At 37.5% G+C, this 288358-nt stretch overlaps 2 protein-coding genes and 3 pseudogenes across 16 annotated transcripts; 2 read left to right on the forward strand and 3 right to left on the reverse strand.

The window, feature by feature from the left end:
* Positions 1-47477: 47477 nt before the first annotated feature.
* Positions 47478-88413, forward strand: XIAP (X-linked inhibitor of apoptosis). 8 transcript variants are annotated; one of them, XM_070501728.1, is made up of 9 exons: positions 47618-47637; positions 47881-48007; positions 59628-59770; positions 67248-68156; positions 69228-69327; positions 70351-70429; positions 70967-71000; positions 75400-75600; positions 84028-88413. In XM_070501728.1, the coding sequence occupies exons 4-9, from the start codon at positions 67280-67282 to the stop codon at positions 84219-84221; spliced, it is 1485 nt and encodes a 494-aa protein (XP_070357829.1). In that variant the 5' UTR covers positions 47618-47637; positions 47881-48007; positions 59628-59770; positions 67248-67279; the 3' UTR covers positions 84222-88413. The 8 variants fall into 8 exon arrangements, with proteins under 8 accessions (XP_014694701.1, XP_070357831.1, XP_014694706.1 ...); XM_014839215.3 differs by lacking the exon at positions 59628-59770 and having other exon boundaries at positions 47478-47637; positions 47881-48011; XM_070501730.1 differs by lacking the exon at positions 59628-59770 and having other exon boundaries at positions 47478-47637; positions 67253-68156.
* On the reverse strand, positions 62182-64027 carry LOC106829904 (partitioning defective 6 homolog beta pseudogene; annotated as a pseudogene).
* LOC139042595 (small EDRK-rich factor 2-like) lies at positions 81417-81923 on the reverse strand (annotated as a pseudogene).
* Positions 88414-113112: 24699 nt separating the features above from the next.
* Positions 113113-113194, reverse strand: LOC123282787 (U2 spliceosomal RNA; annotated as a pseudogene).
* Positions 113195-118621: 5427 nt separating this feature from the next.
* STAG2 (STAG2 cohesin complex component) lies at positions 118622-236655 on the forward strand. Of its 8 annotated transcripts, XM_044763266.2 has the most exons (35): positions 119355-119478; positions 119773-119937; positions 163734-163877; positions 167076-167154; positions 170593-170757; positions 178731-178827; positions 183166-183242; positions 185083-185287; positions 187273-187424; positions 189590-189663; positions 190761-190884; positions 191696-191794; positions 191891-191970; positions 195379-195486; positions 196653-196764; positions 198450-198567; positions 198991-199094; positions 200131-200223; positions 200351-200440; positions 201035-201238; positions 202763-202833; positions 203141-203228; positions 203322-203402; positions 205503-205595; positions 208756-208930; positions 213098-213237; positions 214726-214827; positions 216891-217039; positions 218537-218665; positions 221945-222168; positions 225020-225209; positions 225300-225410; positions 228413-228539; positions 229521-229598; positions 234726-236655. In XM_044763266.2, the coding sequence occupies exons 3-35, from the start codon at positions 163834-163836 to the stop codon at positions 234747-234749; spliced, it is 3807 nt and encodes a 1268-aa protein (XP_044619201.1). In that variant the 5' UTR covers positions 119355-119478; positions 119773-119937; positions 163734-163833; the 3' UTR covers positions 234750-236655. The 8 variants fall into 8 exon arrangements, with proteins under 8 accessions (XP_044619200.1, XP_044619203.1, XP_070358947.1 ...); XM_044763265.2 differs by lacking the exons at positions 119355-119478; positions 119773-119937 and adding an exon at positions 118622-118922; XM_070502846.1 differs by lacking the exons at positions 119355-119478; positions 119773-119937 and adding an exon at positions 118915-118998.
* Positions 236656-288358: the final 51703 nt, after the last annotated feature.

A 288358-nucleotide genomic window follows, 5' to 3' on the forward strand; every position in this document is an offset into this window, starting at 1 on the left:
CTTGATCTGAGAGAGAAAGTGCATCCTGCCATGGTTCTTACAGAGGACAATGAGAGCTTGCATCTGGCCTCTCCAGACTCCTTTCCATGAGACAGCCCTTGCCTACGACGCAAATCCTTACTTTCTTGTTATTATCCTTCTCCTGTAATAAACTGTATATTTGTAAGCATTGTCACAATGTGTCCTTCAGCAATCCAACTCTGTCTAACCACTGGGACCTTAAAGTAGGGGAATTATACCCGCTTATTGTCTGGAGAGTTTTGGAAGCAGGAGGACTGTAGAACTAAACCACATCAGTGTGGTATGAAAGAACTGTAATGTGCCATCTAGACATGAGGCATCCAGACATTGAGACCTGCAAGAGAGTCCCAGTGTCTGTTAGATTCCAAAGCCCATGCTTTTGATCACTTCTCTGTACTGCCTTTCTATCTCTCCACTAGGGATTCCTGTCACAAAGGAAGTCCTCCCATTTTGTAGTACTGTCTCTCTTCTCGGAACTGATGCTTGGCATGTTTTTCCCTTATTTCCTCTCTTCTTGCCTTCCTCTCCTGCTTCCCTCTCTACCCTTAGTCCCTTCCCCTTCCTTCCTCCCTCCTTCCCTCTTTCCTTCCCTTTTCTTTCTTTCCTTACTTGTTTCTTTCTCTCTTTTATTCTTTCCCTTCCTTCCTTTCTCTCTTCTCATCTACCCCTTTCCCCTTTCTTTCATCTTTCCTCTTCCTCCCTCCCTCCATCCCTTCTTTCTCTCTCTCTTCAACCCCTCCCCACCCTCTGTCCTTCCCACCCGTCCTTCCTTTCCTCCTCATCTGCCATTGTGTTTCTCCCATTGTCTATGCTGTCATCTTCCAGCCCTGCATAAATACCTCACTCAACACACTACTTCACAATATCATGAAAAAACTGGACCATAAGATTCATCTTAGCTTCCTGCCAGCAATGTTGCTGGAAGGGCATGGAAGACACTCCCTAGCATACCTCACAAGTATGTGACAGACAGGGTGAGATAGCAAACCAAAAGCTCTGTCCCTGAGAGGAAAGTGCTGGATATTTTCCATGGATATTCTTACCCCCCAAATCCATTCTCCATCTTTTTCTGTCTTGCCCTGTGTCCCAGGTGGCTAACTCTTCCATGATCTGTATCACATGGGCTCCGTTGCCCTCTGGCTTCTGGTTGGGTTTGGCCAGTGGCAGGCACTGACATAAGATTGGAGTGTGGGAAGAGAGAGAAGTCAAGGTATTTATTCTCTCTGTTGCCTTCCTGCTCAGCCACGGTTCTGGAGAGGGCGGCATTCCTCAATGGCCACAACTGTTATTAGGCAATCCTGTTCCACAGCTCCATCTCTCACCAGGCTCTAGCATTACTTCCCTCTCCTTGCCTCTTCTGAGTGGTAATGACTTCTGAGGGGTTGTAATGACTTCCCTCTGTTGCTAGTCCCTGAAGACTTTACCATCCCTTATTGCTTCCCTTATTCCTGCCCACATCTTCATTCACCTCATCTCAGATATATCCTTTGAGTGCACCATCTGTTTCCTGCCAGGTCCCTGCCTGACACAAGCAGGGCAAGGAGCTGCCCTAGAATTGGGGCCTGGACAGTGCCATTTCCATTGATCTTGGGGCTCTCCTCCCTGTCATATGAGAGTACTTGTTGTCAGAGCCATGGGCTTGGGTCCTAGAAAAATAGGCAAATACAAATCTGAAGTAGGGGTGCAAAAGACATTTATTCTTTCTTACAAGGTTCTTGGGCTTTGTGTGAAAAAGCGAGGTAAGAAGACCAGGCTTTTCCAGGACTACCAGATCCTAAACAAAGAGGATGGTACAGAATCACTATCTACTTCTGCTTGTCCCTGACTCACGGGTTTATCTCAGGGGGTTCTCAGGTGCTCTCAAATATAGGCTTCACAAGAATGAACAATTTTATCTGAACCAGAGAGAGTGATAATTCAAGATGTCATTTTAATCCTTAGTAGGGTAGTGTGAGTACTAGATATTTCCTTGGCCTGCATTGTTCACAAGCCAGTTATATGGCATCTTCCATGACCTCCTGGAATGACAGTAATCAGCTAAGAAGATGACTATTGCGGGTCTCTTGGTTTGTGTTAATTGTTCCCGTGGTTGATGTTCAACCATGTCTGGGCATGTCTCATAACCGGAGGAGTAGGCAACACAAAGATATTTATTTGCATCAGTATCAAATTGCACAGGGCACCTGTGTAAAGGAGGTTTCCATGGGCACCTGGGGAGACGAGAAAATAAAGAAGATGGTACCTTATTTTTCTTGGATGTTGATTTCCCTGCCCAGCCTCAGAGACACATATTTGAACCCTAGAGAGAGAGAGGCTAGTGGCACGAGCTGACAGATGTGGTTCCTGGCTGATGCGTGATAGTGTGGGAGGGAGCACTCCTCTGATGCCTCAATAATTTGCAATTTCAGGAATATAGGAAGGCTACATTCTTGACACAGATGTTCTCACATGGTGGTAAGAAAAATTATGCAAAACTTGGAAATAAGGCAAAATGATGTCCTTTCTATGTCATATTGGAGCATTGTCTAACAGGCTTACCCAAATATTATTTAGTTCTCTAGAGAAATGGAGTTTGTTTGACTTACTATTTACTATTGATTAAGGCCAAGTCTCTGTGAATTTGCAGACTTGTTTGTAGAGTTGCAAATGATTCTGTCCAGTAGAAAGGATGGCCCCAAAGGTAACAGTTGTATTTTCCTACAGGACATTAACAGGTATTGTATCTAACTTAGTAATCTTATTCTAAAATTCTTTCTTTCAGTTTCTGTATGCACTTCCTTTCAAATTCTCCTTTGAACAAATTTACCATATTGCTATTTCGTCATGAATAAATTAAATAAAATTTTTATGGGTGCTAACATTATATTTTGTACAAGTCATATTTTTAACTTTCTAAGGATTGTACTTTGACAATGGACACTGGTAGCTGTGGCAAGGCTGAGGCACCCACGGTGTTTTATTGAGCAATGGATATCAAGGAGAGGGCTGTAGCAAGTGAGAAGGAAAATGATGGGTGGCTATATGTTAACCAGAGCTGATAGACATGTTCGTGAGAACATTCGAAACACCTCCTGAGGACTCTCAAACGTAACTTGGTGAAACAGATATTTTAGCCAGTTCCTGGTTTCATCTTGATTGTGAAGGCAAAGGACATCAGAAGAGGGAGGCTGCCCAAGTTTCATTGAGACACTATTTCAAAACTTTTGCCTGAAAACTTCTAGTTGGATATCTTTTTGCACACTCTAACTCACATGTCCAAAACTGAGCTTATCCTTCCCCTCAAACTTACTCCTACCATTTCTCTACTTTATTGAGTGGCACCTCTGCTCATCCAGTCCTTCAAGCCAGAAACTGGAAAGTCATCCTGGGCATCTTTTGCTTCTCCATCCTCTACGTATAATCAGTACTGTCAACCTAAATAAAGAGGTGAACTGAGGCAAACTCAAATTACCAGAAATTGAGTTTATTTGGGAATAGCAGAGAAATTGCAATTCAGGAAATGCAAACTGTAGCAAGCTACAGGTGAGTCCCTTGAGGGTTTGGGGAGGGCTGTATTTATGGGCAAGGAGAGCAAAGTGGAGAAAGTCCAGCCAGAGTCCAAGCAGTAAGTTCATTGTCTTGAGGATGGGGAGGGATTCTTGGCGAATGTTCATTGGTCAGGAGATAAGTCTTGGTCTTCCGTAAATCAGACATTTATGGGAAATCGGTTTCTCAGTTCTTTTCTTAGTGTGTGTGTGTGTGTGTGTGTGTGTGAGGATTATTGGCCCTGAGCTAACATCTGTGCCAATCTTCCCTTTTTGTACATGGGACACCGCCACAGCATGGCTTGATGAGTGGTGTATAAGTCCTCGCCCGGGATCCGAACCTACGAACTCCAGGTCGCCCAAACAGAATGCGTAAACTTAATCACTATGCCACCAGGCCTGCCCTCTCATTTCTTAAGTTCCATTCTTCTGAGTGTGCTTGCATGAGATTTTCCATTTTGTATCCTCCAGTTCCATTTTAGATTGAAATCCTTTCTCAGTATCCAACTCTTCCTAACTCTATCTATCTCAAAAAATGCTTATCCCTTCCTGTTCAATCTTCCTGCTGCTGCTTTCTCAATGCAGTTCTTTATTACCTCTCACTTGCTGAGCCTCCTCATCTGCCTCAGGTTCCACCTTTCTTATCATTCATCCTGCCAGTCTAGTTTATACAGTGTTGCCAGTTTCATCTCATTAAAAGAAAATTGCAATCATGTTACTTCTCTGATTAAAACCCTTCAAGGGAAGCCAGTGTGGAAGTGGAGTTGATGAAACTTGATGACTGAGCAAATAAAGCAATCTAAGGTGTGAAAAAAATCTTCAAGGGTTTCTTACTGCCTATAAAGCCCAGGCCCTAGCACTGAGGCAATTTATAACCTGGTCTCAACCTATTTTATTAGCCTCACCTCCAGGCCCTACCTAACAAATATCCTATACTTCAGTTACATTGCACTTCCCATCAAGCACTTTCATGCTTCCTTGCCTTTGTGCTTGCTGTTCCCTTGGTTCCAAATGACATCATCTCTCTTCTCTGCTAGGTATATTTCTATTTACCTGTCAAACTTCTTCAGCAGAGCTCACTGGTGTCTCCTTGAATTTTACACCTTGGATGCCTTACTCACCTCACCCTAGTCCTGACACCGGCAGCCCTTGAAAATGCCCCTATTAGATGGTAAGTGAAAGAAAGCAAGTGAAAAAGAGTGTATATGTAGCAGTCTCCCATTTGCTCAAGAAGAAAGGAAAAATAAGAAGACATTCATATATCTGCTTATCTTTAAAAAAGAAAACACAAAACAAACCAGAAAACAATAAAGTTGGTTACCTACAACAGGTTGGGTCAGAGAGGAGAGATGGTACAGAAAAGATGTGGGAAACAGCGACTCTCCTGAGTATGCATTATTGCATAGTTTTGACTTCTATAAGCATACTAATATTCCATGTATTCGAAAAAATAAAATTAAATCATAAGGATAGGGCCGGCCCCGTGGCTGAGTGGTTAAGTTTGCATGCTTCACTTTGGCAGTCTAGGGTTTAGCTGCTTCGGATCCTAGGCGTGGACATGGCACTGTTCATCAAGCCATGCTGAGGCGGCGTCCCACATGGCACAGATAGAAGGACCCACAACTAAAAATACACAATTATGTACTGGGGGGATTTGGGGAGAAAAAGGAAAAATAAAATCTTTAAATCAAGGATGGGAAGGGGAAAAGCTCAATTGAAAGCAAATGGGAACAAGTGAACCACATTGTATATCAAACAACCACACTTAAAGTGGAGATGGGGCGGAGAAAGGACTAATGCAAGTAATTTATGAATTCCCCGTCTTAGGTGAGCTGGGGTTGTGAGGCAACCAGAACTGCAAACAAATCCCGAACTTTCTTTAGTAGGTTTGTTTTTGGTAGTGATATGGGCAAAACAATTCTGATCTGACTCAAGATATAGGATTGGGCAAATGAGCAAATGTGTTGATGTAGTCAGGAGTCAGAGTTCTCACTGTGAAATGAGGGGCATACAAATATGACATGGGGGAAGGCAAGAAAGATCCCTGTGAGGATGAGTTAGAATCGAAAGTATTGGTGTAAACTCATTATTTCTGAAACATGTGCATATACATGCATGCTTATGTGCTCATTTACATATATGTACATGTATGTATATGTATATGTGTGCACATATTTCCTAGTTCTGTCTACTGAATGGTCCAAGAGGCCAAGACACCTCACTAGCAATGGGCACACCTAATGCCCAGGTCTCGATCTCTGATACTGTTTCTCCACTAAAAGGAAACAGGCTCCTCAGAATAATGGCTGATTTCAGGGCTGGGACAGGGCAGGGACAAGATAAACCTGGAACATCTTTTATGCCATAAAGTAAGGAAGTGCCTTAAAAACAATGAGGGCGGGGGCCGGCTCCGTGGCCGAGTGGTTAAGTTCGCACTCTCCGCTGCGGCGGCCCAGGGTTCGGATCCTGGGCGCGGACATGGCACCGCTCATCAGGCCACGTTGAGACTGCGTCCCACATTCCACAACTAGAAGGAAATGTAACTAAGATATACAACTGTGTATAGGGGGGTTTTGAGGAGATGAAGCAGAAAAAAGAAAAAAAGATTGGCAACAGTTGTTAGCCCAGGTGCCAATCCTTAAAAAAAAAAAAAAACAATGAAGGCATGTCATAAGGAGACAGGAGCCAGTTTGAAGGAGCTCCCATTGGCCAAGACTGGGACTATTTGAGCACCAAAATAATTAAGTACAGTGATGAATTATAAATCACCGGAAAAAATCAAAATCTATGAGTCCATACTGACAATCCATCAATCAATTAATCAATTAATCAATAAGGGAGGAGAGTGGGCTCTTGTTTAAAGCACAATGTCAAGCTCCCACTGATTAATGTAGAAAGAATTTTGGAGTAGGAAAATCAGTATTTTGTAACTATCTTAATAAAGATTGGATAAGGCAAGAATCATCAAAGGACACTAAATCCAGGGGGAAGTTTTTATGAGGAGCAGGATATTTGCATTGTTTTAAGATATCTTTCTTACAGAATTGCTTATCAGTTTCAAGGGAGGGAAAAATAGTAATTATACAGCAGAGAAATCTGACAATCTCTTAACTGAGTGATTAAAATTACCATCACCAGTGAAGAACAGATGGACATCATGTGCCTCCAGTTGTGAAACCCTGAGAAGGACACAACATTGCCTGTGGAAGATTCCAGCAAAGAATACATACAATACAATATCTTTCAGCCATAGAATTGAATGAAATTCTGACACATGCTACAATATGGATGCACCTTGAAGACATTACATTAAGTGAAATAAACCAGACACAAAAGGACAAATATTGTATGATTCTACTTATATGAGGTACCTAGGGTAGTGAAATTCATAGAGAAAGAAAGTAGAATGGTGCTTATCGGGGACTAGGGAGAGGGGAGAATGGGGAGTTAGTGCTTAACGCGGACAGAGTTTCAGTTTTAGAAGATGAAAAATTCTGGAGATGGATGGTGGTGATGGTTGCACAACATTGTGAATGTACTTAGTGCCACTGAACTGTACACTTAAAAATACTTAAAATGGTAAATTTTATGTTATGTATATTTTACCACAATAAATTTTTTAATTAAAAAAAGAATGCATAACATCAACCTAATCATGAGGAAATATTAGAAAAACACAAAATGAAAAATGTTTTATTTTAGTTTTTCAAAGGAGCAAATGTATTCTTCAAAAATGTCATGTTATAAAAGACAAAGAAAGCCTATGGAAATGTTCCAGATTAAAGGAAGCTAAAGAGACGTGATGTTGGTTCGCAAACTGGCCCCCATACACGGAGGGCAGGGAGAGACTCAAGAAAGAGGCAGACCACCCCAAATTGATAGGTGGCAGTTTTAATAAGCAAGAGAATTTACATGCAAGGCTTATCCTGGGTGGCCACAAGACAAGGAGATCTCCGCACTTGCCTTCCAGGATCTTTAAAGTTTGTATAGAGGCCTTAACTGAGTTCAGTCACATGTTCAGTCCAGATGGTCTCAACAACACTTTGTTCTCTCAAGGCTATGGCCTTGGAACAGCTCCCACTCTGGGAACAGTGGGCAGAACGTACATTCCAAGGACAACGGAGTGGGTGGAGCCTCTGGGGGCCAGGGTCCAGTGGTCACGTCCTCTCGATAACCTCCTCCAACACATGGCAACCAAAGGCAATATCTGACGCTAGAATGGATCCTGTATTGGTAGGGGGAAAATGCTCTACAGGACATTATTAAATCAACTGCTAAAATTGGAATATGGAATGATAAAGTATTGTATTAATGTAAATTTCTGAAGCTGATAACTGGACTGTGGTTAAAGTAGGAGAACCTCACCATATTCTTCAGAAATATGCACTGAAGTATTTATGGGTGAAAGGCAATGGTATATAATACTCTCAAATAGTTCAGGGGAAAAGGATAGATAGACATGGACCCCGGCAATTAGAGGCTCCTCACGCCCTCCCCTGTCCTTGGAAGGCACGCTCTGCTCACGGTTGCCATAGCCAGAGCTGTTCCAAGGATGTAGCCTTGAGAGAATGAGGTGTTGTTGAACCCACCTGGACTGAATAGGTGCCTGATTCCAGTTAAGACCCCTGTATAAACTCTTCAAATTCTGCTGGGCAGTGCGGAGATCTACTCGTCTTGGGGCCGCTCGAGACAAGCCTCATATGTAAATTCCCTTGCTTATTAAACCCTCCACCTGCCAATCTGGGGTGGCCTGCCTCTTTCTTCGGGCACTCCTTGTCCTCTACGTATGGGGGCCAGTTTCAGATTTCACCCGGGAAGCTCCTGAGGTTTCAAACCAACAAAAGTGTATACAGATGTCCTTCATACTATTCTTATTTTAACATTCTTGCCGGAAGTTTCAAATTATCTCCAATTAAAAATTTAGGAAACGAGGGCCGGCCCCATGGCCAAGTGGTTAAGTTTCCGCACTCCGCGTGGGCAGCCTGGGGTTTCGCTAGTTCAGATCCTGGGCCTGGACATGGCACTGCTCATCAGATCATGCTCAGACGGCATCCCACATACCACAACCAGAGACACTCACAACTAGAATATGCAACTATGTACTGGGGGGCTTTGGGGAGAAGGAAAAAAAAATAAGATTGGCAACAGATGTTAGCTCAGGTGCCAATTTTTAGAAAAAAAAGTTTAGAAAGCAAAACAATAATACCTTTATTAGAGTACTTATCACATTATATTGTGATTGTAGCTCCAATAGCCTGTGAACAATCACAGACACGGAGTATGTCTTATTCATCACTGCCAGGGCCTGCAGGTGGGAGAGTGCCTTCACAGGACAGGACAGATAGTAGGGATGCTGTGCATGCTTGTTGATCAACCATAAGCATTTGCAACTGAATAGCTGCAAAGGATGATGGGTTATTCCCCAGGTGTTAAACAGGGGTTCAGGAAAGTCAAGACATCTCTGCTGGTGCTCCTGTCAAAACCATTTCTAGGTTTCCTGATGTTATTGCCTCTTCCCTTCAGGGATTCCTTTGATATTACAGGCATACCTCTGCAAAGCAGGTGTTATATGGCTTCCTTATTTCTGAACATGTTAAGGCTTTCCTGGAGTAAAGAGCAAACAGTTTTGTGCAGGCTGTGTTGAAATTTACCATTTCCTATTATCTCTGTAATTGAGCAGACACCCTGAAAAATTTGTGAACACTCCCACACCACGTTCGCAAAAAGATATGATTGTAAGTCACAAAGAGGTCACATGATTCACTGAGGAAACTATCCAAACCAGCGCCTGCCTCATTATATCTGCCTCTCATTAAGAGAATGACTCATCAGGATTTCAGGATGGTTAGTTCTTTTTATTACTGCTTTTGACTATTTTCAAGGAACCACAATTCACTCGTTCATTAAATCAAAAAAATATTTGTTGAGTATCTACTGTTTGAGGGGTGCTGTCCTGGTCACCGAGGATACAGTACTGAACAAAATAAATATGCCCTTGGTGTCATGTAGGTCACAGTCTACTAGGGGACACCGACATTGGACAAGTAAGTGCATCAGAGATTGCCTTTGTAAAACTCAACATTTCAAAAAAGGTATAACAGATTCCTGGGCTTAAGACACAAGGTTCCTGGAAATGATTTCTTTAAGAAGTTTGGGCGTATACATTTTACGGTTTCACAAAATTATCAGAGACTCTATATATCTCCTCCTTAAATTGAGAGTTAATGTTGTTGACTTATCGTTAATAGAAGTAATAGAATTAACTTGTCAGCAATTTTCTCAGTAATATAGGAATGAGTCCAGTATCAGTTAACATCCAGTGGAAACAGAGGGCACACTCAAATTTTTTGAAAGAAGCATTTAATAAAGCAACTACTTATGAACTTTAAGTAGTGTGTAAAGAATCCACAAGTGATATTCCAGAACCCAGGGCCAGTAAGGCTGTTAACGTCCTTATACCTAAAGCAGCAAAGGGAGGGAGTGGGTTCTTGAACCTGGGTTGGGGGAGAGCAAGTGCCATGTGGCAGGGGCTGCCTGACAGGAGGAGATGCGACCTTCAGGTGAGGGAAACAACCAGCCAGCCTACAGAAACCTCTGGCAGGGAAAAAGTCATAGAAATAAGTATCTTAACTTCGTTCTCCATCCCTGCAATTTCTTGCCTGTTCTCCCCATTGGCCAAACCCAAGTGGAAGCCAGAGGCAATGGAGCGCACTGATGTATGTATACGGGTCGGTACAGAGCAGAGTGGAAAGTGGATCTAAAGGAGCAAATCAATGAAGGACAATGCAGCACAGATCCCTATTACTCTTTCCTCATCGCAGCCTAGGTCTTCAACTGTTTGCCTCAACCTATCTTACATTTTATTTTCTGACAAGCTTCTGACCTTACCATCTCATAACCCCCTTCTCTTATATAAAACTGAAGATCATCTTTGGAACCTAATGCTAGTCGCTGTTTTTACTTGTGACTTCTGGCTTCCTTCCTTCCTCATCCCTTTGACCAAGACGTTTTCATCTGCTCTGGGTAATCCTGCCCAGTTCAGCACGCACTCTGGAACACTATTTGAGCAAAGGCCCTCATAGCAAGTGCCCCTTCTATATTTGCTTCATCCTTGTGAGTGGCAACTGGATGTGACAGAATGAGATGGGAAGCACTTATCTGTGTCAGACTAATAACTCAGTCATCACTCCAGTTCTGTTTACCTCCACCCCCCTCTCTTGCCTGACAACCACACCCAAAAATAGATTAGGATCACTGAGAACAAAGACGATGGACTGCAAACAACCAGGTTCAAAGGATACTCATCAGAGGAGGGATGAAACTCATCGGGGAGACTTTATGAACCTGAAGAACTAGTAATTCTTGCCCACGCTGGATGATTAAATTTTTAAAAAGGCAGGCTAGTAAAGAGTTCTGGCATGCATGGGAAAAATAAACTCCAATTTCAGTATAGTGGCTACCTCTGGAGTGGGAAGAAAAAGAGATCCAGGAGAGGTAAAGAAGGAGCTCCAAACTGGGGCTATACTTTATTTCTTACTAACTGAAATTCTGAAGCATATATAAGAAAATTCTAGAATTTAATAGTGAATGATGGGGTGTTGCTCATGAAAGCATGTGTATTTCTCTCTGTGTGGAGAGTACAGTTGAAGAGAGGAGAAAGGGGGGCCTACACCACAGACGAGACCAAGGAAAACAGACAGGATGTAAAGAATAGTGCAATTATCTGTCTGCTAGGGTCCCAGTGCTGTTCTGGGAGCTTGTTGCTTCACTCCAGCCACAGGTTGGGGCTTCCTGTGGCTCTGGAACCGTGATGACACTAGCAGTTTGGAGACCCAGTAAAGTCTGCATTCCTACCTCTGCTCTACAAAGAGGTAGTTCGCTGCAGCAGTTAAAAGCCAGTCTGTAAAGCCAGCCTGCCTGGGGTCAGATCTTGGTTTGGGCACCTACTGGCTGTGGCGCTCCATCTCTCTTATCTCAGTTTCCTCATCTGTAAAATGTGATGAGAATGTCAACCTACGTCAAAGAGTTGTTGAGAGGATTATGGCCCCAGACTAAATTTTATGCTGTTTTTATGCTATTATTCTCCCAGACAAGCTAAACTAATGAGAACAGTCCTCTAGCACAGGAATTGGCAAAAGTTTTCTGTAAAGGGCCAGAGAGTAAACACTTGACGCTTTGCAGGCCATATGGTCACTGCCCCAACTCCACTCTGGTATTGTAGTGAGAAAGCAGCCATGGACAATACATAAACGAATGGGTGTAGCTGTATTCCAATAAAACTTTATTTACAAAAACAGGCAGTGGGCTCACAGGCTGTAGCGTGCCAACTCTTTCTCTAGCATTTTAGATACTTGGGCGCTCCACTTATCTTTCAGAATGCTGGATGGCCTAGGCTATTTGGAATGAGTGACACACATTGCTAGGCCCTGGTTGGATGCTTATAAAAACTATATTGGGCCTCCCATCAAAAAAGGAGAAATTGGGCCAGCCTGGTGGCACAGTGATTAAGTGCGCTCGTTCCACTTCAGCGCCGGTTCGGATCCCGGTGCGGACATGGCACCACTTGGCAAGCCATGCTGTGGCAGGCATCCCATATATAAAGTAGAGGAAGATGGGCACGGATGTTAGCTCAGGGCCAGTCTTCCTCAGCAAAAAGAGGAGGATTGGCAGTAGATGTTAGGTCAGGGCTAATCTTCCTCAAAAAAAAAAAAAAAGAGAGAGATAGAAATTGTTTCCTTGACACAAGCTAGGACCACATCTACACCTTCCTAAGTAGATTCTGCTTTTGATCTCCAGTTGAACTACCCCAAAACTCAGGACTTGTTCACTACTGACAGGCTCAAAACAGTCTCTCTTGAGTCACACCATTGCTACTTGAGAAAATTCTCCATCCTTGCCGAGGAAATATGGGAAGCCTCTAACTGAGGCACTCAAAACCTGCCCAGAACTCAGGGTGCACGGTCCACGCAAATTCTATCATAGACAGTAGACTGTCCGCCATTAGTTACACAGGGGCCAGACACACACTGAGAAGGCCACCATGAAAAAAAGGGCCAGTTTGAAAACTACCACTTCCCAGTGTGCCAAGGAACAACCATAGTCCATACCATTATTTCCAGCATATACCTCAGGAGACATCACCAGCCAGGATGACATTATGGCACAACATCACTGCCAAGGACAGGACCTGTGTAGATACCCACAGGTAGCACTTCCCAAACTAGTTTGTGCCCAGCCCAGGGTTTATGGCGAATGCTCAGCTAGACACACTGTGAGACAGCTGCCCCTCAAATACCTGCTCATGCTTCCACTGAGGGTGCAGGCCTTGCTGAGACCAGGTTGTGGACACTTCCCTGCTCAGTGCATCATGACACTGGCTCAACACAGGCCTGAGCACATACCTATGCCTAAGCCAGTCCATAGAACAAGATTAGGGATTAGCCAAGACAGACTCAGGCAATACCCAGATACACAGACCCCAGCTCAAGGCCATGCAGAATGGTCCCAGTTTACCCCTAGGTCTTTATGTGTGCACATGTCAAGCATAGGGTCCTCAAACCAGAGCTCAGACCCAGCTTAGTCCCAGGCCCTTAGGAATACATGTGCAAAGCACAGTGACCCCAAACCAGAGCAGAGACCCAACTCCTTCAGGGTAAGCCTTCCAGAAACAGGCCCAACACATGCCACCTCCAGCAGCCCTCTCCCCCAGACTGAATGCAGGCCCATAGACCCACAGGGAACATCCCGACGGGGCTGCAACTCAGGCCAAGGCCCCCTTAATTCCCTCTGCTCCAAACAACAGAAGGGAAGGGAGCCCTGCTTGGGACTGACACTCCATCAATGCCACCGATGGTGACCAGCTGTCCTGGTTTGCCCGAGGCTCTGTGTGATTTGGAAACTGAAAGGCTCACTTCTCAGGAAATCCCCCAGTTGGGACAGTTGGTCACCCCAAAGCCACCCCTCACCCCTGTGAGGGAATGTGTATCACCCACTATTGTGGCGAGCGTTCTGGCTCTGCATGCAGGGAGGGGCCTGACTCTCCTCTGGGCCCAGAAGCCGTGGGAGCTCTGCACTTGACCTGTAGAAGCTGTAGGGCCACTACTGCTTGTTCTGCTGCAGCTGGGCACTTCTCCCTACAAGCTGCTGATGCAGCCTCGCTCTCCTCTGCCTGCCCAATTATCTTTACTCACAGTGGGGATTCAAGGGCCCTTCATGCCTCTCGTGATGGCTAAGTCCGCACCGACGCCTCTCAGCTGATTCCATACACATTGACTGAGCCCTTGTGGGGGTTATTAGAGGTGGCCCTTGCTGCCACTTGCTCAGAGTAGACCAGATTCGACAGCCCCTCCCACCTTCCGCAACAGCTTGTCCCAAAGCAACACGCAGGCCAGAGTCTCCTCTCCTGCCTGTTCCTGGGAGCTCAGGCATCCCACGCACAGGTCCCAGTGCTCCCCTGCTTGCGCACACACACCCTTCCAGCGTGATAGGTGCCCCGTTTTATCGAGGCCTGGCTCAGCTCCAGGCTCTGTGCCCTGTCCTGGGGACCCAGAGGTGAGTGACAGGGGGTTCCTGCCTGCCCAGAGGACCTAAAATGTAGAAGGGCAGAGATGGGCACCCGGGAATACATGGTCACACTGTGCTAGAGAAGCAAGTCCAGGTACCGTGGGCGGGATCAGCCAGGGCTTCTTGGGGAGGTGACACCTGAGAGGAGACTCACAGGTCACCTGGGAGTTGTCGGAAAAAGGGAGCGTTGGGTCACCTGGGAGCTCTTCAGGGGCCCAGAGAACAGCATCCATGGTGGCACGAACATGAGGGGTGTGTGGAGAAGTAGGGAGAGGCAGGAGCAGAATCCATGGGCCCGAGGGAGGAGAGAGTTTCACGGTAGAAGTTGGGACCCAGTGTCCAATCCCCCAACCAGGTCCGTTAGGTGAGGGCTGAAAAAAGCAACCTTTGGATGTGGCAAGTGGGAATCTCAGGAGAGGGTTGCACAGCTAAGGCATGATGGCAGAAGCCAGCTTACAGAGGTAGAGGGGTGAATGGGAAGTGAGGTGGAGAAGAGCTAAAGACTGCTCTTCTAAGAACTTGGCTCTGACATGAATAGAAATCAAAGTGCAAAGGGCTGGCTTTGGTGTTTAGGATGGAGGAGATACAGCAGATTATAAGGGGGACGTTGGAGAAAGACCCAGTAGAAAAGGAGTGAATGAAGAATGAAGAGATAGAAGAGAGTGTTCTGGTTGGGAGCTGGGTCCAGGCATGGTGCAAGGTGGTAAGAGTGAAGTCACAGGTTGAACCAAGCCTCTCATTTGTTATCCTGAGCAGCTGAGAACCCTGGGCCCCTGTTTTAAGGAGTCGCATGTGTACAGACCCTGGTCTAAGCAAGGATTGTCCCATGCCTTGTTGGATCGGGATACAGAAAGAGTACTGTTCTGCCAGCAGTTGTTTCAGCTGGTGCTGGAACCAGCATCATGGTTTGTTTTTGAGCAAGTGGTGTCATGGGGTATGGCTTGCAGCTGTCTCATGGTTTGCTGAGCTCTGGGCAGGGACCTGTGTCCAGGTGTGAGTGGGGAAGCCCTTCTTGTAGTATCCTGAGCAATGGCTCAGGTATGATTCATGTTCTGATGCTTCCTGGTCTCCCAAATCGGGGTGTGTGGACTTCGCCCTATATCCTCTCAGGTTGCATTGTCTGTACCAAGCGGTTGCCTGTCCAGGTCCTGTCCTAGGAGGAGACTGTGCTCAGTGTGCAGATCAGTGGTCAGATCATCCCAACTCTCCAGTGACTTGCTGAACAGAGATGTGTTCATGGGCTCTGTTTTTGGCTGGAGCTGTCTATTGGTTCATCAAATGGTGGTGTAGGCCCCAGTTTGGTCTCGGCTATCTCCTCATGTGTGAAGCACCGACATGGGAAGGAAGAAATGGCCTTTCCCTGGGAAGATGCTGCCTCTTAGGGTACAAGGTGGTTGAGTGGATGTTGACCTTTGTCTGGGAAGGATCAGGCACCAATGGTGCTGAGAGGGAATGAGGGTATGTGTCCCAGACTCTGTGGTAGCTGAGGAGTGGGTTTTTCCATATGGGCTGAGACATAGTACAGATTTAACTGTTTATCTCTGGGGGGCTTTGTCCTGGTGTGCCCAGTCCTGGTGTAACCACAAAGTGTGATCTGGGAAGGGACTGTCTTCTGGTGTATGGATGAGTAGTGTGGGTGAAGGCTCTGTTCCGGGTTGGTACTGTCTGATAGCAGGCCGTGTGGTTTGGTATTACTGTATGTACCCATCTGAGATGGGCTCTCTGGTGGTATGATGGGGGTACAGCTATGTGCAAGGGCTCATTTCTTCACAGGGGCCCATTTCTTCTTTGGTGAACAGACATATAGGCCCCATTTGGGGCCAAGAATCCTCCTACTATGCCAAGCAGTGGTATGGGGAGTTTCATGGTCTAGTTCAGATTTCAGTTTTGATATTTATAATGGTATAGGTGTAGGACCTTATCCGAGTACGGGCTGTTTCCTGATGGGCTAAGTGTGAGTATAGTTATCAGTCTTGGTCAACAAGGACTTTCTGGTGTGGTGTCAATGGTGGTATATATTATCCCTTTTCTGTACAAGGCTTTTTCTCTTGGTTGCTAAGAAGTGATCTGTAATATAGACCCTAGTCTCAGGGAAGGTGTCCTAGTAAGATGAGTGTTGGAATGTTCTGGATTATTGTTCTGGGTGTGGAGCTCCTGATGATTTACTGAATGATGGGACAAGTGTGTTCCCTGGTCTCTGCTTTGTATATTCTGCAGAATGCTAAGATCCGGGGGAAGTTCAGATAGGTCTTCGTCTTTGCGCTAACCTTCCCGTGACATGCTTAAGCAAGTATATGTATGGACTTGCTAAGGAACAGAATGACACTCATCCTTGTGTGGGTTTGACTCTGTCCACTTGTGTGCTACCCACTGGTATGGGTATAGGTTCTGGCCTGGTAGAGGGCTATTTCATGGAGAACTTTGAAGATACGTGGGTGGAGGCGCAGTTCTCAGGTAAGAGCTGTCTCCTGATTTGCTGAGGAATGTGTGTGTATGAGCAGTGAGCAGTGATCTGAGCAGGACTCTGTCAAGGTTGAAGGCTGGAATGCGTTTAGGCTCTCACGAGGCATGGCTGTCCCCATATGTGTTGAGAGGTGAGATATGTGTGTGCTGTGGCCAGTGCGTGAGCTCTCACTTAGGCTTGCTGAGTAGCGATAGAGATACCACGTGAGCTGCCGGGCAATGTATTGACTAGCAGTGAGCTATAAGGCAAGGTTGGTTCTAAGAGCTAAGCGGTGCTATGTGTGTCAGCCTTGGTCTGAGTTTGGGTCTCTTTGCCTTTCCTCTAGCTTCTCTAACATCACTGCTTTGCCATCCCCAGTGGTAGTTTCAGAAACCCAGAGTACACTTACTGTCCTGGTCATACCAGCTCTCAAGAGAGTAGATTTCCTCTGTATACTGGGTTGAATAGTGTCTCACCAAATTTGTTCCATCTGAACCCTGTGAATGTGACCTTACTGGGAAATGAGGTCTTTGCAGGTGTAATCAAGTTTGGATAATGTCATACTGGATTGGGATAGGCACTAAATCCAATATGACTGGTGTCTTTATAAGAGGAAATTTTGGACACAGACACGCAGAGAGAAAAATGCCATGTGAAGTTAGAGACTGGAATGATGTGTCTACAAGCCAAGGAAGGCCAAGAGTTGTTGGCAACCAGCAGAAGTTAAGGAGAGGCGAGGAAGGATTCTTCCCCAGAGCCTTCGAAGGGAGCATGGTCCTGCTGACTCCTTGATTTCAGACTTCCAGGCTCCAGAACTGTGAGAGAATAAACGTCTGTTGATTTAAGCCACCCAGTTTGGGGTAATTTGTTCTGGCAGCCACAGGGAACTAACACACCTTGTTTCTGTTTCCTTTCTTTTTGGTTAGGCCCTGCCTAAATGCCGAGGGTTTCTTTTCATTTCTCTAGTATATTCCTCTCTGGACAAGTGAGTATAATTTAGCCAAAAAGATTTCATCAAACGTTCACATCTGTCAAGCAACTATGACTAATAAAATACCACCAGAGCACGTTGACCAAGTGGCACTTACTTAAAACAAGAGGAAGATTTTTTTATAGCATGATAAGTGAATTTTAAAATTTCCCACTGATTTAAAGCACAGAAACATCTTTTATTTTGAGAGAGAAAGAACTTTTAAAATTCCAGGGGAAACGTCTTGCATGAATCCTGCTCGCTCTGTTTTTTCATCTTATTAATTTTGATAGTATAGGTTTAATCCATTTTTATAAATAAATTCACTTCATATTTTAGAGATTTATTGTGTTCTTATTTAGATTTTAATTTCTAGCAATTACAAATTTGGGTTCTACATACCACATTTGACGGAGAGAAACCAGATATATAGCATTTTATTCCATCTCCTTCCCTTTTTTTAATAGTTATCTGCTATCCTACAAAATGCTCTCCCTCTTTTTCCTTCATCCCATTACCAAACAGTCCAACAATATGCCTTCTTCTATCCTAAATTCCCACATTCACTTCTCCTTTTGCCAGGCCCCTGCCCTGTCCCAATTTCTCTACTCCCTCTTCTTACCTTCTAAGTGTTATTAAAGAAACTCTCTAAATCATATTGCCTGGATTCAGTACAAAGTCAGGCTCTTAAGCCTCCATAATGGGTCATAATGGATGAACCTTAAAGTCCAGCTCAGGAAAGGCATAACCTTTGGGTTTAAGGCAGCCCCCTGCCTAGCCTTACTTAAAACCTACTGCTTAAAGTTATACAATATGATGGAACCTAAATTTCTTTCTTTTCTTTTTGGTGAGGAAGATTGGCCCTGAGCTAACATCTGTACCAATATTCCTCTTTTCGCTTGAGAAAGATTGTCATTGAGGTAACATCTGTGCCAATCTTCCTCTGTTTTGTAAGTGGGATGCCACCACAGCATGGTTTGATGAGCGGTGCATAGGTCCATGCCTGGGATCTGGAACCGCAAACCTGGGCTGCCGAAGTGGAGTGTGCAAACTCAACAACTATGCCAGCAGGCCAGCCCCCTAAATTTATTTCTTGAGCTTAAGTAGCTTATGGGTCTCTCCTTGCTCAGATCCCAGCTCCTCTCTGTTCACTCACCCATGGCTGAGTGTGGCCCAGCTCCACACCACCCCCCACCCCACACCCCACACCATTTCCCCAGTTATTGAACCTTGCCCATCCCTTGTCAGTTGCCTTGACTACTGCCTTGCCCAGCTAGGACTTTGACTTCTCCATAGAGAGCTTTTTAAAACTCCCATTTATTGAGGCCCACACTGTGCTAAATGCTTCATATCCACTATCTCGTTTAATGCTCACAACAATTCTATTATCCCCCTCGCCTTCAGCCAATGACCATGCCTTCCATTGTGTAGGGAATAATGAGGACATCAACATAAGCTTCCCCAGTTTCCCTCGTCTCCACCTCAAAATCTTTCTGGATCTTCAGCTGCTTCATTTCTTTACTCCCAATATGAATACATGTCAAATGGGCAGACACAGAAATAGAGGGGCATCTGAGAGATAGACATGGTCAATCCATGGTCTCAAGGAGCACAGACCTTAATGGAGTCCATAAGGATCCACAAGAGATGTCTAAAAGGAAGCACCAAGAACTTGCCAAGAAAGTTCGGAAAGCTGTCATCCAGGGAAGTGCTGAAATCAGAAGACATGAGCCCAATAAGGCTTAGGGGTTAAGAGCATAGTGTTGCTTGTGGGGGCAGCTTACTGATTTCTGAAAACACTCTTCTTTTTTGCATGAGGTCAGCCAACATCTAGAGGCTCTCACTCTTCAGCCTTTTAAAGGCACTAACTCACATTCTGATCTGCCTTTTCTATCTGGCAAGGCTAATCACTCAGGTGGCTTTGATTTTATCTCTGCAACCATCACTTCCACCCTGATAGCTCCAGACCCCTCCCTGATAAGTTTCAAAATAATGACTCCAAATGCTCCAGTCCCCCACTTGGGACTAAGGGCCTCAGCCTGCCTTCATTTTGAGGAAAGCTGACACCACCCTTCATTACGTCCTATCATATTTGGCCACCATCCAAGATGAAACCCCTCTGATCATCTATCTTCTATCTTCTTTCATCTCCATACTGCTCTGTGCTTCCTCACCTACCCAAATTCCCACTGCACCTTTCCCTCCCAGACCTTTCCACTTGGCCCTAGAGAGTTCTCGTTCAAAGATAGACAAACTCTCTTCCATGGAAACTCTCCTACTTTCTGGCCTTAAATGAAACATGGTTCCCCCCTAAGGTTACCACTTCGCCTGCATTTCCCTCCACTAAAGGCTGCTTATTCATTCATTCTCCACATTTCACAGGACCCAGAGGCAGGGTTGGCATTGTCTTACTACCTCATCTCCACTTCCAAGCCATAACTCTTTCAATATTGCTTCCTGAGGTTCATTCATACCATCCATCTTCTCTTCTTCACTGTGGTTGTCTAACAACCTACTAGCCTGCTTCTCTATGTCTCTCTCTCTGTCTCTCTCTCTCTTATTTGCTGAATATGTTGCCACTTGACTTGCACAGTCTTCCTCTCTAACAAATTCGCCATCATCCCGGGCAACTTTAGTGTTCCTATCAACAAGCAGCCATCTTGTGCACCTAATGTCCACGTGGGAGTCTAAGAAGGCGGTATTTGAACAGCCTCAGCTGACTCAGTCTGTCGGTTTCCTGGAAGTTCCTCAACATGAAATGGCTGCATTTGGACAGAGCCTCAGCCTTATAGTGTCCAGGTTACAGAGTCTAGGATGATTGTAGCTGAGTAGAGTTTTAACAGATTTGAATTGTTCTCAGCAGCAGATTTGGTCTCCAAGTATCTGAGAGGGGGAGATTTCTGGGAAGGCATGTTTAAGCAAGAGTTGGAGGACACTGAGTCTAGGCTTATCTGGCTGGTGGCAGTGTATTCACATCAACTCAATTACAAAGAGACTGCTCTTTGAATTAAAGTTTCATGAAGTTTATAAATAAAAAATATTATTTCCACAAATATTTCCCAAGAACCTACTATGGGCCAGGTACTGTCCCAGGAGCTGAGAAAGAAAAAACAAAAAAAAATCCCTTACCCTGTTGCTTAAATCAGTTCATAACTGTTTAACATAAATTGTCCATAGGTCAAGTTGAAATAATGATACTCACTTCACAGAGCTGTTCTGGGTTTTCAATGAGATAATTCCTATAAAGCATAGTAGCTCAATAAACGGTAAGTAAATGGTAAAGGCGTGGGGCTGGTGTGAACGCTTCTGCACCTCCCAAGTGTGACCACCAGGTGTCAGCCTCCCCCAGCTAAACCCTACTAGGCCCAGGGTGACGTGGTTGTTCATCCTCTCCAACACCAGAAGAAGCAGCAAAGGAACTTCGTGTGACTATTTGCCCCTCACCTACTCCTGATCAGAGCTGCTTATGAGCAGAAATTTCTTAGTACCGATTTCAGGTGAGAACTTGCGTGCCCACAGAGCAAGCACAGTTTAAGCGTTCTGTAGTCTCCCTAGGCACCGCAATTTGGAAATGACCAAGATCGGGTCAAGGAAAAGTAGGAAAAGGACACTCAAGGCAAACAGGAGAAAGGCAAGCTGATTCAGGAAAAGGCCAGGGAAAGAATGAAATGGGAGGAGGAAAGGAGAGACTGAGGGAGAGGGAAAGATAAAACTTCCGTACCCAGTCACCTCTCCAGAGCCTCACCCAAAGCTTTGCCAAAGCCCTCTCATTTAAGCCGCTAGCAACCTGAAACCCCCACCTCCCAGGCTCCTGCCACACGTCAAATCCCTTTTTAATCCTTGTAATCCCACTGATTCTCTAGCTGGCTTTCTCCTGGATATATTTCAGAGAGGAGCTTTAGAGTCCCTGGCAAAGAACCCATCATTCTTTTTTAGCCCATGTAATTTCTACTTTGTATCTGAGCAGCCATATTTTCCAGACTTCCCTGTTCTCCTCATTACAAACTATATTTCCATTTTTTCAAAGACGCCTTTTTCCCCCTCTCAATAGCCTCTTTGACTTTGCCAGTTAACCAAGCTGCATATTTTATTTCCCAAGTGCCTAGTATTTTTGATCGTTGGCATACATTTTCTCCGGCTTCCAATACAGTATTTTTCAAATAGTCCACAGGCTTCCTGCGGGTTATTGACTTTTTGAATGTTAGTCTTAATTTCTCCTCATGTCTTATAACATGCGGCATACCCAAACAGGAATAGGCCTTGTTCTGACACCATCCTGAAGTCGAACTGTTGACTTACTCTGCTCTCTCCGGACAGAAACCTGGCTGCAACTGTGATTTAGGCCCAGCCACCAGTTAAGAGCTCTTTCCTTAACACAAAAAGAGATCTTTCCTCAGGAATTTCTAAAGAAAGCCCAAAGAATTAATTGAGAAAATGGAAACTGCGCTCTAGAAAGAAGAATACAATAAAAAGTAAAAAGCATATTGCAATTAATATAAAGACGAAACGTGTGAGCTATCTTCTAATTCCTTCTTTCTCTTAGCAAGGTGTGGCAAAGGGAAGTGGATCTATTTCTAGGACAACAGAAGGATTCTAGGAACTAACATATCCAGTTGCCTGAAAAATCTGAACTTGGATTTCCTCCAAATCATGATCAATCCAGGTCATTGTCAGATCACTCGAGAGAGGCCTCAGTCCTTCCGCTCACCCAAAGCTGCTGCCACTATTGTTTCCATCCATTGTCAGTAGAGAAATAGTCTTATTAGGAAATTGGCTCTTCCATAGCAACGCTGCACACATCCACATAGGCAAAGGCGTGAAGTATCTGAGTTTTGGGGGAATGCCTTGTGATCCTCCCGGAATACAAGGGGACAGGAGGTCTGGAAGGAGCTCCTATGAGGCCATCTTCGACTCGCCTCCCTGTCTCTTCTGGGAGGCTGTCATGAGATAGTTTCTCATTGCCTCCCTGGTTCCAATGATGTATGGAACTGTCTGTTTTACTCCTTCAGAATAAAGCTGCAGAACATAAAACCCCTCAGTGGCAGCCTAGAATGGGTTCCTCAGCAACGTTGAAACACTGTTATTTTGGCGTTGTCCTTTTTAGTGTGTGGGACAAGGATCACAAGGAGCTGGCACCTAAGGCTTATTCTTCTTTTTGCTGTCTACTTAAGTAATAAAACATCTAAATCTAGAAGCAACTCACTATATCTTTACTGGCCAAATCAGTCAGGCCTTGGCCTTGCCTTGTTTCATGTACAAGCTTGACAAGCCTTGAACCATTCCACACAACTGAGCTGTGATTGCATCCAAAGGCCACAGTAGATTCCATTGACAACGTCTGAGGCCTCCTACCCGCTGGAGGCTGTTGCTGTTTCTGACACTACGTGAGGAGCCTAGAAACTATTTTGTTCCCCTTCACCTCAGCTAAGATTGCCTCTGAGACACAGTAACATCACTAGCATTTTTTCCTGTGTTTTTAAATTGAGATATAATTTACATGAAATTAAACGTAGATTTCAAGTGTACTGCCTGATGAGTTTTTGACAAACATATATACCCACATAAGCACCACCCCTAACAAGATATAGAACATTTTCATCACCTCACAAAGTTTCCACTTAAACTGTAGATAACTAAGTCCTGGAGATCTAATGCACAATATAGTGGTTATGGACAACAATACTGCATTAGAAACTTCGAAGTTCCTAAGAGACTAGGTCTTCATTGTTCTCACCACAACAAAGAAATAATAATTATGTGACATGAGTGTTAGTTAACACTACAGTGGTAATCCTACTGCACTATATAAATGTATCAAATCAACATGTTGTACACTTTAAACTTACACAATGTTATATGACAATTATATCACAATTTTTTTTAGAAAGTTCCCACTTGCCCCCTTTCCAGTCAATCACCACCACTCTCCCCAGGGCAACCACTGTTGTGATTTCCATTTATAAGTACTTCATAAAAATGGAATCATAATGTATGAACTCTTGTGTATGACTTCTTTTGCTCAAGTTTATGTTTCTGAGATTCTTGCAGGTTGTTGCATGTTTATTCTTTTGGTTGCTGAGTAGTATTCCATTGGATGAAGGTACCACAGTTTGTTTATCTATTCACCTGATTATGGATAGTGGTTTCCAGTTTTGTACTACTGTTAATAACGCTGCTATGAACATTTACATACAATTCAACATTGTTTTGAATCCTGAAGAAATGCCTATTTGCAAGTATCTGTTTTTCCTTTTATTACTGAATATTTCAAACATACAAACAAGTATAGAGAATAATAAGAGAAATACCTTTGTAACCCTCCATTCACGTTTTTTTCCTTTTAGATAGACTTTATCTTTTAAAGCAGTTGTAGGTTCACAGCAAAACTGAGCAGAAACTACAGAGTTCCCAAATACTCCTTGCCCCATGGATGCACAGCCTCCCCTACTATCAACATCCCCCACCAGAGTGGTGCATTTGTTACTTACATTGACGAATTGATGAACTTACATTGACACATTATTATCACCCAAAGTCCATAGTTTACATTAGCATTCACTCTTGGTGTTATACATTCTATAGGTTTGGACAAATGTATAATGACATGTATCCACCATTATAGTATACAAAGGAGTTTTGCTATCCTAAAAATCCTTTATTCTCTCCTGTTGGAGGAGGAACGTGACTGCTGGTTGACCTGTGAGCTGGAACCAGGCAATTGGAGGCTCCTCAACCTCTCCCCATCCTTGGAATATATGTTTTGCCCACCATTCCCACAGTGGGAGCCTTTTTTGAGGACACAGCCTTGAGAGAGCAATGTGTTGTTAAGCCTGTCTGGATGGTACACATGACTGAATCCAGTTAAGGCCTCTATATAAACTTTTAAGATTCTAGAGGGCGAGCATGGAGATCTACTCGTCTTGCAGCCGCCCAAGACAAGCCTCATATGTAATAAGCGTTCCCTTGCTTATCAAAACTGCCACCTACCAATCGAAGTGGTCTGCCTCTTTCTTCTGACTTTCCTTGCCCTCCATATATGGGGGCCAGTTTGCAAACCAGTGTCTGCCTATCCATCGCTTCCTTCCCCCTAACTCCTGGCAACCACTGACCTTTTTATTATTCCATAGTTTTGCCTTTTCCAGAATGTCATATAGCTGGAATCATACAGTATGTAGCCCTTTAAGATTGGCTTCTTTTGCTTAACTATATGCATTTAAGATTCATCCATATTGTCATGTGTAATGATAGTATATTCCCTTTTATCGCAAAATAATATTCCCTTGTAAGGATGTACCACAATTTGTTTAGCCATTCATATATTGAAGGATATTTTTGCTGCTTCCAGTTTTTGGCTATTGTTTGTCAAAATCCATTGAATCTTACAGCACAAAGAATGAACCTTTATGTATGCAAATTAAGGAAAACATCATTTAGGAGATCAGAGAAATCCCAGGATAGAATGCAGACTGTGACAAAAGAATCTAATGTATGACACAACCTCACTGAAGAGTTTGGGGGAAAAGGTGCTAACCTAAGAACCTTTGGGAATGAGTGAAGTCTGTAAGATTAAAGGCAAAATAAACTGTACATAAGCACCGAACTCTGGGTGGCAAAGTTGTTTCTCATGGGGCTAAGGGTTAACAATTCTGAAACTTCTGTACATTTACACTGAAACTGAACAATAAGTAAATGGATAGAGGATAGTAGGAGATTTATTTTTTGCTGTTTAAGTGAGAGGTTACAGATAAGCAAGAGGAAGAGGCTAGAATGCTCAATGGGATGATTGATTAGAGTTGAAGACGTCAGTATGAACTCATCTTTAACTTAATATAGATGCTGAAGGTTACATATAGAAATATTTATGAATATGTGTATATACATGGGTTAGTATACATACATATACCTCCTTGAGAGAGCCTAGAAGCAATGACACTCCAGTAGCAATGAACACACCTAGCATCCAGATCTTGGTTTCTAATACCATTCTCCAATAAAAGGAACTAGGAGTCCTTGGAGAAATGGCTAATTCTAGGAATGGGCTAAAAAATTTACAAGAGGAACCTGGACCATCTTGTATTGCCAGGAAGTGCTAATAAAAACAATCATTACAGTGATGATAGAGGTATGTCAAAAGGACACAGGAGTCAGCTGAAAGAACTCCCTTTGGCCAAAGCTGGAACAATTTGAGCCACAAAATAAAGTAGTATTTCAGGGCCGGTCCCATGGCCGAGTGGTTAAGTTCGTGTGCTCTGCTTCTGCAGCCCAGAGTTTTGCAGGTTCAGATCCTGGGCGCAGACATGGCACTGCTCATCAAGCCATGCTGAGGGGGCATCCCACACAGCACAACCAGAAGGACCTACAACTAGGATATACCACTGTGTACTGGGGGGCTTTGGGGAGAAGAAGAAGAAGCAGGAAAAAAAGAAGATTGGCAACAGAAGTTAGCTCAGGTGCCAATCTTCAAAAAAAAAGTAGTATTTACCCATGAGTCTTTACTTACTGCTATAAAAAAATGATTGAATAAATAAACAAATGGAGGAGAAGGAATAAATATCCCATGCAGAAGAATTCCAAATAATTTATGTGGATATTCCACCCTCATGGAGGAAGAGGGTGACTACCCATTCCTTAGTGTGGGCTGAGCATAGTGGAAGCCTTCCAAAGAGAACAGTATGGAAAGGGTCATAAAATAGTAACTTTACAGTGTAGAAATCTGAAAAATACTACCCCAACCAGATGATCAATGTTAACATCAACAGTGGTAAGTCATGTTGATAGCATGTACCTTTGATATGATGAGATGAAAATGGGACATTACCTCTGTGTTCCTCCTCCCCAAAATACATAACCCCAGTTTAATCATGAGGAAAATATCAGACAAATCCCACCTGAGGAACATTCTACAAAATACCTGAGCAATACTCCTGAAAACAGTACAGTACCAGTATTCCTCAAAAGCAAGGAAAGTCCAGGAAAATGTCACAGACAAGAAGAGTATAAGGAGACATGACAACTGTAATTGTAATGTGGAACAGTATGTAATGTAATGCTGGAACAATAAAAGGACATTAGGTAAAAACTAAGGAAATCTGAATGAGATATGTACTTTTAATAATAATGTATCAGTATTGATTCATTAATTGTGAGAAATGTACCATAATACTTAGCAAGATTTAATAATAGGAGACACTGAGTGTGTACTATATGTTACCTCTCTGTACTATGTTTGCAATTTTTCTTTAAATCTAAAACTATTCTAAAATAAATTGTTTACTTTTTAAAAGTGTTGTGGCTCTCTATTTTGCTGTGACCTGTGCCAAATTGTAGGAAGGACACCAGAGGACCCGGGAAACTTAGAAGTGATACAATAAAAAGAAAGAAAGAAGAGGGAGACAGTGTCAAGATCACAGCATAGGAAGACTCTGAATTCACCTCCTCCCATGGAAACAACAAATTTACAACTACTCTTGGATCAATTACCCCTGAGACAGTACTGAAAACTGGACTAAAAGAATCCCTACAAGGGACAGTGCTGACTGAGGTGGAAGAGGTAGAAATTCCATTCTGGAGAGACGAAAGCCAACTTCAAGCCATAGTACTTCACGGCTGGCTAGGAGCAATCCTAAGGTACAAGGCCTTCCCTAGAGGAGTGAGGGATCTAAGCAGGGGAGCATTAGCACAATAAGCAACTTTTGGACTCAGCACACGCGAGACAAGGGTCATAATATCTGGCTTTGCTAGCTATTAACTACAACAGAGAATAAACCCAGAAAAGTTTTTAGACATAAGGGGAAAAAAGCCTGCTCTTAAAGGACCCATGCACAAATTCACCTATTTTAGAAAGCAAACTAAAATCACCAGAAAGAAAGGTGCACAGTCCTTTGGTGAAAAGAGAATCGCTTGATAGGCTCTGCATGCATCTCAATGAGAGGTGAGACCTCCCCAAGGACTGAGACATTGGCAGCAGCCATTACTGTGACTGAGTACAGGCATGCTGACACAGACATCATTGGAGTTCTTCCCTTGGCCTGTTAGTGCAGGTGTCTGCATCACCTACTAGAGCATCAATTTAATCCAGCTCAGCCAGGGCAGGCAGGCCGCCCTAGGGACTGACCCCACCCAACAGCAAACCTTCAGGCAACTTGTGTGCCTGATAAGCAGGGGGTGTGAGAGCTCTGCAGTGGGGTGAGTGGATCCGCCTCTGCAGGGCAGGGCATGCATAAGGGGTGGGCCTGCATTGGTGGAGTGAGTGAGGCCTCTGCAATGGGGTGACTGGATCCACTTCAGTGGGTTGGGGTGCTTGTGGGGCAGGACTATGTTGATGGGGTGTGTGGCCCTGCAGGAGGTGGGTTTTGTCAGCTGCCACAGACTTGTGCTTCTCAAACAGCCACATAGGGGATCAGCCCCACCTTCCAAAGCCAGAAATAACTGGATGCTCCTGTGCCTAGGGCCAGCCCAACATAACTGGAATCCTCAGAGAGCTGACAACATCTTTGCAGGCTGGAGGCCTGGAGCAGTTGTAAGCCCTTGAGCCTAGCAACCAGCCATGCTGGGGGCCTACTCACTTAACAGAAAAACTTCAACAGGAACATGCTATTAGACCTTGCAGCCAACGGTGCTGGGACTCCTCATGCCCAATGAAGTGACTGAAGGGTCCATAGTAGCCAAATGCAGCTGAGCATTATAACCAGCAAGCCAGGGGGACAGCCTAGCCTCCCCAGGCACCTGCAGTAAGAGCAACCCTGCCACAACAGAAGGGCACAGGTAGCCCACACAGAGAACACTCCTGGAATATTTGGAACTGGTGATGAGTGGGAAGCACACTACTAGGCTTCATAAGGCATCTGCTACACAAGGCCACCTCTCCAAGATTGGGAGATGTAGCTGACCTACCTAACACATAGATATAAGCACAGAGAAAGAGGCAAAATGAGAAGACAAAGGAATATATTCCAAGTAAGGTAACAGGACAAAACCCCAGAAAAGGAACTAAATGGAAACAGAGATAAACAATCTACCCGAAAAAGAGTACAAACTAATAGTCATAAGGATGCTTACTGATCTTTGGAGAAGAATGGATGAACTCAGTGAGAACTTCAACAAAGAATTGGAAAATATAAAGAACCAATCAGAAATGAAGAATACAAAAATGGAAATGAAAAAATCACTTGAGGGAATCAATAGCAGAGTACATGATATAGAAGAACAGATCAGCGAGCTGGATGAAAAACTAAAGGAAATCATCCAAGCTGAATAGAAAAAAGAATTAAAAAGAATGAGGACAGTCTAAGGGACCTCTGGGATGACATCAACTGAACTAACATCTGTATTATAGGTGTCCCAGAGGGAGAAGAGACAAAGGGCAGAGAATATGTTCAAAAACATAATAGCTTAAAAGTTTCCTAACCTAAGGTAAAAAACAGACGTCTAGGTACAGTAAGCACAGAGAGCACCAACCAAGATAAACCCGAAGAGGACCACAGCAAGACATGTAATCATTAAAATTTCAAGAATTAAAGATAAAGAGAGAATCTTAAAAGCCGCAAAAGAAAGGAAAAAAGCAACATACAAAGGAAACTCTGTACAGCTATGAGCGGACTTCTCAGCAGAAACCTTACAGGCTAGAAGGAAGTGGTATGATACATTTAAAGTGCTGAAAGGAAAAAATCTACAGCCAAGAATACTCTACCCAGCAAATTATCATTCAGAATGGAAGGAGAGATAAAGAGTTTCCCAGATAGGCAAAAACTAAAACTACAAGTTTATCACCAAGAAACCAGCCTTACAAGAAATGCTAAAGGGTTTTATTTAAGTGGAAAAGAGAAGACCATAAATAGGAATAAGAAAAGCATCAAAAAATGCAACAAAATCACTGGTAAAGACAAATATACAGTAAAGGTAGCAGATCAACCACCTATGAAGCTAATATGAAGGCAAAAGAGAAAAGTTCTAAGAGGTTAAATATGATATCACAAATGTAAAATGTGAGAGGAGGAGAGTGAAAGAGTAGAGCTTTTAGCAAGAGGTCAAACTAAAGAGACCATCAACTTAATATAGATTCCTATGTACATAGGCTAGTATATATGAACCTCATGATAATCACAAACTGGAAACCTATAATAAATACACAAAAAATTAAGACAAAGGAACATAATTCTAAAGAAAGACATCAAAATACAAGGGAAGAGAACAAGAGAAGAAGAAAGGAACAGAGCAAAACTAGTATAACACCTAGAAAAAAAGTCACAAAATGGCAATAAATACATATTTAACAATAGCTACTATAAATGTCAATGGACTAAATGCTCCAATCAAAAGGCATAGGGTGGTTGATGGGATTTAAAAAAAAAGATCCATGTATATGCTGCATACAAGAGACACACTTCAGACCTAAAGACACTCACAAACTGAAAGTGAAGGGATGGAAAAAGATACTTCACACAAATAGCAAAGAAAAGAAAGCTGGAGTAGCAATACTTATATAAGACAAAATAGACTTCAAAACAGAAACTAACAAGAGACAAAGAAGGGCACTACATAAGGATAAAGGTAACAATTCAACAAGAGACTATAACACTTGTAAATATGTATGCACCCAATATAGGAGCATCTAAATATACACAGCAATTATTAACAGACATAAAAGGAGATATAGACAGCAACACAATAATAATAGGGACTTTAACACTCCACTTACACCAGTGGATAGATCATGCAAACAAAAGATCAATAAGGAAACATTGGCCTTAAATGACACTTTAGACCAGATAGTCTTAGTAGATACATACAGAACATTCCATCCAAAAACCACAGAAGACACATTCTTTTCAAATGTACATAGAACATTCTTCAGGATAGGTCACATATTCGGCCACAAAACAAGTCTCAATAAATTTAAGAAGATTGAAATTATACCAAGCATCTTTTTTGACCACAATGATACAAGACTAGAAATCAAGTACAGGAAGAAAATCAGAAGAGCCACAAATATTTGTAGATTACAAAAAATGCTACAGAACAAAGATTGGACCAAAGAAGAAATTAAAGAATAAATAAAAAAATACCTGGAGACAAATGAAAATGAAAATACAACATGCCAAAATTTATGGGATACAGCAAAAGCGGTTCTAAGAGGGATGTTTATAGCAATATAGGCCTATCTCAACAAAGAAGAAAAATATCAAATAAACAATCTAACAGTGCACCTAAAGGAACTGGAAAAAGAAGAACAAACAATGCCCAAAATCAGTAGAAGGAAGGAAATAAAAATCAGAGCAGAAATAAATGAAATAGAGACTAAAAGAACAATGGAAAAAAATCAATGAAACTAAGAGATGGTTCTTTGAAAAGATAAATAAAGTTGACAAACCTTTAGCTAGACTCACCACGAAAAAGAGACAAGTCTCAAATAAATAAAATCAGAAATGAAAGAGGAGAAATTACAACTGACACCTCAGAAATACAAAAGATTATAAGAGAATACTACAGAAAGCTACATGCCAACAAATTGGATAATCTAGAAGAAATGGATAAATTCTTAGATTCATACAACCTTCCAAAACTGAATCAAGAAGAAATAGAGAATTTGAATAGACCAATCACCAGTAAGGAGATCAAAACAGTAATCAAAAACCTACCCAAAAATAAGAGTCCAGGACCAGATGGCTTCTCTGGAGAATTCTACCAAACATTCAAAGAAGATTTAATACCTATCCTTCTCAAACTATTCCAGAAAACAGAGGAAGAGGGAGCACTCCCTAATACATCCTATGAAGCCAACATTTCCCTGATCCCCAAAACTGACAAGGACAACACAAAGAAGGAAAACTACAGGCCAATATCACTGATGAACATAGATGCAAAAATCCTCAACAAAATTTTGGCAAACCGAATACAGCAATACATCAAAAAGATTATACACCATGATCAAGTGGGATTTATACCAGGGACACAGGGATGGTTTAACATCCGCAAATCAATCAACGTGATACACTACATTAACAAAATGAGAAACAAAAACCACATGATCATCTCAATAGATGCAGAGAAAGCATTTGACAAGATCCAACATCCATTTATGATAAAAACGCTCAATAAAATGGGTATAGAAGGAAAGTACCTCAACATAATAAAGGCCATATATGACAAAGCCACAGCCAACATCATACTCAACAGACAAAAACTGAAAGCCATCCCTCTGAGCACAGGAACAAGACAAGGATGCCCACTTTCACCACTCCTATTCAACATAGTACTGGAGGTGTTGGCCAGAGCAATTCGGCAGGAAAAAGAAATAAAAGGAATCCAAATAGGCAATGAAGAAGTAAAACTCTTGCTGTTTGCAGACGACATGATCTTATATATAGAAAACCCCAAAGAATCCATAGGAAAACTATTAGAAACAATCAACAGGTACAGCAAAGTTGCAGGATATAAAATCAACACACATAAATCAGTAGCATTTCTATATGCTAACAATAAACTAACAGAAAAAGAACTCAAAAACTCAATCCCATTCACAATCACAATGAAAAGAATAAAATACCTTGGGATAAATTTAACCAAGGAAGTGAAAGATCTATACAAGGAAAACTACAAGACTTTCTTGAAAGAAATCAACGACGACATAAAGAGATGGAAAGACATTCCATGCACATGGATTGGAAGAATAAACATAGTTAAAATGTCCATACTACCTAAAGCAATCTATAGATTCAACACTATCCCAATCAGAATCCCAATGACATTCTTTACAGAAATTGAACAAAGAATCCTAAAATTCATATGGGGCAACAAAAGACCCCGAATTGCTAAAGCAATCCTGAGAAAGAAGAACAAAGCTGAAGGCATCACAATCCCTGACTTCAAAACATACTACAAAGCTACAGTAATCAAAACAGCATGGTACTGGTACAAAAACAGATGCACAGATCAATGGATCATAATTGAAAGCCCAGAAATAAAACCACACATCTATGGACAGCTAATCTTCAACAAAGGAGCTGAGGGCCTACAATGGAGGAAAGAAAGTCTCTTCAACAAACGGTGCTGGGAAAACTGGACAGCCACATGTAAAAGAATGAAAATCAACCATTCTTTTTCACCATTCACTAAAATAAACTCAAAATGGATCAAAGACCTAAAGATTAGGCCTGAAACAATAAGTCTTCTAGAAGAGAATATCGGCAGTACAGTCTTTAACATCAGCTTCAAAAGAATCTTTTCGGACACCATAATCCCTCAGATGAGGGAAACAATAGAAAGAATAAACAAATGGGACTTCATCAGACTAAAGAGCTTCTTCAAGGCAAGGGAAAACAGGATTGAAACAAAAAAACAGCCCACTAATTGGGAAAAAATATTTACAAGTTATTTATCCAACAAAGGGTTAATCTCCATAATATATAAAGTACTCACACAACTCAACAATAAAGAATCAAACAACCCAATCACAAAATGGGCAGGGGACATGAACAGACATTTCTCCAAAGAAGATATATGGATGGCCAATAGATACATGAAAAGATACTTATCATCACCAATCATCAGGGAAATGCAAATCAAAACTACACTAAGATATCACCTTACACCTGTTAGAATGGCAAAAATTTCCAAAACCAAGAGTGACAAATGTTGGAGAGGCTGTGGAGAAAAAGTAACCCTCATATACTGTTGTTGGGAATGCAAACTGGTGCAGCCACTATGAAAAACACTATGGAGATTCCTCAAAAAGTTAAAAATAGAAATACCTTACGACCCAGCCATCCCACTACTGGGTATCTATCTTAAGAATCTGAAATCAGCAATTCCAAAAGACCCATGCACCCCTATGTTCATTGCAGCATTGTTCACAATAGCCAAGTCATGGAACCAAACTAAGTGCCCAGCAACTGATGATTGGATAAAGAAGATATGGTATATACATATACAATGGAATACTACTCAGCCATAAAAAAGGACAAAGTCGTCCCATTCACAACAACATGGATAGACCTTGAGGGTATTATGTCGAGTGAAATAAGCCAGACAGAGAAAGGCGAACTCTCTATGACTCCACTCATAGGTGGTAGTTAACATATGGACAAAGAGAACTGATCGGTGGTTACCAGGGGGAAAGGAGGGGTGGGGGAGGGCACTACGGGTGAAGTGGTGTACCTACAACATGACTAATAATGATGTACAACTGTAATTTCACAAGGTTGTTAACTATCATAATCTTAATAAAAAAAAAAACCTACCCAAAAATAAAAGTCCTGTACCAGATGGCTTCCCTGATGAATTCTACCAAACATTCAAAGACTTAATACCTATCCTCAAACTCTTACAAAAAAGTGAAGAGGAGGGGAAGCTTCCTAACTCATTCTATGAAGGCAACATTACCCTGATACCAAAACCAGACAAGGAAAACACAAAAAAAGAAAATTACAGGCCAATATCACTGATGAACATCGATGCAAAAATCCTCAACAAAATACTAACAAATCAAATACAACAATACATTAAAAAGATCATACACCACCATCTAGTGGGATTTATTCCAGGGATGCAGGGATGGTTCAACATCCACCAATCAATCAACATGATACACCATATTAACAAAATGAAGAATAAAATTCACATGATCATTTCAATAGATGCAGAGAAAGCATTTGACAATATACAGCATCCATTTACTATAAAAACTTTGAATAAAACAGGTATAGAAAGAACGTACCTCAATATAATAAAGGCCATATATGACAAACCCAAAGCTAAGATTATTCTCAATGAAGGAAAACTTAAAGCTATTCCTATTTTAAGAACAGGATCCAGACAAAGATGCCCACTTTCACCATTCTTATTTAACATAGTTTGCAAGTCCTAGCCAGAGCAATCAGGCAAGAAAAAGAAATAAAAGGCAGCCAAATTGGAAAGGAAGACATGAAACTGTCACTATTTGCAGATGACATTTGCAATAATAAATGAATACGGCAAAGTTGGATACAAAATCAACAGACAAAAATCAGTTGTTTTTCTATGCACTAACAATGAAGTAGCAGAAAGAAAAATTATGAATACCATCCCATTTACAATTGCAACAAAAAGAATAAAATGTCTAGGAATAAACTTAAAGAAGTGAAAGATCTGTACGCTGAAAACTATAAAACATTGTTGAAAGAAATAAAAGAAGATACAAAGAAATTGAAAGATATTCCATGCTCTTGGATTGGAAGAATTAACTTGGTTAAAATGTCCATACTTCCGGGGCTGGCCCCGTTGCGGAGTGGTTAAGTTAACGCGCGCCGCTGCAGGTGGCCCAGTGTTTTGTTGGTTCAAATCCTGGGCGTGGACATGGCACTGCTCATCAAACCACGCTGAGGCAGCGTCCCACATGCCACAACTAGAAGGACCCACAACGAAAATATACAACTATGTACTAGGGGGCTTTGGGGAGAAAAAGGAAAAAAATAAAATCTTAAAATGTCCATACTTCCTAAAGCAATCTACAGATTCAATACAATCCCTATTAAAGTTCCCACAACATTTTCTACAGAAACAGAACAAAGAATCCTAAAATTTATATGGAACAACTAAAGAACCCGAATAGCCAAAGAAATCCTGAGAAAAAAGAACAAAGCTGGAGGTATCACACTCCCCGATTTCAAAATATATTACAAAGCTATAGTAACCAAAACAGCATCATACTGGCACAAACATGCAGATGAATGGAACAGAATCGAGAGCCCAGAAATAAACCCACACATCTGTGGACAGCTAATTTTTGACAAGGGAGCCAGGAACATACAACGGAGAAAGGAAAGTCTTCAATAAATGGTGTTGGGAAAACTGGACAGCCACATGCAAAAGAATGAAAGTAGAACATTATCTTACACCATACAGAAAAATTAACTCAAAATGGATTAAAGACTTGAATGTAAGGCCTGAAACCACGAAACATCTGGAAGAAGACATAGGCAGCACGGTCTTCAACATCAGTCTTAGCAGCATATTTTCAAGTACCATGTCTACACAGAAATCGAAATACGATGTACACCTGAAATTTATATGTTATAGACCAATGTTACCTCAATAAAATAAAGAGTAATAAAATAAAAGTGTTGCAAATCCAAATATAGGGACATTCTGCAAAACAATTTGCCTAGACTCTTCAAAATAGTTGATGTTAGAAAAGGCACAAAAAAAGGCTGTGGAACTTTACTAGATTAGAGACTAAGTGAAATGACAACTAAATGCAATTTGTGACATTTGAGTAGATTTTAGATAGAGTTTAAAACACCTCTAAAGGACATTATTACAATAATGGGGGAAATTTGAATATGGATTATAAAGTAGATAATAGCATTATAACAAACAGTGTTAAAATGTCTTTAGTGTGATCGTTGTACTGTGGTTATGTAGAAGAATGCCTTTGCCCTAGGAAATACACTCTTAAGTATTCAGGGATTAAGTGCAATTTACTCTCAAATGATTCAGAAAAAAATAATGTATATTTACACATAGAGAGATAAGGCAAATGTGGCAACATGCTAATAATTAATAAAGGGTGTATAAGTATTTAATGTACTATTCATGCTACTTAATATTTCAAATGTTTTGAAATAAAAAATTAGGGGGGAAAACCATGTTGCAAAGAACATTCTTGCACATATCTTCTTGGACAAATGAAACGCTGGGTTATATACTTAGAAGTAGAATTTCTGAGTCATAAAACAGGAGCATCTTTAGCTTTACTAGATATTGCTAAATTACTCTCCAAAGTGGTTGGACCAGTTTATACTTCCACTACATTTCACCACATCTTGACATAACACTGTTGATTCTTGTTTCTGTCAACCTGATGGGTGTAAGATAGTATCTCATTTTTGCTTTTTCCCCAATATTTTATTATGAAAAAAATTTAAACATATAGTAAAGTTTAAAAGACTATGCTATAAATTCAGGTGATGGCTACATGAGCATTTTGTCTGATTTGCTTTGTCATATATCTATCCATTCTTCCACCCGTAATTCCATTCATCATATTTTGCTATGTATTTCAAAGTAAGTTGAAAAGATCTTTATATTTCACCCTCAAACGCATCAGCATGAGTATCATTAACTAGAGTTTGACATTTGCTTACAGAATTTTAAGGTAAAATTTACACAGAGTGGAATGCCGAAACCATAAGTATATATGCACTGAGTTCTAACAAATGCATACACACCTGTGTAACCCAAACCTCCATCAAAATATAGAACAATACCATCATCACCACCAGAAAGTTCCCTAATTCTGCTCCAAGTCAATCCCTGGTCCCACAAGCTAACCACTCTTCTGGGGTTTTTGTCCATGATAGATTAGTTTTGTGGAAAATTCCTTTCACTCAGCATAATGTTTTTGAGACTCACTCGGGTGATTGCCTTTATCACTGATTTGCTCCTTTTTATTGCTTAGTAGAATTCTATTATATGACTATGGCATAGTTGGTTTATCCATTTTTCTGGCAATGGACACTTGGTCTCATTTCAGTTTGGGGCTATTATGACCAAAGCTGCTACGAACATTCTTGTCAAGTCTTTTTGTGGACATATGTTTTCATCTCTCTTGGGTTCTTATTATTTTAATCTGCATGTCTCTGATTACTAGTCAAATTGAACACATTTTCATATTAACCATATTTCATTTTATATATTATCCACTTGTATCTTTTGTTCATTTTCCTGTTGAACTGTTTGTCTTTAATCCTTTTTTAAGTAAGAAGAAGAAACTCTTTATTTGGACGCTAATCATGTATCTCTTACACATTGCAAATATCTTCTCTTTACATTTTGTATATGGTATCTATTCTTATGCAGAAGTTTTAAATCTTAATATAGTCAAATTTACTAATTTTTTCCTTTACAATTTGTACTTTATGCATCTTGTCTAGGACAGTGATCTTTGGTCTAGGGTACACATTCCCTAGGGGTATGTGAAGACTTTCTAACATGTTTAAGAGTACAGATGGTTTTGAAGGAGTTGATTTCCAGATCCTCAACTTCCATATATATTCTTTCCTAAAACTGAAATATTTCAGAATGCCTGTGTGGTGGCCTCATTCTGGGACTCCCTTTCAACATTTCCTTTCACAAATGTCTGTATCCCTTTTCCCCAACCTTCACCCTAGTATCGTTCATTGCCCCAAGTATAAAACCTCTGTTGAGCCAAAAGGGGAAAATCAAAATATTGGTGTTAAAAGTGTACATACTGTGTTTATATGAAATTATAGGACAGGGAAAATGAACGCACAGTGAAAACAATCAGAACAATCGTTGCTTCTAGTGGGAATGAAGACTGACTACCTCAAAGAAAAAACACAAGAGCAGATAATATGCATGTTGCAGTATGAAGGAGTGAAGTGTACTAATTCTGAAACTTACTTTGAAATGCATATAAACATAACATGATGGATAGAGGGATGAGTAGATGGAAAGATGGGTAATAAAGTAAATATAGCAAAATGATAATTGTAGGATGTAGGTGCTGAGGATATGGACATTTGTGTACAATTCTATCAACTTCTCTATTTGTTTTTAATTTTCCATAATAACATGTTAGGGCAGAAAGGACAAAAACTACTGATGCTGAGGAAGCCTCCTATACTCAAACTCTTACATCTTTCTCTGCTCCTGAGAGACAGCTCCATGAGAAGAAAGCAATGAGAGCTTTGGTAAGAAATATTGAAGATGGCAGTGCCTTATTTCATCCAGGCAACAAACTCATGGCAAGACTCTCTGCCTCAGCTATCTTAGAATTAGAATTCAGAGATGAGATAGTTGTTACATGAAATGCATTAACATGTTTTTGTTTGAATTGAAAAACAAAGTCAGACTTTTTAAAACAAAAGTCTCATTTGTCTTTTGTTTGTGTGTGTGTGAGGAAGATTGGCCCTGAACTAACATCTGTTGGCAATCTTCCTATTTTTGCTTGAGGACGATTGTTGCTGAGGTAACATCTGTGCCAGTCTTCCTCTATTTTGTATGTGGGATGCTGCCACAGCATGGCTTGATGAGCAGTGTGTAGGTCCATGCCGGGGATCTGAACCAGTGAACCCTGTGCTGCCCAAGTGGAGCGTGTGAACTTAACCACTACACCACTGGGCTGGCCCCTGACCTTATTTTGTTTTGTTTTTGTTTTTTGGTGAATAGGACTGACTCTGCCAATTAGATTATATGGTGGGTATTTTCCATAAACTGAATAAACTTAAATCAGCAGCTTCAAAAAGTTTTGATGAAAGTATAGTTAAAGCACAAGATAAACAGAAGCATTTTATCTTAAAATAGTATATTGGTGAACATTCATTCAAATTAACAATATTTTGTTATTTTTCCAACCCTTTCTGAGTATATCAGGTTAAATAAGTTACCTCTAAGTGAAAAAGTAAACAGGCATAGTTACTAGTCATCTAAAAAGTCTTTTTGGTATAGTTCCTAGAAACTGAGAAAGTGAATGACTCTACGGATGAGTAACAAATCCTTTTGCAAGTCAGATGGTTTCCAATCCTTTGCTTTCGACAAATTTGAAGGAAAATCTAATTAGGTAGTCAGACAGTAGATCATAAAAAGACATTTCTGATAGGTCACTATGTAGTTTTTGGCAAACAACTCAGAAAGAGTTCAAATAATTAAATTACATTGCTATTGCAATACTATTTATATTCCCATATTCTTATAATGTTTGAACAAGTTTCTCGGTATGTATATCTATAAAAATAAAAACAAATAAAATTAATACTGAACTCTCATTCTACCAATAAGTAGCATTCGTCTATTCATACATGGGAGGGGAAAAAATCCAACTCATTCAAGCGTGCATTTCCAATAAAATTGGACTTTTTATGTTTTGCATTCATTTATCAAAATGTACAAAATATTTATGTTTTGAGCAATTTTATACCAATAATAATGGTTACAATAATTCACTCCAGAGAAATGTTTAATAGCAAAAAACTTACATTTACGAGACATTAGTTAAAAATTTATTGTATATTCACAATTTTGCTGCAAATAAATATGATAGGGTGATCAATAAAAGACTTTTAAGCATAAAAATATGTCACATTAAGATAAAATTCTGGGGCCAGCCCGGTGGTGTAGTCATTAAGTTTGCACGCTCCATTTTGGCAGTCTGGGGTTTGAGGATTTGGATCCTGGGCGCAGACCTAGCACTGCTCATCAAGCCACACTGTGGCGACAACCCACATAAAATAGAGGAAGACTGGCACAGATATTAGCTCAGTGACACTCTTCCTCAAACAAAAAAAAGAAAGGAAGATTGGCAACAGAAGTCAGCTCAGGGCCAATCTTCCTCACCAAAAAAACAGATACATTTATATGGAGGAAGTGGAATGGAAAAATGAGTTAAAGACAAAAATATATATAAATTTTCTGGCTGTTAAAAAAGAGCTTATTCGTTTAATTTTCAAATGGATGGCAGTGGGTATCAAAATCACTATGTTTTTAGATTTCACTTAAAATAATGATGAGAAACACTGTCGATGCAAATAATCCATAACCAATCTAGAAATGAAAATTTGGGTGAGTTTATTCTGAGCCAAAATGTGAGGACCATAGCCCGGGGTCCAAGGACGGAAGGGCACCAAAGAAGTGGGGTGTACACCCTCAAACAGCATGTTTCACATAGGATTGAAATGTCCCATTTACAATAGTCACGAGACTGCTCTGTTGGCACAGTGATTGATGGACACAGCAGTAGTAGGTTTGCTGTCTCAGTGGACATAGCAGGGTGACAGGTCTGCTGTCTCGAGCTGGGTGGTCACAGGTGAGAGCTGGGTGGTCACAGGTGAGTGCAACAATCAGTTCCTAGCCTAGGGAAAGATGTTTATCCTTAAGGAAATGCCAATGTGGGGGAAGTTGCACCTTTATCTTAAGGCCCTTTGTTCTTGTCTCTGGGACAGAGCAAATGCTTAAAGCAGATCTACAATGCATGCTCAACAGCCAGTCAGGCCCTTATGGAAAAACAAAGTCAGGCCGAATTAGGTTTCTACCAAATGGCTTCCTCGTATACTCCAATATATCCTATTTCTTGCCATTTATTTGTTAACACTAACAATAAAAAAAAGATGGATTCGAGTTTTATACCAACATTTACAATAGATCGGAAATTACATTTTTTGTAATCATTTTAACTTATAATGAAAACATTATTATGTCATATTAAACATGTGAAAGAGGATCCATAATTTTTCAAAATTCTTTTAGGGATATGAGAGCAAAAAACATGAAAGCCACTAGTGTAAGAAATCTTTTTCTACTCTATGATGAAATTATATTCTCTTATATTTTCTTTAAAAATTTACAAGTTTTGCCTTTTACATTTATATCTCTAATCAACCTGGAATTAATTTTTATAGAGTGTCAAGTAGAGAAATATATTTTTCCCCAAAACATGGCCCAGATAGACACAGCACCGTTTCTCAACCAGCCCATCCATTCTTTCCTCAATAACTTGTAATGCCATCCTGGTCATACATCAAGTTTCCATATGGAAACCTGTGGGTCTATTTCGGGCATTACTTTCTGTTTCATTGGCCTCTGCTTATGTGTGGCCCACATCACATTGTCTAAATCACTCTGGCCTTTACATTTTCCCAAAACATAGCCCAGATTTACTGACTCTGAATCATGCAAAGGGGAGTGTTCAGGAATTAGTAGTTTCTAAAAGCTCTTCAGGTGATTTCGACTCACCGGTGACCAGATTCGGGAACCACTGACTTATGTGATGGAGGCCAAATTATTTAATGTGCTGTGCAAGGTGTTATGGACTGAACTGTGTTCCCCCAAAGTTCATATGTTGAAGTTCTAATGCCTGGTATCTCAGAACGTGAGTGTATTTGGAGATGGGGCCTTTGAAGAGCTAATTAAGTTAAAATGAGACTGCTGGGGTGTGCCGTAATCTAATGTGACTGATGTCTTCATAAAACGAAGACATTAGGATACAGGCACACTAAGAGGGACAAACACGTGAAGACATAGGAAGAAGACAGTCATCCACAAACCAAGAGGAGATACCTCAGAAGAAACTGAACCTGCCAACATCTTGATCTCAGACTTCTAGCCTCTAAAACTGTGAGAAATAATTTTCTGTTGTGTAAGCCACCCAGTCCATGGTATTTTGTTATGACAGTCCGAGCGGACTAATATATGAGGATTTTATCTGGGTCGTGACTACCTCTCTAGAACCTCAGCTCTCTCTCAGGCTCCATGCATCCCCCATCAGCGGCCACTCACACCTCCACCACTTACTAGCTTTGAGACCTTGGGCATCCTAACCTCTGTCTCCAGTTTTCTTATCTGTAAAACAGGGATAATAATATTACCTCCCTAGGGTCATGTCATGATTAAATGTGATCACCTATGTAATGCATTTAACACAGTGTGAACATAAAAAACATTCAATAAATGTTAGCAGCTACACTCCAGCCATAAGGCATTAACTGCTATCCCCCAAATGCATGCTGTTTTGTTCCACTTCCACGAGTTAGCAGACGCTAACATGGCTGCTTAGCACGCCTTTCTCCCACTGCTTCACCTAGCTAGCTCTTGGTTGTCCTTCAAGACTGAAGTCCTCGTGGAACAAGCTCTGATCCACCCTTCTCCCAGTCTGGAGCCCTCCTCTGGCTCCCCCACCACCCTGTGCTCGCCTGAACAAAGTCAGAAGTCATTGCAGGGTTTTAGGTGGAGGAGTGACCTGATCTGGCTACTATATGACAGGTGCCATTCTAGGTTATGAGTCAAGACAAGAATAAAAAGAACACTTAGCTCATAGGTTACTGAGAGGATTACGAGAGATAAAGTGTGTCAAGCACTTAAGATAGTGCCCGGCATATGGTAAACACTCAGTAAATGCTAACTATTATTATCTATCTATATTCAGGACACTCCCTCACATCCATTGACGTCCGTGGCCTTTGGTTTATAGTCTTCCTCTCTAAACACAAATCTCACTACCATCCTGGGTGATGACCCTTCCAACATGCTAGCCTCTCTCCTGGACTTTGACTCCAGTAGCTTTCACCTCCACCCTACTCCAGACACACCATGACAACACCCTGACCTTGACATTGTTGTTGGATTATTGCATTTTTGCAGACTGAATAGGTTGTGTATAACCATAGGAAGAGATTAGTAGACAGAAAGTCCAGATGGGATTTTCCATTAGCTTGAGAGGAGAGTGTGCTCTTCTGTCCCTACTCTAAACAAGAACAACTCTCTTCTGTATGATTGGGTCCCTGGAAGATAAAGGCAGAGAAGGGAAGAGGGAGGGCTGGCCGAGCCCCTTGTGTTTTGTGGGCACAAGATAAGGGCAGGCATCTCATGACCGCTCAAAGAGGGGAAATTACAGTTGCAGTCTTTCTGGCCGCAAGGAGGGAGTGGGCGTTAGCGATCAAGACATCCGAGCAGAAGTCCAGAGACTGAGGGGCAGGCGCAGCCGATAGACTCTGTTCAATATGAGTGATCTTCACAAAGGCTATTCTCTGACAACGAATTAAGAGTAATCCTGTGCAGATGTGCACCCCTTCCTGCCAGAAGAAGGTACATAAAACTGAATGCTCGAAGGGCAAGGCCTGGAAGTCAGAGCTCACCCCACCTTCCTTCACTCAAAACAACTCTGCTCTTTTTTTTTTATTTGGTGGCAATAACATTGACTACTATTTATTGAGCAGTTATAAAGTATCAAGACTCTTTTAAGTACTTTACATGGTCCATTTAACTGAATCATCATAACCACATGAGTGTGGTGCCATCAGGATCCCCACTGTCCAGATGAAGATGCTGAGGTTCAGGGAGGCGATGAGATTCACGCAGCCTGGATTTTCACCTCTGACTCTAGAGTCCCAGCTCTTTTAGTTACAACAACTCCTTCAAAAAATTCTCAACCCTTTCCCTTTCCCAACTTCCCTCCTTCTCATCCAAAAGGGGGAGAGGCTAGGTCCCTAGTCCTAACCCACTCATTCCTGGGAGCCCAAGGGTTGTTGGGGGGAGCTTCGCTCCTCACCTCAGATACCCTCTCCAGCAACCACGGCCCTCTCAGAAGCCTCTGCCTCTTTTTAAGTTTTATTGAGAGGTATAATTGGCATACAATAAGCTGCACATATTTAAAGTGCACACTTTGATATAAAACAACTCTGCTCTGTATCTATTTTATTTATTTGGGCTTTCACTTTTAACTACTTTTGCAAAAAGTGTTCTAGTGCTAAACCTTTGCTGTTTCCCTCTGCAGATAACTACACATTTTACTTTTCATACAATCCAGCTGCCATTGAGGTGTGGTGACCACCCTCAAAATTCTTATTTATCTACATCTCATGCCCTGTAGCCTCTAAGGATGTGTCCTTTTTCCTGTTCTAGGCTAATGCCACTACTCGTGCTTGATCCCATCTCTTTCTCATTTACTCCGAGTCTTTGTGCCATCAAGTTTCCTTCCTTCTATTAGGGTGAACCATATCAAATTGCTGTTTGGGATATTTGGCAATAGCGGAACACTGGCAATTTCACATGGTTCAAGCTAATATATCTTTGTTCTTTTTCTCTCTAAATGTTCCTTCTCCTCAATCAAAAACAATTACAATAAAATATCATTGTACAGGTAAGAGTAACCTCTCCATAGATTGTGATTTTCTAACTTCACATCTCTATGTGCCCCTGCATATAAAACCTAGACATCATACCCTAGATATATCTGCCTTTGCTATTCACATCTCCAACTTACAGTCCATCCAACAAGTATTTACCAAGGGTCTGACATGTTCATGAAATTTTTATTCACTCATTCAACAAATATCTTCTGAGTACCTACACTCTGCCCGACACTGTTCTATGCATTTGGAATAGATCAATGAACAAAACAAAGATTCCTGTCCTCTTGGAGCTTATATTCTAGCAGGGGTGGGAGGGAGGAGATAAAGAATAAGTAAACAAAATAAATAAGAGAACCATATAGTATGTTAGGAAGTAATAGAGACCATGCAAAAAGGAAAAAGGAGAGCAGGGAAGGAAGATTGGGAGTACTAGGAGGAAAAGTTGTAATTTTAAATGTGGTGGTCATAGTAGGCTTTATTAAGAAGGTGAAAATTAAGCAGACTTTGAAGGAGGTGAAGGCCAAGCTATGGAGATATCTGGGGGAAGTGTGCCAGGGAGAGTGAACAGCAAGTGCAAAGGCCCTGAGGCAGCAAAGCTAAAGGAACAAGGCAAAAGGCTAGTAGGAGATGAGGACATAAAGATAAGAAGGATCCTTGGGCCAGCCCCATGGCAGAGTGGTTAAGTACATGTGCTCCTCTGCAGCAGCCCAAGGTTTTGCCAGTTTGGATCCCGGGCACGGACATGGCACCACTCATCAAGCCATGCTGAGGCGGCATCCCACATGCCACAACTAGAAGGACCCACAACTAAAAATATACAACTATGTACCAGGGGGCTTCAGGGAGAAAAAGGAAAAATAAAATCTTTAAAAATAAAAAAATATAAAAAAATAAGAAGGACCCTGATCATGTAGGACTTTTGTCTTAGTTATCTATTGCTGGGTAACAAATTGCCCTAGAATTTAGTTGTTCAAAACGACAATATACAGGAATTCCAGAGTGGCTTGGCTGGGTAGTTCTGGCTCTGGACCTTAAGAGGTTACAGTTATCTGAAATCTGGGCCTCAAGAGTCCTCTTTCAAGGAGGCTCACTCACATGGTTGACAAGTTGGTGTTGGTAGTGGGCGACGAAGGAGGAGATGTGGAGAAGGGGAGGACTCAGTTTTTCCCCGTGTGGGCCTCTCTACACGCTGTCTGAGTACCCTCATGACATGACAGCTGGCTTCCCCCAGAGCAACCAATCCAAGAGACAGCAAGGCTCACAATGCCTTTTATGACCTAGCCTTTTAAGTCACATGCCATAGCTTCCTCCATATTCTATTGGTTACACAGGTCAGCCCTGGCTCATTGTGGAGGAGAGCTACCCAAGGACATGAAGAGCAAGAAGTAAAGATCATTGGAGATCATCTTGCTGGCTACAACAGCTTTTGTAGGCCCTTATAAATCTGTTGCTTTTACTTTGAGTGAAATGGGGAGCCACTGAAGGGCTTTGAGCAGATAAATGACAATGATCTGACTTATTAGGATAACTCTGGCTGCTGTGTGAAGAGACTGGAGAGGGGCAAGGATGTAAGCTGTGAGACCAGTGAAAAAACTTTTATGTCCAAGAGAGAGATGGACCAGGGTCATAGCAGTGTTGATGAGAATTGGTGATATTCTGCATGTATTCTGAAAATTGAGATGACAGGATTTGCTGATGGATTGGATGTGGGAAAGGAGAGAGGGGAATTAAGGGTGACTCCAAGCGTTTTGGGGGAATTACAAAGATAAGTTAGACATAAGTCTTGCTATAAATGGACTTACAACATAGACAAGATAGGGCACGTACACAAGTAACTATAGTACATGGCAGAAAGCACTGTGCTCCATAACATAAGCACAGATTTAAGTGCCAAATAAGATGGCAAAGTTCTGGAGACGGATGGTGAATGTACATAATGCCACTGAACTGTACACTTAAAAATGGCTATAATACCAGATTTTATGTTATATACATTTAACCACAATTTTTAAAAGATGCTAACAAAACCAAAAACAAAAATTCAAGTGCCAAGAGAGTTCAGAGGAGGAAGAGATGACCTTTGGCTAAGGGAATCAGTGAAGGCTTTCAGTAGGGGCAGTCTCCTCACCTCACAGAGGGAGCAGATTGAGCAAATTAATGGAAGGCAGGAAAGCTGGGGATGGGGACGGGCAAGGGCACAGTGAGTAGTTCCATTTTGTTAGAAGATAGGTGAGTGAACATGAAGCCAAGCAGTGTGAATATTATTCTGGAGGCAGTACTGAAGGGTTAGCTCAGATGGACTGGTCAAGGTTGGATTGCAGGGATAGAGAGGCGTTAGGAGACTGGGTGATGGTCAGATCCACCTGTAACCAGACAGATCTAGGTTTGAATCAGTGTTCCAGCTACCACACATACAAGGACTGTGACTTTGGGCAAGCCACCTAAACTCTCTAAACCTCCATGTCTTTCTCTGTAACATGGGGTAATGATAGTTACATATTTTACGATTGCTGTGAGAATTAAAGGAGATAAATATTTGCTTGCAGTTATTATTATTGCAATGTCAGATGTGAGATTCTCAGAGCTGTAACAGTTGGAGAGGATCAAAGGGGAAAATATCTTAGCAAACGCCTAAGAACCAAAAAGAAGACTTTCCTCTCCTCCCTCCAAGTTCCCTTTTCATGAAGGACAGCATCATTTGAGGATGCAGGTGATACTTACGATCCTCCCCTTGAAATGAAACATTCTTGTTCAGAAACTCTCATCTCACACTAGCCTGTAAGGGAGCCCAAGCTTCTGAAACAAAATTCATCTGTCTGTCCGACAATCGTACAGCATATTTGAAATAAATCCAGGATATGATCAGCATTTTATGTACATGGATTTCCTTTCTTTCCTTTCCTTCTGCTTTCTTTCTTCCTTATTCATTTTCCCTTCATCTCCCAAAAGCCTTTGCCCCCACTGAGCGTCCTCGTTTCATCCTTCCCTCCTTGGACATGGATCATACTGTAGTCTCAGTTCCCTCGTTTATCAGCTGGGAGTTACTGGGGCTTCAGTTTCCAACGTAAAATGGGTTTAATAAGAGAGAGCCTACCTTATAGGGCTGTCAAGATTACAACAAAGAACACGTTATATGCCTACCACAGTGCCTGGTCTATAGGAAGAATTCAATACTTTCGCCCTCTTTATCTTTTCATCCTTTTACCTCTAGTATTCCCCTATTCCTCAACGCTAGAGCCCAGCAGCTAAAAACCGTGGGAACGAAACACCTCGAGGCTGAAGGAGGAAACGCAGGAGCTGGAGGCGGAGACTCCCAAGCGCCCGCTGCGCATGCGCGTCCGCGCCAGCAGGTTCTGGTTTCCAGCGCGGGGAGGGGGCGGGGGAAGAAGAGGCGCCCGTCCGGCCCGCTGCCCCCTTCCGGCCCGGGAAGCGGCCGGACCTTGGCGGCGCCCGGGGCGGCCTGAGCACTAATCGAGGGACGTCCGGGCCCGGAGGGTAAGTTGGAAAATGGCGGAGGAGGAAGGAGGGGCTTTGCGGGGCGGGAGGCTGGCCTCCTGGCGGGGACACTGGGAATGAAACCGCGGGGGCCCAGTGGCGCGGCCGGGGCCGGACTGCGCCCAGTGTCGCTTCGAGGCCCTGCGTGAACGCACTTTGGGCCCCGAGCTGGGGCTCCTCCGGGGAATGGGCGGGCTGTTGGGTGCGAGTGAGGGGGACGAAGCGACTTCCGTTTCCTTTTAGGCGGGGGCCCGGCCGCCGAGCGGAGGTGGCATTTCCAGATTGGGGCTCGGGCCGCCCCTCCTCCAGGACCCTCCCCTCGGGACAGCGAAGGGCGCCGCGAGCGATCGGGACCGGCTCTCCTGGCGCAGTGGGTACGGCCCGGATGGGCTTCCTCCTGCCCTCCCCTTCCCTCCTCATTTCCCCCCGGTCCCCGCGTGGCGGGGGAGGGCGAGAAGGCCGCCCCTGCCCGGCGGGGGGTGGCCCGAGCGGGGCACCTTGCCCAGGTTCCCCAGACTGCTGAAGGAAGGCGTGGGTGGGTGGCATCAGGCCGGCCGGGTTCCCCCCTAAACGCCGTGGCCCCTAAGATAAATCGAGTCAAAGAACTTTTTTTTTTAATGATCAAAGAGACCGCCCCCCACCCCCACCCCTATCTGATGCCTGTGGCACACACGGAGCTGGGTGGAGTGTGTCTGGCGAGGGCGTGTGAAGCAGAAAGAATAAGAGCCAAAGAGCTTCCGGAAGAGGAAATTAGCTAGTACATAATTCTTTCCAACCTTTGCTGCCCTAGTCACCTCCCCAGCATATTCTGTGAGTAAAACAAAATTCAATCTAACTTTCAGTTTCGTTATTTTAACTCTTTAATACACTTAATTGTTTTCTTCTCTGAGGAGGGGAAGTGGTTATTCCTGAAACTAAGCAACAGTCCTCTCCCCCTCCAAAGAAAGAAATACATCAATCAAAGCTTTGTAAAAACCTATCAGATTTTAATAATCTACTACTTTGCTTTCAAATATAATTGTGTCACTAGTTCTGTCACAACTATGCCTTAATAGTTAATGACGCATAGAAATTTACTTTTATAAGACGGGGGGTTGCTATAGTCTGTTCCTTCTATTTTTTTTTTTGCTTAACATTTGTTACAGCCAGTTCAAGAGAGAACTATTACAGACGGCCATCTTAGAATTACACATTTTAGAGTTGGAAGGGATTTTAGTCCAACCCTGTTACTTTACAAAAGCAGAAACTAAGGCACAGGAAGATTCATGGCTTGCCCAAGGCTACTGACTATTTAGATTAGAACCCAGTTTGCCTGGCTCCTTGCTCACTACTCTTTCTGCGAAACTGCTCTACATAGCCTCCAAGCAAGAAAATTAAATGTATTCAATTTAGCGCACATTTCTGAAGCATGTACCGCTTTTTGCCATACAACTGCGCTACTTACTTTCAGTGTATTTAACATGCTTATGAAGCCAGTGCCTGAGAGATTTTTCCCCATCATTCAAGAAGTGGCAGCAGGTCACGGTAAAAAGATTTATCCGCAGGCACACATGTATACAGTCCTTGTATCTGCGCAGATAATTTGAAGGATACACAAGACACTTGTTAACAGTGGTTGCTTGTAGGGGCTGGAGAGATCCAGGAGGCTTTTGACTTTGCCCTTCACATGTGGCCTGATGTACTGTTTGAATTTCTTACCGTAAACGAGTATTGGTTTTATAAGTAAAAATAAGTTTTAAAGTTTACACACATGTATGTATATCAGTATAAATAAGGATATATCAATGGTATGTATATATTTTTTATGTATGTATATATGTATTTATGTCCTAGTGGTTTGTTTTGTGAAATTTAGTGTGGTTCATGTCAGCCCAACTGGCAAAGCAGGCCGATTATTGGCTGCTCACGTTTCTTCTTTGGTTTTCTCCTATTAGTCCTAATGTAAGATGGTAAAAATAATATACATTACTAGTCTTTATATATTTTTAGAAATTGTGCTAAGCTTTTGATTATCTAATAATGTAGCAATCTGTAACATTCAGCCTCTCAAATTGACACAGTGGAAAAATGTGAATGTAGATGCTTTGTGGATAAGAATAATTTTAAAAAATTAAGACTGGAAAGGTCCCTGGTGATTAGTAGTTCAGCTCTTTTGTTTTTATTAATGGGTTAATTAGGACTCAAGAAAAAATGAATTGCCCAAGATTAGATGTGTGATTATTAACAGAGCTTGGACTAGTGCCTGGATCCTAGCCCAGCGCCCCTTGTGCTCTAACTTGCCCCTTGTACAGCTGTAATTTTATTGCTTTCTAGTGCATTTGATGACTCCCAACTAGGTGGACAAAGTGATGTTGACTAAAGGTTAGTCAGGCCCATTTCAGAAAACAAGAATTATTGTAATTAATATACCAGTTAATTTGTATAGTGCTTGAAATATTTTAGTAAAGTAAATGTTCTCCTTACGTTTGGTGTAAATGTTAATTTGTTTAGTAAATCCTTTGTTTATATTATAAATGCTTAGAGACCCCAAATGTGAAATAATGATATTTCACTGTTTTTGTTTGGTCTCATATTTAAGTCTGGTAGCTGGTGCTAACAGGAAAAAAAAGCTATTGTTGACTATTTAAAAAACATTTATTGAGCACCTACTGTGTGCCAGACATTCTGCTATGTGGTAAAGTTCCAAAGACGAGTATGGCAAAATAGATGCCCTTGTTCATTTAAGGCTGGGAGATTATCTTGAGCTGTCCGCCCTGAGCTTTATCTCTGTGGTCTAATCTGGTAATAGTATTATAAAATGTAGTGGGAACCTCTGAGGGCATTGTGTGAGTAGATTTGAGGAGACGAAAACGGTAGTGGTAAATAAGTTGATATTGAATTGAACAAATATTATTTTCGTATCTTAGAGCTCATGGGGTACAGTGGAAAGACCCTGGATTGGATACCTGGGTTCTCGTCTTGGCTTTTTTTCCGTTTAACTGTGGGATTGTGAGCAAGTCAATAAACCTCTTGGTGTGTCCATATTTCTTTTTTCTTTTTCATAACATTTTTTTTTCTTTTTCATAACATTTTTGATATATTTATTCCATCTAATTTAAAACACAAGACTATTTGGAATATTATATATATAAAAGAAATATCTTTATTATAGGAAGTTTATGAAATGCAGAGTAATATAAAGACAATAAGTGTAACCCATATTCCTTTATATTTACTTTTTTTCACAAGATCATATTGTATATAGATTGTTTTAATCTTTTTTCTCTCATTCAGCATTCTGTATTAAACATTTCCTATCTCATGAAAAGTCTTTCAAAATATAGTTTTTGTTTATCCGGCATATTATTCTGTGCCCAGTTTCTTCATCTGTAGAGTAACAGGTTTGAGCTAATTGATTACAAAGATTCAAAACCCATTATAATATTTTTTTAAACTGATTATCTCAGATTTTATCAAGGAAAATACTCACGGAAAATCCCAAATCTGTTTGGAATAAATATCTCAAATAGAGGGACAAGAAATCGAGACAAGGTGGAGATACAAACCTTAGTAATTTATGGTTTATACTTTATTTATTTTAAAATTTCATGTAACACCTTGAATTTTAATTTGTTGGAGGTTCAAGTGATACATGTATCATTAGTGTTAAGAGCTGGCCTATTTAGTTTTATTTTGTCAGGTGGGTATAGAATAGGTTGGAAAGGGAGAGACTGGGCTTCTGAGTTTGATATTCTGAGATTATCATAGCACGGAGGAGAGAAAATTTGTGGAAGGTCACAAGGGTTTAATAACATCCCCAAGGTCCAAATAACTATTAAGTTGCATAGTTAGGATTTGAATCTGGATTTCTCTGATTCCAGTACTCATGTCTGTCTTCCCTTGCGTGCTGTATCTCAAAAGATGAAGATCTCGTAAACACATTTCTTGATGTTATTGCTTTGATCAAAATTGACCACCTTGGTATCTTTGAATAAATTGAGGACCTAAGGTGAGAAATGTTGAGATAGTACTTAGGAATGGTTTTCCGGCTGAGATAACCCAACTAACACAGCTTGAGCAGCTTCTACTTTGAGCTGAGCTCTAACATCAATATATTGACAGTGGCTGGCACGTAGTAAGTAGGTGCCTGGTCAAAAATTGTTGACCAAGTGCCTCTGCTTGTACAAAGGAATGTATCAGATGAAAAAGGAAAAATTAAAACTTCCAAAGTCTTCTATCTAGATAATCCAGCAGAAAGGCCTTTCTTGTGTTCTGAGTAATTAAGCAAAGCAGTTGTTGATTAGCTATTCTATCTACCATAAGAGTTGTATGTTTTATCTGCCCTGTGTATACTTAACAGTAGGTTGTCTTTTGTGTGATAAAAGCATATTCATGTTTATTTTGTAGGACTCGGCATGGAATTGTACTATTTTTAATTATGGTATAGTTGTAGCTCTGCTGTTTGATATATTTTGGCATTTGATTTTGGCATGATTGGTACCCAATCTTTGTTAAGGATATGTGTGATTCACTTATGATACGCTTTTATAATGTATTTTCAAGGATATTGGTCGTGGTGAAAAGTGAGGTTTTTGTATAGACTAGGAGTAGCTTGAACTCAGATGGTTGGACAGAGGTTGAACTAACTAACAAGGCTGATTTCCTAAACTGGGCAAAACTGGTGCCACTGTGCGTTCCCTGGTATATCTAAATATTTATATATGGTTTGAACTTTTACACTTATTCCTCTAATAATTTTCTTGACCTCAGAACACAGGCCTCTCAGCATGTGCTGCTGTGTGATTTACCTTTCTATGGCTCCAGCTAATTTTTCAAGCCTTGAAAGGGCAAGGAGCCTAACAGTTTCTGCTGTCTCACTGGACTACGCTTCCTGGCAATAATAATAATCCTTACAGTAATTTCCTTGGAACTATATTGGTCATAGTCACTGGGTTTGATTTTTGACTGTCATTTACTGGCCACATGATGTTTGATGAGTAACAAGCAGTCAGAAAACCAGTTTCCCCATATTTCAAATAGAGGCTATGATATGTTGTATAGGTTAAGTTAGTACATGTGAAAACATTCTAAATTATAACGCCCATTACATATTTTAGTTATTATCGGAGGTGGCATGGTGAAAAACAAGAGGATGGGCTGTGCAATCATACAAGCTCATGCTTACGTTTTGATCTTGTGTTGAAACAAATAGGATTTGAAATTTTTGGTTTCAATTTAGGATATTTTAGTAGATTAGAGAAAATATTTAAATGTAGCTAAAATGATAGGATGGAGGGAAAGGAAAATAAGTTTGTAGATAGAGTTTAGAACATGTGGGCACACGTTAAATATGATGTATTGTTTTAATTGGGCTTGTGGTCACTTCTTGTGGCACAGTGTCTTTGTGTTGTTGTTTTATTCAAACCCAGACGGAAGACAAACCTACTAAACGTTTGCATGTAGGCAGCATAGTAGCTTTCGGATAGAAGTAAATATTTTTACTGAGGAGAAAGAAAAGATGTTGGCTTTTATCAAGAACTTGTTTCAGCACTTGCTTGAGATCCCAACATGATCCTGGAAGAGAATACTTAATTCTGAGAAATATCGAGGATAGGTATTACCTATTCATTCATTACCAGGTCATCCATTAAAGTAACCCCAGCATGGCACTTGGGGAACCATTTGATGTGGTTTTTTTTTTTTGAGGAAGATTAGCCCTGAGCTAACATCTGCCACCAATCCTCTTTTTTTGCTTAGGAAGACTGGCCCTGAGCTAACATCCATACCCATCTTCCTCTATTTTATGTGGGGTGCCTGCCACCACATAATTTGGCAAGTGATGCATAGGTGCATACCTGGGATCTGAACCAGCAAACCTCAGGCCACCGAAGCAGAGCACACAAACTTAACCACTGTGCCACCAGGCCAGTCCCACCGTCTGATTTTTTTTTTTTTGCTTTCTATTAAGATTATGATAGTTTACAACCTTGTGAAATTTCAGTTGTACATTATTGTCAGTCATATTGTAGGTGCATCACTTCACCTTTTGTGCCCATCCCCACCCCCCCTTTCCCCTGGTAACCACCAATCAGTTCTCTTTGTCTACATGTTTAACTTTCACCTATGAGTGGAGTCATACAGAGTTTGTGAAATAAGTAGCTTATTTCACTTAACATAATACCCTGAAGGTCCATCCATGTTGTTGTGAATGGGGCAATTTTATCCTTTTTATGGCTGAGTAATATTCCATTTTGTGTGTGTGTGTGTGTGTGTGTGTGTGTGTGTGTGTATACATACCATATGTTCTTTATCCAGTCATCGGTTGATGGGCACTTAGGTTGCTTCCACGTCTTAGCTATTGTAAATAACACTGCGATGAACATAGCAGTGCATGGGTCTTTTTGAATTGCTGATTTCAAGTTCTTTGGATAGGTACCCAGTAGTAGGATGGCTGGGTCATAGGGTATTTCTATTTTTAATTTTTCAAGAAGTCTCCATACTGTTTTCTATAGTGGCCGCACCAGTTTGCAGTCCCACCAACAGTGTATGAGGGTTCCTTTTTCTCCACAGCCTCTCCAACATTTGTCACTCTTGGTTTTGGAAATTTTTGCCATTCTAACAGGTGTAAGGTGATATCTTAGTGTAGTTTTGATTTACATGTCCCTGATGATCAGTGATCCCACCATCTGATTTTTAATTACTGCATCCTAATCACTCTGTCAAGATACGTTATGTGGGCATGTATCAAATAGAATAAGTTCCAGTTCTCTGCCACTAATCAGCTCTATGGCCTTAGTCAAATCATTTAAATTCCTAATGCTTTAGTTTCCTTATCTTTAAAGTGAAAGAGTGATTTCTATTATCGTGTTCAGCACAAACATAGTCAGTTATGGTGAACAAGTTTTGTTTGTGGGTGTCTACAAAATACAGTGATTTTACTGTTCAGTTTACTTGATTCTGAGCTGCCCTCTTGTAAAAAATATTTTAGGGAAATTTTTGGCTAAGGATCGGGGAGACTCTTTTCTTCTTCCCAGGCCCTGAATTAATTATTTTTATGAGGCAGTGAGTGAACAGTTCAGAAGTCCAGTGATAGACATCACTCAGAAACATTTTTCAACGAAGTCCTTTTGCTTTCAACTCGAGTTAACAATAAATAGCAATCAGCTATTACATGTGTTTTCAGCCCTCTGTGCTGGTGATTTACAGCCACCCGAGCAGTGGACCAAAAGACATTTGTTCATGGCCAACCACCATGGACGTGACCTGATTACTGCTTTTCTCTCTTTAAGTTGACCTGTATCCCCGCCCTTTTTTTTTTCTTAAATCTGATGATTGACAGTGTTGACATCAGTTTATAATTTGTCCTTATCGGGGTCACTCAGAGGCAGTTTATCTAATAGTAATATTACAAAGGAGCAAGCTGGCAGAAATTCTCAGGATAGGCAAAAAGATAAGGACCAAGAACATATCCTTCCCTCGCCTTGTTGTGAGTCATAAAAATTATCTTCTATGAATGAAAAGCCAAAGCCTTGTAGGACCTGGCCTTGTTATTGATAGTTTACTAGGCCAGTGTATTCACAGATCAAGGAAGCCTTGTCACATGACAGCCAAATAACACCCCCAGTCTGCTGGGCAGGATTGTATAAGGGGCCTGACTAATCAAGAGCCCAACTGCTTTTTTTCTTTGGATTAGAGTCTAATATGTTTGCTGGATAAATTTAGAAAATTAAGAAAAGAACAAAGAAGAAAATAGAAATCAGTAATCCCACTGCCTAGAGATAACCACAGTAGAATTTTGATGCTTGATTTAGCCTGTCTTTATGTATCTGTAGCTTTTATAATTGGGATTATACTGTACAGTATTATTTTGTAACCAGCTTTTTTCACTTTATACAACATCAGGAGCATATGTCCATGTCCTTTAGTACTCGTCTACAACCTGAGTTTTTAATGGTTGCCTAGTATCCACATTACCAAAGTGTTGGCCCCTTTTGTTGGACATTGAGGTTTTTTTTTTTTTATAAATAACACTGTATTGAACATCATTATATATACATTTTTTTAAAAAACATCCTTGCTCATTTACTTAGAGTTAATGCTTAGAATTAGAATGGCTTGTTCAGGGTCCGGCCCCATGGCCGAGTGGTTAGGTTCACATGCTCCACTTCCCAGCCCAGGGTTTCACTGATTCGGATCCTGGGTGCAGACGTAGTACTGCTCGTTAAGCCATGCTGAGGCGGCGTCCCACATAGCACAACCAGAAGGAGCTACAACTAGAATATAAAGCTATGCACTGAGGGGCTTTGGGGAGAAGAAGGAAAAGAAAAAAAAGATTGATGACAGATGTTAGCTCATGGCCAGTCTTTCCAAAAAAAAAAAAAAGAATGACTGTTTCAAAAAGTAATCACATATTTGAGACTTTCAGAATATATTGCCAGATTACCCTTCAGAAAAGGTGTACCAGTTTTCAGTTCCACCAGTAAGAGTGCCTGTTGTCCATACCTTCTCCACTGCTGAATTTTCACTGTTGGTAGTGGTGGTGATCTCTGCCAAACAGAACAGAAATAGTATCTTTTAAAATGTTTATTTCTTTTATTACTAGTGAGATCAACATTTTTGTGTATATTTGTTGGCCGTTAGTACTTGCCATTTGTAAATTTGCCTATTTTCTGTTGAGGTGTTGATCTTCTTACAGATTTGTAAGTGCTTTCAAGCTTTTTCTTAAGACTTTTCCTAGTCAAAAACAAGATAGATTAAAAGGAGGTGGTGCTAGGACACACTCCTGTTTGAGACCATTTAATGTTGATGTAAAAGCAAATAATGACATAAACAGGTTTAGATAGAAGGACATTCACTCTAACGCTTGTTATAATAGTAAAAATTGTTAGTTTTCTAAAAGTCCAGCAATGAAGGTCCATAACTGTACGTAGGATATGTTAACATCTGTGTTTTTAGAGATGCTGTATACGTACACACTTATGTATTCATAGATTGTCTCTGGAGAAATACACAAGAAACTGGTACGAGTAATTGCTTCCAGGAAGGGAACAGGAGGTTTAAGGTACAGAGGTGGAATGAGTGAATGTACCTCTTGAATTGTTTGATCATGTGTGTATTGTCTCTTTTTAAAAATAGACGTCTAAGGACCAGCCCCGTGTCCTAGTGGTTAAGTTTAGAGCGCTCCACTTGGGCAGCCCAGGTTCTGTTCCCAGGCGCAGACCTACACCACTCACTGGTGGCCATGATGTGGTGGCAACCCGCATACAAAATAAAGATTGTCACAGATGTTAGCTCAGGGCGAATCTTCCTCAGCCAAACAAAAAAAAGACATCTAAAATTAATTTGGTGAGGTAATGATATATTCATACAGTTAGGTACTAGTCATCCGTTTAAAATAATGTTCTAATCCAGATGAAAATTAATGTGGAAAGATGCTTATGAAAAAGCAAGTTATAAAACACCATGTACAATAAATCTCCTTTAGAAATGTTTATAATGTGCATCTACACATGCAAACAGAAAAGGTTCTTAAAGGATAAATATACTAGAGTGTTCATAGCCTGGGTAGGAGGATTCTTTTTTTCCTCCCTCTCTTTTAAAATGGAAATCAGTTGTTTGTATTAAAGATTGGGTTAGGATCCATGTTGAGATTTTTTTCCTGCCTGCTCTGATTTTAGCAAAGATTTTGATTTGGGCTCCGAATAAGCACGAATAGTATTAATCTATGTCATGGATCTACAGGGTGGACTGTAGAATCAGACTACTGATTAATGAGCACGGTAAATTGTCTTAAGTTCTGAACAGTTTGCGGTGAAATGGAAGAGGGAATAATAGTGATCTTGAGCCTTTTTATGATCGTGACTGAATTCTTGATCCCAAAACCTGTGTGTTATTCATGTGAAACATTCTTTTGGGGAACATAGGCAGATGATTTGTTGAAGAAAAAATGAAGGAATGTCTTACTGTGTGTTCATTCTGAGGAAACTATACCTGTGGAGTTAATTATTATAAATAATTTGGCAAAGATTGGAGGTCTGTGCTCAAATTTAAGTATTTATTACTATGACTTTCTAAATTAAGTGTAGAACGTGTAATTGATATTCCCTTTGTGGATTCTCAGTATGCCCTTTCAGGTGTTTACAGAAGTAGACTTCATGATGAAGCATATATTGTATACACCAGTATTAAGAAGTTTATGTTATTGACTGAGCTTATGGGCTAAGTGCTCATTAATGCCATTCACTTATTCGAATGGCTCCAGTGCTTAATTTTAGGGAAAGAACTTTTGATTTGATTGAATGTAATTAACCTCAAAAATGTTTTATTGACCACTTAACTTAAAATTAAAAGAAAATGTGCTTCACAGTTTGAAGAACCTCAGTAGTGTAAGTGAAAAATTTGACTAAAAGTTGAATTTTTATGTAAATATATCATAGTGTAAGAGCTGAATTTTAAAAATGATATGCCTTTTTTGTTCAGGGCATATCATTTAAAAAATTCAGCTTTTTTGTGCTATGATACATTTACATAGAGAACATTTTCTAGATACTACAACTTTGTAAATCAAAATGCTGTTTCTAGGGGCTGGCCCAGTGGCCAAGTGGTTAAGTTTGCACGCTCCGCTGCAGGCAGCCCAGTGTTTCGTTGGTTCGAATCCTGGGCGCGGACATGGCACTGCTCATCAAACCACGCTGAGGCAGCATCCCACATGCCACAACTAGAAGGACCCACAACGAAGAATGTGCAACTATGTACCAGGGGGCTTTGGGGTGAAAAAGGAAAAAATAAAATCTTTGAAAAACAAATGCTGTTTCTAAACAGGGAACACGCTGGCTAATACTTTAAGGTAATTAAAAGAGGGATTGACCTCCATTGGGTCAGGGAGAATGTTGCTTATTTGACAAGATCTCTATGCTGGATCCTCTATAAGAGAAAAAAGTGACTGATGAGAAAAACTTGTAATATTTCTGCATGTAATGAGCAAAGAGAGAATCTTAAGATAATTTTAAATTATGATGGTGTTTTTTGGTTAGCACATATACAATTTTTATTGCATTACTATGAAAAATTTCATGAAACCTGTTATATTTTTAAAATGTGATTTTAATATAGGTTTTTTATCACTAAAGAATTATACTCTTTGCATGGTATGCGTGTATTTCCTATTTTGGTCACATTTACTAGGCACAATGGCATATGAACAATTTTTAGTACTCACAGTGATCTCAAGAGTCCAGAGGAGGTGGTGGATGGGATGTGGGATAACAGCAGTGCCTAATAGAAGTGGTTCAGCATTCATTGTTTTGCCCAACATTTGTTAAACACTACTGTGTATTGTGCATTACTTTAGGCATTTGGAATACAAATGTGATAAGACACAGCCCTTAGTATAAAGGACCTTCGTTCTAACAACATACCTGTATATATACACACATAGAAACAAAAACACATGCCGAAATTATTAAATCTTGTTTTAGTACAACGTGGACCATCAGCAGATTATGTAGAGGATATAGGAGGGACACAGAGTAGTTAGTCATTCTACTGGGGTTTTGAGTCGAAGAGTCAGCTAAGATGTCTAGATGAGATTCTAAAAATATATGTTTTCCGAGTTTTAAACAGATGGCTTTGTTTAATTACCTAATGTGCTTTAGACGGCATGATAGTACTCCAGTGGGAGCTCATGGCTTATGTTGTTTGCATAATTCTTGTCATTTTTAACATCATTCTATTAGTTTCTTAGGGCTGCCATAACAAAGTACCACAAAATAAGTGGCTTCAAACAACAGAAATGTATTATTTCACAGTTCTGGAGGCCAGAAGTCTAAAACCAAGGTGTTGGCAGGGCCATGCTCTTTGAAGGCTCTGGGGTGAACCTGTTCTGCACCTTGCTCTTAGCTTCTGGTGTTGCCATTCATCCTTGGTGCTCCTTCGGTTGTAGATGCGTCATCACTGCGGTCTCTAACTCCATCTTCACACGGCCATCTCCCCTGTGTCTTTCTTCTTATAAGGATTTCAGTCATATCAGATGAGTGTCCTTGGGGCCTGCCTGGTGGCACAGCAGTTGAGTTCGCACATTCCATTTTGGCGGCCTGGGGTTCACTGGTTCGGATCACGGATGTGGACGTGGCACCGTTTGGCAAGCCATGCTGTGGTAGGTGTCCCATATAGAAAGTAGAGGAAGATGGGCACGGATGTTAGCTCAGGGCCAGTCTTCCTCAGAAAAAGAGGAGGGTTGGCAGCAGTTAGCCCAGGGCTGATCTTCCTCAAAAAAAAAAGAGATGAGTGTCCACCCTAGTGACCTCATCTTACTTGATTACATCTGCAAAGACCCTAGTATTTCCAAATAAGGTCGCGTTTCTAACTGGTGCTTAGGACTTCAACTTATTTTTTTTAGCAGGGGCACAATTCAATCTGTAACAATCGTTTAATTACATTTGTACTGTGCCACGTCAATATAGTTATTTAAATGCTTTTTTATGATGTGAGGTTAACAAAGCCCTGGTTGCATTAATAATGTTAAGTATTTGTAGTTCATTAAGTGAGCCTTTGGAGTTTGGGTGAATTTCTTCCAGAGACCAGAAGGGTGAAGCACAGATTGTGGAGCTCTAGGAGCTCAACAGAAAAAAAGACTAAAAGTTTTGCTACTTGTTTGTTAAGAACAGTGATTTGTTATTCAGGTGCTGTTTTGACTTAAAACTTTTTAGTGAATATTTGTAATAGTTAATTTTCAGTCATTAGAGATAGTTTACTAGTTAGCCATCTTAAATAATTAAATTTGCATTCATCTTCAAAGTCAAAATTACCTTCTTCACTGCTCTGGTACACGTATGAAACTTCCTGTTTTTTCCTAAGATGTAATGACTGTGACTCATGACATTATGGAATAGATTATGTTTTAAAATTGCTTAAGCCAGTAATGATTGACTACCAATAGCTTTTTAAAAAAATTACTGTTAATCTTCGTTTCAAGTATGGCAGATTTTTATTAGAAAGCTTAATACTTAAATACATTTCTGAGTAGTGTTCTGATATTAAATCTCACAAAAAATATTTCTCCACTTGGAATTTTCTTCTATTGCTTTAACATTAGAGGTTTTTTTTTCAGTTATTCAAGACTATTTCTTCACATATTTTTTGCAGTGTAGAGAAGATACCCTTCAAAATGGAGTCATTTGATTCTTTATTGTTTTAATAGCACATAGCTGCTGTAAAGGCATCCATACTAGCCATACCATAAAATTAATGCATAAATAGCTTTGGGGGCAATTATCCATAAACCATAGAGAACTTATATACTTCATAATAGTCGTAATTTCTATATACACACATACCATAGACCATAGTGCTTGCACACATTGTACAATGGCAAATACCAAAGAGATCAGGCAAAGAATGAAAGTTGGCAGCCTTACTCTTACACTTGTTCTAAGTGGATGTAGGGGAAATAAGTAGTTTAATGAAAATAATATGGATAAACTCTACCTGTCAATAGTAAATGCCACATCTTTCTCTTAAGGTGTAGGTGGTGCCCCTAGAATAATCCTAGTGAAGAAAATACAAAATCTTTGTATAAAAAAGTGCACGTTTGTCCTATGTCTACAAACCTTTTCCTCCAGATGCATTTTGTATCCAAAACAATTCACACTACTTGAATACATTGAAAGAGTTCAAAAGCACGCCAACATACACATAGACACACACCTAAAACCAGAGGAATGCTTTCCGATGAGATTGAGAATGAGGATAAGAAGTAAAGGAGAGAGTCTCCTATGTTACTGGAGTCAATGAGATGAACTGCATTTTAAAACATAAATTATATCTATTTTGAATTAGTTTATAAATATATATGCTATAGGATGGACAAACACCAATGTGAAAAACTGTCACAGAATTTCATAATTCAGGAACATAGCTTAAGTGCTTCATAATATGGAAAAAACTCCTAAAAACAGCCAATTGGTTTGATTTCTTAGAAGTTAGAAAAAATGCATTTCAGAAGGTGACTTTTAACAATTAGCAACAGAAGAGGACATTAAGAAATAAAATACATGGGAACACAAGAACTGAAGTCCTTAGAAATACCAAAAGAGATGGAATCGGACTTCGCAGTAGAATTTAAAGAATGTGGTTAAAGGAAAAATTAACTGGAATCTTTGCCACAGGTTAAATATTTAACCACTTCAAACAGAAATGATTTAGTCCTCTCACGTATTTCTGAAATGTACTGTAACATGTAGTTTTCCATGTCAGGCACGTAATTTCATTAGCAAAAGTCCCTTTGTTTTAGCCTTAAAATCACCTCTGATCCACCAAAGTTTATGCTAACAATTACCAGACTACTATTTTAATAGCATTTAAATAGCGTTATGGAGGTTTAATTCATGTGCCATGAAGTTCATTTGAAAGTGCACAGTTGAGTGGTTTTTACTATGTTCACAGAGTTATGTAACCGTCACCACAGTCTAATTGAGAGTATTTTCATTACTCCAAAAAGAAATTCAGTAACCATTTGCAGTTCCTGGGGGCAACCACCAATCTCCTTCTGTTTATATTTATGTTCATAACATTTTAAACTTGGAACATTATTGTTCTCGCGCCTATTCCAGGTCATTGGCTCAGAGGTTTAAAAGCTTTTAAACAAGCCAAATTTACAAGTCCTGTGGCATCCTCACTCAGAAAACGTTCAAATGATCCTTTCACGATGTTATGATTGTTCCATCTTCTAAGAGTTTTTGATCTGGAACATGTGTTTCAAATTCTGTGTCTGTGCCACTTGCTAACGGTTCTAAACTCAATTAGAAGGAATAAAAACATTTTGTCTGGACTCAAAACTGAGTTTGTTCTATTTGTGTTAACCATTCTAGGCTTTCCGTAGTAGAAATAGCTTTAGGAATTTCCTGCAGCATACCGTTGTCTTCAATAATAATGTCATCTTCATCACTGTCTTCATCCTTTGGCTTAGTGTTTGGTTCAGTCTGCCGTAGATAGCCAAGAAGGCTGTTATCGGTAAATTGGCTGGAGCTGCCGTAAGTCCTCCTGTTCCTAACAGTCTCCTGATTTATTTGTCTCACTGTTATGATGAGGTTGCAGCTGTTTGCAATCATCATGTCTGTTACTTGATCAAAACTCTTCCTGAAACTTCTATATCATTAACTCTAAAACCTCATCATTAACAGCCAATAGTCCTGTGCTGTGAGCCAGACCTCCTGGAACAAGCCAGGCTATAAAGATGCCTGGGACCTTCTCTAAGCCATGTGGTGTATCCCCTTAGGCTGAAACCATCCCAGCTATAAAGTTGTAGGCAATGTTCAGTCTTGTGTTTGTAAAGATGAACTAACCCTACCACGTATTTCTGGGAGAATGTCCACGTCTGTAATGGAAGACACAGGTCTAAAGTCTTGGGGCAACCAGTGACTGGATGTGGCTTTTTTCTGTGGTTGACAGAACACAATGCATTGATTAAAATGTTTTCCTTCTTCATTAGTGTGTCTTTATCAAAGGTACTATTGTCTGCTTCTTCCTTCTTTTGTATAAAAAGCCTAAGCAGTGGGTTGCCTGTTGAAACAGCTTTGTGATAATTATCGTGATTTTTTTTGTAAGATTGGCACCTGAGCTAACATCTGTTGCCAATCTTCTTTTTTCTTCTTCTTCTTCTTCTCCCCAAAGCCCTCCAGTACATAGTTGTAAATTCTAGCTGTAGGTCCTTCTGGCTCTGCTATGTGGGTCACCACCTCACTGTGGCCTGATGAGCGGTGCTAGGTCTGCGCCCAGGATCTGAACCAGCGAAACCCTGGGCCATCTAAGTGGAGTGTGCAAACTTGGCCCCTATCATGATTATTTATAGGGAGTCAGTCTCCCTGGATATCTGCATAGCCAAATAAAATGTCAACATTAAGTGTCTTATGAAAATGTTGCAGTCATCCATAAAACTCCTCAAAATGTGAACTTTTGCTCTTTCTAGCAAAAACCGACGAAACTCAGTGCCAAACCAACTCTTCACCCTTGGGATGCCCTGGCAGCCATGGTCATGCTGAGTGCGGGGCTGCCCCTCTGGAGTGCCAGAGGTGGTTTGGGTCTCAATGCTGAGCTCCACTGAGCTCCATAGGGCGGCTGGGGCGGCCTGGTGGTTGCCTGGCAGTGTGGCAGATGGAGACACAACTCCCTCCCATCCTCTGCTTTGGTGGCTGCAGAGCTCCTGTGGAGGATGAGAGGGCAACTAGCCCATCCACCTCCGTGCTCTCGGCTGCCTCCTCCACAACTGGGCTCCTGACTCAGGCCAGCAGCACCAACCTAAGAGACTTTAAGTGAAAATATTAAAGACATTTTGGAGAAAAAGATCACCTGTAATTCTGCCATCTTAACATAATTTTACCCATTTGTTAAAAATTACCTTCCAGGTCTTGTCCATGACTATATGTTTTCATGCAGTGGCAATCTAATTTGCATGCTATTCTATATCCTTTTCTCCATTAAAATGACCTTTATTCTATATATCTGACAACTTTTAATAATAAAAAACCTGGAGGAAATAGAAACTTTTGTTTTGTGTGCAGATACCAGGTAGGTAGGTTTTCTGTATTTTTCTCTCCCCTCCAATCCCCTACATTCCAACATTATTGCTAGATTAGAGGTCAATCCCCTCTCCTTGGCACCTGCCCATGGCTATCTTTACCTACTTGACTAGGCTATATATATAATATATATGTATATATTTATATGCTGTGTGTGGATGTGTGTATTCGTGTATATGTATATTTTAAACACAACATCTCACCATCTTGAAATCTTCCATACCCCTCATACAAACATGTACCACTGCTTGCTAATTCTTTCTGTGCCAGTGTTGGCTACCATGGTGCCATTTTTCCCAACCACTGTTCCTCCTCAAGATCCCTGACTGCCTACCCTGTTTATGTCAGAGCTTTCTTTGACATCTTTCTCTCTGGGCCTTCTTACCTTTCTCCTTACCCAGTACAAAGCCTGAATGTGCTTTCACAAAGAAACCTTAAATTATCTCAGCATACTTTATTGCACTCAGACCTTTTTACATCCAAAGACTTTTTACCACTCTTCTCCAGTATTAATACCCCATTTTCTTCTGTATTCACAATTCCTGTGCTCCATATATACTTATTTTCTAAATATCGTCTTCCCCACTTTGATTTCACTTAAATTCTTTTTTTAAAAAATCCTCTCCCATCGTTTTCTTTTGGTGCCTTCCTTCAATCCCAAAGTTTCTGTTTTTTGTCAGTCATCTTTCTCCCTTTTACTCTTAACCTCCCTGGTAATTGTTTTCTCACCCTTCTCCAAAAGCTCACACTCGGATATGTATATTGTGTTCGCTTGAATGCTTCGGAATAAATATCTGCCTTTCAAAACAGTGCAATCTAAACTATTAGCATGGAAATAACCCCTGGGAAGATGAGGTCTCCACTTGAAACCTTCAAATAGAGATGCTCCTGCTAGTGTTGAATGATGGAGTTTTATCTAATATTATCTGGGTGAAATGGGGTGACTACTTGAACCACTCAAAATGTCCACTATTGTGAAATGAGAATAAATTGTCAATTTTACACTTCTATCTAGTCCATGCTGAAGTTCTTTCCAGGGATGGGAGGAACTCATAATCTACAAAGCAACCCAGTCCGTTTTGTACCACTGTTGATTGTTATAACCGTTCATCCTTGTATTGGGTTAAAATCTACTGGCTATACTTATATTCATTGGCTCTAATTCTGCTCTCATGCTACACAGAATTTGGATCCTTTCTCTACATGACAGCCTTTTAGATATCTAAAGGTAGTTATTCTATCCTCTACACCTCTTTCTGCACAATTTTTTTTTCCCTTTGAGATAAACACTCTCAACTCTTCCACTATTCCTCATAGGACACCATTTTCATCATCCCGATTACTCTCTGTGGACATTACACATTGTTAATGTCTCTTCTAAAATGTGATCAGAACTGAAAATAATATTCACTATGTAGCTGCATTGGATCTGGATGTGGCACATCTGGACATTAGTGCAGACTGAAGTTGCTTTAAGTTTTTTAGCAGCCATATAATGTTGACGCATGATGAATTTATAATTAAAATCCCCAGATTTTAGGAGGTTTGCCTTCACATGACGTCTTTCTAAACCCAGATTGCATCTTTCTTTAGTTGTGCAAGAGATTTTTCAAGTCAGAATCTAAGACTTTACACATATCCCTATTAAATTTTATCTCATAACCTATCAGCCAGCCGTGGGTTCTTTGAATCTTAATTTTTGTCATCCAGCTTATGTTGATTCAACAAGAGGTTTTGAAGCTAGTGTTAGAATGTTTTCAGACATCTGGGAAACAACCAAAAGTCATGGAGACTGTCTTCCAAAAATTGTTGTATGCAGATATAACTCAGCTCTTAAGGTATATATAAATTAATATTATTGTAAGTTGCCAAGGCCAGGAAAGGCTGAAGTCCATTGCCAGCCTGCAATTGTGTTGAACATTACTCCAAGAGAGATAATGTTCCAAAACATATTGGGCCAACATAATGCCAAAAGAGCTGCTAATTCTTCTCGAGAAATCAATCAATACACATATGAAGTAGAGACAGAGTCATGGTGACCATTCTTTTATTTTACGTTTGACAAGCATATATTGAGCACAGTGGCAGGAAACAGTGGGAAATTGTGGAGAACCAGGTTTGCCTGGGGCAACCCTGATTTCTGCCTCTTGTCTTAGTGTAATTATTAGTTGTGTCATTTTTCTCTTTCACTTGTGTTCAGGTTCGGAGGATGAATTAGCTGGCCACCCTTCTCGTACCCACTTCCTTTGAGCATTTTCATCTGGGCTAGGTACTGCACGGCTATAATTTGGCAGCTCTAATGAGGCTGCAGTAGTGCTTCTGTTCTGTTTGAGCAGATGCTTCCTTGACCATGGGAAGTTGATAGCAAAAGTAACTGCAATTAAGGTCTACACGTAGTTAGTATTTTTTCTGCGCCACCCTCTAGAGGGCAGTATTACACACATCTAAAATGATCCAGTTCCAACAAAAAATGGACTCTGTTTATGCATGAAAATCAGAAACATTTGATGCTCTTAAAGAACACATTGAAACCAATATTGCAAATAAAACTTATCTTTTGCTAAGCAAACAAGTAAAGAAATATTAAGAATTCGTTAACATTCTGAACATTCAGTTTTTTTTAATTGTAAAAACTGGACTTTGATGCCTTGAATATACAATGATCCATTATAGCAATTGTACGTGGACGTTAGGAATCTGCGTATTTTTATGCTTCTTTCATTTTTTTCCTAATTAATGATTTTGTATGGTTAATAATTTTAATATATTCTCCATTGCATAGTTTCCATATTTATGTAAAATAAGCACTTAAAAATGAATAGTTGTGTTCATCCGGCTTAAATATTACTTGCTTCCAAAAGAGAAAACAAAAATGTTAGTTTTTACTTTATGACTTGAATCATGTAGTAATATAGAACTCTAGTATTTAGAATTAGAATGTTTCTTAGAGATTATGTAATTAATGTCATCAGTGGATAATTTGTTAGCTCCTAATATCAAAAGTATATTGCCTGTGTTTCACGTTTTGGATTTCCTAATGTAATGTTCTCTTTTTAGAAAAGGTGGACAAGTCCTATTTTCAAGAGAAGATGACTTTTAACAGTTTTGAAGGATCTAAAACTTGTGTACCTGCAGACATCGATAAGAATGAAGAATTTGTAGAAGAGTTTAATAGATTAAAAACTTTTGCTAATTTTCCAAGTAGTAGTCCTGTTTCAGCCTCAACACTAGCACGAGCTGGTTTTCTCTATACTGGTGAAGGGGACACTGTGCAGTGCTTTAGTTGTCACGCAGCAGTAGATAGATGGCAATATGGAGACTCAGCAGTTGGAAGACACAGGAAAGTATCCCCAAATTGCAGATTTATCAATGGCTTTTATTTTGAAAATAATGCTGCGCAACCTACAAATCCTGGTGTCCAGAATGGTCAGTACAAAGTTGAAAACTATCTGGGAAACAGAAATCATTTTGTTTTAGGCAGGCCATCTGAGACTCATGCAGAATACCTTTTGAGAACTGGACAGGTTGTAGACATATCAGATACCATATACCCGAGGAACCCTGCCATGTGTAGTGAAGAAGCTAGATTAAAGTCATTTCAAAATTGGCCAGACTATGCCCACTTAACCCCAGGAGAGTTAGCTAGTGCTGGACTCTACTACACAGGTATTGATGATCAAGTGCAGTGCTTTTGTTGTGGTGGAAAACTGAAAAACTGGGAACCTTGTGATCGTGCGTGGTCAGAACACAGGCGACACTTTCCTAATTGCTTCTTTGTTTTGGGCCGGAATGTTAATATTCGAAGTGAATCTGATGTCGTGAGTTCTGATAGGAATTTCTCAAATTCAACAAATCTTCCAAGAAATCCAGCCATGGCAGATTATGAAGCACGGATCATTACTTTTGGGACGTGGATATACTCAGTTAACAAGGAGCAGCTTGCAAGAGCTGGATTTTATGCTTTAGGTAAACTTTATTATAAAAGCAGGCTAATAAATAACTTTTCAGCTGTCCCAGGGCTCCTAAAAAGTAAATAGATTCCTTGAACCCCCTTGAACTGGTAAATATTTAGATGTAGGCTGGCATGATTATGTCAGTATTAGTCTGTGAACCCTTATGTTGAATATGTAATATAACCACTGAATTTAATGTGAAAAAGACTACCATATTAGGAATCATGTTTATATTCATGTAATTGCTTTTTGGAGAAGGATGACATACAAAAGATGATAGCTATCTCTGATAAAAGGATGGGTCTGATGGTAATACTAACTATAATTTATTGAGCACCTACTATTTGTGCTCAATACATACATTGCATGCATTGTCTGTATGCCTCATAAGAAGAGTTAACATTAGAGAGTTTAGTTTGGCTGATATTAAAATTGATTAATTGCCTTTTGTCCATAGACTATATATTTGAAAGCTGCCCTGTACAATGCCTTATTGCTTCAAATGAGCGCTTTTCAAATGGACTCTTATAGACATGCGGGAAGGACCATTAGTGCGATGGCTTCCAGGGATATTCAGAAATATCTCATTCTATATCTGACCTATATTCTTTAAGATTGAATCGTGCCAAAATACAAAACATCAGTTATTTCAATATTTTATTTACATAGTATCATATGGCAATCTTGGGGATTTGTTTAGTGTCATGTATCTATAACCTTAGAGAAACTTATCTTGTAACTTCGTTTTGCTGAACTATATTGTTAAAGTTTCACAGTTTGAAAAAATGTAGTATTGATGGCCCCAAATGACATACGTTAAAAAGAACATAACAGTCGTAATTTTTCACATAAAAATTGGGCAATTTTATTTTTGTCTTCTGTAAAATACCTCAAATTAAATCAGTGAATTTAGTATGTATTTCCTTTTCAAGTGACTGTATCTATTACTTGGGTGTGAATATGAATGCCTATGAGATTTTCATGTAATTTAGAAATGCTTAATCTCATGGTGTTTAAACAGGGTATTTTTGTGTAAGCTTCTCATTACACATATACACCTGTTTGTACTTGTGTGTTTTCTTAGGTGAAGGTGATAAAGTGCAGTGCTTTCACTGTGGAGGAGGGCTAACTGATTGGAAGCCCAGTGAAGATCCTTGGGAACAACATGCTAAGTGGTATCCAGGGTAAGGGAAATGTTCGTTCAGTTACAGGCAGGTTGGATGGTATGCAGTGGGAAGACTTAAGAACTTTTTGCCTCAACTATTTTTTGCCTTCACCATGGCTTGAAATTCACACCAGGTTTATAAAAATGGGGTCACCTACTTTATAGGAAATAAAAAAAAAGCACCTAAGCCTTCGCTGGTAATCAAAACATTCATTGCCTGTGTATCATATCTATGACATTCAGATGATTCCATTTCTAAACACCAAATTAGGAATGTATACTTTTGTTGTTCTTGGAAGTAGGCTCTTTCACAATGGGCACAAGAGAGCCCGTGTTGCCAAGGAGACTCTTAAGAGCCCGTCAGACCCCCAGAAATATTACTGTGTCTCACCGATTCTGAGACACACAGTTGTTCACATGTTCCAGATCTCTGAAATCAGGACACATCTGGTGGTGGGTCATAATTTAATTGGCAGCGGTGGTACACAAAATAATCATGCTTCTTAACAATCAGTGGCATCTTAGAATGATGATGACATACTCTAAGTGTCTTTTTGCCATCTTGCCTCTTTAAAGCACACAGATATATAAGTGATGTGAATTTTTGGCCTACAAAATAGTACAACTTACAACTTCAGAATAATCATTTGAAAATCTTCACCTTAAACAATTGGAAAGATTGAAAGCCTAAAGAATTTCTTTAAAATGTACAGTTTGTTAATCCTCTGAATAAAATTTAAGATTAATTATTTAAAAATTTTTTTAAAAAAGTCAAAGTGCTAATTTAATAACTTGCTTAAAAGTTGAAAATTCTTAAGTTGATATTTTTCGCTCTGCTAATATTAGCATAAGTAGCATAACAAAGGGAACATATTTTTTTAACCTTAAAATGACAGTTGAATAGGGAATTAACATTTTATTTTGCGGCTCCTTAGAAATAGTGAAAAGCAAGTTAATGGAATTAAGGTGATGGAGATTCTGTCTTTACTTATGGTTCACTAATTTATCAGCTACTAACGTTTAACCTTCTTTTAATTATTAGGTGTAAATATCTGTTAGAAGAGAAGGGGCAGGAGTATATAAGCAATATTCATTTAACCTGTTCCCTGGAGGAGTCTCTGGTAAGTCACATTGTAGAGTATATATTTTCAAATGTTATGTAATTTGTTTTGCAATGATTTCTTGGTATAAAATTCACAGTATCGTATTTTAAATTAATAATGTATGGTGAGCTTTAAAGGGGAGATCTTGAGGAGTGCTTGTTATTCTTGAAGCAAGTTTGTGAAAAGGGGATCAGGATGTATTGAAATTGGTAGCGTGGCCTGGGATGGCTAAGGCATCAGTACCGTGTGCAGAGAGCCCTGGACGAGAGTGGGAGACCAGAGTTGCCATTATGGCTCTGCTGTGAACTTTATTGCCTCAGTCAAGTTGTTTAATCTCCTTGAGCCTCACCTTCTTGTCTGGGAAGTGAATGGATGAAGTTAGAGGATCTTTTAACTTCCTTCTAGTTTTTGTCAAGCTATGCCTCTTATGAATAGTCATATGTTGAATTGGAACAAAGCCAATGTATAAATTCACGATTAATTTAACTTTTCAAATTGAGGTAATTGCCTTCTACCAAAAAGAATTCTAACTTATAATTTATATTTCTATTTTAGGTAAGAACTGCTGAAAAAACAACTGAAAGAATTGGTAAATACACTTATTAAAATAAATATACTTTTAATTTCACTGCCAATTTATTATGGTTGTTATTTATAAGGTGGAAGGTAAAGTTATTCTTTCAAGGTCATCAAGGTATATTTATTTGAGATGAGATTGTTATAAATTTAAGAATTAATGAAGTGCTTATAAATTTAAGTCAGATATTTATATATAAAGATCATTCATACAGATGTTGGACAGTTTTTCCAACTTCAGGAGAGCAACTATAGGCTGTCCATCACCATTTCTGTTAAAATCACAGAAGAAAGGGTTAAGGGTATTTTTGTCCTGGGGCTTCTTTAGTAAGCCAGGATCATGAATCCAGTGCTCTAATGTGCTGTCACCATGGTCAGCCCTCACCCACCTGCTTCCTTATCGCATGCCCTCTTTGTGCCTTCTCCAGCTTCTTCACAGAGGGGTATGGTTTGGTTTGTTTACCTCCTGTTACCTCAGAGAGAGGTAGAAGTTTTTTATCACAAAGATTATTTACTCACCGTAGACAGCTTTAAAAACCAGAAAGTGGGCAAAGATATTATGTTAAGCCAAGAAGATAGTGTTATCCCCAATTTTCAGATGAAGAAACAGAGACAAAGAGGTTGAGTGACCTGCCCACAGTTGTGTTACAAAACATCAGTGGAACCAGTACTGTAAACAAGGTCTTCTGAATCATGTGTCGCACTGCACATCTCAGGCTCAACTTAGGCGTCATATTTCAAAAAGAGTAGAAAGTTTAATTTAGAGTATGTCTGGTGATTCCCCACTCCTTATACTCATAGCATCATCTATTGAGTGTCTTAAGGACTGCAAGGCAAAAGAATATTATATATGTTCCTAAAGATGCTTGAGAAGGAGAGCCACTTTGATATTGTTTGATATGGGGTTTGTAATGGACATAAATAATACAATTTAAGAAATCATTTATTCCAGCCTATATTTTTGAAATTATCCAGAAATATTCTATAACATTTCTGGATAATGATCATCCTTACAATGCATACTGTTCTTTTCATGATTAGTGAGATTCTTGTTCTAGTTTAGGGTTAATGTTTTTAAATTCAGATATAATTCATGTAGCAACAATTTCACCCTTATAAAGTGTACACTTTAGTTGTTTTTGCTATATCCACAGGGTTGTGCAACCATCACTACTATTTAATTGCAGAACATTATCATAACCCCAAAAAGAAACCCCATACCCCATTGCCTCTCCCCTCCCCCCACCCCCCGGCACAAATAACCACTAATCTACTTCTGTCTCTGTGGATTTGCCCATTCTGGACATTTCTTATAAATGAAATCATAATATGTGGCCTCAAGGTTCATCCATGTTCTAGTACTCATATATGAGTACTTCATTCTTTTTTATGGTGGAAAAATATTCCTTTGTATGGCTAGTACCACATTTTCTTTATCCATTCATCAGTTGGTGGTCATTTGGCTTGTTTCCACTTTTTGGCTATTGTGAATGATGCTGATGCTGCTATGAACATTCATGTACAAGTTTTTGTGTGGACATATATTTTTAATTCTCTTGGGTATATATTTAGGGATGGAACTGCTGGATCATCTGGTAACTCTACGTTTAAACCTTTTGATAAACTGGCAGACAGTTTTGCAAAGTGGCTGTGCCATTTTGTAGTCCCACCAGCAATGTATGAGGGTTCCAGTTTGTCTCTACATCCTTCTTAACAACAAGTGTCTGTTATTGTCTCTCGTTTTATTACAGCCATCTTAGTGGGTGTGAAGTGGTATTTCATTGTGGTTTTGATTTGCATATCCCTGATGGCAAATGATGTTGAGCATCTTTTCATGTGGTTATTAGCCATTTGTATATCTTTGGAGAAATGTCTCTTCATCTCCTTTGCCCATTTTTTAGCTGGGTTGTCTTTTTATTATTGAGTTGTAAGAGTTCTTATATAGTCTAGTTCTTCATATATATATATATATATCCCTTTCAAATATATGTTTTATAAATATTTTCTCCTCTAGGTTTTCTTGTTGGTGTCCTTTGAAGCATATAAGTTTTTAATTTTGATGAAGTCTAATTTATATATTTTTTGTCATCTATGCTTTTGGTGTCATATCTAAGCAACCATTGCATAATCCAAGGTCATCTCTGTTTTCCTGTAACAGTTTTATGGTTTTAGCTCTTACGTTCACCTCTTTGGTGCATTTTGAGGATCATATACATAATACATTGATTTTTGTACATGGTCTTGAGGTAGGAGTCCATTTAATTCTTTTTCATGTGGGTATCCTGTTGTCCCTCCTTTTGGTTTTTACCAAGTTAAGCTTAAGATAACCTGCAGGATATCCAGGTAGGTGGATATTAAAACCTCGAACTCCTCATATAAGTGAGGGTAAAATTGTGGAAGCAGGGAAAGTTTCCAGAGAGATCGTTAAAAAAATAGCATCAATGAGGGCGTGGAAGAGAACGACCACCAATGTCTATTTAGGTGGGCAGACGGAGCCAGCAAAACAAACTGAAAAACACAAGTCAGAGATAGTAGAACCACAAAAGAGTGATTGATGTCCAGCTGCCCTCTGGACATCTCCACCTAGAAATCTCAAAAGCAGCTCAAAGTAAGCATCTCTAAAAACCACTCGGGGGCCGGCCTGGTGGTGCAGTGGTTAATTTTGCATGTTCTGCTTCAGCGTTTGCCACTTCGGATCCTGGGTGTGGACCTGTGCGCTACTTGTCAAATCAGGCTGTGGCAGGCGTCTCACATACAAAGTAGAGGAATATGGGCATGGTTCTTAGCTCAGGGCCAGTCTTCCTCAGCAAAAAGAACAGGATTGGCGGCAGATGTTAGCTCAGAGCTAATCTTCCTCAAAAAAAAATAAAAATAAATACCACTCAGACTGAATCCAGTCCTGCTTTTTACTTCCCATGTTGATTAACAGTACCACAATTTCACAAAGTTGCCTGGTAATTTGAGTCATTCTAAGCTCTTTGCTCTCCTTTATCTGTCTACATTTAATTAATTACCACGTTTGATGGCTTCCACTTCTTTAATATTGTCTAAAATACACTGATCCTGCCCTTATTTCTCAGCCAGACTATTGTAGTAGTCTCCTACCTGATCTTTTGTCTGCATTATAACCTTCTGACAGTTTCTTTATGAAACAGAAATCTTGTTACTTTCCTACTTAGAAAATATCTTTTGTTACTTGCCGTGTAATGTTCCTTATAATCAGGTCTCTGTGTCTCCCTTTCCAGCCTCCTCTTAAAAAACGTTTATTAAGGTTTAATGTATATACAATAAAGTGCCTAAAGTGCACTAATCTTAGGTATTTAACTTGATGATTTTAACATATACATATATAAAACATTGTGTATACATCTGTGTAACCATCACCCAGATCAAGATATAAAACATTTCGACCACCCCAGAAAGCTCCTGCAGGTGCCTTCCTAATCACCACCCACCCCTAAGCTGTATTGACATTCTATTACCGTAGATTAGACTTGAACATCTTATAAATGTAATCATATAGTATGTACTCTTTTGTCTCTGGTTCATCCCTATGCTGACATTTTGCTCATCATATCTAAGATTCATTCATGTTGTCTGTAGCCGTAGTTTGTTCGTTTTTCTTCCTGTGTACTGTTTGAATGTACCATCATTTACTTATCCATTCACCTGATGATGGACATTTGAGTTGTTTCCAGTTTGGGGCTGTTATGAAGAATGTTGCTATGAATATTCTTGTGTGTGTCGTTGGTAGACCTGTGCACCCGTTTTTAATACCCAAGAGTAGAACTGATGAGCCAGAGGGTATAAGTCTCTTTTAGCACTTCCCTACACAACCTGTAATCCTACTTTGAGTGTCGTTAAAGTGAGCTTCTATTTGCTTTCTTGCCTGATCTAGTCCAACCCTCTGGGCTGCAGAAATTAAGTCTGAGAGAGAAGAAACTGATACATTCAAGGTCACAGACTAGGACTTCCCCCTATTTCCCATGATTTTTTCAAAAAAATTGCTAATGACCCAGTAAATGTATCCACCCTGTAAGTACCTTAGGTTAGTTGTTAATGAATACAACTGATTTGAAAAAGTTCAGATTTTTGAAGGACTTAACCCTTTTCTTACCTGTTTTACCTTGTCTTGCACTATTTCATCATAGTCTTTAAAGCACCTAATCTCCATTCACAGTGCTACAAAATAAATATTCACTGCATTTTCAATTGTAAAATTCTGAAAGTGATCCTTCAGTGCCTAAGTATTTCAAAATCTTTCCAAAGCATCTTCGGTTTGCTGGTTTATTTATTTATTTATTTTTGCTTGCTGCTTGAGTTTTTTTTTTCTAACTGTACTTTGCTCTTGAGTTGTGTTGATGAAGATAATTGTTTAAACTCCTATTTTTCCTTACCAATTTTCATTTCAGATGATACCATCTTCCACAATCCCATGGTACAAGAAGCTATACGAATGGGATTCAGTTTCAGGGACATTAAGAAAATAATGGAGGAAAAAATTCACACATCTGGGAGCAACTATAGATCACTCGAAATTTTGGTTGCAGATCTAGTGAATGCTCAGAAAGACAATACACAAGATGAATCAAGTCAGACTTCATTGCAGCAAGGTATGCTTGGCTGTTTTTAAAAAGCAAGAAACACCTAACAGCACTTCATTATGGATAGTATCTTGTATGACTTTGTGGCCTATTAATTCCTCTCACATCCCCCTTAGGATAAACTTTTTTTAACTTTTTATTAGGAAAAATTTCAAGCATACTCAAAAATGGAGAGTATAGTATGAACCCTCATGTACTCATCAACCAGCTTCAATAATTATCAACACTTTTCCAATCTTGTTTCATTTCTTCCTCCAACTGTTTTTTGCTGTAGCATTGCAAAGTAAATGCCAGACATCCTATATATCATTTACATATAAATACTTCAATAGATATCTAACAGATAAGGACTTTTTTAAAAAACATAACCATAATACTGTGTGTGAGTCTGCTCAGACTGCTATAAAAGAATACCATAGACTGAGTGGCTTAAACAATAGACATTTATTTCTCACAGTTCTGGGGGCTGGAAGTTCAAGATCAAGGTGCTGGCAGATTTCATGGCTGCCTTCCCTCTGTGTCCTCATGTGGCTAAGAGAGAACACTCTAGTGTCTCTTCCTCTTCTTATAAAGACTCTGATCCTATCATGGTGGGCCCCACCCTCATGACCTTATCTAAACCTCATTGTCTCCCAAAGGCCCCATCTCCAAGTACCATCACATTGGGGGTTAGGGCTTTAACATGTGAACTGGGGGGAGACGTAGACATTTAGTCCGTAACATACTGTTATCACATTTAACAAAATTAACAGTAATTCCATAATGTTATCTGAAACTAAATTGGTTTTAATTTTCCCCATTGTCTTAAAATGTTTTCACAGTTGATTTGTTCTAATGAGGATCCAAGTAAGATTCAGTGATCCATTAATTTTAAAAGTGTGTGTTTATGCTCTGTTTTAGATAAAGAACAACAAAGGCTAACTTTTATCATTGTGTATAGAAGCTATAAGTTTTGTAATTGAAACTGTTTGGATTTAGAGTGTTCTGCAACTTTTCATATGATGTAAATATATAAAGGGTCATATTACTAAATAGTGCTTGAATGGATGGCACCCTATTACTGTAAATCATATATACAAAGAGTATTAAATAATGTAGAAGAGAAGCATATAAACTCCTTTTAGGAAAAAAGATCAAAAATCCAAGTTTCTCCTTTAAGGATGATAGCTATTATAGTGCTTGCCAGCATCATTGAAAGTTAAAGAAAAGGTTTCAAACTGAATACATTTTGGGGTACTTTATTATAGTCATTGTTCTCTCAGCTCTCTCCCAAAAGATGAGAATTTTCCTAGTGCTAATGAACCTAAAAGTTTACTTGCTTTTTTTGTGCGTGTGTGTGTTTGAGGAGGATTCGCCCTGAGCTAACATCCACTGGCAATCTTCCTCTTTGTTTTTTTTTTTTTTTGGCTTGAGGAAGACTAGCCCTGAGCTAACGTCTCTGCCATTCTTCCTCTACTTTGTATGTGCGATGCCTCCACCGCAGGCTGACAAGCAGAGTAGGTCCACACGCAGGATCCGAACTCATGAACCTGGGCCCCCAAAGTGGACTCGGAACTTTAACCACTGGGCCACAGGGCTGGCCCCTACGTACTTTTTTTTGACATTAAAGATCCTTTTGATCTTTAAGTTATTTCAGAAGCTTTTGAAACATTATTCACATAATTACATAAGTCATAAAACACTACAATAGTAATGATTTTTGAAATTATATCAGTTGATGTAAAAGATTCAGCAGAAAGCTTACTACTCTTTTCCTAAAGATGCATTTATTCAAAGCCTACAATAGCTCCACTTGTCTTGGTGATGGTAAAATAAACCACCATTGACTTGGTCATCTTTTTACTGCAAAAGAAATACATACACGTCATTGTGTTGTTCTTTTCCGCGTCTTAACCACAACTCAAGCTTAATTAAGTTTAACAGTAAGGTGTTAGTTTTTATACCTGAAAGTGTTGTCTGCAACAGAAGGATTTAGTGGGTTGCAGTAGAAGAGAACGAGGGACAGAGTGCATGGTGGCGCGGGGGCAGGAGGGGATGGTCTGTTCTTTATGCAGCAGGAGTCAGTGGGGGTTAGTACCACTGAAACTACAAGCTAGGATGGTGTGGGAAGGGGAGCCTAAGCAAATAGCAGCTCTCAGGGGCTGGGATTGGAATTCATCAGTTGACCTCTCCTTAGTCTCAGTAAATTGAGAGGAGGTTAATTGATATAGGCTATCTTCTCATGCTGGGGCTGCTGCCTGTTTCTCTTCCCAAAGGCTGATGAGGAAAGACTGGCACTAAGAATCTTTTAATTCTATACAAAATAGAGGGTGGACCCAACTAAAGTAAAGCAGGTGAGAGTTATTAGGAAAAGCACGTTATTGTTGCTTACTGAGAAATCCTAGATTCAATACTAGCTTTCATCCCAATGGCTGTGTGACAAAGAATGCCCCAGTAAACAGTCTTCTAAACATAGTACCAAATCATTATCTTTTTTCTTTCTTTTTAAAAGTTACATAGTATGATATAAAGCCCTTTACTTCATGTATGTACTAAAGCACTTATTTTAATCCATTTGTGTATATAACTGTACATAATATAAAAATCAAATAATCCATACACATTTCTTATCAGTCTGTCTTTCCACATGGATCTGCTCTGATAGTAAAATGAATAACATCAATTTATTCTCAAAGTGGTTTAAAATAATTTAGTAAAAATATTAGCAAATAACATCAAAAGTTATCTAGCTGTTGCCTTTATTGCTCATGTGCCAGGAATCTCCTCACCTGGAAAAGGGCTTTGTAGGAAGAAAAAGGGGAGAGGTGCCAGAGGGAAGGAATAGAAGCCAATAGTTACTTTTTAAAAAAATTATTTTACTGAGGCCATAGTGGTTTATAACATTATGTAAATTTCAGGTGTACATCATTATGTTTCAGCTTCTGTATAGACTGCATCGGGTTCCCCACCAAAAGTCTAGTTTTCATCCGTCACCATACACATGTGCCCTTTACCCCTTTTGCCCTCCCCCCACCCCCTGCCCTTCAGGTAACTACCAGTCTGTTCTCCCTATCCATATGTGTATGTTTGTTTATCTTCCACATATGAGTGAAGTCATACGGTATTTGTCTTTCTCTATATGACTTGTTTTGCTTAGCATAATACCCGCAGGGTCCATCCATGTTGTCACAAATGGTACGATTTTGTCTTTTTATGGCTGAGTAGTATTCCATTGTGTATATATACTTTATCTTCTTTGTCCATTCATCCATTGTTGGGCACTTAGGTTGCTTCCAAGTCTTGGCTATTGTGAATAATGCTGCAATGAACATAGGGGTGCATGTATCTTTTCAAATTAGTGTTTTCATGTTCTTTGGATAAATACCCAGGAGTGGAATAGCTAGATCATATGGTGTTTCTATTTTTAATTTTTTGAGAAATCTCCATACTGTTTTGCATAGTGCAATAGTTACTTTTTTTTTAAGATTTTTTTTTTCCTTTTTCTCCCCAAAGCCCCCCAGTACATAGTTGTATATTCTTCATTGTGGGTCCGTCTAGTTGTGGCATGTGGGATGCCGCCTCAGCATGGCCTGATGAGTGGTGCCATGTCCGTGCCCAGGATTCAAACCAACGAAACACTGGGCCGCCTGCAGCAGGGCGCGCGAACTTAACCACTCGGCCACTGGGCCAGCCCCGCAATAGTTACTTTTAAGGCTAGAGTGAAGTAATTGCCAGAGGTCAACTCATGGTCTGGAAAACAAAATCCGTGCCCAGAGCATCACCATCTCAAGTAAGTGTCTGTATGCAAGGCTGAAATAAGTAAGGTAGGAAAAGTAGAGTTGATATCAACGTTTGGTAGGCATGGAGTTTCATTCCATTGTGAGCTGTAAAATGGAATCACAAACAATCAGAACCAAGAGCAACCTTAAAGCTCATATAACAACTTTCATGGTTCAGTGAGAAAACTGCAGTACAGATGTGCTATGGCCCAAGATCACTCAGGTAGTTGGGAGCAAAATTCAAGTTTCTTGACTTCTGGTCCGGTGTTCCTTTTTTTTTTTTAATTGAAAAAAAATGTGGTAAAATCCGCATAACATAAAATTTACTGTCTTAAGCATTTTTAAGTGTACCTTTCAGTAGTGTTAAGTACATTCACATTGTTGTGCAACCGATCTCCAGAGCTCTTTTCATCTATAAAACGGAAACTGCCCAGTAAACAATTCCCTGTCTCCCTTCCCCCCAGCCCCTGGCAGCCACCATTCTGCTTTTTGTCTCTATAAATTTGACTACTCTGGGTCTCTGGCCCAGTGTTCTTTTTCACTCATTGCAGCATCACATCCAAAAGTAATGTGTAAATTACTTAATTGTTTCTTCCTGTTGATTTTTTCCTTTTTGAGTTGTAAATCTACTTTTAATACTTTGAGGTGACAGCAAGGGAGACAATACAAAAAATGAACAAATGGGACTACATCAAAATAAAAATCTTCTGCACAGCAAAGGAAACCATCAACAAAACGAAAAGACAGCCTAACAATTGGGAGAAGATATGTGCAAACCATATATCCGATAAAGGGTTAATATCCAAAATATATAAAGAATTCATTCATCTCGGGGCTGGCCCAGTGGCGCAGTAGTTAAGTGCACACGTTCCGCTTTGGCGGCCTAGGGTTCGCTGGTTCGGATCCTGAGTGCGGACATGGCACTGCTTGGCAAGCCATGCTGTGGTATGGATCTCACATATAACAGTAGAGGAAGATGGGCACGGATGTTAGCTCAGGGCCAGGCTTTCTCTGCAAAAAGAAGAGGATTGGCAGATGTTAGCTCAGGGCTAGTCTTCCTCAAACAAAAAAAAGGGAATTCATTCATCTCAACAAGAAAAAAATCTAACAACCCAATTAAAAAATGGGCAGAAGATCTGAACAGACATTTTTCCAGAGAAGATATACAGATGGCCAACAGGCACATGAAAAGAGTTCAGCAAATGCAAATCAAAACTACAATGAGATACCACCTCACTCCTGTCAGAATGGCTATAATTAACAAGACAGGAAACATTTAGTGTTGGAGAGGATGTGGAGAGAAGGGAACCCTCATACACTGCTGCTGGGAGTGCAAACTGGTGCAGCCACTATGGAAAACAGTATGGAGATTTCTTGAAAAATTAAGAATAGAACTACCATATGATCCTGTTATTCCACTGCTGGGTATTTATCCAAAGAACCTGAAAACACCAATCTATAAACATACATGCACCCCTATGTTCACTGCAGCATTAGACACAATAGCCAAGACTTGGAAGCAACCTAGGTGCTGTGGCCATCAAGGGACCAATGGATAAAGAAGATGTGGTATATATACACAATGGAATACTACTCAGCCTTAAGAAAATGAAATCTGGCCATTTGTGACAGCATGGATGGACCTTGAGGCTATTAGGCTAAGTGAAATAAGTCAGAGGGAGAAAGTCAAATACCACATGATCTCACTCATAAATAGAAGATAAAAACAACGACAAACAGACACATAGAGACAGAGATTGGATTGGTGGTTACCAGAGGGGAATGGGGAGGAAGGGGGTGAAAGGGGTGGTAAGGCACAGATGTACAGTGACATATGGTAATTAGTCTTTGGGTGATGAACATGACGTAATCTGCACAGAATTCAAAATAGAATGATCTACACTTGAAATTTATATAATGTTATAAACCAATGTTACCTCAATAAAAAATAATAAAATAAAAAAATATTTGGGGGTGAGCCCCACAGGAATAAAAAACACTGGGAAAGGGTAAACCCCTCACTCCCAGGAGTGGTCCAGGGGGAGAGGGGCTCCCTGAGGGGAAGGAAGCACAAAAGGGACCCACCGCAGACTCGGGGCAAAGGGAATGCCATCGGTGTTGGGAGCTGTGAGCCCTACGGGAGGAAATTCGAGCCTGGTGGGACTGGCTCCAGGCACAGGGGCAAAGGGCAAGAGGGTTGAACACAAAGCTACTTGGGTTCCTCCTCCTCGTTTGCCTTTTTCTGCTTCTGTATGATCTCCGAGTCCCTCTGCTTGCAGGCTGCTGCAGAAAGCCCATCATCTCAGTGCTGTCCCTTAACCAGGTCACTCTCCTTTTTCATATTCTTCTGACGGGTGAGCTCACACCAGTTACTGTGGGTTACAGCAGCGGCATGAGCATACACTTCATTCTGACGTTTTTGGTCAGATGCTTTCATATAACAGATCAGTTTATAATGCTATCCCTTTAGTTACTGTTGTTTCTCCTGCCCCAAATGCCTTTTCCCTGTCTGTATACCTAGTCTTATTCCCCACTCCACCCCCAATTCCCTAAATCCATCTTGTGAACTCATCCTTCAAGGCTCAGCTCAGAGATCACTTCTTTGAAGTTTTACCCAATACTCATAGCAGAGTTCGGAGCTCCCTCTTCTCTCTCCTGACTGTTAGAGCATTTGTAGCATTATTTTGGAACTGTTTTCTGTCTTGCCCATTAGACAAGCTTCTTAAAGGCGGGTGCTGTATTTTTTTTTTAATTTCTGATATGTTCCATGTTTGAGCGTAGAGCTTTGATTATGCCCAGGAAGTTGCCTTTTAAGAAAAAGATTAAATAATCCTTTCCCCCACCCCTAGCCAGGGAAACCTTTCTGAAGCACAAATCTGACCATCTCCAGGTTAAATCCCTTCATTGGCTCCCAGGGCCCTTGGGATCGAGTCCAGACTCCTTTCCATGGGTTGCCAAGTCTTTCACCATCGGGCTCCTGCTAACTTTCTATAGCCTCATCGCATGCTATTTCCCCCTCAGATTCTATATCCAAGCCGTAACCTGTGCACTTGCAGGTCTAGTTCTGTTTCTCCTCATGGAGTCTGCTCATGCCATTTTCTCTGCCCAGAGCCCTCTTCTCCCACTGTCCCTGTTCCCCAAGACCTTCTCCTTCTCCTAGTTAACTCCTACTCATCCTTTGGGATCCAGTTTAGGTATAATTTCCTCCAGGAGGCCTTCCCTTTATGTGTGTGTGTACACATATACTTGCACAGACTTACTCCCTTCCTGTGTTCTTCATAACACATTGTAATTACCTTTATCCTCACGCTGTATTATAATTTCCTGTCTACTTGTGTTCCTTGTCTATGAACAATTGAGGGCCTGGGGTCTATATATTTGTTAATTGTTCTATCTCTAGTGCCTAGAACCTAATTAAGTGTTCAGTAAGTACTTGTTGAATAAAATTAAAGCACTATTTCCCAACCTTGTTTTCAGAATAGTGTTCCCTGGGATGTTAAAAGGGGTGCCACGAGAAAGGAGTTCTGTAGTTAAATAGGGAAATGCATTGTGAATTTCTAAGAGAGGTTGTACACCATATTATACTGCCGTGAACTTGATAGCAGGGGTTCCCAAATGCCCGTGTGCTCGACCCCAGAAATTTCAGATTCATTGAATGGGGCCCAGAAATCTATTGTTTAAAAAAAAATGCCTCGAGTGATTCTCAGGTGAGGCCAGATTTGGAAACCACTGGTATACAGTGATTGCAAAGATGGTGAAAACGTGATGTGTTTGGAACGGTGCCTAGCACACAGCAGTAAGTGCTGTGTTACTGGGAACTGCTGCTGCTGCTGTTACGGTTCTGTATGACCACAAAACACATTTTTGTGGCATATTTGTTAACATTTCACAAAACCTAGTTTGGGAAAGGCTAAATTAAGCAAGTACTTCAGTGCCACCTATATACCGATGACACTCAAATGTCTATTTCTAGCCCTGACTTCCCCTGACCTCAAGACTTGACTCTCCAGTTGCCTACTGGACATTTTTATGTGGATGCCCTACAGACACTTCAAAAGCATCTTGAAAATCCCAAACCTGTACCTCCTTTTGTATTTCTTACTGGCATCACCATCCCCTTGTCAGCCATGCTAGAAATCTTGAAATCAACTTTATTTTCTCTTTCTTCCTCACCCCTCACATCCAGTCAGTCACCAAGTCCTACCTGTCCCACTTGAGAAGTGTCCCTCAAATCCATTCCTGAAATAGGCCATGCCCTTTCCATATGCTGTTTTTTTTTACCTAACCCTTGCTTCTCTGCCTGGCAAATCGCTGGCCATGTTTAAATGTCACTCCTCCACTTTCCCCCCGCCCCCTCCAGCAGCCGCCAAACTGTGAAGCCCTCCCCAACTAGTCTGAACAGAAGAACTTGTTCTTTCGTCTTGTCCCAGAGCGCTTTGTACGTAACTTTATGATAGCACTTAGCGCTTTGTACTTTGTGCTTACCTCCATAGCCTCAGCTCACATCCTTCTCTCCCACTAGTGCGCGAGCTACTTAAAAGCAGATGCCACGTGTGAGTGAGTCATCCTCTGCCAACACTTGATTAATGCCCGACACACAGTAGGGTTCAAATTATGTCAGTGAATTTCGACAGGTAAGAAAGTCTAAAATTAACACATTTCTTTTCTCTTTGTGCAGAGATTAGTGCTGAAGAGCAGCTAAGGCTCCTGCAAGAGGAGAAGCTTTGCAAAATCTGCATGGATAGAAATATTGCTGTAGTTTTTATTCCTTGTGGACATCTGGTCACTTGTAAACAATGTGCTGAAGCAGTTGACAAATGTCCCATGTGCAACACAGTCATTACTTTCAAGCAAAAAATTTTTATGTCTTAATCTAACTCTACAGTAGGCGTGTTATGTTCTTATGACCCTGATTGAATGTGTGATGTGAACTGACTTTAAGTAATCAGCATTGAATTCCATTAGCATTTGCTACCAAGTAGAAAAAAGTGTAAACTGCAGTGTTATAGATGGCAATCTAAAATTTGAATTTCTGGATTTTTCAGGATATTAGCTGTGTTATCTATCCTTTTTTTTTTTTACTGTTATTTAATTGAAACTCTAGACTAAGGAGCATCCTGTTATAACTGATCACAATGTGTATTTGTCGTAGACTCAGTTTCTACGTGTCAATGGATTAATGAACTGAATTTTTCATTCTTTTCAGATAGGCTTAACAAATGGAGCATTCTGTTTAAATGTGGAGATTAGAGTTAATCTCCCCAATCATATAATTTGTTTTGTGTGAAAAAGGAATGAACTGTTCCACACTGGTGAAAAGATAGAGATTATTTTTAGATGTTTGTCTTTGTATTTTAGGATTCTGTCCATTTTCTTTTAAAATTATACACATGTACTGGGTAGATGATTTTTTAAAAAATGATTTTGCCATTGCTAAAAGGATGTTTAATGATAGAATACCATCTAGCCTACATGTACTGATACAGAAAGATTTCAAAGATATGTTAAGTATAAAATGCAAGTGGCAAAACACTATGTATAGAATGAGCCAAATGAAGGCATGTGTGTTTTGTGTGTGTATGTATAGGACAAAAGATTTGGAAAGATATGCTCCAAACTGTTAAATGTGGTTTCTTTTGGGGGGGGGGATGGGTCCCAGTGGGGGTTTACAGGGGCCTTTCACTTTCTGGGTTTTTTTTTTCCATTTTATTCTGTTTGAATTTTTTGTAAGTATGTATTACTTTTGTAATCAGAATTTTTAGAAAGTGTTGTACTGATTTAAAGGCTTAGGCATGTTCAAACGCCTGCAAAACTACTTATTGCTCAGCTTTAGTTTTTCTAATCCAAGAAGGCAGGGCAGTTAACCTTTTTGGTGCCAATGTGAAATTTAAATGTTTATATGTTTTTCCTGCTTTGTGGATGAAAAATATTTCTGAGTGGTAGTTTTCTGACAGGTAGACCATGTCTTCTTCTCTTGTTTCAAAATAAATATTCCTGATTTTGTAAAATGAAATATAAAATATGTCTCAGATCTTCCAATTAATTAGTAAGGATTCATCTTTAATCCTTGCTAGTTTAAGCCTGCCTAAGTCACTTTACTAAAAGATCTTTGTTAACCCAGTATTTTAAACATCTGTCCGCTTACGTAGGTGAAAGTAGACGCGTGTTTGTACACTGCTCGTAGTTCTAGTGACGGCTTTCCATGTTGAGATTCTCATATCGTCTTATGTCTTAAAGTTTCGTGTGAGTTTTTACCGTTAGGATGATTAAGATGTATATAGGACAAAATACTGAGTCTTTCCTCCACCTAAATGTTTTTGTTTTCTTGACTAGTATTAGTAAGAGAGAACTTCTGAAATAAATGTTCTCTCAAGATCCTTACAAACCTCTTGGAAATTATAAAATATTGCCAAGAAAAGAAGAATAGTTGTTTGAATATTAAAGAGAAAATAAAACTTAAGAATCAATATAGATAAAAAATGGAAGTTGAAAAATGCTTCATAGAACACCCAAGCTTTACGGTACAAGATTCTCACACGACCTGTTGTAGCAGTGAGTGAGACACTTTACTGCAGAGAAAAGTTTGAGAGTAAAACTGTAAAAATTATATTTTCGCTGTATTTTCTAAGAGAAAGAGTATTGTCATGTTCTCCTAATCTCTGTTGATTACTACTTTAAGTGATATTCATTTAAAGCCTTGCAAATTTAAATGAGAGGTTTTTAAATTAAATAATGGCTGCCCTGTTGTTGTTTTACTGTGTAAATCCTCAGTTCTTTACCTTTGCACTGTGTTCCACTTAGATTTAGTCATAGATTCATTGTTACATTTTACATGTTTAGTCTAAGCTTTAAATTTAAATTACAAGGGGAGAAAAGTGTTAAAGTTTTTAAAATGTGTTTTCCAGGACACGCCAGCTCCAAGTGAGGGAGGCAGTTCGATCTAGTTGTTGGCCGAGGACTGAATTGTTTTAACATAAGGCTTTTCCTGTTCTGGGAGCCTCAGTTCATTAAAACTTTTGAAGAACTTGCATGTTTAGAGTTAAGCAAGACTTTTTTTCTCCCCATGAGTTGTGAAATTTAGTGCATGAGGCTGATGTGGCTAACAAGTTTATTTTAAGAATTGTTTAGAAATGCTCTTGCTTCAGGTCCTTAAATCACTCAGCACTCCAACTTCTAATCAAATTTTTTAAGACTTAGCAATGTTTGTCTGTGTTCGCACTATAAAAAGCACTGGATCCTTCCCACGTAATTGTGCAAAAAGTAATCACTTGCAAGGTCAGACAGAAGTAGAACCAGATCCAAATCTCTGCCTCTCCCCTTCCCAAAATAGTTGCAGTATCTACATATAGACATTCCTTTTCTGTGTAAAGTGCACTCTAAGATTTCAAAGTCACCACCTATTTTACTACATTTTAGTCACGTGAAGGGTCAAATTGTTTTGTAATAGTTATCTTTATTCGTAAGAATTTGGTGTCCTTGTGTTAATTTTTGAGAAATGGGTTTAATGTTTATAAGATAAATTCCAGTTTATTAGTGAAGGGCTGTATATTGCCTTTCTTGATAGATTTTTCCCCCTTCAGTTAGGGGCAAAGATGGGGCAGGGTGGATGTAGTGAGTGTATATAATGTGATTTGGCCCTGTGTATTATGATCTTTTGTTGTTATTTAAATTTTGGTAGGTTTTTTCCTCTTTTCGTTTTAGTGGATAAAATTTGTAGTTTGAATTCTGAATGGAGACTACCACCACGGCATTACTTGCGTGTATTGTACCATTTTAGACACAAATCAGTGTTTTCTGATTAGCCAGGTATTGAATGGAGAAGAGGGATGGAGTGGTGGGAGAAATGGGATGTGTCGTGTATCATTTCCATTAGAAGTTATGAGAGTTCAAGGAGACCATGTATGTAAAATACTTGCTATAAATGTTAATTCCCTAACACTCTTTTACCCTCCATGGGTCTACCTTGATTTTGGAAATTTGGGCTAAGACTTAGGGGATAACTCTTTCAGTGACTCTTACTCATCCTTTTTGGTGTTTCTCATAGTTAAGATGTAAACTGCAATAAATGGATAGGTCAAGCCCTTAAATGTGTTTAAATTCCTTTTTTAAAAACTTGAAAAAATTATTCTTATCAAGTTTAGTTGAGCTTTCCTAATAGAAACAATTGACTTATTCCTACGTTTATAATTGCTTTCAATTTGACTCTTAGACACTTATTAGCACAGTGTGAATTTTATTTGCAGCATAATGGAATCATAGGGTCTCAGAGCTAGAAGTGACCTTAGAGAGTATCTAATTCATCCCCCTCCTTTTTCAGATGAGGCAACTGAGGCTCCGAGGTGAAGTGATTTGTTCAAAGCTGTGTAGCTAGTTAGTGGCACCCCATATTGGGACATGGTTTGAAGGTGAAAAACTTGAGCTCTCTCCTGGGAGGTATCAAATGTTTATTTTTTTCAACTATTCTTTCTCCTATGCCATGGATTTCACTACATATTAAATGACACTTTATAACTAATACAGTAGGACAATCTTAAATCCATATATCTTCAAATTGTACAATACTACATTAATGTTTGGGTGGTAAGATTCTATTTTGAAGTCTAAAGTTTGCAGGTATGCATATAGATTTTTTGGCATTTACTAGATCCTTATTGTATATCATTAATGTAACATTTAAAATTACTATATAAGTATATTTTGTCATTTTGTCTATACTTAGTAACAAATATGCATTTTTGATTTGATGTAACAAAGGCTTTAATGTAATTTCTGTTAGAAAATTTTGCATTTTTCATATTACTGTTATACTTTATCTAACCTGACAGAATGGCTGATTTTTATGTCATTGTAGTAGTGTTGTGAATAATTGTGTGAAATGTTTTCAGATAGACTACTATATTTGTGAATATAATTTTACGGCTTTTTTCATTTAGTAGAAATCTTTCCATCAGTATGGAAAACTAAGAAAACTGCTTTCTACTGTATAATCTGGCAGTCATCATAGATTAAAGCTTATTTTTCTGTGAATAAAACTTATTCAATAAAGTACTATTCTTTAAAATGGTATCTTATTACTTTGTATTTGTTTCACTTTCTCAGAAAAAATAAAATAGCCCTCTTGAAATACTAAAACGTAACCTCCTACATATATCTTACGCCATGGAGCCAGGCATAAAGTACACATCAAGTCATTTAAAAAAAAAAGACATCTGTCTTCACATTAACTTATAGAATTCTGTAAGTGTGTGAAAAGTCAAGTTTTAAAATGTGTAAAAATATGAACCATAGTAACACCCTCCTTCCCACAAAGATCGGCCTGGTTGTCCCAAGAGATACTATAGTCACCATAACAAAGCTTGAACAAGCAAGGGAGGGACCTAAAAGCCACTGCCCCTTTGAGGCAGACAGCAGAGAAGGATTTTTGTGAGTCGAGAGGCAGCTGCCCAGAGAGTATCCAAAGCTGCAAGCAATCTGGTGGGATAAAGACTGAGGAAATAAAGGATCCTTAAAGGAAGAGCGAAATTAGAAGTAGGTATTTCAAGTGACCATTTTCCCTACCCCTTCCTGCCTACTTCCCAAATAGAGAGCTGTGTTTCAGGCCTAGTCTGCATAGTTACTGCTGATTGACTCCTTCACTATGTTATCACTGTTACCCGAGTTATACCGTAAGAACCTTGTTTTAAATGCAGCCCACATTTTCTCCTGCATTCTCAAGTATACTTTCAATGAATATTGATGAAGATGTGGATTTTCAAAGCTGTTACAGAAATTTTCAGATTTACACAGAAGTAGAAGGAAAGTATAATGAACCCCATGGTTCATCATTCAGCTTCAACAGGTTATCAACATTTTGCCAATCTTGTTTCCTCCAGGACTCCCCCTCCCTTTTTTTTGCTGGCATATTCTAGAGCAAATCTAGACCTGTCGTTTCTCCTGTGATTACCTCATTATGTACCTACACAAGATAAGGACTTTTTTTTTACATAAATGTGTGAATTTTTAAGTTACCACTATTATTGCTGAATTGTAATGAACATCTAAAGAATTAAAATCAACTTTATTCCCTCTTTTCCCATATTTGAGAATTAAGGTAAACACCCTCAAAACTGATATTATCATTTTTTTTTGAGCAAGATTAGCCCTGAGTTGAAATCTGCAAATCCTCCCATTTTTCCTGAGGAAGCCTGGCCCTGAGCTCACATCCATGCCCATCTTCCTCCACTTTATATGTGGGACGCCTACCACAGCATGGCTTGCCAAGTGGTGCCATGTCTGCACCCGGGATCTGAACCGGTGAACCCTGGGCTGCTGAAGCGGAACGTGTGCACTTAACCCTGCACCACCGGGCTGGCCCTAATATTACCATTTTTAAAATACTTTTAGACCACATTCTCACTATTTCAGTTGTAGTTTGCTTATCGATTGTAGAAGAAATGTGGTACTTATTAAAAGTTAAGCTAACTGCGTGGTGTATGAATACCTAATTGTTCTTTTTTTTTCTTTTAATTTTGTGTGTGTGTGTGTGTGTGTGTGCGAGGAAGATTGGCCCTGAGCTAACATCTGTTGCGAATCTTCCCCTTTTTGCTTGAAGAAGATTGTCCCTGAGCTAACGTCTCTGCCAATCCTCTCTATTTTGTATGTGGGACACCACCAGAGCATGGCTTGATGAGTGGTGTGTAGGTCCACGCCTGGGATCCAAACCCACAAACCCCAGGCCACTGAAGCGGAGCACTAGTGTGTGAACTTAACCACTGATAGCATGGGGCTGGCCGGCCCCACCTAGTGGTTCTCAGAGTGTGGTCTCCAGACCAATAGCATCTGCACCACCTGGGAACTTGTTAGAAATGCAAATTATTGGGCCGCACCTCAAACCTACTGAATCAGAAACTCGGGTATGACCCAGCAATCTGTGTTTTAACAGGCCCTCTAGGTGGTTCTGATGGAGCTAAGGTTTGAAAACCACTAACATGGAACAGGATCTGCACCCAGAAAAAACGAAATGGCTGAAACCTGTAAAGCAAATTGTAGCTCTTTGTAAATAACTGTCCTCCTCACCTTTCTTTTCCTCATAACTCGTTGCTGATCCAGTCCTGTATTTTCTTCTGTTACCAAAATGCGAAGGCATAAAATGCAACATCTTGAAAGTCCCTTCTGATTCTACTTTCCAACAAAACTTTCTTGTATACAGTACTCTGAATTTTGTAATGAGACTCAATCTTCAGCCCTTCCACTGCTAAGTTCAGAGTAGCCCCACAGCTCAGTGCCGTTAAACTATCCTCCAATCAAGCAATGAAAGAGTTAAGTTATTTGAAGACTCACTCACTAGTGCCAGTGCGGCAGCTATCAGTTGAAATTGTACAGAACAGACCTGCACTTCTAGAAAGAGCCAAAGCTTCAGTGAAATGTGGGCGGTTAATCTACGATGACAGAATTTAAGAGTTGGAAGGGGTCAGTCTGTAATTCATAATAACCAGCAGTTCTGGATTATTTTTCAGGTCTGAAATTTTTAAAGTAACTGTGGCACAAAAGAACCAAGAAAGCTCGCTTAGGTCTCTAAAGGCCTTCAGAGTTGCATAAATCCACCCTCATAGGTCAATATTGGTCTCTAACTAACCAAACTAAAAATCTTAAGGTAGGTAAGGCTAGATGAAAATTAGTAGACTTAGTTTTCTTTTCTTTTCCCCCAAACCACTAATTTGCTTATAACAAATACTTCCATAACCTAGCCATTTGGCTTTGTATAGATTTGGTCTGCTTATCGTTTTTTTTTTAAAGATTTTTTTTTTCCTTTTTCTCCCCAAAGCCCCCCAGTGCGTAGTTGTATATTCTTAGTTGTGGGTCCTTCTAGTTGTGGCATGTGGGATGCTGCCTCAGCATGGTTTGATGAGTGGTACCATGTCTGCACCCAGGATTTGAACCAACGAAACGCTGGGCCGCCTGCAGCAGAGCGCGAGAACTTAACCACTCGGCCACGGGGCCAGCCCCAGGTCTGCTTATAGTTTTGTTCCCAATCTTAATCTGTTTAATTTGAGATTTCAAGGCCCTATATGCACTATAATTAATGATGACAGCATAAGAAATCTTTTGTATGGGCCTGTACTTGTTAACTTTAGGCTTATGAATAAATATTAGAAGAATACTAGTTCAAAACATGTAAAGAATAAGAACCCAAAAGGAACCAAACTTCATTTCCCCGTTTTACTTTCCCAGAATTTAAATTTGCAAAATAAACAAGACTAGATTATAATTAATTGAGGTAATAGTATTTAAACAATGATCTTGCTTCAAAATCTAATTCTCGTTTCAATAAACTTCACTGTTTCAAAAATATATTTTACATACAAAATTATGTCCATTCGTTACATAAACTTTTGAGAGTTAAGTCTGTGCATTGTGTTTCTTTAGCTTTATTCGGTTACTAGGTACTAGGGATTTCTTTTTAATTCCATTGGCTTATATAAGGGGCTTTGCATTTTTGGCTAAAGCATCAAAAATGTATTTTCTCATTAAATATTGGAATTTTGTTTGGCAGAGATTAGGCTCTACTTCTGCCAGATGACTGACAATTGTACTAGGGAAAAAGAACACACAAGTATGTTCATGAACACTTGCCGATATTTCCAAGGAACTCGTGTTAGAAACAAAAGACGCTAAATCTCCTCCCATAAAATTAATCTGGAGAAAAACTTGCTAAACATCATTTTATTTTTCATGAAACAAACATTGCTCATGGATTTCCTAGTAAAAATTTAACAAAGGCCTGGGTTAATCATTAAGAGACTAGCCTAACTCATCTGGAAAAACTTGTTTTTCTTGCAACTAGATTTTTTTATTTGTTTGTTATTTGATTACTAAAAAGAATGTACTCTGCTGTACTTATGCTTTTCTGGGTTTTCTACTGTAAACTTCGGATACATTATATTTTCATGTGATCTATAAGAATTAAGCAAAAAGACATTTTACATACGAGTTGTAAATCAATATTTGGTCAGTTATACAAAATGAAATGTAACAAAAATATTAACACATTGGGATAATAATCCCTACTCCGCCTGCCTCAGAGGACTGTTGCAAGGATCACATGAATAAATGTACATGAAAGAGCTTCAGAAACTATAAACCTGTATGAGCCCAAGGAATCATTCCTCTAATTAGAGTGTACTGGGCTAATTATGGGTTAGTTTCACACGAAACGAAATAGTCATGGACCAGTGTCTGATTAATCAGGGATATATAGTGATAAAATTCTTTTATGCAGTTTCTTAGCCACTTCCATGACTCAAAAACCTTTACATACATGATCTCTTTGTCTTCCAGTCTCTACACGGTTACTCCTTGTGTTTAAATCAGAAGCACATGGGTAATGGCACAGAGGTAATTGGAGAAATTGTTGCTGTGTACAGTTGTGGAAATTGTGTTCATGAACCCTGCCTTTCAAGTGGCCCTCCAATAGATTTACTTGGGCAGTCAGGTCAGCTCTGTTTTCTAACATGTGAAAATAAGAATATATAAAACAGATGAATTTAGGAACGATAAAATAATTGGTCTGGTACCCCTGCACTATGCCATTGTGTCTCTCATTCATTATATTCCTAGCATCTCTGTAATTTACCCCAGACATAGAGGTTATGTGATTCACCTAAATCATATGGTGAGTCACCAGTCAAGCTGTTCTTATAGGCAGTGAAAATGTTTCTAGCTAATTTTTGGCATGAATTAGCTAAATTGGCTGCCTCACCGTCTGAACTTAGAATATGTATGTCCAAATCCAGGCTCTTTTTTGGACGACAAGACCTGGCTGGCCATACGATACCAAACCACAAAACCAAATAGAAGTAATAAATAGGTATATGTGGTCCTTAGCATGTCTATTCAACTAGAATTGAAAAATTAAAGTCATTCTGAAAAACCAAAATTTATAACTATGTTCCTGATCTCAGGAATTTGGAAACGGGAAAGGGAACTTTTCACTACATCACCGAGGCAAACCTTGGAGGTCAGGAACCGTGTCTCCCTAAGCAGTTTCCAGTGACTAGCAAGCTGCTTAGTCCATTAATAAGCACTCAGTTAATTTTTTCAGTACACAGCTGTATGAGTGATGGAATGAATGAACACATTAGTAAATGAACGGAATGGGAAAACCTCATCTAAAAGGTAGGCATTGACAAATACTGATTTTCTACAAATTTCATTCTTTTTTATAAGCAAACGTTAAACACCTATGTGCCAGGCTCTATGCTAGATGCTAGGCAGTCCGTTCTGTCATAGAGCACTGAAGGGCAATAGAAATGGGATCTAATTCAAAGTGTTGGGGAGAGGGTCTCAGAAAGTTTTCAGGAAGAGGAAGCCTTTGGAGTAGTTAAGAAAGCGGAGGAAAGGAGTTCTGCCTAGGAGAGAATCAGGTACAGAGCTCAGAATCAAGCAAATCTGGTACATCTGCAGAACTGAAAATGGAGGTTCTGGAAGAGAGGTCCAAAGGCATTGACTGAGAATCCTCCAGGGCTCTTTATGTGCACTAGGCCCCCTTGGGTACACATTTAGGATAAATTTGGTCTCTCTTTCCCCCTACAGATTAGAGAAATTCAAGCTTGTAGGATGGGTTTTGAATTTCTGAGCAGGAAACTAGTAAGTTATTTTCTAAAGCAGGTTTTGTGAGGTATGGTGCGAGATAAGGGAAAGAATGTTCATTTACCAGGTAACCATCACCTGTTCTAAGCCTTTGCTGGGGCTGAATGGAATATACGAGTCTCACATAGGTTCCTTTTTATTTGAAATCTATATTCAAATTAAGCCACCTTGTTCTCTTTTTTTTTTTTTTTTGAGGAAGATTAGCCCTGAGCTAACATCCGCTGCCAATCCTCCTCTTTTCGCTGAGGAAGACTGGCCCTGAGCTAACATCCATGCCCATCTTCCTCTACTTTATATGTGGGATGCCTACCACAGCATGGCGTGCCAAGTGGTGCCATGTCTGAACCCGGGATTCGAACTGGTGAACCCCGGGCTGCTGAATTGGAACGTGTGCACTTAACAGCTGCACCACCTGGCCGGCCCCCTAAGCCACCTTGTTTAATCAATTTAATGAAACCTTGTTTCACTTCATTATTGGCCTCAACCAACGTCTCTTAATCCTATTAAGTCATACCAACAGTGTGTATTAAGTGCTTGCAGTGTACTCAGAAATTCTGGGAGGTGGTGAGAGAAGAAAATAAGACCCAGGCTGGGCCCTCCTGGAGTTTACAGTCTCGTTAGCAGAAAGAGATTTACTCTCATCATTCACAAGTATTCTTCCCCTATTCCAAACAGTGCAAGGGCCGCTGGTAAGCACTGTGTTGTTTAACTCAAAAAATCAAAGGAACAAAAGAGTATAAATACAGTGTGATACAGTGCTAGACTGTGTAGTATAGATTCATTATTACAGGAACACAGAAGGAAAAATGAGGGTGTGGCCTGATAATTGGAGTAGATTTCGTGAAAGTGGTGCAACCAAAGCTAAAGGATCTGAGATTGTTGAAGGCTGTTCCAGCTACTAAAACTTTATAATTGTATATGACATTGTTGTTGTTGTTTTGTTTTGTTTCCTATGCAGGGTTAATGATGGAGGACAAAAGGACCCATTTGGACTGTTATGCTATAGGCTGATATGCGTGTTCTGGAATGTGTCTTGAATAATATTTTAATATATTTCCTACACATTCCATTAAATAATAACTCTTTGAACAGCATCCCATCTTAAAAGAAATTCAGCCTCCCTGGCTTCCAAACAAAAAAATAGAAGCCAAAATTCACTCAAAGCACTTCTCAAGCATTCCTTCTTCATTTGGAAATGGTCGATTAATTCAAATGACAAATCAGGAATAGGAACCACTCAGCAGGTGATTCACGGTTTGATTGAAGGGACCTGGTAAGCTTTCTGTCCCAATTTCTTCATCTTTCTGGAGAAAATAATGGTCTCACAGAGGTGTTATGAAAAATAATTAAAGTTGGTAATATGCTTTGAGATCCACCGATGACCGGTGCTTTCAAAGTGCGTAATTACACACTGCAGTGAGTTCCTCAGACCGGCTTCCTCCACTCACTCTTTAATAGGTATTCAAAATGACACAGCTCAGGTAGGTTTTCCTTGGTCTCAAGTTACTACTACATTCTTTAGCCGCTGATACCAGTTGCCTTTAAAATAGAATGCAGCCCACAGTAGTAGTAAGAACCACTAATCCTTTGGCTTTAGGGTGCTTAAAGTCTTTCCTTTTGGGGAGTTTAGTTTTCCAGATCACTCTTTACCTTCATTTCTCAATTCTTCCACTTCAGTTGGCTCACTCATCCACTCTCTGATGACAATTCTAAAAGATTTGTAAAAGATCAGCTCAGTAGCTTCACCGAAACCTAACAGGAGGCCCTTCCGTAGCTTTGCTTAATACTTGGTAATTTCTCCTTTGTTGTTCTTATTCCTCTTCTTTCCCTCCTCCCCTCGCCCCCATTTTAATTGGCCTGTTGGAAACACACAGCAGGTGAAATTCTTTAGATGACTCCACAGCAAGAGAAGGAAAGAGATGCTGAAATCCAAATGTTGAGTTGTTCAGTGGGGGGAGGAAAAGGGCTGGGATTGGCCAAACAGAAAACAAGAGGGGAGATGCGAGCAAGATGTTATGACAACATCCAGTCTATCTGGGTAGTAAGGGGAAACCTAGAATAACAAAGCCAATTGAGAACACAGGAGAAAAAAATGACTGACCCCCAACCTGAGCAGCCTTCCCACAAACTCCTTTTGCCATTTTGCCACTCGAGAGAAGGAAGCGAGAGAATGTGGTATCCGGCCCCACCACAGGAAAAACAACTTCCAGATCCTAAGGACTTTGGATCTATAGTGACATCTTTATGTTCAAAGGAAAGCACACATTTTCTGAACATCTGCTCCCAGGATGGAATATGAAATGGAATATTAGACTGAGTATAAATCTAACTTTTTTCTTTATTTTTTTTTAAACCTAAGGATTCTTTCCACAAAGGAAATCTCCAAAGGAACTCATTTATTTATTTATTTTTCTGCTTTATCTCCCAAAACCTCCCTGTACACAGTTGTATATCTTAGTTGCATGTCCTTCTAGTTGTGGGATGTGGGATGCCGTCTCAAAGTGGCCTGACGAGCGGTGCCATGTCGGCGCCCAGGATCCGAACCCTAGGCCGCCGCAGCGGAGCGCGCGAACTTAACCACTCGGCCACGGAGCCGGCCCCAACTTTTTTCTTAAGCTACATTTGAATTGTCATTTATCAATATGTGTGACAATTTTGACGTATGAGGCAAAAGCTTTCTTTCATTTCCCCCAACCCCAAAGTCCTGTCTCTGCATTGCCTGGGGAGCAGAGTTTCCTTTCCTAGAAACCGCTACTTGAAGCAGTATCCATTGCTGAGGGGCTTCAGTTACCATCACTAAACTAGAACTTTACCAGAGTAAAATAGCCAGAGAGTAGGTCAACCTTACTCTTTTACTTTGCTGGTAGGAAATATTTTCCTCCAAATAGAGTCAAAAAACACAAGAGGGCTTTTACCCTTCTTGAAATACTGCAGCACTGCATATGTTTCTCACTTGAAGTGCAGAAAACTTTTGAAAAGCATCTATTTATATAACATTTTTGAAATGACAAAATTTAAGAAATGGAGGACAGATTAGTAGTTGCCAAGGATTGGGGACAGGAGGGCAGAGAGAGGTGGGTACCGTTATAAAAGGGCAACTCAAGGAATGCTTATGGTGTGGGGACCGTTCTGGATCTTGACTGTGGTAGTAAATACATGAATCCACATGAATGATAAAATGGTATATAAGTTAATAAACGCACACACGCACAAATTAGTATAATTAAAACTGGGGAAATCTGATTAAGACCAGTGGATTGTATCAATGTCAATATTTTCGTTGTGATATAATACTACAGTTTCATGAGATGTTACCACTGGGAAACCTGGGCAAAGTATTCAAGGGATCTCTCCGTATTATTTCTTACAACTGTATGCAAATCTACAATTATCTCAATAACAATTTCAACTTAAAAAATATTAACCAGGACTTTTCTAGGCCCCGCTAGAATAGCATGGGCAAAGAGACAGACCACCCATGGGTGAGACAAAGAGAAGAAAGATGGACCCTGAGAGATGACTTGGCCTCTGAGGATTGAGTGACCCAGCACCAAAGTTTGATAAATTGGAAAATAAAGAAGTTTATTTTTTAACATCTGTGCCAATCTTCCTCTATTTTGTGTGTAGGTTGCCACCACAGTGTGGCCACCAATGACTGGTTCAGATTTGTTTTGAGAAATTAATAAATCTTATAAAGGTTAAACTTCACACTAAGAGTATCAAGTGACAGCAAATGTTGTACATGCAGATTTTTTCTGGAAATGAAGAAATATTATGTCTAGGTTTTGAATATATATTTGAACCAAAAAGGTAGCAGTAGATAGGACCGAGGTGAGATGAGAAAGACTTTAGTTGTAGCCACTGATATTCTGTTAGATAATTATTATCCTGAGGGAATAAAAGAGGAAAAACCGGCTTAGCCCATCTGTTGAAGTATTAAAACCTTCTCCAATTAAATTATTCTGCGTGAGTCAATAATGAGGTAATTCAGATAGAATCAAACTAACAAACACTTTAATACAGACCTGAAAAAGAATTCCAGGTCAAAGTCAAATCTCTGCCCAGTATCCTATTGGTATCATAGGGAAGACTAGGTGTGGTTGAACAGTAATGAATAACACATATGCGAAAGTCCAGCTACTGTACAGATATTCCTGGCAAATAACAGCATTCTTTCAAACAACATCCTGAAGGCCCAACAGGATGATATTTTCCATCCCCACACAGACTTGAAGGATATCATCCAAGCAAGAAGGAAAATAATTTTCTGGAGGCTGAGTTAGGGATCTCAGCGCCAATGTGGACTAGGAGAGAGCTCATAATCCAGCAGACGCAGGATCAAGATTAGCACATTGGGGAAAACATGGGAGAAAGGGAAAGGCTGCTCTCCTAGAGGTTTCCAAAGACACGTGGGTAAAAGGGACCTGTCAGCTAGGTGCACTCTGAAAGAATTAAAGGGCTGTACAGTAATTTCTAATGAGCCAGAGGAAAGTCTGGGTGAAGGGAATTGAAAACAGGTTTATTGAAGGCAAAAAGAAGCAACGAAGATGCTCCAGATCCAGAGACTGCAAGTATTAGCACAGAACTGATCCCAAGACCTCCAAATGGCTGAGAAATTATATATGAATGAAAGATGTATAAAACAGAGAACTGGTCCTAGGCTGTAAGAAGAAAATGAAAGGAAAACAATTAATAAGAAGTTTAAAAATGAAGATTTCGGAAAAGCATTGCACAGGAACTGAAGAGAGTCTGGCCACATGTACTTTGGCTTTTTTGGAGCAAAGTGTACATTGACATTCAAGTATTCCAGAGGGTCTCTAACCAAAGCTGGTGGCATCAAGCCAATCACAGTCTCATGGCCACTTAAAAACCTAGACTCTATTATTTTGGAAACAAATAAACGATCTTCACGGCAATTCTATCTATAAATACAATATTGTCTTAGATAATAATAATTATATGAAAACCTCTCCTTCCTTTCTGGGGCTAAGCATGCTGTATTGTAATTTTCTACTGCCTGTCAATTTCACCAGATAGACTGTAAACTTCTGGAATGTAAGGTCTGTGGCTTACTTTTTCTGAATCCTAAGTGCCTGGCATATGCTAGGAACCCAATAAATGTTTGCTTCTTTAATAAGTGAAGAGCAAAGCAAACATAGCAAAAGTGAAAGGCAACGTTATCTACCTATGGGCAGGCAGATAATTCTGAAAGTGCTTCGTAGTAATCTCTACACAACGGCGTTGAAGGAAACTAGGTAATACCCTAATAATTTCATCGAGGGGGTTTGGGAGAAAACAGTTCACAAAGGAAAGGAACAATTTAAGAGAAGCACAATTCCTGTATGATGTTCGAAGACGCGATATAGTCAAAGCTCAGCATTAAATTACAACTGGTAACAACATCCTTCCCTTCCAGACTTAGACCCAGCTTACCCTTTCATCAGGTACTCCCTGCTGTGCACCTTCTGTTTTTCCTTTAACCGCACAATACTACTCGCCCTTCCTGAGACAGGCTGTGGACTTTTCACTCCTCTGCACCTTTGCTCGTAATAGTCACTCTATCTGGAAAGCTCTTTCCTCCATCATCATCCTGGAGAATTCCTATTCCCCTTTCCGTTGCAGGACTCGTCTCACCTAATGCCACATAACAAACTCCCCCAAAACTTAGTGGCTTAAACCAAATCATTTATTATTTCCCAAGATTCTGTGGGTTGCCTTGGCAGCTCTGCTGGTTTCGCCCGGGCTCACTCATGTAGCTGCGGTCAGCTGGTGGGTCATCTGGGAGCTGGGCTAAGCTGGGACACTGTCACACCTGGTCCTCTCTCTCCATGTGGTCTCTCATCCTCCAGGGCCTCTCTCTCCACATAGCCTCTTTCCATGGCTAGCCTGGACTTTTTTCCATGGCAACTGGGTTCCAAGAGCAAAAGCAGAAACTGCTAGTTCTCTTAAGGCCTGCCTGGCTCGCAAATGCGAGAATGTCACCTCTCCTGCATTTTATTGGTCTAAGCAAGTTACATGGTCAGCCCAGATTGGGGGTCGGGGTCGGGGAGGAATAGACTCCACCTCTTGATAGGAGGAGCTGCAGAATCACATTGCAAAGGGACATGAACACAGGGAGGCATAATTCATTGGGAGCCATTTTTAACAATCATACAGCTGAAATGTCACCTTCTCATTCATCATATGTGATATGTACATATATGTATACATATGGAGGTCATCACATTCTCTCATTATCTCATCATTTGTGTCTATGTCTGTTTCCCCTGCTGTTCTCTGGCATGCTCCTGCCAACTTGAAGGAGGCAGGGATTTAGGAAAATAGGGACAGAGTATGAAAAGACAGCTTTCAGTAATCTGACTGGGGAAAGCTATACTGCTGAGACGCAGTTGGAAATATAGTTTGGGGCCAGATCATGAGGGATCTTAAATGCTGTGCTAAAGAATTTAGATTTTATTTTGTAAGCACTCAGCAGAAATGAAGTCAAGAACATCTTCTCTCCTCAAACTGCCGCTCTTATATTTCCTATCTGGTTGAATGGCAGAAATAGGGACTTGCATCTTCCACCTGCCTCATCCAAATGGCCTCCGAGTGATACTTATCATAATTCCTAAACATCCCCTGACTCTGTCCCATCTTCCCATCCACACTGCCATAGCTTTAGTCCAGGGCCTCACATTTCTCCTCTGACCTATTGTCACAGCCTGTTAACTGGTTTCCCTGATACTAGTCTTGCCCCCCTTGTCGACCCTTCATACTTCCACCAAAATCATCTGCTGATGATGGTCTCCTCATTATAAGCCTCCATGGATTTCTATTGCTCTCAAGATAAAGTTCAAAGTCTTTAGCACTGATTACAAGGGCCCTCCATGATTTGACCCCTGCCTAATCCCTTTACTGCCCCTGCCTTGTCCTTTATGCTTCAGCAAAACCAAACTTGTTGTAGCTCCTAAATTCATGCCATGCCCCCTTATATCTTGGTGCCTTTGCCTATTCTAGACTCTGTGTCAAAAACCATTGTTGGGGCCCGCCCGGTGGCGCAGTGGTTAAGTTCGCATGTTCCGATTCGGCGGCCCGGGGTTTGCCGGTTCGGATCCCGGGTGCAGACATGGCACCGCTTGGCACACCATGCTGTGGTAGGCGTCCCACATAGAAAGTAGAGGAAGATGGGCATGGATGTTTGCTCAGGGCCAGTCTTCCTCAGCAAAAAGAGGATTGGTGGCAGTTAGCTCAGGGCTAATCTTCTCAAACCCCCCCCACCCCAAAACCATTGTCCCCTTCTCTGGTTGGGTAACCTCCAGTTTTCTTTCAAGACTCAATCTCTAGGAATACTTCCCTGACCCATAACCCCCTTTCAATCTGAGTTAGGTGCCCCTCGTCTGTGTTGCAATAGCACCTGGTGCTTATTGCTATCATCATCATAATACTTATTGATGACTTATGTGAATAACTCAATTCTCATACCAAGTGCATGAAGTAGATTCTTATAGTGGCAGTAAATGACAGAGCTGGGATTTGAACCCAGGTGCCTGGCCCAAGGGCCTACTGTTGAAACCACTATACTACTTTCCCGCTTAGGCCCAGCGCTCACCACACTGTATTGTAATTCCAATTTACCTGTAGGTATGCCCCACCTATTGCGAGTTTCTCGAGAATAGAAATTATATCACGTGCATCTTTTTATCCTCAGAACATAACATACTGCCTGTCACATAACAGGCACTCTAGATATGTGTGTTGAATGGATGGATGGACAAATGAATGAACAAATGACTCCTGAAATTCATGGACTGGTCTCCTGCTCTGTTGTTTTAGCTATTTTTTAAAGATAAAAATGCCTACAGAACTAGACACGTGCTTTGATAAAGACCCAAATTATATTAAGGAAAAGAACAGAGGACTACTCATAGATGATAAATTTTCTGTTTACCGATGTTCTGTCAGGAGTTTAAAAAATGCAAGCTAAATCATTTTATTAAGAGAAAATATACAACAGTGCAATGAAGAAGGCATTAGATGACAGCAAGTGTTTAATTCTTCCTTCAACTCCTCCCATTAAGGTAAGAAACGAAATGAAACCTACTCTTAAGGGAAACTACAGAGGGACACCAAGGCTGTCTAAAAAAGATATAAACTTGACCAGAATGAAGATACTAATAATACATAGAAATATAATAAAATAATACACCAAAAGGTGGTTTGGTTGTAGTGGAAAGCACATATATTTTGCATCCTAATAGACCTGAGTTTGAATCCTGGTCCTGACACTGCTTGTGCGAATCACTTAAACTCTCTGGGGGCCGGCCTGGTGGCTCAGTGGTTAAGTGTGCACTGTCCGCTGCTCAGCGGCCCTGGGTTCGCCGGTTCGGATCCCAGGTGCAGACATGGATACCGCTTGGCAAGCCATGCTGTGGGAGGCGTCCCACATATAAAGTAGAGGACACTGGGCATGGATGTTAGCTCAGGGCCAGTCTTCCTCAGCAAAAAAAGGAGGATTGGCAGCAGTTAGCTCAAGGCTAATCTTCCTCAAAAAGAAAAAAAAAAACCTCTCTGAACCTCAGTTTTCTCGTCTGTAATATGGGATGATAATATCTACCTTAGAGGGATATTATGAGGTTTACAGATAAGGTACCATGCCTAGCCCTGTGTTTGACATAGAATAGGTGCTCAATAAATGGTAGTTTTACTTATTATTTATTTGCCTTTATTTGCCTCAAAGTACTTTCATACATATTGTCACAAAGTGAGTTAGAGATAGAGAAAGAAAACACGTCACGAAAGGCTGCAGTATACTGTGGGAAAAGCACTAAACTTGAAATCAAATGCACCTGGGACTGAATCCTGGCTCAACCATTTCAGAGCTTTGTGACCTGGGGTAAATCCCCTTAACCTCTCTGAGCCTCAGTTTCCATATCTGTAAAATAAGGATAACACTAGGGACCTACTTACAAGATGAGGGATTTTGATCACTTATACCCAAGCCTAAAAACCAATAAAATAAATTAGTATCTCAGTTTGTGAGCTCTGAAAAATCAAAGTGCATACTTATGAATAACAATCAAATTTAAGAGTCATGGGCACCGAAATGCTCAAATAATCTGGTGTGGTCCCCACGACTTTGAGAAAAAAAAATTTGTAAAAAGAATATGGGGGTTGGCCCTGTGGCCAAGTGGAATGACTTACAACTAGGATATCCAACTATGTACTAGGGCTTTGGGAAGAAAAAAAAGAGGAAGATTGGCAACAGATGTTAGCTCAGGGCCAATCTTCCTCACAAAAAAATAATAAAATAAAAGAATATGAAGTACTCTGGAAAATATAAAATAAGAAGAATTTCCCTTTTTATATCTGAGGTGGCTTCAGGAGTACCTGGACACCGGAAACAGGATGTCTCCATGGATGCGCTGACAAAAATTAGTTCCTAGATTTGCAGAAGTGAGTTCTGGGTCCTGAATTGTGTTGATTCCCTCCAAAGTACAGCCAGTCTGCAAAGCCCTGTTTGGACCCACAGCTGGCCCCATCCAGTATCTCTAGCAAAAAGCCACAATTCACAAGATTACACACAAACCAAAAAGACTAGCTTAAAACTTTACAACCAGTTTTCATTAAACTAGTTCTCTCCCATCGAAAGAATTACATACATTGCACTTCTAGGTAGAGAAACACACCCATAGGTGCACAAAGATGTTTACTGTAGAACTGTTAACAGTGACAAATAAGAAACCACCTCAATGTCCACCAATAGAGAATGACTACAGGTAGCTTATTCATTCAATGGAACACTATACAGTAATCGAAAGTCATGAACTAGTATATGTATCAAAAGGGATAAATCTCAAAAACATAATGTTGAATGAAAACCACAAGCCGCAAAAGGATAGATATGGTATGATACCATTTATGTCAAATACTACAATACAATACTATGTATTTTTCTGTACCTAATTAGCTAAAAGTATTGACTACAAGATTTATGTGGAAGAATTTATTTGGAACAATCTCCAAAATGGTTATCTATGGGAAGAAGGGAGGGGAGCGTGTTGGGGAGGTGATCAAGGCGACTGTGATGGTTAATCTTCTGTGTCAACTTGACTAGGCCATGGGGTTCTCAGCTGTTTGGTCAACCATTACTCTGGGTGTGTCTGTGTTTTGGTGAGATTAACATTTGAATCGTAGACTCAAGGAGATTGCCCTCCCCAGTGTGAGTGGCCTTCATCCAATCAGTCGAAGGAAGGCCTGAATAGAACAAGAGGGCTGACTCTCCCTCCTGCCTGACTGCTTGAGGGGCTCAAACTGAAACATCAGCTCTTCTTGGGTCTGGAGCCTGCTCTCAGACTGGAACTAGACTGTTGGCTCTCCTGAGTCTCCAGCTTGCCGACTTCAGATTTTGGGACTTCTCAGCCTCCATTATTGTGTTGAGCCAATTCGTTATAATCAATCTCTCTCTCTCTCTCTGTTTAATGTTTAATTCCTATAAATCAATTACTCTCTCTCTCTATAATAGTTTAACTCTACATACATATATACACACACATATATGGATGTAGATACAGATATATATCCTGTAGGTTCTGTTTCTCTGGAGACCATAACCAGTACAGGGATTTTAGCTTTATCTTTTTAATGTTCCGATTTTTTAGAAGGAGAAAGAATGCATGTATCATATTTATTATTAACTTTATCTTCAAAGAGCCAAACTGTGAAGCCTGTATCATTATTCCCAGTTAACAGATAATGAAACTGAAAGGTTAAATGATTGCCGCAGCCCCTCCCCTCAGCTCCCACATACACATTTTGCAGGGAAGTTGCAAAGACAAATGCAGCAGTATAAAATAAAAATATTTGGAGCTCCCTGTTAGGACATCGAAATGAAAGATATTCTCATTTCTCGATTTTTCCTTCTCACCTTCTTTTCTCAGATCTTCCACACCAAAGGGGTGAGCTCACACTCGTAGAAGAAGAGAGAGGAGGCAACAAATGTCTCATAAACAAGGTAATTAACTCCATGTTACTTTCAAGATTTGAGGACGTGCCAAAAGTTGTCTGACCCCCAGAGCGTGGAGTGAATACTGCTTTGGAAATCATTGAGAATCAATGCTTCAGAAACATAATTAATGGGCACAGTAGCTAGACAGCGACATTTGCAGTGGAAAATTCCTCTTACTCCCAGGTTAACGGATGGGGATAATTCTTCTGGACAGGAAAAATGTGCTTTGAGATATGTAAATAAGAGGAAGGCAGAAAAAATTAAAAGGGGGAAAAACTATGTGAATATTTATAAAACTCTGAGCTTTCTTGACAGTATTTCTAAGGGAAGATATGTTGACATGAAATCTATTTGGGGGATTTTCTGTTTTACTTAAAAGGGGAAAATAGGAATATAGGTGTTTCCTTCTGTTGTCAACAGAAACAGAAACCCCTTTCCACCAAATTAAGAAAAAACTACTGCATCCTAGATCTTGGGAGGTGGTGTGTAACTGCTCGAATGTCTGTAAACAGGGAGCCAGAACAGGCTGCCTTCTCCTCTGCCTCGCTCCAAATCAATGGTTTGACCTTTAAATTAAAAATGGCGTATTAGTTGTTACACAAATAAAACGTCCTATTATGCAAATAGAATTATGCATCTTTTCAAACCTGGTCATTTATCAGTATAGTTCTGAAAGCTGTTTTCAGATTTCTTCCTTTTCCCTGATTAAGTACAACTTTCTTTAAATAAGGTAATTTAAATGTACACACCAACAGTATAGCATTTAAGAATTCCAAAATGGTGGTGTGTGATGCGGGGTCGGTGAGCCGAGGAGTCGAAAGAAGGATTTCTTGGACTCTCAAGGTCTGGCAGTAGTGCTTTTTTATTTAGAGAATAGTGTGGAATAGCATGGGGACAGAACCCACGGGCAGGAGGTGCCGCTGCTGCTGCTGCCGCCACTTCTGCTGCCCACTTGGGTGGAGAGTAAGGCTAAATTTAAGGCATAGGTATGTGAGCCATCTCTTTACAAGACAAAGGAAAGAACATGTAAAAAAGTCAAAATGGTATCAGTGCAGGTGGGGTCTGGCCATTGGGTGGTCCCACAACTTTTAGGTAAGAATCAAATCGGATTAAGTAAAGGCCAGAAACCACCACCCTAAATCAGTTACATGAGGTTGCCAGACAGTAACCAACTTAAGTTCTGGCCTTTGGCATTGATTAAGAGTTTCTAGAGATAAGGTCATCTCCCCTCTTCCTGGGAGAGAGGGAGGCATCCCCACAGATGGGGGTTTCCCCCACAAATGTAAATGCCTCCCAACAAAGGGCAAGCAAAATCTGCTCCTCGGAGCCTGCTTCTCATCTGCAGTTTTAAAATTAACCGGCCTAAAATCCTCATCAGTGTGGACTTCTGGTTTGAATTTGGACATGGTCTCTCAAAAGACTGTGTATGTGATGCTTTTATGAATGTTTGCTAATAACATTTTATTGTGACGTTTTCATTATTTCTATCTGTAGAATCTAATTTTTTAGACTGTATCACTGAGCTTTTATTAAATATCCAAGTGCATTTCAACTGAAATGAAAAAGGGTTTCTGAATTTCACGGAATCTTTACTTTGCATTATTTGTATAAGTAATTAAAATTACAATCAGAATTGTTTATTACATTTGAGATCCAAGACAAATATTCTGACTTTATATTATACCTTTCCATTTCTTCTTTTTAAAACTTCTGTTTCTAAAGTTATGAAACTTTACGTATACAGAAAAACATAAAGAATAATACGTTAAACTCCCATGTACCCACCACCAAGCATTGTCAAATCTTAAGTTTCTCATATTTTCTAAAGATTTTTTTAAAAATAAGACTTTATGGATATAGTCGAGGCTTCCTGCATCCATCCGTGTCCCCAGTCTCCTTTTCTCAGAAGTAGCCACAATTATGGATTTGATGCCTTTATTTTCATGCATGTTTTCATATTTTTACCACATTTACCTATCCATTAACTGTACAGAACATTGTTTTGCATATTTGAAGCTTTATATAAATGGTATCATATAATAAGTAGTAAAGGTGGTATAGCGCAGTGAATAAGAGCACAAACACTGGAACAAGAGTTGGTCTGGAATATCTGCTGTACATGTTACTACCTGTGTGACCTTGGGAAAATTTCTTAATCTCTCTGTGCCTCATTTTTCTCATCTATAAAATGGAAATTCATAATAATACCTACCTCATAAGGTTATTTTTAGGATTAAATGGGTCGATACATATAAAGCACTTAGAACATGATAAACTAAGCATAATGTGTTAGCTATTACTCTGCATCTTGCTTTTTTTACATAACATTTTTGTGATTTATCCATGTTGATACATGTAGCATTAGTTCATTTTCATTACTGCATAATATTCCATCATACAAATATACTGCAATATAGCTACTCTTCTGTAATGGACATTAGGTTGTTTCCATTATAAAAAGTGCTGCAATGAACATCCTTGTACATGACTTCTTGTGCACATATATGAGATAATTTCTCTAGAATTCTTCATCTTTAATTAACTATTTCTAGAAAGATACATTTTTAGAAAACAGGGCTTTGATTTCTTTTTCACAGGCAAAGGAAATATGTGTCTCATTCATTCCAATGTCTTCAAAATCAATAGTGTTTGGGACTTTCTAGACATTTGCAACTATCCTCTTGAGCATGAGAATTTCAATTTGGTTGAAGTAATGATGTCATGACAGCAAATACTGGTCTTATTAATTAATTTTTGATTGCCTCTTAATTCTCACATACTGCTATCTGCAAATTGAAGGATAGAACATGACCTCTGATCAAACAGCATACCATTTTTTATACTATGTATAAAAAATCTGATTGATCATTATACTTCAAAGGTTTTTGAGGTCTATGTCACAACAGTTGTAACTAATGACTGTCTTTTCAAACTCTTGACTGTTTTGTTATTTCTTCTTGGGAAAAGACTGAATTGGTCAAGTGGGTGTTTTATTGGTCTAACTTGCTGAATGGTAGGCTGTAAACTTTAAGAATGTTGCAACAACTCATAAAGGAATAAAGACCCCAGTTAAAAAGTCTCTGATGAGTGGGATCTTAGACTACTAACCTCGTTAAGTTTCATCTGGTAGTCCTTTTGAAAATTTATTCAAATTTTATCATTCTGTCATTCTGATGATTGTAGCAAAGCGTTATTTTTTGAAAATAGAGACGAACAACTTCTGATAGCCATAATTTTTTCACTTTTTTTGGGCTACTAATTGATACAATTCTCCTTTAAGAATATCTAAATTGCTATAATGTTTTGCCCTGTAAAGTGACTTTAAATTGATTCTCAGAGTGTTCGATAAACCATATTTAAATCTGAAAGCATAAAACCTCAGTAAAGACTCCAAGGCTGATCTCATTTTATAATTTGGCACCTAGACATTTGGATGTCCCACCCTCTGTGAAACAAGTCATCTACTTTCATTGTTGGTAGCCAGCTCTTCATTTACAGGTCTAAGAAAATATATGTCAGGTGTTATAGCTTCGTAAATAAATCAGAAAGCATCTTCAAAAAAAAGAAGCCTATGTGAAAGGCATTCAAACTAATGGATATATTAAGTGTTTATTGTGCACCGAGTTTTATTTATTGATCATCTACTGTGCTAGATAGATGTTCCTACTCTCAAAATGAGTCAGCATGCTAGGTTTGGCCAGGAAGCAGAACACTGTAATCCAGTGTCTAGATCTGGTCTGGAAAGTGTGTTCTCTAATAGTGTAGAGAAATAGCCCAGGGCTTGGGGGTGAGAGGACTAGGGTGCCGCTCCTAACTCTGTCACTGGACATTGTGTTATATTGGGGATGTTAATCTCTTGACTCTTCAGTTTCTCCTCTGAAAAATGCGGGGGTTGGTCTGGATGCTCTTCTACGTATCTTCCACACAATTCTATGAACTGTAAAGAAGGGACCAATGTGGCATGTGGTATTCAAGAGAGACTTTATGGAGAACATGAGGCTTCACGAAGTCCTATGGAGGACCCAGCCGCTTGGGGGGCAAGCAGTGTTTGGGCATAACTAAACTGGTTCCTTCTGCTAGATAACGGATTGCTTTTAGTTTACAGTGTACAAAAAATAACTACAAAACTAGGATAATGTATATATTTACCTATTTTCTTGGGAAGATAAGTTTGAAAGATATTTTTAGGTGATGAAAAGATGGCATATTAGATACACTATTGGGGGCCGGCCTGGTGGCACAGCGCTTAAGTTTGCGCGTTCCGCTTTGGCGGCCCAGGGTTCACCAGTTCAGATCCCGGGTGCAGATGTGGCACCGCTTGGCAAGCCATGCTGTGGTAGGCGTCCCACATAGAAAGTAGAGGAAGATGGGCATGGATGTGAGCTCAGGGCCAGTCTTCCTCAGCAAAAAGAGGAGGATTGGCAGCAGATGTTAGCTCAGCGCTAAACTTCCTCAAAAAAAAAAAAAGAAAAAATACATTATTATTACTATTATTATTGAGTAGTATATTATTATTATTGTTATTGAGTATTGAGTATTAGTAATAATATTATTGAGTAGTAGTATTTTTTGAATGTATCAACTCAGGTTAAAAGCAAAATAGAGTAACCCGTCAATTATAACAACACAAAAACATTTCATGAATCTAGACATCTTTGATTTTGATCCTTGGCAAATATGTTTTAACAACTGGCTCTCCAGGAGGAAAAAACAGCCCTGATCTATGGCATTTGCTGATTTCATGGTGTAAATGCTGTCACCATGGCTGATTTCAAGCCCTCAATGTGAAGTCACTAACTGCAGTTGGGAGACATGTGCACAACCCGCTCTTGTGAGCCAGTGCGAGTACACTCTCGCACACCACCATAATATAGAATGCGTATACAAGGAAGATATTTACCTTGCTTTCCGAACCATTTAAGTTGCTGACATAATGCCCCCTTTACCCTTAAATACGTCAGTGTGTATCTCCTAAGAAGAAAGACATCCTTCTAATAATCACAGTATGATTATCAAAATCAGGAAATTAACATTGATACAAAATATTATATTTTTATTATATATATTTATATAATAAAATATTTGTATTATAAGGTCTAGTACATCTACTAGACCTTATTCAAATTTTCCAACTGTTCCAATAATGCCCTTCATAGTTTTTTTAAAAAGGGTTTGGTCCAGAAACTAATCCAGTATTATCTATAATTTTGGGATAAATGTATTTTCTGAGAAGTTTCTATCGCTAGCTCTCTTCCACTATGCAAATCTCCCTTCACCCTTTCTTCACACCTCTTAATCTTTCCACAAGTACTTCCAGCATTAATTTCTAGTGTCTAACATTAGAAGTGCTATCAGCCTATAACAGTAAATTTGGTACCAATGACAGACATCAAATGCTGACAGCAGTTCTAGCGTTCGAATTTGACGTAATGTTGGTAGTTACCAGTAACAGATACTGCACTTAAATTCAAGGAGTAGTCTTTGTTTTTATTAATGTTAATGTCCCTTTTAGTTATTAATATGACTTTGCCTTTATAAGCTTACATCCATGTCAATAAAAGAGAGTCTTACTGGAGGTTCTGGGCAATGCTAATTTTAACCAAATCACTTTCAGCAATATAGGGAAATAGCTAAAGAATGTTCATTTGGGGGGGTGTATCTATTATTCTGCTAACAACGTTTCTGCTTCCAAAAAGTACTGCTATTTCTATAAAAACTAATACCCAGCAACAGTTCCACAACAGCAACAAACAAAATGAAGAATAATGTAATCATTAAATGTGTATGGGTTTAAAATGACAAATGTCTCCTGAACCTATTGAAAAATCCACATCACAATAGGACCTTTTAGTAATCCATAAGTCTGAGTTGATAGGGCTGCCTGTGCCTTGTTAAGTCTTTTTTGTTGTTGTTTATTAAATGTTGGCACTCAAAAAATAATGCAAATGTCATCTGTCTACACAAACAAATCCTATGACATGTTTAACTACTTAATACAAATAACTAGGACCAGTGCCAGCATTAAGTAATGAAAGAATTAGCTGCTGATAGGAATGAATTATTTTGGCTAGTATTTCTCAAATGATTCAAGCAGAAGGCAGAAGGTAGTTTTTTCCTTGAAATTTCCAGATATTCATACCAAGTTTTGACTTTGCTTCCATGGAGATCTGGCCATTCAGTGAAGGCTGTGTCTCTATGTGCAAAAAAAAAAAAAAGAAGGAAAGAAAAAGAAAAAATGGAAAATCGAATGGATTATCAAATGAAGACAAAGATGTTCACTGTAATTATCATCGTATTTCAGGCTAACAAGCACACATACCCTATCTAAACCCTGACTACATTTTCATTGTCACTGCTTAGTCCAAGCCCCATCACCTCTCAGACTGTCTAAGCCTTCCTAATCCATCATCCAGAGACATCTTTCTAAAATGTCAAACTGAGCATGTCGCTGCTATGGCTCCCCATTGCCTACGGGATACGAAGGGCCCTCTGTGATTGGGTTTCTGCCTATTTCTCCAGCATAAACTTCTCCAGCTCTCCTTTAATAGAGCTGTCTGCCCTCGGCTTCCTAGGTGTTAGCCAAAGGAACTACTTGTGGTTCCGAGAGGAGGGGGGCTCTCTGTTTTGACTTTCCCAGCCTTTCTTCACACTCCTCCCTGGCTAAAGTTCTTTATCTTTTGTTTGCCTAATGAATACTATGTCATTTCAACTCTTACCTTCCTTATAAACCCTTTCTGACTCCTGCCCACATTCACCTTTGTACACACATTCCACTTGGTCAGTCTTCTATAATAGCACCTATAACGCTTGATTGGATTTATTTGATCCTGACTATCTTTTCTTAATAGGTTGCAAGCTCTTTGAGGTCAAGGACCATGAATTATTCATCTCTGCATCACCAGCCCCTAGCCTATTCTGTGTCTGGCACGTAGGAGGCATTCAGTAAATACTGTTGAATGAAGAACAATTGTAACTAGAATTATCTAGATAGCCACTGTCCAATACGTAGCCACTAGCCACATGCGGCTATTTACATTTAAATTTTAATTAATTAAAATTAAAAATTCAGTTCCTCAGTTGCATTGACCACATTTCCAGTGCTCAATAGCTGCTTATGGCTACCGTACTGGACAGCACAGATTATAGAAGTTGCCATCATTGCAATAAGTTCTAATACATAGTGCTGATCTAGATAATTCTTTATTCTCCCATTTCAATTTAATAAACATAGATTTTCTACTACATGCTAATATTTGTGCTAGGCATGGTGGTTATAGCGAATGTGAACAAAACATGAATACTATTATGATTATTATTTGCAAGGCATTTAAAATCTGGTAGGGAGAAGGCTTGCAAAATGAGAGAGATTATTTCCATATTGGGACATCAGGGAAGGCTTTATGGAGATTTTCTCATTTAAACTAGGCATTTAAGTATGGAGAGAATGTGAATAGGGCAAATTCTGGGAAAGGAGAAAAAATAGTATAAGCAAACATACAGAGGTGGGAAAGTGCTAGGAAAATAGGAAGTAATTTAGTTTGCTTAGAATGTATGGTATATGAGCAGGGAGTAGTTGTTTAGTTTATTCATTCATTCCTTCAATCATTCAACGAATATTTTTTTGAGCACCTATCCTGTTTCAAGCTCTATACTAAGCGCTGGGGAGACGACAGAGACCTATACAGACATTGCCCCAGCAAGGTACACAGTTATGAGTGATGAAATTTGGTTTAACACTGTGGAAGGCACTGAAAGCTACTCTAAAGAATTTGTACTTTGTTCCTGAGGCCCTCAAGCTTTAAGAGTGGACTTTAGACCAGCAGCATGGGCTGGGCATGACCTGGGAGTTAGAAATGCAAAATCTCAGGCCTCGCCCTAGCTTCAGACTTACTGAATCAGAATCTGCATTTTAGCAATATCTCCAGGTTATTCTTAAGCAATTAACACTTGAGAAGCGTTGTTATACGTCAACTGAGCCAATAAGAGAGCATGTAAGTGAACAAATCAAAGTAAGCATAAAAGTGAGTAAGGAAGGTGGTATTCTAATCACTATTGGGTTAGACGCAAAATAAATTGGACATAAGACTATTGTAGCTCAAATGGGAAGTGAGAGGGGTTGTATGTGAGAGACATTGAATCTTTTGTATGTATAGCTCAGTTCCATTAACTCATATTGCAAATATTGTATTTTATACTACACTTGATCTTAGCCAAAAGGCCAAGAAGCGATGGAAATATTCTATTTTATTCCAAGTAAAAACCCCCCAGCAAATTCAGTAATATGGTATTTGAGATGTCTTAGAAGGTGCCAGCTATTCGTTTTAGAGAAGGCTTATTGGTATGTCTATTTCCTGTTGATGCCACAGGTCCATGGTCTACTCCTGAGTGTCAAAGTATCAAGCTCTTATTATATAAGTTCAAACAGGGGTGATGGTAAGGATCTCGGAAATTAAGTCATTACAGTACATCCAAGTTCACAAAAAGCTGATTTGTAAACTAGAAATTCAATTTATTAATTTACAATGGATAATTACTCTTCTACTAACCAGAGATTTTTTTCTTTTATCACCAGCATTAAATTTTTTATTACAACTTTTTATTTTATTTATTTTTTTTGAGGAAGATCAACCCTGAGCTAACATCTGCTGCCAATCCTCCTCTTTTTGCTGAGGAAGACTGGCCCTGAGCTAACATCTGTGCCCATCTTCCTCTACTTTATATGTGGGACGCCTGCCACAGCATGGCTTGCCGAGCGGTGCCATGTCCGCACCCAGGATCCAAACTGGTGAACCCCAGGCCGCTGAAGTGGAACGTGCGAACTTAACCCCCGCACCACTGGGCCAGCCCCTACAACTTTTTATTTTAAAACGGTTTAGGGGGGCTGGCTCGGTAGCATAGTGGTTAAGCTTGCACACTCTGCTTTGGTAGCCTGGGGTTTGCAGGTTCGGATCCCGGGTCCAGACCTACCACTACTCAAGCCACGCTGTGGTGGCATCCCACATAAAAATAGAGGAAGATTGGCACAGATGTTAGCTCAGCTATGATCTTCCTCAAGCAAAAAGAGGAAGATTGGCAACAGATGTTAGCTCAGGGCCAATCTTCCTCACTAAATAAATAAATAGATAAATAAATAAATAAAATAGTTTAGGACTCAAAAGAACTTGCAAAAATAATACAGAGTATTCCCATGTACCCTTTATGCAGCTTTTCCCACTGATAATAGCTTACATAATTATAGTATGTTGTGAAACCCAGGAAATCGACATTGATACAATACTATTAACTCAAGAACAGACCTTATTTGGATTTCACCAGTTTTTTCATGCACGCATGCATGCCTGCACACACACGCGTGCAGTTCTATGAAATTTTAACACATGTTTAGACCTAAGTAAACATCACCAGTCAGGATACACAGCTGTTCCATCACCACAAAGAAACTCCCTCTCATTACTCCTTAAGTTACACCCTTCCCCCAACCCCAGCCCTTGCCAACCACTGATCTGGTCTCCATCACTGTAATTTTATCATTTTGGGAATATTATGTAATGGAATCATACAGTGTGTTAACTCTCTGAGATTGGCTTTTTCAACTAAGCATAATGCCCTTGAGGTCCATCCAAGTTGTCACATGTATCAATAGTTCCTTTTTACTGCTAAGTCGTATTCCAGTCTATGAATATAGCACAGTTTGTTTAACCATTTACCAGTTCATGGACATTTGGGTTGTTTCCTGTTTTGGGCCATCACAAATAAATCTGCTATGAGCATTTGTGCACAAATTTTTATGTAAACATAACTTTTCATTTCTCTAGGATAAATGCTCAGGAGTAAGATTGATGGCTCATGTGGTAAGTGTATGTTTAGCTTTATAAGAAAGTGCCAAACTGTTTCCCAGAGTAACCAGTATCTTAAAAATTACATAAGTAATATACGCTCACTGTAAAAAAAATCAACATAAGGTAGCAACGTATACAGTGAAAAGCGAAATTGCAAGCCCTGGAACCCTGCACCACCTTTCTTGAGAGGTAATCGCTGTTAACTTTCCTGCAAATTCTTCAAGAATATTTTATGCATATGCAAGCACATATATCTGTATGTAAATATATAAATATTCACAAATGAGATCACACTATACAAGCTATTTGCAACTTGATTTTTTTCACATAACAACGTATCTTAGAAATATTTTCGTATCAGTAGATAAATATATTTTAATTGCTTTAACAGTGGGCATAAAACCCCATTGTATGGATGTATCATAATTTCTTTAACCTGTCCCCTAATGACGCCATTTCTATTCCTGTCAGTTTCTCCTTATTACAAAGCTATAATGAAAAATCTTTCTACATATATCTTTGTGTAATTTGTATGAGCATATCTATATCATAGATTCTTGGAAATGGAAATGCTATGTTAATTTTACATTTTATGAGATACTGTTTTTTACGACAATTTACACTCCCACCAACAGTATAAGAGAATTCTTAGTTCTTCACCATCACTGAGTATTATTAAAATTGTAAATCTCTGCAAGTCTGGTAGGAGAAGTGATATTTAATTTGCATGTCTCAGTGGTGAATGAAGTTGAGCACTGTTTTATATATTTATTAGCCATCTGGATTTCTTGTCTAATATGTTGACTGTTTATATCCTTTGTCCGTTTTTCTCCTGGAATATTTTTATCTTAATGATTTGTGAGAGTTCTTTGTGTCTTAAGGAAATCAGCCTTTTTCATTCATGTAGCAAGTATTTTCTCACACCTTATAGTTTATCTTTTGACTTTGTTTATAGTATTTTGATATATATAATTTTAAATTTCTGTGGACTAAAATGTATCCATCTTTAGCTTTCTGGATTTTAGGTCATGTTTAGAATGGTGTTAGAAAATACAAAATATATATGTATACTGTTTAGAGTAGGAGACTATCTGGAAAACCTCATTTATAATCACAAGCTTGCTCCCCTTGTATGGAGTCAGAGCAAAGAGAATTGTGGGATGCTTTATTCAGACTGTGGTAAGGCTGAAGGATGAGCTCTGCTACACTGTGGGGTATGCATTCATAGTGACCAGAATATTTTTGCATCAAAGAGTGTCTTGCCCCTTACACAGTATCAAATGTTCTAACTATTCAACTTCCCTTTTTCAGTATTTCTTATCAGGCACCAAAAGCTTGTGCCATTACAATATTATCTCACGAAGGACATGTTACAAATATTTGAGTAATGCTTATTTTACATCAGTTCCATATTTCACTTGATGGCATTTTCTCATTTTCTCCTCAATTTTTAGGGGCGCACTCTTCGGTCTTTCAGTGTTCCACTTCTTAGGATAGGACTGGGGTACACAGCAGTGTGATCTGCACATATGGAAGGCTCAAGAAATATTTTTTTGAATGAGCTCTAGAAAAAAAAAGACTACTGAGAGCCATTCTTAAATATCAGTATAAATTTGCTGTAAAATTTATTTCTGATGTTATACCAGTCACAGTTATTAATCTTCTTTGGTGGTATCTTTCACAAAATGAAAGTAAGTTTACTAAACAGAGGAACTTTTCAATGTCGTTCAAAGTATAAAATTGTTTAAAGTCTCAATTGTTACATAGACAATCAACCGAGAAGGTCAATTTATAAAATAGATAAAAAGCTGTTTACACCATCTACTATAAATGTGATGTTTGGAGCAAAAAATCAGTAGTGTTCAGCTAATACTAAAACAGGAAATCATTTAATATCAATTGATATTAAATTGGCACAATTGAACTAAATTAATGTAAAATGATTTGGTATGGAGCCCAATTTTTCTATTACTTTAAGTGGAATTTTGCATTAACTTATAGAACTGTAAATTTTCCACTACTCCCTATTTAATGTTCTAGCTGCATCATTCTGTCACTTGAATCTATTAAAAACTGTATAACGTCCTACCAAAGATGGTCTATAAAAGAAATGAAAATTTATTTTGAATAGTATTCCACTCCCCAAAGCTTTAGAGGTTTAAGTAAAAACGTCTCAGATTTTATTTCTTGTTATTGATATTTAGATATTTCTGTTTAACTTTGATTATTCAGTTGATTAAATACACCATAACTCAAAGTTGCAGGAAAAAACCAGTAAGCACAGAGCATGGGAGAGAAACTAAGACACAGGCGTGGAAGGAATATAATTTAAGGACTGAAAATAATTATACTGCATTTGGAATGCTTTAAAAGGGATATCGGGTGAAATCCCCTCGACTTACACGGCGCTTGCATTATTTCTCATTTGGAAACTGTCTCGTTATCAAATACATTGATTCCTTTTCTTCTAATTGAAAAGTAATTTAATATTAAAGGAGTATCTTAATCAAAATTTTAAGAAACAGAAACGAAGAGCTCTTAACTAAACACTATTGTATGAATCTGGGAATTTCTGTAACAGCAATGGAGACACTGTCATAGGTCACTTCTTCCCGTCCTAGGAAGAGCGGCGCTTCGGAGGGGACAGGCCCTCCCCGAGTCTCTCCCCCGCGTAGAGCTTTCGGCAGCCAAAGGTCCGGGACGCTGGATCCGAAACAAAAAAATAAGAAGGGTGATCAAGACAGCGTTACTGGGGACGAAGGAGCCGAAGGGGTGCGCTTTCGCACTTCAAACATCTTGGGGGTGGGAGGAGGCAGGCTAGGAAGGAACCACAATCCTCAACAAAGTCGCGAGGCAGCCCCGCGCACGTCTCCAGGAAGAGGGCGGCTCAGCAGGGCGGCGGGGAACTCGGGCAGGTCCCCCTGACTCCTTCGCCCACATTGCGATTTCCCTCCACTTCGCTCCATGCCGTTTGCTCCCTCCGCCCCAAGAGTCGAGAATAAACGGCTCGGGCGCCCGGCCTAGCCTAGTAGCCCAGTTCCCTCAGTCTCCTGGACCCTGGAGAGCGAGCACGTTTTCTGGGAGACGGGCATAGCGGGTTGTAAAGAAAGACATTTTTCACCCCAGTGCCAGGTCTTCCCGGTAGACAATCAACTCGCTTTCTCTCCACACCCGAAGCAAAGAGCAAACAAAACAAAAATTCAAAAGGCAAACCCCTAAGTCACTTAGGATCAGGTGCCAGAGTTAGGCGAGTTGAGTTCTTTTGGTGGGAAGGAGGAGGGACCGCGGGGAAGAGAGGGTCCAGGAACCAGGGCCGAATGGCCCTCGCTGGGGCGTGTCAGAGGGAACGTCGAAGGGTGATGCCAGACAGGGCTGCCACCTCGGGCTGCGCGGGGGGCGGAGGGGCCCGGGGAACGAGTCCCGAGCGAGGCCGGTTTCCGATTTCCCACGGCCCGGGGCTCCGCCGGACATTCCCACCACCCTAGCCTCGACCCCCCAATAAAGAAAGTGGAAACGCGGCCCGGTCCGTCCCGCGGCGGAAGCGCTGCCAAACGAATGAGTAAGGCGGGCGCGGGCACGGCACCTTGTTTACCCCACTCGGCGGCGCGCCCCTGCGGGCGCCTCGTTTGGAGGCGGCGTCGGAGACGCTGAACCCGGCAGGCAGTCGGCCACGATTGGCTGGTGACTGGGAGGAGGACGCTGGGTGGGAGGGCAGGCAGCCTGGCGGTGCAGTGCGGGATCTCGGCCGCTAGATGCCGCTCCCTCCCAACGGGAGCCGGGCGCGGGTTCGTGGCCGACAGATGGCGCCTGCGCGTTCCATTCGCCTCCAAGTCGCCGAAGAGCGAACACCCCAAACAATCCCGAAGCGCCACCAAAAAAAAAAAAAAAAAAAAAAAAAAAAAAACCCGCCGGATCCGACCGCCACTTTCAAAACCCCCCACCGCTCTAGAACCGCGGGAGCTTCCGTCCCTGAGTAGAATTCGAGGGTGTAAAGAAGAGGAAGGGGCAAATATCTTGTACCAGCCCAGGGGGGAGAAGCCCCCGGCCTGAGAAAGAAGGAAGGAGGAGTGGGGGAGGCGAACAGTCTCGTTGCTGCCTCTGTGTACGCTGAGGGGGGAGGTAAGTTATAAAATGGCGGAGGCGAAGCTTCTAGAAGTTTGGAGGGGCACCCGGAGGGCGCGGGGCCCACGGTGAGGTGTGTGTGGTTGAAACAGGGCGCGAGAGGAGTTGGGAGGGAAGGAGCGGGGCCCCCGGGTGCCGGTGAATTTCCCCTCCGCGTCCCTCGGGCCGGCGGCCGCCGCCGAGCGAGGGGCGCAGTCAGGGCGGGAGACTCCGCCTCGTCCCCGCGTAACCCTCGACCCTTCTTTCTCCCTTCGCCCCCCAACTTGCTCCCTGCACACTAGCGAGGAACTTCCAGCCCCCTGCCTCCCTACCTCCTACTCCTAGAGTGGCTTTCTACCGCACGACGCTGCTTTTCGACTACCCTGGCGGAAGATTTTCTCTTCCTTCCCTCGCCCAACTCTCCCTCGGGGCCTCTCCGGAGACCCCCCCATGGGTGGCCCAAAATGGAGAACGCGGAGCAGCGCAAGATGGAGGCTCCGCTTCTCGGTGTAGCGTTAGATTTAGGTGCCTTTTCTCCGGCAGGCTCTTAAGGCTCGGAGAGCCGGAGCTGGAGGTGGGGTGGGGTGCGAGCCGTAGTCGGGGGAGGAAAGCCGGGGAGGCTGTGGTCGGGGTGGGGGAGAGCGCGGTGTCGCGGTGAGGGGAAGGAAGCGAGCAAAATGGTGGTGCTGGGAACCTAGGGGGGAGGGGAGGAGAGGAGTCTCAGTTGTGTATATTTGGGCCTCGGACCGAGGGAGGCGAGGGAAAATCTACTCTGATCACACCCCTCCCTCGTGCCCCCTCCCTTCTCCCTTCCCCTCCTTCCTTTTCTCCCTCCCTCCACTCCCTCCCTCTCTTCCTCCCTTCCTAGAGAGGGAACAACATTCATGTGACGGGCCCCTCTGCTTCTCCCCCGCCCCATCATCTCCAGCGCGTGGTGGGGGAACTGCTTGGGAAAGCGATTGGCATCGATCTCTCCATCCCTTCCGAGGCCCGACTTCGGTCAGTTTTCTTCGGGCACCAATTTTATAAATAGGTTGGTGTCTGGCGGTGTTGGCCCCCGCGTGCAGACCTTGCCCCGAAGGGGGCCCTGCCTGCCGGGCATGTGAGGAGGGGGGAAGGGCGGGAGTGGAAGGCTGTTTGTTGGGGGGTTTTGGCGCCACTTTTGTTTTAGTTTTAGTGCTGCTTTTCGTTCCCACCCCCACCCGCACTGTCTTTCTCAAGGCACGAACTGAGCCGATCCTTGCCCCAGGTAGGCAGCTTCTGCTTTTTCCCTCCACACTTTTATTCTTGCTTGGGGTTGACTTTCTTTTTTCTTCTTTCACGTACCCGGCGATCTGTGGACGGCGATTTGGGGACGAAAAGGGTCGGATGGGCCATAGGAGAGAGAAGGTGTGGGAAACAGCATCAAGTAGTTCCGCAAAACTTTGAGCCCCGTTCCCATTTTCTTCTGGCCTATATTCGTGAACGTATTGTTGATTTCTGCCCCCCTTTTTTTTTCGTCGCGAGAATGTCGTTTTGCCTTTAGTTTTTTATAAACCGCTGTACTTTCGACATTTACTTTCCACTCCCCCTTCGTGTATATGTCATTTTATTTTTAATCCTGAACTGTAATGGGTTTTATCGTGTGATTTTTCGTGCTGCAGTGTTCAGCTTTAATTTTTAATATTGCATTAGTAGTTTCATCCGGTTTGTGAGACTTTCTCCTCCGTGGCCTAGAAATGTTTTATATGTTGTTGGCTGCCCCCCCCCGCCTTTCTCTCTCCCTCCTCCTTTCTCTTGGATGTAGTTTTTTAATTGAGGGTCACGGTGTTTGATTAAATGGTTATTTACAGTTTACATGATATATCTATTAGAAACTTTTGATCTGTAGGATTAGGTTTAAGTAGACGAAAAGCTTGTTGGTTTGAAATGGTTCCTTAAAATGCGCGGGCCGGCCCCCCCCCCCCCCCCAGTAAAGCCCCATCTTCCCCTCACACCGGAGTGTAAATTCAATACCCCTTTTCTCCCACGGACCGCCGTATTTCACAGCAGCCACACCCTGTATTTGTCTCTGTGGATTGGACTCATTATCAGCTTAATTTAGTGACTCTTAAACCACCATGATGGGACTTGCTTAAGCACGAAGCTTCTTTTCCTGTTTAGTCCTAGTGGTTAGTGTTGAAAGAGGAATAATCGAGGTTTCTTGATGAAACCTGGTGCGGTCCAACCTCTGCCTTTTTTCTGTTGTCTTTTTTCCTACTCCGGGCTGTTGGCGGTGTCAGCACCGCTGCTGGGGGCGGGGGTGGAGGGGAGAAAGAGTCGGGTTACCGAAGTGCGTCATTCCTGGCTCTAGCAGGGCCTGCTCGGGAGCTGCTGGTGTTTGTTACTGTCCTCGCAGCACTTTCCTGCCAACCTTCTCTCTGTGCGTATTGGATAGGAGCAAAAGCAGGAGGCGGTCTCTTAATTCTATCTGTAGCCTAGCGCGTTGCATTTAAGGGTATATGTGAACTTATTTAAAAAAAAAAAACGGCCCTGGAAAGTGGATACATTTCTATTTAATGACATACAATTCAGGTAGTTTAGACTTGCTTTCACCTATTTTCCACTGAACGGTGGGGTTAATTTTGAACATTTTAAACCACTTACGTTAAAATGCCTGGTTTTCTTTCTACATTGATATCAATCTATAATTAGGGATCAGAAGGACCAGTTAAGGCATAAGTGTTCAGCGGTTTTTCAAGTGGTTGAATTGTAATTTTATGACACATTATGTTAAATAGTCTGGTTTTTTCCTTTTGAGCCAAGGTGCTACGTGAATGCAAGCTAATTGCAGATGTTTAAGTTCATTTTCATCACGTACCCTTTTAGGTATAATTTTAAATATGTCTTTTGGATCTTATGGGTTTCGTTAAAATTCTCAGAGATGGCTATTTCTTTGTTTTTAACTGAATTCTTAAAGAAATTTTGCCACTTAACAAGGAGTTGTGTGGGGTGGCCGTACAGTTACATTGTTAGATTCTTGACTTCCTGCTAGTCTTTGATACTTTTATTATTTTTCGATTTTTCTCAGTGTCCTTACTGAGCACAGTCTTCCTTTTAATTCTTTTTTGGAGATAATAATTGGGGGAGGGAGTGGTGGGAGGTAGAGATGAAACAAAAGTGGCCTTGAGTTTGATGATTGTGGCTGGATGGTGAGTATAGGAGAGCTCATTGTACTATTCTCTCTATTCACACTTTTGTGTGTCCTTGAAAATTTCCATAATTAAACAAAAAATTTTGAAGGAAAAATTTCAAATTGTCTTGCAATTTTGGTGTAATGACTTAGTTTTGTATTTACATGTCAGTTATTTGCATGGGAAACTTGGCCTGGTGTATAAGTACACAATACCTATATACAAACTTTCAAAAAAAATTTAAATAGAACCAGTATAGAATAAGCAACATAAATGCTTACAAATTGGTTGAACTTTAAATGTTTGTAACGTAGTCTGTGTGTGTTCTACTTTTAGTTTCTTTTTTAATCTTTTGAAAACAGGAAAATTCCATTAGAAAATTTTGCAAATTCTGCTTGGTGTCTATTTCATTAAGTTGGAGTTACAGTGAGTCAGTAAGAGAGGGATTTACTATTAATAGGAGGGGCTTTGGCACTTGGAATAAGTGACAGTGGAAGGGATTCAGTGCCCTAGGGAGCATTCCTGGTAGGAAGATCGAGGTAGGAGTTGAAATCAGTTTCAGTATTTGGTGTTTAATGAATGGGTAGAGAAGAGGATTGGGAAAGAAATGTACTTCTTAGCCATTCTTTCCCACTGTGAAATGGCTCGCATTCTAAGGTATCAGAGACTAGCAGTGGGGGTGGGGTAGGTTCTTTTTTTAACTGATATGAAAATGAATGTTTACATATAAAATAAGTTGTCTTCCCCCCTTAAATGATCCGATGCTATAAATAGTTAAAAATTGATAAGTAAAATATTTGAATATTTTCGATTAACAACACTCTGACCATTACCCGTCAACAGTAAAATAAAAGTGCATTGCAATTAAGACCCTCTCAGTCTCCTTAATTAGTGTATTTGTGAATTGCTCCTAAATTCTTTGAAGGTAAGTGCCTTATTTTCTGCAGTTTTGTGTTGTTCAGTGTCAGATTTTTCCCCCATGAGGTGTATTTTTGAATATATGTCAGAGTTCCAAAATAATGGATATTTTAATTTTTATGTTGGGTGAAGTGTGTTCCCTAATCATTATTAAAACAAAATTCTACCCTAGTCTGGGAAAGGACAGTTCATAACTGTTAATATTAGTCTGTCTGTATATTTTGTATTCAACATTTTAGCTTTAGAAGGATGTTAAGACAGATTACATATTTTGAATTATTTGTATGCAAATAATCTTAAGTAGATGATGAGGATTGTGACTTCAAATTTATTTTATTGTGGTGAGGCAACAGCTAAACTAACCCAGTAAATTATGAGTTTGGTAACTTTGAAGTCTATTTATAGTTAGGATTTTTTAAAATCCCAAACACTCAAGATTTTACCTTCTTTTATTTCCTCTTTTGACCTTACTGGTTTAAGTGATTGCCTGAGGACCTATGAATTAAAATGGGTGGAGTGGGGTGGGGGTCAGGCTCAGGCTGAAATTATCCGTAGGGAATATAGGGTTAGATGTGAAAAAACGCCTTGGACAGTTGAGTAATGCTTAATATTCTGCGTATTTAACTGATGCCACCCACGCTCATGAGTGGGAAGGGAGTAAACAGTGAATAGCATATTCTTTTTGCTTTGCGTTCTTTATAATAGATGGAAGACTTCAGTTTTTGATGCTGCAAGTTAACTTTGGATCTTAAAATTTTACATTAGATGGACTCAATGATTTGTCTATTAATCTCAGTGGGATAATATTCATATCTCTTTAATGTTGTGACTTTTTGTGTCTCACGTGTTTAAAAAAAAACCCTGATCTTGAATTAGCGCTTTGAAATTGGTATAAGTCGATTATTCAGAGACTTGAACATGACAGTTTACTGTACGGTGGTGCACTACTGTTAGGGGAGTTGGGGAGCATAGCAAAGGAAAGGGATGGTCCCAGTTAGCTGTGGGTATCAGTATATACTGAAAGGTGATTAATCGCTGGAGAGTAAAGAAGAAACTTTAAAGGTACAGGTTATTTTAAAAGTTCTTTACATTTTCTGTTTGTAATTTTCTACATTGGATATATATTTGGAACTTTTAATTTGTGGTTAAACATTGTCCCTGTATAATAATTCTCTGTATCTTCAGCTATCTTGAGCAGTGGTTATTGCATGTTCTGTTTGGCAAAGATATGTGAGAAAACAAAATTGTCAGTTTTATTTTTTTCAGTCTCCTGAGTTGCCTCCTTTGCATTTAATTTAACCAAATTTTATATTTCTTCAGTGTAAACGGCGTTGCTTGGTGGAGTCTTAAGTTTTGTATATGTGCATTAAAAAAATACATCCTCTTGGGGCCGGCCCGGTGGCGCAGCAGTTAAGTTCGCACGTTCTGCTTCTTGGCGGCCCGGGGTTCGCTGGTTCGGATCCCGGGTGCGGACATGGCACTGCTTGGCAGCCATACTGTGGTAGGCGTCCCACGTATAAACTAGAGGAAGATGGGCACAGATGTTAGCTCAGAGCCAGGCTTCCTCAGCAAAAAGAGGAGGACTGGCAGTAGTTAGCTCAGGGCTAATCTTCCTCCAAAAAAAAACAAAAAACAAAAAAATACATCCTCTTGAGCAGTTGTGATAATCTCCTACTGTTTTTAATGTATGCTTCCTCTAGTTCTATCTTTGATACTAACCAGAAGAAAATAAGTCTTTGCACATGGTTAGTCTAGTCAAGAGATTATTGAAATTGTTTTAAACTCTCTGCTCCCCCAAAGGAAGGGAGGGTGAATAATGTCAGTGGTCTGTTCTTTTTTATTATTTTCATTGGAAAATGCATGACTGGGCTTGATGAGACAAACTAGGGAGATTTCTGTGAGCTCTAATGTACAACTCAAATGTAAAATTACTTTATAAAAAATAAATTGTTTAAATTCTGTTGAATATTGTTAGAGGGGAAAAAGAAGTAAGTCCTGTTTACACTTTTGTGGGGACGACATTTGTTGTAATGGGATTTGACCTATAACTTGTTGAATCCTGAGAAACTCTAAGAAACTCTTAATTTAGTTGCCATTTGAGTTCCTTTTGAATGCCAGTAACTGTGCTATGTGTGTTTTTTGTTTTTGTTTTTGTTTTTTTTTGAGGAAGATTAGCACTCAGCTAACTACTGCCAATCCTCCTCTTTTTGCTGAGGAAGACTGGCTCTGAGCTAACATCCGTGCCCATCTTCCTCTCCTTTATACGTGGGATGCCTACCACAGTATGGCTTTTGCCAAGTGGTGCCATGTCCGCACCTGGGATCCAAACCGCTAGAGCCTGGGCCACCAAGAAGCAGAACGTGCAAACTTAACCGCTGCACCACTGGGCCGGCCCCTGTGCTGTGTGTTTTAATGTATTCTTTAATCTTCTTGGTTTCCTTGCAAGATAGGTGGTTATCATCATTTTACAGATGGGGAAATTGAGGTTCTTAGAGAATAAAAGACTTGTCACATGATAATAGTTGACAGCCTGAATTCACACCCAAATTAGTTTGGCCTCGAAAACCTTCGTGCTTTTTTTGTCAAGGTCAGTAGTTTCCCTTAACTGGTTTAGGTCTTGGGTTATCTATCACCAGAAAGCAAGTATCATTTTGATGTTACAAAAGAAAGATTTTTTTTTCATGTACAGTGCAAGGTAAATGCAGTTTTTTTTTTTCCTGAGAAAGATTGGCTCTGAGCTAACATCTGTTGCCACTCTTCCTCTTTTTGCTTGAGGGAGATTTGTGCAGAGCTAACATCTATACCAATCTTCTATTTTGTATATGGGTCGCTGCCATAGCTTGGCTGCTGATGAGTGGTGTAGGTCCACCCCCAGGAAGTGACTCAGGGCCGCTGAAGCAGAGTGCTCTGAACTTAACCACTAGGCCACTGGACTGACCCTTAAAAGCAGATTTTTACACAGGTTTGGGTGAGTTGCTGCCTGGTGAAAGGTCTAAATTATGTTTTATGCTAATAGTAGAAATAGTTGAAGTAAATCTGAGCTTTGGTTTTGTTTGAGTATGCTCATTGGACAAAAGTTTGTGGGACAATATGTTGAGTTTTATTCTTTATTTTTTGGAGTCATACTGTGGTAGGTAGAATGGTTTCACTGATTTTTTTTTCCTTTGTATCACCTGTGCTCTCTATACAGAATGGAGGCTAAGCATGTCTGAGAACAGTTCCCCAATCATTCTGCTGCTTTATTGAGTGGTTAGATTTGGAATAAAAATTTAGGTGATTCTTTTTTAATTCATTGTTCTACTTGGTTCTGTTGGGATTTTTTAAATTTAATGGTGCCTTAAAAATATTCTCTTTCCGGGACTGGCCTGGTGTCACAGCGAGCGGTTAAAGTTAGCACGTTCTGTTTCAGTGGCCTGGGGTTCACTGGTTCGGATCCCGGGTACAGATGTGGCGCCGCTTGTCAAGCCATGCTGTGGCAGGCGTCCCACATATTAAAAAAAGTAGAGGAAGATGGGCATGGATGTTAGCTCAGGGCCAGTCTTCTTCAGCAAAAAGAGGAGGATTGGCAGCGGATGTTAGCTCAGGGCTAATCTTCCTCAAAAAAAAAAAATTCCCTTTCCTTTTAAGTGTTAGTATTTCTCCTGTTTGTTTCTGCTTTATATTCTAGTTCATCTTTTCACTTTATTACCTGATAAAAATAGAACAAGAAAATTTAATAGTTAATATTGGTGCCTTGTATTTTTAGGTTCATTAGTGGTCAGAATCTTGGTCTCAGCTTTCTTTGCTTTTCCTCTTTTTCTTTCCTGCTTTTCATAAACTATAACTAGAATTTTCTCATCTGAAGCAATGCTAGATTTTGGATATCTGGCCTAAGATAAATTAGTGGACATGAGGTATATCTGAATGTATTAGTGCTTTTCATAGCCATGAGTCTAATTCATATATTTTATGTTAATCATTCCCTTAAGCTTCATTCTGTAGGAAATAGTTTTTCCAGGTGATGCAGTCTTCTACTCAGACTTTTCATTCAATAGTCTTTTCATCCATATTTGCCCCTTTGTATTCCAAGAATACCAAGACCCTGGTGTTCCACAACAGAATTATTCCCCAAGGCATCCATTGTATGTAATGAATTAGTTTCTCTCCTCTGCATCTAGAAAGACATGGGTTCTGTACTATTCCTGGGAGAATTCAGGAAATTGTTACTGAAATTATTTTCTGAGTTCTGTGGTTAACATGAGGAACCCTGGTTGAGAAAGGCTACTAGAATATTAAGGGACTTGGTTTGGCACCAAGCAAAGTTTTGCTTTCAGTTACTTTCTTGTCAGTAACCCTAATATAGTCTCTACTAAAACTTATGTATGCTAAAATGTGAGCGCACTTGATCATATTGCCATCTCTTTGGGTTAAATTGGTTAGTGTTGATTTCAAGCAGTCAGTGTTACGTAGTTGTTTTAAAGAATTGAATATGGGCAGTTAAATGCCTAAGTTTATTTGTAAAAAGGAATATTGTAGGAGCTCTGTTCATTATACGGTTCAAAACCTTTTATAAAAAGCCTTTGATGGTGACTAACATTAACAATAGCTGACACTAACTGAACTCTTACTATGTGCCAGCCCACTGTTACAAATGCCTTACATGTATTAGCTCATTTAATTTCCGTAACCTTATTGAGGTGGGATGACCGTATGATATATTGTTCAAACCAGGATACTTTTTGAGAGTGAAAGGGGGCACTAACTGGATGGCATGCTGGGATAATAGTATAAACCAGTAGTGTCCCAGATAAACTAGGATTTGTGATGACCGTAATTAATACCCCCCTTTTTCAGAAGAGGTAACCAAAGCATCAGGAGGCCAAGCAGCTTGCCCAATTAGTAAGTGGTAGGAAGGAATTCGAAACTCCTACAGGGAGAATTCTTTGGGGCGTGAAAGTGATTTAAATTACTTTGCCTATTCTGAGAGTTTATTTTTACTCTTTTGGAAGAGTTTTTATTGATACGGGGTCAATAGTAAAAGACAAGATACATTGTTTTTTAAAGTCCAGTAGAATTTCCATTTGGCTGTTTTCAAGTGACTTGAATGATTATGTCTTAATATTGAAAAGCAACTTCCCTGAGGGCCGCCTAAATAAAAAAAAGAGAAAACTCCAAGATAATTACTTTTACTGTTTACACCTGTGTTTCGTTTTCCTTCCATGTTATTCAGACTTCCTTTACCATTTTCTTAGGAGGAAATATGTATTGTATGATATTTCATGAGGGTTCTTATGTGGAAAATTTCTTCTGAGAAAAAAGCTGAAAGAGAAATAATTTTGTGACTAGGGAGAAGTTGTATTAGAAAAGAAAGAAAAAGGTCCAGTTTAGAGACTTATCTGAAGTTAAACTCATTCTGTAACATAATTTGAGAGTTAAGTCTTGTTGAGATTGATGTGTCATTTCATAAAATTACTAGTTCTCTTTTATTTTTGAAGACTTTTGTAGTTGCTTTGTATTCCAGGCCTATTTATGTTTGTGGTACCTCTCACCCGCCAAAAATGATTACTGTAGGTGAATTCAAACATTTGGAGAAATGATTTCAGCATAATTGCAAATTCACTATGTTGTAAACGAAGATTTTCCTCCTCTTTATCTTTTAGTGGAGGTGAGTGGTAGAGAGCTGATCTTAAGAGGACTTCGAGTTGTGGTTTTATACTTGGTTATTTTAATATTTCATTGAGGAATTTGTGTGGTTTTTTCCCCCTAGCTACTTCACTTTTGGAGGTTTTGTTGGTGTCACTATCTTATAAACAACTGAGAGGTTATTAAGTAGGTCTAGTCAATTTTTAAGCCTTTTATTTAGTTCATTAAAGCCGTCATGAAGTTGGAAGAGAGGATTGCATTTCTGACCAGATGCAGGAATTTGTGGGCTGCATAGTGACTGGTAGACAAAAGGTTATTTTTTGTGGATTTAATTTACTATATGAAATTAATACAGTTGGTTTTTTTAAAAAACTATTCCTGGTTTTTAATCTGGGGCCCATGGAGAGGGTGGAGGTGTGAGAACCCTGTGGAGTTATGTACAAAATGTGTAAGTGTGTGTTTCTTTAGGTTCTCAAAAGGGTTCATTCATTGTTATATCATCTGGTACTCAAAGTGCCTACAGAGACAAGATATGCAATGGTATACTAGATTACGTGATCTCTGCTGTCAGGTAACATTGTCAGTTGGGCTTTACCACCCCAAAAAAGTTAAAAATAACCCTTTTTAGAAACAGTATATACTGGGATTAGTATATATTAAAGAATATTGGGCCAAAACCAGTAGCTATCAATGCAGTTTTGATACAGCATCCTTAATTTGAGATTAAAGAAGTATTTAAAAGTAAGAACTACTCTGAAACGCTTTAGGGAAAAATAACAATTGAGGACTGTTAATGTAGCCTTGGAATGCTTCAGTCTTTGGTTCTTGTTAATAAACTTAGTTAAAAGATCCCATGATCATCCCCCGTAACCAGTTACTGTTATCCGAAGGTTGAGACCTTCTAAATGGTATTACGGTTCTGCGTAAAAGCAAAAGAGGCAATCAACAGTCACTCTGTTATATGGGACTCTTGTGTGTCTGTCTTTATTTCAAGTTCTAAATGCTTGCTTTTAAGTAGGAATTTATACATGCTTATGTTTTACTTTTGGATCCTTTTTGGAATATTAGCTTGAAATGTCTTCGTAGCAGTACATGATACTCATATAAGTTCATTCTCCATATATGATATATATGATGATTCACATTTGGTATATTTGAAGTATTTCCATTTCAGGATTGGGATGTATGATAGCCTCTTTTCTTGGATTTCTAACCTTTTTTCTTTTTTCAAAAGCAAGGAGAATTTTTCCATACTGACCAATGTGTCTACTGCCTTGTACCCAATTTGCAAACCTTATGGCAATTATTACAAAGAGCATGATTAATATCCTCTTACTAAAAAAGGCCTTTTTTGTGGTTTAAAGAAATAGTATTAAAGATAATTAGGAGCATGAACCTTTGAGAATTTCCCTTCTACACTAAAGAAGTAGAGAAAATGTAGGAAATATTAGCAAAGCCATAAGATTTTCCCTTTGGGATATGTCCCTCCCTGTTTCCACCACTCATTCAGGCCAAAAGACATTCCTCAGACTTTATTCCTGGCAGGAGAATTGAGGAAGTGGTGGTAGACATTGCTGGCAGGGAAGCAGAAGCATGAAGGTATGTTTTTGAAAAGCAAATTTGTCAATGACAAATGAATTTTTCCAGCTCTGAGTATATGTACTTTTTTGAGTTTTGATTAAATATCAATGCATAAAGTGCTACTATTCATTGAGGAATATTCAGTAGTCGCATTCATATTTGGGTGTTCTAAATATACTTGAAAAATTTCAGAGGGATTATTTGGACAATATGGGATTATATTAGAAAAGATTCTTTAGTAGGAAATTACTTGCTAAACCTTGGAAGTTAGACTGAAATAGTTATCCAGGTTGCTGCAGAAAAATAGCAAACCTAACATGAGAGGTAATTATTTTTGTGTGTGTATATAAATACAGTGTTTAAGTGTACAAAATTGGTGAATATCCAAATTTCTCTCTCATAACTAGATTCTTAGCTTTTTCAGACTAGAAGTTACATTTTTATCTGATTTTTGAATCCCTGTCTCATTGTGTAGTATATATTATATAGATTCTCAAATGGTAATTGAATTAAAACCTTAGATTTTCTAGAAACGTAACCCTGCCTTTTAATTACACTACTAATATTCATATTAAAGAATTGTATGTTGTAGGAGAAGTAGGCAGTTAGTTTCTTCTAGTTGGCTTTGCATTAATGATAAACTTTAAGTCTGTATCTAGAGGATATCATTTATAGCATCTACTACATGGCGGTTGTACTAGGCTTCCTAACATTTAATTTTTTATTTCTTACAATTACCCTCTGAGATAGTTAGTGGTGTTTTCGTTTACTGAGGTTTAGAATGGTTGAGTTGCCTAAGTTCACTCAGTGAGTGAGTGGTAGAGCCTGCTTTTGATTCCAATTCTGCCTAATTCCAGCACACTTTTTTACACAGTGATACACTGCCTCCCAGTGGGATGATTTATAGATTTCATAGTGTTAACTTTTTTGGGTAAAGAGACTAAAAGGAGACAAGAATCCTAAATTGATGAGATGGAGGAGGAAGTTAACTTCTCGAAGTAGTCAGAAGCCTTTTGGAAATTAGGTAGGGGAAAGGCTTATTTTCTACCAAGAGCAGTTAGAGGATAAATCGTTCTGTCTGAAGTTACATGTGATATGTTTCGTATTTTATAATCATCAAATAACACCTAGAAGGGGACAGGATGATTCGAAGATGATAAAGTTTGTTCTGTTTTATAGGAATTTTGTTATAGGAGTTTTAGAGGCCAGCAGGGGATTGGACAAATTTCTGATCCTCAGGTTTCCCAGCGGTAAAATAGAGGTATAATACCCTCTGCCTTGTATGTTATGTGAGGATTAGATAACAGTACTTTTTTTCTGAGTGTTTTCTGTGTGCCAGACAATATGCTGAGGGTTTTACCGGCATGATAGGCCCCCAGATAACTGTAATATTCTCATTCTCATTTATTATGTTGCATGTGTCAGATATTTGATGTAATATATTACTTCTTAGATGGTGTAGGGGATATTGTACCATTTTACAGATGAGAAAACTGAGGCCTAAAGAAAGGAAGTAGGGCCAGCCTGGTTGCACAGTGGTTAAGTTTGCACGTTCTGCTTCAGCAGCCTGGAGTTCGCTTGTTCAGATCCCGGGTGTGGACCTCCACACTGCTTGTCAAGCCATGCTGTGGCAGGCGTCCACATATAAAGTAGAGGGAGATGGGCATGGTTGTTAGCTCAGGGCCAGTCTTCCTCAGCAAAAAAAGAGGATTGGAGGCAGATGTTAGCTCAGGGCTAATCTTCCTCAAAAAAAAAAAGAAAGAAAGAAAGAAAGAAATTAAGTAATTTGCTCAAATACGTTTCCACCTCAGAGCCTTTGTATTTGCTGGTCCCTCTGCCTGGCTTGGTTCTTCATTTCTTTAGTATATTTTGCTCAAATGATTAGCCTTTCAGTGAAGTATTCCTTGACCATGTCATGTAAAATAATATCCTTTGTCCCCAGCACTCCCTTTCCTCCTTACTCTGCTTTATTTCTCTGCGTGGCTATATTCACCATTAAACATAGTTTTATATGAGCTGTCTTTTTTTCCCCCACACTAGAATGTAAACTCAATGAGGGCAGGGATATTTGTTTGTCTTGTTCATTGCCTTGACTCTGGCATCTAGAATAATGCTTGAGACATAGTAGGTTGTACAATATTTGTTGAGTGGATGCATTTTGTGGTGTCCTGAGATTCACTAGACTTATTTGCAGACTGACCCTGAATTAAACTGATTTAATCTTAATGGACCAAGATGGGCATTCCCTGGAACAGAGAAGTGCTTGTGGCATGTGCTTGGGCCTGTTTTGGGGTGGAAGGGGGGAGGCAGTTGAGTCTTGTGTTGTAGTTTTTAGAACCTTAGTCTCATGAATTGCCTTGAATTCTAGGAGGAATATGTGCCCTCAGCTCAGCTTCTAGGTTCTGTGAAGCCTTTTTGTTTTTTTAGTTGAGTTCATCATTGTGAATTTCAGTTGTACATTATTTCTTGTCTGTCACCATATAAGTGCTCCCTTCCACCCCCTGTGCCCACCACTCATCCCCCTTCCCCTGGTAACCACTGAACTGTTCTCTTTTGTATTTATCTTCCACATATGAGTGAAATCATATGGTGTTTGTCTTTCTCAGTCTGGCTTATTTCACTTGACATAATACCCTCCAGGTCCATCCATGTTGTTGCAAATGGGATGATTTTGTCTTTTTTGTGGCTGAGTAGTATTCCAGTGTGTGTGTGTGTGTGTGTGTGTGTGTGTGTGTGTGTGTACACACCACATCTTCTTTATCCAATCATTGGTTGATGGGTACTTGGATTGCTTCCATGTCTTGGCTATTGGTGAATAGTGCTGTGAAGCCCTTTAAAAATTCTTAGTAGAGGTCTGCCTTCCAGCTTCTTCCTACTTTCTTAATTTTCAACCTCTCGTTTTGCCCAAAGAATTGTCCACTGGCCATTTATAGTGTATTTGTGATGTTTACAGTGTGGAACTAGATGTGAAGCAGGGAGTTAGCTTCAAACAGGAGGATTCCTAGCTTTGCCATTTATAATTTAGTAGGAAATAATATACATACAACATATATGCATACATATATATGTGTGCATGTTAAAAAACTGCCATGTGTTGAAACTTTCAAAAATTATGTTTTAGTTAATATTTTCATAGCACGTAAGTCATTATTTTCTGACGTCCTCAAATGTATACCTCTCTCTTTGTTACTGCTTCTCAAAAAATTGCTTGCAATAATGTATGTAGTTGGAACAGAGTAATGATAATATTGTATTATGCTCTTGTGCTTAAATGGTAGCTGATTTTGGAGAGAAAGAGGCAAATTGTCTTTTAGATACATCAACCTAAGCTGATAATTATGCAGCTGGAGTTCAGCAGATGTAAGAGGAGGAGATATATGTTAGGAATCCCCATACATAGAATAGATTGGCTTTTAGAGGGGAGAACTTAAAGAGGAGCAGAGGGTCAGGGGTGAAAACGTCGTTGTTAATTGGGCAGGAGGAAGGAGTAGAGTGGTCAGGGACGTAGAAAATCTAAGAAAATGTAGCATAAAATCCACAAGCATCTCAAATTTGGAAAGAATCCAGATGGCATGTTCTCCCATCTGGAAGATGCTTTAAAATTGTATACAATATAAAAACTTGTTCCAGTTATGTCGAGTTGAAATGATCTTTAAAGCTGATATCAATGATTATCCTTATGTAGATTGTTTTCTTTGTAGCACCTCTTGGAAGTTGGGTTCTTCTTCCACACTGGGTCCCAGATGAGCAAGGATAAGACTAAGCGGGGAGGGAGTCCAGGATAAGCAGGGAGGGCATATCTGGTTTACTGCATTCTAGAAAGTCAACTACAATTTTATTGGAATTATTTTATGTGAAACATTTATATTAGTCTGGATAACCAGATAATTGTACTTAAATATATGAGTGGTATTAGATAATATACTGAAGTTTGATGTGTTCTTCAAAATAGCTATATCATTGGATTGGAGTCTATTTTGAAAAGGAAAACCTTTTTTTCCCCTCTGTACTTCCGCGTGAAATAAATGTGTAGGCAACCACTTCAGTTTTCTTCAAGTTTTGTGGAAAAGCTGCCTTGGGTAGAAATAATGCCAGACATGAGTATCTATACAGTTTTCTCACTTTTCTGCTTCTTGGGATAATATTTCAAAGAGAAATTATTGTTATCAACTGGAAAACCACTCATAATTCTACTACTTTATTTGTTCCAAAAATATTAATTTTTTATTTTGGTAAAATATGCATAAAATTTTACCGTTTTAACCATGCAGTTCAGTGGCATTAAATAAATTCACATTGTTGTGCAAACATCACCACCATCCATCTCCAGGACGTTTTCATCATCCCATAATGAAACTCTGTACCCATTAAACAGCTCCCTGTCTCCCCTCTGCCCTCAAACAGTTCCTGGTAATCAATGTTCTGCCTCGTGTCTCTGTTTGACTATATTTGACTATTCTAGGTACCTCATATAAAGATAAAACATAGAATATTTGTCCTCTTGTGACGGGCTTGTTTCACTTGGCATGATGTTTTCAGGGTTCATCCATGTTGTCACATGTGTCAGAATTTCCTTCTCTTTCAAGGCTGAATAATAATCCATTGTATGTATACAGTCATGCATCGCTTAATGACGGGGGAACATTCCTTCAGTGATTTCTTCATTGTGCAGACATCATAGAGTGTACGTAACCCTAAATGCTGTAGCCCGCTACACACCTAGGCTCTATGGTACTAATCTTATGGGAGCACTATCACGGATGAGGTCCGTTGTTGACTGAAATGTTGTTATGCGGCACGTGACTGTATATCTCATTTTGTTCGTTCATCCATGATAGACACTTGGGTTGCTTCCACCTTTTGGCTATTGTGACTAATGCTGCTATAACCGTGGTGTACAAATAACTGTTTTGAGTCTCTACTTTCACTTCTTTTTCTATATACTCAAAAGTAGAACTGCTCCACAAATATTTGAGTGTCTAGAATGTGGTAAGCACTGTGCTAAGCACTGGGGATATAGCAGTGGGCAAGACAGACCTGGTTCCTGCCCTCATAGAATTTATAGTCTAGTAGGGAAAAAATATATTAAATAAGTTACAATTAAGTATGTTAAGTGTTAAAAAAGGGCAAGTACAGAGTGCCATGTGTATGTTTTATATGGTTGTAATAATGTATATATTAAGTGAATAGAATACAAAACATCAAACGCAAAAAAAAAAAATCAAATGCTTTTCCATGTTCCAGTATAATCCCCTGCAGCACCCTGCTCCCCAGTCCATCACTACTTGGAAATCGGCTTTTTTTTTCACATTTAAAAGTTTAATGCATTTGGAATTTATTTTGACTATGATGTGAAGTAAGGCTATGGTGATACTGTGATTTATAAGAAATAAATATTTGGTCTTTGTCCCTGTTTCTGGAACAGATCTCCTAAAACCCTTGGAATTTCCTAAGCATTGAGAATGTTAAAGGTGTCTTTTGGAAAGCACCTAAGGATGGAGGCTGGTTGGTTGCCAGTGGAGCCAACCAACTGATTTAGAAGGCTTGAATTTTAAGTACTCGCCCCCCCCACCTCTGGGAAGAGGAGAGAGGCTGGAAATAGAGCCCAATTGCCAGTGGCCAATGATTTAATCAATCATGACTATGTAATGAAGCTTCCATTAAAAAACCGAAAAGGATGGGCTTTGGAGAACTTCCAGGTGTTGAACACGGGGAGATTTGGGGAGATTGGCATGCTCTGAGGGCATGGAAGCTCCACGCCACTATGCATACCTTTCATCTGGCTGTTCCTGAGTTACAGCCTTTTATAATAAACCGGTGATCTGGTAAGGAAAAAGGGTTTCCTGAGTTCTGTGAGCCACTCTGGCAAATTAATCAAACCTGAGGAGGGGCTCTTAGGAACCTCTGATTTATAGCCAGTGGGTCAGAAGTACAGGTAACTTGAAACTGCCATCTGAAGTCCAAGGAGGAGGTCAGAACCTCCAATCTGTAGCCAGTTGGTTGAAGCACAGGTAACAACCTGGGCTTGCTACTGGCTTCTGAAGTGGGAGGGGGGACAGTCTTGTAGAACTGAATCCTTTTTTTTTTTTAAGATTTTATTTTTTTCCTTTTTCTCCCCAAAGCCCCCCGGTACATAGTTGTATATTCTTCGTTGTGGGTCCTTCTAGTTGTGACATGTGGGACGCTGCCTCAGCGTGGCTTGATGAGCAGTGCCATGTCCGTGCCCAGGATTCGAACCAACGGCGGAGCACACGGACTTAACCACTCGGCCACGGGGCCAGCCCTGCAGAACTGAATCCTTAACCTGTGGAATCTGATGTTATCTCTGGGTAGATAGAGTCAGAATTGAGTTGAATTGTAGGACACCCAGCTTGGTGTCTGGAGAATTACTTGCTGCTGTGTGGGAAACTTTCCCCCAACACGTATGTTGGAATTGGGTCTCAGAGCCAATCTTGCTATACACTTGCCTTTTTGTGCCATACAACGTACTAATTATTTTCCTTGCTATACATTTGTCTGTCTCTTTCCCCTCTGTTTTAGATGGCACTGCTTCTAGGAGTAGCTTTGGGTTTTTTTCCCCTTCATTTTGTCCAGCAATCGGATCACGCTGTCAATCAATATAAACTTTTTAAAGCTCTTTGTAACTGAAGATGTATTTTTTTCCAGTGGGATCATACACACCTTACAGTGCCACCATTGCTGTGATATGTGGTAACCACATTATCCGTGCTTTGGAGATGTTATTTTAAGCAATTTTGCCAGTAGTATCTCAGATTCCTCTAATTTGCATTTCTTTCATTACTAGCTAGAATGAACATTTCCCCTTGTTTTTGAGCAAGGTATTTTGAGTGTGACGGACAACACTTAAGTTTAACCTGAGGGCCTTTTAATTATGAGTATACATTAGTTTTCTGGTTAATTACTGGTAGTGATGGTTTTCAGTATTGATTAGATGTTTCTAATTATTTTAAATTGGATTTGTGTATTAGTTTGTAATGTCTGTTCACCTTATTTGTGGTTTTAGTTTACAAACAGCAGTTACTTAGGAAACCTGCTGTAACCTATCCATCCTTTTCTCTAACCCAGTGGTGCTAAGTTGCATTCAGTGGACAGTTTGTGGATGAACTGTGCTCAAGTGTTTTGTAAATAGAGTATGAGAGAACCAGTGGGAAAAGCCTAGATTTTTTTTCTCACTGCAGTGTAATCTTTCTAGCAATGAAGCCTACAGTGAAATTAAATTCTTATTAGTAGTTCAGCCTGTTTCTTGATAGTAATGGTTATTTTTAGCCATGAGCAGGGTAGATAAAGTAAAAGTGGCTCTTTGACATCATTCTTTAAAAAAAAATAATTACATGATTGCATTTATGGTTATGCCATGTAGTAGTCCATAGACTACTTCCAGGTAGGAAGTGCATAGACTTCTGCTTTTGAGAATTGTCAGTGCGAAGGCATTGTGAAACCTATGGAAAAAGATGCCCTTCTTTAGGATATCCTGAGAATGTTCTGGACTATCTAACTTTAGAGTGATTAAAGATATACTAGCAGCTTCATAGTGAAAAAATTTTCAGGTCTGGGGAAAGAATTTTGGGGCAAATGGAAATACAGAGTAGTTAATTTTCAAACACTCTTTGTAGATTGACTTAGGAAAATAAAATGTATTATTTATAAGCTTTATTTAAAATGATAGTGTGTGTTACTTTATGTTTAAATGTAGTGAATGGAGCCTTGCTCCCATCTCGAAACAATCACGTTGTTTTATTTTCATCGTAGCTTTTACCACTGCTTGGGCATTTTCCTGTTTCTTTGGTCTCTCTTCCCCTAGTAGAATTTAAGCACCATGGGAGCAGAGACTTCACTGTTTAATGTTGTAACCTCACTGTCTCTGACAGTGCCTGGCACATAGTAGATACTCAAGAAATAGTTGTTGACTGAATGGTTTAATAAGTTATCTGGATACTGATTAAAATATTTAAAATAAATTCAGTCCTAGTTGGGAATGTAACTGAACTTCTGAAGTTTTAGAAATGGCTCAGTTTTTTGGATTTTGTTCTTTTTTTTAAAAAAAAAGTCAGTTTGAGAAGTGGGAAAAAGGTTTGAGATCTGAGGGGCTTACCAGTATTACTATGGAATAAAATAAATTAGAGGTAAGGCTAAAAAAAGACACCAATCTCCAAAGTTCTATTAAATAAATCTTTTGCTGTATGTAACTGTGTCTGAGCTCATTATCTGAGCTATGTCTGTTAGCATATTTTCTTCTGATCAGGTTTATCTTCACAAGTAAGACAAGCTTTTATTCTTAAGCATCTGATTTGGTGTATTTCCAAACTTAGACAAGTTTCGTTTGCAAATTGCGGAAGTTAAGAAATCTGAAGCAGGTGAGAAAAGAGTGGTTAGAAACTATATTGCTTTCTTGCCATCATCTTGTAGGAGAATTGAGGGAGGGGAAAGTATGTTTGCTTGCACCATATTCTCCAGTGTTGAACATATTACCTAATATCAAATTCTGAGTGTGCTGCTTGTTATGTGTGTTAATCAAATGTAATAGTAGTAATGATTCCGCCATTATTTTAGTGCATTGTAGATTTTACATAGCACTTTCACTTGTCCTCATAATAATCCTTTAGGGAGGGAGGTCTTGTGGTTTACATGCTATTTTACAAATGAGGACTTAGATTTTCAGAGGAGCAAAGCAACATGGCCCAAGGTCACACAACTAGAATTGATAAAATAGACACTAGAACATGCGTCTTATGTTACCTGGTTCTGGTTCTGTGTTCTTTAGAACTAGAGGATTTTAGATCAGCAAGACGACTTAATGGACCCTCATCTCCTTTATATATACAGGCAGACCTTGGAGATACTGCAGGTTTGGTTCTAGATCACTGTAGTAAAGCAAATAGCTAAATAAAGCTATTCACATGAATTTTTTGGTTTCCCAGTGCATAAAAAGTTACATTTACGCTATACTGTAGTCTATTAAGTGTGCAATGGCATTTTGTCAAAAAAAGCAGTGTACATACCTTAATTAAAAAATTCTTTACTGCTGAAAAATGCTAACCATCATCTGAGCCTTCAGTGAGTCGTAATGTTTTTGCTGGTAAGGGATTTTGTAAAAAATGCAGTATCTGTGAAGTGCAAAATAGCGAAGTGCAATAAAACACGGTATGCCTGTATATAGGAAATAATTTAACATTACAAAGCTCATGGACCAGGATTCCAACACAGGTCCCTTCCTCAGATTGGTTCTGTATTGTTTCTATTCTCCCATGTCTTTAATCTTGGAGATGTGTATGCTACTGGATGAATTGGCTGGCTGATGACAAAGGTATTTGGGTTTCTTAATGGTTTTCTGGTTCATGTTTATACCTGTAATGATGAATAGCTTCCAAAAACATTTCAGTGTATTTTGAGGCAGCTTGTGGTAGTGGAAAGAACATAAGCCTTAGAGCCAAGCAGATTTAAGTTGGAATCCTCTGACTCCTTTCCTCATTAAATGTGTGACCTTTTGGAAGTTACCTAACTTTTTTGTTTTCTCATCTGTAAAAGGGGCAGGATATCACCTACCTTGAAATAATTAAAGATAGTGTATTATGTTAAGTTTCTGACACATATGTGCTTGATAATGTTAATATTATTTTACAAAATGTCATAGAGGTGAAACTTCTTTACAGTACAGAAAGGAACCAAGATGAAAACAAAATTGGGAAAGCTTTTGTAGTTATGTTAGTTAGCATTCATACAAATTGATATGAACAACTATTATTATCGTAAATGTTTGTGGACATGAAGTTTTTTAATACTACTACTTATTGAGTCTTACTAAGTGCCAGGCACTAAGCTAGGTGCTTGACATCTGTCATTTTACATCTTTAGACAGTAACCATGCAAACTTGCAGAACAGGTGCAGATCTCCTCATTTTACAAACAGCAAAAAGTTGTAGACATGCACTTTGTCTCTAATCAAGAGCCCTAAAATAAATGTTGATTTACTTGGATCTAAAATTGAGGAAATAGAGAATAATTCAACATAAAGTCTATAGACAGGAAGTAGTATTAGTTATTATAAGGAAGTATTGGGGTTAATTTTAATGTGTAACAGTAAATAGGTTATGTTACATCACATCTAGTGGAATTTCATGCAACTATTAGTTTTTATTGTGAATATTACAGAAATGGTAGAAATGCACATAGGGATGAAAAATTGTGCACAATTATATCCGTTCTATGGTTATAATTTTGAAAAAATTATACCTAGGCATTTATGCATGCACATATGGACAAAGTCTGGGAGGAAAAATGAAAATAAATGATTTATCAGGGAAATAGATGCTATGTGATTGTTCTGAGTGTTTTAAAGGCAATTTTGTGTGGACCAAGATCATATGCTTCTTGTGTAGTGTGCACTGAAGAACATTGCCCTTAAAACATGGGGGGGGGGGTTGACCTAGATGATATGGTCAAGTATATTGTTTCTTACACTTTGAGAGGGTTTTAATAGTCTCAACTACTGACTTTTTACTTTATTCCTTTAGTAAACTCTCGGCGCACATTATCATTCGACCCATTGCGTTTTACCAAGGAATTTTAGTATTATTTTTTCTTATTTTCTTCTTCTTCTTGAAAATTATAGCCACAATAAGTAGACCTCTATATTACATAACTATTTTTGTGCCTTAATGGATTTCTTTGAGAATCTTGAACTTCTTTGTGACATGAAAAAAGCATGCTTTAAGCCCCAGATATATGTCCCATTGCTGTATTATGAGGGAAACCATCCATTGTAATCTGTGCCCATTGCTTTTTGTGTAGCGTGTCTTGTCAATCAGCAAAGCAAATACTTTACTGCTCTCTGCCTTCTGAAGTACTTCATATATTTTATGGTTGATATATTTTATGGTATGTGTGTTCTTTTCTGTTTCATTGCTTCCATAAAAAAGACTGGTTGAGGTGTTAGTTTGATTCCTTCTCTTTTTCCGTTCATCTGTGTGTATTGCAAGACACAGTACACCATTGATTCTTGCATTTCTCTTTTATATTCTGATTTTAAAAGAAACTTGTTAGAAAGAATTTGCCTGGGTAAATTTTATGATAGTCTTGGTGGTGGTTTGAAAACTTACCAGAATACTTTTTTGGTTGTTTCCAGTTGTGTCCCAGTTACGGGTATTGTTAAATTGATTCTTTCTCTGTGTGTGTGTGTGTGTGTCTGTCTGTCTCTCTGTGTGTGTGTGTGTGTCTAGCATTTGTTTTAAATTAATCTTTAGAGAGTGTGTCTGCAAGTGCAGCCATTGAGATCTCCCTGTACTGTAATTCTTTGGGATGTTTGCTTTTCTTGGGTTGTTGTGTATTTTACAGAAGTAGTGTCCGGAAAACTTACGGGTTCTGTAGCGTAGTCCTCATGTCTTCAAAGGATTTTTTTAAATGTTTAGAGCAAACTACTTCAAAAGAAGGAAGAACTTTATTATTACTTGTATAAAAATAAGGATCCTTGCCTAGGGGAAAAATTCAGTCCAAAACGGGTGTAAAGTAAAAAATTCCAATCCCTCCAGGCCCAGTTTTTAGAGGTAACCACTGCTGATAGTTTCTTTGTGTCCTTTTAGAAATTTTCTAAACAATTACAAATTGAGTCATGTTTATGTGTGTTGCCCTGTAACTTGTTCTTTTCCTTTGGTGATGCTATCTTAACATTTTATAATATCAGCACATCTTTTTAGCAGAGTATACTTTGTATTTATAAGTCTAATCATCTTTGTGGCTTTTAAAAACGCAGAATTTTTCTGGGCGTACATGTAATTCCATATTTTTTCTTCCAGAAAAAAATGATATTATAGTTATTTTTCTATACCAGATTAGCCTAGACATTTTTTGTTGTGCAGGAAGTTCGTGGGGGGCGGGGGCCAGCCAGGTGGTGCAGCGGTTAAGTTCACACGTTCCGCTTCTCGGTGGCCCAGGGTTCGCCGGTTCAGATCCCGGGTGTGGACATGGCACCACTTGGCAAAAGCCATGCTGTGGCAGGCGTCCCACATATAAAGCAGAGGAAGAGGGGCATGGATGTTAGCTCAGGGCCAGTCTTCCCCAGTGAAAAGAGGAGGATTGGCAGCAGATGTTTGCTGAGGGCAAATCTTCCTCAAAAAAAAAAAAAAAAAGTTCGTGGGGGGTGTGATTTAGGGCATACTTTATGTCAAAAGAATAAACTTTACTATATATGTATTATAACGGTGTTTTCTCAGAGTGAATTGTGTGTAAGATTGAGTTTTTGTCCTCAGAGAGTCCACAGTCTTAAGACAGAAGGTAGCTAAGGAAACAAAAATATTAAAATGCAGGATCATTATTGTAATGATGGAAGCTTGTGTAAAGTGTAAGCACAGAAAGAGGTAGTGATTATCTGGGAGGCTTCAGGGAGTGTGCCTTTACAGAGGGGAGGGAGTGATTGAGGTTCAGTAGGAGTTGATCAGGGCATTCCAAACCGACCAACCCTCCCCCGCCCCCCATACATGCAGTATAGTATCCAACTGCTCTTAGTTTCCCCTACATACCACACTCTTGGATGCGTACGTGTTTCTTTGCTTGAGCTGTTTCTGATGCCTAGAATACCCCTGCACCCACTTGCCAGCATAATTGTAGATGTCCTTCCAGATTTAGGTTGGGGGCACCTGGAAACCATATCTGAACTCCCCTTTCTCAGTTAAGGGCCACTTCTCTGTGCCCTGGGGCTTCCTCTGCATATTTATGCCAGTATACTCTCAGTATACTCAGTTTTAATTGATGTATGAAACTTTCCCTCTACTCTAAGCTCATTTGGGGAGGACAACTATGTTTTATTCATTTTCCTCCAATATTTTATTATGAAAAATTTCCAACATAAGTAATTGTATGGTGATCCACCCATATACCCCTCACATAGATTCTACCTTTGACATTTTGCTGTATTTGCTTTGTCAAATATCCATCCATCTAGCCATCGTTCCTTCTATCCATCAATCATACATTTTTTTTGATGCTTTTCAAAGTAAGTTGCAGACATTAGTTTCTTTTACCCCTAAAGACTTCAGCATTAAGTCATTAAATGGAGTTTGTGTTTTATTCACTTTTATCTCTCTTTTTTTTTACATTTTGAAAGTTGTGCCTGTTATTTTTATCATCAGAGCTGTCACAGGGCTAGTACAGAGGTGCTTAGTATTTGAATTGAAATCTTTAGTTTTACGCATTTGATTATAAGTGTATTGCACTTGAAAGGAGCAATTCGTTAAGGGCTGGAGTCAAGAGAATTTCATAGGACAGGGATAATTATTATGATTATTCGAATAATTTTCTGTTTAAAGGCTGAAATAAATGCTTGATATACAGAAAAGGGCTATCAGGCAGTGGATTTAGGGATAGGGTGGGGAGGGATAGCTAGGTTGGGCGGATACCAGAAGCTGCTCTTAGAAGCTAAGGTTTTAATTGGGCCTTAAAGAATGACTCTAGGTTTAGTTGAAGGGGGCAGTTGTGGTTACAAGCTGGAGAAGCAGAGATGGGAATGAACATCCTTCATGGAATAATGAGACAAGTATTGTAATTGGAGCCATAGGTTCAATTTCATTAATAAAAACATTGGTTTTTGGTCTGTGCAGGATCTCCTTTGGATTGCGAAGGGGCTTGATGATGTTAAAATCAAACAGGCCCAAGGTGATTATCTTGTATTTTCCTTAAACTCACAGTTTTGAAAATGCACTCTTTTTATCTGATACTTTTTTCCAATTGAGTGAATTTTTGTCTTGGGTTATTCAGACTTTCTAGAAACTGGCAGCTCCTGGTGTTTCTGTAGAAGACAGAAATTGGAAAGAGGAAGATCCCAGTGGCGAGTTAAAGTTCTATATGGAACAACTTCCTGGAGATTTTCAGTCTTGCTTAGCTTAAAATTGGGCAGTATCTTTTAGGAAAAGCACGTTGCTTTCTTGTGGAAAGACGAGTGGTGTGGTGACCACTGGTGGCTTAGACTCTGGGAAGCTTCTTAAGGACATTCTGGGGAAATACATCATTGAGCTGTGGGTTTATGGCATTTGAGTGAATAAGGTTCAGATGATTAAGCGGCCCAAGGCAGGAATGGGGAAGTGTCTTTGCTCCTCTTCCCTAGCTACTTGTGCCTTCTCTGTCTCTAAAACTGGGTCATCATGTATATCAGAGGTTGCTGATTCTGTGGCTTAGAGTAGCTTTTCCTAAAGTCGGATATGGACCCACCTATATAGGGGATTTGTGAATAATACACCTGAGACCTGGATGCAGATGTACTGAATGAGTACCTAGGTGTGGGTCCTGTGATCCTGCATTTTAACAAGCTTTTTTTTCTTTTTTTTGAGGAAGATTAGCTCTGAGCTAATATCTGCTGCCAATCCTCCTCTTTTTGCTGAGGTAGACTGGCCCTGAGCTAACATCCGTGCCCATCTTCCTCTACTTTATTCGTGGGACACCTACCACAGCATGGCCTGCCAAGTGGTGCCATGTCCACACCCGGGATCCGAACCAGCGAAACCTGGGCTGCCGAGAAGTGGAATGTGTTCACTTAACACCTGTGCCACAGGGCGGGCCCCTTAACAGGCGTTTTATATGATTCTTAATGCACATTGGAATTTAAGAGAAACACTCTCTTATAGGTAGAATTTTCCATTATTTATTGATTAAGTGATCACCTGTAGGTGTTATGGTATAGCTAGTGCTCTCCTTCAGGGAAGTACAATTGCAGGCAACAAATGCCTATTTGCTTTATGATAGGATTGATGGTAAAGTGCAGCTATTGGGGATTTTCTGCTGCTCAAGATTTTGCTACAGATCATTTTGTGTACACAATTTTAAGGAAACTATTGTTTTTATTGCTCGTATTGAACAAGGTGTTTAAGATATTTCAGGGGTTTCTATGTGATAGTTTTAGGCATTTACTTAAATACTGAGGAAGGAAACTACTTGCTTGTATTTGAAATTGATTCAGAAGACTTCTAAGAGCATAATCTCATTTATGTTTTGAAGAGCTGATGTGCAAATTATCCTAACAAGACACCCATTTATTTGTGAAGCAAATATGCAGAAGACAAGTTCAAGCCCAGATTTTTACCTCTTAGTAGCTGTGTGACTTTGGGGCAACAGTTTTAACCTTATAAAAAATATTCAGTGCTCATGAATGTTTAGGGGAAGTGTTATAGAAACCATTTTATGACATTACTTGCTTCAGTATTTTGATAAGACTTCTGGTCTTACTGTGATGGTGTGAGGGCATTTTTCTTTTTGGGTATAATACAGAAATAACCAGGTGAACAGAAAAAACCCTCTGCAGACCCCCCCCGCCCCCCGCTTTCTAAGCATGCTTGGAGACAGATAAAACATGCAGAGTACAAATGTGTAGGGAGGAGTAGATAGTGAATCAGAGAAGCACAGAGAGTAGTGAGCTAGCCCAGGGATGGCTGATCTCAGAAATCTCAAGTGCAGAAGATAATAATATCCTTTGTTTGTGGCAATAGGGGCAGATAAAGAGGGGAGCAGGCTGGAAGATAAAGCCCTCCCGGACAAGGTTTAGTCAGACTAGGAGAGATGGTAGGGCCATAGGTAACAACTATTACACGAAGACGCCATTTTGGCAGGAAGTGATCTGTCTCTGTGGAAGCAGTATTTGTTTTATCAAGCCTGAAAGACTATCCTAACACGCAAAGAGCGTTTTGAAGTCAGCAAGAAAGATGGTATCAGACTGTTAGGAAAATGGACAAATGACATGAGCTGAGAGAGTTTATGGAAAAGACAATAAGAGTGATTCTTAAACATAAGAAAATTAAAGAAGTGCAAATGAAAACTTACAAATATCCCTTCTTAGCCAGACCTCTTTGGTTCTTGATTTTCGTTAGCACAAGTTCAGATAATGGCGAATAGTACATTATCCAAATCTTTTGGTTTATGAATTTTGAATAACAAGAGATTTATTGAAAACATGTTTGGTTCCTGAGTTTGTGAAGTAGAACTTCGGGTAGGGAGATTCACCTATACCCTGAATTACCATTTTTTACCTTAGCAGATTGGCAAAAATTGGAAAGTCTTGACAGTGATGTTAGTGAATGTACAGAAACAGACCCATACATAGGTTGCGGATGGAAGTACAAATTGGTATAACCTTTGTCTATGGAGGCGTATTTTGGTATTATCTTAAAATTATATGGCCTTTGGCAAAAATCTTCAATCATGTGTCAGTTGTTATGAGGGATAGCTTATGTGTTAATTGATTAAAATGGCCAGAGCGACATGGAGTCAAGTATTATTCAAGTGGCTAAAACAGATAGTTTAGGGTTCCAGTGTGGATATTGAAGAAGTTAGAAGAAAGTATTTGGGTGGTTGTTGGGGGACAGCACTGATGGACACAGATCTTAAAATTGTTTATTAAGGTAACATTTACATAAAGTCCAATTCACTCTTTTTAGTATGTGGTTCTGTGAGTTTGGACAAATATATATAGTTGTATAACCATATTACAATCAAGATATATTATAGTTCCAATACCTCCACCCCTAAATCTCTCCAGTACTCTTGATGTAGTCTTTTTTTCTCATTCTGAGCCTCTGGCAACCACTGATCTGTTTTCCGTTCATGGGTTTTTTTTTTTTTTCTGCCTTTTCCAGCCTGTCATATAAACGGAATCATACAATAAGTAGCCTGTTGAGTCTGGCTGCCTTCATTTAGCATAATGCCTTTGAGATTCAGCCGAGTCCTGTGTATTAGAAATTTGTTCCTTCTTATTACTAAGTAGTATTCCATTGTATGGATGGAACATGATTTGCTTATCCATTCACCAGCTGAAGGACATTTAGGTTGTTTCCCACCTTTTGGTGATTACAGATGAAGCCAGCTAGAAGCTTTATAGTTTCAGGTTTTTACATTTGAGTCTAGGATTCATTTTGGGTCAATTTTTGCATGTGGTACAAAATATGGAATATGGTACTTTTTTGGTGTATGGGTATCCAGTCATTTGAAAAGACTAACTTTCTTCATTGAAGTGCCTTGGTACCTTTGTCAAAAACTGGGTGACCGTATGTGTGTGGGTCTATTTTAGGTCTCTATTCTGTTAATCTGTCTTGATCACCATTCACACTGTGTTGGTTACTGTGGCTTTATAGTAAGCCTTGATATGGTATATAGTGTGAGTCCTCTAAATTTGTTCTTTTTCAGAATTGTTTTGGCTGTTGTAATTTCTTTGCCTTCTCATCTAAGAATCAGTTTGTTGATTTTTGAAAAATAAAACAACCTTGCTAGGATTTTGATTAGACATTTTAAAGTTTTATTTTGGTATAATACTAGATTCATAGGAAGTAGCGAAAATAGGAGAGAGGTCCCGTGTATCCTTTGTTCAGTTTGCACTAATGAAAACATCTTGTGTAACTGTAGTACAATATCAAGATCAGAAAGTTGACGTTAGTGCAATCCACAGAGTTTCTTCAGATTTTAGTTAAACGTGCACTTGTTTGTGTGACTGTGTTTATGTGTTTATAATTCTGTGCAATTTTATCACATGTGTAGATGGGTGTAACCACCACCATCAAGATACAGAACTGTTCCATCATCACAAAGATCCCTCGAACTACTTGTCTATAATTATACTTATCCTCTACCCTCATTTCCTCTATTCTGTCCCTAATCCCTGGCAGCCACTAATCTGTTCTCCATAATTTTATCATTTTGGAGGCTGTTATATAAATGGAAATCATACAGTATATAACCTGTTGAGATTGTTTTTTTTTTCCACCCAACATAATTCTCTTGAGATCCATCCAAGTTGCTGCATTCCGACAGTTAATTCCTTCCTATTGCTGAGATGTATTCTGTGGTATGGATATACCACAGTTTGATTAACCATTCACTCATTGAAGGATATTTGGGTTTCTATTATTAGTTTGCTAGGGCTGCCATAACAAAGTACTACGAACTGGGTGGCTGAAACAACAGAAATTTATTGTTTCACGTTTCTGAGGGCTAGAAATCCAAGATGAATGTGTCAGCAGGGTTTGTTCCTTCTGAGACCTGTGAGAGAGAATTTGTTTACGTCTCTTCCCTAGCTTCTGGTGATTTGCGGGCAATCTTTGGTATTCTTTCGTTTATAGAAGCATGACCCTGGTCTCCAACTTCATCTTCACAAGACATTTTCACTGTGTGTGTGTGTCTGTCTTCAAATTTTCCCTTTTTGTAAGAACACCAGTCATATTGGATTAGGGCCTGTACTAATGACTTCATTTTATTTTATTTTATTTTTTTTGAGGAAGATCAGCCCTGAGCTAACATCTCCTGCCAGTCCGCCTCTTTTTGTGGAGGAAGACTGGCCCTGAGCTAACATCCGTGCCCATCTTCCTCTACTTGCTATGTGGGATGCCTATCACAGCACGGCTTGCCAAGCGGTGCCATTTCCGCACCTGGGATCCCAACCAGCGAACCCTGGGCCACCGAAGCAGAATGTGTGCACTTAACCGCTGTGCCACCGGACCAGCCCCTAATGACCTCGTTTTAGATTGATAACTTCTGTAAAGACCCTAACTCGAAATAAGGTCGCATTCTGAGGTACTGGGAGTTAGGACTTCAAAATATGAATTTTGGGGGAACACAATTCAACCTATAACAGAATTGTTTATAGTTTTTGGCTATTAAAAATAAAGCTGATATGAACATTCATGTACATGTTTTTGTGTGGACGTAATAGGTTTTTATTTCTCTGGGATAAATGCTCTGGAGTAAGGTTGCTGATTCTTATGGTAAATGTGTGTATGGTTTTTGAATTTTTGAAGTATTTACTGAGATATAATTTACATACAATGCTGTGTAAGTTTAAAGTGTACAACGTGGTGACTTGATACATTTATATATTGTAATACGGTTACCACTGTAGCTTTAGTTAATACTTCTGTCCCATCACAGAATTATCATTTCTTTTTTGTGGTGCCAGTGTATGGTTTTTAGAAGAAACTTCTGAACTCTTTGTACAGAGTGGCTGTACTAGTCTACATTTCCACCAGCAATATATGAGAATCAGTTTATTTGCATCTTTGCTATCATTTGGCTTTGTCACTACTTTTTATTTTGGCCATTCTAATAGGTATAGTGATATCTCACTGTGGTTTTTATTTGCATTTCCTTCAATTCAATTTTAGCATGTGTTATTAAAGTTTTTTGATAGTTACATTTTTCTCTTCTACTTAAGCACTTGATTCTTTTTTTAATTGAGGTTTTTTAATTGAGGTGAAATTTCAGTGGTACATTATTATTTGTCAGTCACCATATAAATGTGTCCCTTCACCCCTTGTGCCCACCCCAAACCCCCTTCTCCTCTGGTAAGCACTAAACTGTTCTCTTTGTCTGTGTGTTAGTTTATCTTCCACATATGCGTGAAATCATATGGTGTTTGTCTTTCTCTGTCTGGCTTATTTCGCTTAACATAATATCCTCCAGGTCCATCCATGTTGTTGCAAATGGGATGATTCTGTCTTTTTTATGGCTGAGTAATATTCCACTGGATACACACACAGCACATCTTCTCTTTTTTAATTAATTTTTTGTTCCAGTAACATTGGATTATAACATTATATAGCTTTCAGATGTACATCATAATATATTTCGAATTCTGTGTAGATTACATCATGTTCACCAACCAAAAACTAATTATAGTCTATTACCACACATGTGAGTCTAATCCCCTCTTTTGCCCTCCCCCTTCCCCTGTGGTAACCACCAATCCAATCTCTTTTGCTATGTGTTTGTTTGTTTGTTGTTTTTATCTTCTACTTATGAGTGAGATCATATGGTATTTCAGTTTCTCCCTCTGAGTTATTTCACTTAGCATAATACCCTCAAGGTCCATCCATGTTGTCACAAATGGCCGGATTTCATCATTTCTTATGGCTGAGTAGTATTCCATTGTGTATATATACCACATCTTTATCCATTCGTCCCTTGATGGGCACCTAGGTTTCTTCCAAGTCTTGGCTATTGTATATAATGCTGCAATGAACATAGGGGTGCGTGTATCTTTATGCATTTGTGTTTTCAAATTCTTTGGATAAATACCCAGCAGTGGAATAGCTGGATCATATGGTGGATCTATTCTTAATTTTTTGAGGACTCTCCATACTGCTTTCCATAGTGGCTGCACCCCAGTTTGCACTCCCACCAGCAGTGTACGAGGGTTCCCTTCTCTCCACATCCTCTCCAATACTTGTTGTTTCCTGTCTTGTTAATTATAGCCATCTGACCAGAGTAAGGTGTTATCTCATTGTAGCTTTGATTTGCATTTCCCTGATAGCTAATGATGTTGAACGTTTTTTCATGTACCTGTTGGCCATCAGTTTATCTTCTTTGGAGAAATCTCTGTTGAGATCTTTTGCCCATTTTTCAATTGGGTTGTTGGTTTTTTTGTTGTTGAGATGTGTGAGTTCTTTGTATATTTTGGATATTAACCCCTTATCTGATATATGGTTTGCAAATATCTTCTCCCAGTTGTTAAGTTGTCTTTTTGTTTTGTTTATGGTTTCCTTTGCTGTGTAGAAGCTTTTTAGTTTGATGTAGTCCCATTTGTTTATTTTTCTTTTGTTTCCCTTGCCCGGTCAGACATGATATTTGAAAATATGCTGCTAAGACCGATGTCAAATAGCATACTACCTATGTTTTCTTCTAGAAGTTTCATGGTTTCATGTCTTACATTCAAGTCTTTAATCCATTTTGAGTTGATTTTTGTGCATGGTGTAAGATAATCTACTTTCATTCTTTTGCATGTGGCTGTCCAGTTTTCCCAACACCATTTATTGAAGAGACAGACTCTCCTTTCTCCATCGTATGCTCTTGGCTCCCTTGTTGAATATTAGCTGTCTGTAAATGTGTGGGTTTATTTCTGGGCTCTCGATTCTGTTCCATTGATCTGTGTGTCTGTTTTTGTACCAGTACCATGCTGCTTAAACACTTGATTCTTAATATCATTAATGTGATTACTTATTTTGTGATCCTATAGTAAAAAAAAAACTTCAGATGAACAGAATCGGTATTACAACAAACAATAAAACTATTAAGTAAAGTTTAAATTTTATTTATATTTCTTTTTGTCCTTAGAATTCATCTCACTAAGGATAAAATGTTGTGTTTTAAACTCCTATACAATAAGTGCTTTCTTTATGCTCATGTTATTTATTTAGTACACATGATTAGGTTTAATTTTTTCAACTTTAGGAATTTCAAAAGTTCATGTTCATTTTTTGAATAGGTACTTCATTTTCCTAAATCAAAAGTTAAAATAATATAGAAAGATATGCATAGAAGTCTTCAGGGACTCTTGCTTCCTATATTCCTTCTTTTGTCCCCTTCCCCTTGTAGGCAACTTTTAAAAAGAAAATGTTTCTTGTTAATCCTTCCATTATTTCTTTCTGTGCAGACAAAGAAATGCATCCATATATATGTTCTTATTTTGCAATTCTTTCTTGAAAGTAGCATACTGATCAACACAATTTGTTGTAAACATTGATATTGATTAAGTGCCAGACCTCACAGAAGATGTTAAGAGTTGTATTGATGATGTTTTCTATGGTGTGAGAATTGAATCTGCCACACTGACTTCTGAACCATTTCAGGATCTACAAGTTAGGATCAATATGAGTTAGTGAGGTAGGTTCGCTAGTAACTATGTTAACGATTGTATAGCCACTTCACCGGTAGAGGAACTCTGCTTATTGCTCTGTAGCTTTGGACAGAAAAAGAGACAGGTGAAATATAGCTGAATACCTATTAAGTTGACATTGCTGGCCCTAGCAGGTGATACAGGACTAACGTGTGTGTGTCGGGGGGGACAGGGGATGGGACACATATAATGAAGTAATAAATCTTTCAATTAAAATGACATGATTGGGATATTTGGCAAACATTAGCAGAATAATTTAAAAGAAGCAGTTGGAGGAGAAAACTTTTTCTCTCTCTCTTGTTTGGAATTTATTAGGAAAGCTGAGCATAATTGCTGATGGTAGTGAGAGAGAGATTGCTTTTCATGATGAAAAGAGCATTTTTACTGCTTTTGCCAAAGTAATCATAGATTAAGATGAGAGATGCTTGCATATGGAGAATCTCCTCATACATGTTGTTCTCAGATTTTGCTACATTGTTTGGCAGAAAGTTTTTTGTGATGTGGATCGTTATAACTCACGTTTTTCTATAGAAGGAATTTTGTAATTGAGAAGTTTCTTTCCTAACTAATGACTTAGCGGATAAATTATTGTTACAAGGAATTATGGATTAAAAGCAAAGTTACGATAACTATAAACCTTTCCAATTTAAGATAGTGGTTTCAAGTTCTCTGCAGTAGAGTATATTTTCAAGTGTACCTGACACACAAAAACATTAGTTCTAGTATACATTTGCCTTTAATAATATATTGGTCTTAATTAATATTAAATGTTCGCTGAATCATTATTTTTGCTTCCTTTCTTAGCATTTAGATAATTATTTGGGGATGTTATGCAGGATGCTTTCATATATTCGTGGTGGTTCAGAAATAAGGTAGTCTTTTGGGATCGGTTGGTCTATGAAAGTTGAAAAAATTTTCGTCACCTTAGAGCTCAGATTGAGAGTTGGTCTGTTGTCCTTCTCTTTCACCATTGGATGGCATACTAAAGTGGATGGAATACACTTGTGGGTGTATAATAAGGCACTGAAAATGGAATTGTTCACAGGGAAAATTGTGAGAGCCCCTTGTAATATCTAGTACCAATAATCTAACTACATATATGTAACATTTTGGTATCTCTTACTGGTTCTTATTGGATCATCTTTATAATGTACACTAATAATAAACTGGTAAGTTAAAAAATGTAGCTGGGACTAGCTCACATTATTCAACAAATGCTTCCATGTTTTTTGCAGATTTTTTTTTTTTAAAGATTTTATTTTTTCCTTTTTTCTCCCCAAAGCCCCCCGGTACATAGTTGTGTATTCTTCTAGTTGTGGCATGTGGGACGCTGCCTCAGCGTGGTCTGATGAGCAGTGCCATGTCCTCGCCCAGGATTCGAACTAACGAAACACTGGGCCGCCTGCAGCGGAGCGCGCGAACTTAACCACTCGGCCACGGGGCCAGCCCCTGCAGATTTTTTTTTGTTGAAAAGCTGGGTATTGCTTTGGATCCTTTGCCATAAAGTTACATAAGCTTTGGTTCATTTTTACTGTATTAAATAGGAGACCAAAAAATCTGTCAGAGTATTCTGAGTGTGGATATCAATTGTCAGTGTCTTAACTTATAAAATTCAATTTAAAAAAATATCACTAGTTATGGGGTGTATAGTATGTTGATTATAGAAAGGAGTTCTCAAGTTATTGGTAAAATCTTGTGAGTCTATATAATAGTGAGAGAAGCTTGCTTGATAAAAAGGAGTTTAAATTTTTTTTAGTGTGGTAAAAACATAAAATTTACCGTCTTATCCATTTTTAAGTGGACAGTTGAATAGTGTTAAGTAAATTGACATTGTTGTGAAACAGATCTCCAGAACTTATTCCATCTTGCAAGCCTGAGACTCTATACCCATTAAACAACAACTCCCCCTTTTCTCCTTCCCCTGGTAACCGACATTCTACTCCTGTTTCTATGAATTTGACTACTTTAGATACCTCATGTAAGTGGAATCATACAGTCTTTGTCTTTTTGTGACTTGTTGGCTTATTTAATTTAGCAAAATGTCCTGAAGGTTCATCCGTGTTGTAGCATGTGACAGGATTTCCGTCCTTGTTAAGGATGAACAACATTCCATTGTATGTCTATACCATATTTTGTTTATCTCTTCAGATGTTGATGGACATGTGGGCTCCTTCCACCTCTTGGCTGTTGTGAATAGTGCTGCTGTGAATGTGGGTGTGCAAATATCTTTTTGAGACCCAGCTTTCAGTTATTTTGGATATGTACCCAAAAGGTGGGGATTGCTGAATCATATGGCAGTTCTATTTAAAAATTTTTGGGGAACCTCCATACTGTTTTCTATAGCAGTTGCAAAATTTTACGATCCTACCAACAGTGCACAAGTGTTCAGTTTTTTTCACATCCTTGCAGACACTTGTTATTGTGTGTCTTTTTGATTTTAGCCACCCCAGAAAGTGTGAAGTGTATCTCATTATGGTTTTAATTCAACTTTTGCCCATTTTTTATTTGGGTTATTTGATTTTTTGTGTGTTGAGTTGTAGGAATTCTTTATATATTCTGGATATTTACCTCTTATCATATATATGATTTGCAAATATTTTCTCCCATTCTGTAGTTACCTTTTCACTCTGTTGTGTCTTTTGATGTGTAAAAGTTTTGAAGTAGTCCCATTTATCTGTTTTTGCTTTTGTTAGCTGTGCTTTTGGTGTCATATCCTAGAAATCATTGTCAAGTCCAATGTTATGAAGCTTTTCCCCGGTACTTTCTTCTAGGAGTTTTATAGTTTTAGGACTTACATTTAGATCTTTAATCCATTTTGAATTAATTTGTTTATATGGTGTGAGATAATGAATGGTCCAATTTAATTCTTTTGCATGTGAATATCAAGTTTTCCCAACACCATTTGTTGATGAGACTCTTTTCCCCACTGAGTGGTCTTGGCATCATTGTCAAAAATCATTTGAATGTGTATGTGAGAATTTATTTCTAGCCTCTTCATTCTATTCCTTTGGTCTGTATGTCTGTGTTTATGCCAGTTCCACACTGTTTTGATTACTGTAGCTTTATGATATGTTTTGAAATCAGGAAGTGTGATTCTTCCAACTTTGTTCCTTTTTTTCTAAATTGTTTTGATTATTTGGACCCCTTAGATTTTAGGATGAATTTTTCTGTTCCTGCAAAAAACTGCTCTTGGGATTTTGATAGGGATTGCATTAAATCTGCAGATCGCTTTTGGTAGTATGGACATCTTAACAAATATTAAGTCTTCCGATCCATGAACATGGGGTGTCTTTCCATTTATTTGTAACCTTTTTAATTTCATTCAGCAGTGTTTTGTAATTTTCAGTGTCTTCCACCTCCTTGATTAGGTTTATTCCTAAGTATTTTATTCATTTTGGTGCTATTGTAAATGGAATTGTTTTCTTCATTTCCTTTTCGGGTTGTTCATTCTTAGTCTATAGAAGCACAACTGATTTTTGTGTATTGACTTTGTATCCTGCAGCTTTGCTGAATTTGTTTATTCTAACAGGATTTTATTGGTGAAATCTTTGGGGTTTTCTACATACAAGACTGTATATCTGTGAACAGAGATAATGTTACTTCTTCCTTTCGATTTGGATGCCTTTTGTTTCATTTTCTTGCCTAATTGTTTTGGGTACGACTTCCAATACTCAGTTGAATGGAAGCGGTGAGAACGGGCATCCTTGCTGTGTTCTTGATCTTAGAGGGAAAGCTTTCAACCTTTTACCATTCAATATGATAATAGCTGTGGGCTTTTTATAAGTGGACTTTATTATGTTGAAGTACTTCCCTTCTATTCCTAGTTGGTTGATTGTACCATGAAAAGGTGTTTAATCTTATCAAATACCTTTTCTGCATCAATTGAGATGATCATGAGATTTCTTGTCCTTCATTCTCTTTATGTAGTGTGTTACAATGATTTATTTTCGTATGTTGAACCACCCTTGCATTCCAGGAATAAATCCCATATGGTCATGGTGTATAATACTTTTATGTGGTGTTGAATTTGGTTCATTTGGGTCAGAAGTATTTTGTGTGTGTGTGCGTTTTTTTTAAAGAGTTTTTTTTTTAACTTTTTATTAAGATTATGATAGTTTACAACCTTGTGAAATTTCAGTTGTACATTATTGTTAGTCATGTTGTAGGTGCACCACTTCACCCTTTGTGCCCTTCCCCCACCCCCCCTTTCCCCTGGTAACCGCCAATCAATTCTCTTTGTCTCTATGTTTAACTTCCACCTATGAGTGGAGTCATACAGAGTTCGTCTTTCTCTGTCTGGCTTATTTCACTTAACATAATAACTTCAAGGTCCATCCATGTTGTTGTGAATGGGACGATTTTGTCTTTTTTTATGGCTGAGTAGTGAGTGATTATTGAAATGTGGGGGCCTAACGCTGCCATTTTATCACTTGTTTTCTGGTTCTTTTGCATTTCCTTTGTTTCCTGGGTCAGGAGTATTTTGTTTAGGGTTTTTGTATTGGTATTCATTAGGGATATTGGTCTGTGAGTTTTTTTGTAGTGTCTTTATCTGGTTTAAATTTATTTTTAAAAAGTAATTTACATGTTTTAATCTTGGTTTAGGAAAGATTAAGTATAGAGAAAATTATAATAATTTTAGAGTACAACATATGTGTGATTCTCCTGTCATTGTGTAGAATTACCAAATGAAGAACCAACTTCTTAGGTCTGAAGAAATGGGGCGTACCTATACTGTATTTATAAAGTCCATTGTGAAAGCATATTTAATTTCTGAACTTGAATATGAATATAATTCAAGCCTATGAGTTGTGTACTGTGGATGTTAGTGGAAAAGTTAGTCGTTTATGTCAAGTGGATGCTAAGGCTAGTTATTTTGATAAGGTGTTATCTAATCAGAAGTGGAAGTTATAAAAATATTAAATATGTTGTGTTTTTGTGGTCATATTAAAATGAAAAAATATTGTGCTTAGTAGTAGTAACTGCAGTTCTAAATTTTAGATTAAAATTTCCCATTATCCTCTATAAAGTAGTTTATTTTACACTTTCCTTTTGTTTAACTGAATTGTATCAGTTAGAATTGTATCTCCATCTTCATGTGAATTATTAATTATTAATAAATATTCTGTTTCATTTGGATACTTTTTACTACTTTGAGTAAATAAATGAAAAATTTTGATGCAATCAATCCAAGAATATGTGAAATAAAAATTGGGATTTCCCTCAAAATCCAAGCAGGATTAACTTACTTTGCTATGAAGTCTGTCTTGATATCTGCTATTGCTTGAAATCTGCCAGTGAACCAGAGGTGCCCAGTGTGAAGTGGGTTTGATGGTAATAATAAACTGTGCTTATATATCATGCTGTATACCATTTATGAGTGTTAACACATGAATTTAGCTAATTGTTGTAAATTTGATTTTCAGATCTAGATATTCATTTATACCAACTAATTGGGTCTCACCTCTGAAATGTTGATAGCCACTACACGATTGTAGTAATTATAGTTGTAATTATTAGTGTTTATTCATGATATCTTAACATACAGAAAGTTATGTCAGTGGGGCATGTATATGTATTTTAAAGTAACTCAGTGCAAAAAGCTAAATGCACAGTATGATATTCAGGTATGAGTGACATGAAGAGTAAGCATTGACGATACTTTTAGAAATTATTCATGATTTAGCTGTTGACCTTGGCAGACTGAGATATGATTTTTAAGGTATAAGGTAAAACAAATATTTTACCTGTCTTGGGTTTTTTTTAATTTAGTTTAATTTAATTTTATTTGTCTTGGGTTAGGGCCAGGTAATGTCTAGTCAACTGCAGCTTATTAAGGCAAACTGGAGAATTAGCAGACTTAGAATTAGATAGCTGATGTATGTCTGATATATCGGGTATGATATGGTATCCATTGTCTAGCAGTAGCCAGCGCCAGTATGGTAGACAGATGAGAGGAGGATAGTATTGTGGCATTCAGAATAGGGCAACTGGAGAGACACAGGGAGACGTTTTAGGGTGTGGTTGGGGGCAGGGTTCCAGTTGCTGGGATGAGGTTGGTAGATAGACTAGAGCAAAAACAAGGCATGGTATTGGTCCTTGGATGACTCAGGCACAGGACAACTGAGTAGAGGGTGTAGAGTAGTGGGTCTGCAGGAATAAGGCAGAAGCTTTTTCTTATCTTCTTCGTTGTCCAAAAAAGCCAAACCAAACAAAACTGGTAGTACTCATTTGTTGCAAAGTTCACCAGTGACATGCTAATTTTCTGCAGAAATCAAAACTGATGGTTGAGAACTGGGGCTGAGTGTGTAGGTTGGGCCAGGTGATCCTAATTGTGGCTAAGGACTTGAGTCACATTTGGAATGTACTGGGGAATGTGGGTAGACAAGGAAATGAGGAGGATTGCTGAGCACCTACTATCATACACTTAAAAATAGGAGAGGAACAGGTGGATGTTTCCACTGCTGTCTGGCTTTAGTTTCTGGCAGTGTATAGAGATGCCATATCTGTGTAGACTCTGCCCCAGCTTTCTCCGTCTCCTTTTCCTGAATGTAAAGGTTGTTTTTGAAGCGTTGTGGCGTTAGATGTGGTCACTTTGCTTACTTAGTTATTTTAAAAAGTCCTTTTACTTTTGGCTTCACCCCTTCCTTCTGTATATTATTTTTTAATTTCGTAAGGGCAGATATTTGGCCTATCCTAAAGTTAGTTCGGAAATGTAGACGATGTCGGTAATTCTCTTATGTGTGCAAATTTCTTTTAGTCATAAGTTCTCCACATTACTATTCTTGCACCAGAGCAGGGGTACTACCATTAGAAATTCTTTAGGACTCCATCCAGGTTTGTGAAAAAGAAAATATATTTGGAAAGGATATATGCGGTAGCTGTAATGTGAGTATGCTATCAGGAAACTTTTAGGTTAAAATTTGGTTACTGGTCTGAGTATACATGATTGCTTGATTTGTCTTTCTTTTCACCCTGTCCTTTACTCAGAAGACTGTAGCAGAAATTGGGGAGATAAATAGAGGGAGGAAAAATATCTTTTTGAACAAGGAGAAATCTTTTTTAAAGATTAATCATCAAAAGGGCAGTAGATTTTCTTCTTTTGAAGGTAGGAATTTATGTCTAATTTAATTTCTTGGTGAGCTTTTCATTTCTTTCCCTATGTATTCTAAGTTGCCATATGTCATTTGACATAAGGAATGATAGTAACTTTCCTGTTTTGATTAAATGTACTAATGTGGGAACTAGTCTACCTTTTAACATTCAGTCTCCACCTAAATGACAGACTTCTGTTTGCTGTTTCCTGACAAAGTAGATAGGCCACTAAAAGGGACATACGTTTGGGTCTTGCCAGAAGTTCGTAAGAAAGTTTCTGTTGCCTGTTAATCTTGAGTAGGTGAACATAATAAAGATAACTTTTTGATAGAACTCAGAGTTTTTTTTTGTAGATGCTTAACTTTATGAGATGATGGACCTGAAATATGAATAAATCAAGTTTTAGCAGCAGAGATAGTTTCATAATTCCTCAGGTAGTTCAGATTTTAAAAGAGGACATTAAAAAATAAATTTCCAACCTCATAATTTACTTTTTTTCATACTAACAATAAAATTGTAACTTAAAAATTTAAAAATTACCCACATTTTCACCACCCTAGTAAGTTAACTGTTATCCTTTGCTTCTTTTTTTGTTAATATTGCATCCTGATATAGGGCTTTTAATGTTTCAAACTTTACCCGTGTTGTTACACAGTCACCATAAATAGTTTGAGTATATGGATGTTTTATTAATTACATTTTTGTGCCATAAATTATTCCATGGCTGGACATTTAAGTAGTTCCTATTTTCAAGCGTTTGTATTATAACGATGATGGCATTTCAGAAAGGCATACTACATTCCTAGATGTGATCCTTATATATAGGAGGATGTAACCCTTTTGGGAGGAGTGTTAAGGGGGTGGCATGTGATATATGTGCTGAATTTGTTGGCTTTTAGCAGTTGAATATTTCTGCATTTTTAGGGAAAGAATTAACACACCAGTTATTTGAAGTGCACCCCCAGTGTCCAATAACATGTGGCTTCTGAGGAACCTTGCTAGTGGTGGCTCTGTTTTGCAGCTTGAAATTTTCTAGCTTGAAACCACTTCAGATTGAATTAAAGGAACTTTGAAACAATTATTCTTTTATTAAAAAAATCAAAATTACTCTAAGATTTTTTAAAACAATATCTTAAAGTTTTTTTTCACTTTTTCTGGGGGGCTAGTTTTAATTAACTTAGCAAGTCGTTATTTGGAGTTAAAGATGCAAGCATAATTATATCTAATTTTTATATATTTGCATTTATATACTATAGTTATAGATGTCCAACAGGTTTTCAGAAGTAGAAGAAGAAAGCTTTTTGTTATTGAATTAATTTAACTTGGAATCTAAACTTTGAGTAAGAGGCCGTAAACATGTATTCGTTATAGGCAACTTGAAAAGTTAAGGTGATCAAGTTTCAGCTGTTAGATTTCTGTTTACATCAAAAGTAGTGCCACTAAGAGCATCACTTGAATTTAACGTACAGAATTAAAAATATGTAATCACCTATTACATTTTAATCCAATAATTATATATGAATGTACTTAACAAACCTTTAACAGCAGTATACTATACACTTGAGCCCGAGGAAGTGGTTTTACTTTAATGTATATTATTCAACCATCTACGTATGTGTTCGCTTCGTTTTCAGTAAGGAGAATCAGAAGCTAGTTGTTACTGGATACATTTTTTCCCCAAAAGGAAAATAGTGATTGAGAGTAAAGGAAATTTTATTTGTATGCTTTATCCTCCAAAGCTTTTGGAATGTTAACTCTTCTATAGTAGTTATAGAAAATTGGTGCCTGTGATAAAAATCTCGGAGTTTTTCCTTGACGTTAGGTGAGAGCTCCACCTTGTGATCTTTGAGCATATTTTTTAAAAAATTAATAACCTACAGTAGGCCAGAAATGGTATGGTGAATTTTATTATTAAACTTATACTTTTATTTGAGCATTAGATATTCTTACAGTTTTAGGTTTCCAAACTTAGGTCAAATGGTATCAAATACATTTAAAGACCTTGTTTGTGAAATTTTTAATGTAAGTCTTTGGGGGAAGCAAAAGGTATTTATATACAGCTGTAGACATTTAAAATAAAGAGGGAAAAATTGTCATCTCTTTCTGCAGATAAAGTTTACATTCCTTTAAAAAAAAAAACAATGCTAACTTATCCTTCGTTCTCCCCCTTTAAATTACAAAGCAGCTTTAATATATAGAAATTTTTCTGAGGTATCAAGAACTTTTCTGGTGGTAAATTGATTATTTAGAAAATGATTAAAATAGTAAAACTCAGATACATGGAATTTAGTATTCTTATGTTGAAAATATTAGATGACAATAGAGGTAAGTGCCTTCATGTAGGAATAAATATGTTTTCACATTTATTGTTACAGGTAGTTCCATAAGGGCAAGGATCATTTTTTTCCTGTTGCCCACTGTATGCCCAGTGCCCAGCACTGCATTTGGCACATGGTAGATACTATTAATTGGTTGGATGGATTATTAATATTTAGAAACTTTTAAAACAAGTTTTTTGCTGGTATAGGGAGTTTGCCAGTTTAATAATTTTTTCTAAGTCTATCAGACCCTGGCTGATTTCTTTTTAATATATAGGCACTGTATTGGGGAGACTCACATCTTTATAAATTGTTTTCCTTTTCTGTTTGCTTCGGTTTCTACTTACCAAATATCTGTTAGTGTAGCCCTATACTGAGCAAAATAATTTGACCTGACAAGACTTCTTTTACACTAGAAATTAATTCTGTGCTATTTAGAGGAATGTAGTATACCACACAATACTTATTTCATATAGTGCTCTCTGCTTTTCGGAGCTGATACATTCATTATGTGCCTTAGCAGAATATATTTATAAACTGTCTTTAATATCTGTTTAAAAACTGTATATTTGAGGAATGCAGCAAGTTTGGTTTTATAAAATGCTCAGAGTGAGCTGGTTGGGGAGGGGGCAGGTAGGCAGACAGACAAAACAAGCACTTTATTTCCATCTGGCCATCTAGATGACCTCATGTTCTGGTTAGAACTTACTAGCTCTGTACCTCTTTTGCTCCCTTTAAAAGATAAAATTATTTTCCTTTTTAAAAAAGTTTTCTTTTTAAAATAATTTGGGACTTTTTAGGAGGCTGCCATGTGTCCAACATGTGATGGCAAGCCTGAGGACTCTGGTGTGTATTACTTAGATAATTCCTTAGGTTACAATAAGAATAAAACCAGAATAACAATTAGTGGTCTCAGAGGGAAACGATCCTGGGGCCATGATTTAGAGCAAGGAGGAGACCATACTAACAGTCATCTATAAATAAAGATTTTACTATATATATGAGTACTTTTCAGAAAAAAAAGATAAACGCAAAGTGTTGGTATAGACAACCCTTGATTATTCATGGCTTATTTTATGGATTCTTCATTCTTCTTGTTTCTCCTATTACCTCATTATTTTGCTATTTATAGTAGCTTAATTACAGTGAGCTAGGAAATGCAGTGTTTTGAACTTCTGTATTTTAATTAAATATGTGTAGCTATTTATGTTTTTTAGAGATTTAAAATTAATAATGGAAAAATTGAATTATCAGTTTCTTTTATAATGTCTATTCTATTGCAAGAGATCATTAGAAGTTTATCAGTATGTGATATTTGAACATGATTGGATATGGTCAGTCTTACCTACTTTTTCTTTAGGTGGCAGCCAGGTACTAGATTCACTTGGAAATAAAAGAAAAACATAAGAAAATTATAAAAGGAAGTTACGCATAAGATTAAGAGCTTGAGGGGGCCAGCCTGGTGGCGCAGCGGTTAAGTGTGCACATTCCGCTTTGGCGGCCTGGGTTCGCCAGTTCGGATCCTGGGTGCGGACATGGTACCGCTTGGCACGCCATGCTGTGGTAGGCATCCCACATATAAAGTAGAGGAACATGGGCACGGATGTTAGCTCAGGGCCAGTCTTCCTCAGCGAAAAGAGGAGGATTGGCAGCAGTTAGCTCAGGGCTAATCTTCCTCAAAAAAAAAAAAAAAAAGATTAAGAGCTTGAGAGCCAGCCTGTTTTCTCTTTTGTGTTACAGACTTGTCATTTGGTTGTATGTCATTCGCTCATTTAGAAACTGCATCTTTGACGTACAAAAGTGGAAATAATAACCTTCCTATGGCTGAACTTACACTTACTTTGGTCACAAATGGCATTAATCTGTTGTGCATCTGACGTTATTGATACTTAAATTGATTATAAGTTCTTTGAGGGAATAGATCAGAGCTAACATTTTTTCCCCTCCCTCTTCAACACAGTGTGGTATTATCATGAAGTGATTGATTATTTATTAATAAGCCAGCCTTTGGACTGTTTCTTCTATGGTAGAAGAGCCTGCTTTTAAAGTGTTTTAGAATTACATCTTAGATTTTTTATTAGCTCCTTTTATCTGTACTATACATCAGCAGCAAAAACCTGTAGAATTTTGAGGCATCTTGTATTATGGTTTAAACTTGTCTGTCATAAGGATTTCAGGAGTAGTAAAAGAGTCACATTTGGTTCCTAATTAGGGCATACATCTTTTTAAGCCAGGCTAGAGAATCATAACAAATTTTTTAAATAATTGTCTGTAATACAAGCTTCTTTCTTTGTATCTGTTGTTACTATTGTGGGGCTACAACAGTTGTAACAAATCCATATCTAGAAAAAGCAGTCAAATGCAAGGGAAAGAAATCCTTATTTACTAAAACATATTAGCAGGCACTGGGGAATTTTGTTTTTGAGTATAGATACCCTTCCCAATATTTTTGATGTGTTTATAATAAATATGGCATCCCCCCCTTTTAAAGGAATTGTCTGTCTTAGAAGAAAGAAGTAAACCATCGTTTGGCCTACGTAAATATATGAATATATTTCTGACATTGGGGCGTTCCAGAAGATGATAAAGAAATGATAGCAGCTCCAGAAATACCAACTGATTTTAATCTACTACAGTAAGTATATTATGATAATTTTTAAGTGCTTGTTTTTTCCACAAAATAGGAAATGTGTTAAGTTAAAAATTACTTCTGCTTGAGAAGATCTAATATATGAGGTAGTATGTATACTTTGAAACAGTTTATATCAAACGTTCATTGGGCTCTGTAAAAGTAATTATTCCATGTTTTTTTGTACTATGCCTTAAGTTTATTTTTTAATTTAGATACTACACAGTTATTATTTTGGCTGTGCAGTTCTTTGAGTCCATACTCGGTTATACAATAGCAACTATTTTGAGGAAATGTCATGAAATTCTTAAAAAGTTGTGTTCTCATTAGTAAGGAATATATACCATGCAGTAGTATTTAGGATGTAATGTCAGATTTCTGTTATAAAATCAAATGATGATAGGCTAAAACAAATCTAGGAGGGTACGACAATGCTCTCCATATTTTTGGCAGAAACAAATTACTTATTGGTCCATAAAGTGACTTCAACATAGGTATTTTCTTTATCCCCATCTTAAAAAGCTACCTATACTTCTTGTTCAACTTTTATTCTACTTCCTCTTTGGTGTTTGATGTAGGAAAGAATTTGAGCTACTATATGTAATAGTGAGGGGTTTTCATCCAAAGCTCCAGTTTCACTAGGTGCCTCAGTGAAAAGTGAACCTTTAAACTGCCCATGGACCCCTTTAACCTTACGTACATATCTACCACATTATATTTGCTGTTGGGGTCTTTATAAGACTTGATTTGAAAACAGAGTCTGGTTGCTAAAAATTTTGAAAATAACAGAGAGAGACCATTGTACATAATGGAAGCCAATGTCTGCTTTTGATGGTATACAGATTTTCATTTTAAAAATAATTTTATTATTTTTAGTGGGGCTTAAGGGTCTACTGGGATATTGCCAGTATTTCAAAGTGTGATTTTTAATGTGACTTAAATCCTGGGGTATATTGGCTCTATTTTAAGATTCTTGAGAAAGATTTCTTATTTTTCTTTTTGTTTGAAGGAGGATATGGGATAGTCAGAAAATTAATTTTTGGTTTGACTACTATAAAATTATGAAATTTCTAAAATAAGATTAGAGATAATTTAAAAAGCTTATATTATAAGCTAGATTGTTGACTGTTAGAATATCTCAAGTAATTAGGTCCTGAAAAAGAATAGTGGATAAGAAGGAATTGATGTTGTGGAAGTAGAATAGACAGCATTTGACTGGGTCTGTGAGGTGGGGGGCAGGGTGAAGACAAAGGATGGAAGATTCAGTCATGTGATAGATACTCATGAAATTTCAAGCCACTAAAAGGTTAACCCAATATACTCCACAAACATATTAGAATATGTTATTTCACCTAGGATAGGTTTTTGTTGTTGTTCTTTTGATCTTAAAAGCAGAGGGAAAGCATTGTAGAAAGACAGAGTCATCAACATATTTCTTTTCTAGTTGGGGATTATTTTAGTTTCTTATGCTGGTTACTCATTTCAGCTTTTGTCAGAAGGTTTTCCAGTTAGTAATCAAACCTCTAGTGGCTCATTCTTTTCGTTGGGACAGCCTGGAGAGGAGGATTGAGAGTGTCATTGAGCCTTTGATTACTCTGTGGCCATTGGAATATTGCGAAGACTCGTGATTGTTTGCAGACTTAGAGCAGTTACTGAGCTCTCTAAGAGAGCTGGTGTTCCACAAATGTCTTGGGAAGAAAGAAGTATTACTTATACACCAAGATATTTTAAAACATTTTCAGGTTTTTTTTTTTTTTTTTTTTTTTTTTTGCGAGGTCATATAGGCATGTGGGAAGAATATTGATGACAACAATTTTCTTAAGATGTAACAGGCGTGAGTTTCAGGGTTAATATAGTAGTCATTCAGTTTTTGGTGCATTAAATCTGGGAAATGGTATTTATTACAGGCCCTTTCCTTGCAACATTATAGAACATAGTTAGGATTGCCACTATCTTCAACACATTGTTTAAATTACTTTGTAGGTAAGTGCTATAAATAGTAATTTTTTTTTCCTGCTGGCATCTTAACCATTACTTTAGATTTATAAAGTATTCCTACCTCACAGCCTCTCGACAACTGGTTATTGTAGCAATAAAAATGGAAATAGAAGAAATCTAGTTAGAGAAGACTAGCTTTAGAAAGATAGCCTTTTACTTTGATTCCATTTATTTTAAGCAAAACTGGCACTAGGTTTACACATTTAGAGTGGTAAAACCTTTATCTTTTATGGGTGTGGCTCAATTCTTAAATTCATTGTGACCAAATGCCAAGTATGCCTTGCCATAAAAATTTAAATGAGGGTGCCTTACTACTATTTAGATAGATGGACCCATGTTTACATACATAGGAAGCATCACACATGTGTATTTAAATTAGTCTACTGCCTTCTGTGTGAAAAAATCCAAATTGTACAAAGTACTCCTCCTACTCCAAAAAAGGGACAATTTCTTAGAACTATAGATTTACATCTTGGAGACTGAAGAATCTTTAGAGATTTCGTTCTTTCCTGCATATACATTGTTTATAGAAGAGAAGATGGAGACATTGTCACTGGTCCAGGATCACAGTTTCTTAGTACGGGAACTAGTGTTCCTGACTATAGCTCACCACCTCTTTACTTCATAAAGAACTTGAATCAATCAGCACATTTTCCCTATTCTATTACAAATGATTTAGTTTGTCAAAATGTTTTATGTGTATTCTTCGGAAATACGTGTTTTATGTATTTACACCTAGATTTATAAGTATTGTTTGAGTGAGGTGGGAGTGGTCAGAGGAACTTTAATATTGCTAAAATTCCCTAATAAATCTCATCCAGTGCCTTACAGTTTTCCCTGAGCTCCATGGTCTTTAAATCAGAAAATGACACCAGCCATTAGAACAGAAAACCACAGTTCCTAGGGTTAAAATTTCGAGAGCCACTCATTTCATTTCTTATGCTTTGGTTAAAAATTAACAAAATAACAAAAATGTTTAGACATTTGTGTTTTAGGTTATTATTTTTGTAGTTGGTTATGTAATTTTATATGTTTGGTAATGTGCTATGGTATGATGTTTTGGGAAAACATCTTAATTACGTTTAATGCTAATATGGAGTGTTATGATGAGTTAACCAAGCTTTTCTTTTAGAAAATATGGCAAAAATTAGAAACTCCATCTACATTTCTAAGGAAGGTAAATAATTGCTTATCTTTCTGTCACAGGGAGTCAGAAACACATTTTTCTTCTGACACAGATTTTGAAGACATTGAAGGAAAAAACCAAAAGCAAGGCAAAGGCAAAGTATGTACAGAATATGGGGCTTTATTTTGGTTCTTAAGGTCATTCATATGCATAAATGTATATATATGATTATATACATAGAATATATATAGTTGTTTTAATTATGTCTCAGATGTTGTTGTCTTTAAAAAATGCCCTTTTTTCCTGATTGGAACGGTAAGCCTTGTGAACACATGTGGTTTCTTTGGCTTTTAGATCAAATTATCTTTTGACTATCTATTTCCACTACTGTAAAGTTGAAATTAATAATACACCACTGTTTGTAGTAGTTTATTTTGTAAAGCAGAGTATGCTAAGCAAAATGTGATAGGCTGTTGGCTTTATTTTTATTTACGCATGAGTAGTTAAATATAAAGCAAAGCAGTAAATGAATGTCTTATTCTAAAGTGTAACTCTACAACCAGCAAACCCTATAACCCTAAAAATGTAACCTACAACCAGTTTAAGTCTAATGAGTTACGATTGACGTTGATTTTGCTCTTTACAAGTAATGTCAAGGATTAAAAACTAAGAAAGTCAAGTTCTTTGTCAACAGAATGAAAGTGTAGAGTAGGTAGCCTGGGGGCTCTGAATAACTTGGTGAATGGTTAAATCATTTTGCTATTTTGAAGGTGCGTTTGACTCCATGCATCTGTGTAAATACATTGTGCAAAAGATGATCTGTTTTCGTTCAGCATTTTCTTTCTCAAAATGAATTTTGATTTATATTTTTCACGACACATTTACTTTTAAAAAGTGTAAATAATACAAAATGTACAATGAACAAAGTAAAATTTTCCTATAAACCTATAACCCAGAGGTAATTTGTTCTTTAAACATTTTGATGAACTTACTTTTATATATAAACCTGTGTATAGACATGCACATAAAATTTTACTTAAATGGAATCATAGTATGCAAACTGTTTGATTTGCTTTTAAAACTCAATGGTATGTTGTCAGCAGTTTTCCTATCAGTGAACTTTTCCTGCTGTAATATTTAATGGTGTCTTAGCATCCCATTTTATGTATAGAGCATGATTTATTTAACTAGTCCCTAGAATATTTTTTTAGAGTGCACATAATCCATGTGTTTCATAATTTCATATGCTTTCTTAGTCCCTTAAAAAGCAGAAGTTTTGAGAGAGAAAGTGTAAAAGTGTGAATGAATAAAAATGTTAACTCCTGACTATCCATAGATGCCCATAATTCTAGTGGATAGTATAGTCATGCACCGCATAATGATGTTTGTATTAACAACCGACCGCATATACAATGGTGGTCCCATAAGATTAGTACCATAGAGCCTAGGTGTGTAGTAGGCTATACCATCTAGGTTTGTATGCGTCCTCTCTGGTGTTTGCACAATGGCGAAATCACCTAACGGTGCATTTCTCAGAAGGTGTCCTGTCATTAAGTGATGCGTGACTGTATATGTATGTTCATTAGAAAACCATTTTTTTCTTGTTCTGCAACCATCTTGCAGAAATGAAACTCTCCTTTTGACTTTGATTTAATATACAGGTTGGGGTAAGTCTCACAGTGGTATCTGAATGGAGGACTCCCCAGCATTTTTGTGCCATAGTTTGATTAGCTTTTTACAGCCAAGTTTGTGAGTGAGGTGTTAGGGGTCAGATCAAGGATTTATTATAATAATAAGAGCAACTGTGTTTTAACACTATAGTATGTATGTTCCATCACTGTAATAATAATTTTATATGTTACCTAATTTAATATTTGAACAACCCTGTGGATTAGAAAACTGCCTTATTTTTATAGATGGGAAACTGAGATCCAGAGAAGCTCAGTGATTAAAGGATTTGAGCCCACGTCTGTTGAAAAATGGTGCTCTTAATCCACTATAGTATGCTACCTTATATAGTCTTTCTTTAGAGATTTTTTTCCCTCTACAAGATTGTACCCAGGTTAGCATGTTTACTTTTGTACTTCCCTGTATTATCACTCCTTGCACATTGTTTTTTCTAGCATAGTATACCCATTGAGCCATTTTAATTGTACTAATTAGGTTTTCATACTGGCAGGGAATATTGAGGCAAATGATAGATAAATTGCAAATATATAGCTCCATGTTAATTAGCATTAACATTTTATACTTTTCTAGTGTATTCTTTGTGGTTGATCCTTTCTTTCACCCTTATCTCCGAAATTCCTTTTACTGGGGACAAAAGCCTTTCATTCTACAATTAGGAATTAATGACTTAGGTTCACAAAGACTGAATCTCATTAACAAAATAATGTAAATTAACAAATAATATCTTTCAGTTGTTAGGAAGGGATTTGAAGTAGTTAAGAGTGGGGTGGTTTTGGACTCTTGAAGAAGAACGAAGGACCCTCTATGGAACAAAGTATAGAAACAGACAGCCTGTCAGTGAAAATAAATTTGCAGACCTGGCTGTAGATCAGGGGTCTGCAACCTATGGCCTGTTTTTATATTGCCCAAGAGCTAAGAATGGTTTTTGCGTTTTTAAAGGGTTGTAAAAATAAACAAAGAATATGTGACAGAGACGGTATGTGGTCTGCAAAGCCTAAAATATTTACAATCTGGCACTTGACAGAAAGTTTGCCAACCCTTGCTCAAGATCATAGAAATGTGTAGGTCTAAAAGAGACCTTAGAAATCATCTGTTCTAATCTGTAAAGATTTTAATACATCTCTGGCATTTTAGAAATGAGGACTCTGAGTTAGGGAATGACTTATTTTTCTATGACAAAGTATGTAAACTGTGGGAAGTATTTTATAACTGAGGCATGTAGGCAACCTTTTCACTGATTTATGAAGCCCCCACCCCAATATTGACAACTTCCTTCTAAAGAGACTTCATTTCCATAGTGTTCATTAGTTCAATTTTCGTGATAAGTGAGTGTTGGAGGGAGGGCCCAGAAGAAGAATGAGGTTGATACGCCTATTCATACTGTTTAGAATTCCTTTGTCAGTGTCCTGCAGTGATTTATAAGACTAACAGTAGACATCAAGTTAAAATGTTGAACTAAGTATGAGTTACTTATTTGATAGTTTTGTTGTTTTTGCTACCCACTCTAATCTGCACCCTAAAGCAGTAACTCTATGAAGTAGGCACAGTTTTATCCTCACTTTACAAATTAGGAAATCTCTCTGAAGCAGTGTGGTTAAGTAACTTACCCAGGATCACTCAGCTAACAGGAGTAGAAATTTGGACCCATGCAGTCTGTCAGTCTGCAGAGGCTGTGCTCTTAACTACAGTGTCATGTGAGGTGTATGGTAGTCTAAATGAAAAAATTGATACCACAAAGAGGCTGTCACAACCATATCATTTTATTATGACATATGTGTATGGCACTCCCCTGTAGGTCAGGTTTAAGCATGTTATAATTATGTACCCTGTCAGCTGCCTCTGCTCTAGCTTTATTTTGAACTCTCAAGGGTAATGATAGAACTTAACTCAACTTATATTTTTGTGCAGACTTGTAAAAAAGGCAAAAAGGGCCCAGGAGAAAAGGGCAAAGGTGGAAATGGAGGAGCAAAACCTCCTGCTGGTCCAAACCGAATGAATGGGCATCACCAACAGAATGGAGTGGAAAACATGATGTTGTTTGAAGTTGTTAAAATGGGCAAGAGTGCTATGCAGGTAATGTTTGTTGTGTTCTTCCCAGTTTATTTGTACATTTTAAACTTGAGTGAGTTGTATAAGATATGTCCCTGATTTTTTAAATTGAGTTTAAAAAGATTGCTAATACTGCTTATTAGAAAAAAGCAACAAACTAGTCAGAAATCTAGGGATTTTTCTTTTCAGACATAAGACTTTTAAGCTGTGTCTTGAGTCATTTTATGCTGCATTATTTTCTTTTAATGGCATAGAATAAAAAATTATTTGGTCAAAAAATATGCTGACGTAAACCCTATGAAGTTTCAATTTCCCCTGAATTTCTATAGCTGCCATTAAAACATGAAGTCCTTTGCCTGTATAGAATGCTTGGTTGAGTGACCTAATATAATCACTGTCCACTTTAGTGAATTGAATTATTTTGATCACTATTGTCTATTATAACTTTTATTACTTGTGCTGTTTCTTAGCAAAAGACTAAAAAGTTGGAGTTAATCCATGCCAAATCATCCTAATTTTGTTTCTTCTGCATAATTTTATGACAATAGAAGCATTTAGTCATTACAGTGGAGGTTAAACCCATATGGTTGTTAAAAATTAAATAAACACTGTACTCAATATACATGCTTAATAAAGTTATTTAATTTATAAAACTTATAATAAGAGAATAATTTCTTTCCTTTATAGAATTAACTTTAATCAAAGGGTGCACATGGATGGTTTAGGGAGAACTAGTCATTTAAGCTTTTTGTTATTAATAACTGAAATGCAAATCTTGTTTATAAATCATCTAAATAGGTGTAGTTTTATCAATAAATTTTAAAATATATATTTGAACTAATAAGGAACATTTTAACATGTAAAATGAATTGTTAGTTTTTTGAGCTATCAATAATTGTACAGAGCAATGTATTTTCTTAAATTCGAATTTACCTTCATTTATCCATATAGGATTTGCTTTCATATAGTTTAGCGTAGGGTGGGGATTTTATTTCCTATATGATGTTTTACTTTTTTTTTTTAAAGATTTTATTTTTCCTTTTTCTCCTCAAAGCCCCCAGGTACATAGTTGTGTATTTTTAGTTGTGGGTCCTTCTAGTTGTGGCATGTGGGATGCTGCCTCAGCATGGCCTGACGAGCGGTGCCATGTCTGCCCCCAGGATTTGAATTGGCAAAACCCTGGGCCCCCGAAGCAGAGCGCCTGAACTTAACCACTCAGCCATGGGGCCAGCCTCTAATGTTTTAAATGATTATTATTTCTTTTGCTGAGGAAGATTTGCCCTGAGCTAACATCTATTGCCAATCTTCCTCTTTTTTTGTATGTGAGCCACCTTGACAGCATGGTCACTGACAGATGAGTGGCGTGGGCCCATGCCCAGAAACCCAAACCGAAGGTGGAGCATACTCAACTTAACCACTAGGCCACCACAGCTGGCCGTAAATGATTATTTTTATACACATTTGATATTAAAGCAATAATGTCTTATTATATTACTGTGCTGTGGTTTATTTAGTCATTCCCTAATTTGAAAAATTATCTCCCTCTCTAGTTCCCATTTTGGGTTTAATTTTGTCAAAAAGATAAATTATCTCAGTTACATGATGTATCATTTCATTACTTTCCCTTTTATTTTTATATTATACTTTTTCTCTGTAATTTGTTCTAAGTAAAGTGCATTAATCTTTTTTATGATATCTCTCATTTTTGTTAACATCAGAAATCTCAACTTACATCCACAACTAATTAGGCTGTTCTATTTTTGTCTGGTCTGTAGGGTTTTTGTTTAACTTTTTGGCTCATCAAAATGTTTAGTAAAATTGTGAAAGTTCAGCTTTATATTTAATTCTTTTTGTAATGGTATCTCAGTTTTTAAAGAATGAACATTTTCCTTATTTTTGGGTTGTTTATGGTTTGTCATATGTTAAGATTGTACCTCTGTACCATCTGTTTTTCTCTTTCTAAATGTGCTTTCCCCCTGAAAGGCGGAATGTCCACAGTATCTCTCCATTGATTTCCTTGAATCGTCTCCCCACCTCCAGTTTGTTTTGTGTACTTCCACTGGTGTTATCTTTCTAATACCATATTTGATCAAGGAAGTCCCCTGTTTACAAACTTCCAAGAGTTCTTATCTAAAAGTTCCAGCCCACATTTCCTTATGGCATACTTGCTCTTCTCTAGCCACAGTATGTACTCTAGCACAAGGCCTTTCTTGTTTTTTTCTTTGCCTGAAATAGTCTTCTTTTCTTCCCTTCCATATCACAGAAGATTGACTAAATCAAATGTCACTCTTCTTTTGAGAAGCATTCTTGGGCTCTGTCTCCTTCTCCCTTTGAATGTATTTCTTACTCCTCTCTTTCCATTATGGCACTTAGTATATTGTATTATAGTTATGCGTATGTCTGAATTTGCTTCTAGATTGTTAATTCCTTGATCAGGGGCCATGTATTATTCATTTTTTGTATCCCCAGGATATATCTATTTCAGTAATTATAAGTGAGAATGAATAAGTACAAGACTCGCTGTTGGTTTTAAAATACTTCTTAGATTTTAAGAAAGGAGAAACCATGCATATGCCCCTGGTTCTATTAGATAATAGATGTTGAATTTTATTGAATAAGTTCTTAAGCATACCATTTGATGATTAAAAATTTAAAATATATTTCAGTGTGATAGCTTGTATTATTTTTATTACAGCAGACTTGTATTCCTAGTATAAACTCTACTTGATCTTCATGAATAATTTTTTAATGTGATGTGGTGATCTAAGATTTCATTAAATATTTTTGTATTTTTATTGATCCAAATCAATGTTGTTTTTTGTCCCAATATATATTGCTGCATATAACAAACCACTGTAAACTTAGTGATGCAAAAGAACAACCAGGGGCTAGCCCCATGGCCTAGTGGTTAAGTTCAGCCTGCTCTGCTTCGCCAGCCTGGGTTCGGTGCCCAGACACAGACCTACACCACTCATCAGTGGCCAAGCTGTGGTGGTGACCCACATATAAAATAGAGGAAAATTGGCACAGATGTTAGCTGAGGGCGAATCTTCCTCAAGCAAAAATAGGAAGATTGGCAACAGACGTTTGCTCAGGGCCAATCTTCCTCAGCAAAAAAAAAAAAAAAAAAAAAGAAAAAGAAAAAAGGGAGAGAGAGAAAAGAAAGAAAAAGAAAAAAGAACAACTATTTTATTATGCTTAGTGATTCTGTGGGTCTAGAATTCAGACAGAACTAAATAGGGCTGACTTGTCTGTGTTCCCATCCATGATGGCTGGGGCCTTAGCTGAGACAACTTGGATCCCTGGAGATGACATAACAGTTAGGGATTGTAATCATCTGGAGGCTTCTTTATTCATGTTTGGTGCCTAGTCTGTAGTGACTTGAAGGCTGGTCTCAGCTGGAACTGTTACCTGGAGTACCTACGAATGGTCCTTCCATGTGGCTTGGGCTTCTTACAGTATGGCTTCTAGGTTTGGAGAGAGTGTCCGCAGCTGGGAGTGTCTAGTTCTCTAGTGCTTCAAGAACCCAATGCAGAAGTTGAATGGCCTTCGTGACCTAATCGTGAAAACTTGGTTTCTGTTGCACTCTGCTCCAGAGAAGGGGACATAAACCCCACTTCTCATTGGGGAATGATGTCAAACAATGTGCAGCCATGTTTTAAAACTTGCACAGTCCATAATACATTCTCTTGATATTTATTGCTTGTGTCGTATTTGGGAAGAATCTTAAAGATGTTTCTTTCATAAATTGAGTTGGTTAGCATACACAAGCTGTTGTAAAATATAAAAAAGGACTGAAATCTAGAAATAAAGTTTTAGAATATCTCCAGTCTCTCTGAGCCAGGTAATTCTTAGATAATATTTCCTTTTTCTTTTCTTTATTGTGTAATCATATTGTTTGTACATCAAATGCACGTATTTTATTCATTCAGTTGTACCCAGGTTCTCTATTTATTGGTATATAACTTAAAACATTTTTCCCTCCTGACTTTTCATTTTTTATATTAGCTGTTTATACAAATTATTTTTAATTTGGTATATTTAGAAATTGTTTTTATCTGTCTTGTGGTTTCTTCTTCTGTCTCCAAAGGAATAAAGTACTGCTTTTATTATAATTCTATTCTGTTTTTTAAAAAATTAGTATATTGAGATATACTTCACATACTGTAAAATTCACCTTTTAAAGTGTAAATTCATTCGCTTTTAGTATATTCACTGAATTGTGCAGCCATCACCAAAATCTAATTTTAGAGTATTTTTCGGTTCCCTGGAAGGAAACTTCTTGCCCATTAGCAGTCACTTTCTCCTCACCTGCGCCAAGTCGAGGCAACCATTAATCTACTTTCTATAAATTATGCCTATTCTAGACATTTTGTATAAATGGGATCATACAATATGTGGTCCTTTTTGAGTAGTTTCTTTGACTTAACATAATGTTTTCAAGTTTCATCCATGTTGTGGCATGTATCATGACTCCATTCTTTTTTATTGCCAAATACTCCATTGTATGGGTATACCATATTTTGTTTATCCTTTCATCCCTTGGTTTGTTTCTACTTTTTGCTATTGTGAATAATGCTGTTATGAGTATTCTTGTACAAGTTTTTGTTTGGATGTATGTTTCTTTTCTCTTGGGTAAGTAGGAGTTGAGTTGCAGGGTTATATGTTACTCTGTTTAATCTTTTGAGGAGCTGTCAAATTGCTTTTCCCAAAGCGGCAGCACCATTTTATGTTCTCACTAGCAGTGTTTTAGCATTCCAGTTCTTCAAATCTTTGCTAACATTTGTTTTTGTCTCTATTTTTTATTATAACCTTCCTAGTGGGTGTGAAGTATGGTGTCTTACTGTGGTTTTGATTTCCACTTCCTTGCTGGCCAATTACACTGAGCATATTTTCATGTGCTAATGGATATTTGTGTATCTTTTATATAGAATTATCTATTCACATCCCTTTGGCTATACTTTTGTGTTATTTGGCTTTTTTAAGATAATTGAATTATAACAGTTCTTTCTATATTCTGGGCCAAAATCTCTTATCAGATACATGATTTACAAGTATCTTCTCCCATTTTGTGGGTTGTCTTTTCACTTCCTTGATGGAGTCCTTTGAAACACAAACAGTGGTTTTTTTTTTGTTTTTTTTTAAAGATTTTATTTTTCCTTTTTGTCCCCAAAGCCCCCCTGGTACATAGTTGTGCATTTTCAGTTGTGGGTCCTTCTAGTTGTGGCATGTGGGATGGCGCCTCAGCATGGCCATGTCCGCGCCCAGGATTCAAACCACTGAAACCCTGGGCCGCCAAAGCAGAGCTCACGAACTTAACCACTTGGCCACGGGGCCGGCCCCTGAAGCACAAAAAGTTTTGATTTTGAATGTAAAATTATTTTTTTCTTTTGTCTCTTGTGCTTTTGGTCTGGTATCTAAGAAGACTTTGTATAATGCAACGCTATGCAGATTTACTTCTGTGTTTCATAGTTTTAGCTCTTACATTTAGATCTTTCTTCCATTTTAAGGTAAGTATTGTGTATGGTGTGAGAGAGAGTCCAGTTTCATTGTTTTGCATATAGATATCCAATCGTCCCAGCATCATTTGTTGGACTAGTCTTTCTCCATTGAATTTTGTTGGCATCAAATAGCCATCAATATAAGGGTTTATTTCTCGACTCTGATTTTTATTCCATTGATCTACATCTATCCTTATATCGTACTATACTGTCTTAATTACTGTAGCTTTGTATTAAGTTTTGAAATCATGAAGTGTGAGTCCTCCAAGTTTATACTTTTTAAAGATTGTTTTGACTATTTTGGATCCCTTGAATTAACATAAGAATTTTGGCATCAACATTACAATTTCTGCTAAGAAGCCAGCTGGGATTTTGATAGTCTGTAGGTCAATTTGGAGAGTATTGTCATCTAACAATATTAAGTCTCCAGATCCATGAACTGTCCTACTTTCTTTTGATGTCTATTTAGCCTTCAATTTGACTTTCTTACTAACACGAGAGTATTAGTGCTCACTTTTTTTTATTAAGGTAATGAAAGTTAACATCCTTGTGAAATTACAGTTGTACATCATTATTAGTCATGTTGTAGGTACACCACTTCAGCCCTAGTGCCCTCCCCCCCCACCCCCCTTTCCCCTGGCAACCACCGATCAGTTCTCTTTGTCCATATGTTAACTCCCACCTATGAGTGGAGTCATACAGAGTTCGTCTTTCTCTGTCTGGCTTATTTCACTCAATATAATACCCTCAAGGTCTATCCATGTTGTTGTGAATGGGACGACTTTGTCCTTTTTTATGGCTGAAGTAGTATTCCAGTGTGTGTGTGTGTGTGTGTATGTGTGTATACACCACATCTTCTTTATCCAGTCATCAGTTGCTGGGCACTTAGGTTGGTTCCATGACTTGGCTATTGTGAATAATGCTGCAGTGAACATAGGGGTGCATGGAACTTTTGGAATTGCTGATTTCAGGTTCTTAGGATAGATACCCAGTAGTGGGATGGCTGGGTCATAAGGTATTTCTATTCTTAACTTTTTGAGGAATCTCCATACTGTTTTCCATAGTGGCTGCACCAGTTTGCATTCCCACCAACAGTGTATGAGGGTTCCCTTTTCTCCACAGCCTCTCCAACATTTGTCACTCTTGGTTTTGGATATTTTTGCCATTCTAACAGGTGTAAGGTGATATCTTAGTGTAGTTTTGATTTGCATTTCCCTGATGATTAGTGATGATGAGCATCTTTTCATGTGTCTATTGGCCATCCGTATATCTTCTTTGGAGAAATGTCTGTTCATGTCCCCTGCCCATTTTGTAATTGGGTTGTTTGATTTTTTATTGTTGAGTTGTGTGAGTTCTTTGTATATTATGGAGATTAACCCTTTGTCGGGTAAATAACTTGTGAGTATTTTTTCCCAATTAGTGGGCTGTTTTTTTGTTTCAATCCTGTTTTCCCTTGCCTTGAAGAAGCTCTTTAGTCTGATGAAGTCCCATTTGTTTATTCTTTCTATTGTTTCCCTCATCTGAGGGGTTATGGTGTCCGAAAAGATTCTTTTGAAGCTGATGTCAAAGAGTGCACTGCCGATATTCTCTTCTAGATGACTTATTGTTTCAGGCCTAATCTTTAGGTCTTTGATCCATTTTGAGTTTATTTTAGTGAATGGTGAAAAAGAATGGTTGATTTTCATTCTTTTACATGTGGCTGTCCAGTTTTCCCAGCACCATTTCTTGAAGAGACTTTCTTTCCTCCATTGTAGGCCCTCAGCTCCTTTGTCAAAGATTAGCTGTCCATAGTAGTGCTCACTTTTGAAAAGTTATTTTGTTTTGCATTTCCTCATTGACCCATGCATTCACTTTTTTTTTAAGATTTTATTTTTTCCCTTTTTCTCCCCAAAGCCCCCTGGTACATAGTTGTATATTCTTCGTTGTGGGTCCTAGAGTTGTGGCATGTGGGACGCTGTCTCAGCGTGGCTTGATGAGCAGTGCCATGTCCGTGCCCAGGATTCGAACCAACAAAACACTGGGCCGCCTGCAGTGGAGCGTGCGAACTTAACCACTCGGCCATGGGGCCAGCCCCGCATTCACTTTTTAAAAAAGAATTTTTATTTTCATTCCATTGCAGTGTTAATATTTAAATATTGTTTAGAATAATACTTTAGTCAAAAAGGATGTAGATGTGGCTTTTAATATTTTCTAGAATGTCTTTAATGTCACTAAGAATAAGTAATTAGAGTTGGATTCCATAGTTTTCAGATTCCTTTTAATGCAAAATAAACAAGATTGATCATCATTATGTACTATCATATGATTGTTTTACTGAATTTGATTTTATTTTATTGTTAAAATTTAAGCTTAAATTTTAGTATACAAGTATGTATATGTTAATTTAAAGTAATGTGGTAACCACTTAATGTTGAATCTGAATGACTTTAATTGGACTTAATTAATTCTTAGAACATTAGAAAAAGCTAATGTTTTTTTTTCTCCCCTCTACTATAGTCGGTGGTAGATGATTGGATAGAATCATACAAGCATGACCGAGATATAGCACTTCTTGACCTCATCAACTTTTTTATTCAGTGTTCAGGCTGTAAAGGTAAGATATATTTATTGTGGATGCAGAATGTTCTCAAATGGTCTCTTCTTTTTTGTTCCACCTGAAGATACATTAGCACTTAACACGGAAAATAATGCCAAGCTATTGAATTGTTTGCCTTATCAGCATATAAAATGTATAAGGAAAAAAGAACAAAGTAAGAGAGGAGATCTGTTGACACAGTTGTATTCATATGTGAAAGTTGACTAAAAACGTGGCAATTTATAATTGTTATGTTACTTTTATTAGATGTATTTCCCACTTTCAGCATCTGGTTTTAGGAACAAAGAAATGGATTAAGAATGGAGGAGGAAGATATTGAAGAGATACAGGTTCAAATGGCAGGGAGTAAAGTGTAGGGAATTAAAAAGTGCCATGAATAACAGTAAGTAAGTAAGTAAGTAAGTAAGTAAGTAGGTAAGTGAGTAATAACTAAGTAAGTGAGTTAAGTAAGATATTGATGAAATTTCCAGTTTTTCTTCTAAAAGGTAGAGAAATTCTAGAGTGGGGAGTGGGGTTTTGTTTAAAATATTTTAACTTTACTTAAAAATATTTTGAAGTAGGAGTGGGGAAATATAAAATATAGTAATGTCTTCCCTGGAACAAGAATATTTAATGCAGACATTTGGCAGGGGGACAAAGTTACGTGAGTTTGGGAGTCATACATCCTGACCTGGATCACTAAATGAGTCAGTGCAGATCATGGGCAGGTTCTGATCTATCCTATGGCTCCCTACTAGTTGGCCCATCCTTGACGTTCTAGAAGATAAACAGGTAAATGTTACAGTGTTTTCCAAGGATATTACTTTTTTTATGAAAATGGCACCAAAAATGTGGGTGGGCATTAGAAGCCAGGAGGAGGGAATGTTAACTTAAAATTAGATCTAAAAAGTTCAGATGCTAAAGAATGACTGATTTAAACAAATCTGACCAAAATATCCCAAGAAGCAATTTACTTATATCTACTACTTTAATTCTACAATACTCCTTTAAAAATACTGTCATTGGAATTGAAAAACAACATTAGATGATGCATTTTATTTGAGATTGCTTACAACATTCACTGCAGCATGCATGTTAAAAGTTATGTATGTGAGGCCTAATAGACAAATATATTAACTTCTTGAGTTTATGATCTTTAAAATACCATTAATGTGGTCAGTTTTGATAAATTTTTTTTAAAAAATTTTAAAAAATTTTAGAGTACAGGAAGTTTCTTAGTTTGCTTCTGCTGACTTCTCAGAGGAAGTGTTCCAGTAATGACAATATAATGAGCCACATTAACTCTTTTAAAAAACGAGATAGATTAATATTATTTTATTTTGTCTGTGTCCTGTCCATCTTTCTAGAGTAGAGGGATAGAAGTACCTGTTTGTTGTATTATGTAATCAAGGACCATGTCCTTTCTCTTTAGATTCTTTGAAAATGGAAGGTTGATTGCAGAACAACTGAGTAGGTGCCAGAAATAATTTGATGAGTTGAAATTTGAATTTTTATCTTCAGTCTTCCCTGTTATACTGTAGTTTAGCCAGTTTTAGTTTCCTAATTCGTCTTCTGAATTGTAGTTTTAAAACAAAGCCGTAGCCAGAGCATTTTCTTTTTATCAGATGCATTTTTTTTCTGGCATTACTCTGATTATAAATTAGGAGTTTACCAACTCAACATTTGGATATACCTTGTCACAAACCAGGTTGTCAAGATTTTTAAAAATTGAGTTGTTGAAAACTTAAATTATCAGGTAGATTTAAGCAGTGTCGTAGTATTTATTTTAGGGTCAAAAAAACTCCATAAAGGAGAATTTACCATATAATCAGAATGAAGGTCATTAAGTACTTTCAGGACACACTCAAAATTATTTTGATAGAATTCTTTTATAAATGAGTTAGAAACTTCTTTAAGTATATACAATGTACTTTAACCATTTCCTGTGGACTCAGAAGTGTCATTGTGAGCATCAGTGATTTTACTGTAGTTAGGCCTTCCGCAGCCATTGAGGTGTGGATGGATATTTCGCCCTACACTGAAAAGCTCCAAACTGCTTCGTGATTGGTGATTCTGTGGCCAATGTTGTTGCCTTCTTTCTTTCCTGGTCAGCTGTCACTTTTTAGTTAACTAGTTTTTAGTAGTCTCACTTCATGTCCCCCACACTTAAAAGGCAGTGGCCTCTGGCCTGATGTCTTAGTGACGCCTTCATAACTGCCTCAGGAGTTGTATGCAAGGAGTTTGTGACAGCTACTTTTTTCCTGCTTGTTTTTGGGTTTCTGGCTGTTATATGGTCTGTGAAATGAGAGGAGAAGCTTTAGAAATGGGACATTTGTCAAGGTGTATGCAGTATGTTTACTTTGAGATTTATTGATAGATAAATGTTTATTTCATAGAAGTTGTTTCAGGGCTTGAGTTACTTGTACTTCTCCAGCATTGCCAAGTTTACGGCACCTGGGTATAAAGTATGGGAAGGTTCTGAAGTTATATCCATGACCCTAGATTAAAATAAAAACCCTTCAACATTTTGAGAATGTACTTTTTTAGCTAGGGAAATGGCGCTTTCTTCCAAATTTGTTAATATTTTTAAACAATCATTTGGTCCTTTAATGTTGTAAGTAAGGGCTCTTCCACAGTACCACTAGAAATTGACCTCACATGGGAGTGGACAGCATGATGTAGATGAATAATCTCAGACAAATTATTTAACTTTACTTTCCCTTAGCCTTAGTTTCCTCATCTGAAAGGCCAGGGTTATAGTACCTGCTTCATAGGCTTGTTACCAGGGCCAAATATTTGTGAAGTGGCTGGCGCATAGGAGGCTTTAATGGGTCTTCGTTCCTGTTCTACCCCTGCTGGCTTTGTTATGCTACTGGAAAGTCTTAAATTGCATGCCCGCAGAGAAGGAGCTTAAGTATCGATTGTTCTTTTCAGGTTTGGGGTTGAAAAGGGAGTATGTGGTTTTGTTGTTGTTTTACATTTACACACACACACACACACAGACACACACACACATATGAGTACATGCATGTACTAAATGTAGCTTGGTCAGGGGCCAGCCAGATGGCGCAGCGGTTAAGTTTGCACATTCTGCTTCTCGGTGGCCCGGGGTTCGCTAGTTTGTATCTCGGGTGCAGACATGGCACCGCTTGGCAAAACCAATGCTGTGGTAGGCATCCCACGTATAAAGTAGAGGAAGATGGGCATGGATGTTAGCTCAGGGCCAGTCTTCCTCAGCAAAAAGAGGAAGATTGGCAGTAGTTAGCTCAGGGCTAATCTTCCACAAAAAAAAAATGTAGCTGGGTCAATTGAAATAAATCTATTAATTATCTCTAGTTTTTATAATAAATCTCATCTTAGTAACAAGATATTTTTCTTTTAGATGTTACTATATTTATGGTATGCCTAGTGACAAGACTGGCAAGGAATAATCTAGCAATAGAAATGTGTTTTTGAAAGTGGTGGTTTTTACTTTTTAAAAATGTCGACACCCAGTCAGTGGAAATTCGTGTACATCTTTATGCATTGTCTCCTTGTCATAACTTTTTCCTAGAAATCCTTTATCTGATATTTGATCTCTACCTGGCTAACCTTTACTATTTCTTATAACATGCATCTTTTCTCCTCTCCCATCCTCCTTTAAAATTCTAAATGTCCTTATCAGATTCCTTCTTTGTGAAACACCTGACCTATGCTAATCTTTTTTTTTGAGCTACAGCTTTTCCTGACATTGCCACTCAGGGCGTTTATTATGTACTACCTTTAATAGTTTATTTTTTCCTTCCTTCCTTCCTTTTTTTGGTTATTCTTCATTTAAACTTCCAGCTAGATTACAGGCTTCTGGATACGCGGGAAGTACAAGTTGCTATTTGTGTTTATTTAAAGCCCTTTTAGAGGATGACGGGATGTAGTTGCCTTACATATAGTAGTGCTTAATAAAGAATCCTGGCTAGAGTGAACTCTACCTGTTACTCTTTCCCTTATTATCTTTAGGGTCATCCTTAAGGTTTTAAATGTTACCTTAGATGCTATGTCATCCTTGATGGACATATGTTTTATATTAAAGGGCTAAGCCAGTATACATATTATAGGCATGAGTAAAGTAAGTTGGGTAGAAATGGCCAAGGCTGATTGAGCTAGGAAGAAAGATACTTGTCATAAGTGTGGGGCTGTTTTCTTGTGTGTATTGAGAGTAGCATTTATTCATACAATTGAGTATTACAGTAAAGATCACTTAATAAATAAGCATACCTTATTGTGCGACTGTAGATAATTTAGTGTTAGAGACTGACTTAGAAGTTCTCTTTATTTTTGTCATTCTACCATGTATTAACTTCTTACACTTACGTATTTCAGGAGTTGTCACGGCAGAAATGTTCAGACATATGCAGAACTCTGAAATAATTCGAAAGATGACTGAAGAGTTTGATGAGGTAACTTATTACCCTAAATGTTTTGATAATTTTGTGCATGTTGATCTTGATTTACTCTTGAAAGTATTCTTAAATTCTGAGTGTTAGTGTTGTGAATAAGTCCTTTGGCATCAGATTCAAGCAAATGATGGCTATGTGACCTTGGGCAAGTTGTTAACTTAGCATCAGTTTCATCATCTGTAAAATGGGGCTAATAATACTTATCTCATAAGGCTGTTATGAAGATTGAATTCAGCAATGTTTGAAAAGTTCCTTAGCATTTTATAATATTTTGCACATAGTAAGAACTTAATGGTAGTTATTATTAGTGTCAAAAAACTAGAATTTAAGGAAGAATAAAATTTAGAGCCCGAGAACGTATCTTGGAATGTTGTAAAAGTAAAATTGGTCAATCATCAGGGAGCCAGGTAGTTGAGGCAAAGAAAAAAAAATATATATGTAAAATTTTATTGTTTAAAATCTCTTTTGTGTTTCCAATATGAATAATAAGAACAATGCAAATAAAAATAATAGATTAGACTTGAATTGATCCTTTATCACTGTGATGTCTTTGATATACTGTTACCAATAAAGACATATTTATATTTGCTATAATATAAGCTCTTTCAGGGCAGGGGTTTTTGTTTGTTTCGTTCCTTTTCACCGTGGATTTTCAAATAGAAAGCCTTGTCTCATTTGAGTTTTGTTTGATCATTTTATCCTTGCTTACTCTGATGAAGGAGCTTTCAACTATCATTCTAAAACATAGACAAGAGTTGTTAAAAAAGCTTTGGTGATCACTAAGTGCTATTAATCAGTCTCCGAGTAGTTGAGAGGTAATCAATTGAGTACTGATACTGATGTTTTAGTGAGAACCTTAAAGGAAACAGTTATTTGAGATAAGAATCCTGAAATATATGAAAATAGCAGCAAACCAAGTTGCTAACAACAATTAAGGTGATACATTTCAATATAGTCACTAAATGAGCCAATCAGAAAATATGGAAGAAAACATTTTTGTGGAGTATTCTCAGATGAGAAATAGTTCAGCTTATATATGGCATGACAAAATTAAAAAGAAAATTTCTCTAATGACAAAATTTAATTGTTAAAAACTTAATAAAGTATACTGATAAAATGACCTTAAGTCTCTAGGATATTCTTGTCAGAAACTCTTACTTTTAGAGGTTCTATGTAGTATTGGTCTCTGCTTTTAAGGACTTGTTTGTTTTTAAGGATTTATGGAGAATCCGAATGTAATTTTGTTAACAATGCCCCATCTTTATATAGAGGGATACCTGAGTACCAGTCTTTCCAGCCTCTACTAGCTACATTTCCATTTCTTTTTAAAATTATCTGATTGTTTTTGTCTGTTGGCTATTTGATGGCCTGAAGCTAATGAAAACGTGTATGTTGTAATATTTCGATTTTTTATAAATCATACACCAATCTTTAGACTAAGAATATGATTTCATCGTTTTGAGTCCATTAAAAACTATAACTTTGGTTTGATTTTGGTTTGCTTTTGTTTTAAAGAAATTTAATAGGCATATCTTTGCTTATCAGACTAAAGTTCTGCTTTGATGGGAGAGGCTTTTTTTTTAAACCTCTGAGTAATTGTATATATTTTAATTCGTTAAAGTGAATTCAGAATATCCTTTGGTCTTAAATAAAAGAGAAGAGGTGTTCAAAGGTACCTCTAGCTTTGCATATTATTCTTCTGCCTACTTTGAGGATTTATTGGAGAAGGAAGGTGAGATAAAGGAATCTTTTCAGCTTCTACCTAGGGTATTTCAAAAACAAGTGAAATTTTATTGTCATGCATTTTAAATGGAATTACTGTTTAAAATTTCTGTTTTAGGATAGTGGAGATTATCCACTTACCATGGCTGGTCCTCAGTGGAAGAAGTTCAAATCCAGTTTTTGTGAATTCATTGGTGTATTAGTACGGCAGTGTCAATATAGTATCATATACGATGAGTACATGATGGATACAGTCATTTCACTTCTTACAGGATTGTCTGACTCACAAGTCAGAGCATTTCGACATACAAGCACCCTGGCAGGTCAGTATTTAGAAATATTTTCTGTGTATTTCCTTAGGTTAGAGATGAAAATGATTTTCATTAAAAGAAATGAAATAATGGTGACAGATTAATTAATTTTGTTTATAAAGTAACCACTTAGAGGACTTCTCCCCTCTCCTCCAAACCCCCGTGAATTACTGAGAATAGGATGATATTTTCAGTTTTGATTCTGTGAAGGCATACTATAGTAGTATGTGATGGTTTTCTTGTGGTTGACCTACTTGATTACTGTGCCACAGAAAGGGAAAAGAGGTGGATAGAAATGTGTGTGGTTCTTAAAAGATGTTTTATTAGGGGGGATATTGATAGCAAATTTGGAGAGACTGAGTCATTTTGGATATGTAGTCCTAATGACTCTTATTTTGTCTGATACACACAGTCCCTCCTGCTATCATGGGTCCCTACAGGATAATGCTTACTCTTTAACCACACCACAAAAAGTTGATTTTTCTTATGTTTCTGAGTAACGTTAGTCTGAGTCAAATTCTTTGATCTTTAAATTTTAATGAAACAAGTTACGTTTTTAAGCCTCACATGATTAATACTAGAACAGGGATTTTTGGTGTTGATGATAAAATCTTTTGGTTTCTCCTTTGTGCTAAAGGTAAAATTATTGATACATGTATTGTTGAATAGGAGCTTTTTGATTGGTTTTTGAATAAATCAAGTAGGTATTAATTGTTACTGTAGTATTCTAAGTCTTAATGATAAAGTACTTTGATTTCTACCAAAAAATTTCATTCTCTAAGTGTGGGGATACTTTTGCCCTTTAGAATATTTTCCCAAAGATTTAAAGCTATGATTAAAGATATATTTCTGCCAAGTCCTCCATTTTTAAAAATAAAATGCAGACAATCACCCTATAGGTTTTTTGTTTTTAGATTTCAGGTCACAAAAGTGATTGTGATCTTGCTCTATGAACTTAGGTAGCATTTAATGTTAAGAACTTGATGGCTAAGGTAAAGTAACACAAGTGTGGTGGCATAAGGTGAATAATTTTAGATCAGGATGATAAAGTGGTTTGCTGAGAGTATGAAATAGCTCAGAGCAAAAAATTGGGAATCTCTTTTAAAGAGAGGCAGTAGCCACAAATTAAGATTTAGTTTTGTATTTTTCTGTCATATAATGAACCAGGTCTGAGAAACAGTCTGGAGTAAGCTACAGAAAGCATAAAATAGTCAGATATTTCCATTACTAAGTTTTAAACCACAGGCAGTGAGTCTTGTCTCAGGAGCAAGAGTTCAATAATAGAAGGTGGGGATCTGGAGGAAGTCTAATAAAAAGCATTTCATTAAGTGATGTTTTACTTTTTGTACTTTTAACTTTTCATTTAGATCTTTCCTTCATAATTTCACTGTTGTCTTTATGATGATATGTAATAGAGTAAAATTGAAATCAAATACTGATAAAACTCCAGCATTTTTACACACTGCAGTTTGATATAAAACACTCAAGCTCCCTCCCTTTGTTACTGAGATAGCTAAATGACTGCTGTGTGAACCAAAATTTACTTAGAAGATGAGTCATGATCTCTAAAAAAGACCATTGTAGGGGACATATTATAGAATAGAGAGATTTGAGCATAGTCTGGAGTCAGATTACCTAGTTTTGAATCCTGGTTTAACTGCTTATATGAACTGTGTAATCTGAGGCAAATTTCTTAATCTTCCTGAGCTTTGGTTTCCTCATGAATGAAATGGGGATAATACTTAACTTTGAGAGCTGTTGTGAGGATTAGGAGGTAAATCCATGAAAAGTACTTGACATAGGTAACTGAGTGACATATAGTAAGTATTCAGTACGTATTAGCTGTTTTGTTATTGTTGTCATTTGTAGTAGCTGTATTTTTCTTTTCTGTTAGAAGCAGAACAGCCTATCTTGTTTTTAATTTCTTTTAATTTGATCTTAAATTGTAAGTTTTTGCATCTGTGAGACTAATTTCAACATTTTCCATTTAAAAATAGCTATGAAGTTGATGACAGCTTTGGTGAATGTGGCACTAAATCTTAGCATTAATATGGATAATACACAAAGACAGTATGAGGCAGAACGGAATAAAATGATTGGAAAACGAGCCAACGAGAGGCTAGAACTCCTGCTACAGAAGCGGAAAGAGGTAAACTTTTATATAGAATACTTAATTAATATGTGACCAGTTTGGTCACTATTAGTTATGATATAACTTTTCTAGTTCAGCAGAGAAAATTTTTTGTAACATTTAAATTTAAATAACATTTCAAGTTGTTTATATGTCTTAGTTAGTTTTGTGAACTGTCCATGCCAACAATACCTTTTGCATCTATTTTCTTTCTGTATGGAATAAGATTAAGAGTTCAAGACTTCAAGTAAGGAATCCTGGGCTAGTCTGACAAGTTTTTTTCATCTCTACTGTGAAAAAAATCTTTCCTAACTTCCTCCCTCAGCTTGTTGTCAGGATGAAATGAGGTTTCACTTATGTGAAATCACTTTCAATAATATTTTATGAGCTGTTAATGGTGTCTAAATCTGTGGGTTTTCTTTGTAGTGTAGGAGGCACTTGGTTAACGTTAGTCACTGACCACTAAATTCAACTTTGAATGAGGAAAATATGTTTTTCAGCCTTATGCTAAATAACAGTAAATAAAATATTTTGATATTGTGTTTGATTTAAATTCTTCCTTCACTGGTGATAGAGCATTTTGCTATCTGATATCGGGGATTTTTAAAAAAAATTTCTAATAGGCAAATTTTGATGTTTCAGAAATATTAGTAATGCAGTTGAGTTAAATCATTTGCCATGGTAATCCATAGATTACTTGATTTTGACATTTTATGGGGGGAGGGGATGGTAGCTGTAGTTTTAAGTTGATTATTTCTGAGATAGTCAAAGACTTTTTAAAATGCCCCAACTCTAGAAAAGCCAGGAAACTCTTGCCCATATTCCCCCATGCCTAAATTTCTCATCTTTTTCATATAGTTTGAAATGAAGAATTTACCTTTTTGCCCCTTAGTTAACACATTTCATCAGATGATTTATTAGGTAAACATAGTGCATGTCTTAGTCCTTAAAATTATGACCTAATTCTTGGACATAAATTTAAGATTATGAGCATACAGGGGACCAGCCGCGTGGCCAAGTGGTTAAGTTTGAGTGCTCTGCTTCGACAGCCCAGGGTTTTGCCGGTTCGGATCCTGGGCGCAGACATGACACCACTCGTCAGGCCACGTTGAGGTAGCATGCCACATGCCACAACTAGGAGGACCCACAACTAAAAAAATATACAACTATGTGCTGGAGGGATTTGGGGAGAAATAAGAGGGGGAAAAATTGGCAATAGTTGTTAGCTCAGGTGCCAATCTTTAAAAAGAAAAAAGAAACAAAACAAAACAGATTATGAGCATACAATGAGTGGGTATAGGTAAAAGGGTTTTGAGGTTAAGATTCCTGTATAGATATATCAATATTTCTAGGTTATGGTTAAGTTTTCAAACATGTTGGAAGACCACATGTACCTTTGACTGTTTATCTGTGTTAATAAATGTAAGAAATGCATGCCCTTGTTAGCATTATTTGGAAATGCAAGGTTATATTCATAAAAAGAAAAAAAGACATTTTACCAAAGCACAGAACATAATCAAAAAGCTAATTCATACTTAGATTATGAAAGAATTTTATCGTAATTCTCAAGCTCTGAAACAATTTTCTCTTAGCTCTCAAGCTCTGAATTGAAAATATATGGGAATAGATAAGCCAACCAATATTTGAAATATTTACTTGATTATTTCAGGTGAGCTTTGTTCCTCGCAAAGAATTTCACAGGGAGACAAATTTTCTACCAGGTTGTTTTACTCAAATTCCTTTTGTTCTTGACCAGGCACTAGTTAACGGAACTTTTCTTTTTCAGATGATAAAGATCAAAATAATGAAATATTGTTTTGCTTTTTTCCCATATGAACATATCCGTTATATAATACATGATATGGATTGTATTAAACTACTTAACAGATTTCTTTACATATTCTTTATGCAATAGAAATTTGTGAGCATTAGAAAAAATTAACCTACCAGCTAAATGTTACAAGCCAAGTTAAATATTCCACATATCAAGGGCCTTTAGCTACCTGATATACAACAGCTGTTAATTTTCCTATGTGGTTACTAATGTCTAGTGGAATTAAAAATTAGTTGTAACCACCCAAACACTGGAGAAACCTGCATTTGTACTTGTAACAACTTTTAGATGTTCTTTTGGTTGTTTTCCGTTACAATTATAAAGAAATGATATGATATATTCTTTTCAGCTTCAAGAAAATCAAGATGAAATAGAAAATATGATGAATGCAATATTTAAGGGAGTGTTTGTACATAGATACCGGTAAGTCAGGACGGTTTTTTCTATGTAATTCTTACTGTATTCAAATTTGGATATTTAGTGATTTAGGCAGTATAAATTAGTGGAAAGAGCCTTAGAATAAGATCATTGTTCGAATCTAAGCTCTTTGACTGCTTGAAACACTTGAGGCAAGTTATTTAACTGCTCCAAACTTGATGTTTTCTATCTGATAAATTGGGTAATGTGATGCTTAACTTGTAGCTGCCCAGTAAGTGGAAGCTACTGCTGTTATTAGGAGTCAGAGTACAGAATACTTCATTGCTTTTGGATGTAATGTACTATGTTAGCAGAGACTCTTCATGCTGACTTCTGACTCTCTTCTCTTCTATTTGAATATCAGTGGGAAAATTTGGATAGATTTAAGTGAGACATTTTCTTTTGCTATTTTGAATGAGCACGGGAAAGAAATAGATAATCTTACCTCCATTTCTGCTGTAACCTCTTCTTTAAACGTTGGTGGCGTTTCTATTTGCCTTCTCCCTCATTTCAAGTTGGCAGTTATTGAATCAGGTTAATATTTCCTTTGTAATATACTTTTGTCCATTCTTACCTTTTTATTTCTATTGTTTCCATTACTTTAGTCTATTCCCTCATCATTCTCATGCCTAGAGATTATTCCAGTTTTCCCCCAAAATGTTCTTTTGTTGTGTTTTTCTCTGCTCAAAAGCCTTCAATGACTCAGCAGTCCCTATAGGATGAATTAGAAATAATTTAGTCTGACATTCAAATCCAAATTGAGCTTGGCCTCAGTGATCTGTGTAACTAATTCTCGCCTGGAAAATTATACTCTAACCAGAGTAGTGTGCCTGCTGTCTTCTGAACACATCATGCCCAGCAAGTGTGAGCAAAGGTTTTATTTAATTTTAAATATTTGTGTGGTGAGAATTATACTTTGCCAACTATACTGTAAGTTCTTGATGTTCAGGGGCCATGCTTCAGTTCTACTTTTAAATCCTCTGTAATACTTAAGATAGTGGTATATTCATAGTAAGTATGGAGTACTTGGCATCTCTTGAATAAACTACAAGTCCTGTGGTATAGTGGTACTGATATGCATAATTTTTCCTTTCTCCATTCAGCGATGCAATAGCTGAAATCCGAGCTATTTGCATTGAAGAAATTGGCATTTGGATGAAAATGTATAGTGATGCCTTTCTTAATGACAGTTATTTAAAGTATGTTGGTTGGACTATGCATGATAAGGTAAGATAATGCCCTACAGACTGGTTGTTTGTCTACATGTAGGCATAGCTATCTGCAGCTCTCATTCATAATGAGTTATCTGCATGTAGGTATACCTGGGACCATGTTCCTATAGGCCTCTCTCCTTGATTCTTTTCTATCTACTGCATGAAAATATGGTCTCTATCGCATCAAGTCCCCTAGATTTTTGAATCTTGGCCACTGATTGAGCCTTCAATCTTGAATTAATTTTTGTACTGAAACATTAGGATCATATAGGTGGTGGTAGTGAGGCATTTCTTAGAGCAGTAACAAGAGTCCTTACTCTGTTAATATGTGAGTGCTACATATTTTAAAAATTTCCTTAATTTTGATTCTCTCTTTTGATAAATGTATATTTTAGTCAACTTATAAGTTGCAACTTGGCCTCTGACTTTTTTCATTTTTTATTTTTTTATTAATCTACCTTTCTCTTAGGCTGCCTCTTCACTAGCCTTGAAGTTCCTTGTATATATCCCTTACAAATATTACTTTCTGTAAAGGAAAACTTACTGTGAAATATGCTACTATCGTCTTTCACAATAGTATTGCTCTGAACAGATTTTCAAAAAATTTTCATTTGGCCTACAGAAATAGTAACCCCAAAGGTATTTAGTCTTAAACGTATGTATTGATTACAATTTTTGCATTATCAAAGATGAGAGTTTCTGAAGAAATGCTTTTGTATAGAATATATTTAAAAATTTTAAGTAGAAAATATTGTATATATCTTGAATATTCACGTTGAAAATAAGCAAAGATTTAATGCGTTTTCTCCTCTTATTTCATTTAGCAAGGGGAGGTAAGACTGAAATGTCTCACTGCTCTTCAAGGGCTTTATTATAACAAAGAGCTGAATTCCAAACTGGAGCTTTTTACCAGTCGGTTCAAGGTGAGTATTACTTTAAGTATTTAAAAATTACGTTATTATTTGAAAATATTTTTTTCTTGCTTTCACTTTAAAAAATCTTAATTTTTTTGTACTTAGGATAGAATTGTGTCTATGACCCTTGACAAAGAATATGATGTTGCAGTACAAGCAATAAAGTTACTCACTCTTGTTTTACAGTAAGTATGTATTTACTGCATATTACTAAGGTCCAGATATCTAAATAATACATTAAATTATTTGGTTTAAATTTATCTAGATCTAAATTTTAATAACTTATGTCATGGAGTTTTCAGCTGGAAGTTTAATTTTATCATGTACGGTTGAGGAAACAGAAAGAGGGAACCATTAAACTAGAAAATTCTGAGTTAGAGATTCCTGTGTTCTCATTCTCCTTGCTAGTTTCCTTTCCATTTTAGTGTCTTAGATGCTCTTGAAATAAAGTTAAACACTTGAGTGTATAAAATGTGCTTATTAAATTTTGTCACACTTTTAGAAATTAGTATTTACTGAAACTTTTTTGTAGATAATCTGAATTTAAAACATTGTTATGTTAAAATATAATAGTGATACAATTTTTTTCCTTTTTTAAAAAACTGGTAACCTATATATAACATAAAATTTACCCTTTTAAACATATTTAAGTCTACAATTCAGTGGCATTAAGTATGTTCCCATTGTTGTGCAGCCATCACCATTATCCATCTCTCGAACTTTTTTATCATCCTGTACTGAAACTCTGTACCCATTAAACACTACCTCCCAATTCCTGCTTCCTCCCGACCTCTGACCAACACTGTTCTAACTTTCTCTGTGATTTTAACTATTTTAGGTACCTCATTTAAGTGGAATCAAAGAATGTATTTCCTTTTGTATCTGGCTTATTTCACTTAGCTTTAGTGTCTTCAGGATTCACCCATGTTGTAGCATGTATCAGAATTTCATTCCTTTTTGGGGTTCAGTAATACTCCGTTGTATGTTTATACCATGTTTTGTTTATCCATTCATCTATCTGTGGGCATTTAGGTTGTTAATACGATCCAAAGAATAATTGCGAAGAGTCTTTTTTGTAATCAGAGTATGCTAATTCTGACACTGTTATGGGAAATTTATCGTGTGAGAGTAGCAAGCAAGGCTGTGACAAAAGCCGAGAAACAACTGCCCAATATGATTTTAAGCCATATTGTAAAACCATAGTAATTTTAAAATTTTGGTACTGGTTCGTGAATAGACAGAGATCAGTGACGGAGAATAAAGAGTAGAGACAAATGCAAATACATCCAGGAACCTAGTATAGGGCAAGGGTGGCATTTCCTATCATAAAATAAAATAGTTTTGTGACAACTGGCTTTTATTTGGGAGAAAATTAAATTAGATTCCTATTTCATTCCTTATACAAAAATAAAATGTTTAAATGCCAATAAATGAAACCATTAAAGAACTAGATGAAAACTTGGGGAAGAATAAAAGTTTTTATTTTATATGTAAAATGACTGAGCAATATCTTATTGAATGTGATAAAACCTACACATTAAAAAATCATTGAATTAACTACTTAAAAAACTGAAAATGTCTATATGACATAAGATACCATAAACTCAGAAAACAAATGACAGATTGGGCAAAATATTTGTATAATAGCTGTCAATTTTGATAAATCAATAAAAAGAACAAAGACCTAATGGGAAAATAGTCAAAAGTTAGGAACTAGATCATTGACAGAAAATAAAAAGTTAGACATATGAAACGATGTTTAGTCACACTGAATTAGAGACATGTATGTTAAGATGAGACCATTCTTTACTTCTTGCTTGACAAAGAAGCAAAAATGTTTTGTAGTACACTAAGTTGTTGAGGTTATGCAAAAACAGACCCCTTATTCGTTGTTGATGGGACTATAAATTGGTATCATCTCTTCAGAGAAAAGCTTGGCTTTATTTAAAATGTAAAACGTTCACATCCTCTAACATAGCATTGTTTGTAATAGAATTTTGGAAATAGCCTAGATAGTTATCAAAAAGAAAAATTAATATATGAGAATAGCTAATATAAGCACCTTTTGTGGCTTATCTCATTGAATACAGCAGCCCTGTGAGATGGTGGTAGTTGTTACGCCAATTTATATGAAATGGACTGCACTGCAGTCATGAAGAAGGCAGCTCTTAGATATACTCTGATTTTTGAGAATTCACTGGGAGCATTTTGAGCAGTCTTAACTAGTGCATTTTTCTTGAATTTTTAATTGGATTTGAAAATTATAAATATACATGCACATTATGAAAATATTGAAAGAATCTTGAAATAAATAAAAAAGTAACAGTACTCCACATGTATTTCTATAGCTTCCTCCCCCTTCCTTTGTAATACACTATGGACATGTTTCCTTGTTGTTTCTCATATTTTTATGAAGGGTAATAGACAGCCATTTATGTTGATTCAGCCATGTATATACCTAAAAACTGAAACTTGTCAGGAACATTCCTTCTTAAACAGTTAAAATGAGTGAACTACTACACATTTACTATACTTTAACTGATTTGATTCAATATATATTTTTTAATTATAAAACAACTCAAATGGATTTTCCAAAAATAATCCATTATTAATACATAGAGTAATTTAAATAAAACTGCTTTTGAAACTTGAATTTTAACATTTTGGTTTCATTTCTCTCAAAAAGAAGTAATATTTCTTTATACATCAGACTTCTGAAAACCTTGAGCACAGCAGAAATCCAAAAGGATCTGAGCTCCTCAACTAGGGCTTTTCTCTCTGGTGGTGGTGCTTTGATTCTTAATTTACACATAATAGTAAAAACCTATATTATTTATGTCACAGTAGGCTAAAAGTGTATGAGGAAGGAATGAGGTGCCAGAGACTGGGACCCCAAATGCGGAGTCTGCAGAAGAAGAACCCAACAAGGATGACCCTGGCACTGTGGTTGATGGGCCTAATAATGGCTTTGATTTACCAAGAAGGTTTTGTTAGGTTTATTTTGTTCTTTTAAAGTAAGATCAGGAAAATGAGCAGAGTTTTCCACTGATAGATTGTAATTAAAAGTCTTTGGCACTTAAATTTTTATTTGGAAAATCCATTTGCATTGCCTTATATGGTGTTCAGTACATGGTAGATGAAGTATTCTTTATCATTATGAGATAACTGGAGTGTTAGTATATTTTAATGTTGCGATTTTGTCCTTGATGTTACTTTGAAAGTGTTCTCTGATTATTACCTCTAAGCTGTTAGCGTGCTACCATTTTATTTTCTACCTTGGTTTATATTGTCTTCATTTCCCTTTAGCATCCTTGTCACGTTATTACTTCTCTTCACCATTTCTTTACATTCAGTATTCACTTTAATTTTACCTCCCATTGATCTTAGATGTTAACAGACTACTTAGCTCTTTTGTCAGGGCAAGCTTTTACTGACAGACAATAACCAAATAAGGTTGATTTCTTTCTTTTTTTTTTTAACAGAAGTTAGTGAAAGTGTACTATTTTTTAATGTATGAGCATGGATTTTTATACTCAATATGCTTAAAATTGTGACATTATTTTAAAAAACTGCTACTGCTTATTTCTTTTTAGGAGTAGTGAAGAAGTTCTTACTGCAGAAGATTGTGAAAATGTCTATCATCTGGTTTATTCAGCTCACCGGCCAGTAGCAGTAGCAGCTGGAGAATTTCTCTACAAAAAGTAAATCTATATTTCTGTTATTCATTTTCTAAAGTATAGTTCTATGACAGTAATTTATTGTGTTATAATTGATATTAAAATATGTATATATAACTTACTTTAAAAGATTACACAGTACAGGTCAAATTGAAACTTTCACATTTTACTGTTTCCTTTAAAAGTTTCGATTTCTCTTCTCCAGTTCTTTTGATTTAAGTTAAATCTCTAAAGGGAAATGTGCCCATGTCTTTTAATAGATGTGCTTAAATATACCTAACTATATCATAATGTTAAGACTGATCTCTTCCTAATTTTTCATACTTTTTTGCTCTGATGTCATCTTCCAAATATTGCCTATACTATAATATTTAGTCTTAAGCCTATTTTTACTTCACTTTAGAAAATATTTAAGTTTTGCGGCAAGTACTTGATGTAGTTTGACTTAAAAATCCTACAATCTCTTTAATTTTATGTTGCTATTTAATACCTCAGATTAAGTTGTATAGATAGCAGTGTGAATATCTGATCACAGAAAACATTCAGCAAATGTTGTGTAATGGCTTTTAAAGAGAACAATTTGAACCATATGGGCTGTATATTTTTGTAAGGTTTTATTAAAATGCAGATTTGGGATGAGGCATTTATTAGAAAGAGTGCATGATGTAAAACATTTTACGCTATGGTTTTCGATTCATTGTTTCCAGTAATAGTTTTCTCTTGTTGTTTATAAGGAAAAATGACCATGATATTCATAGACAGAGGCCACTAAGTTCAGACATTGTGATAATTATGCAAGGATAGAAGGAAAATATATGTTCACTTTTAAAGAGAAGAATATTTTTCATGGATTTATGTACATAGATGATATAGGTTAGTCATTGTAATACTTTTCATGAAAGGAAATGGTTACATAAACTACAATAAGGCTTTTCAAAAGAAGTAATTCACAATTCAGTACAATTAACTCCAGAAGTTAATTTAAGAGGATTTAGAAGCACCATCAAGTGCGAAATGAAAAAAGTTTATAGCAATTATTTACTTGGCTATAATGTTGGACAATATTGTACCTACGCACCTCCCATTTACTCTTTTGTTAGATGTTTGAATATGGAATCCAGGCAGTTTTTGTTTTTATTAGGAAATACGGTTTTTTGTTTTTAAAAGTAAATATTTTGCATTGATCATAGGCTCTTCAGTCGTAGAGATCCAGAGGAGGATGGAATGATGAAAAGAAGGGGACGACAAGGTCCAAATGCCAACCTTGTTAAGACTTTGGTTTTTTTCTTTCTGGAAAGTGAGGTTAGTTGATATTTTATACTTATGTTCAAAGCAATTTGGAGATGGGATAAAAATGATGTACGTCTTAAAATCTTCCACATAGCACAGTAAATGTTGGATGGAATAGAATTCTACCCATTCCACAAAATTAAAAAATTTTCTACTTTTAGAAAGATGTTCAGATAATAGGATTTATGTGTAGTGCTAAGAGCATGAATTTTGGAGTCAGAAAGACCTGATTGCCAGTTGGGCTCCTTTACCTATTTGTATAACCTTGGTTTAGTTACTTAATTTTTCTAAGCCGCATTTTCCTAGTAAAAATGTGGGTAATAATTTCTTAGGTAACACTGAGCTAATCCATGTAGAACTCTTAACACAGACTTAGCACTTTGTTAGTTCTCAATATTTGGTATCTGCTGTTATTACTAGTGTTGTAGATATAGATTTACATTTAACGTCAGCTCTTTTAGGTCTCCCTCAGGTTGAAGATTTGCCTGTTACCCAGAATTTGAGAGGGCCCAACATTCATTTTTGGTGTTCATGTTATACATTATTTAATCATTGTTAGGGCCTTCTAATTAAATTTTCTAGTTTCTGTATGTAGAAGTACAGTCGATTTTACATATTGACCTCTTATCTGCAACTTTGCTAAATTCATTCATTTTAGTAAGTTTTCAGTAGATTCCTTAGATTTTTCTATAAAATACAATCAAGTCGTTTGCAAATAATGATACTTCTTCCTTTCCCATATTTATATCATTTTTTTTTCCCAGCCCTACTGAACTGGTAAGGACATCCAGTAGAATCTTAAATAGAAGTGGTGAGAGTGTACATATTTGGATTGTTCCTGATCTTAGGGGAAAAGCATGTAATATTTCAAGGTTAAATATATTGTTAGTTGTAGGTGCTGTTGAAGCTATTTATATTGAGGATGTTTCCTTCTATCTCTTCTTTTGCTGAGAAGTTTTCTCATGAATGGATGTTGAAATCTGTCCAGTGCTTTTTCTGCATCCTTGAGATGATTGATTTATTTTATCCTTCATTTATGTTAATTATTGAATTATGTTAATTGATTTTTCGAATGTTGAACCAACCTTGCATTCCTAGGATAAACCCTGCTTAGTCATGATCTATTATCCTATATATATGTTGCTGGTTTCAGTTTGCCTGTTCTTTTGAAGATATTCCCTGTATGTTGGTCTATATATTTTTTTATTTCTATAATGTCTTTGACAGATTTTGGTATCATGGTAATGCTGGTCCCCTAAAATCAGTTGGGAAGTTGTAGGGCCTTTTAAGCGTCACATAATGAAGAAAATAATTTGCATATATATTGAATTGATAAGTAAACATTTTAAGTTTTAAGTAACCATTATCATTCCCATTCAGTTAAAATTTGTAGTATATTTTATAACTGAGATTAGTTAACTTATGTAATATTGGGTCTAAATATGTGTGCATGTAATCTTTTCAAAAAGTAATTTTTATGTTAATGATTACTGTGAGAAATGCTTAATGATACTACCTAACAGGGTTTACTTATACACAGCAAACTAAGGCAGTTTCTTTTCTGTCTCTTCTTGCACTTGACCTTAAAAAACAGATCACTGTTGAGTTTCTACATGGTGCCAACAAAGCTTCCATTCTTTTGAGTTAAGGCTAGTATGCTGTTTGTCTAAGAGCATGTTGCTCTTTTTAAATTTTAGTTACATGAGCATGCAGCATACCTTGTGGATAGCATGTGGGACTGTGCTACTGAGCTGCTGAAGGACTGGGAATGTATGAATAGCTTGTTACTGGAGGAGCCACTTAGTGGAGAGGAAGGTAAGGATGTTTAATTATGGTATTTTTGCTGTCTAGACAGTTCTGAAAATAGATTTTACATATTCCATTCGTTTAACTTTCAGTGTTAAAGTAATTGAAAATCTTATTTTGTGAATAATTTTGTTTTCATACACATGAATATTATGCTATATAGAAAGATATGGTTGCTGTCAGCGTTCTTAAAAAAGTTTTCTTTTTGGTATCTCTTTATATTTTTTTTGCTCCAATTGTAGACCAGTTTGAACAGATTTGTAAATGTCTCGGAGAGTTTAACTTGTTCTGATCCTTTCTGTGATACGGTAATGAAATTTTCTTTAGTACAATAGGTCAGATTCTGTCACAGGCAGAAGGAAGTGTTATGTAATAATTATAAGTGGCATATAGGGAAAAGAAATAGGCTAACTCTGATTTTTTTTTTTTCAGCACTAACAGACAGACAAGAGAGTGCTCTGATTGAAATAATGCTTTGTACCATCAGACAAGCAGCTGAATGTCATCCTCCAGTGGGAAGAGGGACAGGAAAAAGGGTATGCTACTATATTTTCAGTATTTTAAACTATGTTTCCTTTTTCACTATCTTTTAAAAAATTCCTATTTGTAACTATAGAACTAAATTTTTGAAACCTAACGTTTTATTTTCGAGATGATCTTTGCTTAAAAATGTGTTGCAAGTAAATTTTACAACATTACCAATTTGGGAAATTTGAGTTTCTTCCATAAGACAGTGTGTTAGTTGCTACAGGAAATATAGTGATGGACAGTCCCTGCCTTCAAGACTGAATGTAGTATGCCATTTTAGAATGGTGCATTTGTGTGCTTTGGTTTATTTTTTAGATTTGCTTTCTGTTTCTTTTAATGAAAATTAGAAATAACACAATTATTCGTTAAAATGGGGTAATTCCTGTTTCTTGGGATTAGATTTAAATGCATTATTGCAAAGTTCTCATATATTTGCAATGTATGCCAGTAATTCCACAGGCTTTCAAACTTCTTTTATTACAAAGCGCAAAAATACGTTTTTGTATTGTATTCTAGTACACATTTATATGTGTGTTTTTGTGTATAACTGAAACAAAATTTCATCAAACAGTACTGAAACTTATGTGATGCATTCTGTTTTCTTTCTACTTTTTTCTTGTTTTTCTAATTGCTGGTAGTAACTTAACTATGTTGAACTCATAAACCATGGATCATGGCCCACAGCTTAGAGTAGGCTGAAATGCTGCTTAATCCCACTATTATATAAGCTCCTAAACTACATTTCCTATTCCTGACTGCTTCTCCTTTCATCCAAAGGTGGAGTTGGTTAGTCTAATTGGGTATTGATTTTGCCTCTAGAGCTGTTCAAATTTTTTTTGTTATTTTAGGTGGCTTTAAAAAAAATAAGGTGCAAGTTACTCTCTGTCACTTTTGGGGTTCAAGTTTTATAGTAGAAATTTTTGTATCCATCATTTAAAATGTAGTTTTATTATTTATTTTGTATATTTTAACTTAAATTTGAGCACCTAACAGTGTTAATGTGCTTATTAATAAATACTTAAAAACGTTGTTGTGTTACTTTAGGTGCTGACAGCAAAGGAGAAGAAGACTCAACTGGATGACAGGACAAAAATCACTGAACTTTTTGCTGTGGCCCTTCCTCAGTTATTAGCTAAAGTAAGTTTGTGTCAATATCAGAGTGTTACTAAGAAATTATAGATTTTCTTTGGAAATGCCGCACAGAATTTTATAATACTTACTTACCACCATTGTGTTGTTTTTGACATTTTTTTTTATTACAAAGTACTCTGTAGATGCAGAAAAAGTGACTAACTTGTTGCAGTTGCCTCAGTACTTTGATTTGGAAATATATACCACTGGACGATTAGAAAAGGTATGGTATTTTCTGTGTATAAAAAACCTTGACGAAAAATTGTTAGTTTATCATCCCATCACATTGTTTATATTTTTGGAAATATGTTTTTGTAATTTCTAATGTGAAAGCAAACCTGTCTCTTATGTGCCTTCTAGATTTTAGATCAGTTAGATTTAGAGAATGGCACTATTGCGGCTTCCCTTTGATTCATCCCCACAGTAGTACCCTCACTCCTAGCCATCATGTGATTATGTCACTGATCATTTATGGAAATAAGGGGTTGGTAACTAGGTAATAACAATTACAAAATGAGAGCAGCTAATATCCATTGAAAACTTTTACTATGTTCCAGGAACTATTGTAATTTCTTCATATGTATTAGCATTCTCACCAAATCCCTATGAGATATAGGTAATGTTATTCCTGTTCAAGTTGAGGAAATAAATATGGGTGGGTCAGTGTATTTATTTGTCATGACTAGAAAACCACCTTAAAATGTATGCTCTATGGGCTGTGGAGTTACTATATTTGAAGATTTTCGTTGAGGTGGTGTAGTTGTTTTACGTCTATCATATATACCTTTGTTTTAATGAAAAAACTTTGATTTTCCAGCATTTGGATGCCTTATTACGACAGATCCGGAATATTGTAGAAAAGCACACAGATACAGATGTTTTGGAAGCATGTTCTAAAACTTATCATGCACTCTGTAATGAAGAGTTCACAATCTTCAACAGAGTAGATATTTCAAGAAGTCAACTGATAGACGAATTGGCAGATAAATTTAACCGGCTTCTTGAAGATTTTCTGCAAGAGGTATATATTACAAGTATTTTGTCAGTTGGGCCCCTTCAGTAACCAAATTAGTCCTGGTGATAGTCCCTGGCAGTATGTTGAGAAGATTTTCAGACTTTCTGTTCTTTGATTCATCATGCTACTATTACCCCTCCACCAAAATAGGAAGGAGTTAAGAATCTGTGACATGGAGAAGGTGAAAGCAAAACTAACATCTTTCCCTTTTTTTATTTTAAAGAAGGGATCTGGGAAGTTATGAGGGTTTAATTGAACAAGATGTTGTTAGGGAACAAGGTGTTAATGGAACAGAAAAGTAGGGCTAGACTGTGGCCACGTAGCCTCAAAAAGTAGGGTCTTTCTTAGTGTTTTGGCAGTGTTAGTGAGGAAAAGCAGTTATGGTCTTTGATATTATAAAGCCTTGATAAATTGCTGTTACAGCCACTGTTGATTTTGGGGTTTCCTGTGCTGTTCTGTTGTATTCCCAAAGAGGCTTAAAGCGTGTCAGTCAAATGCACTTATATTTTTTATTGTGATTTTTATCTTTTCTGGAAATAATTACTTAACAATTTAAATGATTTGCATAAAATAAAAGTCATAATTCTCAAATTAATGCATTTAGCATTTTCCATGTTACTTTTGTCATTGATGCTGCAAAAATGATATAGACTTTGTAATTTCCAGTTTTCTTTTTTAAGTTACTTCTTTAACTTTCTTTTTTGTGTGTAATATTGCATGCTTACTAATTTTTGCTTAATTGGAAGTTTGTGCAAAATATGTTGATGTACAATCGTCACATTCTTAGTTAAAAATTTTAATGGCTCTGCTCTTGGCTGGATATGAATATGATTAGGATAAGTTAATTTAAAATCAAGCAATGATTTGTTAATTAAGTTTAATTACTTTGTAGAAAAATTAAAGTTTAAAAACAAGTAAATGGTTTTTTTTGAGAGACCCAGGGTTCAGTACAGTAAGTTTTATAGTGTTTAAGAAAATCATATTTCATGTAGTAAGACTCATAACATTTTCACAAACTTTATTTACTCTAAATTGGAAAGTTGGTACCCAGAAAGGGCTGGTATATCTTTAGTCCTTATTCCGGGAGTTTTTCCAAATTAATTGTGGTTGGTCTGATACATCTTTCTTGAGCACTGTGTTTCATCTTCTTAGGTTTTGTCCTTTGAGTGTTGTCTTTATGCTGTCTTGCTTGTCCTCTAATATATTTTTCTTTGTGTTGTCCTCATGCATTTATTACTGTGAAAGAGTAGATGTCTTCATAGTTTTGTGTCAAGTTTACTTAAAAGGAAAGGGAAAATGTCATTCAGTTTTTCTCTCTTGAGTATAATATACCTGATAAGTCTGTGTTAACTTATTACTCCAACCATATTTCTTTAAATTTGGCAGGATCTAGGTATTGACTGACAAAGTTAATTTGTGGTTTTTATTACATTATTCTTTCTTTTCGAGGTGGTATCACCAATGCAGTAACCTAAGACTTTTCACTTTGGTAGTGATTAATGTTTATTATTATATAATTAATATTCTTAGGGTGAAGAACCTGATGAAGATGATGCATATCAGGTATTATCAACATTGAAGAGAATCACTGCTTTTCATAAGTAAGTTGAATGTTGAAGTTTCTGATTTCTTTAGCAAAATCAAAACCAACTTCCATTTTGGGGTTATAATGTTATCAAATTCTTTATTGGATTTCTTTTGCTATTGGGGAAAAAGTACTTGGGACAATCGTGTTTTGAATTGGGGAATGACTGACAAATTATCAGTTAACATACTTTTTAAAGAAATAAATTTGTTTTTGTGAGTTCACGTTGAACAATTTACTATATTTACTTTAACAGCCTTCTGTTAACACTCAATCCTGAAACAAATGTGATTAAGCTTAACCAACTTAATTCTTTTTTACAGTGCCCATGATCTCTCAAAGTGGGATTTGTTTGCTTGTAATTACAAACTGTTGAAAACCGGAATTGAAAATGGAGACATGCCTGAGCAGGTTTTTATTTATTTACAAGTTACATATTTAACTTTGAAAATGAAGACTTATGACTTTTTAATTTTAACTGTGTTCTCTTGGTTCTTTTTACAGATTGTTATTCATGCACTGCAATGTACTCACTATGTAATCCTTTGGCAGCTTGCAAAGATAACTGAAAGCAGCTCTACAAAGGTCTGTGGTGGTTCAGTGGAGTTTTTATTTGATAAAATACATTAACTCATTTCAGCAAACTTATATGTTTAATAAGACCAGTTATTTCAATAAAGTTTTGCTTATTTCTAATCTACTGTTTTAGATGTATGTATCTTTCAGAACGATAGTGTTTGTGGTTTGATGTATATTCAGTGAAAGAACATTAATATGTTTTGTTTCAGGGTATGATTTTAAATTAAAGATTGTTCACGTTTGAAGGTAGCATAATTTATGGATTTCCATATTATTCTCAAAAGTGTTGTGTACATATAGAAGTATAGGTCATGTTAATCATGACCAAGAGCCTTTGAAACAAGAGATACAGCTATTGGATTACATAAATTGATGATAACCAGCCAACTGTCCCTAGATCTTCTTATACCTTGGTATTGCTTTTGGATCACTTTGTTCATACTTAGGATCTCTCTACTAATGTACCAAATTACTGATGTTCCAAATTCACAATAAATCACTTTTGGTTGAGTATAGTATGCCAGCTACCAGGTCATAGGACTTTCAAAATTTTATCCATGTTGGTAATCCTTGATGTGTTTAGTAATTGAACTAAACAGTACCGCCTTTCCATTTGTAAATTCGAAGCTTAAACATTGTACTTGTAGCAGTAGATGTTGCCTTAAATATTATTTGGGCACATTTTATAAATATTAAGCAATTTCTGGAAGTTAGAATTAGTTGTTCATAGGTATTTTCCTCAAAAGGGAATCCTCTTGATAATAAGTTTGTTTTGCATAAAACCACAGAATAATTTTAAATGCTTAGAATTTCTGAGCTTTTAAGCACAAGATGCTGTTATATCTACAAGTGGATATTGCCCCCTTGAAAAAGCAATGTAGCATTGTTGTTAAAATAGTCTGTTTTTTTGTTGTTGTTTTTTTTTTTTTTGGTGAGCTAGCTTGTTGTTGAGCTAACATCTATGCCAGTCTTCCTGTAATTTGTATGTGGGATGCTGCCACAACGTGTCTTGATGAGCAGTGTGTAGCTCCATGCCTGGGATCCTAACTGATGATCCCTGGGCTGCTGAAGTGGAGTGTGTGAACTTAACCACTACACCACCAGGCCTGCCCCCAAATAGTGTACTTTTTGTCAGACACCCAAGAAGTTTATTTAACTCATCAAGCTTATAGTAGGGACAATAACTATATTAGCAAATATGATTGCTAACCTAAATTGAAAGCATTGAGATAAAAATTAGAATGGGAAAATAGGTAATATTTTTAGTAGAAGAAAAAGGTAAAAATGAATGTTACTGAATACAAAGTTATTTATGCCGAAGCTTGGTTGAGTTTTCCTCACCAAATTGATCTCCTAGTTAAACCTGTTTTTATTTAATTCATCTATTACATACACCAAATATGTACTGATATTCTATCATTTGGCATCCAGTATCAGAAGATGGACCAAAGGAAAGGTTATGCCTTAAATATGTTAGTGTGGATGATTTTTATAGAATAGTTTTCTATTTTAAATTAACTGGCAAATATTTAGAAATAGAAAAAAAGTAAGAAAAAGATTCGTCTTTTTAGTTTGTTTATGAGACATTTAAAGTTTTTTTAAAATTGGAGTAATACCGCAAAACTTGAATTTTGTCCCTCTCTGTTTTGAAAAAGTACAACCAGTATCCTTCAAATAAGAAGTGAAAGATGCTATCCCTTTTTTATTAATTGATTTCTTCCGTTTATCAGTTGGCTACCCTTCAAATTACAAAACAAGGATGGAGCATAAATCTTTATTCTTTAGCATTCTGAGGTAGTGGATTTATTACAGATAGCCATATGTAGTTAGAAGTTTTCTCATTCTAAAGAACCTAGACCATTTAGGATATTATCTATTAATATACCTGATATTTTTAAGGCTGCAGTGTGTTGAGATTTTTAAGAAAAATGGTCTAATTTGTTTTCTTTCCTGATAAATAATAAAGAATTATTTAAATCTAATATGTAAGCAAAGTTAACGTAGTTAAATATATAAAAACTTTTATGTAATTTAAAATACCTTAAATACTGAATGAGGATTTTTTTTTAACAGTATTTTAAAATGTTCATGTTAAATCTTTTCAAGGATGACTTGCTGCGTTTAAAGAAACAGATGAGGGTATTCTGTCAGATATGTCAGCATTACCTGACCAACGTGAATACTACTGTTAAGGAACAGGTTAGTAACTACTGTAGATAGCAATCTTTTGTAAGCAACCCTTAATAAATATCTGAACTAATATAGAAAATTTAAGTCATGCTGACATTGAGCAAAGTAGAAATATCTTTTATCTGTCCATGTACACTATAGTCAAAAAATACACCATATTCAAAAAACAGATTAAAGTACTAATTTCATACAGTTTTATGAATTGCATTTATAGATTACCCTCATAGTGTAGTTATCCTGTATTACTGTTTCTTTATGACACACTTGGTAAACAGACCCATATACAGGCTTCACCCCACTATCTGAAAGTGGAGCATTCTTCTGAAACCTGTTGTAAGCTAAAATGGCGTAAAGTGAAGAAGCAATTACCATTAATTAATATGGAAAAATTTTTTGAGCGTTCCTAGACTGAAAAAATAAACTCCCAAAGTAAATCAAGATGAAGCACCGATGTTCACAGACAGTTCAAAGCTATGGCAGCTTCGTGCTGAGATGCCAAGTGTAGTTCCTGGGGAGGGAGCTTGGTGGTGCTACTCTCTCTGCTTGGGGTGTGCGTTGCCTCTGTAATGGCTTGCTGCAAAAGAAATGCTGAACGCTATTTTCACTTTTCCCCCTTTTTTGGAGAAGTGGAAATCCTCTTCGAATTTCTTTCATTTAGCAAAAACAGGCACTAATGTAGGTCTTTCTTAAAAGTGAATTGGCTGGCATAAAGTGAACTTTTGGTTGGCCGAGGAAGCTTGTGTAGAATTAGGTGTATGAAGTTACAAAAGTTATTCCCGAAAGCAGCAAGTATAGCAAGTATGCCTCAGGGAGGAAAGGTGTATATGGGTTTGTCATCTCTGAGAATATTGTCAGTGTTGACATTCCCGCCCATCCTGATTGTGTAAGTTATTTTTCCCTTTGTGGACTTTGTCTGAGATAAAAATTTTAATTACTTGCCTGCCATCAAAGTGTTACCTTCCCACCCCATGTGCCCTCATGATTCTGTTACTGCAAACCTTCTCATTCTGGAAATATATTGTTACCTGGTGCCATAGGTAGTTTTCCCATCTGTAAAATGAATTCTGATCCTGGGACTAAGACCCTATTTAGTTCTAATTCCCTAATAGAGTATTAAGCTTTTTTGGACACATGCTTTCTAAATGTTTCTGTGGGGAAGATAGTTTTATAATCATTTTGTAAAAAATACTAATAACGATACTAATACGATACAGTCAAAATGCTTATAGTGATTTCAAGGTTTTTTTGACCATTTCATCTTAGTTAACCTTTGTATATTGGAGTAGAGCCCTAGGAGTCATCAAAAGTGCTATTTTCAGCAGCTTTTGTTATGTTGGGTACTGTTTATTTTAGTTAAGAGTGTGTTTACTTCTTAAAGCTACCAAGAAAGTCATTCGGATATAGTCATTCAGCTGTAAAGCTACCAAGAAAATTGTTCAACCCTTTTGTTAGTCATTTCTCTTTATTTCATTTTAATATATCAAAACTAATTTTAATGAAATACATTTGGATTTTTATAGTTAAAAATTTACATTCAACATCCAGCTGTTGGTCTGATTGTTCTTATTTCCAACTCTCTTGTGCGTCCCATGCATATATGCTTGGGCACAAATAAATTAGAAGATATTAAATAGCCAAGATCCAGTTTACTGAATTTTGCATTTTTCTTGTAAAAGTACAAACTATATTGCAATAATTATTACATTGCTGAATTCTCTTCGGTTTTTAGTATGTACTTTTGAACTGTACAATGAAGGACTTGGAACTTTAGTTTTCATCTCTACAATTCAGATGAAAGGAGAACAAAATTTCTGAAGGTAGTAAATTGAGTTTAGAGTTAAGCTTTTAGAATAGGATTTTAGTGAAGTATGCACGATCCAAACTTAATACATGAAATATTACTTGATATGTTTTCACATGCCACCAAAATATTCAGCTTAATATTCCCTATTTTTTACAGTGTTAACACATAATTCCTTGTGGGTTATTGTGTGTAAACTCCTCTATAATCTGTTGTTTAGGCCTTGGAGATTATTTTTGGTCACTAAATAGCTTGCCTGTCAGTCTTCCTAATAGCTTCCAGGAATATGTCCTGGTCAGGTCACTTGACTTGCCAGTTCACCTAATTAGTAATTATCACCATGCTTATTACTTGTATCATTACTATGTGTGCTGCAAAAGGTTTTGTAAACTCAAATATCCTGATAAGTATAAATTACTACTATAGTTGTAAAATGAGGGGAAGAGATTTGAAGAAGAGGTAGAAGCATGAAGTAAAGAGGAAAAAATAAATGTGGTTAGTTCCCAAAAGACAAAGCTATTTTTAGATCTGCTTTGTGCTCTGTGTTATAATCTGTCTTTCTAGCAGTAGTCTTCCCTTAAGTGTAATTTCCTGTTGACTTTGTGACCCCCAAATTCTATTTTTATTACCTATTCCCAACAAATAATTAAATTTTTCCAGTTACCTTCTGACCGGTTTTACCAGTGTTTGACTCTATTTTAAAACTCCTGGCTGAGTTTTTATTAAGCTCCTTGAGATATAACTCAGGCTTATCTTTATTATGATAGTATCAGGTTTACCTGGTGAGTAGTAAGCAGGCCCATACTTGCTTATGTGTTTTCTGCTTAATCACCACACATATTGACAATGAGAGTGCTTAAAAAGTACCCTGGACTGGACTTTGTGATCTCTCTTCTAAGAGATCTTCTAGGAGATGTTCATCCATTTGGTATAAGTTTTTTACTTCCATAGAAGAAAAGAATGGTACCAAGTTTTTACATTATTTTATATTTGAGAATGTATACCATGAGGTGTTATGCTATAGTGTAGAGTGTAGGATTGTAGTCCGAAAACCTGAGGTTGAGTCCTGACTGCATGTTTTGGTAGTGTTAACATATTGCACAAGTCACTTAAAGTTGCTGAGAGTAAAAAAGAATATTTGTGAAACTCCCTTGCAGTTAGTAAAGCATGATGCAAATATTAGTAGTCTTTGTTACAGAAATTACACTCCTTAGCTTTAAAATCTTAGGAAAATATTAAACACTGATTTTTCTTGGGTTTCAAATATAGAAAGTTGGATTGTATTTCTGTGTTAAATATGTAAGTTACTTGTGGCTGATGGTGAGAAATCTTGGTTCATAGCATGCTGTCCTTTTTCTTTTTTAATAGGCCTTCACTATTCTATGTGATATTTTGATGATCTTCAGCCATCAGATTATGTCAGGAGGGCGTGACATGTTAGAGCCATTAGTTTACACTCCTGATTCTTCATTGCAGTCTGAGTTGCTCAGCTTTATTCTGGATCATGTTTTCATTGAACAGGATGATGATAATAACAGTGCAGGTAATTTTATTGCCATCTTTTTGTTAAATCTGTGTATCTACTGTAAATCAAATTTAAGTAACAATGATGTAATGTGTTCCACGACTATTTGATATTTTATTCTTAAAACATGAAACACAGGTACATGTTCTAGCACATGTGTTCATTTTATTTTTTTTAAGATTGTATTTTTCCCTCTTCTCCCCAAAGCCCCTGGTGCATAGTTGTATATTTCTAGTTGTGGGTCCTTCTAGTTGAGGCATGTGGGACGCTGCCTTAGCATGGCTTGATGAGTGGTGCTCGGTCCATGCCCTGGATCTGAACTGGCGAAACCCTGGGCCACCGAACAGGAGTGCACAAACTTAACCACTCAGCAACAGGGCCGGCCCCCTGTGTGCATTTTTTGTAACATTGTAAAGACAATGTGGTATCGCAGAGCGTCTTTGGAGTCAGATCTTTGCTTCTCTCTAGCCCTAAGCCTATTTTTCTATTTTGCAGCTACTTTAACAGAACTGTGCAAATTAATTAAATTGAACAATGCGACTAGTACAGTGACTGGGCATATAGTAGGTACTCAATAAAATGTACTCCCTCTTCCCCTTAATTATTGGTAATACCAGTATTCAGGTAATTTGAGCAGAACGAAGTATTTCTTGAAGTGATGTTTTTGTTGTATACTTTTATAACAGGTATTCATACTTTGGTGGGCTATTAAAATGTGTAATTTCTCAATGTGAGAAAATGTTTGAAACTGTTCTGTAAAAGTTTGGGGCAGTACAGAATGTTCATAGGAAAATAATTGAACCAGCCTTGCCTGGTGTTAAGTTACTCTTCATGCCCTAATTGCATACACAGATGCCTTACTTGAAGAAGAGGTAAAAAACAAATAGTATTTGGTGGCTTCTTTCTGAGTTTGTGTTTAATTTGTAGTTATATTCGAAGGACAATATAGCCTCAGTATGTATATATGCATACATAAACTGACACATCATTGCAAATCAGTCTATATAAATATATATAATTCTAGATATGGCTTGTAAGCTTTTATCAATGAAGAGCCTTGTTTTCAAGTATTAAAAACTTAACCAGAACAGAATTGAGAAACCTAGAGTAGCCAAAACAGTTGTCAAAGTCCACATACTAAAGTTTCTATACTTAGAGTTTTTCACCTTTCCCTTTCAGCTATTGATTTAGTTACAATTTAATTTTAACATTCATTGGTCAACAAGCAGTATACTAGATGCTATGGATGTCAAAAAATGAGACAAGGTATTTTCCTTAAGAATTCAGTTCAAGTGAAAAAGACACTAAAAACAAGTAATTATAATGCCATTCAATAAGTAGTAGAGGCATACACAAAGTGTGGGCGTGTAGAGGAAGTTCCAACTGATCTATGGGAATCAAAACGTGATTGAAATAAGCTGAGATCTGAAATGGATCCTAAAGATGAGTAGGAATTTTTAAAACTTCTGTGGGAAAGCATACTTGCATTCTGAAAACCGATACAAAATCAGTTTTGGTCCATAGCCCTTTTGTTTGTTGGGACTGCCTTTACTTCAGTTAGACCATGGGAAATAGAATGAGAGTAAGCTTGCCGATACTCCTGAATTTTCTAGAAGTTTCTTGGAATTACACTCAGAGTCTTTATCTCCTTGGACTTTGTGTCTTTCAATTTACACTTTAAAAATGAACTATATTCCAGTTCTGTGGAGAAGTATAAAATATAACACATTTGTATATACCTACCACCAGCATTTGTCAAATTTTACTGTATTTGTTTCAGATTTCTTTTTTAAAGGAATAAGCATTGATGTAAAAGAAGCCCTCATTTGTATCCCTCTCCAATCCCATTATTCTTTCTTTTCCCCTAAAGATAACTGCTCTCCTGAATTTGGTGTTTATCATGCCTTTGCATTTTAATTTTATTTTACTACAATTTATGTATCTGTTAACAATATATCATTTATTTTCTGTTGCTAGCTTCCACATAAATGGTATCATGTTGAACATTTTATTTTGCATCTTGCTTTTTTGAATTAGCATTATTTTTGAAATTTGTCAGTGTTGACATGTGGTTATAACTTATTCATTTTGACTGCTGAATACTATCTGATATGAATTAACTGTACTTTATTTATCTGTTTTCATACTGGTGAACATTTAGGCTGTTTCCAGTTTTTCCCCTGTTATAAGTATCATTACAAGAAATGTTCTTACATCTCCTCGAGCACACTTGCAGTGCTTTTCTAGTGTATACTTAAGAGTGGAATTGCTGGATTATATAGTCTGTGTGCATCTTAAACTTGACCACATGTTGCCAAATTATTCTCCAAAGTGCTTGTATTGTTTTATTGTCTCACCAGTAACATATGATAGTTTCCACTGCTTTTCGTCCTCATCCAAACCCTGGTATTGTAGGCCCATGGTTATTTGTTTTGTTAACTCACATCAGATTAGAAGAGAATAAAATAGGGAATGCTTCTAGAGGCACTGATAACACATAATAATAATGACAGCTGACATCTATGAAAGGCCCAGTATGTTAGGCACTTGTCTCACATTCTTTAATTGCCACAAGAGAAAAGGTGACTAATTTTTGATAAGTAAGAAGTGAAGAAAACTAAAAATCTGCGTTCAAAAACTCTTAGTATCTGGCTAATTTAATCTGTAGGGAGAAAAAGTCTGTGTATCTCTAGTTCCTGAGAGCACTATTAAACAATGATAGGAAGCAATATTGTCTAGAAATCCATTATAATCACAGGGTCGTTAAGAAAAAGTTGGCTTATATATTCAGTGTAATCTTTTAAAAGAGTAAACAACGTTTTAGGTTTCTATGCAACTGGCTTTGTCATTCTGAAATATGTACATATGATAAAACTTTTTCTGATGGTCTGAAACAAATTTCTATTCTCAAAAAATGTGGTTTTAACTTACTAGCAGTTATCATGGATTATCAGAGACAGGGTAAAATAAATACTTGTTTAAAAGAACATTCTTATTTTACACAAAAAATTTTTTTTGATATTGGGAATCTTACATTGAAGACCTGACAGGATATGCACCTACTATTCACAGAAGAGGAAATATAAATGGCTAATAAACACATGAAATGCTTTAATTTCACTGAGAACCAAAGAAATGTAAATCAATATAAGATAGTGTTGTTTTTTGTTTGTGGTTTTTTTTGGTGAGAAGGATTGTCCGGGAGCTAACATCTGTTGCCAATCTTCATCTTTTTGTTTGAGGAAGATTGTGGCTGAGCTAACATCTTTGCCATCTTCCTCTATTTTTTGCGTGGGGCACCACCACAGCATGGCTTGATGCAGTGTGTAGGTCTGTGCCTGGGATCTGAACCTGCGAACCCCAGGCCACCAAAGCAGGGAGTGTGAACTTAACCGCTAAACCACTGGGCCAGCCCCTAAGAGAGTATTTTTTATAAGTAATTTTATTTGTAAGATTTGTTTAGAGGAAAATTCTTTAAAAAGGTTTTTATGTAAAAGGCTCCATCACAGTTTTATTTACAGTATTAAATAATTAGAAACAATCCTTTGACAGTACTTGGAGTCTCTAGTCCTGCTTCCCTGACTACAGATTTGGAAATAAGTCCTGATAACTCAATGTCAAGATCTTACATAATGGATCATAGCAGAAATATGTGAATTTATCTTAAAAAGAGAGAATGGTTCCTAAGCCAGTCTAACTGAATATAAATAATATGTATAAATGAAGTGTGTCTCAGTAAGAGTTGGGGGTGACGTGGGATTATCCTTAGAAGAGATAGTAGAATTTCTGAGGCTGGCTGCCCTCTAGGGAAGAAGGAACCTTAACCAACAGACACTGAACATGCAGATCTCTTTGGCAAACTATCCTATTCAGGAAGTACTAGATGAATGTGTTAGGCAAGCTTAGCCTGACTTCACTAAACATCAGTTCCTCTGACTCACTCCACTTGTTCCTGTAACACGTTCACCACGCAGCCTTTTGATTATTGTTTGACTTTACAACTTTGTGTTGGAATTAATGGGCTGGTCATTCACTAAGATATTAAGCGATAGTAATTTTTATTTAAATGTTTTTTCCTTATTTTTTAAATTCTCCAAAATAAAGGTATTTTATAGTGAGAATTTTAAACATATATATAGCTCAAGTAAAATACAGATGGCTTAATGTTTGGAACTTTTTCCCCAGATGGTCAGCAGGAGGATGAAGCCAGCAAAATTGAAGCTCTGCACAAGAGGAGAAATTTACTTGCAGCATTTTGTAAGCTAATTGTATATACTGTGGTGGAAATGAATACAGCTGCAGATATCTTCAAGCAGTATATGAAGGTAAAGTTGGAAAATGGAGAGCAAGATATTTTTATAATGCTTAAAAGATAAGGAATGTAACACTGGCTTTTATACTTGGTTGCCATTGAAATTTTTTAATAGTAAGTTACTTTTCTAGTATAAAAGAAATCTCTTAAAATATTTGACATTTTCAGTAACATTTCCTTATACCTCTACTCCTCCATTAATGGACATTTTGGGTTTATTGAGTTCATCTTTATTTAGAATATTGGAAACAGCTTGTTTTAGGTTACCTGTCACTATTATAAATTGCGTTTGTGATTTAGTTTAAGACGACAGCATGGTGTCCCTCCCCTGCTTGGTGTAGCATCAAAAAATGTTGTTTTAGGAGTCAGGAGACCTAGATGGTATGGTTTTGACTTGGTTACTTATTGTAGCTTGTGACCCTGAGTAACTCAATACTTCATGGGTCCTGCCTTTCTTTATCTGTTCCACTGTGACAGTTAAAGTTCCTTTAGGCTCTGAAAATCTGATCTGATTCACAGTAGGTTATTCACAGTTTTCATAAATACATGTGGGATTCTCTAATTTTTAAGTAGTAGTAGAAAGAATATTGTTAATTGTACTAATGGAATGTGACTAAATATGGTAAAATAGTTTTTCTTTAATCCTTTCTCAAGTAAAATCTAATTATAAACGTAAACTTTTATTAAGCCTTTGCTTTCATGAAATAAAATACGTAATGAATTTGTCAGGACCTAGTTAATTCTCTCTTTGGAATACTTTGCTATATGTTAGAACTTTAGCACCATTGTAAATTACTTTGGAACTTATTTCGCATGATAATTGTTAGATTTTTTTTTTAAACTAAGGTTGTTTATGAAGTCATTTTACAAATTTTAAACTTTTAGACTTAGATATTCTAGATTAAAGTCAATTTTATTAGTCATGGGTCATGGTTATCCTGTTATCTCTGATAGTGCTTATGTGTGCATTTTGAAACAAGATCTTAAATTAGGAAAAAATATTCATGTGTAATGTAAATGTCACACCAGGAAGTTTTCTTTTAAATGTTAACAGGCTATTAGTTTCTATAAGCCAAGTAAAGTTGGAAACTGCATGTGAATTACATGTCAGTAGCAATGAATAATTTATTAAAGTAACTGTGATTATATTCATTGTCTTAATAGTTCAGAAAGAGCACAAGAACTTTATGTTTATATCCTTTGTATTATTTCTGAAAATTTTCATAACCTAGAGTTGTTTTTACCACATGCCTCCTTAAAACCACATCTGGAGTGTAATGTGATCAGATCTTAACTGTCTGATATTTCCGAATTTACTGAAGTTAGGGATTATATGCTTAGAAATTATCTTAAAGTTCCAGTAACATTCTTTTGTCTTTGAAGGTATAATTTCAGCCAAATTCATACTTTGTGACATGCTTACATGACTAACCTAAAATTAGTCTTGTTGCCTATTGGTTTTAAGAGATAAAGCTCTAAATTGTGCATATTTCTTTTCTAGTATTATAATGACTATGGAGATATCATCAAAGAAACAATGAGTAAAACAAGGCAGATAGACAAAATTCAGTGTGCAAAGACCCTTATTCTCAGTTTGCAACAGGTAAGACATTAGGCTAACATAATTAACACTTAATAATTTTCAAGGTAACAGAAAACTGGGCAAAGGATGCAATAGACAATAATTCATGAAAATAGAAATACAAGATACTCAATCTCACTAGTAGAGGTTGTGCAAGTGAGATCATTTTAGACTGCTTTTAGACTGGCAAGATTGGCAAAACCTAATAGGTGTCTAAGGTATTGGGAGAATAGCACTTTCAGCAGTATATATTGGTACAACCTTCCTGGTACGCAGTTTGGCAATATATAATGTGTATGCCATTTGAAACAGCAATTCTGCTTTTAAAAATTTATCCAAGGTGATAATGACAAGTTTGTAAAAATGGGTGTACAATATTGTACATAGCAACGTTGTTTATAATAGCAAGAAATTAGAAATAATCCAGATGTTCATCAATAGGATATTAGGTATATATTGTGTAGTGCATCTCTGCCATGTCTATTGCGTAGCACCTAAAATTAGTGTAGATCTGTATTCATTAATGTATCAAAGTCTCTACAATATATAGTTTGAGAATAAAATAAAAAGATTAGAGCATCCCTGTAAACGTGTGCATATCTCTATTTCTGGAAAAATAATCACCAAAATGTTAGCTGTGGTTAACTCACTTTGGTAGGTTTCAGGTGAGGTTTACTTTTTTCTTTGTACATTTCCATATGTATTTTAATAAACATTTATCAATCTTATCAAAACGCAACAGTCATTTTCATTTTGGCAGTGGCGAGGCAGGTTTAATTAGGAAAAATCATTTGCATAACTTTTCTTCTGCTATAAAATAATAGCTACTTGCTCTAGAAAGTTTAGGAAATATAGGAACTAGAAAAAACACAACTTGTCCTTAATTTTTTTCACTTAACAATGTTTTTAGTTTTTATAGTCTTCTTTGTCTTTTTTTTTTTAAGATTTTATTTTTTCCTTTTTCTCCCCAAAGCCCCCCGATACATAGTTGTATATTCTTCGTAGTGGGTTCTTCTAGTTGTGGTATGTGGGACGCTGCCTCAGCGTGGTTTGATGAGCAGTGCCATGTCCGCGCCCAGGATTCGAACCAACGAAACACTGGGCCGCCTGCAGCGGACCGCGCAAACTTAACCACTCGGCCATGGGGCCAGCCCCTTTGTCTTTTTTATTCCTGTATGAAGTCTTATTTTTTACAAAATTTAAGTCATATTGTGCTTCTATTTTTCGAGCCTGAATTTTTCATGTTAGTAAATCCTGAACACTTTAATGCCATTAAATACTTTCCTCAGCATTTTTAGTGACTGTACAGTATTCCATTTTATAGAGGGACCGTAATTTAACCAAGATCTTTTCTTGTTTGATGATGAGGTCTTTTACAATCCTTGCACAATTAAAATCCTTTTACAATTATAAACAGCACTAAAACAAACATTTTTGCACCGATGTATTATGCACAAATGTTATTACTTTTGATAAAGTCTGATAATTAGAATTGTTTAGGCAAAGGACATCAAAATTCTAAATGTTTCACTACCTATTGGCAGATTGCTCTCTAGAAAGAAAGATTATCTCAGTTTCTGTTCCCAGCAGATCAGAGTGCTCATTGCACTGTATTCATAATCACTAGTAGCAATTATCTGTTAAAAAGCTTTGCAATTTGGTACTTGAAAAATTGTATTTTGTTTTCCTCACTTTATGATAAAAGTTCTTGATGTAAAAAATGTAAATAGTGGAACATAGTTGCCTAATAATTAAGTGGGTTTCCTTTTTCTTTCCGTTTTTATTTGTTAATATCCAATCAATACCAGCAGAGTAGAATTCTGCCATAACTAACTTTAAGAGTTTCTAATGTCAATAACTACCTCTAGTCAGAATATATGAGGTGCTACAATTTTGGTCATTTGTATGTTTTTTAAAATCCATGTTTCAGAATAAAATACATTTTATTTATACAACATCATTTATACAACGTTCATTTATATAACATCTAGTATGTTTTCAATAGAAAATACGGTATTTTAAAAGATGTAAATAATTCCATAGTTATCAAAAAACTTTAACATGCTTTCTTTCTTTCCAAACAGCTTTTTAATGAAATGATACAAGAAAATGGCTATAATTTTGATAGATCATCCTCAACATTTAGCGGCATAAAAGAACTTGCTCGACGTTTTGCTTTAACTTTTGGACTGGATCAACTGAAAACAAGAGAAGCCATTGCTATGCTACACAAGTAATCTCCAGATATTTTATTCAGCTCTCCTGTTTTTTAGTCATGAAGTTTTTTTGTATCTGTCTGTTTTTTTAGGATAACCAAGTGCAGTTGATGCTTTATTATTTGTTTACAAATCTGTGGCGTATCTCCTTAAGTTAAGAACTAGTTATAGTACTATCTCCATTAACACATGAGTTGGGACTAAAAGTCCTTTTATAGAAAGTCTTTGCTTTAATTAAAACCACACAAAGTCTTTATAGAATTATGTGAAGAAAAGCAGCGTATATTCATCAGGTGTTAAAAAGTCTCTTTTAACAGCTTTTGTCATAATCTGACTGCAAGATAGAGAAATTTTTGAGATTTGATTCCTGTATTTCAAGCTTTTTCTTTCTGGTTTTGTTCTCTATTTTGTAGTAACCTTTTCCCTTGTTTTGAGCCACAACCTCTGTCTGCAAATTTTCTTTGTCTTATCAAAATTGGAAAATCATCTGATTTTATTTTGGGTGTGTGATTTAGTGATCAATTATACTTTTAAGTATGAGTGTACTTTAGAGCTTTAAGATAACCAATGCATGGATATTAATACCCTTTATCTCTTAATTGTGGATAAAGAGCCTTGCTTTTGGGAAAATCGAGACTTGGATTGTCTTTCACTGAAAGCACTCCATTTTATTTGTGTCTCTTTTACTCCTCCTGCTTACTTAGTTGTTAAAGTGTTGAATGGCTCCCTATAGACATTTTTCTATTCTCTAATTTAATCTCATACCTTCCCCGACTTTAATTCACTCTCTCTTTTCACTTTGCTTTAAAAATCTCAAATTCCTTTTTATGCTTTTTAATACATTGGATGCTAATTTTAGGTAATATGTAAGGACCATACATGTAGTAGTAATTTTGAGAAGCAGTATATCATTTTCTTCATGTAATAGCCTTCTCTCCTCCCGAATTTCATGTGGATTGTTTTTTATACAGTTAGATTTATGATAAGAGTATAATGTGGGTTGTTGTTTTGATTAATAGAAATATTTATTGTTAAATAAATATAGTTAAAATGGGCCGAGTGAAGTTTAATTTTTTGAACTTTAGTCTTAAATGAATCATTACAAATAGTCTTTAGTCATCATTTGTAAGTTAATCTACATGTTATAGTAGGTCTCCTTTATGTCTTGAAAAATGCAGAAAATGTGTTGATCATTATGTGAGAGAATTTGGGTTATTTTCTATGGAAAAGAGAACCAAGGAAAGAATGTAGATGTACGAAACCAGATAGGTGAACTAAAGGCTAGTTAGTGTGTGTGTGTGTTTGTTTTGTTTTAAAGTAATGATGAAATAAAATGTAAATATATTTGCTCATTTTCACACTATAGCCTCCTTATTCTCTCTATTCCTAGGATTAAATGCATGGCAAAGGAAACATCTTAGTAGTGGAATGAAAGTGTAGAGAGAAATTTCCTTTCTACGTTATTTTGTATTGTAGTCCCTTAAATATTTATTTGTCTTTTATTGTTGTTGCAGAGATGGCATAGAATTTGCTTTTAAAGAGCCTAATCCACAAGGAGAGAGCCATCCACCTTTAAATTTGGCATTTCTTGATATTCTGAGTGAATTTTCTTCTAAACTACTCCGACAAGACAAAAGAACAGTGTATGTATTTGCTAGAAATACTTTATTTAAAGATCAATTGTTATACTTGGTTTCTCTCTCCTTTTATATGCACGGATTATAATTGTAGGATTGCATTAATGCACAAGAAACTTTATACTTCAGAAATTTTATTATTTAGGGATAACTGTATTTTATGCATAATACTCCATTTTAATTTTGTGCATTCTCCTCATATTGTAGTTGTGGTTTTAGATGTGTAACTTGAATGCTTTATGTATTGTGTTCTTGGCTTAGCCTTACTAAGGAGGGAGCATTTAACAGACAATAATATCAGTGATCCATCAGGAGCATCTTAGTCTGTGTCCGGAGGTGTGACTATACTGGAAAAAGAAGTCCCCTTTTTATCTTTTTTACTTTAACTGCTAGTCCTATCCTCAGAAGACCATTAAACAGGATACTTTTCTAGTTTAGTCTCCTACAGTGGTGACTTATAATTATTCTAATAGAGCCCAACAAATGGAATTAAATTCTCAAAATCTTCTAAAGGGCCCCCCTCCAATGTTTTTGAGGTACAAAAGGGCAGAAGAATATGAATAACTCATAGTATAGATAACCTCTTCTGAAAGTCCACCAGTATTTTGCATTTAAAGATTGTATAGATTTTATATGAAATTCTACAATAGACAAAACTAATCTATGGTGATAGAAATCACAATAGTGGTTACTTCTGGGGTTGGAAGATTGAATGGGAAAAGGGACACACAGGGTACTGTCTAGGGTCATGGGAATGTTCTGTATCTTAATAGGTGTGTTGGTTAAATGGCTGCATTCATTTGCAAAATTGATCCAACTGTGCTCTTAATTTCTGTGCATTGTATTACATATAAATTTATCTCAATTAAAAGTTGCATTGACATTATTAATCAAAAAATTGCATTGACATATTGACAAAACAATGAAAAATGATTCCTCACTTAGCAGATTAGCAAAAATTAAGTCTGATATTGCCAAAGATACAGAGCAATAGAAACTTTTATACATTGCTGGTGACACTGTAAATTGGAACAAGACCACTTTGTGGAACTATTTGGCAATATCTAGTAAAGTTTAAGATTCTCTTTACTTCATGATCCAGTAATTCTGTTTATAGGTAGATACCCTAGAGAAACTCTTGCACATGTATACAAGGAGAACCATAAAAGAATTTGACTGTTGCTGGATAGGGAAAAGCTCGAAACAACTAAACATCTATCAACTAGAAAATGGGATCAATAGATTGATATACAATGGAACACCATACAGCAGTCAAAATGGTTAGATTTTTTTAAAGTAAACATAATTCCTTAATTTTATTGAGCACCCATTTTCAAATTTCCAGTAGTCTAAGATATCATAAATGACTTTTATTTTTACATTTTATTTAATTGAATTGGGATTGAAATAAGATTCACACATTCCAATTGATTATTGTTTTTAAAATCTTTAAAAAGTTGTTGACTTGTTTGAGATATAATTGAGAAAATTGTAATACATTTAAAGTGTACAACATGATTATTTCATATATGTATACATTGTGAAAGGGTTCCCATAATTGGGATAATTAACACATCCATCACCTCACATACTTGCTTTTTTCTCTAACACTTAAATTCTATTCTTCTAGCAAATTTCAATTATACAGTATTATATCATCGTATGGTATTATCAACTATAATCACCGTGTTATATGTTAGATCCTCAGACCTCGTTCATCTTTTAAAAAATTTTTTTCCAGCTTTATTGAGATATAGTTGACATATAATGTGTAAGTTTAAGGTATACAGTGTGTTGATTTGATACACGTACATGTTGATTGGTAAATGATTATCACTGTACCGTTAGCTGACATCATTCTTCCAAAATGGTTAGATTTTAAAAACATTGTGTTGAGTACAAAAAGCAAAGCACAAAACTATGTTATGATGTTTACAGACAAATATGCATTAAAAGTACAAAAATATGCATGGGGATGATAAATAGCAAATTCAGGTTAGTGGTGACCTCTGTGGCCTGGAAGAGGACAAAGGGAAAAATAGCATCAGGGAAGACCGCTTATGTAGAATGTTCTGTTAAGCTATGTGTAATCTGTCTACTGGTGAGTTTATTTTGGCTCAAACTCTATATCTTGTGGACTGGTAACAGTTCTCAGACTGATAGCCAGTTCATAGACCACACTTTGAGGAGTATTGTACTACTGTGCATAGCTGAAATATATTGTAATTAAGAAGAAATACTGAACTAACATCAAACAATATGTTTATAACTGACATCTCCTTTCCTTTCTCTTTAGTGGTGTTCAAAACTGGTAATTCTGAATTATTGGAATTACTCATTATTATGATAGCAGATGTTTGAATTGCACTTTACAGTTAGTTGGCAAAAATTGCGTTTGTCTGTATTTCAAGCATAATTTAGACAATAAAGCACTGAACTCTTCATGTCAGAAGCATGGAATTTGAATCATGGTTATACTGCTTTCTTGTTTTTATGACCGTGGATATGTTACTTATTCTTTCTTTCCTCATCTGTCAAATGAGGAGACTGTCTCCCTCACAAGATTGTAAGAATAAATTAAGGGACCCAGGAGAAAAATGCTAGCACATAGTAGTCACATACATGTTAGTTGAATTTTGATTACTGTATTACATATAAGCCGTAGAATTCTTGTGATACTTGGGTCCAAGGGTAGCTGTATAACTTACATCAGGCTGAAACTTTTTTGCAGGTGGGATCATATCTGATTCATCTCTGTATCTATATCCAGTGCCTGGGACTTACTAAATGCTCAACAAATACTAAATTGAAATGCTCTGAATTATTTCATTTAATGTGAGACTCTTGATAGAGACAAAATTGCTCATCAGTGTACAAATGAGGCTAAGATGGAGTAGTGAAGTACTATGCCTGTGCTCATATAGCTAGGGGTTGGTAGAACTGGGACTAGGACCCAAATTGTGTGATTTTAAATCCAGTCTACTTTCCAGAACTATGACTCAGGTTTGTTCTTCTAGCAGAAGACCTGAAAAGTTAGGATAGAACAGAGACATCTTGAGAAAGAAAACACTAACATTCTTCAGTTGTTAACTGTATTTTTGAGGAAATGTAGACCATCAACCATTTTTTTGTTTCATTCTAATTTACTTTGCTTTTTATTTAATTCTAATTGAATCATTGAATGTTCCATATGGTATGTGAGCCTTAAGATTATCAGGACCATAAAGAAAACAGAGCTATGGCAGTTTTATGTATCAAAGCTAATGGTTTCTACTTCTTTTTAAGGTATGTTTACTTGGAAAAGTTCATGACCTTTCAGATGTCACTCCGAAGAGAAGATGTCTGGTTGCCACTGATGTCTTACCGAAATTCTTTGCTAGCTGGTGGTGATGATGACACCATGTCAGTCATTAGTGGAATCAGCAGTCGGGGGTCAACTGTACGGAGTAAAAAATCTAAACCATCTACAGGAAAACGGAAAGTGGTTGAAGGCATGCAGCTTGCACTCAGTAAGAATATAGTTTATTCTCTTTGTATTTATCCCTTATGTTTACTAACTGAATTGTCATTGTTTCACCTTATTTTTTTACTTGAGATACATGTTGTTAAGTAATATCTTGCACAATGTCCCCAATTATGTGTAAATGTACTGTTTTAAGAACTTAAATGCATAAACTCAATTCTCACAACTTGTTAGGTACATCCTCATTTTTCAGATGGGAAAACTAATACAGAGAGGTTAAGTAATTTACCTAAGGTCATAGTGATGTGCAGTAGCAGAGGCAGGCAGTCTCACTCTAGAGGGCCTGCTTTTTAAAAGATCACTGCGCTAGACTGCATGCATAGGGATGTGGACTCAGTATTATAGAGCTAATCTTTATCTAAAAGATCAGGTCATCTAGTTTAAGTGGAGCAACAGATTCAGAAAGGCTGCAACTTTTGAATTTCTATGAAGAGGTCATTAACCATGAAGAACTTGATAGAAATACAAATTGCTATCTACAGTCAGAGGTAGTAATGCTTTATAATGCTTGCATCTCTTGTACTCCTAGCACTCCAGGTTTGGTTCAAATGGGCCTGGAGAATTTTTTCCTTTCCTTAGGAACCTTTAAACAGATTAGAATAGTTGTCAAAATTTGTTCCAGTTATTGCTGAGTAACAAACTACCCCCAAACTTAGGACATAGCAGGGATATGATTTCTGGTGTTTCGATGAGGAGGATTCAAAGGCTGGTGACCGGAATCATATGGAGGTATCTTCGCTTACAGCTATATCTGCTGCTGGCTGTCAGCTGGGACCTGAGCTGGATTGCCTGCCAGAGCACCTACATGTGATTTCTCCATGTGGTTATTTGGCTTCCTCACAGCATGTGACTGGGCTCCAAGACCAAGTGTCTCAAGAGACAGGAGGTGGAAGGTGCTAGTTTCTTAAGGCCAGAAACTGGTTTAGAATAATTTCCACCATATTCTATTGACCAAGCAATCACAGGGCCCAGATTCAAGAGGATAGGACATAATCCCCCACCTCTTAATGTGAGGAGTGTCAAAGATTTGGGGGCCATATTGTTAAATTGCCACATGCTTTTTCAGCCATCATCAGGTGTAAGTGTTTAAAACTTGATTGTCCCATGGATTAATGATTTTATATCTTTTGTCCAATAATATAAAGGCATAAACTTATAACTTGTACCACCGTAGATTTAGATTTGGTTGTTAGATAGTCCCAACATCCCAGTTAATTGGGAAAATTTTTTCCTTTTACAGTGTCCTTGACCACTTAAAATAGTTAGGGCTGATGGATTATGGGAAGTTAAATAAATTTTCCTTTTTTTAAATAGAAAAGTTATCAAAAGATGGTGTTTCCTACACGTTACTATAAATCTTAAAAAAAGTTTTTCTCATCTGAACAAATACCTAATAGTTACAGATTTGTGCTGGGCCATCAAATCTCTCCTTTTGCTTAGATTTCATCGAGCACATATGAATTGGTGTTTATGTAACATCTTAAAGATGGATTATCAAACCAGATACTTCAATTTCTATAGCAAGGGTCAGTGCTCTCTTTCTTTAGGTTTTTGGAGACAGCCATAGAAATTGAGGCATTAGTAAGTTAGAAGAAGGAAGGGTAAATACTGATAAGTTGGCCAGATTTATGCAATTTTGAAGACAAAATTGAAGCCTTAAGAAGGTAAAGGCTGATGTAATTATATTGAAAATTGTGGAATTTGTGTCTAATCCATCTATTACTAGGGTGTTATTAGCACATTTTCTTTCCGCTCTTCCCTTAAAATCTTATGTATAGATATAAGCACATGTATAGTCTTCTAATAAGTTTTCCTCCAAACTCATGTTCAGTCAGTCATCAAATGCTATTAATTTCTCCTCCCAAAGCAGCAATTTTTAAAAATTACTATGAATTCAGTAACACTTGCATGTGAATTTGTCTTTTATTCATCATGGCAGCATCTACAGACATTTGAAAACAAGTAGCTTTTGCAGGTGTGAAAGCTGGTCTTTTTAGTCCAGTGCTTAATGTTCATGTGGATTAGTGCTCCCCTTGAAGTTGTTCTTATGCTTGCTCAGCAGTGAGCATCTTGTAGACTGGGAACCATTCTCTCATTGTCTCTGTTCCTGTTCCCACCTCTGATTCACCTGGGCTACACAGTTAGCTTCCTAACTGGCCTGTTTCCTTATTAGTCTTCGTATTCTTAAGTCAATTCTCCACACTAGCACCACATACTTTGACTAAAACATGTAACTCACCACATTGCTTCCCTTCCTTAAAACCTTCAGCAGTAGTTCTTTTCACCTTAGCACAGCTTACAAGACTTTCCATCAGTTGATTCCTGCCTCTTTATTCAACCTTACCTTTTGCTGCTTACCCCAGGAGTACCAAACTCTTAGTTTGAACCACGTGAAATTGCCATCTTTGTAGGTCAAAAACTGCTGAATATCAGCAAATTAGTATGCTTCAGTCATTGTTGTTTCATGCCTCAGTGCCTTTGCTTATGTTCTTCCCCTGACCTAGAAAATTTTACAGTCCACACAGTATCTACTCTAGTTAGAAGGCACTGCTGGGTAGCTGGCTCTGATCCCTCACATTATTCCTGTTCTACCTGTGCTTCCCTCTCTTCTAGCACTTAACCACACTGTGTTGTAATTACCTCTGTTTTCCTTCTCCACAACTAGACCGTAAGGGCAGGCCAGGGACTGCACCAACATACCTTTCTATCCCCTTATTCCCAGGCATTAACGTGTGGAAAGCAACCAGATGTTCCTCGAACTGAACAGGTTGTATTAGACATCTGATTAGTCAAAATTAGTGACTGTGAACTTCATTGGTGTTGATTTTCTTTTTCAGCTGAAGAAAGCAGTAGTAGTGACAGTATGTGGTTAAGCAGAGAACAAACACTGCACACCCCAGTTATGATGCAGACACCGCAACTCACCTCAACGATTATGAGAGAGCCCAAAAGATTACGACCTGAGGATACCTTCATGAGTGTCTATCCAATGCAGACTGAACATCATCAAACTCCTCTTGATTATAAGTAAGTACATTTGCTCATTTTCTGTACTATAACATTATTAATTACATAGAAAAAAGTTAAGTTAAAAGAAGAATAAAATTCTCCTTGAAGCACGCAGGTAACATGGATGTTAGCTCAAAGACAGCAAGAGGAAGCAAGGCAACAGCAGGAGAGAGCAGCAATGAGCTATGTTAAACTGCGAACTAATCTTCAGCATGCCATGTAAGTGAGAGTGCCTTATTGTCTGAGTCTAGGAAGTTCACTAATTCATTTTAACCTATTTTAATGTGTGCCTTATCTAAAAATTTCAGCAAACTCTCTAGAGTAACTAAGCTGAAATAATCAAGGAACTAAAAATTGGTCTTTCCAACAGAAAAAAAAAACTTTTTAAGTTAAATATTAACTAGTTAGCTAAAGGACCAATCTTAGGTTGATCTGTTGGAAAAGTTTAAATATGAATCCTTGTTTATTTTGGTACACAGAATTATAGCTAAAAATCCAGTTTTGTTACATTTTAATTGATTCCCCACCTTAGTTCAGGCCCTCATCTCTCACCTGAACTATTGTATTAGCTTTCTAACTCATTTTCTTCCCCTCAAATCTCCCATTTATCCTCTCACCAAACCCCTCCCCTCGCTCCTCCCACCACCACTCCATCATTCGCACTGCCATCAAGAATTACTATTCTACAATAAAAATTCTGATCATGTAACTCTTTTACTTAAAACCTTTCCATGGCTCCCCATTGCCTGCAGGATAAAGTTTAAACTCCTTAGCTCATGGCATGCAAGATCTTTCAAAATACAGCCCCTGCCTTCATATTAGTATCATATCCACTCCCTGGCAACTGGCAAAATCATCATAAAAGAACAAGCTCAGGTGTCCCCTTACGTGAAGCTGCGGTTATTTATGCTCCCACAACACTGTGTATATTCATATTTCTTATAGCACTTACCACATTGTATTGTAATTATTTGTTTATGAATTTATCCCTTTCTCTAGACTGTGAGCTCCTCAAGGGCAGGGACTGCTTTCATTGCCTGTCAGTGCTTGGCACATAAAAAGTGCTAAGTAAATGTTCATTGAATGAATAAATGTCCAATGCTAAATAACAGTTTGTAGTCTAACTTTTAAATACTTTGTTTTTACTGGAATCTATGTGAGAGCTTTATAAATCTTTATTAACTTTGGCTCCAAAAGTGGCAGACAAGCAATCTTTAGATGATTAGTACAAAAGGAAAGATATGATGATTCTGATTACTTACCTTTTTGAGTTTGAAAGCTTTGTATTTGTAACATAATGTGGTACATGTTTTAATACTAGGAGATAGTAATTGTTACCTTCTTTTTTAAATTTATATTTTGATGGTTTTTGAAATGATGAGAATTTCACCTGTTTTTCTTAAGAAATGATCATTTACCACATGAGTGGTAGCCTATGTAAATTCACTTTAGTTATCTCTGTGGTGACCTTAAGAATCTCTATAGATGAAGTATATTCTATCACATGGATAGATTCTGATCTTAAACTTGTCTAATATGGCCATCATCTATACTATCACTTGATTCTGTCCCCTATTCTCTGTTTCTATGGCCACATTCCCCTTAATATATGTTCTTGTTTTATGCTAAATTCAATAATTAATTTCTTAGCTTCCAACCAGTCACCAGCCAGTCCAAACATTCTGGAATTCTGCCATGCAATCATTGGGTCCGTATCTCTCCCCTGAAAACTTTGTACCAATCCCCAAGATCTTCCACAGCATCTCATTATTCAGTACCATTTACCATTTTTTTGTTTGTAGTTTGTTTTAATTCCCTTTAGAGATAAACTTCCCCAGGTGACTACGAGAGATTATTCCAGTTAAATAATTATTACCAGAAGATTCTTTTGGTTGTTGTAATATAAGTGCTCTATTGCCTGAGACTTTAAAATATTTTTCTTTATACAGTGAGTTTTCTGTAATGATATCTGGCCTACAACTGAAAATAATTCCAAATTATTTCACTTTGTTTTATACAAATGAAATGCAGAATGGATTTCTGGTTTTCTCCATAGTCTGCAAAGCACACATATTCCTTTGACAGTTGCCTTTACCAAATTTAGTAAAATTGCCGTTTACTATCCAGAACTCTTAGGAAATGGATCATTGTCAACGTAGTTGTCCAGGTAGCCTGCATTAGACATCATGTCTTGTTACCTTTTAGCTTTTTAAAGCTGAACATAGTTTTGTGTAAGTTGTAAGCAAGCATTCAGTAAATAATTGATTTAGGGGTGGGTGGATCTTATGAATGAGACAGGAAGGAAATGTTGGCCAAACTGGGGAACAAGAAGTCACCCTCAATTTTGCTTTTACTTGGAATCCTTTATGCTGATCTGGGCTAATTTGTGAACTTGAAATTTGAGTTTATTCCTTATAATTATGTGATAACATACAGAATTTTTGGTCTTAAGTTTCTGTATAATTCTTAGTTTTTGAGTTTCATAGGACAGAATCCAAGTTTCAGCATAAATGTTGCTCATTTTTCCTGAGCAGAATTAATCTTTTTCAGTATATCTTTATGCCACTTGATGCATATTTCTCTTGTAATATTTATCACATTTTGTCATAATTAATTATCTCTGTTTCCCTTAGTAGACTGTGAGCTCCTTGAGGGCAGGAACCATGTCTTATTCATCTTGGGGTTTTTTTTGGGTTTTTTTTGGCATCCATAGGACACAGTAGAAACCTGGCACATAATAGGCACTGTGTGAATGAGTGAGTGCCTGGTACACATTAGGTATTGAGTAAATGAGTGAATGATGGGTAAAATTAACATTATATATTAATGAAAATATATGTATTCTGAAAATGTCATTTTTCTGGTCTCTGTTTTATATTTGTTTATTAATTTGTACCCTGCCTACTGTCAAAAAGGATTTGAGGTATCTTGTCTGTTCCCATGTGGGAAATTCTCATTCAACTTTTATATGGGATATCAAAACTATCAAGCTAAATGTATTGAAGTAATGTAGAATGAACATAACTCCTTAGCATTTTTAGACAAGTGAACATTGGGGTTTTGACATCATTGGTGACATGATCAATGCCTAATCATTTTCCCTGACCTTTAATTCCATCATTTTCCATTACACTTGAATATAGAGAGCCACATAGTTGCTGCCAATATATTGATAGTCACAACATTGGTTCAGATCTTGACCTTGTTTTATATTTCTCTAGTCGGCGTGGTACAAGTCTAATGGAAGACGATGAAGAGCCAATTGTTGAAGATGTTATGATGTCCTCAGAAGGGAGGATTGAAGATCTTAATGAGGGAATGGATTTTGACACGATGGATATAGACTTGGTAAGAAACAGTGATTTCTGTAAGATTTTCAACTTGGATCCTTTGGAAGTTAAGTTGGATGTTTATTAGAGGAGAGAAATTCTTCCTATGAAAAGGAATTTTTGCAAAATTCTTAAATAAAATAGTTGCCAAGTGTTTTTATATGAGACAGGATTGAGGAAGAGGGTGAGGTTGGTGAAGGTGTTAGATCCTAGTTTAAGATGATTAACTTTCACATTAATTTAGGAATATATAGATTTAAAGGATACATTTTGCTTAATATTATACTAAGTATCACAATACCTTATAATTTTCCATTTATTTGCTGTTGTCAAAACAATACATAATTAACTTGATACTACCCTGTTATTGAGACAAATTTCCATATCAGATAATAAAGTAAAATTACTTAAACTTAGAGGTTGAATATTTGTAAGGGTATACTCTTTATTGATAATTACATCATATATGTCATTAGGGCTTTATCATGTACAAAATGCTTCTACATATTTTATTTTGCCACAGATCTTATTCAACTTTGTGAGGTAGATTGAAAGGATTGAGGATATTGAAGCTTAGACAGTTAGCCTATGCAAAGAGACAAAACTAGTAAGCAGAACACTGAGACTATTATAAGTCGGGTCTTCTGATATACCCTCCTGTATTCTCCTTAAAAGGAAGAAATAATTAAATATGGCTTCTCTTCAGAGTAGTGTAATTTGGTGCCTTTAAAGGAAAATGACTCGGGAGAGGCATTTTTAAAGTAAAACGAAAAATGAGTTTTCCAGTTTTTATCTTTTAGAATAATTTTCCATGAATGAATTGCTTTTGTATTTTTTAAAACATTCTGTGATTTGAGTATACATATTTAAAGTATTGTCAGGTACACTTGCAGCTACATAGGCTATGTGAATACTTCATGATAATTAATTTCAATATTTTCAGGTACTATCTGGCTTATAGATATGGCAATTGTCAACTTCCTTCCTTTTTTTCCCTTAGCCACCATCAAAGAACAGACGAGAGAGAACAGAACTGAAGCCTGATTTCTTTGATCCAGCTTCAATTATGGATGAATCAGTAGGTTTAATTTAAATGTACCCCCCAGGATTGCAAAATCAAAAATATAGGCAATTCCTAAGTTTGAAGTTGAAAAGCTGGGACAGCACATTGAAAATGATAAAAACAATTGTACAGGAGAAAAAGAGGCAGGCAGGAGAGATTTTGGGGGGAGGGGGAGGGGTGATGCAGTGGTGATGACAGATTAAAAAGTACCTTTGAATCCCTGGCCAACGGGGACTTGAATGTTATGTTAAGGAATTAGGACTTTTCCTGTAGGCTTGAGTTACCCATTGAAAGATTTTGAGTGAGGGAGTGGCATGATCAGAATTGTGTTTCAGAAAGTTTTCCTTGGCATTTATGGATGGATAGGATGAATGAGAGGTATCATAATCATAATAATCACAATCATAATATGAAGGCATGGTGAAAAATAGAACTTGATCAAAGGCTTTGATTATAAAGAGAAGGGGATTGAGATATTGGTTATTGTTAGGTATTGTCAATTCTATTTCTTAAGCACTTCTCATATCAATCCCTGCCGCAGTATTCTCCCTAACAGTGCCTTGGTTCAAGGCCTCCTCAGTTTTCACTTGGACTATTGCAATAGCCTTTAAACTGATTTTGCTGCTCCACCCCTCCTTTATACCTCTTTTAGGGTCATCTTTCTAAAATGCAAATCTGATCCTCTCACTCATAGTTTTAGGTCTTTCATTGATTTTTTTTTTTCCCTGTTGCCATTAAGAAAAAATTCTGGCTCTTCAGCCTGGCAAACAAAGCTTTTTGTGATCTGGCTCCTTTGCCATCGTAACCTTGGTCTTTTCCTTACATGTATCCTGTGCTCCAGCCATACCAAATCTTGTAGGTCCTCTCAGACACACTATGCTTTTTCATGACTCCATGACTTTGTATAAGCTTTTCTCTCTGCCACAATTGCCCCTTTCCTTTTCCTCCTAGTGAATTCTTCCTTTAATAGTCCTGACATCACCTGTGGAGTTTTTGCTGCCCTCTCCAGATAGATACTTTAGTCTCAGCTCCTATAGTACTTTGTATACACTTTTATTTTGATAATTACGAGTCTGGTGTAGTGAAATAAGATACTACATTTTGTTCAATAGACTGAACTCCAGGCAGTGATGATTTTACTCATTTTAGTTCTTCCTGGTGTGATGTTTAGTTTTATTTGTCAAATGAATAATTCAGTTAAGTGCCCTTCATCTCACTTTTTAGTCTCTACCCATTTATGCTCCTTCCTCCTAATACCTACTACTTCAGGTGATTGTTGTACTGTCCTCTGAGGCCTGCCTTCTGTGCTCCAATTTCTCCCATTCTCCCCTTGCCCTCCCTCACCTCATAATCTGCTTTCAGAAAGCTCTTAGAAGAATTTTGAGAAACTAACTGACACTAATAATGTCAGATATTTGAGCCAAAAGACAGTTTGGTAGAGTAGCAGGTATAGAAATCTTTGGACAGGCCACCTTAAATCACTGTTTCTCAATCTCTAATGTGCCTATGAGTCATCTGGAGATCTTACTAAAATGTAGATTCTGCTTCGGTAGATCTGGAGTGTGGTCCGAGATTCTGCATCTCTAACAAGTGCTGTCGATGTTTCACTTCTGCAGACCATACCTTGAGTAGTATAGGTGACCTGGGCCTACCCTAAGCCTGTAGTTTAAGTGCATATTGAGGTATATGGTTCCCTGATAATCTAGGAATATGTATCTTTGCAATTTGTTAAATAAAACATGAAAGTAGTGATTGTGATGGGTAAAAGAATGTTTTCAAGATTCATTTCAGATTTCGTGAAATGCATTAATTCAACAATTGATTGAACTGAAAGTTGGTGCTAAAATGAATAAGATGCTCTCCTGCCCTCAAGGAGCTCGTATTCTAGCCCACCTTTAACTATCACTTTGAAATGAAAAGAACGGAAGCTAGTATTTGAGAATTTATGTGCCTGACACTATACTAGGCATGATTTAGCTTGATTCTCTCAGCAACCTTGTGAGAAAGGTGATGGGTTCCCACTTTTACACCCGAGCAAACTTGGACTGAAGAGCTAGTTCAGTGACTTGCTCAGTTATACATCTTTGTTTAGTGTCAGAGTAATAATTTGATCCAAGTTCCTTTTGATTTAAAAATCTCAACCTGTTTCTGCTATTGTACTTCCCAGAACTAAAGTCAGACTTTATTTGGAAGAAACACCAAGAAAATTTAGAAATTGAAATGATTAACTGTAGGCAAAATTGATATGGGCAGTTAGATATCTCCTTATTTTTTCATGTGTTCCTCTAAAGTCAGGAAAACTATAGGTATTTGTTTCCTTAGTCACTTACTAGATTTGCAAAAAGATATTCTTCACTTGAGATTGCAACCATGTGTCGCTTAATGACGGGGATGCGTTCTAAGAAGTTTATAGTTAAGCAATTTTGTCTTTGAGGGAACCGCATAGAGTGTACTCACACAAACCTAGATAATAGAGCCTACATACCTAGGCTATATGGTACTAGTCTAATGGGACTACCAAAACGTCGTTATGCGGCATGTAACAGTTCTAAAATAATGAAACAGCCATGTAAATTATGTGTGTGTATTTTTGACATTTAACATTTAGAGGAAACTACAATCTCAGTGAGGCCCAAGATAGGGACCTAATAGTTATTTGTCATTTATAGAAAGTTATTGGCATTCTTGTGTTTATTGAATAAGTTACAATTAAGACGATAGTTTACCTGCTTCTGCTAGAATTAGGAAAATGGGCACATGCATCTATACCTGTAGTTTTATAGTATTACCACATGATGGCAGCAGTCACATAACTGAGTGCTCAATAATCTTTAAAGGTTCAGGTATTTTTGGAAGTTTTTGACCATATATATATATATATATATATATATAAATATGGCCCACATATATATGGTTTTGAGCATATATATATATATATAGCTATATATATAGTTTTCTCAAAATGTTAAATGTCAAATACACATACATAATTTACATGGCTGTTTCATTATTTTATATATATTTATAAATTAATACTAGTTTATTTTTAAATATACATTAAACTTTACCTCATATTGTCTCAACAATAACTTAAGAAATGGAAGAATGAAAATTTTTAAATGTAAAAACCTGTGTTTGCCTTTATATGATAGCCTCCATGTATTTTTACTCAAGCCTGCGATAAATTAGTCATCAAAACAATAGTAAAATTGGGACTTAAATCATTTTATACACAGTTCTCAGATTCTCTAATTGTAAGTGAAAGTAACCCAAAGCATCCTAGTGTAGATACTTTAGCTTATTACTAAATAAATCCTAAATATGTCTTTTTTAACATGTTATCCACATGATTCAGAAGTGATAATAGGAAAACTCTGAGGAGATCAGTTTTGGGTTGCATATACATAAAATTCTAGGTTTATGATTTAGTTTGTTTTATATCTGGAAACATTGGTTTTTCCCATTGTGCCAGTGGTTTCTTTCTGCTACTAGTGGGCCAGTATTGCCACAACAAACCAAAGCTTTCTATTTGTACTTTTCAAATATATGCTTAAGTATTTATCAGTGTTAACACCAGAAACAGGTAGTTTACGTTAACACAAAAAGAGAACAAGTGTCCCTAAATGTCCTTCTTGTGTTGAGATTTTCTTAAAGAAAAATTGGTAAGAGAAAGGTTCAGTATAATGGAGCTAATTTAATGTTCTAGTAAGAATCTACTTAGAACCTAGTTTGTACAAAAACAGAAAAAAAAATCTGTTCAGGCAGTTTCTAGTTAGGCACTCTGTTCGAAAAGATCTTGCGTTCATCTTCATTCCACACTCTACACTAAGAATTGCTAACTAAGATTTTATTCTCTCATTCATCATCAGACCTTCCCTTACCCAGAGTCACAGAGTGTTATAGCTAGGAAGGTCCTTTAAACATCATCTAGGCCTCTTTGGTGGAAACATTCTAACCACCCAAACTCTGACTCTAACCAAAAAAGGAGAACCCTGAATCTTGTTGGAGGGTGTGGGAGGACAAGGGGTGAGTAGCGGTGGTGGCTTTGGTGGGTGACAGGTAAGAAGTGGGGTGCATTAATCCTCTTTGTTCTTGTCACTGGGGATTCCAAACACTTCACTTAATAATTTACTACAGGAAGGCTACAATCAGATAGATATATTTGTTTCCTGGTCTGAAAGTACACGGTTCCTTCAGATCAAAACAGTTCGTGAGTTCTATGACTTTTGTTAAAGTGACATTTAATTTACTTAATTTGCAAGTAAGAGCCCTTTCTAACCCCAATCTTAGTTCATTACTTCTGGCTTTAATATCGTCTCTTATTAACTCATCATAGTATTTTATAAAATATTACTTGTCATAGTAAGTGCTGGAATTTTAATTGATTAGCCTCTTAGTATATATAGCTAAAAGTTCTATTGTGTTCTTGTTTAATGAATTAGGGAGAATTGCTCCACTGATTATTTGCTTTTACTTTTTTAGGTAGTGACGGGTAATTATTAGATTTTACCTAACGTTCTTTTCCCAACTGGAATGTATGGAAAAGCATCAATATAAGTTAGTTTGCCCAGATTTCACCTTACTTATTTGATTTCTTAAAATTTGTAGTTCTGTTTATTCACTCGGGCCAGATTTCCTAAAGAACACTTCCTATTTTCTGTGTATTTGTATTGTTCTTGGATGTTTTTGGTCTGCACGTTCAAATGCCTTTTAACAAAACGATACCCACTCTTCAGTGCAAATCACCAAGTTTGTAAGACTATTAGTTAAGCTCTTTCCAAAGAACCTGTGCTAGAACTGTATGTCAGCAAGCACATTCATTTGTTCATTCAACAAATGTTGAGTGCCTACCTTCAGAGCATGAGGGGTGTGTATAAACATATAAGTGAGGCGCGGTCTCTGCTCTTAGTTATATTTGTGAGGTAAGTAGCATCTTGATTAGGCCTGATGTTATTTTATTATATATTGATGGTCATTTTAATTTTAGAATTACAAATCTGAAGAGGGGAATTTTTCAAAGTGTTTTTATTAGCATGTTATTAAACTTAATATTATCAAATATCAATGTAATATTTACAGATATATTTTACAAAGAAATGAATGACAATTTTAACGAAATTTTTTTTCCCTCTCTCTCATTAGGTTCTTGGGGTGTCAATGTTTTAATACCAGTACACAATTAAATCTGTGGTGAAGTCATTTTCTAAGTGGAAGAGGAAATTTTAAAATAAAGTGTGGTAGATACAGTGAAATCCTGTACAGATTTTTCTCTAAGGAGAATATGACATGCTTATGCTTACCAAGATCAAGTGCATTGAGGGGCAGTTTTGTTTGCCTGAAAAAAGTAAAGGACAAGTAAACAATTTGATGATAAGCTACAGTTTTTCTTAGAAAGTAAATATTTTATTTATGCGCTGTTAGTTGGCTTTTGAATCAATTATTTCATGCTTTTTTTAAAGAATATAACAATCTGAAGAGGCATTTGGTACAGACATGAATTCTCTCACATTTATTTACTGGGTATACTAAGTAATGATGACCTCTGCTGGATTTGTGTTTACATCCAAGAAACAAAGTTAAGAATGAAGTTATTCCCCTACCTTGAAATGATAGGATAGAATTGTTTTTAGCATTCTAAATTTAAATGCTTAAAACATCAATCAACAAAGCTTTCTTTTAAATATTGTAATTGTGGAGAAAAGTAAACTTATAAGCAGAACTTTTACAATTTTTTCATCTAAAATGTATTTTAAGATATTTTTAAAATCCAAGAGCTTCTCTATACTTTTCAGAAATATCCAGATGCAGTGAACTGCCAGAAGGTAACCAGTCTCAAACATGCTTATCCCATTATCAACCCTGAAAGTTTGCTTGTCCTTTAAGATACAAATGTAATGTTGTGATATTCCTTCCAGTAGTGCCACTGTATTTTGTCTCCAAATAAAAGAAGCTTATTGTAGTATGTTTGCAGAAAAATTCTAAACAAAAATTATACAGCTTATTAGAGTGTGGGAATAGGGATCTAAATTTTAAATAAAATTATATATATATATAAATTGGTGCTGATTTTATAATTGCGCAGTTTGTTTAGTTTTTTCTTACTTTTAAATTCCAACTTAAAATTATGAGGTTTCAGAAATATATTGAAAGTTTAACAATGTTTAAAAATAGAAAAGCATGAGTGTTCATGCTTTAAAATGATTTTTAAATTTGTATTTTATATTGTTTTATCTATCTGTCTTTGCAAGCAGTCTTCAGGTTAAAGATACTTCTAACAGGTTACAGTACATTTCCTCTGTATGTAAATTAGATGGGATAATAGAATTCATAACCCATAATATTCTTTGAAAGCTAAGCTTTAAACTTCATTTTATGTCCTTTCACAAATAAATTAGTTTAAAACAGAAAGTGGCTACTTGCCATTTTGACATCAACTCATTTTGCGAGGCTTAGGCAGCTAGACATCGTTTAAAACAAAATATTAACTTATATTACATGTATATCTACCTTTGTCAGTCGTCTCTCAGTTCTTGAGGTATATTATTTTAATCATTCCATGCCTTAATATGCTTGCAATACAAGAATATCTTCAGATGGGTGAATACCAAAAGGCTTCCAGTTCTTAGAGTCAGAAATCAACAAGCATTGGGCTGTGGTAGCCAAAAACCATAGGTTAGCTAAAAGATCATGGTAAAATACAATTATTTTATTAAATCATGGTTAATAACAAATGAAACCAGACTTGTCTAACAGATTTTCCATCAACAAATATTGTTATGTGCAAAAGTATTGCCTATGTTGTTTTTCACACCACTGCATTTACTAGAACTGCTGAGAGGACTGTATATATGATTTTAAACCTAAGTTGATTTTTTTTCTCACTCTTGAAAGGAGTACTTCTTTGTGAAAGCAGTTCTTACAGCTTTGTTTTCAACCAGCTAAAAATGTTTTATATATTACTCTAACCTGTTGTCCTCCACATTCTATTGTCCTAATTGTACTGTTTTCTGATTTGTATTTATGTCTTGAGACAGTAACTTTTTGAATAAAAATAAACCTACAGTATGTTGTATGTTTTATCTTTTGAAATTGAAGGAGGAGGGTGGCTATAAATGGTTTAGAAAGTATATCTATTATCACATCTTTTAACCTGTTTGGGTGGGAATAATTTATAGAAAACTGCAATTTTATAATTTTAATAAATCGTATGTATTTTTAAATGAGACTAAATCCCTAATTGGGTTATTACTTTAAAATAGAAACCTGTGATCATTATTACTTTAATTTTTATCTGGTATGGGTTAAACACTCTTTAAAGTGTCTGCATTGTTCATCTAAGATACATTTGAGTGCCTACTATATGCTAGGCATGTGTTAGAGATCTAACAGTGAACAAGATAGCAAAATAGACAAGATCCCTCCCTCATAGGTCTAGTGGGTAAACAAGGAAAGAAAATAATTAAAGTTGTAGTAAGTGCTAGGAAGGAAACTAGCAAAGCAAGCGCACACGCATGCACGCGTGGGAGAGTGTGTGTGTGTGTAACCTCCCTTAGATAAGGAGCTCATGCTTGGAGGTGAGTGAAAGTCAACATTTGAAAAATAAATGAATTCTTATTGAAAACTCTTACAGTCTTTTAATGTGTTGAGGTTTGCATTGTACTCTTAAAAATGATTCATATCAGTGTAACACTAACACATTGGCCATTTAGGGTAGTTTGTAGATTATGTTATAAGACCAGTCTTCCGTCATTGGTGGTTCTGAACTGAACATATTAAATGGTAGCTAATAGCCGGGCACTGTTTTAAGTAGTTTACATACAGTAACTTGTTAAGTGTCATGACAGTGGTGATATATGTTGTTATTATCCCCTATCGTATGCCCCCCCGCCACCGCTTTAAAAAAAAATCAGGAGGCAGTGAGGAAAATGAGACACAGGGAAGTTAAAATACTTTGGGCAAGGTTATGTGGCTAATAGGTGATGGAGTTGGCATCCAAGGCCAGGCAGTCTAGCTGCATTAAGTCCTGAGGGCATTCAAGCTATTTGATACATAAGGATAACATAGATTATTGCATTAAGATAAAATGGCACATTGTTCATTGTGCTATGGTGAGAAAATGGAGCATCTTTAAGGAGTCTAGCTGACTATAGAATTGAGTGGTGTGAATCAACATTGTCCCTTAATATGCTACCCAGCTGGCTTCTCTAAACAGAGTTTAAATTAAATCTGAGCCCTGAGCCCATCAATAGGTACTAGTTAGTAGTTTTTAAAGTTGGAACTGAGGAAGAAGACAACCCAGAGGAGATGTCTTCAATATCCTGCCACAGAGGGACCTTCTAAGATTCACATGAATGAGTTCTAGGTCAGATAGGTTATTCTGGTCGCTGTAATGATTCAGCAAAAGAAAATGAGCCAATAAAGCACAAAAGCCTTTGCAATTATGAGGAAGCTCAGTGATGAAGTTCACTAAACACTTCAGGTCAACAAATCTTATTGACTGCTGTGTGCCTGGGCTTGTGCTAGCTGCTGAGCAATCAAAGACCAGTAAGAGACTGTTTTCAAGTTACTTGCAGTTCCACTGGGGTTTGGGATGCAAATTCACCACTAATAAAATGGAGTAAGTTCAGTGTTTTTATGGGTGTTGTAGGAGCCCAGAGGAGGGCACTATCTATGGATGTGCTCTGGGTGGCTGACACTTGAGGAGTTTTTTTCCCCAATGTTTTATTATGAAAAATTTCACACAGCAGGGCTGAAAGAATTTTACAGTGAACTTATTTTATTATACTTGCTTTACACGTATCCCTCTATCAATACGTCTCATTTTTAAAATGTATTTTAAAGTAAATTGCAAACATGGATACACAACCCCCTAAATATTTCAGCATGCTTATAATTAGGAGTTTAATATTTGTTTACTGCTTTTTTTTCTTTCAGTGTAAAACTCATAAACGATGAAATACACAATCTGTAAGTGTATATTTTCTGAGTTTTAACAAATACTCAGAGCTGTTTAACCCAAACCCTATCAAAGATTAAACATTACCATCAACCCAGTTACTCCATACCAATCAATCCCTATTTCCATCCCTTGTGTGGAGGCAGCAACTTGTTTCTTTCTGCCATAAGTCAAATTTGGCTATTCTAGAACTTGATGAGTGGAATCATGTGGTATGGTATCCTGTTTGTGCAAGGTTTCTTTCACCCAGTGTGTTTTTGAGATTCATCCGTGTGTGTGTGTGTGTGTATCAACAATTTTGTTTATCTGTTCAGTAGTTGATGGACATCTGGGTTGTTTCCACTTTTTGGCTCTTATGAATAAAGCTCCTACATGAGTTGAATTTTAAAAGCTGAGAGGTGGCCTGGGTGAAGGGGGGGCCAGGTCACTAAGGCTGAGAATTCCAGGCAAAGGGGACAGCATAAGCAACCATTATGGGTGTAAGAACTATTTAGTAACTGCTTAGGGGTGAGTGGGACAAGACTGGAAGATAGTTGGCCATCCACTACCTCACATCAGCTTTAGAAATGAAAAAGGGCATTCATAGCTGGTACCTTTAGTAACTTAAGTATTTCATGCAATGTTCTCAGAATTGGCAAATATCCCAAGTAGTAGTAGGGTACCTTGAAATGAGTTGTGATAAGTTGGTTTAATAATATTAGGACTTACTGTACCACTGAGAAAAATAATACTTTTCCTGCAGGGTATCAATTGTATAGTTGTATTGAAAATGAGCTGTAAATTTCTGAAAAGTAGGTTCCTTAATTGAAATTAATTTGGTGCTGATAGTGCAAACTTAAAATGAAAGGTCAGCTACAATAAGTTTACTTAGTTGCTTTTTACTTTACCTTGTTTACCCTCTGCCATCTTAAGTTCAGGATGGGCGTGAAGAGTTTAGTGAATCTTTGGCAAATTAGATTTTAAGTAATTTTACAGTACTTACAGCAAAATTGTAATTAATTTTGAAGAAATAATAGCCAATATTTCTTGCATGTTTACTGTGTGCCAAACATTATTCAAAGTGCTTCACTGTTAGTTAATTCTTGCAGCAAATTTGTAGTTGATATTATCCACATTTTACAGAAAAGAAAACTGATGCACAGGTTAAATCAACTTTCCTAAAGGCACATAACTCATAAGTGATGGAGCCTGGATTTGAACCCAGGTCATTTAACTCCACAGTCCATGCTGGGTTTTTTTTTTTTCAGGGAAAGATTTGCTCTGAGCTAACATCTGTTGCCAATCTTTTTTTCCTCCCTCCCCAAAGCCCCAGTGTATGGTCGTATACCTAGTTGTAAGTCCTAGTTCTTCTATGTGAGCTGCCACCACAGCATGCCAACTGATAGAAATGTCGTTCTGTGACTGGGAAACAAACCCAGGCCACCCAAGTGGTGAGAGCACCAAAGCTTAACTATTAGGCTGTCAGGGTTGGCTCCACAGTCCATGCTCTTAACCACCTCTCTTCATCTTTGTGCTACTAAATGTACCCATTTAACTTGCTTCTGTATTTGTGTACACCACATCTTTTGTTACAGTGGATGAGCTGTTCATGTATCTGATACCGGATACTCCTTTCTCCCCTCCCCTGAATTATTAGTTTTCCCCTCAACTGGATCATTCCTAACAGCGTGCAAACATCTCCCTCTTGCCACTGCCCCATTCTCTCTTTTTGCTATCTGGACTTCCTCGTCTCCCATTCTCTCTTGAATGCACTCCATTCAGACCTTCATTCCTACCACTCCGCTGAAACTCTTCAATATCCCAGGGACCTTCCTTTTGCCAAATTTTCTTACCAGTATTCTCCTTAACCTATCTAGAGAGTCTAGTTTCCTCCTCCAAGTCACAGTCTCTTCCTCTGTGCCCCAGGCTAACCCATCAATGGTAGGTTGAGAGTTGTGCCCTCTTGGTGGACTTCTGGAGATGCCTTTCTTTGGCAGCCATCTCAGGGAATCGACAGAAGGGTGTTCCCATGTGGCTTTCCCAAAGCCTGTGCAATAGTAATTGAACTTGGAACTCTTATATTAAGTCCCCAATCTCCATAGCTGTCAGAGTCTGGTTTATGCCACATGGAAACTTACCTGTGTTTTCCTGGCTCTCCTTGTTAGCGGAGCAACTAAGCTCATCATCTTCCTCTCCTTTATAAGTGACTTTGGTAGTGAGTTGAGAGAAGATTGGATGGGGTGTTGAGATTAAGCTTGGAGCAGAGCATGGCACTCAATTTCATGCCTGCCAAAACCTGTTTGGGTCGGATTCACATTTTCTGATTCTAAATTTCTTATAAGTGTAGACACGTTTAACCAGCCTTTCCATATCATTTAAAGGTTTATCTGGCATGTTCTTAGGATTTTAGCACCTTCAAAAAGGCTTTGCGTAAGAATTGTCTGCTTTGAGAGCCCTAGTGGCCTCTGTATTACTTCAGAAGTCTAAGCTGTTGTAAAGAGGGGCCCAATAGCAATTCACAGACTTAGTACATAAATTTATTTCTCCCTCTGGTAGCAATTCAAGACAGTTCTTCCAAATAGGCACATTTTTTTCTCTATGTGGTTGTTGGAATGGCAGCCAACCCTGCCATCTTTGATACATGGCTTCCAAGGTTGTTTGGTCATCACCATTCTAGCCCATAGGAAGTAGGGAAAGATCATGATGGAGTGCACATGGGAGGTTTTCATGGGTCAGGCCTGAAAGTGGCACCCATCACTTCTATTCACATTCTGTTGGAGAGAACTTAGTTATATGGTCACGCCTAACTTGCAAGGGGGCTGGGAAATGTAGCCTAGTCATGGTCCCAGGAAGAAGGGAAGAATGGATTTTGGCAGGCCACTCGTGGTTTCTTCCTCAGTCTTTTGCCTCTGGCCATCCATGTACATCCTTTTTGACATTCTCAGGACACACTCACCCCCTCCCCCAAGGAGAACAACCCAAAGTCCTATCCTGTTACTACATGTAGCTCAAAGTCAAGTTTCTCTGTGTTATGCTCAGTGTTCTTCATCAGGTCCAGATATGGATATCCTCTAACACCCATTATAGAATGGTGAAGCATGGACAGACTAACTATAATGACTCACATTTAGAAAAGGGAAGGATGGGAAACTTAGCAGTCGCTAGTCCATAGGAAACCTGCTAGACAAAAATTGTGAGGACTTCCTGCCCTGGCAGTGGAGGAAGTCTAGTCAGATTCTTTTTCCGCTCTCTGGAGGGATTTCCTTATCCTTTGCCTTCCTTATCCTCCCTCTGGAAGTTTTTCATTGTCTGTTAACCTCCATGGCCACCTCTGAATTGGGCAATGCTAAATAGTTTATTTTGTTTGGCAGCATCCACTTTAAGGTACCTGATCTGTATTAATTGGTGTAGGATACGCTGCTTTTACAAGACCCAACAATGGTTTACATACAGTAGCTTACATAAGAGAGGCTTTTTTCTGCTCTTTTACAGTCCTGGGTGGTGGTTCTAGGTTAGGGTGTCACTTCTCTTCTATGTGGTTATACAGGCTGACAATGAGAAGTTCTGTCGTTTTTTACAGCTATTTTTTTTTTTTTTAGCAGATATATCATTTACTAGAGTTCAATATTTACAGTTTTTTTCTTTTGGTATAAATTTTATATATTAAATGTTTTATTTTGAAATGATGTCCGACTTACAGAAATGTTGCAAGAATTAGTACAACAGAGTCCTATATACCCAGATTCCTTTAAGTGTTAACATTTTCCCATATTTATCATTCTCTCTCTGTGTGTACTAATTTTTTTTTCTGAAAAGTTTATGTTGCAGACATGATGCCCCTTTAGCCGTAAGTAATGTGTATTTCTTAAAATACAAGGATATTCACTTACATAACCACAGTACAATTAACAAAATCAGGAAATTAACGTTGACACAACACTATTATTTAATCTACAGACTATATTCAGATTTTTCTTACTGTCCAACTAATGTTCTTTATATCAAAAGAAGAATAGTATCTGGTCTAGGAACTAATTCATGGTGACGTATTGCATAATTGTCATGTCTCTTTAGTCTCTTTTATCCAGAAACATTCCTAGTCTTTGTCTTTTATGATGTGGACATTTTTGAAGAGTACAGACCAGTCATTTTGTGGGACATCCCTCAAGTTGAGCTTGTCTAGTATTGCTGCATGATTAGATAGATTCAGGCTATGCACTTTTAGCAGGAATACTACAGAAGTAATGTGGCCTGAGCGCATCATACCGGGAGGCACATGATGTTGATTTGTCCCTTTATTGATGATTTCAAGTTTGATTACTTGGTTGAGGTGATGCTGGGTTTCTCCACTGTGAAGTTACTGTTTTTTGCTTTGTAATTAGTAAGTATTTTATGGGCGATATTTTGAGTCTATGTAAACATCCTGAAACTTAACAACTTTCTTGCCTGAGTCAATTATTACTATTTATTTATAGCGGTATGGACTCAAGAGTATGTTTTAATCTATGGTTATAGTTTATTAATATCATTGTTTATTTTGTTGATCAAATTATCCCAAATTTAGCCAGTGGGAGTCCTTTCAAGCTGGCTTCTGTGTCTTGACATGTTCCCATCATTCTTTGATCATTTCATTCCTTTTCAGTACCTTATGATATTCCAGGCTCATTTTGTGCTTTCTCTGCCCAGGCTTGGAGTCAGCCATTTCTTCAAGAAAGTCCCAGTTCCTTTTATTGGAGAATGGTATTTAGAAACCAGGATATGGGATCTACATGTGTTCATTGGTACTGGGTTGTGAGTGCTTCTAGAGACCTTCTTAGAGGACAGAGCTGGGAAATATATGTATATATATGCACATACATACGCATGCTTCTATATCTGTATTTACGTTCTGTGCCACCCCATTCCCCTGCCACTGCCACCACAATGTGGTTATGTTATGTTATTCATTTGACTTACAGTTAGGTTCATTTGCTTCTGTTTCTATTGCATTTTGGGGTCCTCTTCAATCCTTATTGATTTTATTTATTTTTGGATATGTGAGATATTATTAACATGATTTCAAAAGCCGAAACTATACAGAAATACAGACTCAGAGAAGTCTCACTCCCGCCTCTACTTCCTTCTATCCCATTCACAATTACCATTCTTTCCATCCTGTTCCTGCTCACTCCCTGTAGGTAACCAGTCTTTTTAGTTTCTGGTTTATATTCCCTCTGTTTCCTTTTGCAAAATAAGTAGATACATGGATATTTTCTTATTTTCTCTTGTTTATTACTTTTTTTGCACTCTTTTTTTACTGAACAATAGTTCCTAGAAATCACTCCATATCATTCATAGATTCTTTCCCATTCCTTCTTGGGGTTACATAATACTCCATTGTGAGGGTAGACTATAGTTTAACCACTCTCCTGTGTATGGGCGTTCAGGTTGTTTTCATTGATTTGCATTTACAAAAAAACTGCTACAGTGAATAACTGTGTGTGTCTTTGTATTGTTTATGGTGTATCTTCAGGGTAAATTCCCACAAGTAGAAATTTTGGTTCAAATGATACATGCCTGTGTATTTTTGTTAACTATTTCCGAATTGCCCCTTCATAAGGGTTGTACCAATTTGCATTCCCACCAGCATATGGTACTGAATGTATTAGTGCCTATTTCTTTACAGCCTTGTCAACTGTGTTGTGTTACTTTTTAATTTTTCCCAATCTGATAGCTGAGAAATGGTATCTCAGTGTAGTTTCAATTTGCAATTCTATTATTTAAGGGAGGTCGAACATTTTTATTGTTTAAGGGCCATTTTTCTGTCTTTTTTTTGGTGAATTGTCTGTCTTTTGCTTATTTATTTTATCAGGTATTTGGTGTTTCCCCCTCAATTTTAAAGAGTTCTTTAGATATCAGAGATATTTTGCTCTTTATCTGTAATATGTGTTGCAAATATTTTCTCTCAGTCATTTGTCTTTGACTTTTGCATATATATGTGTATGTATATATATATATATATTTTTTTTTGCCATGAAACTGTTTTTAAAACTTTTATGTGGCCCAATGTATCAATCTTTTATTGCATCTGGATTTTGAGTCATAGAAAACCTTTCTCTACACCCAGGATACACAGGAATTCACCAAAATTTTATTTTAGGACTTATGGGGTTTAACATATTTATTCAGATTTGTGACCCATTTGAAATTTATTCTTGTGTGTGATGTGAGGTATGAATCTAATTTTATCTTTTTCCAAATGCCCATCCTGTACTGTTTATTAAAAGTTCGTTTTTGCCCCAGTGATTTTAGATGTCACCTTTATCATACACTAAATTTCTCTATGTACTTGGTTTATATTTCTGGACTTCCTATTCTGTTTTGCTGATCTGGCTATTCATGTGAGCAGTACCACACTGTTTTATTTATAAAGGCTTGTATGGCTTAACATCACATATATGATTTCCTTTTCAGTGTTTTCCTAGCTATTGTTGCGTATTTATTTTTCCATATAGACAGTATCAACTTGTCTAGCTCCATTAAAAAAACTGTAGTATTTTCTTGGGATTGTGTTAAATTTAAAAATTAACTTGAGGAGAACTGATATCTTTATGATGCTACGTTCTATTCAAGAATAGGGGATATCTTGCCATTTGTTCAAGTCTACTTCGTGTCTTTCAGAAGTATTTTAAAGTTTTCCTCACATAAGTTTTGCGCATTTCTTAAGTTTATTTCTAAGTATTTTATCTTCATTTTTGCGATTTCAAGGGTATTTTCCTCTACCATTATCTTCTTTAACTGATTTTTGTTTGTGTATGAGAAGGCTATTGATTTCTGTATCTTAATTTTATATTCTGCTACCTTATCGGATAAAATGGTGTTGGAAGAACTGGATAACCATATGAAAAAAAATTAAACTCAACTCCTGTCTCAGACTATGCACAAAATCAGTCTGAGATGGATTTCCGATCTAAAGCTTCTAGAAAACATAGGGGAATATCTTTGTACTTTGGTGGTAGGCAAAGGTTTCTTAGAACATAGAACAATATCTATCGAAGAAAAAAATTAATAAAATAGACTTCATCAAAATTTAAAACTTCCACTAATGTAGTGATGGCAGTAAGAAAATATATAGGCAAGCTAAGGACTGGGAGAAAATGTTCACAAAACATATCTGAAAAAGGACTGGTATCCAGGATACATGAAAAACTCCTGACAACTCAATGGAATAAGTACCCAATAAAAATGGGGAAAGATTTGAATGAAAGTTTTGCAATGAAAGATAGTTGAATGGAAAATAAACCTGTGAATAACATGTTCTGTATAGTATTAGTCATGAAAGAAATGCAAATTAAAAATGAGATATCACTACACACCTACCAGAATGGTTAAAATGAAAAAGACTGACGACACAAAATATTGACAAGGATGTAGAGCAAGTGAAACTCTTAATATTTTGTTTTGGAAAAAGGTCTGGCAGTTTCTTAGGAAACTAAACATACACATACCCTATGATCCAGCAATTCTACTCTTAGGTGTTCACCCAAGAGAAGTGAAAGCATAGTCTATAAAAAGAGTGGTACATGAATGTTCATAGCAGCTTTATTGATAATAGCCCTAAACTGGAAATAATCCAAGTTCCATCACCAGGAGAATGGAGAAGTAAACCGAAGTGTGTATGTATATATACACATGAATATATATACATATGTTGTTTGGTAGAAAATATTAACTGAAGAACCTCTAATATTTCTAGGAGCCCATTTTGGAAAATGTGGATAAAGATAAAAGGATTTTTTTATTTGTGTCTTGGTAACTTAGAATTTTATACCACTCACTGCCTTGAAGGCAGTTATTGAAATTCAAGAGGGAGTGTCTATGATCCTCTTCTGCCCAGCTGACTTCTAGTTTGCTTTCTCTCAATATTCAAGGTCCTGTTTCTGTTCAGCCAGGACTTGGAGACTGGGCTAAATGGCCACTAATGTTTATACCCCATTTTGTTCAAAAAAAGATAATACAAAAATATAAAAATAAGTAATCAGGACAAAAGGTAATTAAAAGTAAAAAATCAAACTCAGGCATGAGATCCTGTATACCTCCTAGAAGTGGGCCATACATTTGTTTCTGAGCTTTCTAAAGGTGAACACCAAAGGTGAAAAAATGATTACAGGATTCACAGTGTCCCTAAGCATATAAAACAAAGCCAGTTTTTCAGATTAAGGCTAATTCTTATGAATTCTCCTGAATAGGATCTTGGGCAATGGAAGGAAGAAGCTGGCAGTAAGTAAAACCTCACATTTCTAGTGTATTTCTTATGATATCCCTCAGTGTAGGCTATTAGTGTAATGCCAAAATGCAAATTCATTAAGAGCAATTCCATAGGAATTGTTCGCAATAGCCACAAAGTGGAGGCAACCCAAATGTTCATCAACTGATGAATGAGTAAAATGATATATCTCTGAATGGGATATTATTCATCCATTAAAAAATGAAGTAGTGATACATGCTATGACATGGATGAATCTTGAAAATTTATGCTTAGTGAAAGACTCCAGTCACAGAAGACAACATATTAGATGATTGATTTATGAAGTGTTCAGAAAAGGCAAATCTGTAAGACAGAAAAGAGATTAGTGGTTTCCAGTGGATGAGGGTGGTGGTGAGGGGAAAGGGGGTGTGACAGCTAATGGGTATGGGATTTTTTTTGGAGGGGGGGTGATGAAAATATTTCAAAGAATAGCTGTAGTGATGGTTACACAACTCTGAATATACTAAAAAACATTGAATTGTACATTTAAAAAAAGTGAATGTTGTGGTATGTGAATTATATCTCAATTTTTAAAAAGCAGTTATGTGGGGGGGGGGGGGTGGGCAAAGCAATTCAGTCCAGGGCTACAGTTTTCTTGTATTTAGGGATACACTTTTATCCAGGGATAAATTTTAGACTAGAGAAATGGATGGACTTCCTAGCCTTCAGGCAATCCTCCATAAATTTGATTTCTCTCAGCTGAGCTTTTGATAAGTTGAGCAACTGTGCATTTGAGGGTATGCTGTCTGACAAGTCCTTAGCGCACAACTATTCTGTGATTGCCAAAGTACAAAGCCATGCGTTTTAAAAGTCAGCCTGAGTGAAAGATGAGCCAAACAAGAACCCGTCCTGGAATAGAAAGCCACTGCCCTTCTGCCTGGAGGCAGGCCAAGGGAATACTCACTGTCAGGGCCCATAGAAGTCTTGAGAAGTAAGTTGTGATTTGCTTTAGCACATAGATGAACCAGACCCCAAAATTCTAAAGTAGAGAGCAACACTAGTAATTTTATGCTAGAAAAAATTTAAAGCAGTAACCAAATCTCGGTCATGAAAGAGAACATCAGGAAAGATTTATGTTTGAACATTGTAACTTCCTGATGAGCCAGTCACCAAAGAGAAACTGGTTGTAAAAAGTATGCCTAGGCAACCGAATGAATTGAGTTGCTGAATAGGATTGTTAGTGCTGAACCCGGTAAATGTTGGGGAATGTCTACCAAACGTGGTGACTTTGATTTTCTAAGGGTTGGCTTGAAACATCTCTTTATTATTGTCACTCCCAGTTTGTGACAATAAAACCTTCTGCATGTAGGAATGGATACAGCATCTATCTTTTTATTTCAAAGTGATATTAAGTTATGAAGGTACACCTAAAATTGAGGAGGAGCTAGAAGACATGCCTGTTGCGTGAATCCGAAAATTTACAGCTAACAGGTTAAATGAAATACTCCTAGTGATTCTGATGTTCTTGTTTAATTGGTAACTAGAGGTGCACTGAATACACATTTAGGCAAAATGCTAAGTGGCCGAATGTTAAAATCAATATTTACCTGAAGCCAAGGCCAAAACTAAATAACATTGTCCTAGAAAAACCTTCTGGAATATAAGAGTAAATCCAAAATTCTATTGAAAAATTACTAAACATTTTTTGTTAAAAAATGAAGTTTTCACAGTTAAAAATTTTGGCATTACAATACAAGAACACTAATTTCTCAGCACTGTCAGTTTTGTGCTTGAAGAATATTCTTTCTGAATATTTTAAAAATAGACTTTTTTAGAGCCATTTTAGGGTCACAGCAAAATTGAGTGGAAGATACAGTGATTTCCTGTGTATTTCCTGCCCCTTCACATGCATAGTCTCCCCCATTATCAACATCCTATAACACAGTGGTACATTGGTTACAATCAATGAGCCTACGTTGATACATCATCATCACCCAACGTACATAGTTTACATTAGGGTTCATTATTGCTGTTGTACATTCTCTGGATTTGGAAAACTACAATGATGTGTATCCACCATTATAGTATTATAGAGTACTTTTACTGCCTTAAAATTCCTCTATGCTCCTCCTATTCATCCCCCCACCAACCCCTGGCAACCACTGAACTTTTTATTGTTGCCATAGTTTTGCCTTTTCCATAATGTCGTATAGTTGGAATCATACAGTATGTAGCCATTTCAGATTGGCTTCTTTTACTTAGTAATATGCATTTAAGTTTCCTACATGTCTTTTCATGGCTTGATAGCTCATTTCTTTTTAGGGCTAAGTAATATTCTATTGTCTGGGTGTACCACAGTTTATTTCTCCATTCACTTACTGAAAGACATCTTGGTTGCTTCCAAGTTTGGGCAATTGTGAATAAAGCTGCTATAAACATCTGTGTGTAGGTTTTTGTGTGGACATAAGTTTTCAACTCCTTTGGGTAAATACCAAGGAACATGATAGCTGAATCATAATGGTAAGAGTATATTTAGTTTTGTAATAAACCACAAAACTGTCTTCCAAAGTGGCTGTACCATTTTGCATTCCCACCAACAATGAATGAGAGTTCCTGTTGCTCCACATCCTCGCCAGCAATTGTTGTTGTCAGTGTTCCTGATTTTGGCATTCTAATAGGTATGTAATGGTATCTCATTGTTATTTAATTTGCATTTCCTTGATGACTTGTGATGTGGAGCGTCTTTTCATATGCTTATTTACCATCTGTATATCTTCTTTGGTGAGGTGTCTGTTAACGTTTTCAGCAATATTCTACTTGGGTTGTTTGTGTTCTTATTTTAAGAATTCTTTGTATATTTTGGACAATGTCCTTTATCAGATATATCTCTTCCAAATATTTTCTCCCAGTCTGTGGCTTGGTCTTTTCATTCTCTTGACAGTGTCTTTTGCAGAAAAGAAAAGTTTAATTTTAATGAAGTCTTATTAATCTTTCCTTTCATGGATTGTGTCTTTGGCATTGTGTCTAAAATGTCATCATCAAACCCAAGATCATCTAGATTTTCTCCTATGTTGTATTCTAGGAGTTTATAGTTTTACATTCTACAATTAGATCTGTGATCCATTTCAAGCTAATGTTTTGAGGGGTGTAAGGTTCATTTTTTTGTATGTGGACGTCCAGTTGTTTCAGCACCATTTGTTGAAGACACTATCTTTACTCCACTCTGTTGCCTTTGCTCCTGTGTCAAAGATCAGTTGACTGTTATTTATGTGGATCTATTTCTAGGCTTTCTATTCTGTTCCACTGATCTATTTGTCTATTCTTTCACCAATACCACACTGTCTTGATTACATTGGCTTTATAGTAAGTCTTGAACTAGGTTAGTGTCAGTCCTCCAACTTTGTTCGTCTCCTTCAATATTGTGTTGGCTATTCTGGGCTTTTCCTTGTAAACTTTAAAATCAGTTTGTTGATATCCACAAAATAGCTTGCTAGGATCAGTTGAGATTACATTGAATCTATATATCAAGTTGGGAAGAACTGAAATCTTGACAATATTGAGTATTCCTATTCATGAGTATGGAATATCTTTCCGTTTATTTAGTTCTTTGATTTCTTTCAAATTTTTGTAGTTTTCCTCATATGGATCTGGTATATATTTTGTTAGATTTATACCTAAGTTTTTCATTTTTGGTATACTGTTGCATTTTTAATTTCAAATTCCACTTCTTCATTGCTGGTATGTAGGAAAGCAATTGACTTTTGTATGCTAACTTTGTATCCTGCAACTTTGCAATAATTGTTTATTAGTTCCAGGAGTTCTTTTTTTTGTCTATTCGTTCAGATTTTCTACATAAGTCATCATGTCATCTATGAGCAAAGACAGTTTTCTTTCTTTCTTCCCAATCTGTATACCCATTATTTGCTTTTCTTGTCTTATTTTATTTTCTAGGACTTTCAGTATCATGTTAAGAAACAGTGGTGTGAGGGGACATCTTGCCTTGTTCCTGTCCTGAGTGGGAAAGCTTCAAGCTTTTCACTGTTAAGTTTGATGTTAGCTATAAGGTTTTTGTAGATATGCTTTTTAAAGTTGATAAAGTTCCTCTCTATTCTTAGTTTACTGAGAGTTTTTATTATGAATGGCTGTTGGATTTCTCAGATGCTTTTTCTGTACCTATTGATATGATCATGTGATTTTTCTTCTTTAGTGTGTGTTGATATGATGGATAAAATAATTGATTTTCAAATGTTGAACCAGTTTTGTATACCTGGGATAAATCCCACTTGGTTGTAATTTATCATTCTTTTTATTCATTGTTGGATTTGATTTCCTAATATTTAGTTGAGAATTTTTGCCTCTATGCTCATGCGAGATAGTGCTCTGTGGTTTTCTTGTAATGTCTTTGTCTGGTTTTGGTATTAGGGTAATGCTGGCCTCACAGAATGAGTTGGGAACTATTTCCTCTGCTTCTGTTTTCTGAAAGAGATTGTAGAGAATTCGTATAATTTCTTCCCTCAATGTTTGGTAGAATTCATCTGGGCCTGGTGCTTTCTGTTTTGAAAGATTATTAATTATTGGCTCAATTTCATTAATGGCTATAGGCCTATTCAGATTGTCTATTTCTTCTTGCATGAGTTTTGGCAGATTATATCTTTCAAGGGATTGGTCCATTTCATCTAGGTTATCAAATTTGTGGGCATAGAATTGTTGATGGTGTGCCTTTATTATCCTTTTAATGTCTCTGGAATCTGTAGTGATGTCCCTTCTTCATTCCAGATATTAGTAATTTGTGCGCTCTCCCTCTTTTTCTTAGTTAGCCTGGCTAGAAGCTTGTTGCATTCATTGCTCTTTTCAAAGAACCACTTTTGGTTTAATTGATTTTCTCTTGATTTCCTATTTTCAATTGCATTGGTTTCTGCTCTAATTCTTATTATTTTCTTCTGCTTACTTTGGATTTAATTTGCTTTTCTTTTTCTAGCTTCCTAAAGTGGAAACTTAGATTATTGATTTTACACCTTTCTTCTTTGCTAATACATTGTATTTAATGCTATAAATTTCCCTCTAAGCACTGCTTTCACTGCATCCCACAAATTTTGAGAAGTTGTATTTTCATTTTAATTTAGTTCAAAAGATTTTTTTTTTTTAAAGATTGGCACCTGGGCTAACAACTGTTGGCAATCTTTTTTTTTTTTCCTGCTTTATCTCCCCAACCTCCCCCCTCCCCCGTACACAGCTATATATCGTAGTTGCAGATCCTTCTAGTTGTGGGATGTGGGATGCCGCCTCAATGTGGCCTGATAAGTGGCGCCATGTCCGCGCCCAGGATCCAAACCCTGGGCTGCCGCAGCGGAGCGTGCGAACTTAACCACTTGGCCATGGAGCTGGCCCCAAGTTCAAAAGATTTTTAAGTTTCTCTTGAGATTTTTTTTTGACCCATGTGTTATTTGGAAATGTGTTTTTTAACCTCCAAGCATTTTGGGATTTTCCAGCTATCTTTTTGTTATTATTTCTAGTTTAATTCCATTGTGGTCTGAAAACATACGTTGTATGATTTCTATTCTTTTAAATTTCTTAAGGTGTGGGTTTTGGCCCAGAATGTGGTTTATCTTGGTGAATGTTCCATGTGAGCTTCAGAAGAATAAGTATTCTGCTGTTATTGGATGAAGTAGTCTATAGATGTTCATTATATCCAGTTGATTGATGGTGTTGTTGAGTTCAACTTTGTCCTTACTGGTTTTCTGCCTGCTGGATCCATTTCTGATAGAGGAGTGTTGAAGTCTCCAAATATGATAGTGGATTCCTCTATTTCTCCTTGTAGTTCTATCAGTTTAAACCTCACACAGTTTGATGCTCTGTTGTTAAGCACATACACGTTAAGGATTGTTATTTCTTCTTGGAGAATTGACCGCTTTATCATTATTATGTAATGCCCCTCTTTATCCCTAATAACATCCCTTGGTCTGAAATCTGCTCTGTCTGAAATTAATATAGCCACTCCTGCTTTCTTTTGATTAGTGTTAGCATGGTATATCTTTCTCCATCCATCTACTTTTAATCTATATGTGTCTTTATATTTAAAGTGGGTTTCTTGTAGACAACACATAGTTTGATCTTTTTTTTTTTTTTGGTCTACTCTGGCAATGTCTTTTAATTGGTGCATTTAGACTCTTGGTTTTCGAAGTGATTATTGATATAGTTGGATTCATATCTACCACACTTGTTAGTTTCTTATTTCTTGCCCTTGTTCTTCATTTCATTTTTGTCTCCCACTCTTTTTCTGCCTTTTGTAGTTTTAATTGAGCATTTTGTATGATTCCATTTTCTCTCCTTTCTTAGGATATCAATTACACTTCTTTTTTACTTTTATTAGTGGTTGCTCTAGAGTTTGCAATATACGTTTACAACTAATGCAAGTCCACTTTAAAATAAGACTATAGTGCTTCACAGATAGTGCAAGTATCTTCTAATAACAAAATAATCCTAATACCTCCTCCTGTCCGTTGTATCATTGCTGTCATTTATTTCACTTATACATAAGCATACATAAGTTCCTTTATATGTATATATAGTTTATATATATATATATATACACACACACACAGTTATATCTAGTTGAATACAGTATTACTATTATTATTTTGAACAAACTATTAGCTGTTAATAATAAGCTCATCAAAGACATTCTTCATTTTTGTTACAGTGTTTTTGATCTCTATCATTTCTTTTTGGTTCTTAGAATTTATACCTCTTTGTTTACATTGCCTATCTTTCCTTGCATGCTGTCTACTTTATCTATTAGAGCCCTTAACATATTAATTATAGTTATTTTAAATTCCTGATCTGATGATTCCAACATTCCTGCTGTATCTGAGTTTGATTCTGATTATCACTCTATCTCTTCAAACTGTTTTTTTTTTTTCACTTTAGTATGTCTTGTAATTTTTTTCTTGATAAGCGGGCATGATGTACTGGGTAAAAGGAACTGCTATAAATAGGCTTTTAATGATGTGGTGATAAAGTGTGGCAGAAGAGGAAGTGTTCTATAGTCCTATATTAGGTCTCAAACTTTTAGTGAGCCTGTCCTTTTGGATTGTGAACTTCACATGTGCTTCTCAGATTTTTTTCTCCCTGCTTAGGTGGGACAAGATCCTTGAGTGGGCTGGAGTTGAGTATTTCGCTTCTCCCAGGTGGAAGGCTATTGCTGGCTGGATTTGATTATTTCCTTTCCCCAAGCCAACTAGGCCCTGATAAAACCCCAGCAAGTTAGGCTCTGGGTAAATAGATTATTCTGAGAGCAGAGCTTGTTAAGGACAACAGAATGCTCGGGTATATTTCAAAATAGTTCATTTTCCCCTTCCCTTGCTGGAGGCAGGAGGGGATTATTCTCTGATATTGACTATGAGAACCTGGTAGAGATCCAGGAGGTAAAACTCACAAAAGTGTGGGCAACCCCTGATCCAGCTATTCCACTTCTGGGTATTTATCCAAAGAATGCAAAAAACGCTAATTCGAAAAGGTAAATACACCCCTAGGTTTATTGCAGCATTATTTACAATAGCTTAGATGTGGAAACAACCTAAGTGCCATTAATGGATGAATGGATAAAGAAGATGAGGTATATATATTTATACAATGGAATGTTACTCAGCCATAAAAAAAAGATAAAAATCTTGGCATTTGCAACAACATGGATGGACTTTGAGAGTATTATGCTAAGCAAAATAAGTCAGATGGAGAAAGACAAATACCATATGATTTCAGTTATATATGGACGATAGAAAAACAACAACAACAACAACAACAACAAAGAAACACATAGATACAGAGAACAGATTGGTGGTTACCAGAGGAGAAGGGGGAAGTGGAAGGGTGAAAGGAGTAAGGGCATTTGTATGGTGATGGATGGAAACTAGTCTTTTGGTGATGACCACAATGTAATGTATACAGAAGCCAAAATGCAGTGATGTACACCTGAAACTTACAAAATGTTATACACCAATGTTACTTCAATTAAAAAAAGTGTCAGGGATCCCTGATGACTGGGTCCCCCTGGAATTTTCAACTCTCAGACTTGTCCACACTAAGCCTCCAGCAATTTTTCAATTACAGTTCAGGTTTCCCTACCCCAGCACTGGTTCCCATGAAAATTTCTGCTCTAGTAAGTTGTGATTATCTGTATTCATCTGTTGGTCTCTCCCATTTTTTGAGCAGTGGTTTGCCCTATGACCTCATTTCTCTTACAGATCTAAGAAGAGCTGTTGATTTTTCAAGTTGTTCAGCTTTTTATTTGTTGTTAGGATGGAGAGGTGACTTCCAAGGTCCTTACATGCTGGACTGGAAAACAGACCTGTATTATTAGTAATCTTTGAGATCTTTTAGGTCAGAAACTGTGATTTGAACTTTGTTATAATCTCAGCAACTTACATAATGGCTGGCACATGATAGGTGCTCAGCTAATATTTAAGTGACAGAATAAATGAAAGAATGAGTGTGGGCAAAACAATTTATGTTTTCAGCAAGACCTTTAACAGCTTTATAACCTCCTCTGTACTCCCCAATTCTTTGCCCAAGTGTATAGAATCAAATGTGGGAAAATAACTCTTTTCCTCCTAGTGGCAACTTACAAACTTCTTTCATGCTTTACTGGAAACTGGAAGTCTTGCTTTCTATTTTCAGATGCAGTTTTAAGATTGTTGCCTTCATTTACATTTTTTATTTCTGATATTTTGTGTGCCCTTGGTGTTTTTTTCTCTTTTGATTAATTTTTATTTTAAATTGTACTATCTTAATTTTATTTCTGAATTTAACTTTTTTTGGTGTATAGTTTTATGAGGGGTTCATAAACCACTTTATGGAGCCATTTTCCTGAGCACCTCCCACTCTATCTCCCTTGTACTTTATGGTTTCTGAGGCCCCCCAATTCAATCCTCTGGCCAGAAAGCTGAGACTTTAGTGACCCTATTCTGCCATGTACTTCTTGTGATTTTGCCCATGTCTGGGAGGAAAGAGAGAAAAAAGCCAGGGTGGTTTGCTCCACCCTCTTGGTACTTTGAATTCTTGTTTTCTTTTCCAAGATGTCTGCTACCACCTACTTGGCAGAGTCCTCAAATAGCTGCTCCATGCATTCTATCCAGGTTTTACAGCTGTGTTCAGTGTGAGAGAGAGGGTGGAGTGTGTTTCTACATCTTAGCAGGAATGGAAACCAGCCTTGGCTGATTAATTAAAATCATTTGAGAAAAATTTGCCTTTAAATTGTGGATCTAGAAATATGACAATGGAGCAATGTCATTGACTCAAGATAGGAAAATCATTTATGAATTTCCACCTATATCTCAACGTTCATTGCATGTATACATCCAGTCAATCACTGGAAGCAAATTTGCCTAGCTGCCCATAGACATATGAAAGAGCCCAGTTGAGACCAGAAGAACTGCCCTGCTGTGCCCAGACTAAATTGCCAATGTGAAGAATTGTGAGCCAAATAAATTGTTGTTATATTAAGCCACTAAGTTTTGTGCTAGTTTTTTTACATAGCAATAGCTAACTGATAATTTAAGCAAGTAAAACAAAAGCATTAATCTATCGTGTTGTCTAATTAAAAAAAAGATTTCTGGAGTTGTACAGGGGAAGATGGTGGTGTAGGAGGACTCTGAACTCACCTCTTCCTACGAACACAACAAATTTACAACTACCCTTGGAACAATTACCCCCAAGACAGAACTAAAAACTGGATAAAAAGAACTGCACAACAAGGGACAGTGCTGATGGAGGTGGAAGAGGCAGAAATTCCTTTCTGGAGAGGCAAAAGTCACATCCTAGCCATGGTGTTTCACAGCCATGAGCAATCCTAAGGTATGAAGCTTTCCCTGTAGGAGCAGGTGATCTGAGTGGGAGAGCTTTGCCACAATAAGCAGCTTTTGGACTCAGCACAACTGAGACAAGTGTCATAATATCTGGCCTTGCTGCATATTAATAAGAATGGGGACTACCCCAGAAAAGCTATCAAACATAAGAGAAAGAAAAAGCCTGCTCTTAAAGGGCTGATGCACAAATTCACAGTTTTCGGAAAGCAACCTAAAATCACCAGAAAGAAAGGTGCACAGTCCTTTGGTGAAAAGAGACTCACTTGATAGGCTCTGGGCACATTTCAGTGAGAGGTGAGACCTTCCTGGGTTGGGACCACATCTCTGAGGAATGAGACATTGGCAGTAGCCATTATTCTGACCTAGTACATGCGTGCTGACATAGACACTGGAAGAAGCCATGGGACTTCTTCATCTGGCCTGTTTGTGCAGGGGCCTGCCCCGCCTACTAGAGCACCAATTTAATCCAGCTCAGCCAGAGTAGGTGGGCTGCCCTAGGGACTGGCCTCACCCATCAGCAAGCCCTTGGGCAACTTGTGGGCCCACATAGGTGGGATGTGTGGGACCTCTGCAGTGGACCTCTGGAGTGAGTCGCTTCAGTGGGTTGGGACATGCACACAGGGCAGGCCTGCATTGAAGGGGTGTATGGGCCTCTGGACAGTGGGGCTTGTCAGATGAAGCAGACTTGTGCTTCTCAAACAGCCACATAGGGGATTGGCCCCACCTTCCAAAGCCTGAAACAATTGTGTGCTCCCATGCCTAGGGAAGCCTCACATACCTGCACTACTGAGAGAGCTGACAACAGCCTTGCAGTCTGGAAGCCTACAGCAATTGTAAGCCCCTGAACCTAGCAAACAGCCATGCTGGGGACCTACTCATTTAACAGAAAAACTGCCACAGGAATGTACTACTACACCTTTCAACCAACTATGCTGGGGTTCCCCATGCCAAATAAACTGACTGAAGGGACCAAGGCAGCCACACGCAGCTGAGCATTACAACCAGCCCACCAGGGGGGCAGCCTAGCAGCCCCATGCACCTACAGCAAAAGCAACCCTGCCACAACATAATGACACATGTAGCCCACACAGGGGACATTCCTGGAACATTTGGAACTGGTGACAAGAGAGAAGTACACTGCTGGGCCTCACAAGGCATCTCTTACATAAGAACACCTCTCCAAGATCAGGAGATATACCTGATCTACCTAATACATAGATATAAGCACAGAGAAAGAGGCAAAATGAGGAGACAAAGGAATATGGTCCAAATAAGGGAACAGGACAAATCCTCAGAAAAACGACTAAATGAAAGAGAAAAAACCAATCTACCTGATAAAGAGTACAAACTAATAGTCATAAGGATGCTCACTGATCTTGGGAGAAGAATGGATGAATTCACTGAGAACATCAACAGAGAATTGGAAAATGTAAAAAAGAGCCAATCAGAAATGAAGAATACAAAAATGGAAATTAAAGATTCACTAGAGGGAATCAATGGCAGAGTACACGATACAGAAGAACGGATCGGCAAGCTGCACAAAAGACTGGAGGAAATCACCCAAGCTCAACAGAAAAAAGAAAAAAGAATTAAAAAGAATGAAGACAGTGTAAGGGACCTCTGGGACACCATCAAGGGCACTAACATCTGTATTATAGGTGTCCCAGAAAGAGAAGAGAGAGACAAAGGGGCATAGAATCTATTTGAAGAAATAATAGCTGAAAACTTTCCCAACCTAAAGAAGGAAATAAATATCCAGGTACAGGAAGCACAGAGAACACCAGACAAGGTAAACCCAAAGAGGCCCACACCAAGACACCTTATAATTTAAATGTCAAAAATTAAAGATAAAGAGAGAATCCTTAAAGCCACAAGAGAAGGGCAACAAGTAACATACAAAGGCAACCCGATAAGGCTGTTAGCAGACTTCTCAGCAGAAACCTTACAGGCTAGAAGGGAGTGGCATGATATATTTAAAGTGCTGAAAGGAAAAAACCTACAGCCAAGAATACTCTACCTGGCAAGGTTATCATTCAGAAGGGAAGAAGAGATAAAGAGTTTCCCAGATGGGCAAAAACTAAAGGAGTTTACAACCAATAAACCAGTCTTACAAGAAGTGCTAAAGGGACTTATTTAAGTAGAAAAGAAAAGGAAAATAAGAATAAGGAAATTACCAAAAAAAGAAAAAAACACCCCACAATAAAATCAGTGGTAAAGGCAAAAATACAGTAAAGGTAGCAAATCAACCACCTATGAAGCTAATATGAAGGTGAAAAGACAAAAGTACTAAAATTATCTATTTCCATGATAAGAGGGTAATGGATACACATGTACAAAAAAGAAGGTAAATATGATATCAAAAACATAAAATGTGGGAGGATGGGAGTAAAAGAGTAGAGCTTTTAGCAAGAGGTCAAACTTAAGAGAACATCAACTTAATGTAGATTGCTATATATGTAGGCTATTATATATGAATGTCATGGTAATCACAGACCAGAAACCTATAATAAATACACAAAAATTTAAGAGAGAGGAACTCAAATATAATACTAAAGAAAGCAATAAAAGCACAAGGGAAGTGAGCAGGAGAAGAAGAAAGGAATAGAGAAGAACTACTAAAATACCCAGTAAGAAGGTAACAAAATGGCAATAAGTACATACTTATCAATAGCTGCTTTAAATGTCAATGGACTAAATGCTCCCATCAAAAGGCATAGGGTGGCTGATTGGATAAAAGTAACAAGACCCATACATATACTACGTACAAAAGACACACTTCAGAGCTGAAGATACTGACAAACTGAAAGTGAAGTGATGGAAAAAGATACTTCATGCAAATGACAATGAAAAGAAAGCTGGGGTAGCAATATGTAGGCAAAATAGACTTTAAAACAAAAACCATAACAAGAGACAAAGAAGTGCACTACATGATGATAAAGGGAACAATTCAACAAAAGGATATAACACTTGTAAACATCTATGCACCCAACATAGGAGCACCTAAATATATAAAGCAGTTATTAACATACTTAAAAGGAGAAATAGTAACACAATAATAGCAGGGGACTTTAACACTCCACTTACAGCAATAGATAGATCATCCAAACAGATCAGTAAGGAAACACTGGCATTAAATGACACATTAGACCAGATGAACTTAGTAGATATCTACAGAACATTCCATCCAAAAACGGCAGTATACACATTCTTTTCAAATGCACATGGAACATCCTCCAGGATAAATCACATATTAGGCCACAAAACAAGTCTCGTTAAATTTAAGAAGATTGAAGTAATACCAAGCATCTTTTCTGACCACCACAGTTTGAAACTAGAAATCAACTAAATGAAGACAATAGGAAAAGCCACAAATATGTGTAAATTAAACAAAATGCTACTAAACAATGATTGGGTTAACAAAGAAATCAAAGGATAAATCAAAAAATACCTGGAGACAAATGAAAATGAAAATACGACATTCCAAAACATATGGGATACAGCAAAAGCCGTTCTAAGAGGGAAGTTTTTAGCAATACAGGCCTACCTCAACAAACAAGAAAAAGCTCAAATAAGTAATTTAACAGTACACCTAAAGGAACTGGCAAAAGAAGAAGAAGAAAAGCCCATAATCAGTGGAAGGAAGGAAATAATAAAACTCAGAGCAGAAATAAATGAAATAGAGACTGAAAAGACAATAGAAAAAAATCATTGAAACAAAGAGCTGGTTCTTTGAAAAGAAAAACAAAATTGACAAACCTTTAGCTAGACTCACCAAGAAAAAAAGGAGAATGCTCAAATAGAATCAGAAATGAAAGAGGAGAAATTACAATGCACTCCTCATATATACAAAAGATTTAAGAGAATAGTATGAAAAGCTATACACCCACAAATTGGATGATCTAGACAAAATGGATAAATTCTTAGGATCATACAACCTTCCAAAACTGAATCAAGAAGAAATAGAGAATTTGGATAGACCAATCTCCAGTAAGGCCATCAAAACACTAATCAAAGGCCTCCCCCAAAATAAAAAGTCCAGGACCAGATGGCTTCCCTGGTAAGATTTACCAAACATTGAAAGAAGACTTTAATACTGATCCTTCTCAAACTCTTCCAAAAAATTGAAGAGGAAGGGGAGTTACCTAACTCATTCTATGAAGCCAACATTACCCTGATACCAAAATCAGACAAGGGTAACACAAAAAAAGAAAATTACAGGCCAATATCACTGATGAACATGAATGCAAAAATCCTCAAAAAAATACTAGCAAATCAAACACAGTACATTAAAAGGATCCTACACCATGATCAAGTGGGATTTATTCCAGGGATGCAGGGATGGTACAGTATCCCCCAATCAATCAAAATGATACACCACATTAACAAAGTGAAGAATAAAAATCACATGGTCATCTCAATAGATGCAGAGAAAGCTTTTGATAAGATGCAGCATCCATTCATGATTAAAACTCTGAATAAAATGGGTATAGAAAGAAACTACCTCAACATAATAAAGGCTATATATGCTAAGCCCACAGCTAATATAATTCTCAGTGGAGAAAACCTGAATGCTATCCATCTGAGAACAGGAACCAGACAAGGATGCCCACATTCACCACTCTTATTTAACATAGTATTGGAAGTCCTAGCCAGAGCAATCAGGCAAGAAAAAGAAAGAAAAGGGAGCCAAATTGGAAAGGAAGAAGTGAAACTGTCACTATTTGCAGATGACATGATGTTATCTATAGAAAACCCTAAAGAATCCACCAAAAAGCTTTTACAAATAAATGCATATGATCAAGTTGCAGGATACAAAATCAATGTACAAAAATCAGTTGTGTTTCTATACACTAACAATGAAATAGCAGAAAGAGAAATTAAGAATACAATCCTGTTTATAATTGAAACGAAAAGAATAAAATACATAGGAATAAATTTAACCAAAGAGGTGCAAGATCTGTACACTGAAAACTATAAAACATTGTGGAAAGAAATAGAATAAGACACAAAGAAATGGAAAGATAGTCTCTGCTCTTGGATTGGAAGAATTAACATAATTAAAATGTCCATACTTCTTAAAGCAATCTACAGATTTAAGTGTAAATCCTGTCAAAGTTCCAACCACATTTTTCACAGAAATAGAAGAAAGAACCCTAAAATTTATATGGAACAAACAAAAGACCCCGAATAGCCCAAGGAATCCTGAGAAAAAAGAACAAAGCTGGAGGCATCACACTCCCTGATTTCAACATATACTACAAAGCTATAATAATCAAAACAGCGTGTTACTGGCATAAAAACAGACACACAATCAATGGAACAGAATCAAGAGCCCGTAAATAAATCCACACATCTATGGACAGCTAATTTTTGACAGCGGAGCCAAAAACATACAGGGGAGAAATGAAAGTCTCTTCAATAAATGGTGCTGGGAAAACTGGACAGCCACATGCAAAAGAATGAAAGTAGATGATTATCTTATACCGTACACAAAAATTAACTCAAAATGGATTAAAGACTTGAATGTAAGATCTGAAACCATTAAACTTCTAGAAGGAAACATAAGCACTCCTCTCTTCGACATCAGTCTTAGCAGCGTTTTTTCAAATACCATGTCCGACCAGGCAAGGGAAACAATAGAAAAAAATGAACAAATGGGACAATATCAAACTAAAAAGCTTCAGCACAGCAAAGGAAACCATCAACAAAATGAAAGACAACCTAACAATTGGGAGAAGATATTTGCAAACCTTATATCAGATAAGGGGTTAATATCCAAAATATACAAAGATCTCATCTCAACAACAACAAAAACTAACAACCCAATTAAAAAGTGGGCAAAAAATCTGAACAGAGATTTATCCAAAGATGGCCAACAGGCACATGAAAAGATGTTCAACATCACTAATTATTAGGGAAATGCAAATCAAAAGTACAATGAGCTATCACCTCACTCCCATCAGAATGGCTATAATTAACAAGACAGGGAACAATAAGTGTTGGAGAGGATGTGGAGAGAAGGGAACCCTCATACATTGCTGGTGTGAGTGCAAACTGGTGCAGCCACTATGGAAAGCAGTATGGAGATTCCTCAAAAAAACTAAAGATAGAACTACCATATGACCCAGCTATCCCACTGCTGGGTATCTACCCAAATAACTTCTAATCAACAATGCAGAGTAACATATGTACCCCTATGTTCATCGCAGCACTATTCACAGTAGCCAAGACATGGAAACTATCTGAGCACCCATCGACTGATGATTGCATAAAGAAGACATGGTATATATATAAAATGGAATACAACTCAGCCAGAAAAAAAGACAAATTCATCCCATTTGCAACAACATGGAAAGACCCGGAGGGACTTATGCTGAGCGAAATAAGCGAGACTGAGAAAGACACACATCAGATGATTTCACTCATATGTGGAATATAAATAAGTACACGGACAAAGAAAACAGTTCAGTGGTTACCAGGGGAAGGGGGTAGAGGGTGGGCACAGATGGTGAAGGAGAGCACCCATGTGGTGACAGACAAGAAATAATGTATAACTGAAATTTCACAATGATGTAAACTATTATTAACTCAAATTTTAAAAACCATGAATGTGTAAAGATACATGCACCCCTATGTTCATTGCAGCATTATACACAATAGCCAGGACTTGGAAGCAACCTAGGTGCCATGGCCATCAAGGGACAAATGGATAAAGAAGATGTGGTATTTATACACAATGGACTACTACTCAGCCATAAGAAATGATGAAATCCGGCCATTTGTGACAACATGGATGGACTTTGAGGATATTATGCTAAGTGAAATAAGTCAGAGGGAGAAAGTCAAATACCATATGATCTCACTCATAAGTAGAAGAGAAAAACAATGACAAACACATAGCAGCAGAGATTGGATTGGTGGTTACCATAGGGGAAGGGGGCAGGGGGGAGGGTGAAAGGGGTGATTAGGCACATATATGTGGTGATGGATTGTAATTAGTCTTTGGGTGGTGAACACGACGTAATCTACACAGAAATCAAAATATACTATGAAGTACACCTCAAATTTATGTAATGTTATAAACCAATGTTACTGCAATAAAAAATAATTAATTAATTAAAAAAATTTAAAAAGACAGTGTCCAAGAATGGGAAATAATAGAAAAAATAAACAAATGGCACTACATGAAACTAAAAAGCACAGCAAAGGAAACCATCAACAAAACAAAAAGACAACCTAACAATTGGGAGAAGGTATTTGCAAACCATATTTTTGATAAGGGGGTTAATATCCAAAACACATAAAGAATTCATACATCTCAACAAGAACAAAACAAACAACCCAATTAAAAAACGGGCAAAAGATCTGAACAGACATTTTTCCAAAGAAGATATACAGATGGCCAAAGGCACAAGAAAAGATATTCAACATCAATAATTACTAGGGAAATGCAAATCGAAACTACGAGATATCACCTCACACCCGTCAGAATGGCTATAATTAACAAGACAAGAAATAAGTGTTGGGGGTCCAGCCCGGTGGTGCAGCAGTTAAGTTCGCACGTTCCACTTCTCGGTGGCCTGGGGTTCACTGGTTCGGATCCCGGGTGCAGACATGGCACCGCTTGGCAAAAGCCATGCTGTGGTAGGCGTCCCACGTATAAAAAAAGTAGAGGAAGATGGGCATGGATGTTAGCTCAGGGTCAGTCTTCCTCAGCAAAAAGAGGAAGATTGGCAGTATTTAGCTCAGGGCTAATCTTCCTCAAAAAAAAAAAAAAGAAGAAAGAGGTGTTGGAGAGGGTGTGGAGAAAACGGAACTCTCATACACTGCTAGTGGGAGTGCAAACTGGTGCAGCCACTATAGAAAATAGTGTGGAGATTCCTCAAAAAATTAAGAATAGAACTGCTATATGATCCAGCTATTCCACTGCTGAGTATTTATCCAAAGATCATGAATACATGAATGCAAAAAGGTATATGCACTCCTATGTTCCTCACAGCATTATTCACAATAATCGAGACTTGGAAACAACCTAAGTGACCTAAGGGATGAAAGGGTAAAGAAGATGTGGTGTATATACACAATGGAATACTACTCAGCCATAAAAAGTTGAAATCTTGCCATTTGTGACAACATGGATGGACTTTGAGGGTATTATGCTGAGTGAAATAAGTCAGAGGGAGAAAGTCAAATACCGTATGCTCTCACGCATAAATAAAAGATAAAAATAACAACGACAAACAGACACATAGATACACAGATTAGATTAGTGGTTACCATAGGGGAAGGGGGGAAGTAAGAGCGAGAAAGGAGTGACTGGGCCCACGTGTATGGTGATGGATGGTAATTAGTCTGTGGGTGGTGACCATGATGTAATCCACACAGAAACTGAAATATAGTGATGTACACCTGAAATTTATATAATGTTATAAATCAATGTTACCTCAATAAAAAAAGGAGTCATGCATAAGAAAAATAATAAATTAAAAAATTATGAATAAATAAATAAAGATTTCCAGGTGTTTCTGCATGTCCAAGTGTATGATGCACCAAATTAGAAAAGCACATCTGATAGTATCACTAATCATTTTGTGCACAGTAGAATATAACTCAGATAAAATATTTTCCAGTAAATTTCTATAAGGAACTTTGTACCTGGGTTTCATAGCTTGGGCAAATCTCAAAAATTCTTCTATTTCAACTACTGAAAATGGTTGGCAGTCCATAAGCATAATTTCAAGAAGTTTTGTTTAGATTTTTTACCTCCACCGACCTAAAACACTAAGGAAGCACTCCTGTAAAGTCTGTTGTGAAGTTTGCTTAGTGAGAATCAATGAGCTCTGGCTATCTCGCTTGTCTCTAATACCTTCTTCTCTTTATAGTCATACATTATTTATTACTATATTTGGTGGAACAGGATTTATCATGGATGTTGTGTGTGATTTGGAGTTTTCTTCCTTATGAAATTTTGAGATAGAAAAGTTGACATTTAGCTTTTATTTCGTCCTCATAAGCTATGAAGGATTCTCAAATAAGACTTTTTCTTGAAACACTCATGGCCTTATTATAATTAAATAACTAAAAATTAAATACCGTTCTTAAAGGTTATTTTGTTTATTGTTATGAATTCTACTACAAAAACAATTCTGCAAAGATTAGTATGATGTCTAATTTTTATTTTATATTTAATTGAAAAATTGGCTCAAAAGGATATAATACTCAAATTTATTTGGTCACTACATTTTAAAAAATATTTGTATTGACTTTATCTGTTTCCCTGTTTAACTGTAAGTTCCTAATAATTGTTTATACATAAAATTAAATAATATCATAATCATCAAGTATCATAGCATTTTACTCCTGCCATAATAAATATGCATTTATACTTCAAATGACTAAAAGTTCAACATATAAATCACATAGAGAGATTTTCACTCCTATTGACATCTAGAATGCTTTCCTATATTAGAAAATAAATGTTCAGATATTAAAAATAAATCTAAATGATATTCTTTGTTCATATTACTGACATTTTGATACTGATTTCATACGATGGTAACATACATAATTACATCCTGCACATGTCCTGGGGTGGCGGAAGTGCTGTTGAGGTAGACATTTGGCCTTCTAAAAGGTGAACCTATAGGTGAGAGAAGATTTTGGCTAAATACTTCTGTGCATCCCTACAGGTGATGCTCACTTATTTCCGTGCTCCAGAACTTTCCTGCATGATGTGACTTGGAAAAGTGCTGGGATGGTTTTAATCCATAGCAGCACACAGAGGAACATCATAAAATTCTGCTTCATTCTGCTCCACTTCCACACAGCATCATGTGTTTCACTAACACCCCACACCTGCCCCAAGAGTCATAAATCTCTTCTGTTTGTGTGCTGGGCCCTTTTAAAAATAATACGGTTCACGAATAAGTGGAGAGTGCACCTATAGTGGGGAAAGAGAGATATCAATGGAAAACATAAAAGAACTTGACGAGGAGAAGAACCAGAGAGGACTGTGGTTTTCTTTAGAGAAGACTGCAGATGTAGAGCATCATTTGAGTTATTGAATGATTGTTGGAGGCTACTCATTGTTTCTAATCTCCCCTAGGTATGGGTGTGACAATTATAAGTTTTAAGGGAAACACTCTTTGATGGAAAAAGCCATGTTAAATGTTGGAGAAAGTTGCTGAGGCAGGATCTGAGGAGTGGGGAGGAAGAAGTAATGAAATGATGTTCTCTGAAACCTGCAAACATACTTACTAGGCAGACTTTCCTGTTTGATGTCTTTATGGTTTCGTAAAAGGTGAGAATCACTTTTCTATAACAAAGAGTATCCTGAACAGGAGATGGGTTTCCCTCGAGTTCCTGGTTGTCTATTGCAGATAAAAGGAAGCCCTGCTAAATGCAATGCGTTATCCTGGATTGGATCCTGGAACCGAAAAAGAACATTAGTGGAAAAACCTGTGAAATCTAAGTAGGAAGTTTAGTTAATAATAACGTATCAATGTTGGGTTCTTGGTTTTAACAAATGTCCCATGGTCATAGAAGGTATTAACCTTGGGGAAAACGGGGTGGAGGCATATGGAATTCTCTGTACTATCTTTGCAAATTTTCTATAAATATAAAATTACTCAAATATTAAAAAAACTAAAGCTGGAGGTAAAAAAGAAGGCTTCAATTTGAAAGTAGGATACTGAGTTTTGGTAGAGAAGTGTTGCCCTCAGGGCAAGGCAGACCCAACAGATAACATCAGATTAGAAGGATGTAAGAATTGCTCCAGATAGGGACTAGAAAGTAAGGTAATGGAATACCACTAAGGAAAATAAGTAGGCGGATAGACTCGCATCAGCGTACTTAGTGTAAATTTTGAGGAAACTCTCTCAATAGTAATATGTATATTATAATGAAATAGTAGTGATTGGTCTAATACAGACTCAGACTCTAACATGGTTATCCTTCAGTCATTGGCCAATGTTCAGTTCACATGGAACTGACATTTGCCACCTTAGGTGAGAGGTATAGGAAACCAGATATATTTCTTCCCTCCTTCCCATAGATGTGAGCTGCAGTGAAACCCTAATCTTTGAGTGAGATGGGTCATTTTTTTTTTCTCAGCATGTTGTTTTAGGGTGTCAAATTCTTCATTTAAAATATTAACTGGCTTAAAAACTGATTATAAACCACATCTGCCTTTTTTTTTAACCACGTAATACAAGAAGCATGCTTTGCTAGTGAGACTGGGCCTTCTTCATGTCCCCTGAGTCGGTAAATGATGGCTGAGCCTTATATGACAACTTCTTGGATTTCTGAGTAGTTACTATGTGTGTAACCAATTACAAGCCATTCTACCACCTAGCCTGCTCTCCAAAGCCAGGTATGTAAATTGTGCCAGCTAACCAGTCTGGTTGCCTCACTCCCCTTTGGTAGACTTGGATAATGGAAGATAGATTAGCTAAGATTTTGGTTTTATGAATTAAGTAGTATCTGAAGCCAGGTTAAACAAAAATCCATAAATGATCATTTACAAAAAGGAAATGATGGAGGTCTCGTGGTTTCTACAGGCAAGAATGTAGCTGGATCTCAGGAGCAAGCCAGAACCAGGAACCAGAAAGCCAGCGCAGGAGCCCAAGAAGCATACTCCCTTTTGGCCCCTCATCTTTGCTTCTCTCTCTTTGCAGAATGACTTTCTTGGCTTCTCTGTCTACACAGAGACTGACTGCCTGACTCTAGGCCCCATGAAAAATTCCCGGGAGAGAGAATATGATTGGCTAAATTTCTGGCAGGTACAACCCCTAATCTAATCAACTGCAATCATGGGGGCAGAGTCACATAGTATAAACATGGATTCCTATCCATATAAGGTAGAAGAGTAATACTGAGGGAAGCAAGAAGTGCTCTGAGCTATGTAGAGACCTCAAGTGTTATTTACTATGGGAAATGATGGTAACCATAATAGAGAGAAGAAAGAGATTTGATTGTTGTGTGAAACACATACAAGTACACAAACCATGTGATATTGACCGTCCTCATACAGTTGAACATCAGGCATTCCTTCAATTCCTAAAAAAATATTGAATATTTGCTCTGTACATGGGTTTGGCTAAGTACCATGGGCATAAAAGTATTAGATATAGTCTCAGCCCCCATTTGAGTTAGAGAGATGTGTCTATGTGAAAAAAACCCAACAACACAAGGGAGTATAATATTAAATATCAAGTAGTACTGATGTTAGGTTCTACTGGAGTTCATGTCTATAATTAAAATTTTTTGCTTATCTTTTTATTTAAGGTCCAATTTACTAATGGTGCAAGTGCATAGTGGTGTTTGTTTTGCCTTATACATTGTATGAAGACAGTAGGGGCTATGGAAGGGTAAATGGTTAAAAGTCCAACTACTATGTCTCAACAGGAAGTTGCTTGAAGACACTTGTGCAACAGTGATCTGATTAAGCCCTAAGTGATGTAAGTGCCCTCAGGGCCTGCCCTACCCATGGGTGGACCGAAATACACAATGTCATTTGCCCTGGTCACTTTTGTGGATATTGCCCCACAAATTTCTTTTGTAAAAGCATATGCCTTCTGGAGTACTTTATTCAAGTGCAACTGCTCTTTGGAATACTGTATGATCAAGCATTAATACCTTAGCATAGATTGCTTTAGCTTATCCTAGAGACTAGTAAACTTTGGTAGAAATCAGAAAAGACCTTGAGAACAGAGTATGGGCAATAGCCCCTTTGGGGGACTGAGGAAGTGAATGATGAGGTGTAGAGCAAGATGGTGAGAGGCCTCTGGAAATTGCCTCATTTAGTTCAGGTTGTTGCCAAGAGTTCTGAAGGCTCCCCTAGCAACTTCAGTTCTGTAAAAATCTTAATGGCAAAGGTTAGATCCTTTGTTTTCTCTTTAAACTCCTATAAAGCTTTATACTTATACTGACTTCCCTTATTCTTGTAGAATCCTGGAAATAAATCTTCAGTTGACTGAAGGGTCAGGATTAGGGAATAAGCTGAAGAAAACAGGAGCCTCAAGACACTGTAACTCCATGAGAAGAGTCACATCTGTGTAGCCTCTTCCTTCCACCCCAAAATAGCTCTCTGGCTGGCCTGATGCCAGGTAATTTTCTATTAGAGTCCTTGCTTATAGCCCTTTGGGGTATTATTAACCAAGCCTGGCATGTAGACAGTGTTCATTAGTGTTTGTTGTAAGATACGGTGATGACATCAGGGATTAGAATGAATGTCTTTCAGTTTAATGAGATCAGATTACCCATATAAAAGATTTTGGATGGGGGAAGGCTGGTAAAATGTAAGTCATGGTTCTATTTATTCTGTGACAGTGTAAACCTAGCACATTTTAAAAGACAAAGATAGAAAGTAAAAACAGACTCTGACACCATGTCATAGAGAGGCTTACCACTACCACATCACACTGCTTCCCCGCTCTTCCATGACATCCTAGTCACCTGCCTGTTGATGTCTGCTGATAAGGCCAGTGGTGGGGGCTGAACCACTCTGCCAAAGTGAAATACACAAAACCACTGTTCGTCCCTCCTCAGCTGCTCCAAACAAATCATCAGAGGGTGGAAATAACTCAGTGGCTAGACTTCCTGGGTTGACTTTGTTCAAAGCAATTTATCCAGGTAAGCCTTCCTTTTTCCTCCATCTGGGAAAATACCATCAGAAAAGATCATACAAATTAAGTATACTGGGTTTTAAAGAAAGCTCTATATTCCACTTCTAAGAAATATGTTTAAGAGAAACAAAATGAATTATGGAGTTTTCTTTGCTGGTTTTTAACAAATCAACCACATCTTCATCACTTCGTAATAGCCTCACCTTTTTCTGTTTCTATAAAATTAGATAGTGGTTGGAGATGGTGAAAAGAATGCTGATAAATCATGAGGAAAAATTCTAACTGAAATATTGAGATTAACAAATTGCAGCGAAAACTTGGAGAACAATTTGACAGAATTCAAGCCAATCTGTGTCATTTATAATACAATTGACTCCAAGGACTGTGTGTATAAAACAGATTAAAATGACTACTCCCTGGAGAAAACATATTTCAATGCATAAGCACTTTTCTGCGTCTGCGATGTTTTTGGTAAAATTTTGAGAGGATTTTAAAACTCACATTTGATACTAAAATTTTTATTTCTTAGAAATATAGTTCATGCAAATAAAAGTCCCTTTGGACCCAAATGAGCATTATTTTATGAGAGAAAACTGTCTCCAGTTTCAAAACTATACCATAGAGTACCTATCAGTATAAGAAAACAGTTCAATTATTTTTTAATATTTCTCCAATCAAAGTAGCACCATATCTGACTTTTAATTCCATTATTACAATTTCAATATCATGCTATTACAGTATTGATACCCTGCTGCTTTTATGGTATGCCTTGTTTTATGCAAGCAATGAATTCAGGAAAATGCATATGGAGATGGAATTATATTACACTCCGCCGATATTTTCTAATATGGTTCTGCTGCTTTAAGGCACTACTCATTTTCCCCTCCCTTTTTTTCCCTCTCTTTTGTCACCATCCTCACCCTTGCCCAGTTCAGTAAAGTGCACCAGGCCAATGGGATAAGGAGGAAAGGAGTGATATACTGGTTGAAGTAAGCTTTTTTTCTGAAAAACGACTGGATGCAGACCACCCCAGGGTAGTATTAGAACATCTTTAACAATGTAAACATTGGCATAATTTGAATTAACTTTTTCATCCAACAAACATTAGCTGAACATCTGTGTGCGCATTGTTTTAGGCAGTGGGAATACAAATATGAATAAGATAGGCCCTGACTCAAAGAGGTCCCTCTTTTAAGTGAAAAGCATTGTTGGGTAGGAGGAGTGACAGACAATTTATAGGTGTGGCTGGGTTTAAAAGTATTGAATAGGAATTTGCCAGGTGGACAACGAAGAGGAGGACTTCCAGGCAGAAGGAATAGCATGCGCAAGGCAAGAAGATGTGAAATGACAAGAAGTTTCTGGAACTCCTAAGCAAATGGTGAGAGGAGGAAAGGATGGAAAGTGGCCAGAGATGATGTTGGAAAGGGACAGCAACTACATCACAAAGGGATTTGTAATAATCACCACTGAACGTTAGGGAGGTATTCTTTCTTGTTGGGCAGAGATGGTACACATAACCTGGATAAAATATCCCCGAACCATGTACAGTTGACCCTCTGTATCCATGGGTTTCATATCTATGCATATGGAGGGCCGACTGTATTTATTGTACTATGCCATTTTATATAACGGACTTGAGCATTCACAGATTTTGGTATCTGAGTGGGCTCCTCGAATCAATCCCCCACAGATTCTGAAGTATTTTCTTTGATTCTCATCTCATGCTTACCAAATTGTTTTCTGGCTTGGTCTTAGAGATACCATGATATCAGGAAAGGGATACTCAGAGCAGTAAGCAAAAATAAAATGGTAACTAGAAAAATAGAATTGCATTTAAAATTAATAAATTAGACAGAATAGAGAGTTCAGAAACCGACCTGAATCTATTTGGAAATTAGTTATATGATAAAAGTAGCATTTCAAACCAAAATAGAAAGAATGGACTTTTCAGGAAATGATGTTGGAACAAGTGGTTAGCCTTTTAGGAAAAAAATAAATCTTGATCCCTACCCCATTCCTTTTACCAAATAAATTCCAGATGCAACAAAAATTTAAATATTAAAACAAAAATATTAGAAAAAATATAGGTAAACATTTTGATTATCTTGAGGTAGGGAAGATATCTTAAAGTATGATCCTAAACTCAAAAACCTAAAATAAAAAAATTGAGAAATTCGACTAAATAAAAATGTATAACTTCCTAATAGCATATGAAAATTGAAAATAAAAGCAGTGAGCTATAAAAAATGTTTATAACATTTATGATAAAGGATACATTTACCTAATATGTAAAGAGCTCTTTTGAATCAATAAGTAGAAGCCCAACACCAGAATTAGGAAGATGGCCAATGAAGGTTAATAACCTAATTGGTCGCTCCATAATTAAAATAACTTTAAATTATATATTATAAATGTTGAAAAATTCCATAAAAATTCCTTAATACTTTATTTCTTTAATTTCCTTTGTTTTTGGACAAAGACTGACTCTCTTTCTTCTCAAATACATATATCTGAATCTCTGGTCAGATGAATATTTTACTTTCTTTATTTTGACTGCCCTTATGTTCAAAACGTAATCTTGAGCTGCTTTTAAAATGTATATTAACTTTTTGAAACATATTTACTTGTGAGCACAGGGCCTCCCTTTCCTGAGGATCCCAAAACAATACCTGAAGAGATATGGAGGTAGATCTTTGCACTCATTTAAAAAGAAATGTAGAACTGATGTGCTAAAATCTGAGGATGTGACCGTTGCCGGATTCTGACTCATGCTCAATCCCTCTGATTTCTTCCAGCATGCTGATCCATGACAAAAGCCATTCTTCAAAATTTCCAAGTCTTTGGTTTTAGTTCCACAACGTATATGAAAGAGGACTCCATTAAAAAAAACCCAAGTGGGGGCTGGCCCCATGGCTGAGTAGTTAAGTTCCCCCACTCCACTTAAGTGGCCCAGGGTTTCACTCGTTTGGATCCTGGGTGCAGACGTGGCACCGCTCAACAGACCCTGCTGAGGTGCCATCCCACATAGCACAACCAGAAGGACCTACAACTGCAATACACAACTACGTACTGGGGGGCTTTGGCGAGAAAAAGAAGAAGAAAAAAATAGGATTGGCAATAAATGTTAGCTCAGGTGGCAATCTTTAAAAAAAAAAAACCTTGAAAAAAAATAAAAATGCTTTCATAATTATTCTTAAAAGCAAACAAACAAACAAAAACCCCAAACGGCCAATAGACACATAAAAATATGCTCAGCCTCACTAGTAATTAAAGAGATACAAATTAATACAACATTAAGATCGTTTTATCTCTTACATTGGTAAAAATTGAAAAGATTGATAATCATGTTGACCTGGGGATGGAGAAATATGGCAATCTTGAACTTTTATACATTTATTTGACAAACATTATGTGTCAAGTATTACTTTAGGCACTGGGGAAACAGTGTGGAAGACAGACAAGGTCCACGCTCTCACGGAGCTGACATTCCTAGTGGGGAGACAGACAATAAACAAGTAAACAAAATGATATAGTAATTTTAGATTGTGATTTTTGTTAAGAAAATAAAACAGAATAATAGAAATAGTGACTGGAGGAGAGAAAGTGCTGACTTTCTCAAGAAGGGATATTTGAGCTGAAACCTGAAACATGAGGAGACTGCCAGGTCAATTTGAGGGAATAGCCTTCCAGACAGGAAATAGCAAGGGCAAGGACCCTGAGGTAGGAATGAGTTTAGCTTGTTCAAGGACACAAAGAAGTGTGGCTGAGTGTGGTGAATGAGGAGGAGAGAAGGGGTCAGAAAGGCACACAGAGGTTACCACATAGAGCTAGTGTTTTTTATATAAAAACATAATTGTAACCACAACTCATAATAAGAAATAATTATTTACATTGTAATGCAGCACACGCATGTGCAAGCACACACACAGAGGTCTATATAACTGAAACATTGTAACCCAGTACACATATACACACATATAGAAAGCTCTGGCAGATTGTATTTTCCAAAGATGGCCACAGCAATCCCATCCTATGTACTCTTCTTACAATATGATGTTGATATTGGCACTCTTCCTTCAATAAGTGGTGTCTATGTTTCCTACCCTTGAACCTGGGTTGACCTTTGTAACTGTTTCAACCAATAGAATATGGCAAAAGTGATCAGTTGTAATTTCTGAAGCTACATCAGAAAAGGCATTAGAGCTCTTACCTGGCTCTGTTGGATGACTTGTGTTGCTGTGAGGACACTCAAGCAGCCTTCATGAGAGGTCTATGTGGAGAGGAACTGAGGCCCCGAGCCAACAGCCAACATCAGCTTACCAGCAACTTGAGTGAACTACCTTGCGGGTGAATCTTTTAGACCCAGTGAAGCCTTCAGATGACTGCAAGCCTCGCTGATATATGATTATAACTGCATAAGAGAGTCTGAGTAAGGACTCCCCAACCAATCTCTTCTCCAGTTCTTGACTGAGACATAGTAAATGATCATTGCTGTTTTAAGCCATTAAGTTCTGAGGTGATTTGTTGAGCAGCATTAGATAACTAATACAATAATTGAAACAAAAGTTTTGTGAAATATCTCAGTGTGATGAACTCTGATAATTTCTCTTGTCTTCTATACACTTTTTAAAACAAGTTGATTTTAGCCATCTAAATTGACTTTATGACATGCTAATGGGTCACAATCTTCAGTTTTCAAAATGCTGTTATAGTGTGTGGTAAGGGGTTTTAATTTACCATTTGGTAAGGAGTGAATTTGGTATAACATTTTTGGATGACAGTTTGACTATATGTATATATATGTACATATCCTTTGATCCTGCAATTTCATTTCTGAAGTGGCAATTGGAGAAGTGCATAACAATAGAAGTACCCAGTTGTTCATTGCAATGCTATTTATAACGTCAAAAAATTGGAAACAACCTACATGTCTATTGATAGGGGATTGTTTAAATAAATTGTGATATATTCATTTAGTGGGCCACTAAGTATTGGTGAAACATGGTGATGTTTATCCAGTCACTGAAAGGCAAATTGTGTGTGTGTGTGTGTGTGTGTGTGTGTGTGTGGTGTGAGTGACCGTATGCAAGAAGAAACTTCTGGAAGCATGTTCACCAAAATGTTAACAGCGTTTACTTCTGTGTGGTAGGATTTAAGAGTGACTTCCAGTTTTTTCTTAATACATTTCTGTAGGATTTAAAGTTTTTACCACATTCATGAGGCATTTTTACAATTAAGAGAAAACAATAAAGTAACTTTTATTTTGAAAGAGTAATAAGGCTGCTTTGATTATATAATTGCACTTTGAGTCAGGTATAAATAATAAATTACCCCAGAAAGGTATCACCATGGTGGCATAGGTGGACTCTGAACTTACCTCCTCCCAAAGACATAACCAATTTACAACTACTCTGGGAACAATTACCCCTGAGAGAGAACTGAAAACTGGATAAAAAGAACCCCCACAACAAGGCACAGTCCTGACTGAGGTGGAAGAGGCAGAAATTCCTTTCTAGCCACCTTTGCAAGTTGTTGTGCCTCATGGTCAGCTGGGAGCAATCCTAATGTACAAGGCCTTCCCTGGCAGAGTGGAGGACCTGAGCAGGGGAGTGTTCCCACTATTAGCATCCTTTAGACTCAGCACAACTGAGGTGTGTCTCATAATATCTGGCTTTGCTGGCTACTAACAACAACGGGGAAGACCCTCAGAAAAGCTATTGGACATAAGGTAAAACAAAGCTGGATCTTAATGGACCCACACACAAATTCACCCATTTTGGAAAGCAACATAAAATCACCAGAAAGGTGTACAGTCCTTTAGTGAAAAGAGACTCACTTGATAGGCTCTGGGTGCATCTCAGTGAGAGGTGAGACCTCTCCCAGGAATGACACATTGGCAGCAGCCATTATTGTGACCTAGTACAGGCGTGCTGACACAGTCACTGGCAGATGCCATTGGAGATTGGAGTTCTTCCCCTGACCTGTTAGCCCAGGAGTCTTCCCCACCCATTAGAGCACCAATTTAATTCAGCTCAGCCAGGGCAGGCAGCCTGCCCTAGGGACTTGCCCCATCCAACAGAAAGCCCTTGGGCAACTTGTGGGCTGGCATAGGCTGGGTGCCTATATTCTCTGCAGCTGAGTGGATCTTCCTCTGCAGGGCAGGGCATGCCTGAGGAGTAGATGGAATGTGTGGTGCATTGGTAGAGTGTGTGGGGCTTCTGCAGTGGGGCAACTGGGTCTGCTTTAGGGGGTTGGGACACATGCATGGGGCAGGACTGTGTTGATGATGTGTGTGGCCCTGTGTGTGGTGGGACTTGTCAGCTGCAGAAGTCTTGAGCTTCTCAGCCACCAGGGGATTGGCCCCACCTTCCAAAGCCTGAAACAATTGGGTACTCCCATGCCTTGGGCCAGCCCCATTCAGCTGCAATCCAGAGAGAGCTGACAGGCCTATGGGCCTCCCTGCAGGCTGCAGACCTACAGCAATTGTAAGCCCCTGAGCCTAGCAACCAGCCAAGCAAGGGGCCTACTCACTTAACAGAAAAACTGCAATAGGAATGTGCCATTAGACCTTGCAACCCATAGTTCTGGGGCTCCCCACACCCAATAAAATGACTGAAGTGTCCATAGCAGCCACATGCAGCTGAGAACCATGACCAGTCAGCCAGGGGGACAGCCTAGCCTCCGTAGGAACCTGCAGCAAAAGCAACCCTGCCACAGCAGAAGGACACAGGTAGCCCACACAGGGTTCACTCCTGGAACACTAGGAATGGGTGATGAAAAGGAAGCACACTGCTGGGCCTCATAAGGCATCTCTTAGATAAGGCAACCTCTCCAAGATCAGAAGGTGTAGTAGACCCACCTAATACATAGATGTAAGCACACAGAAAGAAGCAAAATGAGAGGCAAAGGAATATGTTCCAAGTAAGGGAACAGGACAAAACCCCAGAAAAAGAACTAAATGAAACAGAAATAGCAGAAAATAAGAAATAATAATAATGAAAATCTGGCAAAGAGTTCAAACAAAAGGTTGTAAGGATGCTCACTGATCTTGGGAAAAGAATGGATGAAGTCAGTGAGAACATCAACAAAAAACTGGAAGATATAAAAAAGAATCAATCAGAGATGAAGAACACAATAGTGGAAATGAAAATTCACTAGAGGGACTCAAGAGCAGAGTAGATAATCCAGAAGAACAAGTCAGCGAGCTGGATGAAAGACTAGAGGAAATCACCGAAGCTGGACAGACAAAAGAAAAAAGAATTAAAAAGAATTAGAACAGTCTAAGGGACCTCTGGGACAGCATCAAGTGCACTAACATTCATATTATAGGTGTCCCAGAAGGAGAAGAGAGAGATAAAGGGGCAGAGAATCTATTTGAACAAATAATAGCTGAAAGCTTTCCTAACCTAAGGAAGGAAACAGACATCCAGGTGCAGGAAGCACAGAGAGCTCCAAACAAGATAAACCCAAAGAGGCCCACACCAAGACACATTATAATTAAAATGTCAAAAATTAAAGGTAAAGAGAAAATCCTAAACATTGCAGGAGAAAGGCAACAAGTGACATATGAAGGAAACCCCATAAGACTATCAGTGGACTTCTCAGCAGAAACCTTACAGGCTAGAACAGACTGTCATGACATATTTAAAGAGCTGAAAGGAAAAAACCTATCGCCAAGAATAATCTATCTGGCAAGGTTATCATTCAGAAGGGAAGGAGAGATAAAGAGCTTCCCAGAGAAGCAAAAATTAAAGGAGTTTATCACCAAGAAACCAGTTTTACAAGAAATGCTAAAGGGACTTTTTTAAATGGGAAAGAGAAGACCACAAATAGGAATAAGAAAATTATCAAAAAAACAAAAGGCGATAGAATCACTGGTAAAAGTAAAAACACAGTAAACGTAGCAGATCAACCACCTAAGAAGCTAATATGAAGGTTGAAAGACAAAAGAACTAAAATTACCTATTTCAATGATAAGAGGGTAATGGACACACAGACAAAAAAAAGGTTGGATATGTCATCAAAAACATAAAATGTGGGAAGAGGGTAATAAAAGAGTAGAGCTTTTAGAAAGAGGTCAAACTAAAGAGACCATCAACTTAATCTAGATTGTTATATACGTAGGTTATTATATATGAATGTCATAGTAATCACAAATCAGAAACCTGTAGTAAATACACAAAAAATAAAGCGAAAGGAACCCAAACATAATACTAAAGGAAGCCATCAAACCACAAGGGAAGAGAGCAAGAGAAGAAGAAAGGAACAGAGAAGAACTACTAAAATACCCAGAAAAAAAGTAACAAAATGGCAATAAGTACGTACTTATCAATAGCTGCTTTAAATGTCAGTGGACTAAATGCTCCAATAAAAAGGCATAACGTGGCCGATTGGATATATAAACAAGACCCATATATATGCTGCATACAAGAGACACACTTCAGACCTAAAGACACTCACAAACTGAAAGTGAAGGAATGGAAGAAGATAATCCATGAAAATGGCAATGAAATGAAAGCTAGGGTAGCAATACTTATATCAGAAAATATAGACTTTGAAACAAAAACTGTAACAAGAGACAAAGAAGGGCACTACGTAATGATAAAGGGAACAATCCAGCAACAGGATGTGACACTTGTAACTATCTATGCACCCAAAATAGGAGCACCTAAACATATAAACAATTATTAACAGACATAAAAGGAGAAATAAACAGTAACACAATATCAGTAGGGGACTTTAACACTCCACTTAAACCAGTGGATAGATCATCCAAACAGAAGAACAATAAGGAAAACATTGGCCTTAAATGGCACATTAGTCCAGATGGACTTAGTAGATATCTACAGAACATTCCATCCAAAATCCACAGAATACACATTCTTTTCAATGCATATGGGACATTCTCCAGGACTGATCACATATTAGGGCACAAAACAAGTCACAATAAACTGAAGAAGATTGAAATAACACTAAGCGTCTTTTCCGACCACAAAGGTATGAAACTAGAAATTAACTACAGGAAGGTAATCAGAAAAGCGACAACTATGTGGAAATTAAACAAAATGATACTCAACAGCAACTGAGTCTATGAATAAATCAAAGGAGAAATCAAAAAATACCTGGAGACAAATGAAAACGAAAATATAACATGCCAAAACTTATAGGATACAGCAAAAGTGGTTTTAAGAGGGAAGGCTATAGCAATACAGGCCTACCTCAACAAACAAGGGAAATCTCATATAAACAATCTAACAGTGCATCTAAAGGAATTGGAAAAAGAACAAAGAGCAAAAACAGTAGAAGGAAGGAAATAATAAAAATCAGAGTAGAAATCAATGAAATAGAGACTGAAAAGACAATAGAAAAAATCAATGAAACAAAGAGAGCTTGTTCTTTGAAAAGATAAACAAAATTGGCAAACCTTTAGCGAGACTCACTAAGAAAAAAAGAGAGTGCTCAAATAAAATCAGAAATGAAAGAGGAGAAATTACAATGGACTCTTCAGAAATACAAAAGATTATAAGAGAATAGTATGAAAAGCTATACACCAACAAATTGGGTAATTTAGAAGAAACAGATAAATTCTTAGAATCATACAACTTTACAAAACTGAATCAAGAAGAAATAGAGAATTTGGATAGACCAATGTCCAGTAAGGCCATCAAAACACTAATCAAAAACCTCCCCCCAAATAAAAGTCCAGGACCAGATGGCTTCCCTGGTGAGATCTGCCAAACATTCAGAGAAGACTTAACACCTATCCTTCTCAAACTCTTCCAAAAAAATTGAAGAGGAAGGGGAGGTACCTAACTCATTCTACGAAGCCAACATTACTCTGATACCAAAACCAGACAAGGACAACACAAAAAAAGAAAATTATAGGCCAATATCACTGATGAACATCAATGCAAAAATCCTCAACAAAATACTAGCAAATCAAACACAGTACATTAAAAGGATCCTACACCATGATCAAGTGGGATTTGTTCCAAGGATACAGGGATTGTTCAACATCCACCAATCAATCAACATGATATGCCACATTAACAAAATGAGAAATAAAAATCAAATGATCATCTCAATAGATTCAGAGAAAGTATTTGACAAGATGCAGCATGCATTTATGATTAAAACTCTGAATAAAATGGGTATAGAAAGAAACTACCTCAACATAATAAAGGCTATATATCACAAACCCACAGCTAATATCACTCTCAATGGAGAAAAACTGAACACTATCCCTCTAAGAACAGGAACCAGACAAGGATGTCCACCTTCACCACTCTTATTTGACATAGTATTGGAAGTCCTAGCCAGAGCGATCAGGCAAGAAAAAGAAATAAAAGGGAGCCAAATTGGAAAGGAAGAAGTGAAACTGTCACTATTTGCATATGACATGATGTTATATATAGAAAACCCTAAAGAATCCACCAAAAACCTTTTAGAAATAATAAGCATATATGGTAAAGTTGCAGAATACAAAATCAACGTACAAAAATCAGTTGCATTTCTATACACTAACAATGAAGTAGCAGAAAGAGAAATTAAGAATACAATCTCATTTACTTTTGTAACAAAAAGAATAAAATACCTAGGAATAAATTTAACTAAAGAGGTGCGAGATGTATACACTGAAAACTATAAAACATTGTGGAAAGAAATAGAAGACACAGAGAAATGGAAAGATATTCTGTGCTCTTGGATTGAAAGAATTAAGATAGTTAAAATGTCCGTACTTCCTAAAGCAATCTATAGATTCGATGCAATCCCTATGAAAGTTCCAACGACATTTTTCACAGATATAGAACATAGAATCCTAAAATTTACATGGAACAACGAAAGACCCCGAATAGCCCAAAGAATCCTGAGAAAAAAGAACAAAGCTGGAGGCATCAAATTCCCTGATTTCAAAATATACTACAAAGCTATAGTAATGGAAAAGAGCACGGTACTGGCACAAAAACAGACATACAGATCAATGGAACAGAATCAAGAGCCAAGAAATAAACCCACAAATCTATGGGCGCTAGTTTTTGACAGAGGAGCCAAGAATATACAAGGGAGAAAGGAAAATCTTTTCAATAGATGGTGTTGGGAAAACTGGACAGCCACCTGCAAAAGAATGAAAATAGACCATTATCTTACACCATACACAAAAATTAACTCAAAATGTATTAAAGACTTGAATTTAAGACCTGAAACCATGAAACTTGTAGAAGAAAACATAGGCAGTCTCCTCCTCGACATTGGTCTTAGCAGCATCTTTTCAAGTACCATGTCTGACTGGGCAAGGGAAACAATAGAAAAAATAAACAAATGGGACCACATCAAACTAAAAACCTTCTGCACAGCAAAGGAAACCATCAACAAAGCGAAAAGACAACCTTACATGTGGGAGAAGATATTTGCAAACCATACATCTGATAAGGGGTTAACATCCAAAATAAACAAAGAACTCATACATCTCAACAACAAAAAATTAACAACCCAATTAAAAAAGGGCGAAAGATCTGAACAGAGATTTCTCCAAAGAAGATATACAGATGGCCAACAGGCACATGAAAGGATGTTTAACATCATTAACTATCAGGGAAAGGCAAATCAAAACTACAATGAAATATCACCTCATGTCCATTAGAATGGCTATCATTAACAAGACAGGAAACAAGTGTTGGAGAGGATGTGGAGAGAAGGGAAGCCTCGTACACTGCTGGTGGGAGTGCAAACTGGGGTGCAGCCACTATGGAAAGCAGTATGGAGAGTCCTCAAAAAATTAAGAATAGATCCACCATATGATCCAGCTATTCCACTGCTGGGTATTTATCCAGAGAACGTGAAAACACGAATGTGTAAAGATACATGCACTTCTATGTTCATCACAGTATTATTCACAATAGCCAAGACTTGGAAGCAACCTAGGTGCCATGGCCATCAAGGGACAAATGGCTAAAGAAGATGTGGTATATATACACAACAGAATACCACTCAGCCATGAGAAATGATGGAATAGGCTATTTGTGACAACATGGATGGACCTTGATGGTATTATGCTAAGTGAAATAAGTCAGAGGGAGAAAGTCAAATACCATATGATCTCACTCATAAGTGGAAGACAAAAGCAACAACAAACAATCACATAGAGACAGAGATTGAATTGGTGGTTACCAGAGGGGAAGCAGGGAGGAAGGAGGGTAAAAGGGGTGATTAGGCAGATGTGTGTGGTGATGGACTGTAATTAGTCTTTGGGTGGTGAACACGATGTAATCTACACAGGAATCGACATATAATGATGTACATCTGAAATTTAAAAATAACATTAATAAGTTATCCCCCCCAATACACACACACACACACACACACACACAGATACACACACACTACTAAAGTATCCAGGTGGGTTAGTGGTAAATCCCCTTTCTTCCCTTTAAGCCTCATTTATCCCCCTTTATATCTCTGACTCTCAAGTGCTTACTAACCTGAGGCGGGCAGTGGGTATTAGAACATCTTACTCCAGTTTCCTTGTGCTGAAACCGGAACTTTTGAGGTTGGAAAAGTTGCTACCAGAAGCCACTTGATTAAGACTGTACTATAGTGAATTCTCTATGGTTTTGTTCAGCCTTTGGCCTAGGCTCTCTAGTAAGGTTAACGGTTTTAAAAATCTCCTGAGCTCCTACAGCACAGTGTTGCCTCAGGGTGCAATCCAATGATGAAATCAGCATTACACTCCCTGTTCCTGCCACTATCATGGGTGCCAGGGCAGACTCCAGCACAAACCACACATGTGCTTTAAGACAAATAGGCCAATGCTCTCCCAAAATTAGAGGCCCAGGGTTTGGTTTGCCTTTGGGGGTACAAGGCAGGACAATTTTTTTTTGAAGATTGGCACCTGAGCTAAAATCTGTTGCCAATCTTCTTTTTCTTTTTCTTTTCTTCTTCTCCCCAAGCCCCCCAGTGCATAGTTGTATATTCTAGTTGCAGGTCCTTCTGGTTGTGCTATGTGGGACAACGCCTCAGTATGCTTGATGAGCAGTGCCATACCCACGCCCAGGATCCAAACCAGCGAAATCCTGGGCCCCTGAAGAGGAGTGCGTGAACTTAACCACTTGGCCATGGGGCTGGCCCCCAGGCAGGAAAATTTTTGAGGTCTATCAGCTCATTAACCCAGAACTACGAGCCCCCATTTTCCACAATGACTCCAATATGGGCCCACGAACTGGGACTATTTGGGACTATCTCTTTTTACCCTCTTAGTAATGATATACTTACTCTATGCTAGGCACTGGGGAGTACTGCAGTGAACAAAACAGGCAAGACAGGCAAAAATCTCTGCCCTGATGGAGTTTACACTCTAGTATGCTTGATGAGTGTTTCTATTCATTCATTTACTCATTTGAGCATTTATTCAGTAAATGTATATTGAGCATATCATAGATGCCAGGCACTGTATTGGATCAGTAATTAAGTAGAGCAGAATCGGAGTTACCAGCTCCAGTGATTTTTTTTTTTAAAGATTTTATTTTTTTCCTTTTTCTCCCCAAAGGCCCCTGGTACATAGTTGTATATTCTTAGTTGTGGGTCCTTCTAGTTGTGGCATGTGGGACGCTGCCTCAGCGTGGCTCGATGAGCGGTGCCATGTCCGTGCCCAGGATTCCAACTGACGAAACCCTGGGCTGCCTGCAGCGGAGCGCGCGAACTTAACCACTCGGCCACGGGGCCGGCCCGAACTTAACCACTCGGCCACGGGGCCGGCCCTCCAGTTATTTTTCAAAAAATTGAGATAAAATTAATCACTTTAACCATTTTAAAGTGTACATTTCAACGGCTTTTAGTTTATTCACAATGTTGTGCAACCATCACTATCATCTAATTCCAGAATATTTTCATTACCCCAGAAAGAACCTTCATACCCACTAACCAGTCATTTCCCATTTTCCCTCCTCTAGGCCACTGGCAAACAGTCAACTACTTTCCATCGCTATAGATTTGCCTATTCTGGACATTTCACATAAATAGAATCATGTACGATTTTGTGTCTGACTTCTTTCACTTAGCATGATGTTTTCAAGGTTCATCCATATTGTAACATCTATCAGTCCTGTATTCCTTTATATGGTTGAGTAATATTCCATTATATGGATATACTGCATAGTGTTTATCCATTCATCAGACAATGAACATTTTTGTTATTTCTGTTTTTTGGCTATTATGAATAATGCTGCTAAGAAAATTTGTTAACAAGTTTTTTGTGTAAATATGTTTTCATTTCTCTTGTATATACCTAGGAGGGGAATTGATGGGTCATATGGTATCTTATTTTTAACTTATTGTGTCACGTGTTTAACTTATTCAAGAACTGCCAGACTGGTTCCCACAGCAGCTGCACCATTTTATATTATCATCAGCAATGCATGAGGGTTCCTATATCTCCACATCCTCACCACTTGTTACTTTCTGGTTTTTTTATAGCCATCCTAGTGGGTGTGAAGTGCTAACTCATTGTGGTTTTGATTTGCATTTCCCTCATCACTAAAGATGTTGAACATCTGTTTATGTGCTAGTTGGCCATTTGTAAATCTTCTTAGGATAAATGTCTAGTCAAGTCTTTTGTCCATTTTTTGATTGGGTTGTTTTTGTTGTTGTCAAGTTGTAAGAGTTCTTTATATATCCTGAATACTAGGCTATTATCAGATATATGATTTGAAAATATTTATCTCCCACTCAATAGGGTCTCTTTTCACTTTTTTGCTTGTATCCTTTGAAACACAGAAGTTTTTAATTTTGATGAAGTCCAAATTATCTAGTTTTTCTTTTGTTGCTTGTGCTTTTGATGTCATATCTACAAAACCATTGCTAATGAACATAATTACTCCTATGTTTCCTTCTAAGAATTTTAAGATTTTAGCTCTTAAATTTGTCATTGATCCATTTTGAGTTAATTTTTGTATATGGTGTGAATTAGGGGTCCAACTTCATTCTTTTGAATGTGAATATCCAGTTGTCTCAGCACTATTTGATGAAGGGATTATTCTTCCCCCATGGATTGGTTTTGGCACCTTTGTTGAAAATCAATTGGCCATAGATGTGTGGGGTTCTTTCTGTACTCTCAATTCTATTCCATTGGTCTATATGTCTATGTTTATGCCAGTACTACACTGTTTTTGATTACTGTAGCTGTGTAGTAAATATTGAAATTAGGAAGTGTGAGTCCTCCAAGTTTGTTTAAGATTTTTTTGGCTATTTAGGGTCCCTTGTAATTCCAAATGAATTTGAGGATTGGCTTTTCCATTTCTGCAAGAAAGGACATGTGAATTTTGATAAAAATTGCATTGAATCTACAGATCACTTTGAGTAGTATTGCCATCTTAAACAATATTGTCTTCCAATCCATGAACGTGGGATGCCTTTCCATTTATTTAGTTCTTCTTTAATTTCTTTCAGCAATGTTTTGTAGTTTTGACCTCCTTGGTTTAATTTATTGTTAGGTATTTCATTATTTTGGACACCATGATAAATACAAATGTTTTATTAATTTCCTTTTTGGATTGTTCATTGATAGTCTATAGAAATACAATTGATTTTTGTACCTTGATCTTGTATTCTGCAAGTTTTCTGCATTCATTTGTTAGTTTAAGTAGATTTTTCTGGAGTCTTTTTAATTTTCTGTATATTTGATCATGTCATTTGTGAATAAATTTTACTTCTTCCTTTCAAGTTTGGATATCTTTTCTTTTTCTTGCCTAATTGATCTGTGTAGAACTTCCAGTACAAGGTTGAATAGCAGTGGAGAAAGAGATATCTTTTTCCTTTTCTTGAACTTGGGAATTAGGAGGAAAGCTTTCAGTCTTTCACCAGAATATGATGTCAGATGTGGATTTTTCATAAATGTTCTTTATCATATTTAGAAAGTTCCCTTCTATTCCTAGTTTTCTGAGTGTTTTTATTCTGAAAGAGTGTTAGATTTTGTCAAATGCTTCTTCTGCATCAATAGAGATGATCATGTGGATTTTTTCCCTTCATTCTATTAATGTGGTATATTACTACATAGATTGATTTTCAGTCACCATACATATGTGCCCCCTTACCCCTTATGCCCACCCTCCAACCCCACTCCCTTCTGGTAACCACTAATTTGTTCTCTTTGTCTGTGCATTTGTTTATCTTCCACATATGAGTGAAATCATGTGGTGTTTGTCTTTGTCTGGCTTATTTTGCTTAACATAATACTCTCAAGGTCCATCCATATTGTTGCAAATGGGACACTTTTGTCTTTTTTATGGCTGAGTACTATTCCATTGTATATATACACCACATCGTCTTTATCCAATCATCAGTTGATGGGCACTTGGGTTGTTTCGCATCTTGGCTATTGTGAATAATGATACAATAAACATAGAAGTGCATAAATCTCTTTGAATTGTTGATTTCAAGTTATTTGGATAAATACCCAATAGTAAATTAGCTTAGTCATAAGGTATTTCTATTTTTAATTTTTTGAGAAATATCCATACTGTTTTCCATAGTGGCTGTACCAGTTTGCATTCGCACCAGCAGTGTATGAGCGTTCCCTTTTCTCCACATCCTCTCCAACATTTGTTATTTTTTGTCTTGGTAATTGTAGCCATTCTAACAGGTGTAAGGTGATACCTCACCATTGAGTATGATGTTGGCTGTGGGTTTGTCATATATGGCCTTTATTATGTTGAGATATGTTCCTTCTATACTCATTTTCTTGAGAGTTTTAATCATAAATTGATGTTGGATCTTGTCAAATGCTTTCTCTGCATCTATTGAGAGGATCATGTGGTTTTTTACTCCTCATTTTGTTCATATGGTATATCACACATATTAATCTGTGGATGTTGAACCATCCCTGTGTCTCTGGTATAAATCCCACTTGATCATGGTCTATGACCTTTTCAATGTATTGCTCTATTTGGTTTGCCAATATTTTGTTGAGGATTTTTGCATCTATGTTCATCAGTGATATCGACCTGTAATTTTCCTTCTTTGTGTTGTCCTTGTCAGGCTTTAGTATCAGGGTGATGTTGGCCTCATAGAATGTATTAGGAAGTGTTCCATCTTCTTCAATTTCTTGGAATAGTTTGAGAAGGATAGGTATTAAATCTTCTTTGAATGTTTGGTAGAATTCTCCAGAGAAGCCATCTGGTCCTGGACTTTTATTTTTGGGGAGGCTTTTGATTACTGTTTCAATCTCTTTACTTGTGATTGGTCTATTCAGATTCTCTATTTCTTCTTGGTTCAGTTTTGGGAGGTTGTGTGAGTCTAAGAATTTATCCATTTCTTCTAGATTGTCCAGTTTGTTGGCAAAGAGTTTTTCATAGTATTCTCTTATAACCTTTTGTATTTCTGTGGTATCTGTTGTCATTTCTCCTGTTTCATTTGTAATTTTATTTATTTGAGCTGTCTCTCTTTTTTTCTTAGTGAGCCTAGCTAAGGTTTTGTCAATTTTGTTTATCTTCTCAAAGAACCAGCTCTTTGTTTCATTGATCCTTTCTACTGTTTTTTTGGTTTCAATTTCATTTATTTCTGATCTAATTTTTATTATTTCCTTCCTTCTGCTTACTTTGGGCTTTGTTTGTTTTCCTTTTCTAATTCTGTTAGGTGTAGTTTAAGATTGCTTATTTGATATTTTTCTTGCTTCTTAAGGTGGGCCTGTATTGCTATGAATTTCCCTCTTAAGACCACTTTAACTACATCCTATATGAGTTGGCATGATGTATTTTCCTTTCCATTTGTCTCCAGATAGTTTTTAATTTCTCCTTTAACTTCTTCAATGATCCATTGGTTATTCAGTAGCATGTTGTTTAGTTTCCACATTTTGGTCACTTTCCCAGCTTTTTTCTTGTAGTTGATTCTAGTTTCATAGCATTATGGTCGGAAAAGATGCTTGATATGGTTTCAGTATTCTTAAATATATTGAGGCTTGCCTTGTTTCCAAACATATGGTCTATCTTTGAGAGTGTTCCATATGCACTTGAGAAGAATGTGTATTCTGCTGTTTTTGGATGGAGTGTTCTATAAATATCTATTAAGTCCATCTGGTCTAGTTTTTCATTTAATTCTCTATTTCCTTGTTGACTTTCTGTCTAGATGATATATCC

The sequence above is a fragment of the Equus asinus genome, chromosome X (genome assembly GCF_041296235.1).
Source record: "Equus asinus isolate D_3611 breed Donkey chromosome X, EquAss-T2T_v2, whole genome shotgun sequence".
In the NCBI taxonomy this organism is placed as follows: domain Eukaryota; kingdom Metazoa; phylum Chordata; class Mammalia; order Perissodactyla; family Equidae; genus Equus; species Equus asinus.

What these genes read in the sequence shown, in the direction of transcription:
- XIAP (XM_014839215.3), top strand. Translation starts at nt 67,280, where the DNA reads ATGACTTTTAACAGTTTTGAAGGATCTAAAACTTGTGTACCTGCAGAC. An exon ending in AGCTGGATTTTATGCTTTAG is followed by an intron (nt 68,157 to 69,227) that starts GTAAACTTTATT and finishes GTGTTTTCTTAG; the next exon opens with GTGAAGGTGATAAAGTGCAG. An exon ending in TCAGACTTCATTGCAGCAAG is followed by an intron (nt 75,601 to 84,027) that starts GTATGCTTGGCT and finishes CTCTTTGTGCAG; the next exon opens with AGATTAGTGCTGAAGAGCAG.
- STAG2 (XM_044763265.2), top strand. Translation starts at nt 163,834, where the DNA reads ATGATAGCAGCTCCAGAAATACCAACTGATTTTAATCTACTACA. An exon ending in AAAAGCAAGGCAAAGGCAAA is followed by an intron (nt 167,155 to 170,592) that starts GTATGTACAGAA and finishes ATTTTTGTGCAG; the next exon opens with ACTTGTAAAAAAGGCAAAAA. An exon ending in TCTTCAAGCAGTATATGAAG is followed by an intron (nt 213,238 to 214,725) that starts GTAAAGTTGGAA and finishes TTTCTTTTCTAG; the next exon opens with TATTATAATGACTATGGAGA.